At 35.6% G+C, this 272,194-nt stretch overlaps 1 protein-coding gene across 1 annotated transcript; it reads right to left on the bottom strand.

Annotated features, from left to right (window-relative positions):
- Positions 1 to 35,298: 35,298 nt before the first annotated feature.
- On the bottom strand, positions 35,299 to 263,489 carry LOC150097205 (lysosomal alpha-glucosidase-like). Its single transcript, XM_090407621.1, has 18 exons — positions 262,727 to 263,489; positions 233,621 to 233,775; positions 229,190 to 229,355; positions 203,694 to 203,790; positions 200,187 to 200,425; positions 186,872 to 187,003; positions 162,784 to 162,894; positions 150,713 to 150,829; positions 144,103 to 144,305; positions 132,202 to 132,335; positions 126,989 to 127,140; positions 124,966 to 125,114; positions 124,668 to 124,752; positions 108,697 to 108,887; positions 96,596 to 96,684; positions 85,663 to 85,712; positions 45,040 to 45,186; positions 35,299 to 40,883 (listed from the first exon to the last, which is right to left on the bottom strand). The coding sequence occupies exons 1-18, from the start codon at positions 263,399 to 263,401 to the stop codon at positions 40,815 to 40,817; spliced, it is 2,961 nt and encodes a 986-aa protein (XP_090263747.1). The 5' UTR covers positions 263,402 to 263,489; the 3' UTR covers positions 35,299 to 40,814.
- Between the last annotated feature and the right edge of the window lie 8,705 nt (positions 263,490 to 272,194).

Raw genomic sequence — 272,194 nt, 5'->3', positions numbered from 1 at the left:
TCTCAGGGGTTGATATTTCCGTACAGTCATTCCTGCACTCACACTCATTTGTCCCAGGGATGTACCTAGACATATGCTTGATTACTTTTCCCCTAATATCTTTAGTGTCCCTAATTCTGTAGCACTTTCAAATTCTCACTAAGCAACACTATCTCCAAGCATTTAACTCCAAAACCAACTAAGTGTAGTCCATGAGGTCCTTATCTGATGGACTGCATTTAGTGAATATGAAGTGAATATGATTGACGTAAGGGGACCATGATTAGAGGTCCTCACATCAATCATATTCACTTCATACATCTATAAACTGCACACCGTCCGCCTGCACAATCTTCTAATTGACTCTTGGTAATCATGGTTCTTATTCTCGATTATCTCCTAATCACACCGATGCAGCAGGCTGACAAGCTTTACCTTCTTACTCTTCATTTTTGCTTGTAATAGCTCTTTCATATCTTCTCTCATTGCATATTTCTCACTTTCAAATTCTTTGTGCCTGCTAAAACAATTTAACTCGTTCACTTCTTTCTTCTGCAAACTTACAGCTTCACTAACATCCTTTATCTTCGCACCTGAAAAACATGCTTTCGTCACTTCCTCATTAAGTATACCTCTTATCATCGAATCCCTATATACCACTATCTCTTTTCTCCCAGTTTTTTGCACTTTTATGCTTTTTCCATTCACCTTTTCTTTCATTCTCTGTCCTTCTGCTACACGCCAATCTTTTCTCCCGTTACTCAAGCTCACGTTTTGTGCTGTGAAGTAGTCAGCGTGAGCGTGTAATTTCTTTCTACGCTGGCATCTTATCATTCACATTATTACTTCCAACTATTTCTTTCAAACTCTCTTCGTGTTTCGTGCACTATCACTCACTGCTTCGCTACATTCTGAACAACACTTCTATAATCCTGCCTTTGTTTCCTAATATCAATCACTTCATTCTTTCGCTCCCGACACGACTCGTATTTCTTACACTCGCTTATGAAAGATTTCCGATAAATATTCTCTCCATTCTCAGAAAGGCACAAAACCATTCATTCTCGGTAAACAATACATTAAACACACGCTACATCGAACTAAAGCGCTCACGTTGATATCACCAACATTAATGTCTTGGTCTCCATTTTTCTCGTATGCATCGGTACCATAACGAAGAATGTTTTTGAAAGAATATCGTGTAATAATAGTCAAAACTAAACAACACAGTCAAAAATAAACAAAATATAACTAATATTTACAAACATATACTGACTTATCTGAGCATCATGCCAGCGCGCTGCTGATAATAGATGCTTTGAATTTTGACGGCAATAATTCAGGTTAGTTTAAACACTGGTTCAAATAAAACCTGAAATTCGGAATAAATCATTAATATTTAAAAAATCTGTTCAAAGCAGGTATAATCTGTTCAAAGCTTATACGGACGTGTATTCCGCTTTCAAAGTAGTTCTACTTTGAAAGCGGAATACACATTGTAATATAATATATAATATAATAAGGATTGGTTGGTTAGAACTTTATTGGAGCAAAAAAAGGTTGGTCGATTGGTAGAGTTTCTGAAACTAATGGCTCGCAAAAAGGTAAGCAAGTTTGAGCGCAGTTTGTAGATGAAAGAGTTCCATCGTTCAATGCTGTTGGCACACTCTCCCTTGATGAGTCTTTGGACTCCCTGGAGTGTCACGTAATAATAATAATAATAATAATAATTATAATACCACTCCATTACAAAATTCCTTCCTGACATATTGAGAATGTCTTAAGGGGGGGGTGAGTTTTACATTGTTCTGACTGGTTATATATTATCTGTATTGTAAAGAGGACGATTTATCATCATTGTTTGCCCTTCGCCCGTCAAGCCTCACCATTCATAGTATATATAATGTATCCTTATATCATTGAAGACTTAACTGCAGAATGCAGTGAAAATTTCTGAACAGATTAGGGAAACCAAAAACCCCAAATATTTCCCTATGATTTCTAATTCGAGCATCTTTGTGGCAGAGTCTGTAGGATTCGGAAATATTTGCCATTAACTAGGAAGAGGTGTTCAAATCCGATCAAGTGCATGAAGAATTCTTGTCTTTCAAATGAAGGTGAGTTGAATTAATCGAGCTCATACGGGGATTTAGAGAAGTTTTTCCTCCTGTAAACTACGATTTCGTCAAGAATTCCAGTCAAGGATAATAACAACAAAATGTCGAAATTAATATGCTAATTATTTTGAGCATATATTATCAATGCAAGTTGTTTCTTTTCTCACAGCTCACTGTGTGTATTAGCAGCGTTTATTATATCCAGTAGCTTAATTAATTGAGCTAAGTCGGCAGTTCCATTTAACTCCATTTTGTATCATTTGGGCTATATTCATTTTAAAAATTTAGTCACATTTAATATTTTTATTGCCATTCCTGGCCGCCGTAAATGCTAGACCCAATTGGGATAACTTTGGGCCCCTACTTTTTTGAGGGAATTAATGGAATAAGAGAGAAAAATTGGCTCAAACAACAAACAGCATAGACGACCATGTTGAAACCAATATTAACCCATTGGTATAAAACTGCGTTTAAACTGAAACAGTTAATCGAAGACGAGGGACTAGAGATAGAAAAGATCTCTGAGGAAATACAGGGAAACGAAAGGATAACATCAATATCGCAATTATATTAAAATGAAGACATTAGAAAGGAACTTGACATTGTTAGCATTCAAGGAAGTGCGAGAAGCGCTCACTCTTCCATCTAAGGTGGCATGGTCATTGACTCTACGATCGTTCGATGTTTGCTCTATGATCTAGGTGCACTGCTTCAGTCAGAAGTACGAAATGAGATTTGATAGTATTGGAATACTGATAAGTGATAAAATAAACTTGAGAATTTATTGACAGAAAATCAGTAATAATGTAAACTGAACCAATCACCCAGTAACATTCATCTACAAACATCATACATAAACACAAATAATCAACTAACAATAAAGATTTATAAGACAAAAAAAAAGCCATCACTACTTTCAAACATTTATGGAATTTGATGCCAATATGAAGCAAACGTTGGTTAAACTTCACAAATTACTAACTTGGAAAACAAAAAAAAGAAAACTTCACCACACAATTTTATCGAAAAAAGTTTCGGTTAGGATATGAACCAAGGAGAACTATTACACTCGTTCAACCATGCCTTCAAAAACAATATCGCACAACTCAAAAAAGATAATCTTCCAACGGTCAACCAAATATTACCAACACAAAGTCAACAGCAAACCATGTGTTTTCCATTAGTAACAAAACAGGAACCGAAGGATGTTCTCTCACAGCTAAAACCAAAGACCACTCCAGAAATATGTAAAATGTGACTCAGACCTTTAACACACAATTAAAATGAAATATATATTGATCTTTAATTGACCATGATTTATAAACGTCTAATACCAACGCGTTTCGCTAACGGGGCTGTTCGGCTTCTTCGGGACTTATAACGATAAGTAAAAAAAAAAAAAAAAAATTCAAAGTGGCTAGTACAGAGAAAACAGAGTAACACTATCGTATAAATTACACATGAAAACAGAAACGAGTAACATTACACGCATGGAGCGTATTGTATTGGTCACTGTTATGAGAGCACGTTCTGTAGTTTTGAGAGAAATAAAATTCCTGCAGACTGAGTGATCTTATCAAGGTTTTCCATATGTCATCTAATATCATTCTCTAGTTTCTGTTAAGATTTTCTCCAGAACGAAGGACTACAACGGCTTCTTTGAAATTTCTACAACGGAAATCTTCTTCTAGGTAAGGCATGGAGCTGCAATCCCAATCAATGGTATGGTTAGTAATCGCGAAATTATGGGCTAGACCTGAGTTGTCTGTTCCGTTGTTATTAACATCTCCTATATGTTCTTTTTTTCGGATTTCGAAGGTTCTCGACGTCTGTCCTATAAAATTTAGACCACAAACACATGGGATATTGTACTTCGGCATGTTTGAAAAAAGCATTAATGTCTTTTGGCGATTTTAAAACGTGACGGACAGTCTTGACCGTTTTGAAAGTTACTCTGATGTTGAAAGGTTTAAAACGTTTTGCGATCTTTTCGTATGTACCTGCATAAGGAATAACTATGGATGAACTGTATTGAGTGATGGCAGATTGCTGTTGTTATGGGTGATTTCTATAAAGAATCTTGTTGATTATATTCCTTGGATAGACATTTTTTTATTAATGTCTCTGATATACGAGTGATTTCATCATAGAGTTCTTTTTCTTCTGAGATGATGCTTGTGGCTCTATTTTTGAGCATGTATTTTATGCTGAGCTTTTGGGAAATATGGTGAAATGATTTGAAATGAAGGTAGCGTCCATTGTGTTAGTTTGCGGTAGACTGTTAGTTTGATATATCCATCTGTTAGTTTCTTAATTAGGGTATCAAAAAATGGTAGTTGATTATTTATTTCTAGTTCCAAAGTACATTGCATTTTTGGATGAAAATAATTAATTTTAGTTAAAAAGTCTAAAACAGCTGTTTTTGTGTACCTCCAAGTTGAGGACATTCAGGGGCGGCTTGTGCATAAGCACTACAGAACTTCAGCACCCAATTTTTCTCGATATTTATTATTAATATATATATATATTAATTAATTTATTTATATTTGCTTGTAATATTTATTTTTACCATGAACAATCCTATACAATTATATTATTTTGTAAAAAAAATAATAAAAATCCATCTTGTAGCACTTGGAGGGCGAAGGACGCTAGCAGCACTGTGTTTTCCACAGTATCATATTGCAAGGTGCACAAGCATATGCACGTCATAGAGAGATGCGAGCTATTAGCGTAATGTGGTACTGTCCGTCGCACAGTTTCACTGTTATTTATATGCAGTTATATACTATTGCAAAAACCAAGTGATGCCAGTAGTAGCCACTAAGGAGACCAGTATGCAGGCACTGCATAAGAAACGTACAAGACCTTTGCAGTCAAATCTATGCCTCACAGAACCTTGAATATCCACTTCACCAACATCCACTTTTTAGGAATATTCTATTAAGCTATTAAGGTTGGCCTCAATTCCAACCTTAACAGCGTCCACTACCACTGTCCACTACAGTCTGCCAATCCCCACCTGGCCTTTTTTTTATCAGAAACGCAAATTGCACTATCCACCTCAACCTCCCTAACTATACACTATTTAAATTCTTTCGACTCAAGGGTGGCGTCAATGCATATATCGACTCTGACATACCCTGCCAGAGAACACCTAGCATAGAATGGCCCAACTTCGACATTCTTTGGCTAAAGCTATCTCCCACTTAGTAAAATTCATTTGCTGTCTCTATCTCTCTCTCCTAATACCACCAATCATTCTGAGCTCTTTCATTTCCTCTCCAAAAAGTTGGTTTTCTCCAGTCCCACACTCCTAACAGCAAAATCATCCTCCTGGATGATTTTAATGTCCATAACACCAATAGGCTCTCCTCTTCCAGGTACAAATGGTACAAATCCTGCAGGCAGAGATGCTGAAACGTTTGCCATCACTGATGACCTTACACAAATTGTTCAAAAGCCGACCAGAATACCAGATAACCCGAACCACTCCCCAAATATCCTAGAACTCTTCCTTACTAATGACCCCTCCAAATACATAGTGAATGTAGTGATTCCCCTGGATAATACTGACCACAACCTAGTGCTCATCTCCTCCCCCATGCAACAATGCTTACACAGTCACTCCCACACAAGAGTAGTTTGGCATCATAACAGTGCCAAATGGGACAGCCTCCTAGACTACTATGCTTCATTCCCATGGTTGGATTATTGTTTCCGGTCTTCCAATCCAAACATATTAATTCAACGTATCACCAAAGTAATCCCCACTGGCATGAAAACATACATTCCCCACACTACTCTGAACTGCCATCCCTAAACTAAACCCTGGTTCTCCAAAAGATGTGCCAATGCGGTACAAATGAAAAATCAGGCATACCATAACTCGCTCAAATCAAGAACCTCATCCTCCTTCGACGCCTATACTGAAGTCCGAAACAGATGCAAGAAAATTATCAATGCTTCTAAAACAGATTTGAATGGGAAAAAAGCAAGAAGCTTGCGGCCTGTTTAAATGGCAGCCATGTCTTTTGGTCTCTTGCCAAGGCAATTGGTCGTAACTTTTGCTCCACACTCTTCCCACCTCTATCATACACAGTTAGCTCAATTGCAACATCACCCACAGAAAATGATGATATCCTGGCTTCACACGTTGCCTCCAATTCACACATAACTGATAATGGCAAATGCTCCCCAGTCATTCCAACAGCCCAACATGCAATACCCCTTGTATCCTTTTGCCAAAAAAGATATCATAAACCTGTTGTTTAAAGTAGACACAAAAGAGTCTCCTGGCTTTGATGGCATTCCTCCAATTGTCCTGAAGGTGTGCGCAACAGAACTGTCTCCTATCCTATGCCATCTGCCCACACTCTCTTAATGGTATATATATATATCCAAAAGACTGGAAACTGGCCCACATTCAACCCATTCCTAAAAAGTGTGATAACTCACTACCACCTAACTACCACCCTATCTCACTCACTTCAGTCCTATCTAAAGTGATGGAGAAAATCATAAACTCTCAACTCCTACTCTACCTCGAAGGTACCCAAATATTAAGAGACCACCAGTACGGATTCCGTCGAAACCGATCAACAGGAGATCTACTCTCATACATCACCCATCGCTAGACAAAGGCCATGGAGAAATTCGGCGAATCCAAAGTAGGTGCACCTGATATCTCTAAAGCCTTTGAGTCTCTAAAGCCTGGCACAAAGGCTTACTAAGCAAACTCCCATCATTTGGACTGCCTCAGGACTGCTGCAGATGGATTACCAACTTCCTGTCTAGGCGAACACTATTTGTGATAGTAGACGGCTCCCTATCCTCTCAGCATCCAACTAATGCTGGGGTCCCACAGGGTTCAGTTCTCTCACCAACCCTCTTCCTTCTATATATATATCAATGACCTACTTCAATTGACCACTAACCCAATACACAGTTTTGCAGACGACAGCACATTACATTCCTCCCTCTCATTTGACAAATCATACTATACAGAACTCACTTCGACCCACAGAACATCAATCACCACTGCCCTTAATTCTGATCTCCAAGCCATCCTCCAATGGGCTCCCATAACCTCGTCAACTTCAACGCTAGTAAAATACAGTTCTGTCTTATCTCACAAAAAAGAACCATTTTCCTCCAACATTGCTTTCGATAACACTCAAATTCCCATACAAGATGAGATTTCTCTTTTTGGAATTACCCAGACATCGAGACTCTCCTGGTATAAACACATCACCACCATTACATCCTCAGCTTCCAAAAAACTGGGTTTTCTCTTTTGCTCAAAACTAACTTCACCTCTAAAGAGCTCTTAACATTATACAAGTCACAAATCCGCCCAGCTATCGAATATTGCTCTCACATTTGGAGTGGGGGGTTCTAAAAGCTCCCTCAAAATGCTTGACTCAGTGTAGAGGAGAGTAATGTGGAAAGAATGTCCTGAGAAGAAGAGTGAGAGGAGTTATGAAATATATAAAGCTCAGACCAGAAAAGTAACGAGTATTGTGAGAAAAGCTAAAACGGAGTATGAAAAGAAATTGGTCATTCATGCTAAAGGCAATCCAAAAGAATTTTTATCGTTATGCTGCAAGAAAAAGAAAGAATGAATGAATGTGGAAGAATAACTTTATTGAATGCAGATGGTACACGAGTGTTGGAAGCTAAGGAGATTTTTCAGTTAATGAGTTTTCACTTTGCTAAGATATATCAACCAGATGTATGCAGCATGGTGCTACTGCTACGTTGGATAAAGAGTTAGAGGTTCATCAAAATAACGTTCAAGAGCTTCTTCATAATCTGGATAAGAATTTGTCAATAAGGACAGATGGAATATCTTCCCGTTTGTTAAAGGAATGTTCAGCTGAGTTGATTAGGCCTTTAACACATTTGTATAACTTGAGTCTCAGCTCGGGAATGATACCACAGGAATGGAATGAATGTATAATAGTTCCATTGCACAAGGGTGGTGCAAAAACTGATGTGTCTAACTACCAACCTATTAGTATCTCTGGTGTTACTGAAGATTTTAGAGAAGTTGGTAAGAACTCGCATACAGAAATGTGTAGACAAGCATTCTATACTCTGCAGGGAACAGCATGGGTTTACTAGAGCTAGGTCATGTTTTAGCAATTTGCTCATATTATATAACAATGTTACGGCCGATAAAGGGAATTATTATTATTATTATTATTATTATTCCTGATACCTCCAAGGAGTCCGAAGACTCATCGTGGGAGGACATCTACAATTCTCTCTACACCTAACCTCTACTACGAATCATCTCCATCAACGCCATCTACCGCCCACTTCCAACACCACCACAACTAGTAATTTTTGTCTGTAAATTGCGTGTGTTCTGATGGGCCGATTTGTATGTATGCGGGATGAAAAACCCGAGTTTCCGGGAGAAAAAACCCTGCTACCTCCATATGAGATCGGCTAACTCACCTTCGATTGAAATCGACCAGATAAAGATTCCTCCCGTCGCGACGAGAATCGAACTTAGGCCTATTCCAATCGAAGGGCGCAATGTACCGTCGTTCTTCCAATTGCGCTACGGAGGCGCTTTGTCAATGTTGAATTTTTCTAAGGCATTTGATAGGATACCACACGATAGGCTGTTGTGTAAACTGGAGAATATGGGATTGGAACATTATCTATTGAATTGGATCAGGGGATGGTTGACAGACAGATATCAAAACGTTTTATACAGTGGGTGTGAATCTGCCAGATTTAAGGTAACCAGTGGTGTACCTCAGGCTTCAGTCCTTTGGCCATTATTGTTCAATCTATATATTAATGACATCAAGCAGGTGGATCCATTTTCCAAGATCTATCATCAGATTTGCAATTGTTGCTGATGCGAAGATAGGCAGCGCAACCAGGAAGGCTACTGATATTCAGCAATTACAAAATGATTTGAATAGACTGGAAAACTGGGCAAACGAAAATGGCTATCAGTTTAATGTTAGTGAGTGTAAAGTTATGCACTTTGGCGTGACTAGAGATCCAGCGGCATATTATATTAGCGTGGTTATGCTACAAGAAAATGAATGGGCAAGGGATCTTGGTATATTGGTGGATAAAAATTTAAAGTTCGAAGGTCACATAGCAAACGTTGCAAATACAACTCAGAGGATTATGTTGCTATGTTGAAGCAAACCTTGACATGTAAGGATAAGGAAGTAATTTTGCACAACTTCTTTAACCAAGAGGATAAAGAAGCTGTGGAAAGGGTGCAAAGAAGAGTCACAAAAATTATATCCGGATTGTGGGATTTAGATTATGAAAGACAGATTGCGAGTATGTGGATTACAGACTCCAGTCAACAGGAGAAAGAGGGTTGGTATGATAGAGGTCCATAAACTTTTGAATGGGTGTTATAGCATTTCAAATGATGAAATTTTTCGTTATACGGAAGGCAGGGAGAGAACACGGGGCATCCATGGAAGTTAACCAGGCTTCCGGCCAGGACATATATATACATCCATATTACCATGGATGCGAAGTGCATATTAAAATTGTAATACCATTGATATAACATTGAAATTTATGATGGATGCGAAGCATTTGAGGATGCGTATTTGCGTATTTGATCTTTAATAACCGGTAAGGTGGTTTTAAGATTGTTCTCAGTCAAGAAAGGGTTAAAAGCTAGGTTTTTCTCCCAGAGAGCAGTGAGTGAGTGAGTGGAATAATTTGCCCTTATGGGTAGTGAGTGCATCTAGTGTGAATGAGTTCAAGGGAAGATATGATAGCTGGGATGTGTAATTTACAGCCTCCCTCGATGAGTCCTTGACTCCCTGGAGATCTCAGATAATAATAGTAATAATAATAATAATAATTACACTGATAAATGACCCATCTCTCACCAACTCGCTCCGCTCACTTTCTCATAGACGCTTGGTCTCTGCGACTTGTATATTCTATAATATATCCATGGGAAATGTTCATCTGAAACAACATCAATAATTCCCCCACTCTGTACTAAGCCCATTGAAACACATACAGCTGCCACCCAACATCCTTTCACAGTACACCTTGAAACCCACAGAACAAGTTTCTTTTCCTCAATCTTCATCCCTGCTACTGCGGTACTGTGGAATAGTCTTCCACCTGACGTATTTCCCAAGGAATACCACATGCAGGCTTTCAAATCAAATGTAAACAAGTTTCTCCTTTCCCAATCCACTACCCCACATACTGTACTAACATCCTATCGGTTGACTAGCCAACCTCTCTTATATGGGTCCAACATATAAATAAATAAATAAATAAAAATAAAGATACCACGTGCAGGCTAGCGAGAATGTCTATCTTTAAGTTGAGATGTTTTTCAATTTTTCAATAAAGTGTTTTGAATTCTTAATATAAGTGTCCGATTTTCTAATATATCCTTTTAGGAGGCTGGAGAGGTGTGGAAGCATTTCTTCCGTCAACGATCGAGCGTAGCGGAACTCCATTTTTGTGGACTTTCGGGGTTCCATACAATCGTGGCGTCAATGGGTGTAGTGACTTCAGATTCCGTTGCAAATCTGTGGACCAACTAGTCATGTTCCGTAATAAGTTATTAGTGTCTTTGTGGTGTTTCCATGTTGGGTCCGATTCTAATATGTGATACATTGATGAATCTGATAGTAATTCTGCAATCTTTGCTATGTAGTCCTTAGTGTTTAAAATTACTGTGGCATTACCTTTGTCTGGTTTTAAAATAGTTATTTATTTATCCTTTCTCAAGTTTTAGAGAGCTTTTTTTCCTTGGGGTATGTTTAGGTTAGGTGGGTTTGAAGTTGAAAGGATAATGGCACTTTTTAATCTTAGATCACTTGCCATTGTTTCTGGAAAGGATGAGAGTGCTTTCTCTATGTTACTGATGAAGTCGACCTTAGGAATGTGATCTGGGGTGATGGCAAAATTGAATCCTTTCTTATTTCAGTTTCTGGTTGTGTTAATATATGGTCCGAAAGATTAAAAATTACTTTTTCATCAGGGAGGCTCGGTCTGGAGTTGTAATACTTTTCATATAGTGTGTTGAATTTTTTTATTTGAGTTTTTTTACTAATCAGAAAAGCTTTGCTGAAACTGTTGTAAATCATCTTATCTAGAAATGTCCATAAGTTGCTCTTTATGTTATTAGAAATAACTTTAAAAAGTCGGAAGGATGAAAGGTCTATCCTGTTAAGTTCAAATCTGACGTGTTGTATTCTTTCACGTAGTAGGGCCAGGGATGCCTTAGTATATATTCGTTTCGTTCTTCTTGAGTGGAATTAATATTATTATTATTATTATTATTATTATTTTAACGGTGTATCCATGGTGTCAAAAGACTCATCGCGGGAGACCCGACACTGACACACTAACCATTTTTTACACAATACCTGTCATATCTCTCCTTAAATTCATTCACAGTTGAAGCATTCACAACCACCTCTGGCAAAGCATTCCACCCATTCACAACTCTCCAAGTAAAATATCTAGTCGTAACACCCTTGTTAACCACAGTCTTACACAATCTTCAGGAATGGCCCCTCGTTCTCTCACTTCGTGCACTGGTCTTAAAAATATCATCAGCATCAATCCTGTAAAATCCCTTTGACAATTTATATGCTTCTATCATATCTCCTCTCCTACGTCTATCAGCTAGTTTTTGGAGTCCAAAGATCATCAATCTATCCTCATAGGGAACATCCCACAGACCTGCAACAATCTTTGTAACCTGCCTCTGAATCCTCTCCACCACTTCCGCATCACCATGAAATCCTGGTGACCAGATCTGTGCACAATAGTCCAAATGCGGCCTTATTAATGCCTTATAGAGTGGAACAATAACCTCCCAATCCCTGCTTCTCAGTGTGTTCCTCAACAATCATGTAATTTGATGTGATGTTTTGGCAATCTTTGCAATATGCCCTTTAAACTTAAGTTCTCTGTCTACAATAACTCCCAAGTCTCTTGACTCATCAATTTCTTGCAGTTCAGTTCCGTTAATATAGTAAACAGCATGCGATGTCATTCTCCCGAAGTGCATCACCTTACCCTTAGCCACGTTGAACTGACAGCCATTTACCTTAGTCCATACCGTCAGCCTATTTAAGTCATCCTGTAAGATATTTACATCATTTGAATTGATTATCGCTCTTCCCAATTTTGCATCATCAGCTAACAAGTGGATATATCCATTCAAAGTATTCCCAGTATCATTGATGTACAAATTAAACAATAGAGGACCAAGCACTCAGCCCTAAGGTACACCACTAGTCACTTGCTTTTCCTGGACTCAGCTCCTCCGTAAACCACTCTTTGATATCTATCCACCAGCCATCCCCTAATCCAAATCACCAGCTTCGGATCCATACCCATTTGTTCTAATTTATGTAAACGAGTTCCGTGGAATCTTGACGAATGCTTTTGCAAAGTCAGCAGTATCACTGAGTAAGCATTTCATTTATCCAATTCCATTGTTACTTTATTATAGAAAGTAAGCAAGTTACTGAGGCAAGACCTACCTTTCACAAAACCACGTTGTCCCTTATAAAGTATCATATTGCTGTCCACCCATTCCTGAATTCTGATTTTTATCAATTTCTCCAAAACTTTAACCACCACTCCAGATATATTGAACGGTCTATAATTTGTAACCTCAGTCTTGGAGCCTCCCTTGTGCAGTGGAATTATTTTCCCACTTTCCACTCTATTGGTACTTAACACGTTCATTGCCAATCACGCCATATCGTGCGATGCGAGTTCTCACCAAACGGCCGATAACGCGTTATCGCGTGGACGTCGCTAACTAAATAAAAAAATAAAAAAAATTTGGCCACCACACGAAATTCCAATTTTCAGCTTGGCAATGAAAGTGTTAACCATAACCGAGGCTTAAATTAAACAGCCTGGTTAGAGGAGGTGCTAATTCTCTTGCACATTCTCGTAACACATGGGCCGATATGACCATGCGTTATCATCATCGTGCCTGGTATGCATGATGATGATGATGATGTTGATGGTTTTATATAGCATTATGCACGTACATATATTTGAAAATAATATTTATGAATTATGAAATTGCATAATTCATAAATATTATTCTGCTGTCAAAGTAGTGGTATAATATAATTCTCCATTTAAGGATTGGTCTGTAAAACTTTATTGGAGCAAGAACAGCTCAGATCATACCACGTCATTAAAAAATTCCTTTCTGACAGATTGAGAAATTACTTTACATGTATTAATACTACATTCAATAACAAAACGGAAGCAGTGAATTTTTTTTAAAATATTTATTCAATAAATATTTTAAAAAATTAATAAATTATTAGCGATAATTAATAATTTAAAACAACAATTCATTAATGACATAAAAGACCATACTCATTGATAAAAATCACATCTAAATAAAAGATTCGTGCTTATTAATAATTAAAATAAATAATCCATGAATGTTTTATTAATGTATTAGAAACTCATGAAAATTTAAATTATGAATGCTAATTAACTATTCGCATTAATTCAAATCCGTAGATTTAAATGTTCTAAATATTGCAGTTATAACATATTCTATCACATAGTGTTGGTGTAAACACAATATATTAGCGTAGTGTTGAATGAAAAAATAATTTTTGCACTTCAACCAAATTAATTTTTAAAAAAATATTTATTGCTTTTAAGGCGTAAAATCGAAATGTACATTTTTCAGATATCACAAATAACGTCTACTTCAGAATCGACAAATCTCTATGAGTGACGCTATAAAGATGCGTCTACTTTCGCATTCTTTCCACACCAAACTCGAATACCAAGAGAGACCTGGCCATATTACAGAAACAAATTATTGTTATGCTTAGTACAAAATTTCAGATATAATATATTATTTATTTATTTTTACATTTATAAGCTACTCTCTCTCTCTCTCTTGCATTTTAGATCGAAATATAGATAGAAATAACCCTAACTATGTTAAAATACGATTGAGAAATTTGAAAGACGGTGTTTGTTTGTGAGGGGAAAACCGGAACAATCCCGGAGAAAAACCTCACGACCACGGGTGAGACCATCTAACCCAAACTGAGCAGATTATGCTTTTCAACACTTGAACGGAATTAAATACACGACGTCTTCCTACTCAGTGGTTCAGCAATGCACTTGCAAATGAACCAACCGTTGCCCCGTCAATCAACATAAAGATGATTGATGCTACCTTGTCTAATTCTTTTTAAATAGCTATATTTGTAATCATTTATTTGTAAATAAAAGTCACATTAAAAAAATCACACCACTCACTAAAACGATTTAAATTATATTCCGTATATTTCTTTCATTCTCTCTTTAATAATGGAAGTTAGTTGCCTAGCTATAATAACTACAACTACGAAGTTAATCTCCTTGTAATCCTTAAGGATTATCTTCAAGAATTACATTTCCTATTCAGTTAGTTGCAGCCTGTTTCCCGGACATAAAGGAAGGCTGAAGTCTGGAAGTCCAACGCTTGATGAAATCATTACTTATGGATAGGGTCAAATTTCAACATGCAGTTGTCAGATTCTGAAACACATGCATGGAATGCTTTGATTCTAAATCCGACATCCGTGTCACTTAAGTAAAACTCGCCTTGTCCATGAGAAGAGTACCTAAAGGGAAAAAAGAAGTCGTTAGTGGACCGGATACTGAGACGGAATTACCCTCACGGAAAGACACCAACGCAAACAGACGGTGCACCGTTTCCTCCTCCTCACGGACAATCGGCTGCCGCACTCGTGTCTCCACTCCATCGCCAATATCCAGGTGAAGTTTACAAATGTCCACAATATTTACATAAAACCCACCGACCAACCCTTTCCCTCCACCCACCCTTGCACTACGTGCTACTCTCGTGCTATAAACGACCTTTTACTCGATGGACACATCATGCTTCAACTACGCAGTACACTGGGTAGGAATTGTGTTTCGTACCTCCAGCCGCCTGACGGTCAGAATTAACTACAGCAGTGTGCCGCTCAGTTAAAGAGTCTAACACATCCCTCTCTCATTTATGTAAAGCCTATTGCTAACACATCTATTGAAATCAGTCTCCTTCATCCATTCAGAATAAGAGGACTTGAGGACTTCTTCTTCTTCCATTCAGAATAAGAGGACTGCTTCTTCTTCTTCCATTCGGATTAAGAGGACACATTTTTCAACTGATCAGGAGCAGGTCGCGTATGCTGTATTTATTCCATGAGACCTATTGTGACTTCAATAATCAGAAACTGCAAATAAGTGAAATATACAGAAAAGTAGTTTTCCATTTCAACAATGAATGTTAATTCAAGTGTAGCAAATCATAGTTACATAACTGAGATCTAAAAAATAAGCAAAATTAAAAGTATGGCGAAATGAAGCGATGTTTCAATGTTGAAAACAGTAAGGGCAGCTAAAAGGAAGAAATGGAAAGTGGATATAATTCCAACTTAAATAAGATTCTGTCAATTAAACTGGTTTGTTGGATGTGCTTGCGGATCATTCGATTTAAGAAGTATATGATTGGAATATATATTTATACCTACCAGAACAGTACACATTGTCTTCTGCGTCGTTTTTGAACCCCCTCCCCTTTTGCTGAAGTGATTTCTTCTCAATAAATTTCTCACTCGTAAACCTTTATATTCAATATTCAACTTCGTAATTAAATTTGTAATGTAACTTATTTATACATAGTGCACTATCTTAGATAATCCAGAAACGTTGTTTGGTCTATCTATAGCCCAAACCGTGGATTAACCGTGCATCGAACATACGATGCACGGTTAATCCACTTCAGGCTTCAAAATGAACCGTGTTCGGCAATACACAGGGTAGTGGTCTAGTACAGGAGAAAAATTTCACTAACACTTATGCCCGAAGTTGGATTCGAACACAGTCTGTCGAGTGAAACACAGGGATCATTAGACATATCTAATGACAAACAAACACAAAGCGCATTTATTGCTGGGCTGATAAAATTTGCTTTATTGCTGAGAAAATACACACAATTCTGAGGAATTAAAATTAAATGGCTCTTCAAGTATTTCTAAATTAGTTAATCCAATTTAATCCATATATTCTGGTATATTAATATAACACGGCATTCTCTTAAATACAACTGCATCATATTTTTTAGTGTGCCTACTCGACTAGCTTGTATTCTTAGTAAGGTATGCTTTACCATGGAAACTTCCATAACTCGCGGACATTACAAAGGAACGAGTGTCTTTAAAGTAATGTCACCTGACTTTCTAGCACGTTCTGATTGTTACGAAATATTTGTTTGTTTTTTTAGTTTGTATATTTCCGATGGATGAGACTGGATAACTCACCTTCGATAATAAACGCATAGAAGTTCTTAGCCTTCAAGCGGAATTCGAACAAGAATCTTTCCACTGGGGGCCATCGCAATCCGCCAAGCGATTAAGCCACATATAAGGCGACAAGTTTGAAGAGCAGCATAATTGTATTTCATCATAAAAATACCTTTTTTTTTTTTTTAAATTTTACATGCTCTCTTGAATTCTGTGGCATATACCCAAACAACAGTCTTGAACCTCACATCAAAACATGTAAGTTGGATGGTCTTAGATGATTCGATTGCCTTGACATTGTTTTAGCAATATCACAATCGTATTACAATTGAAATATTAGAAAGGAACTTGGCATTCCTAGAATTCAAGAATGTGTGAGAATAGCTAATATGAAGTGGTATAGGTCCCTTAAACGGAATCGGAGAGGAAAATAGGGGTTTGATGACCAGGATGGAAGGGAAAAAAGATCCAACGGAAGACTAAGACATAGGTGGATTGATGCCAATTAGCAGTTTCTTAGAAGAATGAAATCTAATTCGAAATAAAATTCCATTAGGATATTGGAAATCCCATAAAAATAATATTCTGTATAGCGTTTAGGAAAGCATACCAGAAGATGACAGTAATGGTAATAATAATGCCGGCCTGGTTGGTTAAGTGTTTAGCATATCCACTCTCCACCCAAAGGACTGTGGGTTCGTATCCCGCTGTGAACATGGATGTTTGTGATTGTCTGTGGAAATACTGATGGTAAGTAAATGGCGTTGGTGCAGATGATGCGGTTCGCTGGTTGGTGGACTGAGTGGTGGTGATGGCGAGTTGTGGAGTGGGTGCCCTTATATGAGGCTTTGGAAACCTTGGAGGTGTCCCGTACTGTATATATTGATATTGTGCTTTGATTACCTATAATGATGGCAATTTACATGGAAAAAATATCATTATTATACATATTAATGTAAATTAATGATAAATGAATATTAATATAATATGAAAATATATTGTTAATATCCTCTATTTTTCGTGTAGTTATGAACTCCGGGTTTTTACTCAAACACATAAATTGGTATTAAAACTTAAGCAATCAAAAGACATAACATAGACTTTGTTTCCTTTACCACATTTCCAACTATGTAAGTCTTATTTATAATTATAGCCTTCCATCAATGCTTCAAATATGTTTAGCTTCAGAACTTAAACATTTAAATCAAAACAATTTATGAAGTAATAAATATATGGCCTTGTTGAGGGTTTGTTGGTCTTCAGGGCCCGTGTCCTATCATACCGACTCTGTGTTCTTCTCGTGGATGAGATTCTAGATTTTTTTGAGAGGTGGTCAGTGTTTCAGCATGGTATTGTAGAGATAGCAGCTTGGAGTGCTATTGTTATCTGTTTTTTCAGGTGTTTAATTGACATATTAATCATTTCTATAGATTTCATAGTTGGGGCTGGGCCTATATGTTAAGTAGCTTTCCCCAGTTGATTACTGGTAGCTGGTGAGGAGTATTTGCCTGTTCAAAGACAAAGTGAAGTAGTACTGGGTTATGGTAGGAACAGAGGTCGCCCACCGCATTCTGTCTTTATTGGTGAGTCACGTTTCAGAATATGGCGATGTCTAAAATGTTGGGACGTCCTAGTTGTGCTATAGTCTGTGGGTTTTTATAGACGAACCGAACAGTGCTACTAGTAGCACTGTTCGGTTCGTCTAGCATCTCCGCTAAGTCAGTTTCAAGTAGCCTTTTACTCAGGGCGGCCCCTTCTCCCTTATTTTTCGTATAGTCGCCCCGTGCAGTAGCATATTTTGCCACCCCTTCTCCCTTATTTTTCGTATAGTTTATGCCAACTTTGGCACCCCGTGCAAATGCACGTCTTGCACCGTCGGCCCTGCGTTTACTGGTAGAGATGTACAGAGCACATTTCCAAGATACCTGCAATTGCTATCTGGATTTCCACTTCTGAGAACTCATGTTAGCGGTGTTTCTTGAATTTGCTGTGCTCAGTGTTGAATTTGATAGAAATCCGTTCTGCTTCCCCTGGGGTTTAGCCTGTCGTCGCGATATAAAATAAAATGTCGTTTCTTGGCCGTGGATTGTCGGTTGGGAGGAGACGAATTTGTTTATCATGATTAGGTCAGTGTCATGAATTCTTGAAGCTCACGCATTTTATTTCCTAGGACACTGGCATTCCAAAAAACGATCTGATCGAATAAAGTCTTCTACATTCGTTAACCATCATTGATTAGCATCAGAATTGCTTGCATGTGTCTCATAGGCAAGTTTTTGGCTTCAATTTGTAATGTCCAATTAGCATGTCGACCAGAATGGCTGAAACTTTGACACTTTTATCCAACCCCTTTGATTGCAGTTTTTTTTTTTTTAAGATGCCCCACTTCTGCATATGAGTCGTATGCCTGTGCAAATTTTGGTCTCTCTTTGATTTTTCTGGGTTACATGCGGTAGTGTTTTTTCTCTGTCTTGTCAGGCTGGCCTGGGTTGGTTTTCCTAGTTTCTTGGAGACCATTTATTCTCTGCATCCTTTGTAGTTGGCAAGGTGCAAAGTCCAATTTACCATTTTTAAAATGAAAAAGTCAAGTTTATAGGAATAACCTTTATACTTCAGTATCAGACCAGCCAATTTCAATTGTAAAGCACTTGTAAAGATTACTAATATCCTAGATGAGAGAGATATCCCTTATAAAAATATCCTAGACGAATATGAATCCAAGGTGTTTCAAAGCAAACAGCATTGTCGATATACCAACTTTGTTACCGAATCTCTTCAACTGCCTACAGCTCCAAATTATGAACATGCCAAATTTCTTTTTAAGAAATGTATATATTTTTTTTAATATTAATAATACGTTCATATACCTCTAGGGCTCACTTTAGTGAGTATGGGCATGGCAAACCCGAGGTAGCATATGCAGGACCATGCCTTACTTCATGTAATATACATCTGTTATATTATTTTGTAGACTGGTCTCTCCCCTTCTTTCTTTCTTTGCTTCTTTCTCCTCTCCTTGCTCTTTCCTCCTGATGTTATTAGAGTATTCGAGGGCCAGGGGTGAATCTTTCCTATCTTGCTAAATCATTTCGTCTTATGCAGCTACTGAAGGAAGCAAGCTAGCCTCAATAGATGCCGGTCGGTCCCAAGCCTGAATAAATGGCGAGGGTTGATGTGAGGAAGGGCATCTGGTCGTAAAACTTCACTGCCAGCTCTAGCTATGATAGTAGTCAAAGAGAAAATGATATAAGGGCTAGGGCGTACCCCTTAAGCGACGCGCAGCCACATCTCCCTACAGCTGCGAGAAGTGGACGAGGGCTACCGCATGAAGGGCGGGTGCAGTTAAAGAAGCGAGTCCAGCAGGTGGAGATGTTGCGAGTGGGAACACTGAATGTTGGAAGCATGACTGGAAGGGGAAGAGAGGTGGCAGACATGATCAGGAAGTTGGACATTTTATGTGTGCAGGAGACAAGGTGGAAGGGAGGAAAGGCAAGGAACTGGGAGATGGATATAAATTGTTCTACAGTGGAGCGAATAACGAGGGAAGAAATGGTGTGGGAATTGTGGTGTGTGGCAGAATGAAGGGCAAAGTACTGGAAGTGGGTAGAAGGAACGACAAGATCATGCGAATGAAATTGGGTCTTGGAGAAGAGCGGGTGGTTGTATTATGTGTATACGACAGCAAGTTGACTGTACAGCAGAGGAGAAAGATGAGTTCTGGAACGTGTTAGATGAAGAAATGAGGGAACTGGAAGAAAACGAGATGGTGATTGTCAGAGGAGACTTGAACGGACACATAGGGAGACAGAATAGAGACTGTGAAAGGATGCATGGTGGCCATGGATTGGCAGTGATGAACCAGTAAGGAGACAGTTGTGGGCTTTGCAGTAGCATTTGATCTGGAAATTGTGAACTCGTTTTTCTACAAGAGCGAAGAACATTTGATAACATTTAGGAGTGGTAACAACAGTTCACAAATTGACTATATTTTGACTATAAGTAAACATCTTAAAGTTGTGACAAATTGTAAAGTAATTCCAACAGATCAAGTGGCACAGCACCACCGACTGCTGTGCACAGACTTTAAAATGAGATCGAAGATAAGAACCTCTGGAAGCCATGGGATGAAGACAATTAAGTGGTTTCGCTTAAAAGAAGAGAGTGTGAGGAATCGTTTTAGAAAGAAAGTGTTAGAGAGGATTTCGGATGGACTGGAAAGTGTACAAGATTGGTGGAAACATAATTCAAAAGTAATCCTGAGCTGTGCAATCGAGGTGCTTGGTGATACATCTGGAAAGATTCGAGAGCAGATGGAGGGTTGGTGGTGGGGTAATAATGTACAAGTGGCAGTGACAACTAAGAGAAAGGAAAAGCAGAAGTGGGATGAGTCAAGAGTGGAAGAGAACAGAGAGGCGTACAGAGAGAGAGAGAAAGCAAAAAGCCAAGAGAGTTGTGGCACAGGCGAAGGCCATGGCATATCAAGATCTGTATGATCAATTAGAAACAAAGGAAGGATAGAGAACATTTACCAACTAGCGAAATGTAGAAATAAAGAAGCATAGGACATCTTACATGTGAGGCAGATCAAAGACGCTGAAGGAAGAGTATTATGGAGGGATGTGGACAAAGCTGGCGCTAGGGTCTTTGACGCCCGCATGCAATTTCTATCTAAGCGCCCGTGTAACGATCCGGGAGTGTGTGGTTCTTTTACGATAATAAAAATTCAAATTATTTGAAATTTCTTAAATAAATTTTGACAGAACATCCACATGTTGTTTCGCTAAATGTAACAAACCTGGAGTGTTGACTAGGCAGGATAATCGTTAAAAACCCGTATATTCAAAAAATTCTCAAAAGTTAAAGCAATTTTTAATAAAGCCACCTCACTTTAATCGTTGAATATAACGATACAGGGATTATAGCCTTCTCACCGACCCGAATCGCTAACAAAATTAAAATGAATTTTTATTAAAGTTAAAATTTATTTGAACTAAAGTTTAAAAAATTCTTGTATTTTACAAGTTACGAAATTCTTAGTAACTTGTAATAATTTTTATAAGTGGAAGTATCTTTTAGAAAAATAAAAGAAACTCAAGATAGATGAGAAAATAAGAAAAGAATTCAGAAATAATTAGAACACTTAATATAAGTATTCAAAAAATGACATCTTTACAGAATAAGAGAAAATAAATTAAATTACATAAATATACTTGAAATTTTTTAAATTAAAATTTTAAGGTTTTTGATTTCATATTCACAAAATTAGTAATAATGGTGTTAACGTCTAATTCCGCACATATATCATTTTCAATAGCTATTAATGCCAAACTAACAAGCCTTTTTTGTGACATACTTGTTCTTAAGTATGTCACAAAAAAGTTGTGTCTTAAGTAGGTTTTAATCAATTTCAACTTGCAAAAAGAACGTTCACCGCTCGCTACACTAACAGTTAAGGTTAATAGTATTCTTAAAGCAATTGAAAAGTTATGGAAAGATAAATTATTGAACAGAATAAAATTAAGAATATCGAAAGGGCTTTTGAATATTTAAATTATCCTTCCGAAAAATATCCCGGAAAGCACATAACTCGTCATATAGTTGTATTGCATTTACGTCTTTATTGTCGCAGTCCTTCAAGAGAATCTCTAAATCGTCACAATTTCTTCATAAATCTTCGTTATTAATTTGTACTAATCTATACAAGAAATTGAAATTATCATAATATGTTTTTAGTTGTTCAAAACGTTCTATTAACGAACACATGGTAACATCTAGAAGTGAATAAAACACATTCACTCTAAATTTATCTTCTGGCGATTGTGGCGTTTCGTCATGACGCTCGTAGTCCAATTGCCATGTCTTCTTTCGTCGTCGAACTTCCGTACCAGTTTTAAATTCTTGTTCTCCATCCAACTCTTCACTCAGTTATTTTGCCGTTTTTAGAACTTCTTTAAAATTTGTATCTGATCGATACAAATACTTTGTATCTGATCGATACTCTTCTAAGAATATTTTTAAGTTTTCGATAGATTCTAAAGCAAGTGTAATGTTCATATTTTTGTCTTGGAGCATTTTACTCACAGGGTTTATTCTGTTAAGTAAATCATACCAAGTTATAAGAGAGCAAATAAATTTGGAGTCCTTTATTTTAGCACATAATGTTTGTGCTTCATGCTGAGTTTCTTTATTAAAATTTTCATTATTTAAAATTTTAAAAAGTGCATCATAAATTTCTCCTAACTGATATCATAGAGGGCGGATTGCATTAATTTTACTTTCCCATCGCGTTTCTAATGGCTGTTTCAATGTTAATTTTTTACGAACTTTAAAAGGATTGCCCAACGTTTGTAAGAGAATGAAAAGAAATTTTATATTTCTTGAATAATTGCAAAGAAACTAATTGTATCTGCATTCACTTTGGCTGCATCGTTAATGATTAAATTTAGAGTATGAGCAGCACATGGCACGTAAAAAGCTAGAGGATTTTTGTTCAAAATCAAATTTTGGAGCCCATATTTGCCTCATTGTCATACCCTTGACCTCGCATGTCTTCAATGGGAATGTTCCATTTTTCCAGTTGTTCCATTATTGTTGCACATAAACCATATCCTGTGGAATCTGATATATCTGCAAAACCTAAAACGTTTTCCCTGATCTTGTCAATTCGATTGTCACAGGAAACTAAGCGAATAATAATGGTCATTTGTTCTGTTTTACTTGCATCAGGCGTGCAGTCTAAAATTATGGAATATTTAGATTTTAGAATTTATAATAAAATTGTATCTCTGATTGCGTTACTTGAAGTTTCCAATATTTCATTTGGACTGTCTTTACTCAAATAGTGTACTATATTGTTTCGTTATAGGGCCCTTTCAACATGATTTTCCATAACGGGATCAAACTTCCCAAACAGTTCGACTAATTTTAAAAAATTACCGTTATTTCTTTCATATAATTTATCAGATGATCCGCGAAAAGCTAAATTTTGGCTACCTTTCAACATGATTTTCCATAACGGGATCAAACTTCCCAAACAGTTCGACTAATTTTAAAAAATTACCGTTATTTCTTTCATATAATTTATCAGATGATCCGCGAAAAGCTAAATTTTGGCTACCAAGGAATTTTATCATTTCAATCAAGCATTCTTAAATACTCGTCCAATGTTTCTTTTCCATTTCATACATGCTTTGAGTCTGGAAATCAATAGTACTTTGTTTTTTTTTTTAAATTTTTATCAAGTTCCTTCCATTTTAAGAAATTTTTCATGTGAGTTAAACTAGTCTCATGTCTATCTAAAGTTGTACTTACATTTCTCCAATCGTTATAATCTTCTACAAGACTCAGTTAGGTGGGACAAGTTTGCAACAAAAGCAAAAAACAGAATTTCAAGTTTCAGAATAAATGAGCCATGTTCTTGGCACAAACTCCCGTTTTCCATTTTTCTATTATAATACGTGTCGCCAAATTTACGACCATATGTATCTCTGGGATATATTATATTTTTATTTTGAACAGGCCCCATTACAATTAAAAAAAACTCGTAATTTTTCCTGGATCTTCTAAATTCACAGAGACTAACAATGTGTTAGATTTGTGGTCAACTACAACTAAATCTTGTTTTAGTTGACTAAATCCTAACTATTTTTCACTTAAATCATGTTCAATAGTTGCAATAGTACCTTCATGCAAACTGGATGATGTGAAACACGGTTCTTCAACTCTGATTTCTGATGTATCGAGTTGGTTACAATCTGCATCAGAATATTTTAATATTTTAACACATTTATTAAGAGCCCCAGTTTATTTCTTAATATCTGCTTCTTTTGCAGTATGACGCTTATGATTTTGTGCACCGAATAACTTTTTTTAAATTTTTGATTCCATTTCTATTTTATACCCAAGAAATTATTACACAACATGACACAGAGACAAAATAATAGTCCGCACTGCGCTCCTGTCAGTAGCCTACCGAGATGCATGCCATATGACTGGTTAACTAGCAACAAATGTTTTGAACGAAAATTCGTTTCTGCGCATAAAAACTGTTCACCGTTTCACTTTAGATAGACTGCAGTAGACACTACATTCTGCAGGTAAGCATTTAGCATGTTCTAGCTGCAAAATTGTAAACAGCCGGCTGATCAAACAGGCAGCAATATACATTTTTTTTTCCAATTTTTATTCGGTGTATACGGCTTCATTTATTTTAATATTCATCATTCTAAGAATTTTTTTGTTTTTATGATAAAAATTTTGTTTCTTAAAAATTAACTTAAGAACTGTTCCCTGGTGGCGGCACCCCCATCGTAGCGGCACCCACATGCACACTTCTGCCGGCCCTGGATGTGGACATAAGCAGATGGAGAATATACTTTGAGGGACTTTTGAATGAGGAAAATGCAAGGACTCACAGAGAAGATGGGCAGCCTTCTGAGGAGATTGTGCAGAACATCAGTAGAGCGGAAGTGATGGAAGCCAAGAAGAGGATGAGGAATAGAAAATTGGTGGGCCCCAACAGGATTCCAGTGGAGGCATGGAAGGCACTGGGGGGAAGAGGGAATTGACCTGCTGTACGACCTGTTCATGAACGTTTGCCAACCGGAAAATATACCCGAGGAATGGAGGGAGAGTACTCTTGTCCCCATCTACAAGGGTAAAGGGGATGCAGAAGACTAAAAATTACAGAGGAATAAAGTTGATGTCCCACACAATGAAAATCCTAGAAAGGGTTCTTGATGGAAGATTGAGAAAGGAGGTGGAGATTACAAAGGAACAATTTGGCTTCATGCCTGGTAGATTAACAACAGATGCTATCTTTGGGTTATGGCAGATGATGGAAAAGTTTCGAGAGAAACAACGGGAGCTACATCTGGCATTTATTGATCTGGAGAAAGCATACGATAGAGTTCCAAGGCAAGAAGTCTGGAGGTGACTGAGGGAGAAGGTTCTGGAGAAATATGTCAGGTTGGCGCGGGAGATGTACAGAAATGTGAAGACAAGTGTTCGGACCTGTCTGGGACAGACAAAGTTTTCAAGTAACAGTTGGCTTGCATCAAGGCATTAAGTCTTTCTGTTTAACATTGTGATGGAGGTGGTGAGAGAAGATGCGCTTTGGACAATGTTGTATGCAGATGACATCTTGCTGTGTGCAGATTCTAAACTGGAAAGATGGAGAAAAGTACTGGAAGAGAGAGGTATGAGACTGAGCAGATGTAAGGCAGAGTATATGTGTTGCACAGTGGGCGGTGGCCAGGAGACAGATCTGCAGCTGGAAGGAAATGTTATCAGGAAGGTGAGGGACTTTAGATATTTAGGTTCAACAGTGGAAGAAGATGGAGGAGCTGAGAAGGAAGTGGGATGCAGGATACAAGCGGGTTGGAGGAACTGGAGGGAGATGGCTGGAGTGTTATGCAATAAGATGGTGCCGATCAATCTGAAAAGCAAAATCTATAGGACAGTAGTGAGGCCAGCTATGACGTATGCTATAGAAACTGTGTCCCTGAGGAAAAATAATATCAGGATGGAAGTAGCAGAGATGAGAATGCTTAGGTGGATGTGCAGTGTGACCAGAAAGGATCGTCTGAGAAATGGCTATGTAAGGGGAACAGTGAAAGTTACAAACTTAGGAGCAAAGATACAGGAGGCAAGGTTGAGATGGTTTGGTCATGTGATGAGGAGGGAAGACGAATATGTGGGAAAAAGGGTCATGCAGATGGATGTGCAAGGAAGGAGGAAGCGTGGGTGGCCAAAGAAGAGATGGAGGGAGCTGGTAGAAGAGGACTTGAGGATGAAGAACTTGGATGTGGTGACAGCCCAAGACAGGAGTATGTGGAGGAGACTCATCATCAACAGTGACCTCACTTAAGTGGGAGAAGCTGCAGAAGAAGAAGAAGATTAATAATACAATCATACTATTAATACAAGGTTGTTGAAAAGGTGACCCTCTCTTTTTCTTTCTTTAGGTGGAACTAATTAGGTAAATAAAAATAATAAACACCTATAAAACAATATTCATGGAGAAAGCAAAGGAAAACTGCTAGCATATGCCAATACTGTCACTCTAATCCCAAAAGAGCTAAAAGTCCCTCAAGTAAACAATGCACATATTGGATTATTTTAGAAAGGGCTCAGCCCCTCATTTAAATCTGACAAAATCACATTGTACGGTATGCGAAGTGTGTGTAAAAAGGAAATTTAAATAAATGCATTGTTTTTGACGTCGGCATAGCCTCCTTGTTTCTTCCATGATATTTGGTAGAAGATCCATTCACAATTTCAGTTAAGTACTAGAAAGAAAAAGTTACAGGTGCAAAAAGGGGAATTAAATGAAATAGTATGTCACAGTTAGATCTAAATTATGCTGATGATAGATTTGATATAATCAGAATACAGTGATAAAAACAAAAACGGAAAAACTGTACAAAATAGCTGAAGTAGTTGATCTTAAAATAAATATGACTAAAACAAAAGTGTTTCAACTAAACAGCAAATGACACAGATATCAAAAGCTATCAGCATGCTGTAGCAGTTATACTTTAGAGCAAATGTAGATAACGCATCGTAGAACACATGACTGTGCAAAAAAGCATTGCCGATGACATATATAAACGTAGATAGAAATGGATTGGATGCCTATACTGAGAACGGACAGCAGAAATTGTCCTAATGTGGCTTTGACATTGATCCCAGAAGGAAAGGCCTAAATTAACGTGTCAGGAAATAACAGCAAAGGAAGAATGGTGGCTGGAAGAGCTGGAGAAAAGCCAAACTAGTGGCACAGGACAAAGGCATCTGGAAGAAACGGATCTCTACCTTATTGCTATGAGGAGGATAAGTTTTAATGGCAAGTTCTGCAAGTTACTGCCTTGATAAACATGTTCTTTTTTTTTTTTTTTCTTTCCACGAAGCAGTTGATTTTTATCTTAGGCAAGATTTTTTTTTTCCTTGTAAGTCAAGTCTGAACCTAGTAACTTACAAAAAATCAACTGTAGAAGTCAACATTTCATGCAATATTGCCAGTTAGGGTTAGGCACACGAAACACCAGAAGACATTTGCTGAATTATTATCACTGCTAAATTCGGAACTCTTTAGTGGAAATCAACACAATAATTGTGGATAAGCAAGGGTGAAAGATTGAAATTTACCAGAGTAACTGTCAAACTCTAAATAAAAAAATAAATAAATAAAAATTGGAGGATTTTTATTTATTTATGGTATGCTCTAAATCAGTGAATTTCAACCTTTTCATAACACGGCACACCTAGACTAATTATTAAAATTCTGCGGCACACTAAAAATATATTCTTTTAATTTTTTTGACCTCGCAAAAAAATTGACATAATTTTGATTGATTTACAAACACAAGAAGATGGAAGAGCAGACATTAATAAATAAAGGTGCAAATTACATTTCTTTCAATTAATTTGTTTTCATAAATCTCGCGGCACACTGGTTGAAAATCGCTGCTCTAGATAAATCCGATAAATCCGATTTTTTAAAAAATGACCTAGATTCAAAATATTTCCACTGATGTATTTGATACTCTTGTGTAGTTCTTGTGTAGAGGCTTAAGTGCTGTGAGGACATTATGTTGGAGGTTTAATGGATTTTTTTACAACACTCAAAAAGAATTAAAATAGAATTTAATACTTCTTATATTTCGTCCTAGTCACTAGGTCATCTACGGGGATTACAAAGACAATTAATGTAACATGCACACAAAAACTTACAATACTAAGCCCAACCACGTGGGTGACAATAAAGTCCTATCTAGGTGGAGCGCCCTCTAAGGGCAGTAGTAGGTGGCCTGGAATGTAAGGTGGGACCTCTGGTGATGACTGTTTCCCAAATCTTCGGAAGCTTAATGCAACCGTATTTGTTAAGATTTGGTTGGTTTCTGAGAGCTGCTGCTTCTAAGAAAAGTCTCTCTTTCTTGAATTTGCTGTGGTGGAGCATGGTGGTTTTCTTCCATGATACTCTGTGGGTGGTGTCCAAAACATGGTCAGCCAAGCCTGAATGGCCATAGTTGTGTTTAACGATGTACGACTTGTGTTCCTCCAGGCGGATGGATGCTGATCTGCCTGTCTGTCCAAAGTACGCAAGCTTACAGGAACAGGGTACTTTGTAAACTCCAGGCAGAGAGAGAGAGGAGGGAGCTGATCTTTCGTAGAACGGATAAGGGTAGCCAGTTTGCGGTAGGGCTTATATGCTGTGTGTAGGTTATACTTTTTTAGTATCTTGGCTATTTTTTCTGAAGTGCCACGGATGTAGGGTATGGTGATGGCATTTTTAAATTCTTGTTGATGAGAGGGACGGGGACTGGGGGAGGAATTGATTATTTTTTTGATGCTGTGTTCGCTGTAGCCATTGGAGAGGAAAGTGCTGTGTATGTGGTTAAGCTCAGTAGTGAGGGCAGTTCCACTGGAACAAAGATTGTGGGCTCTCTTGGTAAGGGTTTTAATGATGCCATATTGTTGTGAGGGGTGGTGGTGGGAGAGTTTGTGAATGTATCTGCCTATGTGTGCGGGTTTTCTGCATACAGTGAAGGCAAGTGTATCGTTAGGCAGGCGCGTGACTAAGGTGTCTAGGAAGGGTAAACAATTGTTCTTTTCCTTTTCCATAGTAAACTGGATTCTTGGATGTAGGCTATTGAGATGACCGAGGAAGGAGTCTAACGTGTCTGTACCATGAGGCCAAATAGAGAACACATCATCTACATATCTTAGCCAGATAGAAGGTTTGAGTGGGGCTGAGTCTATGGCTCGTTTTTCGAAATCTTCCATATAGAAATTGGCAAGTGGGGGGGTGAGAGGGGAGCCCATGGCGGTTCCCTCTATCTGCTTGTAGATTTTGTTATTCCAAGCGAAATAACCAGAGTTGATGGCGAAGGAAAAGAGATCTAAGTTGTCAAAGGGAAAAACGTTTTCTAAGAGAGATAAAGTGTCAATTAAGGGAATATTGGTAAACAAAGAGGAGATATCAAAGCTTACTAATATGTCTGTATTATTCAAGGTTAAATTTTCTGTGAGGGCTTTAAATTTTTTTAAGTTTTAAGTTTTTAAATTTTTTAAATTTTAAAAGAATTTCAGAAAATAAAAAACAAACACGTCAAGAAATACAACAACCTGGTTATAGACAAACCACAACCACAAATTCAACCGCTCCAGACAGTAATAAACCTCTCGTCCAAAAGGCTCAACGATGATGCCGTCAGCGCCCTTTGCCTCGGCCGTAATTTTGCCGTCGCCCCGAAAGAAGTGCCGGTGCTCGATGTAATGGTTAACGTCGAACGGGGGATCGGTCGCTTACCGTCGGAGGTAGCCAACAACATCAGACTCGACGTAGCCAACATCCTCGTTCACTCTTCGCCTCCAAAAAGTAACTTATCTTATTCCCAACGCATGGTTCTTCAGAAACTACGCAAAGAAAAAAGTATCGTCATCACCAGAGCGGATAAAGGTAATGCCACAGTTGTCCTTAATACCAGCTAATACAATCGTAAAATGAACATTATCCTCCGCGATCGCGCTACCTACATCCCGCTAGAACACGACCCCACAAAAACGCAAGTTAAGAAATTAAAAATCTTACTTAAAAAAAGTAACCTCCTGGCCCCCCGACGTCACAAAAAACTTAAACCTTTCCGCTCCCGTCCCCCCAAATATACGGTTTACCAAAAATCCACAAACCTAATTCCCCACTCAGGCCTATAGTAGATGCCACCAATGCACCTTGTTACAGACTGTCTAAACAGCTGGCCAACTCTCTGTCCCCCCTCACTGGAAATTCAGCTTCCTATATAAAAAAACTCGACCCACTTTAAAGCCCTCACAGAAAATTTAACCTTGAATAATAAAGACATATTAGTAAGCTTTGATATCTCCTCCTTGTTTACCAATATTCCCTTAACTGACACTTTATCTCTCTTAGAAAACGTTTTTTCCCTCTGACATCTCAGATCTCTTTTCCTTCGCCATCAACTCTGGGTATTTCGCTTGGAATAACAAAATCTACAAGCAGATAGAGGGAACCGCCATGGGCTCCCCCCTCTCACCCCCCTTGCCAATTTCTATATGGAAGATTTTGAAAAACGAGCCATAGACTCAGCCCCACTCAAACCTTCTATCTGGCTAAGATATGTAGATGATGTGTTCTCCATTTGGCCTCATGGCCCAGACACGTCAGACTCCTTCCTCGGTCATCTCAATAGCCTACATCCAAGAATCCAGTTTACTATGGAAAAGGAAAAGAACAATTGTTTACCCTTCCTAGACACCTTAGTCACGTGCCTGCCTAACGATACACTTGCCTTCACTGTATACAGAAAACCCGCACACATAGGCAGATACATTCACAAACTCTCCCACACCACCCCTCACAACAATATGGCATCATTAAAACCCTTACCAAGAGAGCCCACAATCTTTGTTCCAGTGGAACTGCCCTCACTACTGAGCTTAACCACATACACAGAACTTTCCTCTCCAATGGCTACAGCGAACACAGCATCAAAAAAATAATCAATTCCTCCCCCAGTCCCAGTCCCTCTCATCAACAAGAATTTAAAAATGCCATCACCATACCCTACATCCGTGGCACTTCAGAAAAAATAGCCAAGATACTAAAAAAGTATAACCTACACACAGCATATAAGCCCTACCGCAAACTGGCTACCCTTATCCGTTCTACGAAAGATCAGCTCCCTCCTCTCTCTCTCTGCCTGGAGTTTACAAAGTACCCTGTTCCTGTAAGCGTGCGTACTTTGGACAGACAGGCAGATCAGCATCCATCCGCCTGGAGGAACACAAGTCGTACATCGTTAAACACAACTATGGCCATTCAGGCTTGGCTGACCATGTTTTGGACACCACCCACAGAGTATCATGGAAGAAAACCACCATGCTCCACCACAGCAAATTCAAGAAAGAGAGACTTTTCTTAGAAGCAGCAGCTCTCAGAAACCAACCAAATCTTAACAAATAGTTGCATTAAGCTTCCGAAGATTTGGGAAACAGTCATCACCAGAGGTCCCACCTTACATTCCAGGCCACCTACTACTGCCCTTAGAGGGCGCTCCACCTAGATAGGACTTTGTCACCCACGTGGTTGGGCTTAGTATTGTAAGTTTTTGTGTGCATGTTACATTAATTGTCTTTGTAATCCCCGTAGATGTCCTAGTGACTAGGACGAAATATAGGAAGTATTAAATTCTATTTTAATTCTTTTTGAGTGTTGTAAAAAAATCCATTAAACCTCCAACATAAAGTATTTGATACTCCTTGAGCTATTGTTGTCCTTCTTTACAAGGGCATGCTGCAAAGTTGTGATAATCACCATGAAGAAATTTATATAGAACCATGTAATTTACTCATTATTCTACATATTCCCCCACAAAATGTTATACATTTGTTACAATGCTGCTGCACCATTTGCAATCCTATGAGAAAAGTCTTCCCCTTGTTGCACAAACCATATCATTTTTATTCTAGGTTTTTATAAGAACTTTTCAGCCCCTTCCTCATAATTGTACCTTGATTTAAAATATTTTCTATTCTGGAACTGCTTCAAACATTTCTCTATTATATCACCATGAGGTGAGTGTACTTCACTTTCACATGATTATCTTACTTTCAGCTGAAAATCTTATGCATATTAGAAAATCATTTCTCGTTATGACTGATGCGAGTTTCATTCTTCTATGATACAGAAGTGAATATTACTTGGAGAATCATGTGTGTATATATATATAATTTGTTCATTTTAAATAATATGATCATTAAAAAAAAGTCATTTAACAAATATTTGAAGAAATTTTTCTTTAATATATATTCTCTAATATATACTGAATATGTTTCATAGAAATACACTGCATATATTTTCCTGGACTATTTGATGCAATGGTCATAATCTTAGCTAGTATTTATTGGCATGCTCATGTCTGTTCTATAAATCTGTAATCGCTGAATTAAATCTATATACATTTCCATCTTTTGAACGAAACCTCTAACAGGTTTCATTGATGTTAGGATCTAGCAGATCCTAATGTCAATGCAAAATAAATTTGTGTTGTTAACTCCAATAGAAGTCAATTACTAGGTTCAAAGTACACTATTATTCCATGAATCTAAATATACTGAATTATTTGTACAACCTGAGGCATTATTTTAAAGCTTTGATTACATGAATTGATGAAAGATTGAATTGATAAAATGGAGGCAATCAAATATTTACATAATGAACACATGAATAAATAAAAGCAACTACAAAAAACGTGTGCTTGTGTCTCTTTCTAAGTTTTTAAATTTTTCACATTAAGAAAAGTGTATGAGTGGAGTGCATTCTAGTTCTCTGACTGGGTAATGAGTAATCAGAGCTAATGAATTCAAGTAACAACATGATAGAGTTCTAGGATTCCTTGGAAGTATTTAACTAGCTCGGTGGAAGTGCCATCTTCTGCAAAAGGTCGCTCCCAAAGATAGACTTCAAGTCTAGTTGCTAACTGGAGGAATTTTTCTAAGCCTTTCTTCAACCAGGTCTTGAGTTAGCTGATCTCTGGCATGGGAAAGCAAGTTTTTTTTTTCTCCCAGAAACTCTGGTTTTTCGTGTCACGTAAACTAAACTCAAGAAAATCAACCACAGAACCCACATTACTTCAGATAGTAACATATCCTGTTAGAGTTGGGTACCATGAGATGGCAGCACTTGTTTGCCCATCTCTTCATCAGTAGCTGCTTATAATTAGTGATAGTCATGGGTCAGCTATCTCTGATTGGCTACCAGTGAAGACAATTGAAAAGCTAGATATGATTAAAAGGTCACCTACTCCCTATAAGGAAATAAAAGGCATTAGCTGATTTGATTAAAAAAAACTAATGCTTTTTATTTGCCTATAGGGAGTAGGTGAGCCCATTTTAGCCCAATTAAATCTTCGGATACAAAGGGAGAAGTCCAGTACAACAATATTAATTGACAATGCCTCCCAAAAATTCCCTTCAAAGTCATTATTCAATATGAGAAAATCTTATCTATTCCTTTTGCTAATTACACTAAGCTTTCAAAGGCATCCTGTTACACTTTCCTTCTATAGCCATGTATAAAAAAAACCTCTTTATTCTTAAATTCTTTTCACCATCTTGTCTCTATGATATCCCCCCCCCCACATCCATATCTCATATTTGGCAATTCATATTCCCTTAATGTGCCCTTGGATTCAATATTTCACAGTTATGGTATCATGTTGGTTGTCTGTCGTTTCACTCTTTGAACCTGCTATAATTCGGACAATCAGACGGTGCAACTGTATACCTGATGTGGCTGTATTGTGTCATAAGCAGATAAAATCACTGTTATTCTTGGTCATCAATGTCTGTCTAACATAGCAATTATACTTTGAACTGACTTCCCATCTCTGCAGTATATTTTCAAATTCAGTTACCTATTGCCTGTCTCGTTGATCCAGTGGATAACATATCTCTATCTTGACTGAATAGGCTGCAAGTTTGACTTCTACCATAGGCATGAATTCTTGTGAATGTCTTTATGTGGGAGATGAATTTCATCACTTGGTATAATATTTAAAAAAAATAAAAATAAAAAACTTACACCTATGAAAAACTAGTTTCCAGAGGGAAGCAGGTCTGTTATCTCCTAATGAGATCGGATGACTCATTTTCAACTGAAAAAGCCTACATAAAGATCCATTCATCACAAGCAGAAATAATCACTGGTCTTCTCCAATAGAATGGTGAATAGTATTCTTCTAAATGTGTTTAGTGCCATGGTAATCTTTATTTCCTCTGCCATTTTCTCGGAGCAAAAGGCTTATTATGGGAGTCTTGTACTAACGATTATTCACACGTTACCCATCATACATTTCCTTCAACTCACTCACTGATGAAGCCACCACAGCTCTCCAGCTACCCATTCAACTCCCTCCAAATAAAAAAAAAATCTTGTCTGCACACTAGCCACCTTTGGTCCCATTGGTCATTCCCTCCCTGCCATGTATCGAAAGAAAAAAAAAAGTCTATATCAGTCCTATATGTTTCTACCATATCTCATCTGTTCTAGTTATCGACTGTAGAGGATAGACAATTTAGTGTGAGCTCTATTGCAATTTTCAGTCTCAATTTTCTTTTCATTTGCACATTTCTCTCTCTTGCTCAATCTCATCCATTCAAAGATAGGTTGATCCTTCCAGTTGGCTTGAAGGTATTTTTTTTTAGTGAAATCGACTTACTAATTCCAAATTAGGGAATGCAACAGAAAAATCACAAGTCTCACATGGAGGTGCCAGGGATTTCTCCTAGAAAGTTTTTTTTTTTCACTTGCAAAACAGGTAAATTAACCATAGAATAACAAACCAAAGATATACTATGTTGTGGGTAGAAGAGAAGATAGTGTAGTGTAGATAGTGGATTTTGCAGTGTAGTTTACTGTTGTGGTATTGTAGTGCAATGTAGTATAGTGTTTAATAGTATTGTAATATTGTAGTGTACAGTAGGTAGCATCTCATTATGAGTTCTTAGATCCATGCCATGTAATAATAAAACTAGGCATGGAAATATCAGTAGCAAAATGTATACAGGAAAAAAAAAGTTGATATGTTAAGAAGCAGAGTGGATAAGTAAGTAGTAGTTACTTGTTTTTGCAATCAGTGCCTTCTACAAACAGCTCCCCAAGGCAGTCACCATCTCCTCCAACCTACCTGACAGTCCCAGAGGCAAATAGGGTCAAACTTATAAGAATATTTGTGCCATGCACGCATTCCTTTCGGCAATCTTATTTTTTTAAATTTAATATATTTAAATTCTGTTCCATTGTTTGATATTTGACTGTGATGTAGATTATGAAAAGATTTGGGATACTAACAAAGGTTACTGTATACATTTTATTGATTTTTAATTCAAACATCACAAAAATATATATCTACTAAATATCCATAACAGCATCAGTTTTAAAAAGTAAAATTTAACATATAGGAAAAAAAAAAGAAAATCTGAAATAGAAGTACAGTTGTTCAGAATGAAGCTCTTTGGTATATTGCATTGTGAAAGACCCGGCAAAGCAAAGAGATCTTTATTTTTTCGGCTGTGTTTTGTAGCTTTAATTTTACATTCATTTTTTTAATAAAAAATAAATGTGGAAATAAAATCATCACTATATTTTTACTAATTTACAACATCTAGAAAATTTTATCTACATCCTCTAAAATAAATTATTTAAATATATCTTTTTCAATACATACAAAACTGTAGCCATGCTGAGTTATTACAAGAGATGTTTTATGCTTCAATTGCTTATTCTGGAAACATCAAAAATATAGCTGGAGATATTTTATTAAGCTTCTCAAATATGGTTTATTTTAGATTATATTTGCACAATTCTAAATAACCAAATAAGGTTCTCTAGCAAAAAAGCATGGCAGTAAACTATTATCTATAGTAATGATGAGAAGAGGAAAATCTAAAAACACAGACACAGTCAACTATCACAACAGCATAAGCACGAGAGAAATAATTATGTATAGTAAATTTCCTTAGAACACTAAGGCTCTGGAACTTTTCATTAGTTTTATTAGTGGGTGTTCATTAAAGCAATGTTTGCTGTAGTGAGAGATGAATTTAATGAATGTGTACATTCATTCTAATTTTCTTGAAATAAAAAAGGAACTTTTCACTGAACCAGTTTCAACAGCCACTTAAAGCATTTTAATATTCCTTCAAGTACTTCATTAATTAGTCCTAAAATTTAAGTTGTGCATATATTTTCCATCCCTACAGTCTCCACTGTAGGCAAAGGTAATTCACAATGTTACTCAAAAACAGACAAACTGATTACATTTTTTAAATATTTTATTAGTTACACAAAGTAGTTCAGCATACAGACAAATTTGAAATTCATGTGCTGGTGAAATGGGTAGCATCTCTGGTCTCCAACCAACATGATTTATGTATCGAAGAAATAATAATGAGGAGATTGATTGAGAGCCGTCAACAGGTCAATCATTAATGCTGATGCCCCCCCCCCCCACACACACACCCATGGTTGGAAAAAGATCTCGATTTGGACTGCATTCTAGAATGAAAAAGGCCTTTATATGAATTTTTCACCTGAAGGTGAGTTAACTGGTTTTTCATAAGCGTTTTCCACTGAGACTAAGGGTGTTTCATACTGTAAGGCAAACTCTTTCTTCTCTGGCCAAAAAAAAACATGCAACTGAACAGTTATAGTAGGTCATGAATACAGGATTTTAACCGCCCTACTATAGCATAACTTAGGTTTTTATAAAGCAAAGTTAGTTGTCTGTGGCAAGAGATTGAGCTTAGCATGTTCCTTGCAGTTTCAATAATTAATCACATTATCTTAAGCATACCAAAAGGAGAACAGAAAAAAAATCTCCAAATGAAAGATCAACATAAATTCTTTTCTGGTAACATGAAGAATAAAAGTTCCTAGTACAGCATGTCAGAATGTACTCAAAGCTTTTAGTCTTATTTTTCTGCACTTACTATGCAGATAAAGGCTAAATGTCTTCTCCATCTATCAATGTTTGTGTTGCATATACTTGAGGGGTAAACATCAGCTATGCTTTCTAACTGTACTACTAGTGAACAATCATCTCAAGTTTACAGAAATATATTTACACAGTATGGTGAAAAGTGTTAATCAAAGAAAAACATAGTAGTGATTGAAAAAGTTCAAAAGAGAAACAGAAATAATACTATTCACAGTGGACTTGTATAATACATAGGGATATTATGCCATAACCTTATATTATGTTCAATGGATTCATTATTGTAGAATGAGGTTTGAGGCACTTAGAGGTTGACTCACTTTTCTCTTTTAATACTTGAAAAAAATCATTACTAACTACAACAAGTCTAAAGATAAGCTATTCACAACAGATTACATATTAATCTCTCACTTTAGTAATAAAAATCTCATTAAATGCACAACTAAGCATGGTTAAAATCTATTGACCATTTTATCACTATGTATTTTAGTCATTATCTGCATATACAGCATGTTAAAGGACAAATATTTTTTTTAACCAACTCGCTTTTTTAACTAGATTTCATTTCATTTTCAATGCCAAATAAAAAAAGAAAAAAAAAGCATAGAAATTATTAAAGCTACATACCACAGTTGATTTAAATATGAATTAGCACCATTGGCTTTGTGCAAACTAATATGATCACAGATCATCACAAGATATCACTAATATATATATATATATATATATATATATATATATATAAAGTAAAACATTAAGGGGAGAGAATTTCATAAGTACCTCAATCAGTTCAGCATGACTTCTGAAATATTACTTAAGAATTACTTACATTTATTCTTGCAAATAATAATCGTTATTCAATAATAAAATTAGACTAGGATATATTGGCCCAAGATTTTAATAACAAATTGAACCGACTAGTTTCAAAAACTTGACTGCTGACTTCGTCTGGGCATACACAAGGTGATTAAAAAAACAGCTCAAAACAGGTCAAGAAAGAAACATGAGTACTAAACGTTATACAAATTCAAAAGACATGTTACATCAAACACATGGAGCATGTGTGATGTCAGATATTGCTATGCAAGTGAGTTCTGTAATTTGCAGCGAAGTTGAATTCTGGTGTGCTAAGTGATCGTATGAGGATCTTCCATATGTCAGCAAGGATTATCCCTTGGTTCCTATTAAGGCTGCCTTTTGAATGGATTACTACAATAACTTCTTTGAAGTTTTGGTTACAAAAGTCTTCCTCTAAATACGGCATAGAACTTTTGTTCCATTCAATGTTGGGATCAGTATTCGAGAAATGAAGGGCTAATCCGGAATTATCTTTTCTATTATTGTTAACGTCGCCAATGTGTTATTTTTTCTTTATCTTCAAACTTCGGAAAGTCTGTCCTATGTAATTTAAACCACATGAACAAGGGATGTTGTAAACGCCAGTATGTTTGAAGAAAGCATTGTTATCCTTTGGTGATCGTAACAAGCTGCAGACTGTCTTAAATGGTTTGAGAGTTACTCTTATTTCATATGGTTTGAGAAGTGTTGCAATCTTCTATAAAATTGTCCCAGCATAAGGAATGGCAGTGGAAAATTTGTATAGAGTTTTTTTGGGTTGCTGTTGGGAGGGGTTGGAGAAAAGTATCTTTTGAATTAAATTTTTTGGATAGCTATTGTCTTTTAGGGTTTCTGATATGTCAGCTAATTCATCCTTGAGAGTTTTCTCTTCTGTTATGATGCAAGTAGCTCTATTTTTGAGCATATGTATGATGATACTCAACTTTTGAGATATATGGTGGGAAGATGAAAGTGCAGATACTGGCCAGTGTGAGTCGGTGTGCAGAAAACTGTTAGGTTAATATGTCCATCCACTTGTTTTTTGCAATTAAGGTATCTAAAAAAGGTAAGGTAATTTTCTATCTCTCTCAACTTCTAAGGTGAACTTTATTTTTTGATGGAAAGAGTTTATCTTATGAAATCAAAAAGTGCAGCTTCTGTGTTTCTCCATATGATGAAAATGTCATCGACATATCTCCACCAGACAACTGGTTTTGGGTCTAATTGTGAACGAATCTCTTTTTCTAGTTTCTCCATAAACAGATCTGCACAAGGGGGGGGGACCCATATGAAGAAATTTGATTTTAGACAATGTCTGAAAAGAGAAGTAATATCTTGAGGATATAGGTTGTCCAAAATGTTGATGACTTCATCCACTGAGATGTGGTGAACAAAGACACCACATCTAGGCTCACGAGAATATCTGTTTCCGAGATTGAGATGTTTTTCAATGAAATGTTGTGTATTTTTTATATACATATCACAATTACGAATATGTGCTTTCATAAGATGGGCAAGGGTATTTTGACAACAAGTAGGTGGGAGAGTTTATTCCATCCACTATAGGATGTAGAGGGATTCCAGTTTTGTGAACTTCAGGAGAACCATATAGTCGTAGTGTCAGTGGATGTAACGACTTTAATTTCTATTTCAGGTCTGTTGGCCAACTGTTCATATTGCGTAAAAGGTTAATTGTTTCATTATGGTTCATCCATGTGGGATCCAAATCTAATTCACTGTGAGTTGATGTGTCCGAGAGTAACTCCATGATCTTTGTCATGTAATCTCAGGTATTTAAGATGACTGTTGAGTTTCCTTTGTCCACCTTTAGGATGATAATTCTTTTGTTTTTCTTCAAATTGGACAGAGCTCTTTTTTCTAGAGGTGTGATATTTTTGTTAGGTGGTCTCGAAGATGAGAGGATAATAGTGCTTTTTAATCTTAGATCATTAGCTATCGGTTCAGGTAAAGACAAAAGTGCTTTCTCTATGTTGCATATAATGTCCACTTTTGGAATAAAATCTGGAGTAATTGCGAAATTAAAGCCTTTCTTTAGTATGCTGACTTCCGCATGTGTTAAGATATGGTTGGAGAAATTGAAGACAATTTTGTTGTCTGGAAGATAAGGTCTTGAATTACAACTTCTTTCATATAGTGTATTAAATTTATTGATTTGCCTTTTTTTGTTGATTAAAAAAGTCCTATTGAAACTATTGTTAATCATGCTATCTAAATGTGACCATAGGTTGGTTTCAATATTGTTAGAAATGTCTTTGTATAAACAAGAAAGAATACAACATACTAGAATCTGAACTCAGTAGCCTCTGAAGGCCAGGTAGATATGACATGCTTTCGTTTATACAAAGACATTTCTAACAATATTGAAGCCAATAGGAACCAAGGGATAATCCTTACTGACATATGGAAGACCCTCATAAGATCACTTAGCACACCAGAATTCAACTTCGCTGCAAATTACAGAACGCACTTGCATAACAATATCTGACATCACACATGCTCCATGCGTTTGATGTAACATGTCTTTTGAATTTGTATAATGTTTAGTACTTGTTTATGTTTCTTTCTTGACCTGTTTTAAGCTGTATTTTTTTATCACCTTATGTATGCTCAGACAAAGCCAACAGTCAAGTTGGCAAAACTAGTCGGCTCAATTTGTTATTAAAATCTTCGGCCAATATATCCCAGTCTAATTTTATTATTGAATTAAAATCAGTGGTCAAAAAAAATAGAATAATCATCACACTGATCCTTTCTTTTTGTAATCCAAATTTTCAGAATAACCTCCCGTATAAAACTACGAAATCACTTTAATCACATAATATTACTGTGTATTAAATAATGTTACTTTCATAGTACTGCAACAATTTTTTAATTGTTGCAGTACTTCATTATTTCCAATTGTAATATCATTAAATTATACAATATAAAAAGTATATAAAATAATAATTATAAAATATAAAATTCTAATAAAACAGAACCACACCAGATGGCCAGTCAACCATTTTGATTTTTATTTATATAACATAGTTCCATTCAATGGTTAGTGGGGCTAACAATGATACATCACAGGTGAGAGACATGATCTGAAAAATAAAATGTAATTTCTGTTTAACAAAGTACTAAAAATCAATGTAATATATCATGAATTGATTACTATGCTTTAACACACTTAAAAATAGTGAGCAACAAGTCTCCATGAGGATGAAATTAGTCTTCCTTCATGAAGGATCCCAAGCTTTTCATGCTCTCTTAACTTTATCAAGTATAATTATAGTAGTATGATACTTCAAAATAAAAATTGTCCAAAGTTAACAGTGATTACTGAGTTTATAACACAAAGAAATAAAAATAATTAAACAAACTTTAAATATTAGTCCTCTTAATTAATACCTTTCATAGTCAATCTGGAACAGTCTCACGCTATTATCATAATGCACCACTCCACAATGTGGGAGAATTCCATCACTTAGTGATGGATATTCTTCTCCTCTCCAATCACACAAGCCTGTTTAGGGAAATGTCATGAGGAAAGATTCCATACCCCCCCCCCCCAAATGACTGACATTCAGTTTATAAACCTGAGAATATGAATGAGTAAGGGGTGCTATGCAGTGAAATCTACAGAGTTCAGCCTGAAAAATAAAAGCACAGATATTGGAATCCTCCTCTCACCTACTGTGGTCAACTACTACTTTGGGACACTTCAAAGACTCTTTGTTCCATTAATCTTTTATTTTGGATACATTACATTCATGATTTTGCAATCTGGCTGCATTCAGTGTGTCCATAAGAAGACAAATTATGAGAATGTTATACATACATCTGGAACTGAGGGTGGGGAATATCTTCTCCACTTCCAAAGTAAGATGTATGAGAAGCTGTATTCTACACTCCACCATCAACCACACCCACTTGATTCAGTTCTTCCCTCCATCCCAAGGTTCATTCTAGAAGCAGAAGCTTTTGATCCATCTTCTTGATGAACCAAAGTCTTCTCCCATACTTTGGCTGTAGGATCAAATGGCTTTAATGCTGCTGAGCTTCAGGTGGTCTCCTCTACTTATCTTGCCATATTTAATTGATTTACTTCTGCTTATCAAATCATATCTATATAAGATAATGTTCATTCTGAAAAGAAAGGTTGAAACTGCACTCTCCAGTTACTGTTGCTCCCATTCTCCTATGTCTTCTCCCCAAGGTCATTGCACATCCAGGGTTTTAGATGAGGATCTTCATTCCTGTGAATGGCTGTGCTGATAATGTCATTCTTATTTCTCTTCTCTCTCTCTCTCTCTCTGAATCCCAGTGTCAACTTCAGCCTTTCTTTAAGGTACCTCTAGACATCCAGAAGGTCATTGACAGTCTTCCTTCAAGCCATACAGTTTGAGTGTCATTTATGGCAGGTTATTCAGGAAGCTTTACTAGCCTATGTTTACAAGATTTACTCTGCCAATTCTCTTACTATCATCCTAGTTATGAGATTAACATCAAGTACTTGTGTTGTCTGTATTTTTCCTAGGTTGTCATTTACCAAAGTTAACTTGCTGGGATGGTTAATATCACAGATTTGGATCCAGGATATTATTATTATAATAAGTTAAGAGATTGAGTGAGAGATAAAAAAAATTCAAAAATAATATCTTTATTTACAAATAATTAATATTAGTGTAGATTCATGGTATTGTCTTAACAGTGTGTGTGTAAAATGTTTGTTTTGCAAGCACTATATACAAATTTGCATTATAAATAAACTTATCTCCTAAAGAGAAAAAGGGACCACAAACTTAACACAGTTAAACAACATAAGATCACACAAACTTCGAACTTATAAGACAGTTTCTTCTGCTCTCAATAATGGCCGTTAAAATATAAATTACTTAGCTTATACTTATTTTTCTTATAAAACAAGAAAATAGTTTGTATGCAACTTTTCTTAAAAAAAGAATGCATTTCTTCTTTCATATCTTCTCTGCAATATCGATTAGTTTTTTTATTTCCTTATGGAAACTTCTTCCTTGTCCTTGAACATACACACAAAAAAAAATTCATCTTTTTCAGGTTTACAGTGTTTAACTAGAATACGTTTACTACATAACGTATCAAAAGGAACTGTCTGTTGCTTTGGGAGAACCTATATATAATTTTTATCTATACCACAACTTAGTTTCATTCAAAAGAAATTCATCCGTTAATTTTGAGATAACTGTTTGTTTCCCTCATAATGCTCTTTTCAATCTCTTTGGCTTAATAATTACTATAAACTATTTCTCCCCTAAACTTCTAACTTTTTAGAACATAGTCTCTGTTCTAATCAATGCCATAGCTGTTCTATTATTCTTTCTCACTCACTAATTCAACTTCCTCTTTGGCAGTACAATCTTTGTGTGCAAGCACACTACTGCCTGATGTGGTAAACAGGCAATGAGGTAAAAATCACTTGGTGTAAACAAGATAGCAGTTCTTCAATGGTGAAAATGCCATTAGACAGTTCAATATTTTCTTCTCTCAAGTTTGTTACCAAAATAAAAAACTATATTAAAGGCAAATCCTTTTTACAAATAAATATCACAATCAAACAGTTTGCGACTGGCCATAAGTATACAAAGATTTCTTATATAAACATTTCTAATTACAAGAAATAATGCATTTTTTTGCTGTACATTTAGGAAATGTTTACATGCATCATAAATAATAAAATCAAAAGTTATCCTTTCCTTTTTATTTATTTATTTGATCGAAATCAGCTGCTGCTAACGATGCAAGATAGTCTGATATCGCTAAATAGCAGATATCCTACACACTTAGGGATGTATGCCAAGATAACCATCTTTTCTGTTTTTTTTTTTTTTTTTCAACTTTGTCATCGAGTATTTTACTTTCTTCTAAGCCATATTAGCTATTTACTTCACACAACTACTCTTAATGCTATGGCATTCCCAAAGAACTTATATCATCTACTAGGGAGGACCCTGAAGGATTACCCAGCTGAGCTGTCAAACTTCTTCCAAGTCTGAGCCTAAATATAAATGTGACAAAGTATGTTTTCACCTGAACAAGAAGTAAAGACAAGAAACTGAAGGAGAAGTGTCTCGTATGCTATCCTGGTCTGGAGGAGTAGAGATACCTTGATGTTCTTTTTGGCAATAGGCTGCTCCTCTTTCTCACACTCTAGGATCTTTTCTTTCTCTCTCTCTTTTCTCTTCAAAAATTTCTACAGCAGCTGTTCATTTGTAATTACCTCCTAGACGTTACCATAAGTTGGTACTAAGTTAAGCTCCTTTCTTAGTACTGTCCTGGACAGATGCAGCCATTTGTTCTATGGTCCACTGTTGTTACATATTCCTCATAACATGCCTTTAGCATTTTTCCATGCCATTGTAAGCTGTGAAGTTCACAGGATTCCCTCATTGCAATGGTTAAGGACTAGTTTAGATCTATCCACATTTAAGAGGGTTTCCCTCCCTATGAATTATGTCTTGCTGCTTCTAGGACTTTATGTATTAAAGATGATTATTATAGTAGGTGCTTGATTAAAGAATGCTGATTACGACTATCTTGGCTGGACAAAGGAGATGGGCTTTAATGCTACATCATCCAGCTGGCTGAACTATATTACAAGATAAGCATGTTCTCTCCTAACATATATGGATCAAGGATAGGACTGTCCTTCTGCTTAGATTTCACGACAGATCAAGATGAGAATCAATGCTTTGCCCACTTAAGCTCATACAACTACTCAGGACAAATGATGACAAGAACTGTAGATCAAGTGTCATAGTATATAAGCCTTGGTTCAAGTTGTGCAAGTATTGCTACTGCATATGTCAGAAAAAAAACAATGCACTAGTGGGGAATTATAGTGAAGCGGCTAAAGAACAAAGGTTAGATAACAGCAGTAAAGTCCCACTACTGGCTTAACATCAGACTGATGTTAGGTCAGAAGTGGGACTGTACTTAATGCTACCATATACATACTAAAAATTTACCCCTGAGACCTTCAGAGGTGTATAGTATCAGCAAAGTTATATGGACTCAGCTTTTAATCCTCTTTGGGTTGATTACAAAATTTTTTTTTTTTTGCTTGTCTCTCAGAATATGCTGGCAGCCTATCAAATAAGAAACTAACTTTTGATTTCTTAAGTGTCTGGAGTCAGATAGCAGAGGTTATTATTAAGTTTTGTGTGTGGGAGGAATAAATGTTTTAGTTAACAGTATTTTTTCCAAAACAACATTACTTACATGAAGTTCCTCTATATAGGAGAAAGCAGTTTGCTGTCCATTAACTGTTACTTTAAGAGGCTTTACTTTAATTCCACTCACAGAGAAATAACTAAGAACCATGCTTGTGTCAAATTCCTTCCTCATAATCTTTGAAGTTACAGCATTCTAAAAAAAGGAAATTATACTCACTGTTATTATGTTATATATATCACAATCCTATCTAAAATATACAAGCCAAATGGTGTGTTTTCTATGCTTTACTTTATTAAAAATTCTAAATGACATATTCATATACAACATTAAGTCTCAATATTTAATAAAAATGAATTAGCAAAAGTGTGAAAATAAGTTCCTTGTTTTTAAGAAATTTATTTTTATGTAGATGTATGGATCTGAAGAAGTTGCTTCTAAAGTTAATTTTATGTATTAGAAAAATCTTTACTATTATCTGCAATAATGTTCAATGAACATAGTTTTCTGCAAACCCATGTATGCAGGATTTTCAAAAGTATTCAGGCACTCCTCTGTAAGTAGTGAACAATGAAAACATATGAGCAAGAAATCACAGAGTAAAAAAGCTTAATTTTCAAAGAAGCCTAATTGTTATATGTCATAATAGTCAGGATCGTGGTAAACAGGTGTGCAAGTTGTGTGCCATATTTTGATGGCACCATAAAAGGGAGAGGTGTGCACAAAATTAAGTTTTAAAAATCTCTTCATTCCAAACAGCATCCACATGTGTTTGCTGACATCAGCTTTCACTTCTTCTGAAACAAGTGCTATATATCAATTCAGAGAAACGCAATCTAAAACTATCAGTGCTGCTGACATCTTCCAGTGAGCATATTGTTGCAATTCCAGGAAGCTCAGTCTAACAAGTATAAGCTGAGCCAAGTCTTCCTTTATATAGATACAAATCAACACCCCTTCCATTTTTCTATTGGTTCTCTAAGTTAAAGCTTTGTAGTCATTTGAACATGATATTCGATTACTGAAATACTGGAACATTCACAATAACATCTGCAATGGCTGTGTGAAGGATTTTATTACTGTACATCCACTGATTGTGATCAAAGTTCTCTGCAATAGTTGCAGTTGCAGTATTTGTGAAAGTATAGTCTGATTCTCAAGAACAGTAAGTAAAAAAATATACAAGATGTTTACATTTTGATAAATCTATTTTAACATTTACATTTGTTTAAAAACTTTGTTCTTCTCACCAAATATCATTGTATTTGGTGAGAAGAACATGAAACAAAAGATACAAGTGGATGAAATTGATGTAGAAAATGTAGAACAATTCACATATTTGGGAAATAAAATGCATATGATTTGGATTGTAAAAAATAAAGATCAGGATTGCAAAGGGAAGAACAAATCTGAAGGTCATGGATAACATCTGGAAAATTAAAATTATCAGCCTGCACACAAAACTAAGAGTACTGGAAACATGCATCTTCTGCAATGTATTGCATGAATCTGAAAAGTAGGTAATAAATAGGGAACCAAGAAAAGAATCAAGAATTTGTAAGAACTTGTTACAGGAAGATTCTAAAATTAGGGTGGGTACAGAAAATCACAAATGAGCTCTTTTGGAAGAAGAACCAAATGAGAATCTAATGCAGAAGATTATACGACAGAAGCTGCAATTATTTGGACACATCTGCAGAATGAGTGAGGACTGGAAGATAAAGACATTTGTGTTTAGTATTATGCAAGGTGTAGTAGACAGAAGAGGTAGACCATACAGAGAATCGATAGACAACATAAAGGACTGGTGTGGAATGGGTTTACAGAAACTGCAGCACTCTGCACTGGACAAAAAAAAGATGGAAGAAGATAGTTAAGGAGGTATTGGACACCAACAGACAGTGAGCCCATGGTCATGGTTTGATGATGAATAGTATGCCCATAAGTTTATTATGAGTCTGAGATGTACTACACTAATATTGTATTAATCTGCATGTTATATGCATCACATTCCATTACAGAGTTATTTAATGCTCTGAATATTTTGCTCATATGGATATAACATATATCCATTCTTCACTTTCCCAGTGGACCTTATTGCTGAATGAATATAACAGACTTTTATGGGTAGAACTAACTAAAAAACACAGATCAAATTATGAAGAGGCATTAAAAACTAATATCAAAGTCAGAGATATGCCGAAACTCGGTTATGTAGATAAATGGATAAATGAATCAAATAAGTTACCATTATTCATTAACTAAACTGAATTCATTCTCAATGGAGAACCTACTGAGCAAGTAAAAAATTTGAGCTAATTAAACACAATTTTGAGTGAAGATGGCAAATTAAATTTGAAAATACATAAAATAATGCTGATAAATAGATACATATTTAATGTATAATATATAACATAATGAAAAAAACCAATATCACATAAATCAGAGAAAATGGAGATGGATAGGATATGTACTAAGAAAACCTGAAAAAGACAAAGTCAAACAAGCATTAGAGTGGAATCTGCAAGGAAAGAGTAAGAGAGGCAGACTGAAGATGAACTGGAGAGGAGTAGAAGTAGACCTCAGAAAGATTGGAAAGATCTAAACACAGATGAAGAGAAAGAAGCCCAAAGCAGTCAGATGGAGATTCATGGTTGAGGCCCTATGCTCCCAATGAAGTAAAGAGAAATAAATAAGTATATAACATAATGTATAATATGTATATATAATAAATAGATATAGTTGGTATGGTATGGAACAAGCTGAATAAACCATAAGGAATAAGAAGGAATTAGCCAAGAAGATGATGCATCTTCATTGTGGTTGTAATGAAGATGCATCAATGCAACAACAGGAGTAGTTTTGTAAACTCAGCCATTACAAACACCTCATCATGCTCTATGCATTCTGTTAGTTTGTCAGTAGTCTCACCATTTGAAAGAAAAAACATCCAGTGATAGAGACTGCATGGAAACTTCTGAGCGACTGGTTGATACTTCTAGTTCTGACTGCTCTCCAGCCAAAAGGCTGTGGGTTCGAATCCTGCAGTGGGCATGGATGTTTGTGATGGGTGATAGATAGCAATGTAGATGATGACGATAGTTCCGGTTCGTTGTAGTTGGTGGAGACAGAGTTGTAGAGTGGGTGCCCTCCCTCGATGAGTCTTTGGACTCCCTGGAGGTGTCAGGTAATAGTAATAATAAGAAGAAGGTTGCTTTCCTTTGCTAGTAGTAAGTTATTTTAACTCACTTTCTGTTTACAAAAGACTGTCATTATTGAAATATTGTAAAATATATATCAGACTTCTTAAATCAAAAGTGAAACTATATTAAAATGGTAGTTAATTTTTGCTGGCCATGTCAGCTGAGTGGTTAGCATATCCACTCTCCATCCAATAGGCTGCAGGTTCAAATCCTACTATATAGGCATCAGGGTCAGTTTTATCATTAGGCAAACCTAGGCAATCGCCTATGGGCGTCAAGACTTCAGACGCCAGATTTTGCTACATATAAAACTAATAGGAACTCCTGTATTCCATAAAATTCATATATGGAAGTGTACTATTTCTTTACTGGACTTATATACACGTCCAGCAAACCTGGATAATATTCTGTCCACCAGCTGAAAGAACATGGATAAGAAGTGCAGTTTGACAGTCATGTCCATTAGAAGGGGCAATAATCCTTCATGCTGAAAAGAACACTTAACTAGATTACTTGGCGTATGAAGTAGCTATGTTCAGTTGCCTACAGCAAGAAACGCAGTTGCTTGCCGTTTGCTCGGTAACCAGAATCTAAGTTATATCAGACTAAATACCAATGAGTTATATTCATTTTGCTGCTTGTTTTTATCGTATAATTATAGTTTTTAATGCCAACGCAAAATAAGAAATCCTTTCATACTTTCTTCACTTCATATTGTATCACTTTGGAAGATCAATGTCACTATCAATTTTTGGGGTAATTATTTTAATCACCAATACATTTTAAAATTCTCCCAGAACTTGATTGAAGATAATTATTTTTGTCAAACAATTATTTTATAAATTCATGAAAATCCAAACCTAAAAATGAATACAGCCTCCATCTGTTCCTAATTAAGTTTTCTTTTTTATTCATAATCTTAGTTTGAAGGTTAGTTCACAGATTGCACGAAGGTTCGCACTTTTAAATTTTGCTTTATAGAGAATCATATGTAAATCTTGAATCATATCATGTAATGCATAATTTTTATAAACATAATCTGAAGGTTTTTACATTTCAACTTTCTGGTTTCCCCCAATCACTCCCTACAAATCAAAATAAATGGCAGTTATGAAGCCAACTGTTATGTACATATTTTCGGTATTATGCGGCAGTTTTGAAGTAGCGATATTTTCCCTGCACTTTATCCTTCGAAACATGTAGGTGCATGCATCAAAATGAATTTTTATTTCCAAAATTTTCATAACAGAGAATTAATTCTTCTTTAATGGCTAACCCCCCTCCCAAAATTATCACCCCCTCCCACACACACACGACAAAAATACTGCTAGATAACATATGTGCACTTTCTTTTTGTTTGAATTCGTTATTTTTCCAAAGTAATTGTACTGTTTATTTTAAAGCAAAAGACAAAGGTGAAGAATCTCTGATAAAATACCATTGGATATAAATTTTTGATATTAAAAAGACTCGCAATCGGAAATCCCGAGTAAAGCTTAATACCATTTGTTCTTCATTAAAAAAAACATTCCTAAAATTGAAATGTGCGACACATAATTTTATTTTCAAGGAAAGAAAGCAAAATGTCATATTTATTTCAATAAATGTTATTTAAAAAATATAAATATCTGACATAATATTTCCAATGCAAAAAACGTTTTGATTATTTATTTTTGCACATGTGAAATTCGTTTTTATTTGGAAAGAGACACAATAAATAAATTGTGCAGCAAAAAAGAGTCAAATATTGTAAGACAGTAAAGAAATTCAAAGTAATACAGTGCAGATAAAGACAATAATCCATTAATGGAAGGGGGGGGGGGGGTAATTGCATTTTAACAGATAGAATGCTGATGAAGTTTCATCAGCACTCTACATTTTTATTAGGTCAAATAAAAATTTGAATAAAATAAAAATAGGTCAAATAAAATTTTGAGGGTGCTTAAGGGTCAAAGCTGTATAACTGAGAGGAGACCTCCACATAGCCTTTAAAGGAATGCGGAGAACCGACCAGGGCTTCTGACCAAATGTCCAATCCTCACCTTCTCGTGGTGCACCCTGTTGGGTATCTACTTTGATACTGAACGAACAAGGATGAGCTGCCAATTTGGGATTAGCTGACCAAATTGTATTCTTATTGGTTAAACCAAAATAAAAAAAACGATGGTACAACATGACAAAATTTCATGCCGCCTGGGGCATCGCCCGGTTAAACAAGGCCTCCGTTGTTTTCGCCAGGGAACCAGGACGAACAGCGAAAAGTCAGCTACTGGAACAAATCTGAAAACAAACCCCAACTCAACATCACCAGGGTTAAAGATCGGTACTATCAACATAAGAAGGCTGAATGGCAAAGAAATGGAGCTAGCTGAGGAATTAGATCTTCATGTTGGAGGCTTAATGGATTTTTTACAACACTCAAAAAGAATTAAAATAGACTTTAATACTTCCTATATTTCGTCCTAGTCACTAGGACATCGACGGGGATTACAAAAAAAAAAATTAATGTAACATATGCACAAATAACAAACAATACTAAGCCCAACAACGTGGGTGACACTAAAGTCCTATCTAGGTAGAGCGCCCTCTAAGGGCAGTAGTAGGTAGCCTGGAATGTAAAGTGGGAACTCTGGTGATGAGTGTTTCCCAAATCTTCGGAAACTTAATGCAACCATATTTATTGAGAATTGGTTGGTTTTTGAGAGCTGCTGCTGGTGCTTCTAAGAAAAGTCTCTCTTTCATGAATTTGCTGTGGTGGAGCATGGTGGTTTTCTTCCATGATACTCTGTGGGTGGTGTCCAAAACATGGTCAGCCAAGCCTGAATGGCCATAGTTGTGTTTGAAGATGTAAGACTTGTGTTCCTAGACGGATGGATGCTGATCTGCCTGTCTGTCCAAAGTACGCCAGCTTACAGGAACAGGGTACTTTGTAAACTCCAGGCAGAGAGAGAGGAGGGAGCTGATCTTTCGTAGAACGGAAAAAGGTAGCCAGTTTGGGTTGGGGCTTATATGCTGTGTGTAGATTGTATTGTTTTAGTATCTTGGCTATTTTTTCAGATGTGCCACGGATGTAGGGTATGGTGATGGCATTTTTAAAATCTTGTTGACGAGAAGGAAGGGGAATGGGGAAGGAGTTGATTATTTTTTTGATACTGTGATCGCTGTAGCCATTGGAGAGGAAAGTGCTGTGTATGTGGTTAAGCTCATTAGTGAGGGCGGTTGCACTGGAACAAAGATTGTGGGCTCTCTTGGTAAGAGTTTTAATAATGCCATATTGTTGAGAGGGGTGGTGGTGGGAGAGTTTGTGAATGTATCTGCCTGTGTGTGTGTGGGTTTTCTGTATACGGTGAAGGTAAGCGTATCATTAGGCAGGCGTGTGACTAAGGTGTCTAGGAAGGGTAAACAATTGTTCTTTTCCTTTTCCATAGTGAACTGGATTCTTGGATGTAGACTATTGAGATGACTGAGGAAGGAGTCTAACGTGTCTGGGCCATGAGGCCAAATAGAGAACACATCATCTACATATCTTAGCCAGATAGAATGTTTGAGTGGGGCTGAGTCTATGGCTCGTTTTTCGAAATCTTCCATATAGAAATTGGCAAGGGGGGGTGAAAGGGGGAACCCATGGCAGTTCCCTCTATCTGCTTGTAGATTTTGTTGTTCCACGAGAAATATCCAGAGTTAATGGCAAAGGAAAAGAGATCTAAGATGTCAGAGGGAAAAACGTTTTCTAAGAGAGATAAGGTGTCAATTAAGGGAATATTGGTAAACAAAGAGGAGATATCAAAGCTTACCAATATGTCTGTCTTCTTCAAGGTTAAATTTTCTGTGAGGGCTTTAAAGTGGGTCGAGTTTTTTATATAGGAAGGGGACCTTCCGGTGAGGGGGATCAGAGAGTTGGCCAGCTGTTTAGATAGTCTATAGCAAGGTGCATTGGTAGCATCTACTATAGGCCTGAGTGGGGAATTGGGTTTGTGGATTTTTGGTAAACCGTATATTCGGGGGGGACGGGAGCGGAAAGGTTCAAGTTTTTTCGTGACATCTGGGGGCCAGGAAGATACTTTTTTGAGTAAAATTTTAAGTTTCTTAACTTGTGTTTTTGTGGGGTCGTGTTCTAGCGGGATGTAGGTAGCGCGATCGCAGAGGATAATGTTCATTTTACGCTTATATTCACTGGTATTAAGAACGATTGTGGCATTACCCTTATGCGCTTTGGTGATCACGATACTTTTTTCTTTACGTAGTTTCAGGAGAGCCGTGCGTTGGGCATATGATAAATTACTTTTTGGCGGAGAAGAATGCGCGAGGATGTTGGCTACGTCAAGTCTGATGTTGTTGGCTATCTCCGACGGTAAGCGACCGATTCCACGTTCGATGTTCACCATTACGTCAAGCACCGGCACTTCCTTCGGAGTGACGGCAAAATTATGGCCGAGGCAAAGGGCGCTGACGGCATCGTCGTTGAGCCTTTTCGAAGAGAGGTTTATTACTGTCTGGAGAGGTTGAATTTGTGGTTGTGGTTTGTTTTTCACAAGGTTGCTAAATTACTTGATGTGTTTATTTTTTATTTTTTGGAATTCTCTCTGTGCGGAAGTTTCCGAAATGCCAGAAAGAATCGACCAAAGTTCAGGGTTAAGAACGGTGGAGAGCTCTGAATGTAAGGAGCCAATGGCGGCGTTCGTCACTGCGAGGGTAGCACGTGTAGAGGCGATTTGCTCGCGGAGTAATGCCTGGCTGGCACGTTTATATATACGAAGTGCTTTTTTAGAATGGAAATTGATCTTCATTTTAACGCAGTTTAGTATCACTCTTGTGTCAAGACATCGTTTTAAAAAGGCCAGCCTATTTAGTTGCCTAGATAGTCGTAGTTTTGACTTACCGTATTGCTTGGATTTGCGTGATAGTTCTTCTCTATGGATGATTAGAATACGTGTGTAGAGGCTTAAGTGTTGTGAGGACATCATGTTGGAGGCTTAATGGATTTTTTACAACACTCAAAAAGAATTAAAATAGACTTTAATACTTCCTATATTTCGTCCTAGTCACTAGGACATCTACAGGGATTACAAAAAAAAAATTAATGTAACATATGCACAAATAACAAACAATACTACAAAACAAGCCTGAAACTACGTAAAGAAAAAAGTATCGTCATCACCAGAGCGGATAAGGGTAATGCCACAGTTGTCCTTAATACCAGCGAATACAATCGTAAAATGAACATTATCCTCCGCGATCGCGCTACCTACATCCCGCTAGAACACGACCCCACAAAAACACAAGTTAAGAAACTTAAAATTTTACTCAAAAAAGTATCCTCCTGGCCCCCAGATGTCACGAAAAAACTTAAACCTTTCTGCTCCCGTCCCCCCCGAATATACGGTTTACCAAAAATCCACAAACCCAATTCCCCACTCAGGCCTATAGTAGATGCTACCAATGCACCTTGCTATAGACTATCTAAACAGCTGGCCAACTCTCTGATCCCCCTCACCGGAAGGTCCCCTTCCTATATAAAAAACTCGACCCACTTTAAAGCCCTCACAGAAAATTTAACCTTGAAGAAGACAGACATATTGGTAAGCTTTGATATCTCCTCTTTGTTTACCAATATTCCCTTAATTGACACCTTATCTCTCTTAGAAAACGTTTTTCCCTCTGACATCTTAGATCTCTTTTCCTTTGCCATTAACTCTGGATATTTCTCGTGGAACAACAAAATCTACAAGCAGATAGAGGGAACTGCCATGGGTTCCCCTCTCTCACCCCCCCTTGCCAATTTCTATATGGAAGATTTCGAAAAACGAGCCATAGACTCAGCCCCACTCAAACCTTCAATCTGGCTATGATATCTAGATGATGTGTTCTCTATTTGGCCTCATGGCCCAGACATGTTAGACTCCTTCCTCAGTCATCTCAATAGTCTACATCCAAGAATCCAGTTCACTATGGAAAAGGAAAAGAACAATTGTTTACCCTTCCTAGACACCTTAGTCACACGCCTGCCTAATGATACGCTTACCTTCACCGTACAGAAAACCCACACACACAGGCAGATACATTCACAAACTCTCCCACCACCACCCCTCTCAACAATATGGCATTATTAAAACTCTTACCAAGAGAGCCCACAATCTTTGTTCCAGTGGAACCGCCCTCACTAATGAGCTTAACCACATACACAGCACTTTCCTCTCCAATGGCTACAGCGATCACAGTATCAAAAAAATAATCAACTCCTCATCCATTCCACTTCCTTCTCGTCAACAAGATTTTAAAAATGCCATCACCATACCCTACATCCGTGGCACATCTGAAAAAATAGCCAAGATACTAAAACAATACAATCTACACACAGCATATAAGCCCCACCGCAAACTGGCTACCCTTTTCCGTTCTACGAAAGATCAGCTCCCTCCTCTCTCTCTGCCTGGAGTTTACAAAGTACCCTGTTCCTGTAAGCTGGCGTACTTTGGACAGACAGGCAGATCAGCATCCATCCGTCTAGAGGAACACAAGTCTTACATCTTCAAACACAACTATGGCCATTCAGGCTTGGCTGACCATGTTTTGGACACCAACCACAGAGTATGATGGAAGAAAACCACCATGCTCCACCACAGCAAATTCAAGAAAGAGAGACTTTTCTTAGAAGCAGCAGCAGCTCTCAAAAACCAACCAAATCTCAATAAATATGGTTGCATTAAGCTTCCGAAGATTTGGGAAACACTCATCACCAGAGTTCCCACCTTACATTCCAGGCCACCTACTACTGCCCTTAGAGGGCGCTCTACCTAGATAGGAGTTTAGTGTCACCCACGTTATTGGGCTTAGTATTGTTTGTTATTTGTGCATATGTTACATTAATTTTTTTTTTTTGTAATCCCCGTAGATGTCCTAGTGACTAGGATGAAATATAGGAAGTATTAAAGTCTATTTTAATTCTTTTTGAGTGTTGTAAAAAATCCATTAAGACTCCAACATGATGTCCTCACAGCACTTAAGCCTCTACACACGTGAGGAATTAGATAAGTACCAGATCGACATAATAGGGGTGACTGAAACAAAAAAGACCAAAACTGGTAAGATCTTTCTGAACAATAAATACAAAATGTTATATTCAGGAAATGAAAATCAAGGAAAAGAAGGAGTAGCCATAGTATTCAACACAAAACACGAGGCTAATCTTCTTGAATGGCAGTCAGTCTCAAGTAGAGTAGAGTAATATGGGCAAATATGAGAATGGGGAACTGAACAATGAGACTTATTTGTGCCTATGGTCCCACAGAAGGTTCTACTAAGGTAGAAGTGGAGGAATTTTTTGACGCTTTAGAAAAAGCAACTGACACAATGAAAAAGGAAAAGTTGGTCCTTGTTGTGGATCTAAATAGCAGAGTAGGAAATGATTGTGAAATATACAAAAATATTTTGGGAAAATTTGGAGAAAAGAGCAAAGCTAATAATAATGGCAAATATCTGTTGGATTTCTGCTCAGGACATGGACTGGTTATTACTAACACCATGTTTCAACATAAAAATGTGCACAAATTCACATGGAGAGAAGAGGCTAGGAATAAGAAAAGTCTCATTGACTATGTTATTTTTGATAGTGATGTTTTCTCCCTGGTGCAGGACACCAGAGTGTACAGAGGATTTGAAATTGGAAGTGATCACTATTTAGTCTTGAGCAGGATAAAATTAAATTTCATATTGAAAAGAATAACATGTAAGAAAGTTTTAAAGCGAATAAAAGTTGAGCAGCTCTCAGATGTGAACTGTAGACTAAAATACAGAAAGATTATTGAAGAAAAAATGAAAGAGTTTGAGAACAGGAATCAAACCTTCGAGATTCAGTGGCAAACTCTGAAGAAAACATTGATTGATTCTGCCAGAGAGGCATGTGGTGATATTGTCTGCAAGGATAGAAAACTCAGAACTCCATGGTGGACACAGGAAGTTAAAGAAGCAGTGAAGGAAAAGAAGAAAGCATATCAAAAGTTCCTGGCAAATAAGTCAGCTTTTGCTCTTGGAGAATACAGAGACAAATGTAAGTAAGCTAAACAGTGTGTAAAACTAGCTAAACAAAAGTCATGGGAGTACTTTGGCAAGAATATAGAAAATAAATATCAAGAAGGTGGGAAAATATTCTGGAGGTTGTTGAAGAAACTTAGGAATGGAGGAAACAGTGCTGTAAAACGAGTTAGAGATGATAAAGGTGCCATGAAACAGGAGAAAAAGATATCCTTGAAGTATGGAGTAATTACTTTGAAAAACTGCTAAATGAAACAAGCAGTGATGACAGTACAGTGATAAAAAACACTGACCAGGCATGCAGTCAGGAATACATATCCATACTGGAAGTAGAAAAAGCTATCAAAGGCTTGAAATGTGGAAAGGCAGCAGGAGTAGATGATATTCGACCAGAAATGCTGAAGTATGGTGGTATAAATGTCTTACAGTGGCTGCACTGCATAGTTCAGAAAGCCTGGACAGAGGGACGAATTCCCGATGATTGGAGTAGTGCTCTCATAGTACCCATATATAAAAAGGGAAATAAAACTGATTGTGAGAATTACAGAGGTATTTCCCTACTAAGTGTTCCTGGCAAGATCTATGCAAGTATACTTGAGAAACGGTTGAGAAGAATTGTGGAAGAAAAGCTTAGTGAAGAACAAGCTGGATTCAGGCCAAATAGAGGCTGTCAGGATCAGATCTTCACTTTACGATAAATAGTCGAGGAAGCATGGGAATATAACAAAGATCTGTATTTAAGTTTTGTCGATTTGGAAAAGGCATATGACAAGGTGCCAAGAGAGAAGCTATTCAATACCCTGCAGTTATATGGTGTCAATGGGGCATTATATCAAGCAATACTTAGTCTTTATTTGAGTTGTAAGTCAGCAGTTAGAATTGAAGGAAGTACAGGAAGATGGTTTAATGTTAAATCTGGTGTGAGACAAGGATGTACATTATCCCCTTTGTTATTATCTATATGGATCACATTATGAAGGAAAGTCGTATTAAACCTGATATCAAAATTGGAGATGTTAATGTCAGCTCTTTGCTTTATGCGGATGATGTTATACTTCTAAATAAATCTGCTACAAGTCTGCAAGATTCTCTGACTAAATTGAATAGCTGTTGTAATAGATATGGTATGAAGAGGTCAGCAATAAAAAGACAAAGACAATGAAAATAGGCAGAATCATTGAAAATGTCAACTGTGTTGTGAATGGAGAACCTGTGGAACAAGTAAAACATTTCAGCTACTTAGGCACGATTTTTACTGAAGATGGTAAATTAAATACAGAAATAGACAACAGAATCAGCAAAGCTGGTATGGTGGGAAGTCAATTGAATAAATTCATATGGAATAAGAGAGAAATTAGTCGGAACACTAAATTAGCTGTATACAAGACAATGTTCAAACCAGTTTTAACTTATGGATCTGAGAGCTGGGTCAGAAGTAAAACACTTGACCAAAGACTATTGACCGCAGATATGAGAGTCCTGAGAAAGATTAGAGGCGTGAACAGATGGCATCAATGGCAATATCATATTAAAAATGAGGATATTAGGAAAGAACTTGACATTGTCAGCATCCAGGAATGCATTAGCAGAGCTAATCTCAGGCGGTATGGTCACTTAAATAGAATTGGAGAGGAAAGATTAGCAAAACAAGTGTTCTCTGCAAGGTTGGCAGGAAAACGACCCAGAGGACTAAGGTACAAAGTGCCTTAGACGATAGAAATATAAGATCTGATAATGTTGGAGTCTTGACAAGTAACAGACTGATTTTGAGGAAAATTGTAGATAGGAAGTTAGTAATGATGTAATTTTTTCATGTAGTACTGTTATATCCTGTACACCCCCTTGAGGGTACATGGCAGGAATTTGATGATGATGATGATGATGATGATGAATGCTGATGAAATTTCATCAGCATTCTACATTTTTATTAGGTCAAAGGGATTTTGAGTATATTTGCAAACATATATATTCAACATAACTTAGCCAGTTTTGTTGTAAACAGTGCCGCATTGGAAGAAATATTAGCAACATAATAATAAAATAGCAAAATTCATAATGCTTCAGAATAATTTAATAATTTTGATAATACTAAAACAAGATGAGACATCTGTAGAAATATATTATTATTAGAGTCCTTTTAATTATGAACTCTATAAATATATATTTAATAAATTGGTTGTATTTTTGTGTTTTTAATTAAATAAACTAGTTTCATTTTGTCACAGATGGTTTTCGCTTGTGAACTACCTGGTCTATTGTTCTTATCAATATTACTAAATTCCAATCTCCTTCTCTGGAAATTTACTCTTAGTAAATGTTTGACTTTTATTGACTAACCATTGAGTGACTCAGCAGTTTAATACAGAGATTAAATATATGGTCAGTTTAATCCATAACATTCTTAAGAATATTTCACCCTGTGATTTCCCAGAATCCTGATAAGAAAGAACAGATAGCTGAGTATTGAACTTGCTATCATTTTGAAATGCGTTCCTGAGAACAGAGGTTTTTTTGTGTGCTGCTGCTATTTGTATTAATTAGTTGGGTAAGAGCAGTTTCTATATCACATAAACGGAGCATTTAATTTATAAGTTTAATATTATTTATAAATTAAATTGATTTTTCAGTGTTTTTTATTTTGTGCATCAAGATTTTAGTTATTTTAGAATAAAATGTCGAGTACAAAGTGGATGTCAGAGGGCATAGCAAGTTATCGTTACTATTCATTATCTCTACGTTTTAACTAAAGCTGGAATTATTATGCTTATTACTGCAACTTAAAAGAATCAAATCTGGAGTTATATATATATATAATAGGCGAAGAAAGATTAGCAAAACATGTGTTCTCTGCCAGGTTTGCAGCAAAATGACCCAGAGGAAGACCAAGATATAGGTGGATTGATGTAGTACAAAGTGCCTTAGACGATAGAAATATAAGATCTGATAATGTTGGAGTCTTGACCAGTAACAGACTGATTTGGAGGAAAATTGTAAATAGGAAGTTAGTAATGATGTAATTTTTTTCATGTAGTACTATCATATCCTGTACACCCCTTGAGGGTACATGGCAGGAATTTCATGATGATAAGTTATAATATATATATATATATATATATATGACAAAAATATAATTATACAAGTTTTATATATATATATATATATATATATAATGCTTTTTATGTGAATCCCATGCTTCCAGTAAGTAAAGTGGTCTCACATTAGGTGACAAAATTTACCTTTCACCTAAAGTTGTGTGGTTGGTAAGCAGATACATTACCCATTCTGTCAACCAGAGAGGCATACTATGCATGTTACTGCAAACTGAAACGTAATAAATTTAGTTTAATCCTTTATCCAAGTGTGAGCAAACAAAGTTTGCCCTTAAAAGTATCTTCAGGACTGGGGGTAAGATGGTATAACACTGGGCAACTCGTTGCAAAGGTGGAGCAAGCTGACATCACTCGTATTTTAGTGTCTCCCATAATGCAAAGCACATCTCCACTGAACAGACCTTAATAAAAGTCAAAACTAGTCTGGGTAGTGGCCCTTCCCTTAATGCACAACATTATACATATCCGCAAGGAGATGTGTTTTGCATTATGGGAGATACTGAGATAGGAGTGATGTTAGCTTGCTCCACCTTTGCAACGAGTTTCCCAGTGTTGTACCACCTTACCCCAGTCCTGAAGAAACTTTCAGATGCAAACTTTGTTTGCTCACACTTGGATAAAGTGTGAAACTAAATTTATTATAGTCTAACCAAGTGAAAAATAAACTTTCAAAAACTGAAACATTTTATTTTATATTTATATTTAGATCTATGTTGTAATTCCATAAATATGATTTTTGCTACAATTTTTATTACTGCAAATTCAAAATTTTTATTTTTAGTGAGAATATCTGAACTTTAGGAGTTGATGAAGTTCCTATTTTTATCTTAATTAGCAAGCTTAATTGGATTGCATTTAAATTACTTTCTTTTCTTTTAAAAAAAAAACTTTTATCCTTATACTAAATTATTACCATACCTTTTAATATTTTTTCGTTATTCAGAATTTTTGTAGCAACTATGTTGCTTGTCAACGAAGCTTGTCAAACAAAATCAACACTGCAATTGAAATCTTTTGCAGAAAGATTTTGGATATATTTGGATATAAATGTAGATATAAAGAAATTAAAGACACATTACTTGTCATTACTTGTACTATCCATTTCTCCTCATGAAAAACCTATTTCTAAATTAGAGAGCTCATCATTGGCTGAACATTTTGAGAAACCAGAAACAGCAATTTTAACAGTTGTGTGGGACAAAAGTTTACAACAAATAGATGCTACTAGTAAATCTCTACAAGATACCCATATGGATTTGTTTTTATTTTAGATTTAATGAAAGAACAAAAAGCTATTTTGACAGATTAGATATGTTTTGCTTTTTTTTTTTTTTTTTGAAGAACGATATAGATCAAGACAAGTACAAGACTACTATTAATAAAATTTTACAAACTTATGGGACTGATGTTCATCCAGAAAAATTTACTGATGAAGTTAAGCAATTTTTAATAATGATGAAGGAAGAAGATTCTTCAATTAAAAATATGTACAAATTTATAAAACGATGGGTTAAGGTCTACTTTTCCAAACATAGAAACAATTTTAAAAAGATTTTTGATGATGCCTATTTCAAATGCAAGTGCTGAATGCTCATTTTCAGCGTTGAAACGAATAAAAAAATTATTTAAGAAGCAACTTTCACCAAAATAAAACAAGTGACCTGTCATTATTATGCATTGATTCAGATGTAATAGACTCGATTAATTATATCATTTTAGATATATTTGCTAAAACCAAAGCCAGAAAAAAAAAACTTTTAGTTATTGATTTTTTTTAAATTTAAATTTGAACTGATTTATTTTTATACGTTTTTTTAAAATGCAAATATATGTATATCAATGTATTGTGTTATTAAAATTAGTTATTATGGAAATGTTGATTTTTATTTTCAATAAACTAAAAAAAGTGCTTATTTTTGAGGCCTCATAATGATGTTGCACCTCGGGCCTCCAAAAGTATAAATGCGGCCCTGAACACTGCCTGTTTGTAATGCTAGCAGTGAACGCTAATTTTCTGTACTTAAACGCGTCGAAAATATTTACACAATTCATTAAGTCACATGTATTTGAGAAATTTGTCAATTATGTTCATAGAAAATGATATTGTTGAATTATTAGATTATAAATGTATGATAGATAAGTTATATAGTTATAAGGTATATATTATTGATAAATACTTCATTAAGTAAATGTATAAAAATTTATTTGTGAATTACTGAATAGTTTAAAGTCCATGTTTTTTATAATTAAGTTTATTTTTATTTATAAATATTTCAGTTACTCGATTTCGAAAATGGATAAAAAGAAATCGGGTTTTCAATATTGCAAACGTAAAGTGAAAAAGGAAGAAAGATTGAAAAAACAAGAGGGTGCATTTTTAAAATATCTTTGCCGAGAAGATCATAATCACATACAAGAAGAAAATCTTCAAGATTATTCGTTGGATAATTCGTCTATAGTTTCGATTAATGAATTGGAGAATTCTACAGATACCAAAAACTGGATTAAAATATCGAAGGAGAAATCTACAGATCATATGAGTATTGTTGATTCTGAAGCTGGTTGTTCTACACATCCATTCATAAAAGGATTTGATTTTACAAATTTAAATTATAATGATCCAGCAACTTGGTGTCCTGTAAAATTTTCCGATATCAATCAATCATGTCAACTATTAGTTGAACATGGACCCGAACAGATTCATAATTTTGATTTTCCGAAAGATAACAATAATAGAAGATTTTCAATGACTCATTATACTCGAAGACTATTTAACAGTGAGACAATGCAGCATCTGTGGTTATTGTACTCAAAATCCACGGATTCTGCATTTTGCTTCTGCTGTTTATTATTTGATCAATGGTGGATTAATCTTGCTGATTCTGGATTGAGGGACTGGAAAAATGCTTCTATTTTAGCTGCACATGAAAAAAGTCAAAGATGCATTGAAAATGACCATAAGTGGAAAGAAGTAGAAATTCGAATAAAAGAAAAGAAAACCATTGATGAAGAGAACTTGCTAGTTATTAGAAATGAGGAGAAACATTGGGTGCAAGTATTAAAATGACTCTTTGCTTTAGTTCAGACGTTAGCTATTCAAAATTTATCATTTCGAGGAAAATGAGATATTGTTTTCACACGGAAATGGAAATTTTTTTAAAATTTATCGAATTTCTAGCTAAGTTTGATCCAATAATGAATGAACATCTTTGAAGAATAAAAGATAAAGATACATATGTGCATTATCTTGGAAAAGATATTCAAAATAAAATAAATATCTTCGCCAATGTGATAAAAAAATAAAATTTTAGAATCTGTTGTTACCCGCAAAATATTATACCATAATTATTGACTGTACGTCCGACATTGGTCACACGGAACAAATCAGCATAGTACATCATTTCGTAGACACTAGTAATAGCACGGTTTCTATAAAAGAACACTTTTGGAGATTTATAGAAATACCACTGGAGAATTTTTATCAAATGAAATACTAGTAACTCTAGACAAATTTTCATTACCAATACAAGATTTACGAGATCAAGGATACGATAACGCCAGTAATATGAAAGGTGATGTAAAAGGTGTGCAGCGAGGCATTTCAAATATTAATCCGAGAGCAATGTATATACCCTGTAGCTCACATTCATTAAATTTAATAGTGAATTGCACTGCTAATACTTTAGATGCCACAGCATTTTTTGACACGGTACATCGTCTATATCTATTTTTTTTTTCCGGTTCGACTCGTCGATGGGAATACCTCAAAAAGACACAAGTAATTTTACACTCAAACCAGTCTGTGATACACAATGGGAGAGTCGAATTGACTCATTAAAGCCCCTAAGGTATAATTTGTCCGAAGTTTGCAAAGCACTGCAAGAAATATCTCAAGATGATAATTTATGTGGATTAAGTGGAAATACCATGAAATTAGATGCAAGTAGTCTTCTTAAAACTTTAAGGAAGTTCAAATTTATCGCATCCTTAGTAATGTGGTATAATATACTTTTTGAAATAAACTTTACAAGTAAACAACTTCAGAATACAAGCCTTGATATAAATGGTGCCATAAATTGTATTAATGATACAAAGAATTTCTTAATGAAAATCCGAAATGAGGATGAATTTGAAAAGATGTTAACAGATGCAGAAAAAAATCGCTGAGGTCTTAGATGTAATGCCTAATTTTGAACAAGAAAGAGTTAGACTTAGAAAAAAAAAAAACAATTTGTGTATGAAGCAGAGGATGAATTCATAACAGATTTTAAACAAAAATTTAAGGGATTTTTATTTTTCAATTATTGATACCATAAATTGCATCTGTTAATGAAAAATTCAAGCACATGTCTACAATTAACGGAAAGTTTGGTTTTTTTAAAATATATATGAATTTCAAAAAATTACTTCAGCGGAACTGCTTAAAAAATGTTTGATATTAGAAAATTATTTAACACATGATAATTCTAGAGATATTGATGGAACAGATTTATGTAGTGAATTACAAATAATAGCAAGATGAATTCCAGAAAATACTTCCTCATTAGATGTCCTGTCACACATATGCAAAAATAATTTAGAAAATAGTGTTCCAAATGTGTTTATTGCTCTGAGAATTTTTTCGACATTGCCAGTATCGATAGCAAGTTCACAAAGGAGTTTCTCGAAATTAAAACTTACACTCGCTCTACGATGGCTCAGGAATGACTCACTGGTCTAGAAATAATAGCTATAGAGCATGAAATTGCATCTACAATCAATATAGATAAATTAATTCAAAACTTTGCCAAAGCAAAAGCCCGAAAGATTAATTTTTCATAATTTTTGTATTCAAGATTAATTTTCTGGCTATACAGATATTAGAAGTAATGATATATGTATACAAATGTATTGGTTTTGATTAATAAATTTTATATATAAACTTTTATATATAAATGTTCTTAATGATATTATTTTTATAAATATCCACACGTGTCGGAGAATGTGTGTTTGTGTGAGTATGACAAAATATATATACAGCAATCGCTCGTTTAGTGCACCTAATGCGTTCTTTAAAACAATCGCATTAATCGAAAACGCACTAATCGAATATAATAACCTATGGGGAAAAGTATAATTCGTTTCTCAAATTTCTTTTTTGAACCTTAATTTTTTTATAAAAGAATGAAGGTATGTCTCAGGGCCTAGTTAAAGGAAAATCAGAAGCTGAAAGACAATAAAACATATTCAGAATATAAATTTTATTATTCTACTTCTTAACAAAGAATTGAGCTAAATTTTGTATGAAAAATATTATACACCGCCATCTGTTGTAATCGGCTTGCAGGCAATTTTTTTTGATCAGCCATAAACAGCAGTAATCTCTTTCCCGATTGTTGAACGATTTCGATGTGTGAAAATTAATGATAATTCATGAATATTTCCATGTTTAAAAATATCCCACTTGGTCACTGACATATGCTACACAGATGTCATTTCCTTCAGTTTTGAGAACAGAGGATGCCGTAGATTGTTATAATCCGCTTGCAGGCAATTTTTATGACCGATCATAAACAGCAGTATTCCATTTCAAAAAGGTTTTGATGTGTAAAAATTAACGATATACAAATATTAGGCGTTCTGGGTCTGAGCTTTTTGACATATTCTCGAATATTATTCTCCTCAGAATATTTCCAATATACAATATTTATTCATAAAAGATGCTTAGAAAACTAAAATGACAAATTCCAGGAACTTCTCGCGGAACACAGTTTGGGAATCCCTGGTAAACATAGTGTACATGGAAGTAGTGTAGTATGCCATTAAAAATAACTTCATAAAATGTTTTAAATCAGTAACTAAATTATTTCATTATGGTGAGTAATTTTTTTTAAAATAAATAGCCATAAAAATGTATAGATAGAAAATTTTTAAAATCTGTAACATTTATTTTTAAGATGTATATAGGCGCACTAATCGAATTTAGGTATCGAAAAAGAGACGCACTAATTACTGCATAGAGACAATGTATAGGGGCGCCTAAATTTTCTTTACCTAGGGGCCCATGATACTCTCGTACCGGCCCTGATGGGCATAGATGTTTGCGATTGTCTTTAGGCGGGAGATGAATTTCATCTCCCCAGTGGCGATTACCTGGTGGGCAACAGCCACCATCACCACCCTGCTTATTGCAGGCCTGAATTGGTTTGAAAAATTTCCAATTTTTAGTCTCTAGAGCAGGGTTTCTGGAATTTGTAAAAAGTAGGTAAAAAACAGGAAAAAAAAATCTGTGAAAATGAAAGAAAAAGTTCTTAGCCAACCCAGAGTATAAATGTACTCTAGGTTTTACAAATAAACCTTTTTGTCAGTGGTACCAGCATAAAAAAAAATAAAAAATTGACGTGTATCACACAAAATAACTTTCTTAATCAAATCATCATTCACCATTTTTGTTTTACGTCTCTTAAGATATTTGTAGTGAATCTGAATTACCACTACATAGTGAAATATATATCGTAACATTTTTTTTTTTTTCCATTTTTCATCTGCAGCCACAAATTACTAGGATAAACACTATTGGGAATCATTTCATAAATAAATATTTCATACTTATTTATGAAATGTTAACAATTTCTCAAACATTCAGAATAGAAAAGCAGCAATTATGATTTATGTTTAGCCTGTGTAGTTTAGCTTCAAGCACTCTCATTGAATAAATATTCATATCAGTGCTATGAATGTTTTATATTTACAAATTCAGGCAGTTCCTGCTTTGAGTTTCCAGAGGTGAGAGATGAATTTTATCAACAAAATCGAAAATATGAACATTAAACGCAAGAAACAGATGCTAAACATTCATGAATATGGTATTTCAAAAACGGGGTTTTTAAAGGTCAGAGCTATATAACTGAGAGGAGACTTCCACATAGCCTTTAAAGGAATGCGGAGAACCGACCAGCGCTTCTGACCTAATGTCCAATCATCACCTTCTCGTTGTGCACCCTGTTGGGTATCTACCTGGATACTGAACGAACGAGGATATGCTGGCAATTTGGGATTTAGCTGACCAAATTGTATTCTTATTGGTTAATATAAAATAAAAATGATGGTATAACATGACAAAATTTCATGCCAGCAGGGGCATCGCCCAGTTAAACAAGGCCCCCGTAGTTTTCGCCAGGGAACCAGGGTGAACAGCGAAAAGTCAGCTACTGGAACAAATCTGAACACATACCCCAACTCAACATCACCAGAGTTAAATATTGGTACTATCAACATTAGAAGCCTGAATGGCAAAGAAATGGAGCTAGCTGAGGAATTAGATAAGTACCAGGTCGACATAATAGGGGTAACTGAAACAAAAAAGAGAAAAACTGGTGAGATCTTTCTGAACAATAAATACAAAATGTTATATTCAGGAAATGAAATCAAGGAAAAGAAGAAGTAGCCATAGTATTCAACACAAAATACGAGGCAAATCTTCTTGAATGGCAGGCAGTCTCAAGTAGAGTGATGTGGGCAAATATTAGAATGGGGAACTGAACAATAAGACTTATTTGTGCCTATGGTCCCACAGAAGGCCCTACTAAGGTAAAAGTAAAACAATTTTTTGAGGCTGTAGAGAAAGCTAGTGACACAATGAAAAAGGAAAAGTGGGTCCTTGTTGGGGATCTAAATAGCAGAGTAGGAAGTGATTGTCAGACATACAAAAATATTCTGGGAAAATTTGGAGAAAAGAGCAAAGCTAATAATAATGGCAAATACCTGTTGGATTTCTGCTCAGGACATGGACTGGTTTATTACTAACACAATGTTCCAACATAAAAATGTGCCCAAATTCACATGGAGAGAAGAGGCAAGGAATAAGAAAAGTTTCATTGACTATATTATTGTTGATAGTGATGTTTTCTCCCTGGTGCAGGACACCAGTGTTGAAATTGAAAGTGATCACTATTTAGTCGGGAGCAAGAGAAAATTGAATTTCACATTGAAAAGAATGACATGTAAGAAAGTTTTAAAGCAAATAAAAGTTGAGCAGCTCTCAGATGTTAACTGTAGACTAAAATACACAAAGATTATTGAAGAAAAAATGAAAGAGTTTGAGAACAAGAACAAAACCTTGGAGATTCAGTGGCAAACCTTGAAGAAAACCCTAAATGATTCAGCCAGAGAGGCATGTGATGAGGTTGTCTGCAAGGAGATAGAAAAATCAGAACTCCATGGTGAACACAAGAATATAACGAGGTGGTGAAAGAAAAGAAGAAAGCATATCAAAAGTTCCTGGCAAATAAGTCAGCTTTTGTTCTTACAGAATACAGAGACAAATGTAAGTAAGCTAACACTGTGTAAAACTAGCTAAGCAAAAGTCGTGGGAGGACTTTGGCAAGAACATAGAAAATAAATATCAAGAAGGTGGTAAGATATTCTGGAGGTTGTTGAAGAAGCTTAGAAATGGAAGAAAGAGTGCTGTAAAAGGAGTCAGAGATGATAAAGGTGACATGAATACAGGAGAAAAAGACATCCTTGAAGAATGGAGTAATTACTTTGAAAAATTGCTAAATGAAACAAGCAGTGATAGTGTAGTGGTAAAAAAACCCAATAGGCATACAGTCAGGAATACATATCCATACATTGAAGTAGAAAAAAGCCATCAAAGGCTTGCATATGGAAAGACAGCATGAGTAGATGATATTCGACCAGAAATGCTTAAGTATGGTGGTATAAAAGTCTTACAGTGGCCACACTGCATAGCTAAGAAAGCCTGGATAGAGGGACGAATTCCCGATGATTGGAGTAGAGCTCTAATAGTGCCCATATATAAAAAGGGAAATAAAACTGAATGTGAGAATTACAGAGGTATTTCCGTACTGAGTGTTCCTGCAATATTTATGCAACAATTCTTCTCAACCGTTTCTCAAGTATACTTGAGAAACGGTTGAGAAGAATTGTGGAAGAAAAGCTTGGTGAAGAACAAGCTGGATTCAGGCCAAATAGAGATTGTCAGGATCAGATCTTCACTTTACAACAAATAGTTGAGAAATCATGGGAATATAACAAAGATCTGTATTTAAGTTTTGTCAATCTGGAAAAGATATATGACAAGATGCCAAGAAGAAACTATTCAATACACTAGAGTTATATGGTGTCAATGGGGAGTTATATCAAGCAATACTTGGTCTTTATTTGAGTTGCAAGTCAATGGTTTAATGTTAAATCTGGTGTGAGACAAGGATGTACATTATCCCCTCTGTTATTCATTATCTATATGGATCACATTATGAAAGAAAGTGGTATTAAACCTGATATCAAAATTGAAGATGTTAATGTCAGCTCACTGCTTTATGCAGACGATGTTATACTTCTAAATAAATCCGCTACAAGTCTGCAAGATTCTCTTACTAAATTGAATAACTGTTGTAATAGATATGGTATGAAGGTTAGCAATAAAAAGACAAAGACAATGAAAATAGGTACAATCGTTGAAAATGTCAACTGTTTTATGAACGCAGAAGCTGTGGAACAAGTAAAACATCTCAGCTTCTTAGGCACGATTTTTAGTAAAGATGGTAAATTAAATATGGAAATAGACAACAGAATCAACAAAGCTGGTAATGTTGGAAGTCAATTGAATAAATTCATATGGAATAAGAGAGAAATTAGTCGGAACACTAAATTAGCTGTATACAAGACAGTGTTCAAACCAGTTTTAACTTATGGATCTGAGAGCTGGGTCAGAAGTAAAACACTTGACCAAAGACTAGAGACCGCAGATATGAGAGTCCTGAGAAAGATTAGAGGCATGAACAGATGGCATCAATGGCAATATCATATTAAAAATGCGGATATTAGGAAAGAACTCGACATGCATTAGCATGTCGAGTTCTTTATTAATATCCAATTATATCCTTATTCAATTTAGTCAGAGAATCCAGGAATGCCTTAGCAGAGCTAATCTCAGGTGGTATGGTCACTTAAACAGAATGGGCGAGGAAAGATTAGCAAAATAAGTATTCTCTGCCAGGTTGGCAGGAAAACAATCCAGAGGAAGACCAAGATATAGGTGGATTGATACGGTACGATGTGTCTTAGACGATAGAAATATAAGATCTGATAATGATAACATTGGTGTCTTGACAAGTAATAGACTGATTTGGAGGAAAATTGTAGATAGGAAGTTAGTAATTATGTAAATTTTTCATGTAGTACTATCATATCCTGTACACCCCTTGAGGGTACATGTCAGGAATTTGATGATGATGATGGTATTTCAAACCATGCACATAAATTAAACACATAGCTATACAATGTTATGTGCTTAATTTATTGATAATTTTGAAGGATTTCAAAAATAAGCAGAGATATAAATAAAAAGAGAAGACTGTCTTGAAAAGAAATGAAATTCCTATAATTTGCTCGACTTTAAAGGCTGTTTTCATACTTCGAATGAAAAAAAAAAAAAAGTTAATTTCTTTGGATAAATAAATCATTGTTTAAGCATACACTTTTTATTTAACACTGCTATAGTAAAATTTCACTGTACTGGTTGGCTGAATGGTTAGGTAATCTGCTCTCCAGCCACAAGCCTGGAGTTCTGGATTATATCACCTTCAGCCATCCATAATGCTAACTAATATACCATAAGCTAAATGTACTACAGCCTTTCATGGATGAGATTCACAAAAACAATTTTAATATCATCATCATCATCAAATTCCTGCCATGTACCCTCAAGGGGCATATAGAATATGATAGTACTACATGAAAAAAATTACATCATTATTAATTTCCTATCTACAATTTTTCACCCAAATCAGTCTGTTACTTGTCAAGACTCCAACATTATCAGATCTTATATTTCTATCGTCTAAAGCATTTTGTACCGTATCAATCCACCTATATCTTGGTCTTCCTCTAGGTCATTTTGCTGCCAACCTGGCAGAGAACACTTGTTTTGCTAATCTTTCCTCGCCCATTCTGTTTAAGTGAGCATACCACCTGAGATTAGCTCTGCTAACGCATTCCTGGATGCTGACAATGTCAAGTTCTTTCCTAATATCCTCATTTTTAATATGATATTGCCATTGATGCCATCTGTTCATGCCTATAATCTTTCTCAGGACTCTCATATCTGTGGTCAATAGTCTTTGGTCAAGTGTTTTACTTCTGACCCAGCTCTCAGATCCATAAGTTAAAACTGGTTTGAACATTGTCTTGTATACAGCTAATTTAGTGTTCCGACTGATTTCTCTCTTATTCCATATGAATTTATTCAATTGACTTCCCACCATACCAGCTTTGCTGATTCTGTTGTCTATTTCTATATTTAATTTACCATCTTCAGTAAAAATTGTGCCTAAATGGCTGAAATGTTTTACTTGTTCCACAGGTTCTCCATTCACAACACAGTTGACATTTTCAATGATTCTGCCTATTTTCATTGTCTTTGTCTTTTTATTGCTGACCTTCATACCATATCTATTACAACAGCTATTCAATTTAGTCAGAGAATCTTGTAGACTTGTAGCAGATTTATTTAGAAGTATAACATCATCCACATAAAGCAAAGAGCTGACATTAACATCTCCAATTTTGATATCATGTTTAATACCACTTTCCTTCATAATGTGATCCATATAGATAATGAATAACAGAGGGGATAATGTGCATCCTTGTCTCACACCAGATTTAACATTAAACCATCTTCCTGTACTTCCTTCAATTCTAACTACTGACTTACATAAAGATTAACTATTGCTTGATATAATGCCCCATTGACACCATATAACTGAAGCGTATTGAATAGCTTCTCTCTTGGCACCTTGTGATATGCCTTTTCCAGATCGACAAAACTTAAATACAGATCTTTGTTATATTCCCATGCTTTCTCGACTATTTGTCATAAAGTGAAGATCTGATCCTGACAGCCTCTATTTGGCCTGAATCCAGCTTGTTCTTCACCAAGCTTTTCTTCCACAATTCTTCTCAACCGTTTCTCAAGTATACTTGCATAGATCTTGCCAGGAACACTCAGTAGGGAAATTCCTCTGTAATTCTCACATGCAGTTTTATTTCCCTTTTTATATATGGGTACTATTAGAGCTCTACTCCAATCATCGGGAATTTGTCCCTCTGTCCACGCCTTCCGAACTATGCAGTGCAGCCACTGTAAGACTTTTATACCACCGTTCATAAGCATTTCTGGTCGAATATCAACTTCTCCTGCTGCCTTTCCACATTTCAAGCCTTTGATGGCTTTTTCTACTTCTAGTATGGATATGTATTCCTGACTGCATGCCTGGTCAGTGTTTTTTACCACTGTGCTGTCATCACTGCTTGTTTCATTTAGCAGTTTTTCAAATAATTATTCCATACTTCAAGGATATCTTTTTCTCCCGTTTTCATGTCACCTTTATCATCTCTAATTCCTTTTACAGCACTCTTTCCTCCATTCTTAAGCTTCTTCAACAACCTCCAGAATATTTTGCCACCTTCTTGATATTTATTTTCTATATTCTTGCCAAAGTCCTCCCATGACTTTTGTTTAGCTAGTTTTACACAGTGTTTAGCATTCTTGCATTTGTCTCTATATTCTCTAAGAGCACAAGCTGACTTATTTGACAGGAACTTTTGGTATGCTTTCTTCTTTTCCTTCACTGCCTCTTTAACTTCCTGTGTCCACCAGGGAGTTCTGATTTTTTTATCCTTACAGATAACCTCACCACATGCCTCTCTGGCAGAATCAATCAATGTTTTCTTCAGAGTTTGCCACTGAATCTCCAAGGTTTGATTCCTGTTCTCAAACTCTTTCATTTTTTCTTCAATAATCTTTGTGTATTTTAGCCTACAGTTCACATCTGAGAGCTGCTCAACTTTCATTCGCTTTAAAAATTTCTTACATGTTATTCTTTTCAATATGAAATTCAATTTTATCCTGCTCAAGACTAAATAGTGATCACTTCCAATTTCAAATCCTCTGTACACTCTGGTGTCCTGCACCAAGCAGAAAACATCACTATCAACAATAACATAGTCAATGAGACTTTTCTTATTCCTAGCCTCTTCTCTCCATGTGAATTTGGGCACATTTTTATGTTGAAACATGGTGTTAGTAATAACCAGTCCATGTCCTGAGCAGAAATCCAACAGATATTTGCCATTATTATTAGCTTTGCTCTTTTCTCCAAATTTTCCCAAAATATTTTTGTATGTCTCACAATCATTTCCTACTCTGCTATTTAGATTCCCAACAAGGACCAACTTTTCATTTTTCATTGTGTCAGTTGCTTTTTCTAAAGTGTCAAAAAATTCCTCCACTTCTACCTTAGTTGAACCTTCTGTGGGACCATAGGCACAAATAAGTCTCATTGTCCAGTTGCCCATTCTCGTATTTGCCCACATTACTCTACTTGAGACTGACTGCCATTCAAGAAGATTAGCCTCGTATTTTGTGTTGAATACTATGGCTACTCCTTCTTTTCCTTGATTGTCATTGCCTGAATATAACATTTTGTATTTATTGCTCAGAAAGATCTCAGCAGTTTTGGTCTTTTTTTGTTTCAGTCACCCCTATTATGTCGATCTGGTACTTATCTAATTCCTCAGCTAGCTCCATTTCTTTTCCATTCAGGCTTCTTACGTTGATAGTACTGATCTTTAACTCTGGTGATGTTGAGTTGGGGTTTATTTTAATATCATCATAACATAATCCTATCTTCTTCTTGAAAGAAAGTAACACTTCTCCTTATCTTTGATAATATCCTGATCTTCAGAAAGATCAAAATTCTCTTCTTGGGCTGGCTTACACCTCTAGCCTTTCCCAGCACAAACACATTGCAGCTATAAACTTCTTCAAAAAAAGTTTATAATTTCTCCACACAAGACACTATGCTACTTCTTACCTTATATATGGTAATGCTATACAAATCACAAATTTGCCAAATATCAGAATACAGTTTTCACATTTGAAGCAGTGTCCCAAAAATTTGGTGTGCTATCAAGAAAAGGGTCATTCCACTTAAGAGATGATTCCACAACCCCCTCTCTATAGCAACACCTGCATAATATCAGATAAAACTTAAAAACTTTCATTAATTGCACCTATTCAAAATACCTTGATGTTAATTGATGGAAAGTCATTTTTGTAATGCAGCCAGAAAGACATGCACCAATTTGTTGGAATAAAACCTAGGTTAGAATCATGTCTAGGACATAAATATTTTAATATTATCTCCATAGAGGTCTACAGATCTCATTGAGTCTCTTAGCTCACTGTGAGGATGTCCAACTCAACTACTAACATATCTTCTCTCATACAAAATTTTAAACTCATTCAAGTTTTTCATATTTAATCTTTTGACAATCCATTTGCTCAATTTTCACATGAAAACCTTCTCCCCATCCCTTTACTCACCATACTTTTATACAACTTCCAGAGATGGCCTCTGATTCTATCTTCCTCTGTTCTAAGAATAATGCTTCCACATTAATCTAGTAAAATGTCCTCACTAACTTAAATATTTGTAATTACCATATCATCTATATTCTGTTCATTACTTTCTACAATTTACATTCCTCATGAACTAACACCAAGAGATATGTAATGTTTGTTATGAAGAAACCTGTTGACTATATTTGTGCATAATAGCTTAGGTTGAGTCTACTCCATTATATTCATCAATGTATGATATAGTGGAATATTTGCCTTCTGCAATGTATGCACTGAACTTGAAATACCTGACAATTATTATCCTCTTACTCAGATCTCATTTGCCTTTTGCTTCAGAGTTCCAACATTGTAGTACACAGCATTATACTTTTAATTTCTGAAATGGAAATTATTGCAATTAACAACATTATAAAAGAAACCACCCGACATTATTTGTCCAAGCTAGTTAATTCTTTAAATCTCCATGAAGAAACAAGATATTGGCATCACTCCATATAACTCTTCCTAACTCTGCATTCCTAGCAAACAACTAATTATCCTCTTTCCTAATTGAATGAATAGTAGTGTCACAAAAACAAAACCCTGTTCTAGAGATCAAACAGAACCACACAGAACTTGCTGTATCTATCAGACAACTACTCTCCTATTCATCCTCCATATTCCATCTCTCTCATCTTGTACACCAACTTGCCATGATGCATTTTGCCACTGGCTTGAGTTCAAAGATATCACATGAATCCAACTTATCTCACAAATTTATTAATTATAAAATGCAAGTAAACTGATAAAGCAGTTTGCACTCTACAAACTCCGTTTTTAGAGTGCAGCCATTTCTAAACATAAAGATACACATGAGTGATCATGCTTTAAGTCCAGCTTCTTTTGATTCTTGGAATTTTTTTATCCTTTTTTTTCCCCAACTGCATTTCCTATACGTCAGCTTATCATATATCCTTGTTTGTTGTTATTATTAGCATCGGGAATTGCGTAAGAGTCAAAACCAAAAAATTGGAAGGAAACTTCACATTACCATTAAGGAATGCGATGAACTAACTGGGGATTCTGCCCTAATGTCCAATCCTCATCTTTGCATGATGTGCTTCATTAGTAGGTATCCACTGGATACTGAACGAACAAAGATGGGCTAGCCAACTAAATTGTATTCTCTATTGGCTTAAGTCACAAATGCATATGATGGTACACACAATGAGATTTCATGCCAGATGGGGCATCATCTGGTTAAGCAAGGCTGGGAACCAGGACAAGAAGTGAAAAGCCAGTTACTGCAACAGACTCCAGCTCAGCATCTAGAAGAATAAGAACAAACAACATCAGTAGAACTGAAGGTGGGAATCATCAATATAAGGGGTAATACTCAAAAGGAAACTGAGCTTGGAAAAGTACCACAGGGACATAATTGACATTACTGAAACAAAGAAGACAAAAACAGGAGAGACCTTAAATAATAAATATAGGATGTTATATTCAGACAATAATGATCAAGGAAAGGAAGGAGTAGCAATAGCATTCAACACCAAACATGAAAATAAACTTCTTGATAGAAAGGCAGTTTCAAGTAGTTATGTGGGCAAACTTCAAAATCGAGAAATGGACAGTGAAACTGATTTGTGGCCTATGGTCAGATAGATGGTTCGCCTAAGGAAAGTGGAGGAATTTTTTGATTTATTTCATCAGGCAGTTAACATAAAAAAAATGGACAAAGTGTTACTTGTTGGAGAACTAAACAACAGAGTAGGAAGTAAATACCACCAGGCATACCAATGAGTTCTGCAAAAATTTGAAGGAAAAGGGCAAGGCAAATAATAATGGTATCTGTTGGATTTCTGCTCAAGATATAGACTAGTTATGACTAAACATAAAGATGTACACAAATTCACATGGAGAGAGGATACAAGAAAAAATTCACTGACCATGTCATCGTTAACAGTGATAGCTGTATGCTGATTCAAGATACAAGAGTGTACAGAGGATATGAAAGTGGAAGTGACTATCACTTAGTTTTAAGTAGGATAAAAATGAGTATCACATTAAAAAGAACAGTATGTAAACAGTTTTAAAAAGAATTAAAATTCAGCAGCATTTACAGATAAACTGTAGACTCAAGTATATGAACAGTGCTGAAGAAAGAATGAGATAGTCTGAAAACAAGAACCAAATCTTGGAGTCTCGGTGAAAAACTGAAGAAAACATTGATTGATTAAGCTATGGAGAAATGTGGCAAAGTCTGCTTTTCTGGGACTGCTGCTTTAACTTGTTGGTGGACACAAGTCCATATAAAATATAACATCACCCACATAAAGTAATGAGCCGAGATTAACATCTCCAATTTTGATATCAGGTTTAATACCACTTTCCGACATAATGTGATCCATATAGATAATGTACATCCTTTTTCTGATACCAGATTTAACATCACATCATCTTCCTGTACTTCCTTCAATTCAAACTGTTGACTTACAACTCAAATAAAGGCTAAGTATTCTTTTCCTTCATGCATTATGAAAAATTATGGAGACAACTACCGTGTTAGAGCAAAACTTTAGTTTAACATAAACCAAAATGAACACTCAATGTTTCGACCTTCATATCAAGGTCATCATCTGGAACATACACGTGTATACAAGAAACAAGCTGCACTACAATCTACATAGTTTGCTAAAGTTACTGACCAACCGTTACAACAATTATTAGCCTGACCTCTGATGAGGAAAGAAAAAAAACTTTTACTACATCAAAACTAGAGTCCTATTATTATTATTATCTACTAGGTTATAAAATTAAATTGGGATGGAGAGCAACATAGTTTTTATATATATATATATATATATAAAACTATGTAAGTATACATATAAATTCCAACCAACTGGTATGGAATAGTTTCCAATAAAAGCTGAAAATTGCTTAAAGTACTAAGTAGGCCGAATATGTGCCATCCAAATTCTTGAATTTTTTATGTCACCATTATTATTGAGATTAGGGTGGTTAATTAGAATTTCACAGGCTTCTTTAAATTTTTGTTCATACCAGATTTTTACAAAAATCTGGTATGAACAATCAATTTGGCATAAGTTGCTGAGAGCATAATCTGAGAGACCTGCTTCACCAAAATTGTTATATTTAATGTGTCTTTTGTGTTCTTTTTTTATGTATAGGGATTGTACGTCCAGTTTCACCAAAATAAGGTAAGTTACAGGTGCAGTAGATGCAATAAACTCCGGGATGTGAAAACGGGAGGAGAGGATCCTTAGAGGAGTTCAATATGTTTTTTTAATTTTATAGGTGGTTTAAAAGTGGCATAGGATTTTATTCATTTTTTCTGAAAGGCTAAGTATTGCTTGATATAATGCTCCATTGACACCATACAACAACAACATTTTGAATAGCTTTTCTCTTAGCACACTGTCATATGCCTTTTACAGGTCTATTTGGCCTGACCCCAACTTGTTCTTCACCAAACTTTGCTTCCACAATCATTCTCAACCATTTCTCAAGTATACTTGCATAAATCGGGAAATACTTCTGAACTTCTCACATTCAGTTTTATTTTCCTTTTTGTATATGGATACTATGACAGCTCTACTCCAATCATCTAGAAGTCATCCCTCTGTCCAGGCCTTTTGAACTATGTAGTGTAGCCACTGCAAGACTTTTATGGTATCCGGAGAGTTCATCGAAAAGGTAATATACATCGAAAGACAATTCATCAGAAATGCAATTCATCGAAAAAACAATTCACCATAAATTTTAAATTTTCGAAAATGTTATGAGAAAATTGATCCATTTAGAACAAAAACTGAACCGTGCAGAGTGAGATAGCAATGCTACTTTAATAGGGAAAAATTATAGAACAATATGGTTTCTTATAGTCTTTCTTGTCCGATAACTGTTTCATGCCTGTTCATGGGATTGTGCCTATTTCCGGGAGGAAAAGCCCAGCAATCTCCGTATTATGCTTGCTAACTTACCTTTAGCTTAACAGGACTGATAAGATGTATGCGCGTTGTAAATGGGATTCCAACTACCCAGGTCTTTCTAACTAAACGGCTTCGTTTATACCGACTGAACTACGTAGACTCCATTATTATTATTGTTGCTAGTAGTAATATGCAACTTCAATACAGCAATTATTATGGGATGAATTTTACTCAGATTCGCTAGTTGAAACTTTTACAAGAAAATGCCGAACCTTTCCAGTTTTCAGTTCAGCTATATTTGGGGCGACAAAGAAATAATGGGTCCAAATTATGTACTGTATTACAAAAACTCTCTGACTTAGCAGAATTAGTAGAAGTTGCCAGTACAAGAAGCAGTCTACATGGTTAAGTTTCTGTTCTAAATGGATCACTTTTATCATAACGTTATCAAAAATTTAAATAAAATAAAATTTTTGGTGAATTTTTTTTTCGATGAATTGCATTTTTGACAAATTTTCGTTCGATGAATTGCCTTTTCAATGATTTTCATGTAACTGACTTTTATATCACCATACTTGAGCATTTCTGGTCAAATATTATTATTATGTGACACCTCCAGGGAGTCCAAAAACTGCCTTTCCACATACAACGTTTTGATGGCATTTTCTACTTCAAGTAGAAATGGATATATATTCCTGACTGCATATCTGTTGAGCATTTTTTACCACTGTGCTGTCACTGACTGTTTCATTTAACAATTTTTCAAAGTAATTACTCCATACATCAAGGATATCTTTTTCTGCTGTTTTCATGTCACCTTTATCATCTCTAATTCCTTTTACAGCACTCTTTCCTCCATTTCTGAGCTTTCAACCAGAATTTCTTGCCACCTTCCTGATATTTATTTTTTATGTTCTTAGCAAAATCTTCCCATTATTTTTGTTTAGCTAGTTTTACATAGCATTTAGCTTTCTTACATTTGTCTCTGTATTCTCTAAGAGCACAAGCTGACTTATTTGACAGGAACTTTTGATATGCTTTCTTCTTTTCCTTCACTGCCTCTTTAACTTCCTGTGTCCACCATGGAGTTCTAATTTTTCTATCCTTGCAGACAACTTCACCACATACCTCTCTAGCTGAATCAATCAGGGTTTTCTTCAAGGCTTGCCACTGAATCTCTAAGGTTTGGTTCCTGTTCTCAAATTCTTTCATTTTTCCTTCAATAATCTTTGTGTATTTTAGTCTACAGTTCACATCTGAGAGCTGCTCAACTTTTATTCGTTTTAAAACTTTCTTACATGTCATTCTTTTCAATATGAAATTCAATTTTATCCTGCTCAAGACTAAATAGTGATCACTTCCAATTTCAAATCCTCTGTATGCTCTGGTGTCCTGCACTAGTGAGAAAATATCACTATCAACAATAACATAGTCAGCGAGATTTCTCTTATTCCTTGCATCTTCTCTCAAATGTGAATTGGTGCACATTTGTATGTTGGAACATTGTGTTAGTAATAAACCAGTCCATGTCCTGAGCAGAAATCCAACAGGTATTTGCCTGTATTATTAGCTTTGCTCTTTTCTCCAAATTTTCTCAAAATATTTTTGTATGTCTGACAGTCATTTCCTACTCTGCTATTTAGATCCCCAACAAGGATCAACTTTTCCTTTTTCACTGTGTCAGTTTCTTTCTCTATAGTCTCAAAAAATTTCTCCACTTCTATCTTAGTAGAACCTTCTGTGGGACAATAGGCACAAATAAGTCTCATTGTCCAGTTCCCCACTCTGATATTTGTCCATATCACTCTACTTGATATTCAAGTAGATTAGCCTCATTTAGTGTTGAATACTATTGCTACTCCTTTTCCCTGATTGTTATTGCCTGAATGTAACATTTTGTATTTATTGCTCAGAAAACTCTCACCAGATTTTGTCCTTTTTGTTTCAGTCACCCCTATTATGTCGATTTGATGCTTAGCCTCAGCCAGCTCCATTTCTTTGCCATTCAGGTTTCTTATGTTGACAGCACCAATCTTGAACTTTGGTGATGTTGAGTTGGGGTGTGTTTCAGGATTTATTCTAGTAGCTGACATTTCACCCTGGTTCCCTGGCGAATACAATGGGGAGGGCCTTGTTAAACCAGGTGACGCCCCAGCTGGCATAAAATTGTCATATTGTACTATCATTTTATATTATGGTTCAAGCCAATAAGTATACAATTTGGTTGGGTAAATCCCAAATTGCTAGCCCACCTCATTCGTTCAGTATCTAGGAGATACCTAACAGGGCGCACTACGAGAAGGTGAGGATTAGACATCAGGTTAGAAGCCCTAGTTGGTTCTCAGCATTCCTTTAAAGGCTATGTGGAGGTCTCAACTCAGTGATACAGCTTTGACCCCTAAGCACCTCCCCACTCTCCAAGAAAGTAAATTATAACAGATAAGGAATTATATTACTGTTTGAATCTTTTATCCAAAGAGTAAACAAAATTTGCATGTGAAGTATCTATATGATTTGGCTACTTGTATATTTAGGCTACTGACTTGACATCAATTGCCTCAATTAATCAACATCCACCACATAGAAATAGTCCAGTCATGAAGATACTTCATATACAAATTTTGCTAATTCTTGGGTAAAGGATTAAAACAAGAATATAATTTCTTTGTCCATTATAATTTACTTTGTAGCCAAATGGACCAAACTCTATAGCTGTACAAGAAAAGCATAATAATAATTGAAATCTCCATTTTTTTTTGCTTATATAAAAGTTCCTGTTAGGAACTTTTATCAACAAGCATATTATCAACACATCCAAAACTGATTCTGAAACTGCTAAAAGTAGGAGACTCGAAATGTATACAAATGGCAATCATACTTTCTGGTCTCTTGTGAATGTAACTGGCTGTAACTCTTGTACAGCCCTGCTTCCATTCTACCATATTTAGATGGTTCTAATAAACTGTCATGGAAAAAGCAATCTCCTTGCTTTTAACTCTTGTTTAATTCTTAGAATGATCTAGTAAATGTTCTCCTCCTCCTCCCATCCCAAACATACAATATGAATGTCCCTTTTTCAGCAGTAAGAGGTATCTAATCATACAGCATAAAAATTAGGACATATTCAAACATTTGTTAAGAATTTTGATGCATATTCATCAAATTGCAATCCAATTCTTCAACTTAAATTCTTTCTTTGAAGAAAAATATTAACACTCAACTTTTACCCTATCTGGAAACCTCTCTACTAATAAACAATTGTCAGTATGGATTTTTCCAATGTCAATTAGCAGGGGATCTTCTTGCATAATTGTGTCAACCATCCTTGGACAAATGCCATGGAAAAGTTTTGAGGAATATCAAGTTGTTGCTCTTGACGTCTTTAAAGCACCTGATCAGGTATGGCAAACAGCACATTAAGCAAGCACTCTTCGTATGGTCTTCTTCTGCAAACTAGGTTGCAAGCTTTTTATGTGGTTGCATATTATATGTGATGGTAGAAGGATCTTTATCCTCAAACTCTGCAACTAATGTTGGACTTCCACAAGGCTCTGTTCTCTCATTCAATCCATTCCTTTTCTCTCTCTTCTCTCTCTCTCTCTCTCTCTCTCTCTCTCTCTCTATATATATATATCAATGACCATCCTGAGACAGTCACTGAACCACAGAATTGATATACATTATTCAAATAAAACTTGATTCTGTCTTATTTCTTTCTCACACTCACAACATGTGACATGCGTATACACACACACACACAATTCCTTTCTTCTAGTCTTATTTTTAACAATAATCAAATCTCCTGATAAGATTTCTCATCTTTGGATAACTATTGTTGTGTCCTGAATAAACCGTGAAAAAGAATTGCCATTTAATTATTCAGAAACAACTTTCCTTCAATATAGGCCGAGAATGTAGTGTGTTGGCTATATACTGGAAATGTAATTATATGTATATAACACTAAAATAGGAGTAAGAAATTATATGACAAATGAAAGAAAATTGTAAGACCTAACCTGTTATGTATAAGGGTCAGATAAAGAAATTATTTAAAATGTAGAATTGATTTAAGAACCCCATTTCATGTGTCATAAGATAGCAAAATCTGTAAGCCAGAGTCTAAGGGTCACCTTTTGACCGTCCAGTGTTACATGTGCCGGGGGGGGGGGGAAGAAATTATGAGAAAGAGAAACAAGAGTTCCTTCTAGGAAAACAAGCGCATGCACGATGTAATAGAGGGAGCTGGATGCTGTGACGAAAAACCCACGTGACTGCGATACACGAGAAATGCCGGGAAGAGCGAGAAAACAAAAAGGTCAAGCAACCCCGACTCGAAGCTTTTTGGTTCTTGTTTCCTGACCTCTCGGACATTGGTCCAGTTCACACCGACGGAGAAGTTCCTGGCTGGCCGTGGAAGGTATGGTTCGTCTGCCAGAGCGTATGGAATAGGCCTAGCTATTTCCTAAGACTAGGATAGCTGAGCAATGTCATGCAATGGAAGAACCAAGTAGATACCATCCATTCTGGCTAAGCTCCTGAGCCATATCGCCCTTCCCGCTGAGAATCTGGCCATATAGTTTGTCGAAGGTGACCAGATGAACAGCAGACTGAAGAAGCCTTGATGCCCAGACAAGGCAGAAGAAAGGAACGAGTATCATTTCAGAGACGGTAATGTAGACTCTTGTGTTATATTTTCCAGTTAAGAAAGTGTGCATTTCCCAAAGAACATTTTGTGTAGCGGACTTAATATATGTAACTTTAGGAACTGTCTGCCTAGAATGACTATCTATTTTGTATGAATTAATTGTGTTGTGTTAAGTAATATAACTAGTGACCACGTGAGTGTAGAATGTGTGATAATGTGTTATGAGATAATGTTACGTTACATATAGAGGTGGTCCAAGCAAATTTGTTCATGTGTTTTGTTAGTAGTAATGAACCAGAGATCTTATTTAAGTTTGATTTAGATTACATATTAGTAAGACTTTCATGTATCTTTTCTTTAATTAATAAATATGTTTCTTAGTACCTGCCTGATCTGTTTTAGTATATGAATTCAAACAGCCACTCATAAAATTATTGAACTCAGCGGGAGGAACCCACATGTATAATTTAATAAAGCGGCCCATGACTGCAAGCAAGAGTATAGTGAACAGAAGATAGGTATTTATTGTAGTTTAGTTACTGTATCACTCTGAGAGAGCCATCCTGGATAAGAGTCTCATCTATCCTAGGTATTGGCTGGTGCAGTAAAAAATAAATTTGTCAATGCTTATCAAGTGGACTGTCTCAGAAGATATATTAATGGCCGCATCTCATTCTAGGACAAAGCCCTAATCATTAAGTGTGATTCATACATGTGATTAAACTTAAGAGTGGCCAAAGATTTTATATGTTTAAAAGGGGAAGATAAAGATAATAATTAAACAAGAAGAAGTTATAACAAAATAGAGCAGCCGGTAAGAATTATATAGGTAGCATAGCATAACACATGATATAACAAATAGAGCAGTCGAAAAGCTAAAGGGAAATAATAAACACATTATAACACTATGTTTCAATATTTCTTGACATAAACATATTACAAAACCACCTCCTTCCCATCCAAGAAATTGAATTTTTCTTTTTTGTTCAAGGTTGACTTTACCTCTGGACAGTTTTTCACTCTGTATAAATCCCAAATCTTTCCAACCACTGAATATTATTCTCCCATTTGTGGGAGTATCTCTCAGAGCTCCCTGAAATTATCTGACTCAGTAAAGAAAGAAAGTAAGGCAATTAATTTCTAGACCTGTTTCTCATTAATTCATCCCACTTTCTTTTAGACAAATGTTCACTTTCTGATGCTTGTAGTTTCTACAAATACTTCAATCATCATAATTGAAATACTGGTAATTCCCAAAATCTCATCTAAATCTGTTAAAATGAATGGAGTAGTTATTCAACACTCCTTCATATTTCAAACTCCAACCACCTCATCGAACATATTTCTTTTCATTCAGTGTCTCTACTGCTGTATTTTGGAACAGTTTCCGCTTTATGCATTTTTAAAGGAAGCACAATCTGCAGGGTTTCAGCTCCAATGTTAACAAGTTTTTTCTTTCTTATCGACTTTCTGCCTAACTACACTACTCATGTAGTTGAACAACCTTTGGTGTATGGGATTACCATAAAAAAATGTTTTTTTTAAATTAAAAAAAAAAAAAAAATATATATATATACACATATATATGTGAGAAAGTAGTATTAAACCTGATATCCAAATAGCAGGAAATAAGTTTAGTTCTTCACTCTATGCAGTAAATCTGCTCCAAACATACACAGGAAAACAGAAAACATCAATTGAAATATTCCCAGTAGTAAGACAGATTATGCATTTCAGATATTTAGGTTTCTAAGCTATATTTAGGTAGAGTGAAGTTAAAAAATAAAGACAGACAAGAGAATATGTATGGATGGTATGATGGAAAACAAGGTCAAGAAATTTATACGGAATGAGAGAATTAGCCAAAATATAAACCTGATAGTATACAAAATGGAGTTCAAACCAATTTTAACTATATAGAGCTGAAAGCTGAAATAGAAATTAAAAAAATAAAATACAAAAAAACCCTATTAATCTAAGACTAGAGATCAAAGATGTGACAGTAATGAGGAAAATTAAGGGAGTGAACAGACTGCACCAAGGGTAAATCTGTACTGAAAATATATAAAATATAAAAAAAAAAAAAAAAAAAAAAAAAAAAAAAAAAATATATATATATATATATATATCAGAAAAAGAAGTAGACATTATTGACTGTACTAATCTAAGATAGCATAGCTTCTTAAACAGAAGAAGAGATGAAAGATTAGTAAAACAATTTGTCTGAAGCATAAATTAAAAGAAAAAGCCCCAAGGAAGATCAAATCTATATCCCAGGTGGAGTCATGCAATCAGTAGTGTTTTTAGATGATCAAAACAGAAATCTGACAAATAGTATTTCAATTTATACAAAAGTTGTTGATTGGTAGATACGAAATCTTAATCATGTTATCTGTCATATCTGGTATACCATTTCAGGATATCCACTAGAGGATGATGATAATACCTCTCAATCTATCTTATAATTCACTTGAACACTAATTCTTATAGACCTAGCATTTCCACAATAAATAAAAACATTTAATTTATTTGAAAGAAATTGAAATTTATCAAACAAGAGTTGTTACCTCTATATGATGACAGTGCATACAGTGAAATACATCATGAAAACCAACTCAATTAATATGAAATGCATTGTTTTAGTGGGCATGAGCATTAAATTATTATTACCACGACACCTCCAAGAAGTCCAAAAACTCATCGAGAAAGGGCACCTATTCTACGACTGTCTCCACTACTCAATCCACCAATTACAGTGAACCACATTATCTACACCAATGTCATCTACTGCCCACCACCACCGCTTCCACAGACAATCACAAACAACCATGCCCATGGTGGATGTTTGAACCCACAGCCTTTTGGTTGGAGAGTGGATATGCTAACCACTTGGTCAACCAGGCCATTAGAAAATGGAAGAAGCATTTCTTTAAGTAATTTCTCATCTATGACATTCTGCTGATCAAAAAGTAGTTGTGTGCACTTCATTCATAGTCTAGGTTCTGTTGATCAAAGTTAAATGATAGTTTAATCTGAAGAATTTTCACACCACAGATTTATTAACTTTTTTAAGTATGCTTCAAAAGTAAAATGTGGAGAACTTATTAGAACTGCTTTATTTCTATGCATATGATAGTTCTTCTACATCTGCTGTATTTTGACAAAATCATAATTTGGAAATATGTATGAGAAATAGAACTTCATGGGAATTGCTGCTGTTCTCTGTATATTTTATAAAAATTCTTATTCTCCAGAAAAGCAAAAAAAATTTCATATAAGCATTTTTTTTTTCAATATTAAAGAAATACAAACTGAAACTTACATTTTTCAGTGAAAATTCGAGCAGATTATAAACCCCTCTTTCATATGTATCTATAAAAGAACAAGAAAAAAAAATGCTGCACATATAAAATAAAAATTTCAAATTGTAGCAAAGTATAAATAAGAATCAGATAGAAAATGTGGATATATTTTTCCATTTTCCACTGATCTTTCCACCTTCTATCGCTATTTTTCAGAATTATATTGAAAATTTACTGTGTTTTGATATTTATTTATCAGACAATATACAATGTCTACAAAATGTTATATTCAGGCAACGACAATCAAGGAAAAGAAGGAGTAACCATAGTATTCAACATAATATATGAGGCAAATCTTCTTGAATGGCAGGCAGTCCCAAGTAGAGTGATGTGGGCAAATATTAGACTGGGAAATTGGACAATGATACTTATTTGTGCCTATGGTCCCACAGAAGGTTCTACTAAGGCAGAAGTGGAGGAATTTTTTGATGCTTTAGAGAAAGCAACTGACAATGAAAAAGGAAAAGTGGTCCTTTGTTGGGGATCTAAATAACAGAGTAGGAAATGATTGTCAAATTTGGGATTTAGCCGACCAAATTGTATTCTTATTGGTTAAACCAAAATATAGAATGATGGTACAACACGACAAAATTTCATGCCGGCTGGGGTGTCGCCCGGTTAAACAAGGCCCCCATTGTTTTCGCCAGGGAACCAGGGCAAACAGCGAAAAGTCAGTTACTGGAACAAATCTGAAAATAAACCCCAACTCAACATCACCAGAGTTAAAGATCGGTACTATCAACGTAAGAAGCCTGAATGGCAAAGAAATGGAGCTAACTGAGGAATTAGATAAGTACCAGATCGACATAATAGGGGTGACTGAAACAAAAAAAGACCAAAACTGGTGAGATCTTTCTGAGCAATAAATACAAAATGTTATATTCGGGCAATGACAATCAAGGAAAAGAAGGGGTAGCCATAGTATTCAACACAAAATACGAGGCTAATCTTCTTGAATGGCAGTCAGTCTCAAGTAGAGTAATGTGGGCAAATATGAGAATGGGGAACTGGACAATGAGACTTATTTGTGCCTATGGTCCCACAGAAGGTTCTACTAAGGTAGAAGTGGAGGAATTTTTTGAGGCTTTAGAAAAAGCAACTGACACAATGAAAAAGGAAAAGTTGGTCCTTGTTGGGGATCTAAATAGTAGAGTAGGAAATGATTGTGAGACATACAAAAATATTTTGGGAAAATTTGGAGAAAAGAGCAAAGCTAATAATAATGGCAAATATCTGTTGGATTTCTGCTCAGGACATGGACTGGTTATTACTAACACCATGTTCCAACATAAAAATGTGCACAAATTCACATGGAGAGAAGAGGCAAGGAATAAGAAAAGTCTCATTGACTATGTTATTGTTGATAGTGATGTTTTCTCCCTGGTGCAGGACACCAGAGTGTACAGAGGATTTGAAATTGGAAGTGATCACTATTTAGTCTTGAGCAGGATAAAATTGAATTTCATATTGAAAAGAATAACATGTAAGAAATTTTTAAAGCGAATGAAAGTTGAGCAGCTCTCAGATGTGAACTGTAGGCTAAAATACACAAAGATTATTGAAGAAAAAATGAATGAGTTTGAGAACAGGAACCCAACCATGGAGATTCAGTGGCAAGCCCTGAAGAAAACCCTGATTGATTCAACCAGAGAGGCATGTGGTGAGGTTGTCTGCAAGGATAGAAAAATCAGAACTGCATGGTGGACACAGGAAGTAAAAGAGGCAGTGAAGGAAAAGAAGAAAGCATATCAAAAATTCCTGGCAAATAAGTCAGCTTGTGCACTTAGAGAATACAGAGACAAATGTAAGAAAGCTAAACACTGTGTAAAATTAGCTAAACAAAAGTCATGGGAGAACTTTGGCAAGAACATAGAATATAAATATCAAGAATTATTATTTATTATTATTACGGGTATCTCCATGGAGTCAGCAGACTCATCGCGGGAGTCTGCTGACTCCATCAAACTAGCAAAACAATATCTGTCATATCTCTTCTTGAATACATTTACAGATGAAGAGCTCACAACTAAGTCAGGCAATGAATTCCACTCATTCACCACCCTCCAGGCAAAAACCTTGTTCTGACATCTTTTTTAATCACACTCTTCTTTAATTTCCAGAGATGACCTCTTGTTCTTCCATCACTATCACACAGCTGAAACATTCCCCTGTATCAATCCTATAAAAACCTTTCAGTAATTTGAATGTTTCTATCAGATCCCCTCTTCTTCGCCTATCAACCAATCTCTGCAATCCACAAGCTCTCAATCTATCAATGTAGGGAGCATTTTTTTATATCACTCACCAACTTGGTCACTCTTCTCTGAACCCTCTCCACAGCCTCCTCATCTCCAAGGAATCCAGGTGACCAGACCTGAGCACAGTAATTCAAATGTGGAAGTATCAATGATTTATAAAGGGGAATAATGACCTCTTTATCTCTGGATGTCAGTGTCTTCCTCAACAACCAAGTAATCCTATGTGCAATCTTGGACACCTTAGCAATGTGTCCTCTGAACTTCATCTCCCTATCTATCTGGTGGAAGAAGGTTGAAGAAGGTGGCAAAATATTCTGGAGGTTGTTGAAGAAGCTCAGAAATAGAGGAAAGTGTTGTAAAAGGAATTAAAGATGATAAAGGTGACATGAAAACAGGAGAAAAAGATATCCTTAAAGTATGGAGTAATTACTTCGAAAAATTGCTAAATGAAACAAGCAGTGATAGTACAGTGGTAAAAAACACTCAACAGGCATACAGTCAGGAATACATATCCATGCTTGAAGTAGAAAAAAGCCATCCAAGGCTTGTATATGGAAAGACAGCAGGAGTAGATATTCGATGAGAAATGCTTAAGTACGGTGGTATAAAAGTCTTACAGTGGCTGCACTGCATAGTTCAGAAGGCGTGGACAGAGGGACAAATTCCCGATGATCAGAGTAGAGCTCTCATAGTACCCATATATGTAAAAACGGAAATAAAACTGAATGTGAAAATTACCGAGCTATTTCCCTACTGTTCCTAGTAAGATTTATGCTAGTATACTCGAGAAACAGTTGTGAAGAATTGTGGAAGAAAAGCTTGGTGAATAACAAACTTGATTAAGGCCAAATAGAGGCTGTCAGAATCTGATCTTCACTTTACAACAAATAGTTGAGAAAGCATGGGAATATAACAAAGATCTGTATTTAAGTTTTGTCGATCTGGAAAAGGCATATAACAAAGTGCCAAGAGAGAAGCTATTTAATACGCTACAGTCATATGGTGTCAATGGGGCATTATAACAAGCAATACTTAGTCTTTATTTGAGTTGCAAGTCAGCAGTTAGAATTGAAGGAAGTACACGAAGATGGTGTAATGTTAAATCTGGTGTGAGACAAGGATGTACATTATCCCCTCTGTTATTTATTATCTGTATGTATCACATTATGAAAGAAAGTGGTATTAAACCTAATATCAGAACTGGAGATATTAATGTATGTTCTTTGCTTTATGCGGACGATGTTGTACTTCTAAATAAATCCGCTACAAGTTTGCAAGATTCTGCGACTAAATTGAATAACTGCTGCAATAGATATGGTATGAAGGTCAGCAATAAAAAGACAAAGACAATGAAAATAGGTACAATCATTGAAAATGTCAACTTTGTTGTGAACAGAGAACCTGTGGAACAAGTAGAACATTTCAGCTACTTAGGCACGATTTTTACTGAAGATGGTAAATTAAATACGGAAATAGACAACAGAATCAACAAAGCTGGTATGGTGGTATGGTAGGCAGTCAATTGAATAAATTCATATGGAATAAGAGAGAAATTAGTCAGAACACAAAATTAGCTGTATACAAGACAGTGTTCAAACCAGTTTTAACTTATGGATCTTAGAGCTGGGTGAGAAATAAAACACTTGACCAAAGACTAGAGACTGCAGATATGAGTCCTAAGAAAGATTAGAGGTGTGAACAGATGGCATCAATGGCAATATCATATTAAAAACAAGGATATTAGGAAAGAACTAGACATTGTCAGCATCCAGGAATGCGTTAACAGAGCTAATCTGAGGTGGTATGGTCACTTAAACAGAATGGGCGAGGAAAGATTAGCAAAACAAGTGTTCTCTGCCAGGTTGTCTGGAAACCGACCCAGAGGAAGACCAAGATATAGGTGGATTGATATGGTACAATGCGCCTTAGACGATAGAAATTGTTGTGTCCCAATTTATGATTTTTACTCTATCTAGTAATTTCCTCTTATCTATGTTCTTCTATTATCTATGCTCGAGATATCACCAAAATTTTTACTAATACTTAAGTTATTTCTCCCCTTAGTACCCCTAATATTTGTATTTATACTATGACTTTTGGGATATTTAGTTTGAGATATTATATACAAAAACAAGGAGAAAGAACTCAAATATGTCTGAAAGTGTAACTATGTTGCAGTCGTGACAGTATCTCGTTTCATGACACATTAATTTCCTGCGTGATTAGGTTCGTATTTTTCAAGTGGTGCATTGGACAGCAATTTCAGACAACTCTTTTATCATTGAACAAAGGTTTATTAAATTCCTTAACATGGTACAATTCAATTTTTGTGATTACTCAATTTAATGCTAAACTAAATACTTACAAACTAACATTAACTTATTACAAGTAATTAGGCTATGATCCTATAATGGGTATTACGATCATGCCGCCATAACAATTCAACACAAATTCATTTGACATGGACAAATAAGATTAATTCACACTATTTAACTATTCAAACTTAAGTAGATTAACTAAACCATTTACTGCACTAACACATAACTAGTATTACGATCATGCCGCCATATACATTCAATACGTAAATTCATTTGACATGGACAAATAAGATTAATTCACACTATTTAACTATTCAAACTTAAGTAGATTAACTAAATCTTTTTCTGCACTAACACACAACTATGACATTTTAATTTTCCTATACATTACAATAGACATGCAAAATTCTCAGGACACTTAATTATTCACATAACATTAACACTAGCCAGCTTACTTTTAATATATTCTGTCAGATACTCAAGTCCAAGTATAAATTTTCCTTGGTCACTTCAACAGTTCCGTATTAGAATAATGATACTTATTAAAGACAAATTTTAGTTAACATTAGATATATTTTACAGTACCTTTCTTTCTTGAGTTTTTCATATGGGCCTTTTTCTGATTGAACTAGCTTGGTATAATCTCTCCGATAATCTGCTACTCCTACGTTCCTTTTGGAGTTGAACTATGCTTACACGGTCTTAAACTTTCGTAATTCAGGACACACTTTGAATCATCTATATGACGGCTGTGCGACTCGCGACGTGGTTATCGATATCTTTATAGCTTTCCCTTTCTCGTGGTTGTCACTGAAGTTGAAACACAAAGAATATGTTTCCTTTTCTTTGACTACATGGCATTCTTCGCTTCTTACATAGGAAATCCGGAATCGAAATCCTGCTCACTTTTGTTTCCATGTTGTGACGACAGAGATATAACCCCAATCTCCACTCAGGAAAACCGCATGAAACCTATGTCACGGAGCTCGTAGAGAACTCCTCGGGAACAGAACCAAAACAAAAACCAAAAAACCTTGTGGGGGGGGTTTCCCAACCCTTTTATACTTGGTCTCCTAACGGCACCCTCTTTAACTTCTTTTCTCCGCCCCTACTTGTTTTTACTTCACCGACCAATTAGGGTGGCGTTTTTTTCTGCCAAACGTCCTTTGGTCGGCGAGCCAAACGATGTCTCAATCCGGGAATTGAATCTAAGCGATTTTCTGTTGTTGTTTTTCTTGTACTAGCCTCTAACTTAATCCTCTTTTCAAAATTTCTCTATGAATTCACTTAATATTTTAATCTCTAGCCTCTCACATACCATTTCTTATGACTAATCCTTTTCTGTCTTACTTAGATAAATTTTCTCTTTTATATCATATTACAACATTAATATATTCTTTCCTTTTGTTAGTTAGTTCAACCAAACACCTTTATTTTATATATATTTTATTGGATGCAAGAATATTTCCTTTTTCTTTTAAATAATTCATTTAAATTAGCTATTAGCCTTTATGCAGGGTTTTTAATTTATTTGCTCTTCATGTTACACCATGATAACTGAGAATTCTACATTCTTAAGATATCAGGTGTAACAAAATATAAGATCTGATAATGATAATATTGGAGTCTTGACAAGTAACAGACTGATTTGGAGGAAAACTGTAGATAGGAAGTTAGTAATGATGTAAATTTTTCATGTAGTGCTATTATATCCTGTACACCCCTTGAGGGTACATGTCAGGAATTTGATGATGATGATATACAATATGTCTATCTGGCTTGTGATGCAAGGAATTTTTGAGTTTTTTCCAACTGAATTAAGTTAATTGATCTCACACAGAGATTCCTTCAAATAAATCAAGCTTTTTATGTCTTGCATGTTTTCATAGACCAGTTTGCCTATTTTGCATCTATAGACAATAGCATGCTAGAAATACCAGCCCTTCTGAGTAGCCAATGAGTGGTTTGAATTAACATAAGCTAAAATGAAAAGATGACATGTTATCTTTCAATTTTGACATTTTTCAATGATTTTCTGATCATGCTGTAATAAAACTTTGCAGGTTTCTTTACTAGAAAATAACAAGAAATGTTATTTCTCCAATGATTATAATAGATGAGAATGAATTCATCTTTAAAAAGATTTACTATGAATTCAGCATGCAATACCTAGCAATTATTATAATAGCCAAATTAAGTTATCACAAGTAATCTACCAGAAACATGTTAACTATGTTATATTAGAAAACAGATTAATGAGATTCCAGTCATTGATACACGGAACTATATTTTGTTTTGATCCTATACCCCCACTGTTTCTTAAACTTTGCATGCCGGCATCCCCTTTTAAAATTTTGGTAATATCAGCATACATCCTCTCAGACAAAGGCAATTTTAGAAAAGTTATAATATTTCAACCAAACATGAATAATTATAAAGGTGTTTATTTGTAAAAAATTTGCATTATAATAAATTACAAACACATGAAACTTTTTTTAAAATATTACTTAAATACATTTTTAGTTATATGAATCCAATATACATACAGCAGGATCAAAAATTATGAAATTAAAATTGTCAATAAATGAAACAAATGAAATTCAGAATTAGTCAGGTCTGATTTTATATTTATTTTTAACCATAGATGGGATTCTATGTCAAAAAGATAGAAAAACCAGCAGATGCATGCATGAGTGATGAAACAGTCGCTGACGACCATCACAATTTAAGATACAAATGATTATGAAATTTAATGAAGAGTTCTGACTGTATAGTTTGAAGTATTCTGAATTTAAACTTTTAATACAAACAGTTCAAACCTTGCAGCTGGAATGCCATTGTGCTGTCAACCAGATGCAACTCTGACAGAGGTCCATCAATACATGCCAAGCGACACATTTTAGTTATCAATTTAGTTTTAATTTTTCAATAACTAAAAATCTAAAGTGCCTCATGCCCTCTGAACACCTTTTGCATACCTTCATGAGTACAGGAAAGTTTCCCCTGAAAGGTGTTCAGGGCAAACATTGCTATATCTGGAATTTGAGATATTTTATTTCCAAGTCCTGAGAATTTCCAGATTATACAATTTTGCTCAAGAAAATCATTTTAAAATATATTTATATTTTTAATATATATTTTTAAATATAACTTTTTAATATATGTAGTTTTTACAATCTCTTTAGTCTTCATTAATAATTTAAAGAACTCTTCATTAATAATTTAATGAAGAGTTCTGACTGTATAGTTTGAAGTATTCTGAATTTAAACTTTTAATACAAACAGTTCAAACCTTGCAGCTGGAATGCCATTGTGCTGTCAACCAGATGCAACTCTGACAGAGGTCCATCAATACATGCCAAGCGACACATTTTAGTTATCAATTTAGTTTTAATTTTTCAATAACTAAAAATCTAAAGTGCCTCATGCCCTCTGAACACCTTTTGCATACCTTCATGAGTACAGGAAAGTTTCCCCTGAAAGGTGTTCAGGGCAAACATTGCTATATCTGGAATTTGAGATATTTTATTTCCAAGTCCTGAGAATTTCCAGATTATACAATTTTGCTCAAGAAAATCATTTTAAAATATATTTATATTTTTAATATATATTTTTAAATATAACTTTTTAATATATGTAGTTTTTACAATCTCTTTAGTCTTTCTTTCTTATCTTCTGCCTCTACTATTTGCTTACTAAACAGATGTTCTATTTTCTGTTGTCTTCTGCAACAACTTCTACCTTCCATTCCTTTCTTTCCTCCTTTTTTACTCCACACCCCAAAATCTCCCTTTTCTTTTGAGACTTTTATCATATTTCCTGTCCTCGTGATCCTGTGATCTCTAAAGATAAATAGCTAGACAGCATCTTATGCATGTACCTGGATTTTGTTTAAGTATAAGCAGTACTGAAGACCACTATCCTTATTTTATGTAAGTTTTAGCACAATCCATGGAAAACTTAAAGGTAAGTTGAAAATTTGGAATTAGCATATTTTTTATTGTCTTAGCCTTATTATTGTTGTCCTTTTGCTGTTTTGTGTACTTGGGAGCCATTTTTGTAGGAATTCATGTGTGGAATTTCATGAGCCCTAAATATGAATTCTTATACATGGCTACTCAGTAATTCAGTTAAGCAGCATAATGGTTGACATGCCTTCTCTCTCTTCAAGAACTCACAGAAATCAAAAGAGTAGTTTGTTATGAAGTATGCTGAAAAATAAAATATTCTTGAAATTATGTGACAAACATTTAATCAGCCACTGAGTTTTTGACAGAAACATCTTCACTGTAGAACAAATAATTTAAAAACTGGAACAAATGCAATGCATAACACCAGAGTTAAATCTGATAATGATATAGGCATATATCATATAGCATCATTAAAACTTGCTATCAGAGTCTATGGACCAGAGAAAACAAGATGTGATATGAGATGAAAGAAAAAATGAATGATTTATTTCTCTTATGATTTAATTCAAGCAAAAGGGCCTCAACTTGATATAATCTTTCATACAGAAAATGACACTTGTAAATGACTAGAATTTTTCTAAGTCAAATGAGAATTGTTATATTAACGCTACTTTGAATCCTCACTATGGTCAGAGGTCTGGTATCATCAAAATTCTGAGTTTGCAGAACTTACTTCTCAGAAATTTGTCCTTATCCTCTATAGATGCCTCATTAAAAAAAAAAAAAATTATATGTTATAAAATAAACCTTTCTTTGTAATGGATATAGTAGTAAATTCATTAAAAATGTTACAAGCCTTTCCAGTCTGCTAAAAAAAAAATACACTACTTGTATATTCCTTTGTGTATGTGAAAGGTGCTTCAAAACAGACTTCTATGCCTTTTCAGTCAATCAACTTAATTTTCAGCACTTAAGTTGAAAGCAGTGACTTCAGCATACTAATAAAAGTGAAAGATCAGTTGTGTCTGCATTAAAGAATAAATATTACTTCTATTACTGTATCAAGGAGCTCAATATGCTCATGGTGAGCATGTCCTGTTTGTCAATCAAAGGATCAGTTGGATGAACACCAAAATTATCCACTAGTCCCAATTTCTGTTTGACAGGTGATACATAGAAAGCTGAAAGCATTTCTGTTGCTTCATTCCAGGATGAAACAACAGAAATTATGGCTGTCTTTTCCATTTACATTACAGAGTGAATAACCTCTTGAATTTCTAGAACTAACCTTTGCCAGCAACGAAAGTGGTTTCTGCAGTGCTGCTGATATAGGTAGTTTGCTAATTAAATCAGTTGTAAAGAATGAGGATCTTAATTACTAAGTTAATAAGCCGAAAGGCTATTTTACCGGCGAAAATGTTAATAGAAAGGGGGATGGTAAATCCCTTTATGTTTTTACAGCCGGGTACGAAACTCAGATCGAAATCCATAGAGTTTCATGCTGAAAAAACTATTCTTTCGTACCTTTGCTTGGAGTTGCCTTGGTGTTGTACTACCCAAGTGATCATTTACACTTGGGTCTGCCGATAGTTTTTTTGGCAAGAAATTCTATGGATATTGATCCGAGTTTCGTACCCGGCTGTAAAAACAAAGGGATTTACCATACCCCTTTCTATTAATGAGGATCTTAGTAAAAATTATATCAATGTCATTCATAGGCAAGTTTTTCTTGTGCATCTTTGATCCAAATGAACAGTGCATTCTCCATGTTTAACATTAGTTTATTGCATACATCAGCTGCATTTTTAGCAGTAAAAATTCAACAAGTTTGCACTGCCTCTCTGATCTCAGTTTCTTGTTTGCTTACTGTATGTTACTTTTGTCGATGCCAAACATGCAGCCTATGTGAGCCCTTCTCAACATTTATCTACAATTTGCATTTTCACATTCATCATCACTTTTAGGCTTTTATCCATCGCTAGATGCACTTCATTTAAAATCCATGGGTATTCACGTAACTACAGTAATTTATTAAGCACAAATGGGCTAATGCACATACACAAAGGACAAGCCATCCCCTAACAGAAACAATTAAAAAAAAAAAAAATTGGAACACCAACTCAGACATCTGCCTTCACCTACATTCAGTGCCCTTGCTCTTTACAGGTCAACTAATGGATACAAAGCAAGACCAAGAAAACAGTTTCAGCAATATATAAGCAAACTTCTTTTTGAAGATGAGGCTTATGAACCAACCTGACATTTACCATATGGCACAGAACAGAGCAACTTGGCTCACTTTCATTTAAGAGACTTGACTTTATCTCCACAAGTTTTGGTTATATGAATATCTCTCTATGATGATAACTGATAATAAGCAATTAAGATTTATCAGTTGTTACTTACGCAATGAATCACCATCATCCCAATAAAGCTGTCCTGATGCTTCGCCATTTCTGTCTGGATAAACGAAAAGACCAAACGGATTTTTCCGCCTAGAAAAAAAAAAAAGGCAAATATATATAAAAAAAATGCACTGATGTATATTAGATACAATTCATTAAAAAACTATGGAGATTCCATACTAATACAAACTAATTAGAAGCTAAGTAGAAGCAAATCTAATGTGGATACTCATAAAATGCACTGCTATTTGAATGAAACGAAAGAGCTAAAAAAAATATAGTATGAAACTGGTAATAGGTATCAACCAGAGATGTAATAATCAAATAAAAATAAGTGAAACATATGAGTGTTATTTCTTAAATTTAATTATTTCAAATTATTTGAACTGTTTCATTATTTCGAATTTTCTCAATATCTGTGTTCAAATAATTCAAACAAATTCATTCACTCTCATATTCACATATTCTATCTTCACATGCTAAAGTACTTTATCTCAAAAATACTCAACTTGCTTTTCAATGGCTTGACAAAACGATTTTCAATTGGTGTGCTGGGGGAGTTTGGGGCAGGGTTGAAAAGAAGTGGTAAGAAAATATAAATTTTAGAAGTGCTATATATTTTTCATAAAAGACCAATAAGAATGAAAACAATAACCACTTGATAAAAAAAAAGTTATCATCGTCATCCTGATATGTACCAACAACGGTTGTTCAAGCTATGGTAAAGCATTACATGACTAAGTTATAAATATTAATAATCTCTAATCAACAATTTTCCTCCAAATCAATCAATTACTAAGCACTCCAATATTGTCATATCTAACATTTTGTGCTACTAAGGCACTTCTGACTGAATCAATCCACCAAGACCTTGGACTTCCTATGGATCTCTTTCCTGCTATCTCGGAATCAAACACCTGTTTTGTTAACCTTTCCTCACCCATTCTATTTAAAGTGGTCATACTACCTTAGATTAGCTCTGCTGACACATTCTTGAATACTAATAATGTCAAGTTCCATTCTAATATCTTCATTTTTAACATGATTCTGCCTTTGATGGCATCATTTTTCCCCTAATTTTTCTCAGAACCCTCATATCTGCAGTCTCTTTAATCAAGTGTTTTGTTTCTAACCAAACATTTCAAATTTTTGATGGATTTTTTTCTACCTCAAGTAGTGATATGCACTCCTCTTTGCATTCCTCTTGATTAATGATTCATCCCTTACCAACTCACTCCAACTATTCTTGCATAGACATTTAGTTTCCACAGCATGTATCTGCTATAAATATTTACATGGTAAGTGTTCAGAACTAGCATCAATTTCTCCTCTCTCTTTACCAAATCCAATGCATGCAGCTGCCACTCCTTCAGAGTCCAACTTCAAATCCATAGAACAGGTTTCTCTTCCTCCTCTCTCATTCCTGCTGCTATACTCTGGAACAGCCTCTCCTCCTAGGTGTTTCCGAAGGAACACAATGCACAGGTCTTCAAAATCTAATGTGAACAAGTTCCTTCATTCTCAAATCTCTTCTCATCCACAGTAGTCACATACTGTAGTTTGACCAAATGATCTCTTGTGTATAGATCCAACATACAAAAAATACACTAACTGCCTACAAGTTCCAATCAAAGCACACTGCTTAAGAAAATTCACTACAGCAAATTATCCACTGTAACACAATATTCATGCATTTCCTATGAGTTTACCATAGAGTCATACATGAACAAATAGCTTATAATTTCTATGTCGTCAAATTCCTGATATGTACCCTTAAGGCTGTAAAGGATACAATACTACCTGATTAAGTTTACATTATTACTAGCTTCCTATCAACAATTTTCCTCCAAATTAGTCATTTGTCATGACTACAATATTGCCAGATCTTACACTTCAGTCTTATAAAGCACTTCTAACTGCATCAATTCAGCTACATCTTGATCAACCTTTGGGTCTTTTCTTGACTCAAATATCTGTTTTGCTAATATTTTTTTTCCATTCTGTTTAAATGACCATATGACATATGATTGCCAAGGATCCCCATTCACATATTCCTGATTGCTAATAATGTCAAGTGACTGTCTACATAAAATCTTCATTTTTCACATGCAATTCATTACTCCTGTCACCTGTCCACTCCTCTTATTGTTCTCAGAATTCTGGTATCTATGGTAAAATGTCAAAGTTGGTTTCATTTTAGACAAATTATGAACTTTACAACCGTGTTTAGAAATAATAATTTTAATTTCCCGACGTTTCAACCTTCATATTAAGATCATCATATGGAGTACAGACATACACATGTATACAGAGACAAGCTATATTACATTTCACACAGTATGCTAAAGAGACAATGATTTTATCAACAGTTATTCTACTGGCCTGACATCTAGTGAAAAATTAGATTAAATTGAATTAAAATAAATGAAATAAAATAAAATAACTACATCAAAGCTATATTCTATTTAAGACAGATAGCATTGGAGAAAAGTTTTTTCCTATAGATAGTTTTATTACAGCAAAAATAATGTCCTAATTTAACATGAGAATTGTTATATTAGATTTAAGATCCAGGATTATCTATAGTCCTATTTATAATTAACTCTTAGGGAGAAAGAGTATGTGGGTAGAATATGTGCCTTCCATATTCTCGGGATTTTTAGAACATCGTTATTGTTAAGATTAGGGTGGTTGATAAGAATTTCACAGGTCTCCTTAAATTTATATTCATACCACGTTTTGGTGCGATGTAAACAATAGGTGCTTTTCCAGTCAATTCTGTGTAAACTATTCAGGGTATGATCAGACAGACCAGTTATTAAATTTAATGTGCCATTTATGTTCCTTTTGTCTGAGAGGAATTGTGCGTCCTGTTTCTCCTATATAGAGCAAATGACAGGTGCAGTGAATACAGTATACTCCGTGGTGGGCCAGTAGATCCTTGAATTAGTTGAGTAAATTTTTTAATTTTGCAAGAGGTTTAAAGATGGCTTTAAGGTTGTATTTCTGTAGTATTCTGTTTATTTTATCTGATATCCCTTTAATGTATGGAATGGTTACAGTTTTATTGTAGTCTATTTATTTTTGTTTTTAAGTGAGGGCTTGTGAAGAATTTTGTTGATAGTATTTTGGCTGTAGCCATTTTTTTGAGGAAGGTATTGCTGATAACTTTTAATTCATCTTTTAGTACTTGTTCACTGGAGCAAATCTTCAAAGGCCTGTTTTTTAGTGTGTTAATGACACCTAGTTTATGTGTTTGGTGGTGGTAGGAGTTTATGTGTATATATTGGCCAGTATCCATAAGTAAACAGTTAAGGAAAGACGTATGACAAGTGTGTCTAGAAACGGAAGTGTGTTCTGCTTTTCAATCTCAATTGTGAATTGTATGCATTTGTGTTGTTTGTTTAGGTGGCTGAGGAAAGTGTCTAATGTGTCTAAAAAAATGGCTACAGCCAAAATGATCACCGTGTAACACTAAAGGAAAGGATTCTGATAATTCATGGAGATCTGATGCACAAGCGATGCAATCACTACAGTAAATTGAAGATGCATGTTTCTGTTTTGATTAACTGACTGGCATTTTTAAAACATTGTAGAGACAGCAATCTTATTCCAAATTATATCAAACTGAAATGAAAATTCACCTCGACGAAGGCACTATGAATATACCATCATATGGAAAAGGAGTTGCTCAAAGAACAGATCCAGGCTACTCGAAAAAACTTGGCTTTTGCTCAAAGCCAGGTCCAGAATTTAAAATCTGAACTTTCAAGTTGTTTGAATCCAGATATTTGGAATATCCTTGAGAGGATTATGGACAACTTGGCCATATCCTTGAAACAAAGAAAGCAAAACTCATATCCAAATTTCTTCGACTTAAAGATCGACAATATCCTGAAAGCCAACGGACATATTTGAATTTCTCCGCAGTGAACAAAAACTGCCAACCACAAGCCTGTGATACCAGAAACAAGGGACCAGAGGAGCCACCAATTGCCTTCAGCAAACAGTAACGTGATCAACCTATCTAACCAAGCCCCGAACAATGATGAACTCTTGCTACTCAGCAAAGGTTTAAACTTTGCCATTGCACCCGAGATAATTAACATACTTGATTTTATTTACCATAGTGAAAGAAGCACAAGATTTCTCCCAACCACCATAGCAGAAAAAAACATTTGGAAACTCAAAATTTTAAATTAAATTATAAGAAAATAATAACTAGCAACCTAATGAAATCCGAATTAGCAGCAGTGAAATCGCTAAAATTAAATCCAGACCTTGTAATTACTAGAGCTGTAATACAACTCGATAAAGGCAGTGCCACAGTTATTTTAAATAGAACATATTTGGAAAAAATGAATCTAATAGTCTCAGACAACAGCTTTTTAACTATAACTCAACCAACCGAATAAAACAGAAAAGCTACTTAAATCAGTCACTACTTGGCCCGAAGATACAGTTAAAAAACATTACTTCTGCACTATGCTTGTTCCCTGAGAATTTACGGTTTACCAAAGATTCACAAACAGAACGTACGGTCCTGGCGATAGTTCAAGGTACAGACAGCCCAATTACAACATAGCCAAGAAACTAGCATCAACACTTGAGTTGGCAGGTCATTCCCCCTCCTATTAAAGACACACAACACTTTGTAAACAAAATCAAAGATCACCTTTTTCCACATCACAGTGGAAAAAGGTGATCTATTAGTCAGTTTTGATGTCTCTGCCCTCTTCACAAATGTCCCAATCAATGACACAATCCTCCTATTACAGGACAAATTCCCTCCTGATATCACAGTGCTCTTTGCACATGTACTATGTTTTGGCTATTTTGTGTAGCAAAACTTTCTACCTGTGCTTTCACCATTGCCTCCCCACCCCAACTGCTAACTTACATGGAATATTTTGAGCAACGTGCTCTAGATTCCTCTCCTTTAAAACCCAAAGTCTGGCTTAGATACGTTGACAAGAAACAAAAACATACAATAAACAATTGAGATTGAAAAGCAGAACACATGTCCATTTCTAGATACACTTGTCACATGTCTTCCTTCTGGCAGTCTTTCCTTCACTGTTTACCATGGAAACCGACACATACTGGCCAATATATACACATAAACTCCTACCACCACCAAACAAAAACTAGGTATCATTGACACACTAAAAAAACAGGGCTTTGAAGATTTGCTCCAATGAACAAGCACTTAAAGATGAATTAACACACTTCTGTTTCTAGATACACTTGTCACATGTCTTCCTTCTGGAAGTCTTTCCTTTACTGTTTACCATAGAAACTGACACATACTGGCCAATATATACACAAACTCCTACCACCACCACCACCACCAAACACAAAAACTAGGTAACTGGTAATTAGTTTACGGAATTAACAACGCAAGTTGGCATCCCTTATCCGCTCTACCAAAGACCAACCACTTCCCCTAGACCTACCTGGTGTATACCAGGTCCCTTGCAGCTGCAAATTGTCCTACTTTGGCCACACAGGCAGAACAACAAATATCAGGATTTCAGAACACAAAGACTACATCCGGTTTCACCAATACAGCCGCTCTGGGCTGGCAGACCATGCCTTAGATACCCACCATAGAATTCGTTGGAAGAAAACAAAAATAATACACCGCAGCAAGTTTAAATACGAAAGATCATTAAAGGAATCTTCATCAGCTCTAAAAAACGTTCCTAACCTCAACAAATTTGGGTGAAACTACCCCAAATTTGGGAGACTTACATTAGGAGAACTTCAGCCCAACTGCCAAGACAACCAAATTAGCCCACCAGAGGGCACCACTAGGACTTTAGGAACAATATCAGTTTCTTGCTTTCTTCCTCATTTGCTTTTGTTAGTGCCTGCGTGCACATACCATATCTTTATGTTCCTGAAGATGGCAACGTGACGTTGCCGAAATATAGAAGTTATTCATTAAAGTCATCTTTAATTAATATACTTTATATGCGTTGTTAATTCCATAAACTAATTACCAGTTATGTATGACCAATGTATAAGCCTTGCTACTAGAACAAAAACTAGGTGTCATTAACACACTAAAAAACAGGCCTTTGAAGATTTCCTCCAATGAACAAGCACTTAAAGATGAATTAAAAGCTATCAGCAATACCTTCCTAAAAAATGGCTACAGCCAAATTACCATCAACAAAATTCTTCACAAGACCTCACTTAAAAACAAAAATAAACTAGACTATAATAAAACTGTAGCCAGTCCATACATTAAAGAGAAATCAGATAAAATAAACAGAATACTATAGAAATACAACCTTAAAGCCACCTTTAAACCTCCTGCAAAATTAAAAAACTTACTCAACTAATCCAAGGATCCACTTCCTTTGTTGGCCCACCACCTGTAATTAGCTCTATCTAGGAGAAACAGGATGCACAATTCCTATCAGACAAAAGGAACATAAATGGCACATTAAATTTAATAACTATGGTGAAGCTGGAATGTTTGATCATGCCCTGAATACTTTACATAGAATTGACTGGAAAAGTACCTGTTGTTTACATCACACCAAAACATAGTATGAATGTAAATTTAAGGAGGCCTGTGAAATTCTTATCAACCACCCTAATCTTAACAATAATGATGGTCTAAAAATCCCAAGAATGTGGAAGGCACATATTCTACCCACATAACCTTTCTCCCTAAGAGTTAATTATAAATAGGACTATAGGTAATTCAGCATCTTAAATCTAATATAACAATTCTCACGTTAAATTAGGACATTGTGTTTGCTGTAATCAAACTATTTATAGGAAAAAACGTTTCCCCAATGCTGTCTTAAATAGAATATAGTTTTGATGTAGTTATTTTATTTTATTTCATTTATTTTAATTCAATTTAATCTAATTTTTCACTAGATGTCAGGCCAGTAGAAGAACCCATAATGAAATCATTGGCTCTTTAGCATAACGTGTGAAATTAATATAGCTTGTCTCTGTATATATGTGTATACTCCAGATGATCTTAATATGAAGGTCAAAATGTCGGAAAATTAAAATTATTTCTAACACAGTTGTAGAGTCCATAATTTGTCTAAAAAATGAATGCTGATCACCGTATAACATTAAAGGAAAGGATCAAAATTGGTTTAAAACTGTCTTGTATACCACTAAAACTTAGCTGATTTCTTTCTTATACCATATAAATTTATTCAACTGTTTCTCACTGTTGGTTAGAGATGGAGAGTATTTTTTACTTTTTTTTTTTGTGCATGCAATCCTCCCATTTGTACCATTAACAAATTACTTCCTTGATTTCAAGTGGCACACAGATTGGTATATTAAGATATCACATGTAATCACCATCTTGACTTCTAAATTAATCTATTCACCAAGTAAGATAGTGAGTCTTTTCAGACATCATTATAACCAAAAGAAAATATCTTTAATTTATGAATAAATACACCAATATATTCTTCCAACACAGAAAAACATCATATATAATTGAAAGGAGGCTGTGTTGCTATGCTAACAGTTTTTATCCATTATGGACAAAACTTCTAAAATTTTAGTTACTTGCTTCCCACAGAACTCTTTCTTGAATTCATACAGGAGGAACTAATACAGAAATTGCTTCTTATTTAAGAGCAACATAAATCATTTAAATTCTTCCTGCATCTCAAAATTACAGAATACTAAATTTAGAGAACTAAATTAATACTAAATTACAGAATACTAAAAAAAAGTATCTCTTCTTCATTTAAAACATTTCAGTATCACTTGCCATATGAAATTTATAGCAGTCATCATTGAATAAACTGCTAAAATTATATCAACAATTTCAAATCACTTTAGAATGAATTTAATTTTTATGAGTCTCAAGCATATGTCATTGAAGAAATAACTAAAACCATATCAAGAGCTTGAAATTACTCTACAAACAATATTAAATAATATAATATATATATATATATATATATATATATATATATAATATATATATAAATAAAGGATTCTCTCTCTATGTTTAACCTTTTTCTTAATGTTAATTTCTGTTCAATCTTCATACATTGAAGTTACAGGAGCCACAACAATACTTTCTTTCATTCTCTTTTCCTCCTTCTAAACAGAAATACAGCAAAGTGACTTCCATTTCAGTCCATCATTGTATGCGACTATTATTTCAGTGTTTGTTTGAAAAGCTAACAAAGTCCTGCTCATAGTAGAGAAAAGTTATTAATAATTTTGTTAAAAAACAAGTAGAGTTTATAAAATTTCTTACTTAAATTAAGGGGATATTAAATCCCACATAGTTTTAAAACCGAATAAGAAACTCAAAGATTGGAATCAAAGAGTTTCTTGCCGAATATAGTAAACTATAAAGTATCGGCGACACTAGCGTTAGGAAATGCAAGTGATCCTAGTACGTAGTACAATACCGGGCAACTCGTTGCAAAGGTGGGGGAGTTCAGATCGCTATTCTTAGGTATTTTCCATAATGTAAAAACACATTTCCTAGGAAATGTATGCTGTTATTACATTATGGAGGGAGGTCACTACCCAGACCGGTTTCAGCCTTTTTTGAGGCTTCATCAGTGAGTAGCTAGACCTAATACCAAAGTGTATAGCGAAAAGAACTTATATACTCTGCGAACGAGTTATCCAAACAGGTGCAACCATTAAGTTACTTAAATATAAAGAGCTAATAAGCTTCATTTCGGCAATGAAAACATTACTTAAATTAAGGGGATATTAAATCCCACATAGTTTTAAAACAGAATAAGAAACTCAAAGATTGGAATCAGAGAGTTTCTTGCCGAATATAGTAAACTATAAAGTATCGGCGACACTAGCGTTAGCAAATGCAAGTGATCCTAGTACGTAGTACTAGGATCTTCTTTAGGAAACTTCTTTTCACTATACACTTTGGTATTAGGTCTAGCTACTCACTGATGAAGCCTCAAAAAAGGCTGAAACCGGTCTGGGTAGTGACCTCCCTCCATAATGTAATAACAGCATACAGTTCCTAGGAAATGTGTTTTTACATTATGGAAAATACCTAAGAATAGCGATCTGAACTCCCCCACCTTTGCAACGAGTTGCCCGGTATTGTACTACGTACTAGGATCACTTGCATTTGCTAACGCTAGTGTCGCCGATACTTTATAGTTTACTATATTCGGCAAGAAACTCTCTGATTCCAATCTTTGAGTTTCTTATTAGGTTTTAAAACTATGTGGGATTTAATATCCCCTTAATTTAAGTAATGTTTTCATTGCCGAAATGAAGCTTATTAGCTCTTTATATTTAAGTAAAATTTCTTAATTTCACAATTTTTAAGCACCGAGGTAAATTCATTTAATCACTTCCAAAATGTAACTATAGTGGCAACTTTGATATAACTGCCGCCCTGGTTGGCCAAGTGGTCAGCATATCTGCTTTCTAGCCAAAAGGCTGCGGGTTCGGATCCTGCCATGGGCATGGATAATTGTGAAAATACTAGTGGTGGTCGGCGGTAGATGGCGTTGGTGTAGATAATCAAGGTAGTTGCAGTTGGTGGAGTGGGTGCCCTCCCTCGATGAGTCTTTGGACTCCCTGGAGGTGTTATGTAATAATAATAAGTAACAGACAGCATACAAAAAAATTTAGCAAACTATATGTACAGATTTATTTTCTAAACTTCTCATCTTAATAATTTCATTTATACTTAAGGAAGAGTTCAGTGGAAAAAAATTAAAATCTGTAAACATTTTGCTCACGACATAAAAAGAAACAAATGTTTAAATAACTTTATTAAGTAGCATTTTATAGTAAATTTTATAAAATAATATTTTTAATGACTTATAATTTATAATAAACTTCTGAAAGTTTTATTTTTTTGTGTTTAATTTGTGGGATATCTGAATTTCAATAGAGATAACCTTACACCACACATCAGTTTCTATTATTTATTTCCATATTTTATTTGCCATCTTCATTAAACAGTTGAAATTTATCACAGGCAAAATTAAGTATTTGCTATACTGTAAATGAGCTTTGAGATATAATTAACTCTTTCCTTTTGCACAAGTTATAACTATTCAAACTGTTAGCTGGCATAACTGAATTTTACTTGTGTTAAAGATGAAACATTAGACAAAACAGCTTTTAGCAATTCTTCTTTTAATAATTGAAAGGAAAACATTAAGTATCATTCACTGTCTATTACTTCAGCTTCCACCACATAATTCTATTCAAGTATTCAACAAATTTACTATTAAGAGAAGGAAAGTTTTCAAGTTTAAAAATTATAATGATTGCTGAACAACAGAATTATATAAAATGCTAAACAGACTACAATTAAACATGAAAAAGGCAAGTATTGATGAATAAAGAAAAAATTGTACAGCGGTAGACAAGATACTGTAGTGAGTTATATGAAGAAAAACTAGATTCAGATAGCATTGGGAAACTGACTGAAGAATTGAAGCAGATACCACCACCAGGTAATGAGCATGATATGGACATTTTAAGAGGAGAGGTAGAAAAAGCAATAGGACAGCTAAAACACAACAAGAGTCCTGGTAACGATAACATTACTGGAGAAATTATTAAATATGGTGGTGAAAGTATGGTTACAGAAATGCACCAACTATGTAATATGGTATGGAAAGAAGGGAAAATGCCAGAGGAGTGGGTGAAATCAATATTAGTAACATTATACAAGAAAGGAAATAAGCTAGAATGTAAAAATTATAGAACAATTGCCTTGATAAGTCACCTTGGTAAAGTGATGATGATCATATTGACAGAAAGATTGAGAACACAATTGGAAGCATACCTTGCAGATGAGCAAGCAGGATTTAGGAAGGACAGAACTACAATTCAACAGATTTTGACAATGAGGTTAATAGCAGAGAAAGCTAGGAGAAAAAACAAAAACATATATACTTGCTTTGTTGACTTTCAGAAAGCATTTGACAGTATTGACCAGATAGTGAAATTAGCAGTTCTGGAATCCTATGGAATTGATAAAAAACTAATAGCTATATTAAAAGATGTTTACCAGAATGCAGTTGCAGCAGTTAGAATAGGTGATGATTTGGGGAAATGATTTAAAACAAGCAGAGGTACTAGACAGGGAGACCCAATATCACCAAGCATTTTCATCGCACATTTAGAAAGAGCAATGGATAAAATGAAAGAAGATGCCAACGGAATATCTGTACATGGAATGAGAATTAACAATCTGAGATTTGCAGATGACATTGTTATTATTGAAGACGACGAAAGAGAACTACAAAAAACACTGAAACTGTTAAATGAGGAAGGGAAAAGATTTGGACTTGTTATGAACTTTGAAAAAACAAAGACAATGGTATTTGGTGAGAAGAACATGAAACAACAGATACAAGTGGATGGAACTGATATAGAAAATGTAGAACAATTCACATATTTGGGAAGTAAACTGACTTGGACTGTAAAAAAGAAATAAAGATCAGGATTGCAAAGGGAAGAACAAATCTGAAGGCCATGGATAGCATCTGGAAAAGTAAAGTGATCAGTCTGCAAACAAAACTAAGAGTATTGGAAACATGCATCTTCAGCAGTGTACTGTATGGATCTGAAACATGGTAATAAATAAGGAATCAAGAAAAAGAATTTTGGCATTTGAAAGAACCTGTTACAGGAAGATTCTAAGAATAGGATGGGTACAGAAAATCACCAATGACGAGCTCTATCAGAAGATACAACCAAAACAGAATCTAATGCAGAAGATTATAAAACGGAAGCTGCAATTATTTGGACACATCTGTAGAATGAGTGAGGACTGGAAGATAAAGACATTTATGTTTGGTATTTTGGATGGTTTAAACAGAAGAGGTAGACCATACAGAGAATGGATAGATGATATAAAAGACTGGGTGTACAAAAACTGCGACACTATGCACTGAACAAAGAAAGGTGGAAGAAGATAGTGAAACAGGCATCAGACATCAACAGGCAGTGAGCCTATGATTCGTGATGATGAAACAACAGAATTCAGCCAATTTTTAAATATAAATTGTTTACATTTTTTCCATTCTCTTTATTTATGAAAATAAAGAAGATGGAAAAAAAAAATTCCACTTACTAACTTACATCTCAGTTGTAGTAGTAGCAGTTGGTGTAATCATCTGTATAAGGAAAATATAACCACTACGTATAACAATTCCATTCATTTCAGTTAAAGATGATACAAAAGTGTAATTGCTTCCATCACTGCTTATTTGTGTTCCATTAGCGCAATACCAGATGTCTGCTGGAAGGTAGCCTGTCACTTCTGTGACTCCCTATTATTTAGAGGAGAAAAAAAAACTTGCATAGTATTAATACAGATTTATATGCTAAACTTCTAATGTTAATAATTAATTTCATTTATTCTTAAGCAAGATAAAAATAATTTGATTTTTTGTGCTTTTTTTCATAAAACTTTTTGGGAATTTTCTGACCATAAAACAACTAAAAGTACAAATAAATGGTACACACATTCACCCACCCACACACTCTTCCAATTATCTGAATACCAAATAACCAACCACCACTTAATCTTTTCTTTTAATTAGTTAGCACAACATCTGACTAATGTTACAACACCATGTAACACACATTCAATTAATTGCATCATCCACTAACATCAAATATAACTGTATTCAACCAGAAAATCTATGTAATCAAGAATTGAGAGATTACTGTACATATTTTAGCTATCCTAAAGTTTATCAAATATAGTAACAGAAATTACAAAATAAAAAAGTGAATACATTTTTTATTCATTTTAATAAAACAGCCAGTGTCTATTGATATCTATCCAGAAACATTTATCAGCAAATAATGGGAGCTATCATCATCAAATTGTTGATGTGTACCCTCAAAGGGTGTAAAGGATGCTATAATGTATTACATGAAACTCGACATTATTACAACTTCTGATAAAGGAAAGTTCTGATATCACCTCCCTCTTCACAAATGTACCTCTTAATATCTTGGCTTATTTATCTCAATATTTCAGCTGATACAGCAGATTTATTCAAATTTGTCATATTTTGATATTTCACATGGAAAGAAAAACTTTATAAACAAATGGAAGGAACTGGCATAGGTTTCTCTTCATTCCCAATTTTGGTACGCTGGTTTTTAGAATATTTAAAAAATAGTATACCAGAAAAAAATTTCAACTTCTTTAAAATGATCCATGTGAATCTGTTACATCAATGACATCTCTACTATATGAAAGACAAGGATCAAGTAGTATGGTTATTTCAACAAAAAATCAATTGTTTGCATCCTAGTTTATACTGGAAGGAGAATCACAAGAAGCATTATTCTTAATGGATGTCTCTCTACTTTAATCTACTATAAACCAACTTTCTCTAAGTTGCACACACAATCTTCTACACATCATCCATTTAAAAAATAAAAATTAATTAAATCTCTAGTGTCAAGAGATCACAAAATTTACTCTTCATAAGCAGCTCTAACAAAAAATCTCAATTATCACGGAGACTTCTTTTCTCAATGGTTACAATCCCAAAATAACTCATGAAAATTATCAACAATTTTTCTTCACATCCATCAAATCACATTGAAATTCAGAGAATTCTTATTCCATTATGTTAAAAAAGGTACCTCAGTGTATTGCAAGGGTTCTTAAGAAATTTCAGCCACTATCAAACCTATCAATCAAAGCGATCTGCGATTAACCTCTATGCTGATGCAACCTACCTGCATTAGTCAAACAAGCTGTTCAAATGAAAAATGTACTTCTGAACATTGATGTTGCATCAGATTATTAAACCTTATAAGTCTGGATTAGCCCAGCAAGGAGATGACACTAGTCAAAGGATGATCCTTTAGAACAATACCAAGTTGCTGTACAGAGACTTAAGGATGGGGGGGGGGGATCAGTTGTTGGCTGATGATGCAAAAGGAGAGGGCAATAGTTGATAAAGATGATGTAGATATCCAGCAGGATGATTTAAATAAATTGGCAGTGTGGGCAAAGGACAATGGTTGTCAATTTAATGTTGCAAAATGTGAGGTAACTTTTGCAAAAGTTAACAAAAGAGCTCAGAGTATTACCTGGATGTTGAACACATTGACAAGTGGAAATAGAGAGATTTGGCTAAATGTTTACTACTGTGCAGATTTGTTCACTTGGATTTCTTGGCGATCAGGAAGTGGTGGAGTGGATTCAGAGATGAGTTCATTCAGAGATCAAGCTGTGGAATGCTCCCTATGATGATAGACAGAAAGAGAAGGTGAAACATGATAGAAACGGATAATTTACCAAAGGGATTCTATAAGACTCACACAAAAGAAATTTTTCATACATAAGTGAGAAGAGAACAAGGGGAGGGATTACCCCTAAAGGTTGTGTAAGAGTACTAAGGGTTGTGCAAACTAAGTTCTATACTTGGAAAGTGGTGAATGAATGAGTGGAATGGATTGCCAGAGGTAGTTGTGAGTGCTGCAGTGGTGAATAAGTTTAAGGAGAGGCATGATAGGTGTTGTGTGAATAATGTTTAGTAAGGATCTCCCACAACAAGTCTTTTTATTCCGTGGCAATACTAAATGATATTAGAGAAAGGCTTAAATACAGTTATTTGTAGATGATGCAAGATTGGGGAGTTAGGAGAAATAGAGCAGATGTAGCTTTGCAAGAGGACCTAAATAAACTGTCTGAATGGGCGAGTGTGTGGGGTTGTCAGTTTAATGTTGCAAAGTGTAAGGTTTTAAAATTTGGGAAACAAAGATGGGATGCAGAGTATAGGATTGGTATGGATATTTTGGAAGAGGTGGAGGAGTTGGGGATTGTGGCAAATAGAGACTTGAAATTTTGTAGACATCTTACTAAAATTGTAAGGACACACCAGATTATGGGCATGATGCAGAGAACACCAATATTTAGAAGTAAGGATCCTTTGACTCTATTGTACAAGACTTTGATCAGGAAACATTGATTACTGTGCACAGATTTGGTTGTCAGGTTTTCAAAAGGATAATGAGATGTTGGAAAGGGTTCAGAGACAATTAAGTCAGTTTCTGGACTCTGGAATATGAGGACAGATTGAGAGAATGCAAATTATAGAGCCCAGTGTACATAAGGAAGAAGAGGAGACATGATCAACAGTATTAGTTGGTAAGAAGTAATTACCAAATTAGCATGGATGAGATTTTTCTCATAGAATATCTGGAGATAGGGGGAGAACAAGAAGCAAGAACAAGATGATGAGTAGATATTTTTTGCATGGAGAGTGACGGGTGATTGGAATGCCTTGCCCCTGAGTGTGTTGACCTGTGTGAGAGAGTGGAACATTCCATGATGAGTCTCTCGACTCCATGGAGGTCTGTTGATAATAATAATAAGTATTCTTGTTAGTGGTGGAACCAAAACACATGCTTTTACCCCCTTTTCTTTGAAGTAAGGTCAGAAGAATTGAAAAGGAATTGGCGTTTTTTCATAGAACAATAAATCAGTCTACAGCTGGAAGGAGAATTGCTTCTTTAGCAAGAGACTATACTTTCTTTTGCCATAATATCTGATTTCTTACTACTTTAAAAACAGAATTTTAGCCAATGCTAAGCATCAAATTTCTCATTAAATCAGATCAAATCAAATCAAATCTGATTCCAGATATGTAACTTCAGAGGATGCTATAATAGTAATGTCAACTGAATCATGTAGTACTACCTATCTACCATAGGACTAATTTAAAAAAAAAAAAATCTCAAAATGAATGTTATTAGATGGGACAAAAATACAATCAAATTTTATATTTCAGTCTTCTAAGGCATATCTACATATCATACAGGATACAGCGAAGACGTATCTCGGCCCAATAAGAAAACAAAGAGACCAATGGATATCAGATTCAACATGGGAACTAATCAAAAGAAGGCGGTTGGAAAAACAAAGAGACACAGGGACCGAAGAATACAAGAGATTACATAGAGAAATCAGAAGAGCCATCAAGCAGGACAAGGAAAAGTTCTATACTAATAAATTTGAATAAACAGAGCTCCAGATGAGAAGGCATAATTATCTCATCTCATCTTCTTTATACCCTCTTTTACCTTGCGGTGTTGAGGGTCCATTGATCATCGGACCTTACTCCGTTTACAGGATAAGGTGGTCAGCCCTATGCCCCAGTATATCCTATGGCCTGTAGTGTTAAGTTCTCAAGGCCAGTTTGCCTGCTTTGCGGGATGAAAAACCCCAGAATAAACTGGGGAAAAAACCCTGCTGTCCACGCCCAAGACTGGCTAACTTGGCTATGGCTGAGGAAGATCCTTCAGCTCCTCACGTCACTGATGGGAATCGAACCTAGGACACTCCTTCCCAAGGCATATGGTTGCGAAGCGCATAGCCACTAATCTAACCACGCGGATTTATAAATTAATTAAGGCATAATTATAAAAGGATGTTTTATTTAGTTTGTGACTTAAAGCACAAGTTTAAGCCTAAATTGAATGTCATCAAAGACAGGAACGGATCATTACTAATGATCCGTTCCTGAGAAAAAGAATGAAAGAATACTGTGAGGAACTGTACAGCAGAGTGGATAAAGAAAATGTGGAGTCCTCCCACCAAGAAAATTTTGATTTGGAACCTCCTCCACTTAGGCATGAAGTTGAAAGAGCAGTTAAGCAGCTCAACAGCAATAAGGTCCCAGGTGCAGATGAAATCCCAGCAGAGTTAATTAAGGCCACAGGGGATGGAGGGATAAGAGTGTTTCATAGATTGATTACAAAGATATGGGAGACAGGATCATGGCCTAGAGACTGGAAGAAGTCAGTTTTCATACCACTACACAAGAAAGGTGATATGAAGGCACGCAAGAATTATAGAACTATTAGTTTGATATCTCATGCAAGCAAAATTTTATTAAAGATCATGCTAAATAGGATTGAGGCCAAAGTTGAGGCAGAGATGCCCGAGGAACAAGCAGGTTTTAGGAAAGGTAGGGACACCAGAGATCAGATCCTTTGCCTTAGACAGATCATAGAAAAATATAAAGAATTCAGACTCCCTCTGGTAATGTGTTTCTTAGACTACTCTAAAGCTTTTGACTGTGTTGAGCATGTGAAACTGTGGGAAGTAATGAAAAGAATGGGTTTTCCTCAACACACTATTAGGTTGATAGCCAACTTGTATAAGGAGCAAGAAGCCACAGTAAGAACAGGTGTTGGATTGACTGACTGGCTTCAAGTTGGAAAAGGAGTTAGACAAGGATGTTTATTTTCTCCTCACTTGTTTAGTATATATGCAGAAGACATCATGCGTGAAGCATTGGATGAGCTCAGGACAGGAATTACGATAGGAGGTAGATTGATCAGTAATCTGAGGTACGCTGATGATACAGTACTCCTTTGTAATGACATGGAAGAACTAGGACTCATTCTTGACAAAGTTAACAAGATCAGTAATAACAGAGGACTTCAACTCAATTCTAGCAAGACAAAGATCATGGTTCTCAAAGAAAAAACAAACAGAGAAGCTCTTGAGAAACAAATGTATCTTAATGGAGAAAGAATTGAGGAAGTCGGCAAGTTTGAGTACCTGGGATCCATTATTAATGTGAAGAATTGTTGTTCAGAAGATGTCAGAAAAAAGTTAGGAATGGCTAAAACAACAGTCAGAAACCTGTCTAAAATCTGGAAGGATGGATCTATCTCCATGGGAACAAAATTGAGGATTTTAGATGCAGTTGTTTTTTCCAACAGCGACTTATGGATGCAAGACTTGGAACCTAAAGAAGTCAGATAGGAAACGGATATCTGCTTTTGAGATGTGGTGTTACAGAAGGCTGTTGAGGATATCATATACTGAAGGGCGTACAACAAATGAATGGGTGTTAGAAAAGATTAGTAGAACTTTAAGGCTCCTTAAGGATATTGACAGAAGAAAGTTAAAATATTTTGGACACATAGAAAGGATGGAAGGAGGACTTCTCAGAACAGTAACAGAAGGTAAAGTTCCTGGAAAAAGAGGCAGGGGTAGACCATCAATGAGATGGATGGATGGCGTGTGTGGAGTGACTGATCTTCAGAGAGTTGAGGCTGCCAGAAAAGCAAACAACAGGACTACATGGCGAGGTCTGGTGTGGAACATCATCGAGCATCGGAGTGACCATACGGCATCTGCAGATGCCCAGCGAACATAGAGAGAGAGAAAAGGCATATCTAATCCAAATCCTAATCCAAACTGACAGAAACAGATTCAATTCATATGTTTATGTCTAACCTCAGCCACCCATCCAGCATGACCAGAGTAGATGAGGCCATATAAATAAAGAATATAGTATGTGCCAAAAACTGGGTCGTTTGAAGTAGGGAAAAAAAGAAAAGTTTCAGAACACGAGAGGAGGTAGAAAAATTTTTTTTTTTTTAAGCGCAATTTTTTCACAAATATTTTTTACCATATGGAATAATTATCCATTTTGCTTTGTTTTAGATGGCTGCTTAGGGTAAATGACTTAAATATTTGATTAAAAGTTTTCATCAGCATAGCAATGTCTAGATTAGGTGACCATGGCATTAATACAAATCATCATATTAAATGCAAGACATGAGCAGTCCTTTAAAAATCTGCAAGTTTATTCAAAGAATGCTGCATAGATTTTCTACATTAACCAAATTTTACTAAAGCTGATTCCAAGGGAATTGGGAAATACTTAAAAAAAAAAAAAATATATATATATTTAAATAGAGATGTCACTATCATTTTAAACATAACTTTTTTAATTGATCTGGATCGTTAATTGCTTAGCTTTAGCTGCTGTTGCTCTGATGATGTTAGTGCAACCACAGAGGAATGTTAGCTGTAACGTTTTATAATCGATTTTAAAATTCTTTTCCCTCAAAACATTTATTATCCATTAAATTATTTGTAATAATGTTACACACACAGAAACTAAAAAATAAAGAACAATGTCAAGTGTTCCTTCCTTTCCTCTTAATATCTTTATTTTTCATATGATTCTGATTTCATTTCCTCTAATGTTTCGAAGGACATCCATATTTCTAGTTTATGTATAGAAAGGCTTAGGTATATTGTTGATTATTCATAATAGTGCTGCATGTGATATAAATAACACCAAGAGAGGAAAAATTAATTTACTGAACTTCCTAATATTTCACGGTTTTTCTACCCAGCATCTTCAGAGCACAAATTATAACTGTGATAAGCACACAGGCACTACACTAAATCATTAGAAACAATTATAATACAGTAACCATAGCAAGAATGCAGAGAGATGACAAATATGAGTAAAGTCAGTGTGCACCCTTGTTTTACACATGATTTTATATCAAATGTTTTTTTTTTATCACCTTCAATTCTAACTGCTGACTTACAACTTCTTCCTCTCAACTAACTGCTTGCAATAAAAATCAGAACCTGAAACCCTGAATCCAGATTGTTCTTCAAGTTTCCACAATTTTTTTTAGCTACATTTAAAATAGTTTTCTTGCATAAACCTTACTTGGAAACTCAGTAGCTTTACACACACACACACACACACACACACACACACACACACACACACACACACACACACGTATGTATGTATGCATGCATGCATGTCTGTCTGCGTGGTTAGCTGAGTGGCTATGTGCTTTGCAACCATATGTCTGGGGGAAAAGTGTCCTAGGTTTGATTCCCGTCGACGACGTGAGAAGTTTAAGGACTGCCGGTTTGCCTCCCACGGAGTAGGCAAACCGACCCCATGAACACACTTCGACAGACATGGATACTACCAGGAATAAGGAACAACCAACCTATTCTGCAGGATTATCAGTTACGGAAGCTTATATGGTAAAATGTGTAGGCCTGCTTGAAAGAGTAACATACGATGCCGATGATACACACACATACATATATATTTCTCACTTTGCGAATTTTTATCTTTACAAATTTTTTGGATTGGAATTTTTATTTTCTACACTAAATCATTAGAAACAATTATAATACAGTAACTATGACAAGAACACAAAGAGATGACAAATATGAGTAAAGTTAGTGTGTGAGTAAAGTTAGTTGGAATTTTTATTTTCATGTCTGGGAGTCCCACCAGAACACCTGAGCTTGGTGGTGGAAGATCAGATCAGTGGAAGTTCCTCTTGCAGCTGCTGCCTCCACAACCCAATTAGGAAAGGTGGGCCTTGAAGATGGATGGATGGATTTTTATTTTTAATTGTACATGATGAAGACGATTATGGGCGTGTACTGGGAAAATTACGCAGCATGTAATGACATAATGATCAGTTAGAATGAGCCTTGGCGATGCGAGTGTGTTATTCATAGCTTTTTTCAGTTACACCTGATTTTTTATTTTGTTTCTTTTTAACTATAACTCTTTCACTTTTCCAACAATGTCAGAAAGCAGCAGCAGTGCAAAACCAGAAAATGAGCAAAAGAAACAAAGAAAAGGAATTATATTAGAAAAAAAAAATGAAATAATTACCAGCCATCAAGTGGGTAGCACTGTTAAAAAGCTCTTTCTGGGACATTTTCTCTTGCTGCTTCTACAGTTTGAAAGATAAATTTGAAATTTATCTTTTGAAAGATAAACGCACCATTTGAAAGATAAAGAAAAAATATTTGAAAGTAGTAAAAATGCTCAATCTATGCACTCTACATTAATAAGGAAACAGGCAGTATAATTCCCCATATGGACCTGTTAACTGCTTGGATAAATGACCAAACTCAACGGTTAATCATGTCTATTACCTATGCAATGATTTGCACTAAAGCATTAGCCATTTTTAAAATGCTGAAAGACCAAAAAAGGGAATGCAAAGAGACTTTTGCTGCAAGTAGTGGTGTTTGACTGCTATAAAAAGCGAATTGTTGGCATATCATTAAAGTATAAGGCGAAACTGCAAGCACCAATAATAAGGCAGCAAAATCTTATCCAGAAAAATTAGAAGAAATAATTAAAGAAAGAAATTACTTGCAATTGCAGATTTTTAACATCAATAAGACTGGCCTTTTTTGGAAACAGATGCCTGCAAGAACATACATAGCAAAAGAAGAATCCTCAATGTCAGATTTTAAAGCATCAAAAGATCACATCATTCTACAATTAGGAGGAATTGCTGCTAATGATTGAAAGTTAAAACCCTTATTTGTGCATCGATTAGAAAATCCAAGAAGCTTAAAAGGAATTCATAAAGATACTCTCTGAGTAATATGGAAGGCAAATAAGAAGGCTTGGCTTATGGATTCCCTATTTGAAGATTGGCTTATGCATCACTTCCTGAAGTGAAGCTTTATTGTGAGAAAAAACAAATTCCATTTAAAGTGCTTCTGATAATTGACAACACACCTAGCCATCCCTCATTAGTAGGTTACATTTGGCATAATATAAAAATAGTCTTTTTACCTCCAAATACAATCAATGGATCAGGGAGTGATTGCTACATTTAAAGCACATTATATCAAAGAGATTTTTGAAATGTTAATAGACGCAACTGATAAAGAAGGAAACTTTTCTATCAAAGAGTTTTGGAAGAGACTCAACATTTTAGACACATTTTGGGTAATGCAGAGCACCTGGCATAAAGTTTCCGAAAAAACTATGAAAGAAGTATGGTATAAACTTTACCCTCACTTTAATGATCATTTAAAAGGTTTTGAAGATCCAACAAAGATTGTGAATTCTGAAACTAAAGTGATCTTAGATATGGCTAACCAGTTGTAAATGGAAATTTTGGAAGGTGATGTTAATGATCAATCTCAATCATTAACAATCTCTGCTTCAATCTCACGCTATGGAACTCTCATCCAATGATCTCCTTCCTTGAATTAGAGGAAATAGAAAGAAACAAAGACGAAAAAGACAAAGAAGATAACAAATATGAAGTTCCAACTCGATTTTTCACTTTAAAAGGCCTAGAAGAAGTATTTAAACTTCTCGGAAAAAGCTCAAGCAATCTTTGACTCACAAGATTCAGACATTGAACGATTTAGTAAATTTTCCTACGAAATGCATAATGCTTCTGCTTGCTATCGAGCTATTTTAAAAGAAAAGAAGCAAAAGTCAATGAAGCAGATGACATTTGAGGCCTTCCTTGGGTAAAAAAAAAAAAAAAAGATGCACCGAGATTTCCAACATATCTCCTACTACCTTGACAGCTGCCGATTCGCCCAGTGATATTCTATATCACAATGAGCTAACTTTTTTTTTCAAAGAATCTTTTTTAATTTAAAATTTTTCTTATGTTATTTTTTAAATATGTAAATCTGGCCAGTAAAGTATTTTCTTATCATTTAATATTCATTTTATATTTTATATATTCCTTCTTACAAATGTAACTCTCGCATATAGCATTGTTTCTAAGGCAAATAAACTCCTGGCCTGGTTGGTCGAGTGGTTAGTGTATCCACTCTCCAGCCAAAAGGCTGTGGGTTCGAATCCTGCCGTGGGCATGGATGTTTGTGATTGTCTGTGAAAGTACCAGTGGCGGTAAATGGCATTGGTGTTAAATGATGAAGGTTGGTGGAGTAGTGAGATAAGGAGTTGTAGAGTAGATGCCCTCCCTCGATGAGTCTTTGGACTCCCTGGAGGTGTGATGTAATAATAAAGTTTGTAAAACTCCCGCTTTAAGAACAGTCACCAGGAACCAATTAATTCATAAAGGCAGGAACTACCTGTATATACACACATACCTTTATGAGAGAGAGAGATTGTTCCACAGAATTGAAATGGAAGGAAGGAATGAAAGATGACTGGGAATAGCAGGTTCAGTGAGTATGCAGTCCAAATGTAAAAGGATGTTGAGCAACTGTAACATAGCAGAAATAAGAGGCATAACGAATACTAGTTCTGATGAACAATGGCTATAGAAATATCTGTAGAAGAGGCACAAAGCAGAAACTATCTTCTATGGGAAAGTGACTGAAGAGAGTCAGTAAGAGGTGTCATTTATCAAATGTACTGCTCTTTGTAAATAGCATCAAGAATTTTTTAGGGATGTTTTAGGTGCACCATCCCAAATCTGACCAACAGTATTCCAATGTTAGTCACATTTGGGTTTTATACAGAGTGAGTAACTGTTCAGCAGAGAAGTATCGTCTCAATCAGAAAAGGATGACAAATATTTTGGAAGCTGTCGATGCTACAGAAGTGATATAATTGTGCCATGAAAGGTTCTGAAAGGTGCCATGAAAGAGTCAGTCCAAGAAGTGAAAAATTTGGTTGCGACTGTTGGGCTAAGCATTATCAAAAGTAAGTGGAGAAGATCTGAGGTTTTTTTTACAGGAAAAACAAACGAAACTGTTTTGGAAGCATTGAAGTTAACTAGGTTGTTTCCACCCCAGTCAAAAATACTATGGAGATTGGTATTCAGGGCACTTGTTATAGATGATCCTGAAGCATTCCATATTTGAGCACTGCAAGGCTTATCATATGAGTAGGATGAGTGAAGTGTGCTATCATTAGCAAAACTATAAATAGGATTTGTAGTCAATGAGAGCAGGTTGTTTATAAAAATCAGAAAAAGGGCAGGTGAAATGACAGCCCTGAGGGATACCAGCATTAAAAGGAAAGTCTGAGGAGAGAACATCATCCACCATAACACACAATCAATCTAAGAGAAAATTGGCCATTCATTTATGCAAGGACAAAAGATGGTAACTTGTTGAGAAGCCCTCAATGCGAGACCCTATCAAAAGCTTGGAGATGTCAAGAGCAATGGCACAGGTTTCTCCAAACATCTCCATGGAATGTGTCCAAATGGAAGTGACATAAGCCAGATCTAGAGTGGTGAAATCCATACTGGGGTCACTAATTAGATAGCAGTTCAAGGTGTTAAAGAAGTTACCTGTTGATAACCTTCTCTATTACTTTAACTGAACTGATGTGAGTGCAATAAGTCAATAGCTTGATGGTAAACATTTAGCATGTACATCTCCCACACCAACCTGACATATTTCTCCAGAACCTTCTCCCTCAGACACCTCCAGACTTCTTGCCTTGGAACTCTATCATATGCTTTCTCCAGATCAATAAATGCCATATGTAGCTCCCGTTGTTTCTCTCGAAACTTTTCCATCATCTGCCATAACCCAAAGATAGCATCTGTTGTTAATCTACTAGGCATGAAGCCAAATTGTTCCTTTGCAATCTCCACCTCCTTCCTCAATCTACCATCAAGAACCCTTTCTAGGATATTCATTGTGTGGGACATCAACTTTATTCCTCTGTAATTTTTACAGTCTTGTGCATCCCCTTTACCCTTGTAGATGGGGACAAGATTACTCTCCCTCCATTCCTAGGGTATATTTTCCTGTTGACAAACTTTCATGAACAGGTCCCACAGCAGGTCAATTCCCTCTTCCCCCAGTGCCTTCCATGCCTCTACTGGAATTCTGTCAGGACCCACCAATTTTCCATTCCTCATCCTCTTCATGGATTCCGTCACTTCCACTCTACTGATGTTCTGCACCATCCCCTCAGTAGGCTGCCCATCTCCTCTGTGAGTCCTTGCATTTTCCTCATTCAAAAGTCCCTCAAAGTATATTTTCCATCTGTTTCTTATGTCCACATCCCTCCATAATACTCTTCCTTCAACTCTTTGATCTGCCTCACATATAAGATGTCCTTTGCTGCTTTATTTCTACATTTCGCTAGTTGGTAAATTTTTCTCTGTCCTTCCTTTGTTTCTAATTGATCATACAGATCTTGATATTCCATGGCCTTCGCCTGTGCCACAACTCTCTTGGCTTCTTGCTTTCTCTCTCTGTACACCGCTCTATCCTCTTCCACTTCTGCTTTGCCTTCCTCTTAGCTGTCACTGTCACTTGTACATTATTATTCCACCACCAACCCTCCTTCTGCTCTCTAATCTTTCCAGATGTCTCACCAAGCAACTCAATTGCACAGCTCAGGATTACTTTTGAATTATGTTTCCACCAATCTTGTACACTTTCCAGTCCATCCGAAATCCTCTCTAACACCCTCTCCCTAAAACGATTCCTCACACTCTCCTCTTTTAAGCGAAACCACTTAATTGTCTTCATCCCATGGCATCCAGAGGTTCTTATCTTCGATCTTATTTTGAAGTCAATGCACAGCAGTCGGTGTTGCTGTGCTACTTGATCTGTTGGAATTACTTTACAATTTCTCACAACCTTTAGATGTTTTCTTCTACTCAAAATGTAGTCAATTTGTGAACTGTTGTTACCACTCCTAAATGTTATCAAATGTTCTTCCCTCTTGTAGAAAAACGAGTTCACAATTGCCAAATCAAATGCTACTGCAAAGTCCACAACCCTCTCTCATTCCTGGTTCATCATTCCCACTCCATGACCACTATGCACCCTTTCACAGTCTCTATTCTGTCTTCCTATGTGTCCATTCAAGTCTCCTCAGACAATCACCATCTCATTTTCTTCCAATTCCCTCATTTCTTCATCTAACACGTTCCAGAACTCATCTTTCTCCTCTGCTGTACAACCAACTTGCAGGGCATATACACATAATACGACCACCTGCTCTTTTCCAAGACCCAATTTCATTCGCATGATCCTGTTGTTCCTTCTACTCACTTCCAGTACTTCACCCTTCATTCTGCCAAACACCACAATTCCTACACCATTTCTTCCCTCGTTATTCGCTCCAGAGTAGAACAATTTATATCCATCTCCCAGTTCCTTTGCCTCCCCCCCCCTTCCACCTTGTCTCCTGCACACATAAAATGTCCAACTTCCTCTTCTTCATCATGTCTGCCACCTCTCTCTTCTCCTTCCAGTCATACTTCCAACATTCAGTGTTCCCACTCGCAACATCCTCTCCACCTGATGGGCTCGCTTCTTTAACCACACCTGCCCTTGATGCGGTAGCCCTCGTCCACTTCTCGCAGCTGTAGGGCGATGTGGCTGCACGTCGCTTAAGGCGTCGCCCTAGCCCTTATATCATTTTCTCTTTGACTCATATCATAGTTTGAGCTGGCATTGAAGTTTTCTGACCAGATGCCCTTCCTGACATCAGCCCTCACATTTATCCAGGCTTGGGACCGACCAGCACCTATTGAGGCTAGCTTGCCTCCTTCGGTGGCTGCATAAGAGGAAATGACTTAGCAAGATAGGAAAGACTCACTCCTAGCCCTCGAATACTCTAATAGCATCAGGGGGAAGGAGCAAGGAGAGGAGAAAGAAGCAAAGAAAGAAGAGGAGAGACCAGTCTAGAGAATAACATAACAGATATATATTACATGAAGTAAGGCATACTCCAGCATCTGGTACCTCGGGTTTGCCATGCCCGTACTCACCAAAGTGAGCCCTTGAGGTTATACCACTATGTTTCATAATTTTTCAAATGTTATTCGAAGTTTGGGTTTTTTCTAACTAAAGTAATGATTTCTACTCCTGAATTGCATTCTTTCAATATTTTCTACCAATGTTCAATCACTGATTATCTAATTTAATAATATTTTTGCTGCTCATATTTACTTTTTATATTCTTACAGGTCTTCTCCATGACCTTTGTTTAGCTACTTTGATACACAGTTTTCTTACATTTTCTCTATATTCCAGATGATACCAGATGACTTACTTGACAAAAACTTTCACCATGATTTTTTTTTTTTTTTTCAGGACTGGTCAGAGTCTGCTGGAGTTAAGATTTTTCTTTCCTTGCAAACAGCTTCAGCATGTTTTCTAAGTAGGTCAGTATTTTCCTCCTACTTTGCCACTGTTCTTGCTTTCAAAACTATCACTTTTTCTCCAATATTATTTCAGTTTACATAGTTTATATCTGAGAGTTGTTTGACTGATTCATCTTTTTTTTTTTTTTTTTTTTTTAACTTTTGCACATTTTTATTTTCAACATAATAGTTCTTTTTATTCTGCTCAGAACTAAATGATGAACTCTTTGTCTTTCAAATTCCTGAACAGAAATCCAGCAGGTACTATGACAGCAAGTATTATGAGCTTTGCCTTTTGTTCAAAAATTTTCCCCCAAACATTTCTATAAGCATTGGATTCACTTCTTACTTTGTTCTTCTAGATCTCCAATAATGAATGACTTTTCTTTCTTTTTCTTTATGTCAACAGCCTTTTCAAATGATTTTAAAAAATTCTGCCACTTCTTAATAGAACTTTCTGTGGAACAAGAGGCACAAATAAGTCACTGTTCAATTCCTCATTTCGAAATTTGTTCATCTTACTCTACCTGAAACCAGCTGCCATCCAAACAATTTATCTTCATGTTGAGTATTAAATGCTATAGCTACTCCTTCCTTTACTTGAGCATTACTGTCTGAATATAACATCTTATAGTTATTATTTAGCAGTATCTCCTTTATCTGTCTTCTATGTCTGGATAACATCAATTATGTTGACACTGTACTCTCTATTATTCTACCAGCTCAACTTCTTTTCAATTGATACTTCTTAATCTGATGGCATCCCTATCTTCAATTGTTGATGCTGAGTTTGAGTTTGTTTCGGTAGCTGAATTTTCATATTTTTCAATTTTCACCTTGTCTCCTGTTGGAAAAAAAAAAAAAAAAAACTGCAGGTCCTTATTTAGCTAACTGATTCAGCCAGCATGAAATTTCATCATGTTGTACAATCATTTTGTTTTGGGGTTAAGACAATGCAATTTGGCAGGCTAAGTCTCTTGCTAGCTACTTGTTCATCAGGATCCAGGTGATGAACCTATTAATGGGATGCAGCACACAAAGGTGAGATTGGACATTAGGTCACAAGAACTGGCTGGTTTCCCATATAACTTATGGGAAACCAACAGAGCAATGTCTCTCCTCCCAATTATGTAGCTTTGAACCTTAAGCAATCAATTCTTACTATAACAAATACCATTATGGTGAACTCATACACTTTAACAAATATTCTTTGGTCCTGTGAGTTCACTGTATAGGCATTAATAACAAATCAGGTGTTTATGAAACTCTGTAAAGCTGTTTGAAAGTATACATTCAATGATAATGAATTTGTGGCATTTTTCTATGTGTGATATGAAGAGGCAATATGAAAATAGCATCAAAGTTTATGTTAAACCTTTCCCTCCAAATGAAGATTACTGACAAAATAGAATTTAACTTACAGGCTCTAAAATTGGAATAATCATTAAAGCTGGGCCCAAGAAGAACTGTGTATCTATACTGTATGTATTTTTATCCTTTGGATATCTAAGAAAATAAAGATTTATGCAAGACACTGAAACAACAAAATTTATTATAAATAATTGATCAGTGCAAGAATTTTAGAAAGAAAAGCACTGATAATTGATCTTTTTTAAAATTTTACATAAGATTTAGATCTAAAAATAAATTAATAATTATCCCACTTATTATGCAATATACTATTTGCAATGAGTAATACAGAAATTATCAGATACTTACTCATAAAAAATTGCCCTTGCAACTGTTTCCCCATAGACATGGCTTTTGTAGAAAAGAGTGTACAAGTAGGGCAGAAACATGTATCTCACTGAAAGAGTTATTTTAGCAGCTTTTGTTACTACTGGTCCAAGTGCTACTGGATCCTGATCCTGCAAAGAAGCAAGTTTCATGATTATTAATCATAATAACCAGTAGATTTTACAATGTAAGGAAATAAGTAAAAGAACATTACAACCATATAACAAAGCCAAAATATATACAAATACTTTGATCATTAAAATTGTAAATTGATGGTATGTGTATTACAACTAATAAACTTTTGTTAATGGCATTTTCACTCCAATACATGAAGAGTGTCTTATTGCGGTGGGTAATGCAACTATGATCGCTGCATTACACAGAGCCTCTGTTGCCTGGACTCTGCTCATCACTCTTCATGAAGTACACATGTGGTGGTAACAGAACATAACTAGTGAATTTTAGTGTAGATAAGTACTTTTCAGATTAATAAATAATTAAGATTGATTTTAGTGAAAGTTATAAAACCCTTGTTTAAAATGACTGAGTAACAGAAGAATATAAAACAGAAATACGAACAAGAAATGAGTGCTTAACCAACAATGGGACGATGATTTTAACTGAAATAATGCGAAGGAAATTTGGAAACATTTTATAATGATTTTGAGAATAGGTTTGAAAAACTAAAAAAGTTAAAGCCGTGTTTTGAATTTCTTGTGAATCCTTGTGTGATTGATGTCATCAATGATGGATGCCCTGTTGTTGCACCTTTTACCATGGATGTTGCTTCCATAGAGACAGAGCTTATTGAACTGCAGGAAGATGTGGGTTTGAAACTAGTACATAATTATAAGCTCATCTGTAACTGACTTCTGGAAACAAATTCCAGAAGCAAAGTATCCCAATCTTCAGAAAACTAGCTTCTGACTACTCTCTGGTTTTGAGACAACTTGCTACTGTGAATCGCTCTCTTCTCTGTAATGAAATTTGTCAAGCCAAAACATCATGCTATCCTCACTAACAGCCACCTCACTGAGCTTCCGAGAACAGCTTTGACATCCTACCAGCCACATTTTAAGCTATTAACTGCACAAATGAAGAATCAAGCAAAGCCTTCAACAAGTAGAGATTAAACATATTCTTCTTTGGTGAGTAGTACTATATAGTTGTATTTTTTATTATTTATAAATACAATTGTAAAATAATATTTTCTGCAACTCTTGAACATTCAAAAATGTATTATATGTGGCTCTTATTACCGAAGAACTTGCTCACCCCATGCTATAGAGCTTCATGAACATGACAATCTGAATCGTCTGATCTCAACCTTGAGCACACACTACAAAATAAACTGGAAACAGGTGATCCTCCTGTAATGCAGTTCATACAAATTCACCTTGCTCTTCAAAGATTACTGTTGTACTCTTCTAATATTATATAATTAAATATGCTTATTCCAAACAATCTAAAGAAAGGACTTTGTTGATGTGGGTGGTAGCATTGCTATCAGATTGCTTACCAGTCAAGGTTAGAACTAAGTAGAATATAGCTAATATCAACACAGCAAAATATTAAAAACAATACTTTCCATGTTGACACAATCTCTGAATAAGAATTGGTTTATTTGCACACACCATCTATGTTGATAGTTAACCTTTGTTCTTTTCAATGCTCTGATAATGGTGAATGCCAGTTCACAGTGAAATATTAGCTCAGTGAAGTTAAATTTTAATAAAATATTTTCTGATATTGCATCCATTAAACCTTCATATCAGTAAAATATAATCTGGGCATTAGTAGAATAATGAATACAATTAATTTTATTGATAAAACTGGTTTGGTAGCATAAACCATTATAAAAAAGAAAAATTTTACTGGAAACCTTCATAAAAATATACTACTACAAATAAAGTTCTTTTAATTTTAAAATTGTACATTAGAAATACACTTTTTTCTTTTTAATTTTTTAAAATTATTCCAAATATATTATCGAGAAAGCACATACTATGGTAGAATCTTCATTATGATTTCTGGAAAAAGGATAGAAGGCTCCCAGGGCTGACCATCTTGCACATAGTTCAACTGTTGTATTTCCACCAAATCCACAAATATCAGCTCCAACCAGAGGAATCCCAACCATGTTACAGTTGATAATTGCTTAATAAAAGCAAATATTAAAATGTTAGAATTTTTTTTGTTCTTTAGCCAATGAACTTCAAGATTTCTTTTAAAAGAACAGTGTAACATGCTTTCGGTGCAACTTTTCACTAATTTGTCATGGTTACAGTGAGCTACATGAAAACTAAAACTTCATGATCAAAATAAATGAATTATTCCAGTTTAAATGAGATTTTTTCTAACAAACCTTGTGAATTAATTTCCTAGTTATATGATTTTTTTTTAAAATTATATTGCTTGATATGTTAAACATGAAAATAGCACCTAGAAATGCTTGGCAGAGTTATAACTAGTGGCTCATCTAGCAAGAAGAATTCAGTAACTTGTACTACTACAGTGAAACCTTGATTCATCATTTTCTCAGGGGAATGGAGAACAAAAATGATATACACACAGGAAAACTATGGTACTGGGAAACCATTAAAAATTATAGATAAGAACAATTTAATTATTATTATTCACTGAAATATAGCATATGATACATTACAGTATATTTAAAACACTACTTCTTGCTGAATAAATCCTTGACGTTTATTTTGTGCAAACTTATGCCCAATTTTCAAAGTACATTCATTCTTTGAAAGAATGTACTTTGAATGTAATTTTCAAAGTACATTCTTTCAAAGGCCTAGTACATTTTCACGATCACTCTTACTTTCATCAGTGCTTCAAGTGTCTTGTGCATCACTGTTAACACCAAATAAAACAGTAAGTCTGTTTTGCTTTGTGTCTTGAGTTTTTCCTGCCATGACAACTCTCCTTTGAGAACCAGGGTTCATTAGGAAGCATATTGTAGAAAAGCCTCATCTTATTTGCATTGTAAACATTACATGGTCTGCAGCACTCCAACAAAGATGGCAATATTTTCAGTCATGCTTTGGCTGTCTACTGCAGCACTTTCTCTGACTAACTTCTTGTATACTAGGCCATGATGGTCCTTAAACCTCATTATCCAGCCATTAGATGTAGTGAAATTTTCTACGTTCAGCTGCACTGCAATCATCTTCACCTTTTCACAAAGACTGGTTCCATCAACTGGAATATCCGATACCCATGCCTGCTGGTACCACGTGAAGAGTACATTCCAACTCAGTGAATGTTGACTCCTTACCTGTATTCCTTTTCTACTGGCATTACCACATTTTTCTATCTGCTCTTGGATTTTGTCCTTCTTTGTGAATTATGGAATTTAGTGAGCTTGGAACAAATCCAAGATATTTGGCAATGTCGACATGTTTCTCTGCAGTACAATATTTTCAATCAGTCGTGCAGAGCTCTCACTTGCTTTTTAAGTTATGACATGGTCCAAGAATAATAAAATAAGAGGAACAAAAAAATAAAATAAAACAATAACAGAAACAAAATATAATCAAGTACAGTACTGTAATAAAAACAGGAACAAATTAATTCATAAATGGTTTGATGAGGGTAAACAGGTGAAACTATGAAGCACATGACAATGCACAGAACCACTTGCAATGAAGTAAAACTCAAAAGTAATGCACTCATAAACCATTCATGATGAAGCATTACTCTCAACAACGGACAGTGGTTTTATCATTTAGTCCAAAGAAAAGGGTAGAGAGCAAAGAGTACACTGTTTCAAATTTAAAAAAAAACTATCCATATGTGAAAATGTGGCATCAAGACTGTGATTTGTAAATGATCGAAGTGATAAAACAACAATTTGAGAATTGATGGAACGGGGATAAAATAGTGTGGAAAAAATATGGATACGGGGATAAAATATGTGGGAAAACAAAAAGGTAACGAGAATGATGACTCAAGGTTTCGCTGTATTATACTAAACAACATTTAGAAGGTAACTGAGAAATTGATAATTATATGACCAAAGATAAATGAAACTAAAAAAAAAATGACATATAGGAAAAAGAAACCAATATAAAATACTGTAGGAAGTATTACATTAAGATGAATGATTCAATCAATTGTGTAAAACAGAAAACAAGCAAAAATTTAAAAAATTAAAAAAGTCAATACCTACAGTTAACACCCGTTCTGATTACCAAGTCTTTGATGCTGTCTGTTTGAAAAAAAAAAAAAAATATGTTTGGGCAATTTTGTCTGGCTGGTTGGCTGAGAAATTGGCATTGCAGTTCATCAACCAACAGGATGCAGGTTCAAATCTTGCCATGGAACGAATGTTCATGATTACCTTTAGGAGGAAGATATTGAATTTCATCACCTAATGTGAGACACCAATTCTCCACTTAATGAAGGCTGAAGTGGCTTAAAAAAGTTCAATGTTCAGTCTGTAGAGCAGGTTTTATTTCCAAATTATGAAAAAAAAATAAATACAAAAAAAAACATATAAGAGTAATAAAAACAGAAAAAAGAACTCCTGGTCCACCCACAGTACTAATAGGCTTGCAACCTTTCATAGCTTGGGAGTCACAAAAAAAATTACAGGTTTGACTTACCTGTAATTTTATTGTAATTTTGTACCTTTTACTTACACATAATTTTATATTATGGTCATAGGTTACTGTACTCTCACCAGTGCATAACAATACTGATCAAAAATGATGTAGTCTTTTGAGTATGGTAATCAGAAGACAAGTCAGATATACTGAAGCTGAGAGCTACTGATGTTCAATATAACAATAAAATGCAACTTTGATTGTAACAGAACATGCAACAAACCAAAAAAAAAAAAAAATGACCACATAAATTAAATACAAAGATTAATTACATGCATACATTTAAAAAAAAAAAAAAAAAAAAAACAAGTAAATTAGAAGAATTTAGCTAAGCTCAAATACATGACAGTTCTTGCTAGAAAACTGCATATCAAAAACCCCATCCTCCTTTAGAGCTTAAACTGAAGCCTGAAATGCATGCAAAAAAAAAAACAATCAATGCTTCCAAAATGAGTTCGAAAGAGCAAAAAGCAGGAAACTAGCAGCCTGTCCAAACAGCAGCTGAGCCTTTTGGTCTCTTGCCAAAGCAATTGGCCATAACTTCTGTCCAACACTATTCCCATCCCTATCATATCCAGGTGACTCTACTGCATCATCACCCACAGAAAAAGCCACTCTTCTGGCTTCATATTTTGCTTCCAATACATGCATAACTGACAATGGTAAATGCCCCCCCCCCCATTCCAGATGCCCAACATACAATGTCCCCTATATCATTTTACCAGAAAGAGATCAGAAAAAATACTGTACAAATTACACACACAAAAAAAGTCTCCTGGCCCTGATGACATCTCTCAAATTGCCCTGAAAGTTTGTGCACCAGAACTGACTCCTATCCTATGTCACCTATATACTCCATTACTCCACTGATATCTCTTCCACAACCTGAAACTGGCCTATATTCAACCCATTCCAAAGAAGGGCGACAAGTCACTGCCATCCAACTACTGCCCTATCTCGCTTACCTCAGTCCTTTCTAAAATAATGGGAAAAAAAATCACCAATTCCCAATTCCTACACTATCTTGAAGGCACCCACCTAATAAATGACCACCAGTATGGATTCTGTCACGACCGATCAACAGGAGATCTGCTCACATGCCACCCATCTCTGGAAAAATGCCAGGGAGAATTTTGGCAAATCTCAAGTGGTTGCATTTGATATCTCCAAATACTTTTGACCAGGTCTGGCACAAAGGCTTACTAAGCAAACTGCCATCATTTGGTCTGTCTGTCTCAGGACTTCTGCAACCCTTTTCCTGCTATATATCAGTGACCTACTTCAGTTGACCTCCAACCCAATATACAGTTTTGCAAATGACAGCACATTCCACTTCCTTTCATTTGATAAACCTCACTCTATACAACTCACCTCAACCTACAGAACATTAACCACCACTGCCCTCAATTCTGATCTCTGAGCCATCCTCCAATGTGATTCAGATAACCTCATCAATTTCAATGCCAATAAAACCCAGTTCTGTCCTACTTCTCATAAAAAAGAACCATTTTTTCCCAGTATTATATACAATATCCAAATTTCCAGACAATTTGAGATTTCTCTTCTTAGAATTATCCTGACATCAAACCTCTCATGGCATAAACACATCACAACCATTGCATCCTCAGCTTCAAAAAAACTAGGATTTCTCTTTCCTTCAAGACATTACTACGCCCCTGAACAGCTGTTAACATTATATAAATCACAAATATGCCCAACTATTGAATACTGCTTTCACATATGGGGTGAGGTCCCTAAACGCTCCCTCAAAATGCTTGATTCAATACAGAGGAGAGCAATTAGACTTATTAATGACCCATCTCTTACCAACTCACTCCCTCCACTTTTGCACAGACATTTGGTTTCTGCAATATGTATATTCTACAAATATTTCCATGGGAAATACTCATCTGAAATATCAATAATTCCTCCACTTAGTACTAAACTCGTTGGAACACGTGCAGCTGCTGCTCAACATCCCTTCACAGTGCACCTTGAAACAAACAGAACAAGTTTCTTTTCCTCTTCCTTCATCCCTGCAACTGTGTTTCATTCAGCATTGTGTTACCTTTGTGTGTATTACAATTGTTAGTTGTAATCCCTTGAAGGTGTCTCAGTGACTGCGATGAAATATTGGATCATTAAAAATAGTTTTTAATCTTTTCTAGTGTGGTTGATGCTTTAAACATCCGATATGATCAATTTATTTACATCACTTCATTTCAAAATAATTCCCCAAAGAGCATCAAAGATTTATTTCAAATATCCAACACTACATTTTTTCATGGTTGTTAAGAAGAAAATGGCTGCATCATCAGCTTCAAAAAAACTAGGATTTCAGTATCCTTCAAGACGTTACTTCACCCCTGAACCGCTGTTAACATTATATAAATCACAAATCTGCCCAACTAATGAATACTGTTAGGTTCCAGAGCAATATTATGGAGTAAAATTAATAGATTAATATTATTATTTATTATTATACACTTCATATTAAAGTTTTTGGCACGCTACTTGGACAATAAATTAGTAAGATAAAAAAAATGCATGATGCAGGAAAACTTTAAAAATTTATAAAATTAAGAAAAAATATACGAACATGGTATACTCCATCTCATGTCTTCCCAAGTAGAGGAGATATCACCATCCCAGTGTCCGCCAAAATGACCTATGCCTGGAAATGTGGATCTTGAGATAATGAAAGGCCGCTTCATTCGAACACTAGATAAAGCACTACAACAAAATGAGAAATATTATATACTTGGCATGAGACATATTTGTTAGACATTCAGTTCTTTAAATATATTTTCACTCAACTAACAACTAATTCTTAAAAGTAAAGCAGTTCAGAATGATGATAATCCTCTCTAATAGCATCAATATATGTATATATTCCTTATATATACAAGTGCCTCCATAGTGCAATTGGAAAAATGACAGTATAATACACCCTTTGATTGGAAAAGGCCCAAGTTCAATTATCATGATTACAATAGGAATCTTTATATGGACCTTTTTCATTGAAGGTGAGTTAGATTAGACAATCTCATATGGAGGTAACATGTTTTTTTTTTCTCCTGGAAACTCGAGTTTTTCATCCCACATACAGGCGCAAATCTGCTTTCAGAACACATATACAATTTGCAAACAAAAATTTCTGTTGGTGGTGGTGGTGATGGGTGGTAGATAGCATCGATGGCAGTTGTGTGTAGTAGGAGAATTAAGTATAGGGGGAGATGGTTAAATGCGTGTGTAGCAGAGTGCCCTATCGTGATGAGTCCTTGGAGGTGTCCCATAATACTAATAACATACTCATGTTAAAAGTATTAGGTACAAGGGTGACAAGTTTTGGCAATGGTTAGCTTGAACTGGCTAAAAATTAGACATTAGTTAAGCTTGGATAACAGAGGAAGAGTCAGATAAAATGGAACAGACTATTATTATGAAGAATGGAGAGAAAAGGACTGCAAACGATAGCAAAAGAAATACAACCAGCAAAAGAAGTCCAGCAGGAAGGCAGTTGAGAGGAGCACATTATAAGCTGTTTAGTGTGAGATAAAAGCCAACAGCTGGTTGCTGTTAGGCCAGAGGAAACAAAAGGTAATATACTCATTGGCAATGAGCTCACAATAAGCACAGAGCAAATAATCATTACAGAAGAAAAATTATAGGAAACATAGGCTGCATGCATTGGAAGGATGAAAGGGTACATGGGGAAGAGATGAGGAAGCAGAATTTATTAGCTACCAAGAGATAATTACATAAAACACCATGAGATGGAAGGTATCCAGGATTTGAGAATAATGGATCAAGTGATAGCATAATAGAATTTGTCCATAACTAATATAATTATTTACTTCTGGTTATGACGAGTAATTATGTGGTCTTGACCTGGAAGTTACTAAAATTTATGAAATCTTAAGTTAAGAAGGATTATATCTAAAATTACAAAACTTGTAGTTATAAAATAATAAAATGAAGGTAAAGATAAGTTTAATGCATGGGAAAGTCAAAGAGCATTTAAGGAAAGCAGTATTAGATTACATATCCAGCATCAGGAGGATGAATTAGATAGGTACTGAATTGGAGAACAGCATCATTAAATAGAATTTTTCATTATTATTAAGAAAGATCTCCGGTGAGTCAGAGACTCCTCAACAGGGAGATTATACATTACACGCACCAGCTGTCATACATGTTCTTGAATTCATTTACACTGCTTGCGCACACAACATCCAATGGCAATCCATTCCAATCACACACCACTCTGAGTAAAAAGAAGTCAAGCAGGGATGATACCCTTTGGATGCCAAGTTGGAGACATTGAGTGACATGGCAATACTAAAGCAATTGCCTTCTTTTGATTCCCTGAACACAGATTTGTAGATCCTCAAGGTGCCACTGCTCAAGAAAGAGCAGTGGCACCTAAAGCCAAACCCCACCAAAAGTGTCCACACCTTTCCATCTTAACAAGGAGGCAAACTGCCAACTCAACCTAATTTTCTGTGGCAGCTGAGTCAAATATGATCCTCATTCGCAATACCTGGCAGTGAACCTGGATAGAAGTATGAACTATAAAAATCATATTTGTAAAGTAAAAAACAAAATAAAAACGAGAAACATCATCATCTTAAGATTAAGTGCAACTAGCTAGGATTGCAGAGTCAAGGTACTTGGGATTTCTCGTTTCCCCATCCTCCATAAAATGAAAAATTTCATCAATTGAAATCATGTATGACCCATGTATTCAAGTTTGTAGGCCACAATCACATTACCCCACTTTCTCCTGTTTGCTAGTGCCTGCAGTCTACAAATTCTCAATCCGTCTTCATAATCAGTATTCTACAATCCTGATACTTTTGCACTCTCTCTGCTGTATCAGAATTGCAAAGGAAACAAGGAGAACTTTCTGAATATATTATGCACCTTTGGTAGAGATGAAATCTGATGTATTTTAAAGCAAGCTCTATTGCGTACAGCTCGGCTCTAAAGATGGTACACTCTAGTGGGATTTGCACAGATATGCTGTCAGGAAAGATGGCAGAAGATCCTACTAGGTCCTCTGATTTTGAGCCTTCTGTGTAAAAAAGCATAAAATCATGTTCAATTCTGAGCTTCAAAGAACTACTAGTAGATGACAAAATGGGTGAAAAATTTCAGTAGCCTGTTTAAAAAAAAAGCTATGTGTTAGTATGTATGACTGTCATGGTGGAAATGAATGCGTTTCATGGTGTCACAGCTATGTTATCTACAGCAATTTCTAGAACTTGTAGGAGAACTTTTAGATTGGATCCATAATCAAGTTTATTGTAATCATAATTTTGTACAAATGAACAAAAAGAACATGTGTGAACACCTCAAAGGGTGCACAGAATGTTCATTGTTTTATAGCACTTGTCTTGTAACTGAGATGTGAGAGAGGAAAGGAGTTAGATGTCATATATAAGTCCCAAAAACTTGGCTTCTGTTGCAAATGGAATCAATGTTTGTCCTAGTCGGAGTTCTGGATCAGGGTGAAGACTGTCTGCAGCAAAAGTGCACACAAGCTGTCATCTGCTGTGAAAATCTGAACACATCTGCAAGGCACTCATTTGAGAGATGGTCAATGACTTGCTGCTACTGTCTCTCTATTACCCAAATATTACAGGAACAGCAGAAGACATGAAGTTGTCCATATACAGGATAGTACTTACAGCTGAAGAAAGTTATTCTGTTATCAAGTTAAACTTGATTGCAAAATGCATGACAATTAAAACTGAACCTTGTGGGTTCAGTTTGAACTGAACCCACAATGACTTGCTGCTACTGTCTCTCTATTACCCAAATATTACAGGAACAGCAGAAGACATGAAGTTGTCCATATACAGGATAGTACTTACAGCTGAAGAAAGTTATTCTGTTATCAAGTTAAACTTGATTGCAAAATGCATGACAATTAAAACTGAACCTTGTGGGTCTACCTCTTCTTGAATATACAATTGTGGGAGAGCAGTTTGTGTAGGTTTTTCAATATACCAAATCTCCAAGCAGTGTCATATGAATATCAAAGAAAACATACTAGATGCTCACATCATAGGAAGGCATCTCTAATGGATGCCTTTAGCCAGACTAGATGATCAGTAGTAGAATCATATTTTCGAAAGCCAGATTGTGTTCTGAAAAAAGTTGTTTCTCTCCAGAAAGCATAAAATATGAGAATTAACCATTTTTTTTTTTAGAATCTTGAACAAGCAGTTGGTCAGGACAGTAGTTATCTAGGGGTTTTGGATCATTTCCTGCTTAGGGAAGGCAATAATAATTGCCTTCTACCAGGTATCCGGAAATATGTTCTCACATAAAATTTTGTTGTATAGGTGCAACAGCTTATCCATGTGACAATGGTGACAGATTACTTGGGAAAAAAGGATTAAAAAAACCTAGCTTATAAAATTGCTTGGTATCTTTAACATAATATATACCCAAGGTAAAAACCTTTCCACATATTATTCTCATCCTAAGATTTTTATTTAATGAGGTCAAAGCACCTTATGGCAACTTGTTTAGGTAAAATATTTATAAGCTCTGTATTACTTCACCCTTGGCATTTTTTAGGTCTGGCTCCCACTGACGAGACCTCCATAAAGGTCGACATCTGTAAGGGTAGTGACCATTACCATAATGCATAGCATCATACATTTCCGCAAGGAAATGTGCTTTGCATTAGAGGAAAATTCTAAGGAAAGTGAACACAGCTTGCTCCACCTTTACCGCGAGTTGTACTAGTTGCAGCCGCAAACTTGACTTACTTGTCTGTTTGCTTACGTGGGAAAAAGGATTAAAAAAATCCAGCTTATAAAATTGCTTGGTATCTTTAACGTGACAGATGTTTTACCATTTCATAATGAATATTATCTGGCCCAACAGCAGTTGCACAGCATTTAAGCAAAGCAGCTTTTGTTTCTTCTTTGGTAAGCAACTTGTTATATTCTTCGTGCTGTTCAAAGTAAACTGGATTTGTTGTTGTTTTTTGCTTTGCTTTTTTTTGGGACAAGGAATTTTTGTAAAAACCTCTCCGAATGTATCAGCAATTACTGTTGGGTCAGCAACTGTACAACTATTATGTTCTAGGATAGAGAACTGGTGGGTAGTGTATCTGCCTTTCATTTTCCAGGGTTTTTTATCCATATTTTGCTCTTGATGGAGTGATATAAGTATCATGGATCCAGGATTCTTTCTGGCTCTGATGATGGATATATCTTGCTCAGGTTTGAGTATATTTCAAAGCAATTAGATTTGTTGTTGTAGAATATCTAAGGAAAATATTCCATGCTTTCTTCTGAGCTCCTTTGGCTGTTGTACAATCATCATTCCACCATCTCTTAGAGACATGTGGAAAACAATCATGGCAGCTTGTGTAATATATTGTTATATAAGTCACTGCAACACTGATGGAAGAGCTGACCATTACAGAATTGAATTCTGCTAAGGATGAGAAGAAAGAGTAAGCTTGCTACTGTACTTTATGTTGCTCTGAGTAGTTTTTCAGAATGTTGTTGATATGATGTTTCTACAAGGACACTGCTATAATGTAAGAATGTAAACAGTTCTCAACCATTCTGGTTCTTCCAAAACAGTTAAGAACTGCTTTGATTCTCCAGCCAAACTGCCAACCCTTTTATACCCTTTTGAATGAAAAAGGGCAACATTTCTCCTATTGGCTTTTCATCTGTAGTATGGATAATTAGAAAAACTGGTGGTGCTTAAGGGTCAAAGCTGTATAACTGAGAGGAGATCTCCACATAGCCTTCAAAGGAATGCAGAGAACCAACCAGGGCTTCTGACCTAAAGCCCAATCATCACCTTCTCGTGTTGAACTCTGCTGGGTATCTACTTGGATACTGGCAATTTGGGATTTAGCCGACCAAATTGTATTCTTATTGGTTAAACCAAAATAAAAAATGATGGTACAACATGACAAAATTTCATGCTAGCTGGGGCATGAAATTGTATTCTTATTGGTTAAACCAAAATAAAAAATGATGGTACAACATGACAAAATTTCATGCTGGCTGGGGCGTCGCCTGGTTAAACAAGGCCCCCGTTGTTTTTGCCAGGGAACCACGGCGAACAGCGAAAAGTCAGCTACTAAAACAAATCTGAAAACACACCCCAACTCAACATCACCAGAGTTAAAGATTGGTACTATCAACATTAGAAGCCTGAATGGCAAAGAAATGGAGCTAGCGGAGGAATTAGATAAGTACCAGATTGACATGATAGGGGTGACTGAAACAAAAAAGACAAAAACTGGTCAGATCTTTCTGAGCAATAAACACAAAATGTTATATTCAGGCAATGACAATCAAGGAAAAGAAGGAGTAGCCATAGTATTCAACACAAAATACGAGGCTAATCTTCTTGAATGGCAGTCAGTCTCGAGTAGAGTAATGTGGACAAATATGAGAATGGGGAACTGGACAATGAGACTTATTTGTGCCTATGGTCCCACAAAGGTTCTACTAAGGTAGAAGTGGAGGAATTTTTTGAGGCTTTAGAAAAAGGAAAAGTTGGTCCTTGTTGTGGATCTAAATACTAGAGTAGGAAATAATTGTCAGACATACAAAAATATTTTTGGAAAATTTGGAGAAAAGAGCAAAGCTAATAATAATGGCAAATATCTGTTGGATTTCTGCTCAGGACATGGACTGGTTATTACTAACACCATGTACCAACGTAAAAATGTGCACAAATTCACATGTAGAGAAGAGGCAAGGAATAAGAAAAGTCTCATTGAGTATGATTATTGAGTATTATTATAGATTATTGTTGATAGTGATGTTTCTCCCTAGTGCAGGACACCAGAGTGTACAGAGGATTTGAAATTGGAAGTGATCACTATTTAGTCTTGAGCAGGATAAAATTGAATTTCATATTGAGAAGAATAACATGTAAGAAAGTTTTAAAGCGAATAAAAGTTCAACAGCTCTCAGATGTGAACTGTAGACTAAAATACACAAAAATTATTGAAGAAAAAATGAAAGAGTTTGAGAACAGGAATCAAACCTTGGAGATTCAGTGGCATGTCTTGAAGAAAATCCTGATTGATTCGGCTAGAGAGGCACATGTGGTGAAGTTGTCTGCAAGGATAGGAAAATTAGAACTCCATGGTGAACACAGGAAGTTAGAGGCAGTGAAGGAAAAGAAGAAAACATATCAAAAGTTCCTGGTAAATAAGTCAGCTTGTGCTCTTAGAGAATATAGAGACAAATCCAAGAATGCTAAACACTGTGTAAAATTAGCTAAACAAAAGTCATGGGAGGACTTTGGCAAGAATATAGAAAATAAATATCAAGAAGGTGGTAAGATATTCTTGGAGGTTGTTGAAGAAGCTTAGGAATGGAGGAAAGAGTGCTGTAAAACGAGTTAGAGATGGTAAAGGTGAGATAAAAACGGAAGAAAAAGATATCCTTGAAGCATGGAGTAATTACTTTGAAAAACTGCTATTTGAAACAAGCAGTGATGACAGCACAGTGGTAAAAAACACTGACCAGGCATGCAGTTAGGAATACATATCCATACTTGAAGTAGAAAAAGTCATCAAAGGCTTAAAATGTGGAAAGGCAGCAGGAGTAGATGATATTCGACCAGAAATGCTGAAGTATGGTGGCATAAAAGTCTTACAGTGGCTGCACTGCATAGTTCAGAAAGCCTGGACACAGGGACGAATTCCAGATGATTGGAGTAGAGCTCTCACAGTACCCATATATAAAAAGGGAAATAAAACTGAATGTGAGAATTACAGAGGTATTTCCCTACTAAGTGTTCCTGGGAAGATCTATGCAAGTATACTTGAGAAATGATTGAGAAGAATTGTAGAAGAAAAGCTGGATTCAGACCAAATAGAGGCTGTCAGGATCAGATCTTCACTTTGCAACAAATAGTCGAGAAAGCATAGGAATATAACAAAGATCTGTATTTAAGTTTTGTCGATTTGGAAAAGGCATATGACAAGGTGCCAAGAGAGAAGCTATCGAATATACTACAGTTATATGGTGTCAATCAATGGAGCATTATATCAAGCAATACTTGGTCTTTATTTGAGTTGTAAGTCAGCAGTTAGAATTGAAGGAAGTACAGGAAGATGGTTTAATGTTAAATCTGGTGTGAGACAAGGATGTACATTATCCCCTCTGTTATTCATTATCTATATGGATTACATTATGAAGGAAAGTGGTATTAAACATGATATAAAATTTGGAGATGTTAATGTCAGCTCTTTGCTTTATGCGGATGATGTTATACTTCTAAATAAATCCGCTACAAGTCTGCAAGATTCTCTGGCTAAATTGAATAGCTGTTGTAATAGATATGGTATGAATGTCAGCAATAAAAAGACAAAGACAATGAAAACAAACAGAATCATTGAAAATGTCAACTATGTTGTGAATGGAGAACCTGTGGAACAAGTAAAACATTTCAGCTACTTAGGCACGATTTTTACTGAAGATCGTAAATTCAATATAGAAATAGACAACAGAATCATCAAAGCTGGTATGGTGGGACGTCAATTCAATAAATTCATGTGGAATAAGAGAGAAATTAGTCGGAACACTAAATTAACTGTATAGAAGACAGTGTTCAAACCAGTTTTAACTTATGGATCTGAGAGCGGGGTCAGAAATAAAACACTTGACCGAAGACTAGAGACTGCAGATATGAGAGTCCTGAGAAAGATTATAGGCATGAACAGATGGCATCAATGGCAATATCATATTAAAAACAAGATATTAGGAAACAACTTGACATTGTCAGCATCCAGAAATGCGTTAGCAGAGCTAATCTCAGATGGTATGGTCACTTAAACAGAATGGGTGAAGAAAGATTAGCAATACAAGTGTTCTCTGCCAGGTTGGCAGCAAAACGACCCAGAGGAAGACCAAGATATAGGTGGATTGATACGGTACAAAATGCTTTAGATGATAGAAATATAAGATCTGATAATGTTGGAGTCTTGACAAGTAACAGACTGATTTGAAGGAAAATTGTAGATAGGAAGTTAGAAATGATGTAATTTTTTTCATGTAGTACTATTATATCCTGTACACCCCTTGAGGGTACATGGCAGGAATTTGATGATGATGATCATATATTTATACACATCTTTTGTTTCTTACTTCTGTTAATGAAAGGTATCAAACATATCAATACTTGGTTGATGCTTTGTTAAGGCCCCCTGAAACAACTGAGGATGAAGGATTCATGCTCGAGTGGTTTTTTGTTCAGGGCCAGAGCTCCCTATCCACCACAGAGTCACATTGGACACCCACCATCCGGTAAGCAATGACTGTGCTCAGGAATGGAATGGAATGAAATACCAGGGTTGCCCTGGATGCTATACAAGCACCCCAGCAAGTCTCGTCCCTGGACCATGGGGAAGAAGAATTATTGCAACACCCTTGCAGGTTAAGCCCACTAGAAGACTGATCCTGGCCAGACCATCCAGGACAACCCCATCTTGCCAAAGCAGAGGCGAGATTAGTGCAAGACTATGAGGATTTCCCTTTCTGGATGTCCACGGGTCTTGACGCATGGCAGCAAGGCACTGGATCCCGGTGATGGTAGCCTGGAAGATAGGATAGTAAAAAAAAAAGACTCAGGAGAAGCTGAGCGAAGAAAAAGTGAAAAAAAGCAAAAAAGAGAAAGAATGAAAAAGGACCATTAACATCACTGAGAAGTTCCCTTCACCACAAACAGGTGCTTCATTTGGGGGGGAGGGGAGATTGCAGGAAATAAATAAAGTTAGGGATTTGGGATTATAGTAGATAACGAGTTTAAAATTGAAACACATCATTTTGGTGGCTGAAAAGACACATGCAGAGATAGGGAGGTTATTGTTACCCTTGAAGATTTGATATACAGCTACATCAAATTGATATGCCTGGATAATGTGATGCCTGAATTTCTTCAGGAAATGGTGAGGCAAGCAACAAAGATGATGACAAGGTGTTCGGAATACTCACTATGAAGATAGACTGAAGATTTGCAGGTTGAAAAATTGAATGATAGGTAGAAAATAGAGAATATGACAGAAACATGTCAGTTACTAAAATGGGAGTTATAGTGCTGATGCAGAAATAAGAGGTCCTCTGGAAATTGTGTGTGATTAACAAGGGTAGAAAGAATAATTTTTTTTTGTTGTTGTTTTGTTTGGAGTGTGGTGAATAAGTAAAATGGTTGCTAGAAGTGCTTGTCAAGGAATAAGTTAAAAGGAATGGTGATAAGTATTGTGTCAAAAATGGTTACGGTGAGCTAGGACAGAGCAAGAGGCAACAAGTCTTCAAACTCCATGTTGATGCCTGTGTAAATTAATGGTTTGTACACAGATAATACTGCTAGTTTAAGCGATAGGAATAAATGTACTTTGTCCTTGCATGTTTCAGTAAGTGAGGAGGTATGAAATGTTTTGTCTATTTTACAGGGAATGTAACCACTAGCTAAAAATGTATGATGAAGGTAAATAAGTGCTGTGACAAGAGCTGTGTCATAATAGCAAACAACCCTGGCTGTATGAGCTTGTATTTTAACGATATTGCTGGGTCAGATGATGATGTGATTGCCTATCTTCCATATTGACTTTCTAATAGAAAAAGAACCATTTGAAAGAGATGTATGACATGTCAAGAATGGGCAGATAGTTTTTGATTATTTTTCTATTGTGAAGTCTATTTTTGTGGTGTTGGATGTTTAAATAGAGTAACAATAAATCTAATCAATTTACTGGGAAAACTACCACTTATATAAAAAATAGTTTTCACTTCAAAAAAAAAAAAAAGATAAAAGATCTTCATGTTCAAGAGCCTAAAATGATAGTTTCCTTTGATGTAGTTTCGCTGTTTATGAGTATACCACTTCAAGAAACTAAAGCTTTTACAAGTAGATTTTCCTATTGACGTTGTCAATTTAAATGTCATTTGAATGAAACTCATCAAATATTCAACAAAGTTATAACCTGGAAGCTCACCAGTTAATCAGTATAACCACAAATATGGATTCTGCTACTCGATCCACAGCTGTCTCACTGAGGATCCAAAGTGGCAAAACCTTGCCAATTTCAGTCATCCATGAACACAAATTATGGATAGTTTGTGAAACTATCCATATTTTTGAGATATTTCCGTGTTAAGTAATCAGATCTGGCACAAAGGACTACTTATCAATCATCTTTGGTCCACCTTTTGCAAACTGCAAACTGTTCATTTACTATATATGCCATGGTGTATATGGCTTCCTTTCTTCATAGTCCTCACCAATGATGACCCATGCTCTTTCTTGTTTGTAAACAACCTTCTATCATTAACCTCAAGTAATTTTGCCAATGACAGTACTCTCCATTCCTCTTTTTTCACTTGTCAAACCTGTAAATGCTCATATAATCCCAAACTACAAGATCTTCCATAATCAATGCCTTAAATATGGATCTCATTTCCGTATTTCAGTGTGATGAGGACAATCTTATTAAGTCCAATACTACCCAAACACACACTTGTCTTATTTCACATAAGGAAGACTACACTCTGCTACTCCACCCCTTACCTTTGAAAATAATGAGATCTCCATGTGAGATCCAATACTATGTGTTGAACTAACTTACACTTCTAGCATATGCTAAAACCACTCAGCCTCCTTCACCGTCACTAAAAACACGTGCCCTTCGATTTAATACATTACTTCTCACCTGCATAAATCCCAAATATGTCCTGTTGAAGCATTTTTTTTCTTACACACATGGGGTGATGCACCAAAAACCTTTCAAAAAAATGCATGCTGTTATCCAGAAGTTGGTGATCTAGTAAATTGGTAGTGCCTCTCTCAGAGACTCATTCCAGTCACTTTCTCATACCTGCTTGGATCTCCCCCACTCCCTTATGCTCTTTTACAGATATTTTTATGTGCACTGTAATCCACTAAACTGGCTGCAACCTTTCCTCTACTCCCTCAAGCTCATAACATATTGCTGGTCAACATCCATTTGCTAATCAACTCCAAATATACTGAACCAACTTCTTGTCTTCCTCTTTCATTCTACTTAACTCCATGTTTTAAAACAATGTTTTTTTGACTGCCCCATACACAGCCATTCTGATATTTATTGTATCTTCCCAGTCTTTCTTTGCATGATTTTTATTTAACTACTTTTCTGTATGACCTAGATTTCTTACATTTTTCTCTGATTCTCTCAGTACACTTGCCAGTTTATTTGCAAGGAATTTTCCATATTATTTCCTCTTTTCTAGGATAGCTTAAAATCACAAACAAATTTAACACACGTTTATATGTAATTTAACCATTTTTATTTGATGGAAAAAGCATGTATAAACTAATTCCATTTTTTCATTAGATGAACTTGAAAAAAAAACTTATACTTACAATATCTTAAAATTTAACTAACCATTTTTCTAACATCCATTATGATAAGAGAACATAACAATTTGTTATGCACTAAGAATGAATTACTACTCACATATTTGTAGCTACGGCCTCTGTGATCCCATACAAATTGTGAACATTATAATGCACTGAGATATATTGTTTTGCAGTCATGCACAGAGTTTTTGTATAAAGTGGACCATCATTTCCTGGAACATATGGTGGATGTTCTAGAGAAGAATTGGCAGGGCAACCATTTACAGTCCCATCATAAAAGTTTGATGGTTCATTCATATCCTAAAAACCCATTGAAATAAAGTTATAGGTTTTTCACAATTTAAGCATTAAAAATAAGATTTTGTGTTAAACAGTATATTTATTTATTTATGAAATTTTGATATCAAATGAGACATGAAAGTTTCATGTTACACTACTTTTATTTTAGCATATCAACAAAAATATATATTTTTTAAATATTCCAATTTAGTCTGTTTTCTATATAAGTTTTCGATAATCCAAACTAACGAGTTTGTTCACCAATGAATTTTAATATGCAAACATATCCCAATATCAACTTTACTAACAGGTTACAATTCAATGTAGAATGGGTTTTATGCTAATAGAAGAAATTTTAGGTGGTTTTATTATTATTTATTATTAATAATAATCCATCCATGAAAGTTTGGAAACTTATAGCACATAAGTAAAAGGTTTGTTTGAAAGAAAACATTCCATTACTTACAAGCTAAAACAATGGATGAATAAAAAAAAACAAGAATAAAACAAAATAGAAATTACAATAAAAGGAGTTACCATACTAATTATAAAAATACTAAACTGCAAGAATAACTTATACATGTTTCACTGTCTTCTAAATGACAGCTTCATCACATGAAGAAAAATATACTCAAGAATACACAAAATAAATCTAAACACTTCTAACGGCAGTTTATTTTCTTTATTTCTTTTTCAATTTTATTTAAAAATCTGAAATAAAAATCAGTTTTCATTTTTAGCCAGGGAGTCCAAGGACAATATGCGAGAGGGACCCATTTAGATGCTTATACAAAAATACCTATCATATCTCTCCTTGAACACATTTACTGAAGATGCACTCACAACATCTAATAGCAATGCATTCTACACTCACAACAAGCCACAAGAACAACCTCTCTCGCATGCTTCCTAATATCATCCCCTAGCATCTTATAAGAATGGGCCCAAATTTTACCTCCACTATCCATAAGCAGCAAAATCTCAAGTCTTATTTTATTAACAGGTATATTTCTATCACATCTCCTCTGTTCCTCAAACTTTGAAGACTACATTCCCTTAATCTACCTTCATGTTGCACAATTTCATACACAATTATCATCTTAGTTACTCACTGCTCAATCTTTTCAACTATCTCTCCACTTCCTTGGAACCTAGATGATGCATGCATAATTTATCTCCATGTGGTTGGATCAAAGCCTTCTAAAGTGGGAGAATAAGTTCCTTATTCCTATGAGTTAGTGTTCTCTTTAAGAGTATACTGTTATCTGATGCAATGACTACACCATCTTAGCAATGCAACTCCTGAACTTTAACTCACTGTCCACAGTAACCTCCAAGTCTGTAGCCTCACTACTCCCTAACAATTTCCCATTAACATAATACCTTTCCTGTAATGTCCTCTCTAAAACGCATAACTTTACACTTGGTAATACTGAATTGAATTCATTGTCATTTGTCCATATATCCAGTTTCTTCGAATCAGCCTGCAGGAATTCTTTGCCTATCAGTTACATTCTTTACCATTCTCTATAACTTGGCATCATTAACAAAATAACTGATCACACTCAAAACTTCCCAAATGTTACTGACAAACAGTTTAAACAACAACGGTCCAAGTACAGAACTGTGTGATATACCACTGTTACATACCTACTCATACTCAGCACCATCTAACATTACTTTCGAGGTGCTTAAGAGTCAAAGCTATATAACTGAGAGAAGACTTCCGCATAGCATTTAAACGAATGCAGATAACCAACCAGGGCATTTGACATAATGCCCAATTCTCACTTTCTTGTGGTGTACCCAGTTAACTATCTACTGGATAATGAACAAACAAGGATGGGCTGGCAATTTGGGATTTAGCCGACCAAATTTATTCTTATTGGCTTAAAACAATGTAAAATGAGGTACAACATGACAAAATTTCATGCCAGCTGGGATGCCACTCAATTAAACAAGGTCCCCATTGTTATTGCCAGGGAACTAGATCAAACAGCAAAAAGTCAGCTACTGGAACAAAACCTAAAACATACCCAAACTCAAGATCATCACAGTTCAAGATCAGTACTATCAACATAAGAAGCCTGAATGGCAAAGAAATAGAGCTAGCTGAAGAATTAGATAAGTACCAGATCGACATAATAGGGGTGATTGAAACAAAAAAGACAAAAACTGGTCAGATCTTTCTGAGCAATAAATACAAAATGTTATACTCAGGAAATGACAATCGAGGAAAAGAAGGAGTAGCCATAGTATTCAAAACAAAATACGAGGCTAATCTTCTTGAATGGCAGGCAGTCTCAAGTAGAGTGATGTGGAAAAATATCAGAATGGGAAACTGGACAATGAGACTTACTTATGCCTATGGTCCCACAGAAGGTTCTACTAAGGTAGAAGTGGAGGAATTTTTTGATGCTTTAGAGAAAGGAACTGACACAGTGAAAAAGGAAAAGTTGGTCCTTGTTGGGGGCCATAAATAGCAAAGTAAGAAATGATTGTCAGACATACAAAAATATATTGGGAAAATTTGGAGAAAAGAACAAAGCTAATAATAATGGCAAACCCCTGTTTGATTTCTGCTAAGGACATGGATTGGTTATTACTAACACAATATTCCAACATAAAAATGTGCACAAATTCACATGGAGAGAAGAGGCAAGGAATAAGAAAAGTCTCATTGACTATGTTAATGTTGATAGTGATGTTTTCTCCCTGGTGCAGGACACCAAAGTGTACAGAGGATTTGAAATTGGAAGTGATCACCATTTGGTCTTGAGCAGGATAAAACAGAACATATAAGAAAGCTTTAAAGTTAATAAAAGTTGAGCAGATCTCAAATATGAACTGTAGACTAAAATACACAAAGATTATTGAAGAAAAAATGAAAGAGTTAGAGAACAGGAACCAAACCTTGGAGATTCAGTGTCTAATCCTGAAGAAAAAATTTATTGATTCAGCCAGAGAGGCATGTGGTGAAGTTATCTGCATGGATAGAAAAATTAGACCTCCATGGTGGACACAGGAAGTTAAAGAGGCAGTGAAGGAAAAGAAGAAAGCATATCAAAAGTTCCTGGCGAATAAGTCAGGTTGTGCTCTTAGAGAATACAGAGACAAATGTAAGAAAGCTAAACACTGTGTAAACTAGCTAAACAAAAATCATAGAATCATGGAACAAAAAGCAACTGCATGCATGATTTTCTACTTGAACTAGGAAAAAGCCATCGAAAGCCTGTAATGTGTGGAAAGGCAGCAGGATGATATTCCACCAGAAATGACCAAGTATGGAGGTATAAAATATTGCAGTGGCTGCACTGCATAGTTCAGAAGGCCTGGGCAGAGGGATGAAAAGGGACTAGATGATTGGAGTAGAGCTTTCATAGTACCCATATATAAAAAGGGAAATAAAACTGAATGTGAGAATTACAGAGGTATTTCCCAACTGAGTGTTTCTGGTAAGATTTATGCAAGTATACTTGAGAAATAGTTGAGGATTATAGAAGGGAAGCTTGGCAAAGGACAAGCTGGATTCAGGCCAAATAGAGGCAGCGAGGATCAGATTTTCACTTTATGACAAATAGTGGGAATATAACAAAGATCTGTATTTAAGTTTTGTAGATCTGCAAAAGGCATGTGACAAGGTACCAAGAGAAATGCTATTCAAAATGCTAGAGTTATATGGTATCCATTGGGTATTATCAAGCATTACTTAATATCAAGCAATACTTAGAGTTGTTTTATTTCAAGTTTTATCTCATTATATCAAGCAAATCTTTCAGTAGTAAGTCAGCAGGTAAAAATTGAAGTACAGGAAGATGGTTTGATGTTAAATCTGGTGTCAGACAAGGATGTACATATCTATATGGATCACATTATGAAGGAAAGCAGTATTAAATCTGATATTAAAATTGGAGACGTTAATCTCAGCTCTTTACGTTATGCAGATGATGTTATACTTTTATATAAATTCACAAAGCTGCAAGATTCCCTGACTAAATTGAATAACCATTGTCATAAATTTGGTATGAAAATCAGCTATAGCAAAACAAAGACAATGGACGTAGGCTGAAACATTGAAAAAATCAACTGCATCATGAACGGAGAACCTATAGAACAAGTAAAACATTTCAGCTGCTTGGGCACAATTTTTAGTGAATATAGTAAATTAAATATGGAACTAGACAATAGAATCAACAACGCTGGTATGGCAAGAAATCAACAGAATAAATTTATATGGAATAAGAGAGAAATTACTCAAAACACTAAATTAGCTGTATTTATACATTTTGACTTATGGATCTAAGAACTGGGTTAAAAATAAAACATTTGTTCAAAGACTAGAGACCACAGATATGATAATCCTCAAAGATTAGGGGCATGAATAGATGGCATCAATGGAAATATCATATTAAAAATGAGGATATTAGGAAAGAACTTGACATTGTTAGCAGAGCTAATCTAAGGTGGTAAGGTCACTTAAACAGAATGAGAGATGAAAGATTAGCAAAACAAGTGTTCTCTGAAAGGTTGGCAGGAAAAAGACCCAGAGGAAGACCAAGATATAAATGGACTGATACAGTAAAAAGTGCCTTAAAAGACAGAAATAAGATCTGATAATGTTGAAGCCTTGATTTGGAGGAAAATTGTTGTTAGGAAGTTAGTAATGATGTAATTTTTTCATGTAGTACTATCATAATATCCTGTACACCCCTTGTGGGTATATGTTAGGAATTTGATGATGATGATTGAGAGAACAAGAGGTCATCCCTGGAAACTGTGTAAGGTGGGTGTGATGGAATACACTTTTTGCATGGAGAGTGGTTGGTGATTGGAATGCATTGCATGAGAGTGTGGCGAGTGCAGGGACAGTGAATGTATTTAAATCGAGGTACAATGAGCTGTGCATGTGAGAGTTGGACCTCCCATGATGAGTTTCTTGACTCCATGGAGGTCTGTTGATGATGATGATAATAATAATTTAACCCAATCTCAGCAAAAAATATGGCTTAAGTTTCAAGGATTTAGTTGACTCAACTATGACCACATAGCATCCAGAAAAGAACAACAATTTTTCAAGCAGGAATGACCTATTTGATACCAGAAAGAATAGAAATTTAATCTGATAATGATCCAGTACCTCTCAGACAAACAAAACTTAATATTACAGGATTACAGGAAACTAAACCCTTAATCAGTAACTGCTGATGTAGTTTTACCAATTTATTTATGACTTTTTTTCATCAGAGATCAGACTAACATGACCACTATAATGTATATCAATATAACTTGCATATGTATTTCTGAGCATGACACAACATAAAGATCAAAACACTGAATATTATTTTAATCTAATAATATTAAAATAATTCTCTACTAGGGTAGTTTGAATAATTATAGATAAATCTTTCACAATTATTCATAATGAAAAGCATTGTTGTTAATTTGATTTTTCATCAGAGAGAGAGAGAGAAAACTGAAGAATCTTTTTGGCATTCATCCAGAATGAATGCCAAAAAGAGACTCCTGTTTTGATGTCATTTCTCTTATTGTGCTGAAAATTAGGTTTTTCCAAGTCAAAGCTGGAAAATCTTTATCATAAATCTTTATTATTCTTTCACCTTCTCTCTCTCTTTTTATTTTCTTCTATGATAATGCAGAAATGCATTCACAGCCAACCACAGCAGCATTACCTGCAAACTGGAAGTAATAAATGATTGCTAAACCGAGTTCTTTCAATGCAGATCTGCAAAAGACCTTGCTTACATGACCTGCTTTTAAATAAATGTCATGGGGAAAACTTGAGAGAAAAACTCAAACAGCTACCCTGGATATCTCAAAGCATTTAATCCTATGACCACTATCCTCCAAATCTGTTGAGATATATGATCTGACTAGCTACCACATATTGATTGTTGAACTCCAGATTCAGAAAACACGTTTCCCTTACTCTGTCCTTTTCAACCACTTCACTAGTTCCTAAAATATACTATCTGCATGTGTCTGCACATGCATGCAGATAGTATACTGTTACTAACTTCCTTCTTGATTTTTATCATCCAGTAATAATTAATTCTAGGTTAAACAATGTCATGTCTGGAATCACCAAACCACTGGCACTGGTTTCCTGGGACTGTGATTAATCTCTCATAGAAAAAAACATTTCTCTTTTCATTATTCATCTAATTTTCAGTCCATGTACTTGATTATTTAATATTATGTGCTGTGGAGGAGAGAGAGAGGGGGGGGGGGGAAGAACAGTGAGAGAAATACAATCCATCCTTCCCTTAATTCCAAACAAATATAAATTATCAAGAAATTAATTACATTTGGTAGATTTTTTTTTTGCTTTTAAAAAAATCTAAGGCTATGCAGATAGTATATCATATCAATTAAATTAATGAGATGAGACTATCAGAAATGATACTTACAATCCATAATCCATCAAAAGGTATGATTTTATGAAAGTCTGACACCTGTTTTGTCCAGTACTTGACAATGTTAGGGTTTGTAAAATCAGGAAACACAGTGCTTATTGCATTCCATACCTATTAAAAATTAAAAAAAAAAAAAAAATGTATATATATAAGTAAACATCAATGTAAATTTATCTACTTTAAATTGTTGACAGGTTTGAGACATGATATTCTTATAATGCTTATATTCCAAGTACACTTATACTTCATAGCTTATTAAAACCACTGAAAAGTTAAAGTAAGCTGGCATTACTAGAAATAATTTCACATTATTTAAGAAAAACATCAACTGGTTACCAACCAATAATTATGCCTAAATTTAAAGATTAATGGCATCATTTGTTACCATAATGAGAATACCTTGATAGGTCACTTTTATCAGAGAATAAATAGCAGTCAAAACAGTGAAAATATAATACCACCTATACAAGGGAAATAAATTCTGTTCAACAGCAGTCAAAGTAATTCTAGCAATTTTTGGGAGCAATGGATTATCCCATAAAAAGCTAACACTAACCAAGTGAAGCCTACTGTTTTATGCACATCAAGGCTCAATACTTGAAACCAACTGAAAGATTTGCTGTATACCACCAAAGGAATGTGCCACCATTCTGATAAATCGATTACAATGTATTTATAATTATTAAATCTTAACCCACACGTATTCAAGTATTTGATAACATTTAAATGTTACTGAACACCTATCTAACTTACTTAATCTTGATAAATATATTTTTCTGCATATAATGATGAATGCATTTCATGCAGAAACATGGGGTTAGATGAGATATCAGCTAGTATTTTGCGAAAATGTGAAAGGGAATGCCTTTGACTAGAGATCCAGGGGAGTGGAAAGAGGGCAAAATAATTCACTTGCATAAGGGAGGTTAAAGAATACATTAGCAGATTACAGACCAATCAGTATCTCAGGCATGAAGGTAAGAGTACTAGAAAAATTGGTAAAAAGGAGAATTCAAGAATGAGTACATAAAAATGCAATGCTGTATGAGGGTCAACATGGCTTTGTAAAGGGTCGGTCATGCCTTAGTAATTTATTAATAGAATAACAGCTGAGTTGGATAAAGGAAATGGCTACATTATGATTTTGCAAATGCATTTGACAGAATATCACATATGGAACTCTGTTATGCAAATTAGAATAAATGGGGATGGCTATGATACTATTTAAGTAGATACAAGGGTGGCTGCTAGACAGATATCAAAAAGTGGTATATGGAGGGGCATAATCGAGGCAAAAAAGGGTGACTAGTAGTGTGCCGCAAGATTCAGTCCTGGGACTATTGCTGTTTAATTCGTACATAAATGATATAGGAATTAACCTGAAAGAAAACAGTCAGTTGTTTGTTGATGATGCAAAAGTAGGTATAGTAATAAGCAATCAAGATGATGTGGAGAGTTTGTAGATGATTTAAATAGGCTGTCAGTATGGGCAAAAGTTAATGGGTGTCAGTTTAATGTTGAGAAATGTAAAATTATGCATTTTGGGATAAACGACTTGTATTGCATATCAACTTTGCACGACTTGTATTGCATATCAATGCAATACAAGTCGTGTATCACATTGATAGCACTGTACCTCAGGAAATAGAAGAAGTTAGAGATTTAGAGGTGGTGGTAGACAGAGTTAAAGTTTAAAGGACATAATGCTAAGGTAGCCCATAAGATTACTTGGCTATTGAAGAACACATTAACAAGTAGAGATAAGGAAGTTGTTATTCCTCTTTATAAGGCCTTGGTACACCCACATCTGAATTACTGTGCTCAAGTCTGGTCCCCTGGATTTTGTGGGGATGATAAAGCGGGAGAGGATTAAGATGTGACTAAAATGCTGAGTGGTCTGTGGAATGTTTGTTCCCTATGAGGATAAATTAAAAGCATGTGGATTGCAGGCTGATAGGAGAAATAAAGGGGATACAATAGAAACATTTAAGTTGCTTAAAGGGTTTTATAGGATAGATGAAGGGGAAATGTTTCAGCACTTCTCTAGAGGGACCAGAATAAGGGGTCATCCCTGAAAGTTGAATAAAGGTGTAAGGAATAGATTTTTTTGCTTGGAGAGTTGTGAATGAGTGGAATGGGTTGCCAGAGTTAGTTGTGAGTGCTTTGTCTGTTAATGGGTTTAAGGAGAAGTATGATAGATTGGGATATCCGGCGATGAGTCTTCGGACTCTATGGAGATGCCTGAATAATAATAATAATACATCCAACATGAATGATAAAATGAACAGGCTAGTATTAATAATTAGGCAACTTTTTTTTTTGCATGTACGAGATGAAACTTGCTGATTAAGCAGAATTCGGAGTAATGTGATATTGCTGAAAGAAGAATGCAGATGTTCAATGCAGCTGAAAAAACTGTTCTGCTGGCAATGAACTTTTTAAACAACCTTCTTATAACATTAAGTGACTTATTTAAGATGCATAAACTTTAATCAAAAATATTCAAACTAAATTTAACATATAAACTAAGCTTGCTGTCCTCTTTATTCATAAATCAAAAGTATATAGCTGGACATATGTTACAGCAAACACCACTGTAACAAATTGATATGCTGTGCTATAACAAACTATGGAAAGGGCCTAGCCTATGTCCAGCAGAATCAATGCTATTTTAATCTTGCTACCACAAAGAGTGAAAGCCAAACCTTCCTTCAGAATAGCAAAATGAATTTTCTAGCAAATGACATCACAATCCATGCTCAATAAATTAAAGATACCAAGAAATTATATTCTTGGCTTCATCCTTTATCCATGCGTAAGCAATAAAGTTTGCACGTGAAGTCACCTCATGACTGGGCTACTTGTGTATAAAGGCTAATGACACAACATCAATTACCTTAGTATCCCATAATGCAATGTGTGTGTATATCCTCACAGAGATGTACAATGCTAAGCATTATGGGAAAGGTCATTACCTAGACCAATTTCTACCTTTATTGAGATCTCATCAGTGGGAGCCAGACCCAGAAGTGATAAAGGTTGAAGTAATGTAGAAGTCACATTTCCATATACAAGTAGGCAAAAAGTGTCACACCTTATTACTAAAGTATTCTGGATTAGAGATAGATGTAGAAAGTTTTTTTCACTTGGTTATACTATACATTAAAGATGCCAATAAATTATATTCTTGTTTTCATCCTTTATCCAAATGTAAGCAAACAAAGTTTGCAAATAAAGTCACTTCACGACTGGGCACGAATCCATGCCCAGAAATTTTCATCTCTGAACAAAGATGCATATATTTTTAACTTTATCTACTCAGAATAACAGCAACATGCAATATTTGCATCTGAATGACAATAGATGTGAAATTGGTCACCATGTCTTACATGGGAGGCAGCCCTGCCTCATTTTACACTGACTGGCTGATGAAAACTATCAGTTTAAAATACAGTTACTGGGAAACACTGCTTAAAATTTATTAGCATTTTGTGTTAAAACTAGAAAATGTATTGACAGAAGCTAAATCAATCAACTGCAAACACAGATGAAAGCAACAAATTTTGTTAGCTACAGAAAATGAGAAATCAAAATTAGGAGTATGGAGGGTAAGCCACGGTTTAGACCACCATAATTTTGCAATGCACAGTTGCTTTAAAAAAAAAAAAGCTAGCAAATACTATCTTATAGTAAAAAGAACATGATCATGTTCTTCAGCAGATCATGTTCTAAATTTTCATGATCTTCTACTGTTTATCCAATTCTAAATTTGTAGAGAAAATTATAGGTTAAAGTAAACAAAGAAAATGGTTCAAAACAAACAACAGAAATAGCATGTTGTATGATGACAACATGATGAAGGATTGGCAGTAATAATTCATAAAGGACACATGAAAAGGTACGAATTCAAAGAATAATGGGACACATAAGAAGGATGGGATCTAGAAGAGTATGTAATTATAAAATGGAAAATACAGAATTAATATTAATTTTTTTTTGAAATGTTACAACAGCTTAGCTTAAGTATCACTTATCTGAATTCTTCATAATGGACTAAATGTATGTGGTGCATAAAATTCAAAGCAAAAACAACCTGTAAACTTCAGATGTTAGTGAACTTTATTATAATTGGTTATCTTCAACTTACAAAGAGGGAGGAGACAGATGATTAACAAGCTAGCCTGGCATTAATCAGGGATGCACAGTTAGTGTGAACAAGTCAGCTTCCTACTTGGACAATAACCTAATGATGGACAACTGGCATAAAGTGATAATGTTCTCTTAAAACTTCTGTGTTTGAAAAGTTAATTCTTTATCTATCAGGTAAAAAATTCTAAACTGCCGTCTGAGAACAGTATCAGCGACATTTCCATCTACATTTTTTATTTCATCGGTGATTTTTTTTTGCAGTCAGCTTATGTAAGTCATTGTTTGTTATATGTTGGGGCCAAAATATTTTTAATATTTTATGTAGACAATTTGTCTGAAAACTATTTGATTTATTATTATTTTAATGACTAATATAGGTGACTTTTGCTTAGGAGTGTTTTTTTACAATGACAATTTAGCTAATTATTAAATTATCAATATACTGTAGTCAATTATTTAATTTAGCCTCTTGTTTTTTGGTCAGCTGTCATGTCTCTGATTCATATGGCTTAATAATACTTAATACTGCTATTGAACATTTTTTTTATTTTGATTTTATTATGGTATTTTGAAGCTTTCCATATATTATTTACTTTTCTAGAAGCAGTATTAGCTTTGGCTAGTCTTTTTGAATTATATCCCTCCTTGGGGAAAAAAAAAAAAAAAAAAAACTGACATTAAGTTGATTCTGTTCACTTAAAACTGTAAATTTAGATGATCCAACTCAAAATCAATTTCTTTTCTTGGATTTAAAAACTTAATTCTTTATCCATGAGGTAAAAAATTCCAGGTAGTTGTTTGATGAACCACACGGAACTTAATTCCTTTCCCAACAAAAATAAAGTATTTTAGGTGCATAATTTTTATATGTGACAGTTTGATAGGTGATATGTTTTCCTTTAGTTGGAAAGAGTTAAGTTTGAATTCAGTCCAGGATGCAAAGAAACTTTTACCTGACTGAACTTGAAAAGTAAGTTAGCAGATCTCATACAGAGGCGGCAAGGATTTTGTTCCAAACACTCAAATACGAGGGTGGTCTGAAAAGTTCTCGGCCTCAACATAGATGGCAACACTATCGGCAAGAGATTTTTTTTTTTCTAAGTTGGTACATCTGTCATAAGCATCCATGTGAAATTGCAAGTCATTCTATCAAGTAGTTTGTTTTACACAGCTGTCTGAAGCAAAAGTGCTGTCTGTATCCCTTGAAATGGATAAAATTGACTATCATGTGGTTATAAAATTCTTTGTAAAAAGAAGGTTTAACCAAAAGAAATTCATTCGAAGTTCATAAAATTTTATGGGCACTCTTCTCCTTCCTTTTCAACGATTAAGAAATTGGATTCCGAGTTTAAACAGGGTCATACCAGCCTTGAAGATGATCCAAGTGAAGGATGTCCAAAAGTGTAACAACACCAGAAATCATTGATCAAGGGCACGATATGGTATTGGATGACCTGCGAATCAAAGTGCATGAAATTGCTGAGACTATAGGCATTTCAAAATAACGTGTAATTCTGCATGAAGAATTGCAAATGAAAAAGCTTTGCGTAAGGTGGGTGCCGTGCAGATCAAAAATGCACTTGCATGAAAATCTTTGAACAGTTTTTGGAGCGTTTTAACAAGAATAAAACTGATTTTGTGAGTTGATTTATTACTATGGATGAGACTTGGATTCACCATTACACACCAGAATCCAAACAGCAGTCAAAACAGTGGACAGAAGCCAATTGTTCAACATCAAAGAAGACAAAATCGGTTCCATCAAGCAGGAAAGGTCATCACATCGGTGTTTTGGGATGCTACATTGTGTTTATTAATTATCTTGAAAAGGGTAAAACAATAACCAGGGAATATTATTCCAATCTTTTAACCAGACTAGATGAAAAAATTCATGAGAAAAGACCAAGTTTGCAGAAGAAAAATATCATCTTTCATCAGGACAATGCACCTGCCCACAGAGGTGTTTTGGCAATGGGAAAATTAAGGTATCTGCACTATGAATTGTTCGAACATCCACCCTATTCCCCAGATTTGGCCCCCTCTGACTTCTATCTCTTCCCAAAACTAAAACTCTTCCTTCTGGTCAGCATTTTTCTTCGGTGATTGCAGCTGTAGAGAGGTATTTTGCAGATCTTACTAAGAACCACTACAGGGATGGGATAATGGCGATGGAGCATCACTGGGATAAATGAATTAGTCTAAAGGAGATTATGTTGAAAATTAAAAATTATTTTGAAATTATAAATTCGTTTTTTCATTGTTAGGCTGAGAACTTTTCAGACCACCCTCGTATTTCATCTCACAAAACAAACTGGCCAGATCACATGCAATTGACAACCATCACACATAATGAAGATATGATTAACACTCCTATCAGAGAATTAATCAGGTTTCAAGTCAAGTTACTTGGTCATGACAGGCCATCAAGAAACATGTAATAGGAAATGGTAATTTTGATATGTATAAGAGAAGAATGCTTCAATGATTGATCCAGATAGGGGAGGAAGGGACTATGTAGTGAAGTTGTCTGCGAGGATAGAAAAATAATAACACCATGGTGGACACAAGAAGCTAAAGAAGCAGTACTAGAAAAGAAGAAAGCATACTAAAAGTTAATAGCAAAAAATTTGCAGATGCCCTTAAAGAACACAACATAAAATGTAAGAAAGCTAAGTTATGTGCAAAGTAGCAAAACAAAACTCATGGGAAGACTTTTGAGTATGAAAAATAAATATCAGGAAGTGGCAAAATGTTCTGTAGGCTATTGAAGAAACTTATAAATGGAGGAAAGAGTGACATGAAAATTGAAAATAAGGATATCCTAGATGTCTGGAGTAATTATTTTGAGATTAAACAAACCAAGCATTGACAGAACTGTAGTAGAAAATTTTCAAGAGGAATGAAAAGAGGAGAACATATGAATATTTGTGGTAGAAAAAGTAGTTAAAAACTTGCAATTTGGAGAGGCAGCTAGAGTAGATGATATTCAACCAGAAATGCTCAAATATGGAAGTATAAATGTTTTGCAGTGGATACACTGCATAATTCAGTGGACCTGGTCAGAAAGTTGAATTCCTGATGAATGGAGTAGAGCTCTCATAGTCATCTTCCTATCCAGGTTATAGTCCATCTTCTTCTTAGTCATCCCTTGTTCCTCTAGAATTATGTTAAGATCTTTTTTGGTAATCTTTCTCTCTGCATTCTTGCAACTCTCACAGTACCTATCTATAAAAAAGGGAATAAAGCTGAATGCGAGAATTACAGAGGAATTTCTCTACTAATTGTTCTAGGTAAGATTTATGCAAGCATACTTGAAAAGAAGTTGAGAAAGACTGTGAAAGAGAAACTTGGAAAAGAACAAGCTGGGTTCAAGCCAAATAGAGGCCGTCAAGATCAGATGTGCACTTTAAGACAAACAAGGATCTTGTACTTAAGTTTGGTAGATCTGGAAAAGGCATACGACAAGGTGCCCAGAGAAAAGCTTTTCAAAACACTACAATTATATGGTGTGAATGGGACATTATAAAGGGCAATACATAGTCTATATTTAAGTTATAAGCCAACAGTTAGGAAGTAAATTTGGGAAGATGGTTTGATGTAAAATCAGAGGTAAGACAAGGATGCACATTATCTCGACTCTTATTCATCATCTATATGGATCACAAGATAAAAGAAAGTGGCATTAGGCCTAATATTAGAATTGGAGATGCCAAATTTAGCTCTTTGCTTAATGTAGATGATGCTGTACTCCTAAACATATCTAAGTTTTCAGGATTCACTAACTAAATTAAATAACACCTGTAACAAATTTGGCATGAAAATCAGCAATAAAAAGACCAAAATTATGAAATTAGGCAGGAGCACAGAAAACTTCAACTGCATTCTGAATTTATATGGAATAAGAGAGAAATTAGCCAAAACACCAAACTAGCAGTATGTATGTGTGTGTTTGTATACATATATATATATATCCTATATTAAGGTCCACTCCAGCTGTTTCTAGTCACTGTGTCCTTTTCATTCGCACATGCTACAGCGCGCGCGCACGCACACGCACGCACACACGCACACACACACGATACTTCTGGTTCTGCTTCAGTCATGAAGAGAGAGACAAGTCACTGCCATTACATGTTATCTTCATGATGCTGTGCTTCAAAGTTGTTAAATCTCAGTTTCAGTCAAATGATTAAGTTCTTTTAACTTACATATTTTAAACATAACTAAACTTTAAACTATAATACATATATTATACACTCTTCATAAAATGTTAATGCTACATGCAAGCATAAACAATGCACATTCATCACACACACACACACACACACACACACCACACACACACATATATATACACACAAAAAACAAGCACTTAATCATACAGTTCTCACAATATAAATGCACTAACTACTGAAAATGGTATTTGAAACTGAATATTGAAACAAAAACACTAGAACATCTGTATGCATATACTTATAGACTACAATCTACTCCAGTTGCCCTTCCACATTTCAAGTTTACAAATGTGATGGCTGTATAACTGAGAGGAGACCTCCACATAGCCTTTAAAGGAATGTGGAGAACCGACCAGGGCTTCTGACGTAATATCCAATCCTCCCCTTCTCGTGGTGCACCCTGTTGGGAATCTACATGGATACTGAACGAATAAGGATGGGCTGGCAATTTGGGATTTGGCCAACCAAATTGTATTCTTATTGGCTTAAACCAATGTACAAAATGATGGTACTACATGACAAAATTTCATGCCCGCTGGGGTGTCGCCTCGTTAAACAAGGGTCCTCACTGTTTTCGCCAGGGAATCAGGTGAACAGCAAAAATTCAGCTACTGAAACAAATCTGAAAGCACACCTAACTCAACATCACCAGAGTTAAAGATCACTACTATCAACATAAGAAGTCTGAATGGCAAAGAAATGAAGCTAGCTGACAGATTAGATAAGTACCAGATCGAAATAATAGGGGTGACAGAAACAAAAAAGACAAAAACTGGTGAAATCTTTCTGAGCAATAAATACAAAATGTTATATTCAGGAAATGACAATCAAGGAAAAGAAGAAGTAGCCATAGTATTCAACACAAAATACAATGCTAATATTCTTGAATGGCAGGCAGTCTCAAGTAGAGTGATGTGGGCAAATATCAGAATGGGGAACTGGACAATGAGACTTATTTGTGCAAATGGTCCCACAGAAGGTTTTTACTAAGGTAGAAGTGGAGGAATTTTTTGATGCTTTAGAGAAAGCAGCTGACACAATGAAAAAGGAAAATTTGGTCCTTGTTGGGGATCTAAATAGCAGAGTAGGAAATGATTGTCAGACATACAAAAATATTTTGGGAAAATTTGGAGAAAAGGGCAAAGCTAATAATAATGGCAAATACCTGTGGGATTTCTGCTCGGGACATGGACTGGTTGTTACTAACACCATGTACCAACATAAAAATGTGCACAAATTCACATGGAGAGAAGAGGCAAGGAATAAGAAAAGTCTCATTGACTATGTTATTGTTGATAGTGATGTTTTCTCCCTGGTGCAGGACACCAGAGTGTACAGAGGATTTGAAATTGGAAGTGATCACTATTTAGTCTTGAGCAGGATAAAACTGAATTTCATATTGAAAAGAATAACATGTAAGAAAGTTTTAAAGTGAATAAAAGTTGAGCAGCTCTCAGATGTGAACAGTATACTAAAATACACAAAGATTATTGAAGGAAAAATGAAAGAGTTTGAGAACAGGAACCAAACCTTGGAGATACAGTGGCAAGCCTTGAAGAAAGCCCTGATTGATTCAGCTAGAGAATCATGTGGTGAAGTTGTCTGCAAGGATAAAAAAAATCAGAACTCCATGGTGGTCACAGGAAGTTAAAGAGGCAGTGAAGGAAAAGAAGAAAGCATATCAAAAGTTCCTGGCAAATAAGTCAGCTTGTGCTCTTCGAGAATACAGAGACAAATGAAAGAAAGCTAAACACTATGTAAAACTAGCTAAACAAAAGTCATGGGAGGACTTAAAATAAAAAGACAAAGACAATGAAAATAGGTACAATCGTTGAAAATGTCAACTGTTTTGTGAACGGAAAACCTTTGGAACAAGTAAAACATTTCAGCTACTTAGGCACAATTTTTAGTGAAGATGGTAAATTAAATATGGAAATAGACAACAGAATCAACAAAGCTGGTATGGTAGGAATTCAATTGAATAAATTCATATGGAATAAGAGAGAAATTAGTCGGAACACTAAATTAGCTGTATACAAGACAGTGTTCAAACCAGTTTTAACTTATGAATCTGAGGGCTGGGTCAGAAGTAAAACACTTGACCAAAGACTACAGATATGAGAGTCCTGAGAAAGATTAGAGGCATGAACAGATGGCATCAATGGCAATATCATATTAAAAACAAGGATATTAGGATAGAACTTGACATTGTCAGCATTCAGAAATGCGTTAACAGACGCGGTGGCAAGCCTTGAAGAAAGCCCTGATTGATTCAGCTAAAGAATCATGTGGTGAAGTTGTCTGCAAGGATAAAAAAAATCAGAACTCCATGGTGGTCACAGGAAGTTAAAGAGGCAGTGAAGGAAAAGAAGAAAGCATATCAAAAGTTCCTGGCAAATAAGTCAGCTTGTGCTCTTCGAGAATACAGAGACAAATGAAAGAAAGCTAAACACTGTGTAAAACTAGCTAAACAAAAGTCATGGGAGGACTTAAAATAAAAAGACAAAGACAATGAAAATAGGTACAATCGTTGAAAATGTCAACTGTTTTGTGAACGGAAAACCTTCGGAACAAGTAAAACATTTCAGCTACTTAGGCACAATTTTTAGTGAAGATGGTAAATTAAATATGGAAATAGACAACAGAATCAACAAAGCTGGTATGGTAGGAAGTCAAATAAATAAATTCTTATGGAATAAGAGAGAAATTAATTGGAACACTAAATTAGCTGTATATAAGACAGTGTTGAAACCAGTTTTAACTTATGGATCTGAGAGCTGGGTCAGAAGTAAAACACTTGACTAAAGACTACAGATATGAGAGTCCTGAGAAAGATTAGAGGCATGAACAGATGGCATCAATGGAAATATCATATTAAAAACAAGGATATTAGGATAGAACTTGACATTGTCAGCATTCAGGAATGCGTTAACAGAGCTAATCTCAGATGGTATGGTTACTTAAACAGAATGGGCGAGGAAAGATTAGCAAAAGAAGTGTTCTCTGCCAGGTTGGCAGCAAAACGACCCAGAGGAAGACCAAGATATAGATGGAGTGATACGGTACAAAGTGCCTTAGACGATAGAAATATAAGATCAGATAATGTTGGAGTCTTGACAAGTAACAGACTGATTTGGAGGAAAACTGTAGATGGGAAGTTAGTAATGATGTAAATTGTTCATGTAGTACTATCATTTCCTGTACAAACCTTGAGGGTACATGTCAGGAATTTGATGATGAAGTTTAATGGCTTTCTCTACTCTAAGTATTTTTAACTCCATGAAAATTTTTTACTATTCTGTCACTGCTCGTTTCATTTAAATTACTCTAGACATCCAGACTCCAGAAGGTAGTTAGCGTTAAGCTTTTCAAATTTTAAAATACTTCATCACTGCCAGTTACCAATATTTCAAGTTCTGGAATGCATAGAGGTAGACGGGGGGGGGGGGGGGGGAGATTGCAATCGAAACAGACCCTACTAAAGTTTGGTGTGAGATAAATCCAAGAAAATAGTTATTCAAGTGAATGCCAATACCTTCTTGGATATTTATTTCCTGGAAGTGCACTTTAGTAAACTATAACAAATTCACTGTAATAAACAATTTCAGTTATAAATGCACATGCTCACTCTGGTGAGCATTTATATATGAACAAAAAGTATAACTATTAATAGTAACTTACCTTACCAACAAACAGTTCTCCTGTTATATTTTTAACAAATATATCCATTGCAATGCCATCATCAAATGGAGGATAAGTACCAGGGGTTTCAGCATTACTTATTCCTGGATCCTATAAATAAATTTGTTTACAGAATATACAAATGAAAGAACAATTGCCTTATTATACTTTCTACTGATATTGTATATAATTTTTCATATTAAAGAAGAAATTTGTAGTTCAACAAAATTCAAAAAACGTTTTACCATATGTAATTTAGTGATTATAATGAAGGCTTGGTTAACTGCTGTAGCGCAATTGGAAGAATAGCAGAACATTGTGCCCTTCAATTAGAAAAGACCTGGGTTCGATTCTCGCCGAGACAAGGGAATCCTTATAAGGGCTTTTTCAATTGAAGGTGAGTTAGCTGATCTGCCATGGTAGCAGAGTTTTTCTCCCAGAAACTCGGGTTTCTCACCCACACACAGACAAATCAGCCTTCAGAACACACACAATTTACAGACAAAAAATACTGTTCTTGGCAATGATAGGTGGTAGATGGCCTTTAAGGGCAGTAGTGTCATAGATAGAGAGGATGAGATGTATTTAGCGAAATAGAGTAGTGTGCCCTCCCACAATGAATCGACTTCCTGGAGGTGTCGAGTAATAATAATAATAGTAATGGTTGGCTGTGAATTTGAATTCCTACTGTAATATGGGTGCTTATGAATATCATTGAGAGATAGATGATTTTCAAGGCAGCACTTACTGGAGGCCTAAAATGGCTTAGAAAAGTAGAATATATAATCTCTAGAGTGGATTACATAATTATTATTTCATAAAGTGCTTCACAGAATAAACACTCCAGAGGAAAGCAAATTTTTTTTTGAACTTACTAATATTTCAAAGGATTTCTAACCAACATCTTTATAGCATAAACTACAAATGTGTTAAACATACAGCATTCAATTAGATTATAGCAATTCAAATTGTATAGGAAAAGAAACCAATATCCTAACAAAGAGCCCTCCAGGAGCCAAATAAAAGCAAAGCTAATTCAGAGGAGTCGGGCTAAATGTGGTGTTAGAATGACAGTCTCCAAGATCTTTGACAAATGAATGCAGCTATACTTGTTGAAGTTAGGAGAGTTCTTCATAGCTGATGCAGATTCTAAAAGCACTCTCTAAGATTTATAGCAACTTCTTTGCATCACAGCTGTCTTCATTCCAAGAACATGGTCTGCCATGCTCTGGATGCTGCTTTTCAGTTAATAAATGCACAAGTGCCTCACAATTTGCAAAAGCGAAAATAAGTATACATTTCCTAGTTCCTTAAAAGCAGAGTAGTTATCTCTGCTTTTAAGACTAGTGCAAAACATCCAGGCTGATTCCAATCGTTTGTTTTAGTTCAGTGTGCAATTTGTAGGATATCATCAGTTTTCACTACAGATAACTAATAGGGATCAAAAGTGGTTTCTTAGAGTGGAGAGTTTGTTAAAATGAATTCCCTCAAGTATGACACTCACTCTTCACTACAATGGTGCATACTATAGTTACTACAGGTGGCGCCTGCGAATAAGTAATGTTAAATTTGTGCTCCCACATTTTATCGTAATTGTGTTTTTTGTGCAAAAAAGCAGCAAACGGAAAAGTAACAGAAGGTACTAAGCAGCTGATTACTTCACTACAGTTCGTAAGTACCCATAGTCCATTAAATCTGCTATATTTTACAACTAAAAAACAGATATGTGAAAGCACTATGCCTACTGTGTGATGTAAAGATGGTGGCAATAAAGGACAACAATGGAAGATTACTTAGAGTCCCATCAGCGTAGCGTCACTGATCACCAACAAACCGAATGACATTACAAAGTGCTGCAGCTGTGAAACCGAAGTCAAAGAAAGGGGAGGAAAAAAGGTATATTGTGCAATTTCTGTTGCAAATGGCTACATATTTCCTGCACGAAAATAAATGAATCACCGCACAAGCTTTTTACCGATCTAAACCAGCCCTACTTCTGTACGATGTGCCTCCCTTCCGTAAAACAAATACTAAACCTAGGCAAAAGAGTCAATAACCTCAAGCAACAGCTTAATACCGTGATCGATACCTTCTCCTCCAAAATCAGAAAGTTGGAAACTAAGCTCGAGACGATCAACGACCAGAGCCCAACCGCAAGGGCACCCTTGCCTGCTAACGAACTTCGTGAACTAATCACATCATCGGTACACATCATCGCTGGAGGCCGAAAATAGAAAACTCAACGCTGTTATCCTGAACTTTCCGACAGAAAACAGAAAATCCTTAAAAGAGGACGTCGGAAAACTTGCAGGAGAATGCAATTTCGATCCCAGAAATATTGTCGAATGCTATCGTATCAGACCCATAATACAAAACAAAGAACGGAACAAACTTTCCACATCTCGTGAAAGTGACCTGCGACAGACCAATAAACACAACCAAATTTATAACAGCGATAAACAACAAGCTAAAGGACACTTGCCCCCCAGTCGTGCATACATTCTCGACATGATTCAATCTTTGCCCAGAGAGAGAGCAAAGTCGCCAACTCCGAAGACAACCAGAAGAAAAACGCCAAAATGGAGACAACAGTTGGGTGATAGACTACAAACAATCCAAACTAGTACAAAAACCAAGTGACGCCACTAGCAGCCAGTCGCCACTAGTTGGCCTCAACTCCAACCTCAATAGCATCCACTACCATCTGCAGTCCACCAAACCCAACCTACTCTTTTTAACAGAAACTCAAATCTCACCTTCCTCCAGCACTATTCATCTCAACCTTCCTAACTATACACTATTTAACTCCTTTTAACCCAAGGGTGGCAGTCTGTGCATATATCTGCTCTGACATACCCTGCCAGAGATCAACTAACTTAGAATCACCTGATTTTGACCTTCTTTGGCTGAAGATATCCCTCCCCCACTCAGTCAACTTCATCTGCTGTCTCTATTGCTCTCCTAATACCACCAATCACTCTGAGCTCTTTCATTTCCTCTCCTTAAAAGTTGATTTTCTCCAGTAGCACTCTCCTAACAGCGAAATTCCTGGGTGATTTCAATGTCCATAGCACCAATTGGCTTTCCTCTTCCAGTTATACAGATCCTGCAGGCAGAGATGCTGAAACATTTGCAGTCACTATTGACCTCACACAAATTGTTCAAAAACCAACCAGAATACCAGATAACCCAAACCACTCCCCAAATACCCTAGATCTCTTCCTAACTAATGAGCCCTCCAAATATTCAGTGAATGTAGTGAGTCCCCCTGGGCAATTCTGACCACAACTTAGTGCTCATCTCCTCCCACATGCAACAATGCTTACACAGTCACTCCCACACAAGAGTAGTTTGGCATTATAACAGTGCCAAATGGGACAGTCTCCGAGACTACTATGCTTCATTCCCATGGTTAGACTACTGTTTCTGGTCTTCCAGTCCAAACATATGCACTGAACGCATCACCAAAGTGATCCTCACTGGCATGAAAACATATTCCCCACACTACTCACACCTGCCATCCCCTGATTCTCCAAAAAATGTGCAAAAAGCTGTACAAATGAAAAATCATGCATACTACAACTGGCTCAAATCAAGAACCCCATCCTCATTCAATGCCTATACTGAAGCCCGTGACAAATGCAAGAAAATTATCAATACTTCCAAAACAGAATTTGAATGGGCCAAAAGCAGGAAGCTTGCAGTCTATCCAAATGGCAGCCATGCCTTTTGGTCTCTTGCAAAAGCAATTGGCCGTAACTTTTGCCCTACACTATTCCCACCTCTATCATACCCAGATGGCTCAATTGCAACATCACCCATAGAAAAAGCTAATCTCCTGGCATCACACTTTGCCTCCAATACACACATAACTGACAATGCCAAATGCCCTCCAGTCATTTCAACTGCCCAACATACAATGCCCCCCCCCGTATCCTTTTTCCAAAAAGACATCACAAACCTGTTGTCTAAAAAAGTCTCCTAGCACTGACGGCATTTCTCCAATTATCCTGAAGGTTTGTGCATCAGAAGTGACTCCTATCCTATGTCACCTGTACACACTCTCTTACTCCACTAGTATATATATCCCAAAGCCTGTAAACTGGCTATATTCAACCCATTCCTAAAAAGGGCGACAAATCACTGCCATCTAACTACTGCCCTATCTCACTCACTTCAGTCCTGTCTAAAGTAATGGAGAAGGTCATCAACTCTCAACTCCTAATCGATCTTGAAGGCTATTAAGTGACCACCAGTGCAGATTGCGTCAAAGCCGTTCAACAGGAGATCTACTCTCATACATCATCCATCACTGGACAAACACCATGGAGAAATTCAGTGAATAGTAGTTGCACTTAATATCTCCAAAGCCTTTGACCAAGTCTGGCACAAAGGTTTACTAAGCAAACTCCCATCATTTGGCCTGCCCCAGGACTTCTGCAGATGGATTGCCAGCTTCCTGTTTGGATGCTCACCATGTGTGATGGTAGACAGCTCCCTATCCTCTCACCATCCAACTAATGCTGTGGTCCCACAAGGTTCAGTTTTCTCACCGATCCTCTTCCTTCTATATATCAATAACCTACTTCAGTTGACCTCTAACCCAATACACAGTTTTGCAGATGACAGCACATTACATTCCTCCCTTTCATTTGACAAACCCTACTCTACACAACTCACCTCAACCCACAGAACATCAACCACCACTGCCCTTAATTTCGACCTCCAAGCCATCCTCCAATGGGGCTCAGATAGCCTTGTCAACTTCAACACTAGTAAAACCCTGCTGGGGGAAAAATAGTTCTTTTTTTTTTATTTCTCACAAAAAAGAATTATTTTTCCCTCAGCATTGTTTTCGATAACACTCAAATTCTCAGACAAGGTGAAATTTCTCTTCTCAGAATTACCTTGACATCAAGCCTTTCCTAGCATAAACACATCGCAACCATTGCATCCTCAGCTTCCAAAAAAAAAATGTTTTCTCTTTTGCTCAAAACGCTACTTCACCTCTAAACAGCTGTTAACACTATACAAGTCACAAATCTGCCCAGCTCTCGAATACTGCTCTCACATCTGGAGTGAGGTTCCAAAAAGCTCCCTCAAAATGCTTGACTCAATACAGAGGAGAGCAATAAGACTAATAAATGACCCATCCCTCACCAACTCACTCCCCCCACTTTCACATAGATGCTTGGTCTCTGCAATCTGTATATTCCATAAATATTTCCATGGGAAATGTTCATCTGAAACAGCATCAATAATTCCCCCACCGTGCTAAGCCCATTGGAACACATACAGCTGCCACCCAACATCCTTTCACAGTACACCTCGAAACCCACAGAACAAGTTTCTTTTCCTCCTTATTCATCCCTGCTATTGCAGTACTGTGGAACAGTCTTTCCCCAGACGTATTTCCCAAGGAATACAACATACAGGCATTCAAATCAAATGTAAACAAGTTTCTTTTTTCGCAACCCACCACCCATATATGGTACTAACGTACTATAGGTTGACCAGACAACCTCCTGTATATGGGTCCAACATAAAAAAAAAAAAAAATACTATAGTGAGAACTGATTGTATTAATTAATTAACTCGACAATAATTTTACTAGAGAATTTCACTTAGGCAATACTTACATTTTAATAGTGACCAATAACTGATGACTGCAACTCTTTAAAGCACACTGTTGTGTGACAAAGAGTGATAACTATCAAATGATAACATTCAAATATTTTAGAAACGCCTATGTAACATCAGCAGCAGATTCATGACAGGCACCACCAACCCAAGAAATATCAACAGAAAAAGAAGTGGAATTGATCGAGGAATTAGAGAGTTACCAAGTTGACATGACAGGTATTAGTGAAAAAGAAGACAAAAACAAGTGAGATAAATAATAATCATTAAAAGGTGTTATATTCAGTTGATAATGATCAGGAAAACAAAGGAGGTAGCTATAGTTCTCCACACTAAACAGGAAAATCTTCTTGAATGGCAGACAATATCAAGTAGAGTGACGAGGGCAAACATTAAAATGAGTAACTGGATAATGAGACTTATTTATGCTTACAGTCCCACAGAAGGTTCAACTAAGGAAGAAATGGAGGAATTTGAGTCATTAGAGAAGCATCTGACAGACAAAAGTTGGCCCTTGTTGGAGATCTAAATAGCAGAGAAGAAAGTGAATACAAGACATACAGAAATGGTCTGAGATAAGAGAAAAGGTAATGGTTAAGTACTTGCTGGATTACTCTTCAGAACATGAACTAGCCATCACTTATAATGGAAGAAAGTGTAATAACCATAAAAGGATCAAATAATTGAAGAAAAGAATACTCTGAATGTGAATAACAATTTTGGAAGTATTTTTACTGTGCTGTGTTTATACAGTGACAACAGCAACATAAAATATCCAGAAAAAAAAAGTATATTTCAACATTACAGATATAGTACGGGAGAAAAAAAAACAGTTCTGAATAACTACAAACAGGTTTATTTACAAAGAAATATGTCTACATATGATGATACATACATCCACATCAGAGGAATCTTGGTTGAAATGCATTAACTACGATAGATTATGTGCTTGAAAGAAGCACCTTGTCTTTCAAGACTGATTTTGTATTGCATGTGAAGGTTCTCTCTCATCTTGAACAACAAAGGTTCGGACATTTGTTGGATATAACATGTAATTTTATCCCCTTAGTTCATCAGGGTTTGAAGGCAGGTAATGGTGGAATACTCATTCCTTCAACATACCCCACATGAAGGCATCGGGTGATGTGAGGTCAGGAAAACGTTAAGGATACGGAAATTCTGTGAACCTCTAAATGAGCCTTCCTGGGAAGAGTTCTGATAAATAGTCTCTAGAACCATGTGATGTGTAACAGGTTGCCTCCATCCTGTGCATGAAATGGAATGTTTTTTGCATGACACATGCAAAGGGTGAACGGAACCAACACATTCTCGATGTAGCATTTGTTATTCAAAGTCCCAGTTACAACATCCTCTTCAATGAAATAGGGCCCAATTATGCTCGGGCAGGAACCACACACCATGTGATGACCTTCTCTGTGCATGAAATGGAATGTTTTTTGCATGACACATCACATGCAAAGGGTGAACGGAACCAACACATTCTCGATGTAGCATTTGTTATTCAAAGTCCCAGTTACAACATCCTCTTCAATGAAATAGGGCCCAATTATGCCGGGCAGGAACCACACACACACCATGTGATGGCCTTCTCACTGTGAAGAGGTTTTTCTTGGACAAATTCAAGTCTGCAGAAACCAAGAAATATGTAGGTTAATCTGTTTACATGATAGCTTAGATGGAAATGCACTTCTTTCAAGAACTAGACATTATGGAGGAAGGATGGACCTTCATAGACATTGGACAGTATGCGTGAATAGTATTCTCACTATGAAGCGTAATCCATTGCTGTTAAACACTGACTCAGCTGAATGACATGTGAAAAGACCCCCAGCTCTTCAAGGATTCTCTGTAGACACCACCTCGATATCCCAAGTTTTACCACTGTTCAGTGCTGACTGCATTTCAGAGATGAAACACTTGATCCAACAACAATACAACACCGTCATTCTCATTTGTCTTAACACTTTGTGGTCTCCCCGAATGCCCTTTGCATTGTGACAGAACACTGCTGGTACAGTGGAACTTCTCAATTAAGGCATTGATGACACTATTCCTTGGGGCATGTTTACAGAACGATGAACAACTATGGAAACAACGTGTGCATTAACTATGCATTTTCTGCAACTGAAAATTTGAAAGAGGTTGTCAGGACAGGTATCGCTGAAGAGTCAAAGTCAAATAACTGAACCTAGTGTCCAACTTAACCTTCATGTGGTGCACCCTATTAGAAGGTATCCACTAGGTACTGAACAAACGAGGATGGGCTGGCAATTTGGAACTTAAACCACCAAATTGTATCTCTATTGGCTTAAACCACAAATGCATATGATGGTACAACATGACGAGATCGCATGCCGGATGGGGTGTCTGTTGACCTCTTTCCAAGTAGTGCGTGTGTGTGTATTGGTTTCGTTTTATAGTTTATTTGGCACAAAAACAATAAATATACAGGGTGTCCCAAAATTCACGCAAGATTTAAATTTAGAGCCATTTGTGCAGTAAAGTGTTGCCAACGAGAAAAAATAAGACAGCGTGACAGCTGACAGTTCAGGGTTATTAAAAATGGAGCGCTACACGAAAGAACAACGCATTTTCATTGTTGAGCAATATTTTAAAAATAATGAAGGTTTGGGAGCTACAGTTCGCAATTTTCGTACAAAATATGGTCGGAATAGTGATTTAACTTCATCAACTGTGAAAAGATTAATTAAAAAATTCAAGGAAACTGGATCAATTAGTGATCTTATACACTCTAGCCGTCCTTCAACAAGTCATTCAACAGAAAACATCGAAGCAGTTCGTGAGAGTGTTGCTGAGAGTCCAGGAACATCAATTCAGCACCGTGGTCTTGAATTGGGCATTTCGAGAAGCTCTCTACAGCGTATTCTCACGAAAGATTTGCATCTTTATGCTTACAAAGTTCAATTGACTCAAGAACTGAAGCCTACTGACCACAAACAGCGAAGAGAGTTCGTTGAATGGATTATGGAACAACAACAAGTGGATGCTTATTTTTCAAACAAAATCATCTTCAGCGATGAGGCTCATTTTCATCTTGATGGCTTCATTAATCGACAAAATTGTCACATTTGGGGTTCGGAAAATCCATGAGTGATTGTTGAGAAACAAATGCATCCACAACGTGTCACTGTTTGGTGCGGATTTTGGGCTGGAGGCATCATCATCAGTCCATTCTTCTTTGAAAATGCGGCTGGTAAGGCAATAACAGTTAATGGTCCTCGCTATCGCGACATGATAATCCAGTTTTTGTGCCTAAATTGCAAGATATGGATGTGGACGACATGTGGTTTCAACAAGACGGTGCCACATGCCATACAGCCCGAGAAACAATTCAATTACTGCATGAGTCATTTCCTGGTTGTCTAATTTCCCGTTTTGGTGATCAGAATTGGCTGCCCAGATCATGTGACTTAACGCTGTTGGACTTTTTTCTTTGGGGTTTTTTGAAGTCTAAGGTTTATGCCAACAAGCCCACGACCACCCACACCTTGAAGGAGGAAATTGAGCGCTGTATCAACGAAATTCAGTCACATTTATGCAAAACGGTCATGGAAAATTTCGACAAAAGAGTGAGTGCGTATGTGCCAGCAAAGCTGTGGAGGCCATTTACCCGATATGCTATTCCATGCATAACCCTATACTGTATACTTTATGAATCAATAAGAAATTACAATTTTTAATTAAAAACCTGTGTTTTCTATCAAAATTACTTCTTGCATGAATTTTGGGACACCCTGTATATACATACATACACACACACACAGTATATATATTGCTATGTAAAAAGTGTATAACGATCATTAGTGAATAAAAGGAAATTATTAGAAAACAAAACAAAATATAAAAACACAGAAATAAATAAATATGCATAACAAATTGTACAATATGATTTGCTGCTCTATCAATCCACATGTATTCTTCTCATAACTAGCTAAATCATCTAATCAACATTATTATAGTTCACTGCATAACCCTATCCCTTGAGTTATTCACTGAGCTACCAATAATACAGCCACTATTTTGCAAACAAATTCTCTTTTCCTTTACTTATATGTCTATCATAAATGCAAACATGCATGTCTTGTATTTTATAGGAACACGTGTAATTTGCTCCAATCCAGCAACTTATAGGACAACTGTAAATTAATAATTTATTTGCCAGTAATGAAATTATTTCTATTCACACCTGTTTTTCTTGCCCTCATATTTGCTATTCTCACATGGCTCAATGTGGGTTCTCATGTTGGAAGTTCTTCCACTTGGTTATACCATAAAGATACCGAGAAATGATAAAGGATTAAACCAAGAATATAATTTCTTGGAATCTTTAATTTATGTGGGTTCTCATATTTACACCTTTTGGTAATTCAAATATAACATTTTCCTTAATTATTGTTTTCTAATACATCCTGAAACAAACACATTTCTTTCCTTCCCCACACAGATTTGGTTACAATCAAAGAATATATCACGATATGTATTCAATTTACACAAACAGGAAACATTTGTGTATCAACAGATACACAAACATTGGGGGGGGGGATGTGTCCTCTGAGCCTGCCTCATTATCAAAGTGGTGGTGACAGTTTCCTGTTCATCAAAATTTCAATGTTAAGAGCATAGCATAACTAAACTGATTAACTGATTAAAAAAATTTAGCATGAAATTCAGTAATAAAAAACCCAAAAACTATGAAAATATGCAGGAACATCGATATAAGGAAAAACCTATAAACTAAGTAAAATATTTCAGGAAAAAGACCAAGAGGATGATCAAGATCTAGTGGGATGGATGCAGTTAGAAGTGTCTTAGAACAGTGTTTCTCAACTGCTGAGCACTGGCATCAATTATACTGGGTCACAAGAGGTTCTCCTGGAATTTGTCATTTTGGTTTTCTAAGCATTTTTCATGAATAAATATTTGTGAATGTGTCAAAAAAAACTCAGACTCAGAATGCCTAAATAACATTTGTGTAGCAAATTCAGCAACCAAGTCGTGTATTTTTAAACATGGAAGTATTCATTAATGATCAGGAATTTTCAGACATTGAAATCTTTTAACATTCGGGAAAGGGAATACCACTGCTTATGATGGTCATAAAAATTGCCTGCAAGCCAATTACAACAATGGGCAGCATAATCCTCTGTTCTCAAAACTGAACAAAATAACATCTGTGTTGCAAATGTCAGTGACCAATCAACAAGGAAGAATAAAGAAAATTTTTCCTGGGTGTCAAATCTAGTAATACTGAATACTGTTTATTCACAAGTTCGCATTGCAGTGTGTAAGCGCTTGTTTCAAAACCTGAGTGCCCTGATTTTTTTTTAAAAGTATAGGCCTACAGATTTAAATTTTAATATGAATAAGAGACAAGGGACTTTGTTTAATTTTGGTGTTAAGAAATCTCTTATTGAATGTATTTGTGACTCAACAAATAGCAATTCATCCACCTCAAATCTACAGAGCGATCTTCAGGATGTACAAAAGGAAGGGAAAACTACCAGCACACAGAAAAAGTCTGCATTCACTTGTAAGTACATGAACAGCTATTTAAAATTTGGTTTCATACAATGCCCTCACACTGACCAACTGCCATGACCTCAATGTGTCATTTGTGCTACTGTTCTGGGAAATGAAGCTATGAAGCCATTGTGACTTACCTGACATCTCAACACAAAACATTCCGATCTAGTCAACAAACCCACTGAATTCTTTATGCATAAAAGAGATGCACTTAAAATAGAAAAGAAAATTATTTCCCAAGCTTCAACCACTGACACTTCACTTCTGATGGCATTCCATTTAATATCATTACAGATAGCTAAATGTAAAAAACTGTATTCCATTGGCAAAGAACTCATTAAGCTGTCTTTGATTGCTGCTTGTAATGAAGTATTAGGCCAGTATGAGGCAAGTAAAATGAAAGACATTCCATTGTCAAATGATACAGCTGAAAGGGGGATATCTGATAAGAGTAGAAGACAGAAATGCAACTCACTGAAAAAATTAAAAAATCTGAATTGTTTGCATTACAACTAGACAAATCTACAGATATTCAGAACAACATAATTTTACTTCTGTATGTACGATATGTCATCATCAGCATCATCATCAAATTCCTGCCATGTACCCTCAAGGGGGGTGTACAGGATATGATAGTACTACATGAAAAAAATTACATCATTACTAACTTCCTATCTACAATTTTCCTCCAAATCAGTCTGTTACTTGTCAAGACTCCAACATTATCAGATCTTATATTTCTATCGTCTAAGGCACTTTGTACCGTATCAATCCACCTATATCTTGGTCTTCCTCTGGGTCGTTTTCCTGCCAACCTGGCAGAGAACACTTGTTTTGCTAATCTTTCCTCTCCCATTCTATTTAAGTGACCATACCATCTGAGATTAGCTCTGCTAACGCATTCCTGGATGCTGACAATGTCAAGTTCTTTCCTAATATCCTCATTTTTAATATGATATTGCCATTGATGCCATCTGTTCACGCCTCTAATCTTTCTCAGGACTCTCATATCTGCGGTCTCTAGTCTTTGGTCAAGTGTTTTACTTCTGACCCAGCTCTCAGATCCATAAGTTAAAATTGGTTTGAACACAGTCTTGTATACAGCTAATTTAGTGTTCCGACTAATTTCTTTCTTATTCCATATGAATTTATTCAATTGACTTCCCACGATACCAGCTTTGCTGATTCTGTTGTCTATTTCTATATTTAGTTTACCATCTTCAGTAAAAATTGTGCCTAAGTAGCTGAAATGTTTTACTCGTTCCACAGGTTCTCCATTCACAACACAGTTGACATTTTCAATGATTCTGCCTATTTTCATTGTCTTTGTCTTTTTATTGCTGACCTTCATACCATATCTATTACAACAGCTATTCAATTTAGTCAGAGAATCTTGCAGACTCGTAGCGGATTTATTTAGAACTAAATCATCATCCGCATAAAGCAAAGAGCTGACATTAACATCTCCAATTTTGATATCAGGTTTAATACCACATTCCTTCATAATGTGATCCATATAGATAATGAATAACAGAGGGGATAATGTACATCCTTGTCTCACACCAGATTTAACATTAAACCATCTTCCTGTACTTCCTTCAATTCTAACTGCTGACTCACAACTCAAATAAAGACTAAGTATTGCTTGATATAATGCCCCATTGACACCATATAACTGCAGCGTATTGAATAGCTTCTATCTTGGCACCTTGTCATATGCCTTTTCCAAATCAACAAAACTTAAATACAGATCTTTGTTATATTCCCATGCTTTCTCGACTATTTGTCGTAAAGTGAAGATCTGATCCTGACAGCCTCTATTTGGCCTGAATCCAGCTTGTTCTTCACCAAGCTTTTCTTCCACAATTCTTCTCAACCGTTTCTCAAGTATACTTGCATAGATCTTGCCAGGAACACTCAGTAGGGAAATACCTCTGTAATTCTCACATTCAGTTTTATTTCCCTTTTTATATATGGGTACTATGAGAGCTCTACTCCAATCATCGGGAATTCGTCCCTCTGTCCAGGCTTTCTGAACTATGCAGTGCAGCCACTGTAAGACTCTTATACCACCATACTTCAGCATTTCTGGTCGAATATCATCTACTCCTGCTGCCTTTCCACATTTCAAGCCTTTGATGGCTTTTTCTACTTCAAGTATGGATATATGCCTGTTGAGTGTTTTTTACCATTGTGCTGTCATCACTGCTTGTTTCATTTAGCAGTTTTTCAAAGTAATTACTCCATACTTCAAGGATATCTTTTTCTCCTGTTCTCATTTCACCTTTATCATCTCTAATTCCTTTTACAGCACTCTTTCCTCCATTCCTAAGCTTCTTCAACAACCTCCAGAATATTTTGCCACCTTCTTGATATTTATTTTCTATATTCTTGCCAAAGTCCTCCCATGACTTTTGTTTAGCTAGTTTTACACACTGTTTAGCTTTCTTACATTTGTCTCTGTATTCTGTAAGAGTAAAAGCTGACTTATTTGCCAGGAACTTTTGATATGCTTTCTTCTTTTCCTTCACTGCCTCTTTAACTTCCTGTGTCCACCAGGGAGTTCTGATTTTTTTATCTTTGCACACAACCTCACCACATGCCTCTCTGGCAGAATCAATCAATGTTTCCTTCAGAGTTTGCCACTGAATCTCCAAGGTTTGATTCCTGTTCTCAAACTCTTTCATTTTCTTTTCAATAATATTTCAGTATTTTAGTCTACAGTTCACATCTGAGAGCTGCTCAACTTTTATTCGCTTTAAAACTTTCTTACATGTTATTCTTTTCAATATGAAATTCAATTTTATCCTGCTCAAGACTAAATAGTGATCACTTCCAATTTCAAATCCTCTGTACACTCTGGTGTCCTGCACCAGGGAGAAAACATCATTATCAACAATAACATAGTCAATGAGACTTTTCTTATTCCTTGCCTCTTCTCTCCATGTGAATTTGTGCACATTTTTATGTTGGAACATGGTGTTAGTAATAACCAGTCCATGTCCTGAGCAGAAATCCAACAGATATTTGCCATTATTATTAGCTTTGCTCTTTTCTCCAAATTTTCCCAAAATATTTTTGTATGTCTCACAATCATTTCCTACTCTACTATTTAGATCCCCAACAAGGACCAACTTTTCCTTTTTCATTGTGTCAGTTGCTTTTTCTAAAGCCTCAAAAAATTCCTCCACTTCTACCTTAGTAGAACCTTCTGTGGGACCATAGGCACAAATAAGTCTCATTGTCCAGTTCCCCATTCTACGATATTGTACAATATGTATATACTGTATATACTGACCATGATGAAAGTTACATGAAGGAAGACATTTTAAGTGTTTCTGAATTATCTATGCACATTACCAGCAATGAAATTTTCAAAGTTTTAAATTATTTCATAGAAGAGGGGTCTCAAATGGAAAATTGCGTTGGAGTTTGTACTGACGGTACTGCCTGTCTTACAGGTAGAAATTCAGGTTTAGTCACTAAAATTAAGGATATGGCAGGCAGTAACTTATTGTCAATGCATTGCTACATTCATAGGCAAAACCTGGCCTCCAAAAAAATGGCACCTGAGCTTACTGGAGTCCTGTCTCAATCTCTTAAAATTATTAATTATATAAAAAACAGTGCTTTAAATACAAGACTGTTAAAAGCACTGTGTGATGAAATGGACTTTGATCATCAAAATCTTCTTTTCCGTTCAGAAGTTTGTTGGCTGTCCAGCGATAAAGTTCTCAAGAGGTTATATGAACTTCGAAGGAAGTTGAGCTTTTCTAATTGATAAGAAAAGTCACTTGTCCCATTATTTCAGGATAAGAAATGGGTAGCCAGGATAGCATATCTCAGCGACATATTTTCTTACATAAACGAGTTGAATTTAAAACTTTAAGATCGAGATACAACAATATTTAATGCTTGGAACAAGATTGAATCATTTAAAAAGAAACTCAAACTCTGGCTTAATATGATTGTAGAAAGAAATAATGAAATGTTTTAGTCATACTCAGATTATATTATGGAAGTAGATGATTTCTATTCACAGAATTCAGTTTCAGATATTATTTACACTTGAAGATGTTGTTTGAAAAGTATTATCCCAAACATGAGGATCCCCAAAGGCAAAATATGTGGATTGTGAACCCCTTTGTTGAACACAAAGAAATAGCCCTTTTCCATGAAGAAACCCTTCAACTTATTGAATTATCAGACAAAGGACTGGAAAGTACTTTTAATTCTATGAGTAATTCGAAATTCTGGATAAGAATGAAAAAGGAATATCCAAATTTACATGAAATAGCAATGAGATTTCTTCTTTGTTTTTCCACCACAAATCTTTGTGAAACTGCATTTTCTGCCATGACTGTGCTTAAAACAAAACAGAAGAACCACCTGCAAATTTCTGACTGTCTCAGTTTTGCTATCGCATCAATTCATCCCAGAATTAATAAGCTAATAGACAGAAAACAGCAACAAAAGAATCACTAGCTTAACTAAAATCTTCAAAAACTCAGTTGTAATAAAAGAAACTAAGTTTAACTTTTTAAGTAACTTTGCTGTGTTAAAGTGATGTGTTTTTAAATTCAAAATATTAATTTTTGTTGGAACTAGTGTTGAATTGAGATATGAATTGAAAAATTCATACATTACTTGTTAAATTACATACTTTACATATATAAATATTTGGCATGTGTATGTGATAATATAATAAGTGTTTTGCTGACAAGTTGACATCCTTCTGCTGCTTCCCCTGCTCAGCTGACTTCTATGGTGAGTTACAATGCATAAATATTTTTCTCCTTCCCGTTTTTTTTCAAACCAACATCATTAAATGATTTCTTTTAAGGTTTCACGGTGGTCAGCATTCGTGGTTAAGAATTTAGGGAGACAGCATGTGCTAAAATAATTACTTTACTTAATATAATTAACGGCTATTTTAGCCTGTTTTTGTTTAGGAGTGTCCCTTATATTTAATACATTGGCTAACATACCTCAAAAAGGGATATATATATATTTTAGGGCATTATGGGCGAGTATAGAAGGCAATTATGGCAGAATAGAAAATGTGGAAAAATTTTGTACATACCTTGTTTTTGGTTTAAAGATGCCTTCTAAATCCACGCTCTTGCTGAAAGGTTGTATGTAAACGGGGGGGGGGGGGGGGAGAACATGGGGATGTGCTTGAGACATGGGAAATAAGTTTTACATACAACCTTTCAGCAAGAGCGTGGATTTAGAAGGCATCTTTAAACCAAAAACAAGGTATGCACAAAATTTTTCTACATTTTCTATTCTGCCATAATTGTCTTCTATACTCGCCCATAATGCCCTAAAATATATATATACCCCTTTTTGAGTTATGCTAGCCAATGTATTAAATATAAGGGACACTCCTAAACAAAAACAGGCTAAAATAGCCGTTAATTATATTAATAGTGTTTAAGGGGAGTAGCATGAGAATTTCCCAGAAACTATACTTACTTTACTTAATATTAGGAAAGTAACATTTGACATTTTGACATCTATATTTAGGTCATCATCAGAAAAAAAATATGTACATATAAGAAACAAGCTACATGCTACTGCACTTGACAAAGGTAAAATGAATCTAAGCTGCTTATTAATCTTTTATCTAGCTTGACCTCTAGTGGGAAAAGAAAAAAATTAATAATATTAAAAATAATAATAATAAAGTTTAAAAAAAAGGTAAATATAAAAATAAATTAAAAACAGAACAACAATAAACATTCCTAAAGTCCTCTCATATTGAGATTTCCTTTTGGGCTTGTTCTGGTTGCAGATGGGTTCTCCACATTCTTGGAATGATTAGTCCGTCATTTTTGTTGAGGTTTGGATTATGTTTTAGCATTTCACAAGCTTTTTTAAATTTTCTCTCAAACCAGGTTTTGGTGATGTGTAGGGACTTGGTGCCTTTACAGTCAATTCTATGGTATGTTTGGAGTGCGCGGTCTGATAGGCCTGTTTTTCCATAATGGAGGTATTTAATGTGTCGTTTGTGTTTGTCTTTTCTGATTGGGATAGTGCATCCTGTTTCTCTTATATAGGGTAGGTTACATGTACATTGGATTTTTTTGTAAACCCCCGGGTGGGCCAGGTGTGGAAGAGGATCTTTGGAAGAACTGAGTAAATTTCTTAATTTTGTCGGGAGTTTGAAGGTTGTCTTTATGTAGTGTTCTATAGCATAAGGTTTATGCAAATCTAATAGTACATTTGTGCTAAGGGTAAGCTAAGGAGTTTTTATTTATTTATTTTTGTATTTTTATGCAGCCTGGAAACCCTACTCTAGAGACCAAACATGGAACATTTTCAAGCTACTCCAAACTTTGAATAAGCAGAGTGGTGGTCTCACAAGCAATGAATTTATCTCCCATCTATAGACAATCCCAAACATCCATGGTAAGATTTGAACTATCAGTCTGTTGGTTGGAGAGTGGATACACTGATCACTTGGCAAACCAGGCTGGCATCCACATCACCTTAATCATCTCATTCCTTTTACAGTACTCTTTTTCTAAACTTTTTTTTTCAATAACATCTAGAATATTTTGCCACCTTCCTGATATTTATTTTCTGAGTCTACCTATGAGTTTTGCTACTTTTAAACACTGCTTTGTTTTCTTACATATTTCTCTGTATTTTCTCAAGCAACATGCTGGCTTACTTGCCAGGAACTTTCAATACTTTCTTCTCTTCCTTGACTGCCTCTTTAGCTTCCTAAGTCCACTATGGAGTTCTGACTTTTTTATCCTTACATACAACTTCACCACGCGCCTCTCTGACTGAATCAATCAATGTGTTTTTCTTAAGGATCTGCTATTGAGTGCTCCAGGTTTGGTTTTTGTTTTCAAACTCTCATTTTTTTCTTGCTTGAATAATATTTATTTGAGCCCATGTGTTAAGTAAGTAGTGCCACAGTTGTCCTTAATGTCATTGAATACAATCATCAAATGAATATTATTCTTCAAGACTGCTCTAACTACATCCCACTAGATTACAATCACACCAAAACACAGGTTAAAAAACCTATTTAAAGCATCTTCCTGACCTCCTGGCATCACAAAAACTCAAACCCTTCAGTTCCCATCCATCCCAGTTATACAGTTTACCTAAAATCCATAAACCCAATTTGTCCCTAAGATCTACAGTAGATGCCGCCCTACAAATGATCAAAACAGCTAGCAAACTATTACCTCCCTCACTAGTCATACTACATCCTATATTAAAAAACTCTACTCATTTTAAAACCTCTATTGAAAATCTAACTTGAAATACTACAAACATATTGGTTAGCTTTGACATCATCTCATTGTTTACCAATATTCCCTTGATACCTTAACACTTTAAAAAACATTTTTCCTTCTGATATCTTAGATCTCCTTTCTATCAATTCTATTTTTTTTTTCTTGGAAGAAAAAAATTCACAACATGAAAAATTTTGAAAAATGAGGAACAGACTCAGTCCCCTTCAAACCTTCTACCTAGCTAAGATAGAAACGTTCTCTATTTGGTCTCATGGCCTAGACACGTAGATCCTTTCCTCTGTCACCACGATAGTGTACATCCAAGAATCCAATTTATGACAGAAAAGGAAACTAGCAATAACTAGCATGCCTGCTCTCCAACTAACAGGCTGTAGGTTCAAATCCTGCTGAGGGCATGGATGCTTGTGATTGTCTTTAGGTGGAAAATGGTCATCACCTGGTGCGAGACCACCGCACTTATTGAAGGCCTGAAGTGGCTTGAAAAAGTTCAGTTTGGTCTCTAGAGTAGGGTTTCCACACTATGCAAAAAATAAATAAATACAAAAAACATAAAAATTGATAAAAATGGAAAAAAAATATTCCTAGCCTGCTTTACAGTACAAAATGTACTATAGGTTTGCAAATAATCTTTTGTGGGTAGAAGCAACATAAAAAAAAAAAGAAAAAAAAGTAAACTCTTCCTAGACACCTTAGTTAAACACCTTCATAATAAGAACCTCTCATTCACTGTATACAGAAAAACCACTTGCTCAGGCAGATACATTCACAAACTTTCCCACCACCATTCCCCTCAACAATATGATACCATTAAAACTAACCAACAGAGCCTACAATCTTCATTCCAATGGACCTCTCTTTTTAACAGAATTCAATCATATACAAATACATAGGCAATCACGACTATGGTCAATCTGGTCTTGCAGACCATGCATTGGATATCACCCATTGGATCTTCTTGAAAAAACTACCATTTTTATTTTATTTATTTATAGTGTATGATAATATAATAGCCATGAGGCCCCTTTTATGGGGAAGTACGCATCATCTCATTCCTCCCCCCAAAAAAAATTTTATCCGGGCTCGGGACTGCATTGCTAACGAATCAGGCCTATGGCTGGGCCTTAAGTATTCTCGACTTTAATCCGTGTGTTCATGGGGCCAGTTTGCCTGCTTGCGGGAGGAAAAACCCCAAATAAACTGGGGAGAAAAACTCTGCTGTCCACGCCCAAGATTGGCTAACTTGGCCATGTCTGAGAAAGATCCTTAAGCTCCTCGTGTCAGCGACAAGAATCGAACCCAGGACACTCCTTTGCCATGCATGTGGTTGTGAAGCGCATATCCACTCGGCTAACCATGCAGACAAACTACCATGCTCCAACACTATAAATTTAGAAAAGAAAGATTATTTTTGGAATCTGCAGTTGCCCTCAGAAATCAGCTGAATTTAAACAAATAAGGATGCAAGAACCTTCCCAAAATTTGGAAACAATCCTCAGAGATCTCATGCAATGTAGGCCTCCTACGGATACCCATAGAGGGTGCCCCACCTAAATGGGACTAATATTATAGTGACATTTCATTTAGTACTGTGATGCCTGTGTGTGTCACAAGTCTTAGTTTGTACTCCCTGAAGATATCTCAGTGACTGAGATGAAATATTGGAAGAATTAGAACAGTTTTTAATCCTTTCCCAGTACTTACTTTTCTTTTCAATATGATATGCAATTTTATCCACTTCAAAACCAAATGGTTATCGCTTCCTATTTCAAATCCTGACTTCTCAATCCAGAAGATCATACAATCTGGAAATTCCTGAGAACCCTTCATACAAAACGTGTCATCACCCCCCATACAGGCCAAACAGAGTATTGCACACACTGATATGGAAAAAGACAAAGCTGTCATGGACAATCTGGAAAAACAATGCAGACCATCATATGAAAACATAAACATTAACCTCATCTACAAAGTTCATCAACAGGTTAAATGCATCTGACTGTCCAAGGACAACTCAGAACGCATCACCCCCAACTACACCAGCAGAAATGAAATAATGAACATCATAAAGCATCTCAAAATAAAAAAAGCTCCAGGTCCAGATGGCATCACCAACAAAATTATAAAGCTACTTCTAAAAAAGGCTATAGTGCACCTAGTCAACATAACAAATGCAATGTTAAGATTGCAGCACTTTCCCACTGAATGGAAAATTGCTGACATCGTACCCATAAAGAAACCAGGCAGTGACCCCCAGCTTCCCCAGTTACCGACCCATCAGTCTACTATCCAACCTAGGAAAAGTCTCAGAGAGAGTCATCCTCCTAAGATTAAAAGAAACAACAGATAAACTAGGAATCATACCAAATGAACAATTTGGTTTCCGAAGAGAGCACAGCATAACTCAGCAAATCCACTGAATAGTATAACACATCACAACAGTATATAATTGGAATTTGCACACTGGCACGGTCTTCCTAGACGTCTCTAAGGCCTTTGACAAGATCTGATACCAAGGCCTTCTCTATAAACTCATAAATGCAAATATGCCAATAAATCTAATAAGATTAATAAAAGCATACCTCTGTGAAAGAACCATGCAAGTAAAAATCAACAAAACAGTTTTAACCAGGCACAAAATCCTAGCAGGAGTTCCACAGGGATCCTTGCTGGAACCCCCTCTCACAAAACCTGAGAACAACCATCACAGTCCTATACGCAGATGACATGGTAATTCTAGCAGGATCTCTCTGCCCCCACCTGGCAATCCAAGGACTTCAGGACAGTATTACTACACTGGAGAAATGGTTCTCCAACTGGAGGATCCAATAAATTCCCACAATAGCACAACCATAACATTCTCCAGAAGAAAAGCTTCCATCACTGATGATATCCAACTCTTCAGAGAAAAGATTCCATGGCAGACAGAAACTAAATATCTCAGAGTACAGCTCGACAAAAAACTCCAATTTAACAGTCACATCAAACTCATAGGTACAAAGACATCCAAAGCCATAGCTCAACTCTACCCCACGATCAACTGCTGCAGCAAACTAGATACACAAAACAAGCTACTGTTATACCAGATGGTAATATGTAATCACATATGTTTCCCCAGCATGGAGCCATATCTTGAATTCAAACCTTCTAAAATTGCAGCAAATACAGAATAAGTGCCTGCGGATGGTACCAGATGCCCCATGGTTTATTAGAAACCCCCAGATCCACTGAGAGACCAAAATCCCAAACATTGTTCTGCTCTTTCATGACCTGGCTGAAAAGTTCTCAAAGGCAAGCTTGCACCCAAACCCACTAGTCAGACAAGCTGCCAACTACAATGAATCTGAACACTGCAAACACAAAAGACCCAAGACAATCCTGCTCCGAGCTGAACACAACTAACCCCACAGCCCACAAAGGGCAAACATAAAGCTCACAACAACCCATCACTCCCTCTGGTATTTTGTCAATCTGGTATTTCTGCAATTCTTCTGATGGTTTCACTTCTTTTCTATTGATGCTGATTAGTGCCAATCTTGAATTCTGTTGATAGTGAGTTAGAGTTTTTTGATAGCTGACTGACTCTTCACTGTTTGTTCTAGTGTCCTGATGAAACCAGCACAGGCCTAATTTATCCAGGCAACACCTCAGCTAAAATGAAATTCCATCATGTTATATCACTGCTTTTTTTTTTTTTTTGGTATAATCCAATAAAATAATTTATTGGCTAATCCCAAATTTCCAGCCATCCACATTCATTTAGTATCCAGGTGGATACCTACTAATGGGGTGCACCACAAGAAGTTGATGACTGGACATTAGATCAGAAGTCCTGGTCAGTACTTCACACACTTTTTAAGAACTGTGGAGGTCCTCCTCCCAGATATTTAGCTTTGATATTTAATATTTTGTTTAATATTTTCTTAATATATTTAATTTAATATGTTTAATAATATATATTTAATAAATCATAATTTAAAATATTTCTATAATAAATTTAGTTTAATCTTTTATCCAAGTGCAAAAAATAACCTTTCAACATCTTTCTCTAAATCCAGAGTAATTTAATAAAAAGGTGGCACACCTTTTGGCAACTCCTATAGGTAAAGATGACCTCGCTATTGCTTCTGCCTGGTATCTCCACTTCTGGGCCTGGCTCCCACTGAAGAGACCTCAATAAAGATCAAAACTAGTCTGGGTAGTGGCCCTTCCCTTAATGCATAACATTATACATATCCGCAAGGAGATGTGTTTTGCATTATGGGAGATATGGGTGATGTTAGCTTGGTCCACCTTTGCTACGAGTTGCCCGGTGTTGTACTACCTTACCCCAGTCCTGAAGATATTTTCAGGTGCAAACGTTGTTTGCCCACACTTGGATAAAGGATTCAACTAAATTTATTATAGTCTAACCAAGTGAAAAATAAACTTTCAACATTAAAATATTTCTGTTTAATATTTTTCAGAGTAATTACTCCGGGCACCCAGAATTTCCCTTTAATTTCTGATTTACTTCTTTATTCCATTTCCTTCTTCTTCTTCCCTCTTTTACTTTGCAGTGTTGAGGGTTTTCTATTCGTTTAACCACAAATGTATACAAGGATAAGGTGGTTAAGCCCTATGCCTCCTGGTGTATCCTATGTCTGTAGAGGCATTGAGTTCTCAAGGCCAGTTTGCCTGCTTGCAGGATGATAAACCCCAGATAAACTGGGGAGAAAAATCCTGCAGTCGATGCCCAAGATCAGCTAACTTGGCTATGTCTGAGAAAGATCCAAGCTCCTCACGTCAGTGATGGGAATAAAACCCAGGACACTCCTAACCACACAGATTACTCCATTTCCAAGTTTTCGTAGCAGCCTCCAAAACAATGCCATCATAACATTTTTCTAGGTTAATTCCAAAACCTTTCTATGACTTGTTTGGCTTCTTTTATGCATATATTAAATTCCTACTTTTTTTTTAATTCTTTAAGAACACATGCTGACTTACTAGTTTAAAACTTTTTTATATTTTTCTTTCATGTACATTATGACTATTCATTTTTGTGTGTGTGAGAGATTACCCAGCTAGCATCCCTGCTTTATATAATTAAAAAAACTGCCATTTCCACATGAGATAATTCACTTTGTAAAGCTCTTGTAAAATCAGAACTAAGGACCTATTGGATGAGACTACTATATCTGTTAATAGCATGAATTTTCATAATTTAGTCAGTTTTGGAAAATAGAAAACTTTTTACCTTTACATGTGAGTTAGCTAATTCATCTTCAGCCAAGACCAGCTTATGCAGGGTCTCTGCAGCCTAGACAGAATCCGAAGCGAAGCCTTTTCTTTCAATTGCACTACGGACGTGCTCTATAAGACTAACTAATTTACCCTTAGTAAAGTATACTGTGCTATGCAATGTGTCAAAATAACACATAAAGCATTAAACCAAATGCCATCCAACTATTATTGGATTAAATGACTGTTTATACTGATGTTAATTTGAAAAAGGATGGTTATACACATTAATATTTTTCTTAATATATTTAATTTAATATGTTTAAATTTAATATGTTTACTGCAAAAGGCTGGAAAGTACTTAAGACTTACAGAATACTTACAGTTATCATAACATAATGCATTCCTGCATTGTGTACTTCATTGACAAACTCTGGAAGACCAGCAAAATTCTTTTTATCATAAGTGAAATCATTATGACGATCCATATAGTCAATATCATTCCACTGTGTATCCTAAGAGGAGGGGGAGGGTTTAAAAAACATTAAAAACTGAAAGTTTCATGTTTAAGAAAAAGGGAATAATTGGAATAAAAAAAAATAATGAATAATATAACATTGAAAATAACAAAATATAAACTTTTATATTTTAAACACTAATGGCAGCACAAGTCATCCTAAGAAACAAAAGGAAAAAAATAATAAAGTAGGAGTAGTGTTTCATGTTAAACAGATGCTAAATAATTAGAAAATAATAATTATTAAAAAAATTATTAAAAACAAGAAGAAGGTAAAGCCAAACTGCTTTAGATCTGTTGGACTACAAGTATCCTTTTGTCCTATTAACAAGATTTCTATTGTTCTAGGCTTTGCAAAAGATAACCTTCTGCTTTTGGCCCAATCTGGAGTCGATTGAATTCCTGGTGAATTCCATTAAATAATTACATAAAAGTAATTATTTAATGAAAAGTTATATAAAAAAAGTTGGGCAATCTTGCTACATTATCCAAATCTAAATAAAACTAACAGACTGAAATTATCCCTTTTATGGAAAATGGTACTTCACATGCTCTGAAAATAATTAATTTTTAAAATTAATGATCTCTTACTTAATGATGACTATACAAATAATAATAATAGTAAGTATTTACTAGAATTCTGCTTGGGACACAGACTAGTCTTTATTAACACGTTTCAACAAAGATGTGCACACATTCCTATGGAGAGAAGACAAGAAATAGGAAAAGCTTCACTGACTATGCCATTCAATGGCATAGTCAGTGAAGTTAATACTGGTTCAGGATACAAGAGTATATAGAGGTCTTGAAAATGGAATATTATACAGAGCAATCCATAGTCTATATTTAAGCTGTCAGTCAAGCACTTAGAACTGAAGGAAATAGAGGAAGATGGTGTGATGTAAAATCAGGGTTAAGACAAGGATGTACATTATCTCCACAGTTATTCATCATCTATATAGATCATATTATGAAAAATTAGGCCTGATATTAGAATTGAAGATATCCAACTTAGCTGTTTGCTTTATGCAGATGATGCAAGTCTTCAGAATTCTCTAACTAAATTGAATAATAACAGATGTAACAAATTTGGCATGAAAATCAGCAATAAAAAAAAACCAAAACTATGAAAATAGGCAGGAGCACACAGAAAACTTCAGCTGCATTCTGAATGGAGATCCTATAGAACAAGTAAAATAACAGCTGTAACATGTAAAATTACAGAATAACAGCTGTAACAAATTTGGCATGAAAATCAGTAATAAAAAGAACAAAAGTATGAAAATAGGTAGGAGCACAGAAAACTTCAGCTGCATTCTGAATGGAGATCCTATAGAACAAATGAAACATTTCAGCTATTTAGGCTCAGTTTTTAGTGAATATGGCAGGTTAGATCTGGAAATAGACAAGAGAATAAGCAAAGCTGATATGGTGGGTAGTGAGCTGAATAAATTTATATGGAATAAGAGAAAAATTAGCCAAAACACTAGACTAGTGGTATACAAGACAATATTCAAACCAGTTTTAAGTTATGGAGAGTCAGGTTAGAAATAAAACACTTGATCAAAGACTGGAGACATCTAATATGAAAGTCTGAGAAAGATAAGTGGAATGAACATATGGCATCAATGGCATGGCAGTATCACATTAAAAATGAGAATATTAAGAAATAACTTACCATTGTTAGCATTCAGGAATGTGTTAGTAGAACTAATCACGGGTAATATGGTCACTTAAACAGAATTGGAGAGGAAAGATTAGCAAAACAAAGGGAAAAGACCCACAGGAAGACCAAGATGTAGATGGACTGATTCAGTAAAAAGCATCTTAAAAGACAGAAATATAAGATCTGATAACATTGGAATCTTGGCAGATAACAGATTAATTCAGAGGAAATTGTTGATCAGAAATTAGCAATGGTGTAATTTTTTCCCTGTATTACTATCATAATTATTCTGTACACCACCCTGAGGATACATATCAAGATTTTGATGATGGTGGTCAGAGTGTACAATTCTAGATGATTGGAGTAGCACTCTCATAGTACTGATTTCCATTTTTATGGTTGATAAAAATGGAAATAAAATGGAATGCAAGTATTGAAGAGGAATTTCTTTATGCAAGCATGCATGAGAAATGACTAAGAAAAAATGTTAGAAGAGAAACTTCTTGGAGAAGAGGAAGCTGGGTTTGGGACAAAGAGATGTTCCGATCAGATATTCACATTAAAACAAACAGTTAATAAAACATGGGAATATAACAAGGATCTGTATTTAAGTTTTATAGAAGTGTGGGAAAGTTTCAAGAGAAAAGCTGTTCAAATGTTTTAATTATATAGTGTAAATAAGAATTATAGTGAGCAATACAATTTATCTATGATAGTTATTATTTGGCCCTTTTCACTAAAATTGATACATAATATTGGATTTATTGGACCATGGCTTTTATAAACATTTATCCATAATCATCGACTAGTTTTACCAGCTGTGTCTGTCTGGCTTTATCAAGACGAGAAAGGTTATACTAATAGTAAATGCAAAAAACAAAAGAATGCAGTAACGACTTAAAAAACAGTTAAACAAATTGGACAGCACACGTGACATCAAACGCATAAAGCATGAAGACTTAGTCATTCTGGCGACACAGTACATATCATCTATCGTCATACCCTATGCAGGCTCAGTCTCCACCAAAATAGCAAGAATTATGAAGCCTTTTAACATCAGAGTTGTTTTTAAACCTACCATAACTACATGACAGTTATTAAGATCCCCCTAAGGATAGCATCGCTTTCTACAAATATCAGGTGTTTACAGCATACCATGTACATGTGGACTGACTTACATAGGCCAAACTTCACGAAGCCTAGAAATCCGAAAGAAGGAACATGTCGGAGATGTCAATAATAATAGAACAGATACCTCAGGGTTAGCACATCATTTCTCCACTTCAAATCATTCAACAGATTGGGACAACAGCTCCATGCCATATATCGAAGAGAATTACAGATGTAGAACCTTTAAAGAAGCTGCAGTAGTCCTATAGACAGGAAATGACCTCAACAGAAAACAGGGAATAATATTAAAAGACATTTGGAAAAACCTATTAAATTCATTAAGTTTAGCAGAACTAAATTACGTGAAAAATTATAAAACGCAACTTAATAACAATGACTAAGTCTTTATGCTTTATGCGTTTGATGTCAAGCATGCTCTCCAATTTGTTTAATTATTTTTTAAGTCATTACTGCATTCTTTTGTTTTTGCATTTAATATTAGTATAACCTTTCTCGTCTTGATAAAGCTAGACAGACACAGCTGGCAAAACTAGTCGACGATTATGTATAAATGTTTATCAAAACCATGGTCTAATAAATCCAATATTATGTATCACAATTTATCTATATGAATCATGATATGAAAGAAAATGGTATTAAGCTTGGTATCAGAATTGGTGATGTTAATCTCAGTTCTTTATTTTATGCCGATGTTATACTCTTACATAAATCCAGTAAAATCTGCAGGATTTCCTAATTAAAGTGAATAACTTCTGTAATAAATTTGGAATTAAGATTTGCAATAAAAATACAAAGACTATGAAAATAGGCAAAAACATTGAAAATATCAACTGAAACCTTAATGGAGAACCAAGAGAAGGGCAAGAAAAGCATTTAGACTGTTTGGCATGATTTTTAGTGAAGATGGCAAATTAAATATGGTAGGATAAGGTAGTAAAGGTAAAACTAATCAAACGAATAAATTTATATCCAATTAGAGAGAAATTAGTCAAAACACTAATACATTAATATTAGCTTCAACAATATCTTGTATAAGCTAATATTAATGTATAAATCTCAGAGCTGGGTTAGAAATAAAGCCCTTGATCCAAGACTGGAAACTACTACAGATGAGAGTTTAGAGTTCTGAGAAAGATTAGAGAGAAGAGACGTCATCAATGGCAGAATGATATTAAAACTTGCCACTGTTAGCATTCAGGAATATGTGAGTTGAGCTAATCTAAAACAATGGGCAGGCAAAATAAGTTTTATTTATTTCTAAATGGCAAGAAAAATCAAGAAGACCAAGTTCTAGGTGGGTTGATTCAGCAGGGGTTGCCTTTAAGCTCTGACAATACAGGAGTCCTGATATGTAATGGATTAATTTAAAGGAGAACTGTCAACAGGAATTGTTGATAATGATGTAAACTTATGATGTATTACCATCAAATCCTATTCCCCCCCCCCGATCCAAAAATGAGGTTACATATCAGGAATTTGATGATATTTCAGAGATGCAATTCCATAAATATGAAACCTAACATAAATTTGACTGGCAGCAACTACTGAATAGTCTTTTTTTTGATATATAACTATTTCCCTTGAATAAATTATGTTTGAACTCGGATAAGAATTTCATGGCTTAATTTTAAGAAATGCTACTCATGCCTTATCATTTCAGAACATTTTTAGTAGTTTAATATGGATTGTAAATTCATTTTTACATATAAATTTCATCAAGTTATCACCATCATCAAATTCCTGCCATGTACTCTCGAGGGGTGTACAGGATATGATAGTACTACATGAAAAACTCACATCATTACTAACTTCCTGTCTACAATTTTCCTCCAATTCAGTCTGTTACTTGTCAAGACTCCAACATTATCACATCTTATATTTCTATCGTCTAAGGCACTTTGTACTGTATCAATCCACCTATATCTTGGTCTTCCTCCGAGTCATTTTCCTGCCAACCTGGCAGAGAACACTTGTTTTGCTAATATTTCCTCGCCCATTCTGTTTAAGTGACCATACCACCTGAGATTAGCTCTGCTAACACATTCCTGAATGCTGACAACATCAAGTTCTTTCCTAATATTCTCGTTTTTAATATGATATTGCCATTGAAGCCATCTGTTCACGCCTCTAATCTTTTCTCAGGACTCTCATATCTGCAGTCTCTATCTCCAGCATTGTTGATTCTGTTGTCTATTTTCATATTTAATTTACCATCTTCATTAAAAATCGTGCTGAAGTAGCTGAAATGTTGTACATATTCTATAGGTTCTCCATTAACAATGCAGTTGATATTTTCAATGATTCTGCCTATTTTCATTGTCTTTGTCTTTTTATTGCTGACCTTCATACCATATCTATTAACAACAGTTATTCAATTTAGTCAGTGAATTTTGCAGACATGTAGTGGATTTATTTAGAAGTATAACATCATCCGTATAAAGCAAAGAGCAGACATTAACATCTCCAATTTTGATATCATGTTTAATACCACTTTCCTTCATAATGTGATCCATATAGATAATGAATAACAGAGGGGATAATGTACATCCTTGTCTCACACCAGATTTAACATTAAACCATTTTCCTGTACTTCCTTCAATTCTAACTGCTGACTTGCAACTCAAATAAAGACAAAGTATTGCTTGATATAATGCCTCATTGACACCATATAACTGTAGCGCATTGAATAGCTTCTCTCTTGGCACCTTGTCATATGCCTTTTCCAAATTGACAAAACTTAAATACAGATCTTTGTTATATTCCCATGATTTCTCCACTATTTGTCATAAAGTGAAGATCTGATCCTGACAGCCTCTATTTGACCTGAATCCAGCTTGTTCTTCACCAAACATTTCTTCCACAATTCTTCTCAACCATTTCTCAAGTATACTTGCATATATCTTACCAGGAACACCCAGTAGGGAAATACCTCTGTAATTCTCACATTCAGTTTTATTTCTCTTTTTATATATGGGTACTATGAGAGCTCTACTCCAATCATCTGGAATTCGTCCCTGTGTCCAGACGTTCTGAACTATGCAGTGCAGCCACTGTAAGACTTTTATACCACCATACTTCAGCATTTCTGGTCGAATATCATCTACTCCTGCTGCCTTTCAATATTTCAAGCCTTTGATGGCTTTTACTACTTCAAGTATGGATATGTATTCCTGACTGTATGCCTGTTGAGTGTTTTTTACCACTGAGCTATCGCTGCTTGTTTCATTGAGCAATTTTTCGAAGTAATTACTCCATACTTCAAGGATATCTTTTTCTCCAGTTTTCATGTCACCTTTATCATCTCTAACTCCTTATACAGCACTCTTTCCTCAATTTCTAAGCTTCTTCAAAAACCTCCAGAATATCTTACCACCTTCTTGATATTTATTTTCTATGTTCTTGCCGAAGTCTTCCCATGACTTTTATTTAGCTAGTTTTACACAGTAAGTTAAGGGGATAAAAACAATAAGGGATTTTTATTCCCCTAACTTATCAACCTCGCCAGAAAAATAGCCGTTTGGCTTTTCATCTTAGTTATAATATGTTATAACATAATATAGTGACACACACCTTTCTGGCATTCGTATAGCAAAAGTATGCAAGTTCTTTTCACTTAAACTCTGATATTCTAGGTCTAGCTACTCACTGATGAGACCTCAAAAAAGGTTGAAACCGGTCTGGGTAGTCACCTCTCCTCATTGTGTAAAGCAGTACTACATCTCCTAGGAGCTGTGTGTTTTTACATTATGAGAAAATATCAAGAATAGTGAGGGATCTTGCTCCACCTTTGCAACGAGTTGCCTTGGTGTGGCACTACCAAGTGGTCACTTACGCTTGGATCCGCCGACAGTTTGTCGGCATGAAATGTTCAGATCGTAGTTTTCGAGCTTAGTTTCGCTTACTGGCTGAAAAACAATAAGGGATTTTTATCCCCTTAACTTGTCAATCTCGCCAGAAAAATAGCCGTTTGGCTTTTCAGTTTTACACAGTGTTTCGCTTTCTCACATTTGTCTCTGTATTCTCTAAGAGCACAAGCTGACTTATTTGCCAGGAACTTTTGATATGTTTTCTTCTTTTTCTTCACTGCCTCTAACTTCCTGTGTTCACCATGGAGTTGTAATTTTTCTATCGTTGCAGACAACTTCACCACATGCCTCTCTAGCTGAATCAATCAGGGTTTTCTTCAAGGCTTGCCACTTAATCTCCAAGGTTTGGTTCCTGTTCTCAAACTCTTTCATTTTTTCTTCAATAATCTTTGTGTATTTTAGTCTACAGTTAACATCTGAGAGCTGCTCAACTTTTATTCGCTTTAACACTTTCTTACATGTTATTCTTTTCATTATGAAATTCAATTTTATCCTGCTCAAAACTAAATAGTGATCACTTCCAATTTCAAATCCTCTGTACACTTTGGTGTCCTGCACCAGAGAGAAAACATCTCTATCAACAATAACATAGTCAATGAGACTTTTCTTATTCCCTGCCTCTTCTCATCATGTGAATTAGTGCACATTTTTATGTTGGAACATGGTGTTAGTAATAACTAGTCCATGTCCTGAGCAGAAATCCAACAGGTATTTGCCATTATTTTTGCTTTGCTCTTTTCTCCAAATTTTCCCACAATATTTTTGTATGTCTGACAATCATTTCCTACTCTGCTATTTAGATCCCCAACAAGGACCAACTTTTCATTTTTTATTGTGTCAGTTACTTTTTCTAAAGCATCAAAATATTCCTCCATTTGCACCTTAGTAGAATCTTGTGTGGGACCATAGGCACAAATAAGTCTCATTGTCGAGTTCCCCATTCTCATATTTGCCCACATCACTCTACTTAAGACTGCCTGCCATTCAAGAAGATTAGCCTCATATTTAGTGTTGAATACTATGGCTACTTCTTCTTTTCCTTGATTATCATTGCCTGAATATAACATTTTGAATTCATTGCTCAGAAAGATCTGACCAGTTTTTGTCTCTTTTCTTTCAGTCACCCCTATTATGTCAATCTGGCACTTATCTAATTCCTCAGCTAGCTTCATTTCTTTGCCATTCAGCCGTCTTATGTTGATAGTACCGATCTTTAACTCTGGTGATGTTGAGTTGGGATGTGTTGTCAGATTTGTTCCAGTAGCTGACTTTTTGCTGTTCGCCCTGGTTCCCTGGCGAAAACAATGGGTGGTCTTGTTTAACCAGGCAACGCCCCAGCCAGCATGAAATTTTATCATGTTGTACCATCATTTTGTATTTTGGTTTAACCAATAAGAATACAATTTGGTAGGCTAAATCCCAAATTGCCAGCCCATCCTCGTTCATTCATTATCCAGGTATATTATGCAATCTAGATTTTTTTTTTTAATCATAATAGAACATAAAATACTACTCAAACTGACCCACCAAGGGATCAGCTTAAGTATCTTCTGTTTTGTTATGAAAGCAAATATGATGAAAATCAACAGAAAATAAAATGACAATACAAGTATTAACATTCATTATTTAATATTCTTTTGTCTGAAAAAAAGCCTGATAACCTGATTATTAACTAATAAGCTGTTGCATGTAACTTTATTAAATGGCAAGAAGTAGCTATTTTCACAGTACAATGAACAGTAGAGAGAACAGAAAATGTTGAAGACAATCATTACAAAAGCGAATTTTGTAATAGCACTATAGTGACACTTTAATCATTATTACAACTGAAAGTATAGGTGTTTTTAGTTTATGTTAAATTTGCCACTAAAAATGGTCTCACTAAAAACTAAATCTGAGGTAATTGAACAAAAAAAAAATTTATAGATTAAATACCAAATTTCCATAAAATTCATCCAGATAGTGCCAAGGAATAACTGGAATATACACAAACCTATGGACCAGATAAAATTAGTGTAAATAGTGCTTAGTCATTTTACTAACAGACATTTTGTAATTCTTGTATGATGACATTCTTCATTATCATAATAACTGAACCTAGAACCATTTTTTTTGTGTATATACTTTAGATGTAAAATATTCATTTTGGCTTTTCTTTCTGATAAAAATTGTATGGTTGTAATCAAATTTAAACTGAGTCATACTTGAAATATTCACATTCTATGTATATCCCAAATACACAATTTCATTAAATTCCATCCAACTATAGTAGAGCTAATACATTAAAATTTTAAAATAATTTTCTCAATTTGAATGTGCAAATGAACAAATAAAACAAAAATTGCGACTGCTCAACAAATTTGAGTTAGAGATAAAGAATACCCTGCATATGCAGAAAGAAAAAATAAAAAATTTAATGAGTGTATACACATTTTTGAAATGCGTAATGATTAAAATGATTAAACCATATCAATTTTTAACCATTCATATTAGGATAATATCCAGCCACAGAAAGATTATTCATGTTAGTGTTTTGTCTCACACAAACATTCTAAGCAAGTGTGGTTTTTTTTGGAAAGTTGAAGTTTTTGAAGTTTCAATTAACGGAATGTTCCAGGGAATTGGCAGTAGCATTGGCATGCCTGTTTAATAATAGTCTAGGTTCCAAGGGACTGGAAGGAGGGTAAAATTATTCCACTGCATAAGGGTGGTAATAAGGCTGTAGCTAAAATTATAAGCCAGTCTATATATCTGGAGTTGTGAAGGTACTGGAGAGATTGGTGAGAAGTACGATACAGAAATGGGTTGATAACAGCAGTATTATTCTCTGTAGTTATCAGCATGGGGTTTTTAAGGGGAGATCATGTTTCAATAACTTATGTGCTATAAAAAGGTGACAAATACCTTAGACAGGGAAGATGCATATACAGTGGAATACTTGGATTTTGCAAAAGCTTTTGATAGACTGCCACACAACAAGCTAGTAAATAAATTGAAACCGATCGGATTGGATAACAGACTTCTGAGTTGGATCAGTGAGTGGCTGTCAGATAGGTATCAGAAAGTTCTATATGGGGGTACAGTATCCTGAAAGAGGAAGGTCACTAATGATGTACTGCAGCGGTCAGTTTTGGGACCGTTGTTGTTCAATTTGTATGCTAATGATATTGGGATGAGTTTAACTAGTGATCTGCAGCTGTTTGCAAATGATGAAAAATTGGAGAGAGTAATGCAGAGTCAAGCAGATGTTATGGTCTCACAGAACTTGAATAGACTGCATGAATGGGCAGGTAAGCGGAACTATCAGTTCAATGTTGCAATGTGTAAGGTTTTGAGATTTGGTAAGCAACGATGGGATGCAAAGTATTTACTTGGTGGAGAAACTTAAAAGGAAACAGAGGAGATGTGATATCTGAGGGTGGTGGTGGACAAGGATCTGAAATTCAGGGGCAATATTGCACAAGATTTGTGCACGATAATCCACGAGGCTTTGATCAGGCCTCATGTGGATTATTGTGCACAGATTTGGTCGTCGGGTTTTCATGGTGACGAGAATATGTTGGAAACGGTCCAGAGAAGATTAACAAAGGTGGTCGTGGTCTTTGGAATAAGGAGTACGAGGATAGATTGAGAGAATGTAAATTGCAAAGCCTCGTGAATAGGAGGAAAAGGGAGGATATGATTGAGACATATACCTAGTTAGGGGTTGTTACTAGGTTGACATGGAAGAGATTTTAAATAGAATGGGAGAAGGTGGAACAGAACAAGAGGCCGCCGGTGGAAACTGTATAAAGAGGGTGATAGCAGAGGAGAGAGGAGCAGGTTCTTTACATGGAGAGTGGTTGGTCAGTGGAATGCATTGCCTGAGTGTATTGTGAATGTAGACACACTGAATCAGTTTAAAGCACAGTTGGGTGAGCATCATGTGTACCTCTAATGATGAGTCACTGACTCCATGAAGGTCCAATGTTAATAATTTGGGACTTTGCATCTCTAAAAAACATTATGATCCAATGTCTGAAGTTAAAATCTAATATTCAACTGCACTGTAGACTATTCATAATTAGAACAAACATACATCTATAGTAAAGATAAGGATTAGTTTTAATAAAGTCAAAAATAGACTACACAAGATATAAAAATTGTATCTATGTTTCTGGTAAGAACTTCATCTTATGCTACATCTTGTATCAACAACATGAACCAAGAAAACAGGAGTAGAAACATTCAAAAGCAAGCAGACACAGACAGCTACTGCAAACAACAGCTGTCATATGCAAGTGCACATATGTTGGGAACTAAACAATTTTCCATCATGATATTTCAATGAAAAAAAAAAAGGGGGGGGGAAACAGTTTTAGTGTATATAATCAGCAGATGCATGCTATAGTGAACACCATTATAATGAAATGATGCACTAAAAGGAACCTAGTCCCCCTAAATCCAATAGAACCAATGCTATTTTAAGGTCACAATTAGAAATAGTAAAAGCTCAAACCTTCCCAAAAGTGAACTAAATTTCCTATCAAATGATGTCACAATCAGACGAAGGAAATGGTGGGAAATCACACATTGACAGAACAATATTTATGAATGGCAGGAACAATCATAACAATTATACAAAAACAAAGGAAATGGTGGGAAACACACAAAAAAAAAAATTACGAAAAATGCAACAAAGCAAATCATGGGAAATCATACAATGATGACAGATCACAATGGATTGGCAGGAAGCAAATGTAAAGAACACAAAACAACTCATGAAAAAGTACAAATACAAACAATAATTAGAGACATAAGAAAAAATGAAAATGGAAGCATATTATAAAAATGACAATCCAAAATTAATGTTTTCATTTCAGAATGTTGCACTATTTTAAATCAATCCCTTAACCTGAAATCTTTATAACGAACTAAACTGGATACTATAAATCATGAATTAAATGGGATATCAGCATGTATGCTGAAGGAATGCTTAGCTGAACTGGCTAGGCCCTTGATATGTTTGTATAATTGAGTCTCAGCTCAGAAAAGATTCCACAGGAATGGAAAGAATGTATGATAGTTCAATCATACAAGGGTGGTGCAAAAACATGCACCACCCTTGTATGATGTACTGACTTATCAGTATCTCTGAAATTGTGGTGAAGATATGAGAAGTTAGTAAAAACTTGAACACAGAAATTAATGGACAAGCTGTACTTTGCAATGAACAGTAAACATATTTGTTTAGTGAACCGCATGTGTTCACTAAACACATGTTTATGGAGGTCATGTTTAAGCAATTTGCTCATATTTTATAACAATGTTACAGCCGAGCTAGATAAAAAGAATGGATACGCTATGATACTGTTGGACTTTGCTAAAACTTCTGATTAGAATACCACATGAAAGGCCGTTACATAAACTAGAGAATATGGGATTGGAATATAAATTATTGAATTGGATAAGTGGGTGGCTAAGAGACAGTATTAGAAAATGGGTATATGAGGGGCATGAATCTGCCAGATTTAAGGTGAGATGACAGTAATGTAACCTAAGGATAATTTCTTGGACCACTGTTGTTAAATTTATATATTAATGATATTGGGAAAGACCTGAGAGGAGTTAATTGCTGATGATGCAAAAATAGGCAGAATAATCAGGGACACTACTGATATACAGAAGTTACAGAATGATTTGAACATGGTAGAACTGTGAGCAAATGATAATGGCTATCAGTTCAATGTTAGTGCAAAGTTATCTACTTTGGCATGATGACATTTCCAATGGCATATTACATACTGGTGGGATAATGCTTGGAGAAACCGAGGAGAGGGATCTTGGAGTTTTGGTGGATAGGAATTTGAAGTTCAAAGGTCACATAGCAAAAGTTGCAAATGCAACTCTAAGTGTGATGCTGAAGTGAACACTGGCATGTAAGGATAAGAAAGTAATTCTGCCTCTTCACAAGGCATTGATATGATAAAATCTGGACTAATGCGTGCAGATTTGGTCTTCTAACTAAATCTACACACAGTAAATTCTAAGGAGATAAAGAAACTGCTGAAAGGGTACAAAGAAGAAGTACAAAAATAGCAGATTATGTTATGTAGATTATGAGGACGGAAAGTATGTGGACTGCAGATACTGGTAAACAGGAGAAAGAGAAGGATGATATGATAGTTCTATAAATTACTGAAAGGGTGTTATAGTACTGACTGGAGAAATTTCTTGTTATACAAAGGTGAGAAGGCGGTGGTGTCCATGGAAATTAAGTATGGGTGTGATTAAGAAAGGGGTGAGCGCTAGATTTCTATCTCACAGAGCAGTGGGTGAATAGAAGCTGTGAATGAGTTTAATACAACATGATGGCTAGTGTGACATGTGGCCTTCTCAATGACAGAAATATATAATGCAAGACAGAAATATATTATAAAAAAAAAGCTGTAATTTTTATATGCAGTTTGATAACATGATTAGAATATCCATTGTAATTACAGATTTGTAATGTTTAACATTGATTTTGTAATACTCACAAAAAAAATTCCAGCTTTTCTGGTTCTTTCCCAAACTTTTCTAGTCTTGTTTAGTGAATTATAACCATAGCGACACAGATGAAAACCCAGTCCCCAGTAAGGAGGCATTGCTGGAAGCCCAATCAAATTCATATACTGCTGAGTAACTCGGCTAGGTGAAGGTCCCAAGAACAGAAAAAAGTCAAGAATTCCACCAACTGCACGATAGGTAATAGCTGGGGTTGGCTGAAGAATAATATCTATAATTTCAGAAAAAGTGCAGTCAATGTTTAATCAATGATATCATTTGTCTTAATTTTAGCAATTCTAAGATTAAGAAGCTTGTAAACAGAAATATATTTTTAAGAGTTAATAAGAATTTTTTGCCAAGTATAAATTACTATAGAATCACATGTGTACCACAGTAAAAATATTTATTATGCAGATATTTTGCCTTACATATCATAAGACATCATGAGTGCAAACAGCAAACAACAAGGAATTTAAATAAAGAAACAGTAAAGCACATGCATTAAATTGGAATCCCTCTATCTATATATTTGCATATTTAAGGGTTAAAACTATTGGGATAAAATTAACTAACTAGATTAGTCAAAAATAAAATAAAAGAGATTACAAATTTATTTAATCCAGTTGAGGATAACAATTTCCCAAACTTCCTGATCTCCCAATCTCAGTCATTATGATTGAGATCAGGTCAAAATAGGATTTCAGCACTTGCTTTGTAGCAGCTTGGTGTTTTCCCTATTGGATCCTGTGGCTAGTATTTTCAATTCCATGTTGTGCAAGGCCAGATTTGTGAGGTTTGCAGATGTGGTCTTGATGTTCAGAGATATATTTATTGAGAGATCTTCCTATTTGTCTATAGGACAAGTTACACGAACATGGTACTTTCTATATGCCAGGTAGCATCAGTGTTGAGAGTTTGTCTTTTGGAGAAAGTTATGAATATTTTGTTGATGGGTTTATAGGTAGTGATGCGCTTGTATTTTTTCATAATTTTTGCCACCCATCCAGAGATTTCATGATGCTATATTTTTGAGATGGATGGTAGGCTGATGTATTGTAGATATAATAACCTGTAAAAGTTGGTTTTCAGTACACAAGAGTGGAAATAAATCCATTTTCCTTACATTGGATGTATACATCTAGAAAGGAATTACTGTTTGATGATTCTTTTTCTAGTGTGAACTTAATGTGAGGATTTACTGTGTGGATATTTTTTTTTTCTGTAGAAATGAGTGGAGTTCTAGTTCTGTGCAACTCCAAACTGCAAAGACGTTCATCAATGTACTGCAGCCAAATTGTTGGTTTTGGGTCAAGAGAGAAGATTCTTTCTTCTAGGTGTTCAAGATAAAAGTTGGCTAAGTTAGGTGATAGAGATGAGTCCATTACAGTTCCTTCCTCTTGTTTATATATTTTATCTTTCCATATGAAGTAACCAGATACAGGACTCGACTCCTATGCCATATATTAAAGGTATCTCTGAATGAGTGGCAAAAATTATGAAAAAATATAAACTCATTGCTACCTATCAAACAAATTCATAACCTGTTATGTTCTCCAAAAGACAAACTCTCACTACTGATGCTACCTGATGTATATAAGTACCATGTTCATGTAACTTGTCTTACTATGGACAAACAGGAAGATCTGTCAATAAACGTATCTATGAACATCAAGACCACATCCAGTATCAAAATCTTAAAATATAGCCTGGTGTAAGACAGAATTGAAAACACTAGTCATAGGATTTGGACTTGGAGAAGGCATATGACCGGGTTCCTTGGGATAAGCTTTGGCAAGTAGGACAGGAGTATGGAGTGGATGGCCAACTATCAGTCGCCATCAAGTCCCTGTATTAATGGCTGGAGTTTGTGTCAGGGTAAATAGCACAAAGTCTGAACCTTTCACAGTCTCTGCCAAGGGTGTGTTTTGTCACCCCTCCTTTTCATAATATTTATGGACTGGATTGATAGGCACAGCCGAGGCAGTGAGTATATCAGAATTGGAAGATGTAGCATTGGACGTCTGCTTTTTGCAGATGACACAGTTCTGCTTAGCTCTTCCACAGATGAGCCCCAGCAGACCCTGGATGGGTTTATAGCTGTTTGTGCAGATGCCAGGATTAAGATCGGTGTGGCCAAAACAAAACATTTGTGGTCTCAAGACAACCATCCCAGTGCACTCTACATGTGAGTGGAGTCCCACTGAGGCAGGTGGAGGCTTCAATACCTTGGGTCCATATTCATGAGTGATGGAAAGTGGGATGTAGAGCTAGATATTCAAATTGGCTCAGCAAGCGCAATATTGCAGGAGCTTGGCCGTCTGGTAGTATTGAAGCAGGAGTTAAGCCAGAAGGCAAAGCTGGCTGTCTTCAATACAGTCTATGTCCCCATCCTCACCTATGGTCATGAGAGCTGGGTAATGACCGAAAGAATGCAGACACGAATCCAAGCGGCTGAAATGAGGTTCCTGCAAAGGGTTGCAGAGCTGACAAGACTCGACAGAGTCGGAAGCTCTGCAATTCGGGAAACCCTCAATACTCAACCGCTGCTTCTCTGTGTTGAGAGATCGCAGTTACAATGGTACGGGCACCTGGTCAGAAAGCCACAAGAGAGGCTCCCCCAGCAAGCCCCTCTTTGCCAAGCCAGAGAGTGGGAGGCTAAGGATCCACTGGATAGATTATATCCAAAACCTTGGGTGGATGCATCTGGGAGTCCCACTAGAACACCTGAGCTTGGTGGCAGAGGATCATGACCATTGGAAGTCCCTCTTGCAGCTACTGCCCCCAAAACCTAACTAGGAAACGTGGACCTTGAAGATGGATGGAGTCATAGGATTGATTGCCTTACTATTCTGAAAGTGTGGGAAATTGTTATCCTTGACTGTATTAAATAAATTTGTTATTTCATATTTTATTTTTTAACTAATCCATTTTAAGTTATTATCAGCTAGATAATTTTAACCCATGAACATGCATAGAGGGATTCCAATTTAACACGTGTTATACTGATTCTTTATTCAAATTCCTTATTGTTGTTCTGTTTGCACTGATGTCTTAATGATGATGAAAATATCTGCATAATAAATTTAATTTTTACTGTGGTACAAGTGATTCTATAGTTAGATACTTCACAGGTCTCATTTTACAAGAAAATTATCAATAAATTTTTATGATTAAAAAGAAAGGATAAATTTAAAAAATAGCTAAATGATTAACATGCTACTTATAAAACATTTAATATTAAATGTTTAATATTTAAAGAAATTTAATAGAAATACATTTCTATTTATTTCTATTAAAATTTATAGAAATATAAGATTAAAGCAATAAGGATAAACAGTACTGTCTATAAATGTTTTATAGACAGAATGGTTGATTCATTAAACATTCTGGCTATAAATCATTTATATATTCAAAATGCTTTTTATCCTTAATTACTTTAATTTATTTTGTTTTATCTACAAATTAAAAAACAAAAACAAACAATTACTGCTGCTTACCCATTGCATTACTGTTCAAAAGAAAAACTCCATTGCTATTACCATCTTCCTCAAGTGCAAGATAAAAGGGATGGCTGCCATACAAATTCATGTTTTTCTGTAAAATGTAAATATATTTAAATAATGGAATTTTGCTACCTGTCTTGTTTATGCTGTTTGTTACACTGCCTGAATAAATGAATAACGTGTAAAAGTGTATCTAAACACACATATATACTTTTTTTTTTTTTTTCGAAATGTGTATGGGAAAGAGCGAGAGAAATGTTAATTTTTTTTTAAATATGATGTTAAAAGTGTTTCTAACATTTCGTTGTAGCAACTACTAAATAAAAAAAGGACATTGTTGAATATACATTTTTTTTTATCTACAAATTAAAAGGCACAAACTAAACAATTATAACTACACAGACATGTAATTTACAGACAAAAATTACTGTTGTTGATGGATGGTGTTGATTGTAGTTGGAGAATTAAGTAGTAGGGGAGATGGTATGCAGTGAAGCAGAGTAGAGTACCCTCTCGCAATGAGTCCTTTGATTCCTTGGAGGTGTCATAAAATAATAATAACAAGAACATATTAACAATTATGCTATAATATATAAAATTATTTCTTCTTCTTCTGTCTAACATGGAATTTAGGCCATGTGGCCTGTTCCGGTCTCATGCCATATCTTTCTTGGTCTTCCTATTCTTCTTTTTCCACTTATTTTGTATCTGTATAATATTTTTGGTAGTCTGCTGTTGTCCATTCGATTTAAATGTTCTAATCATTTTTGTTTATACTGTCTTAAGTAGTAATTAATTGGTTTTATTTTCAGGGATTGTAAGAGTTCTTCATTTGTTTTGTGGTCCCACTTGGTATATCCAGCTGTTTTTCTGAGGAACTTGCTGTTTGAATTCGTTTTTCATCTTTCCTTTTCAAGGTCCATGTTTCGCTTTCGTATAGTAGACTTGGTTTTGAAAAGACATTATATAGTCTGATTCTAGTGTGTTTTTGTACCAGGGATGGCTTAAATATATTATTTATTATGCCATTTACTTTGAAAAAGTTTGATATTTTAGTGTCTATGTCTTTTTCTTCTTCGTATGATAGATAACATCCCAAGTATCTGAAAGTGTTTACTTGTTCTAGTATTTTATTATCTATCACTATTTTACTTCTTATTGGGTTTTCTCCTTTGAATGCCATTATTTTGTTTTTTCTTTGGATATTGTCATATTATATTGCTTGGAGATATCATTTAATGATCTTTGTAAGTCATCTTGTGATGTAGCTAATACTGTTTGATCATTTGCAAACAGTAGTGTATCTATCTTGATTTGCGGGGTCATTTGTATACCAAATGATTCTCGTAGACAGGCTTATACGTTGGTTATGCATTATTAAAACACTTAAGGAATTGAACAACGTAGTTAAGGATAAAAATTAAATTATACTTTAATAAATATTTTCCGATATTTCGGCAATGTCACATTGCCATCTTCTAAAGGAACTTACAAAAAAGCACATGCACGTAGGCACTACAAACACAGTAACTGGGAATGAAGAGATGAAGCTATTGTTCTCCTAAAACTCCTGATGGTGCCCTCTAGCGGGCTAAGTAGATGTTCTTGGCCGTTGGGCTGAAGGTCTGCTGATGTAAGCCTCCCAAATTTGGGGCAGTCGCATACAACCAAATTTGTTGAGGTTTGGAGAATTTCTTAGGGCTGAGGCTGATTCCATAAATAGTCTTTCATATTTGTATTTGCTACGGTGTATTACTGTAGCTTTCTTCCACCGTATTCTGTTGCGTGTATCCAGAGCATGGTCCGCAAGACCAGAATGGCTGTACTTGTGAAACCGGATGTAGTCCTTGTGTTCAGAAATTCTGATATTCGCTGTCCTGCCTGTTTGGCCAAAGTAAGACAGATTACAACTGGAAGGGACCTGGTATACACCAGGTAGGTCTATGGGAAGTGGTTGGTCTTTAGTGGAGCGGATAAGGGATGCCAATTTTCTGTAAGGTTTGTAACAGGAGGTCAGGTCATGCTTTTTTAAGATTTTGGTAATCTTTTCCGAGGTGCCTCGGATGTAGGGGATGGTGATGGATTTAGAGTAATCCTTGTTGTGGAGGGGGGGGGATCTGTGGTTTGTAAGTTCTAATATTTTTTGGACTTTTTTTGGGAGGTAGCCATTGGCTGAGAAAGTGATTTAGTTCAGTGTTTAGGACCAAGTCGTTTGAACAGATAAGTTTAGCCCTGTTGTATAGTGTTTTCACTACTCCATATTGTTGTGAGGGGGGGTGAATTGTTGGTGAATGTATCTGCCTGTATGGGTGGGTTTTCTGTAAACTGATAAAACCAAGGTTCCATGAGGCTGGCGGGTGACTAGTGTGTCTAGGAAAGGGAGGCTGTTTTTTGACTCTTTTTCCAGGGTGAATTTGATTCTGGGGTGTTGGTTGTTTAAGCGTGTTAAGAAGGAGAGAAGTGTTTCAGAGCCATGTGGCCAAATAGCGAACACATCCTCAACGTAGCGAAGCCATATGGTTGGTTTTTGTGGGGCAGAGGCTGAGGCTTTTTCTTCAAAGGTCTCCATAAAGAAATTGGCCAAGGGTGGGGGAGAGTGGTGAACCCATGGCTGTCCCCTCTATTTGTTTGTAGAATTTTCCTTGCCAAACGAAATAGCCTGAGTTCATTATGAATTGAAATAAGGCTGAGGTATCGGGAGAGAATTTAGCTTGGATTAGCTCTAGGGTTTCCTTGAGTGGGACATTTGTGAATAAAGAGGAGACGTCAAAGCTGACCATTATGTCAGTATGTTGGAGTGTAAGGTTTTCTATGCTGGCTTTGAAATGGGCTGAGTTTTTTTTTTATGTGTGATGGTGTGTTGCCAGTATAGTGTGTGAGCTCTTTGGCCAAATGTTTAGCTAATTTGTATGTGGGGGAATCAATGTCATCCACTATGGGACGTAATGGCACATTTTCTTTATGTATTTTTTGGGAGTCCATAAATACGGGGGGGGGGGGGGTATAGAGTTAAAAGGCTTTAATCTGTTGGTAACTTCTACAGGCGAAGAAGTGACTCTCTTAAGGAGCCTGTGAAGTTTTCTAATTTGATAGTTGGTAGGATTGTAATTGATGGGGAGGTAAGTAGCCCGATCTAAGAGAAGAGCATTCAGGTTACCTGTGTAGTCCTTTTGGTTAAGGACTACAGTTGCGTTTCCCTTACCAGCTTTGTTGATAACTATTTCTTTATTATTCTTCATTTCCTGTAGAGCTTTATATTCCTTGTTGGATATGTTGGATTTTGGTGGGACAGCTTTGGAAAGGACACAAGCTACATCCAGTCTCACACTGTTGGCGACTTGATGTGGAAGGTGGCGGATTCCGCGTTCAATCTGGATCATAATATCCTCACTGGGTATTTTTTTGGGAGCAATTGCGAAGTTGTGGCCACGTGACAGTGCGTTGATTGCTTCAGGCTTCAGGGTGACTGAAGAAAGGTTGATTACGGTATTGGTAGCAAGTTTTGGAAGGACGGTAGAGTTCTTTTTTAATCTTTCGAATTTTTTCATCTGTCGGCATCGTATTTTTTTAAATTCTTTGTCGGCAGCAGTACATGAGACGTCACGTAAAATCGACCAAAGTTCGTGGTTTAAAGTGCACGAAAGCTCATCTTCGACGGCACGAGCTTCGTTAATGTTCGCTAAGAGAAAACGTGTGGTGGTGATTTGTTCGTGTAGTAACGCATAGCTGGCACGGTTATATATTCGAAAGATTAAAAAAGAACTCTACCGTCCTTCCAAAACTTGCTACCAATACCGTAATCAACCTTTCTTCAGTCACCCTGAAGCCTGAAGCAATCAACGTGCTGTCACGTGGCCACAACTTCGTGATTGCTCCCAAAAAAATACCCAGTGAGGATATTATGATCCAGATCGAACGCGGAATCCGCCACCTTCCACATCAAGTCGCCAACAGTGTGAGACTGGATGTAGCTTGTGTCCTTTCCAAAGCTGTCCCACCAAAATCCAACATATCCAACAAGGAATATAAAGCTCTACAGGAAATGAAGAATAATAAAGAAATAGTTATCACCAAAGCGGATAAGGGAAACGCAACTGTAGTCCTTAACCAAAAGGACTACACAGGTAAGCTGAATGCTCTTCTCTTAGATCGGGCTACTTACCTCCCCATCAATTACAATCCCACCAACTCTCAAATTAGAAAACTTCAGGCTCCTTAAGAGAGTCACTTCTTCGCCTGTAGAAGTTACCAACAGATTAAAGCCATTTAACTCTATACCCCCCCCGTATTTACGGACTCCCAAAAATACATAAAGAAAATGTGCCATTACGTCCCATAGTGGATGGCATTGATTCCCCCACATACAAATTAGCTAAACATTTGGCCAAAGAGCTCACACACTATACTGGCAACACACCATCACACATAAAAAAACTCAGCCCATTTCAAAGCCAGCATAGAAAACCTTGCACTCCAACATACTGACATAATGGTCAGCTTTGACGTCTCCTCTTTATTCACAAATGTCCCACTCAAGGAAACCCTAGAGCTAATCCAAGCTAAATTCTCTCCCGATATCTCAGCCTTATTTCAGTTCATAATGAACTCAGGCTATTTCGTTTGGCAAGGAAAATTCTACAAACAAATAGAGGGGACAGCCATGGGTTCACCACTCTCCCCACCCTTGGCCAATTTCTTTATGGAGACCTTTGAAGAAAAAGCCTTAGCCTCTGCCCCACAAAAACCAACCATATGGCTTCGCTACGTTGAGGATGTGTTCGCTATTTGGCCACATGGCTCTGAAACACTTCTCTCCTTCTTAACACACTTAAACAACCAACACCCCAGAATCAAATTCACCCTGGAATAAGAGGAAAAAAACAGCCTCCCTTTCCTAGACACACTAGTCACCTGCCAGCCTCATGGAACCTTGGTTTTCTCAGTTTACAGAAAACCCACCCATACAGGCAGATATATTCACCAACAATCCCACCACCCCCCCTCACAACAATATGGAGTAGTGAAAACACTATACCACAGGGCTAAGCTTATCTGTTCAAACGACTTGGCCCTAAACACTGAACTAAATCACATCCTCAACACTTTCTCAGCCAATGGCTACCTCCCAAAAAAAAGTCCAAAAAATATTAGAACTTACAAACCACAGATTCCCCGCCCCCTCCACAACAAGGATTACTCTAAATCCATCACCATCCCCTACATCTGAGGCACCTCGGAAAAGATTACCAAAATCTTAAAAAAGCATGACCTGACCTCCTGTTACAAACCTTACAGAAAATTGGCATCCCTTATCCGCTCCACTAAAGACCAACCACTTCCCCTAGACCTACCTGGTGTATACCAGGTCCCTTGCAGTTGTAATCTGTCTTACTTTGGCCAAACAGGCAGGACAGCGAATATCAGAATTTCTGAACACAAGGACTACATCCGGTTTCACAAGTACAGCCATTCTGGTCTTGCGGACCGTGCTCTGGATACACGCCACAGAATACGGTGGAAGAAAGCTACAGTAATACACAGTAGCAAATACAAATACGAAAGACTATTTATGGAATCAGCCTCAGCCCTAAGAAATTCTCCAAACCTCAACAAATTTGGTTGTATGCGACTGCCCCAAATTTGGGAGGCTTACATCAGCAGACCTTCAGCCCAATGGCCAAGAACACCTACTTAGCCCGCTAGAGGGCACCATCAGGAGTTTTAGGAGAACAATAGCTTCATCTCTTCATTTCCAGTTACTGTGTTTGTAGTGCCTACGTGCACGTGCTTTTTTGTAAGTTCCTTTAGAAGATGGCAATGTGACATTGCCGAAATATCGGAAAATATTTATTAAAGTATAATTTAATTTATATCCTTAACTACGTTGTTCAATTCCTTAAGTGTTTTAATAATGTATACCAAATGAGTTATGCTGTTTCCAGATTGTTAATATTTCATTTATATATATATATATATATTGAAAAGCACAGGTGAGAGGGTACATCCTTGTCATACTCCTCTTGATGTATCTTTCCATTCTGAGGTGTGTTCTAATTTAACTGCTATTTTATTTCCTGTATATATTTCTTGAATAGATTGTAAAAGTTGGTTTGGTATGTTTAAATCGGTTAATATTTTAAACAATTTTTGTCGACTAATTTTGTCAAAGGCTTTTTCATAATCAATAAAGGCCACGTGCGTTTCTTTTTGAAATTATCTTCTCTTTTCTATTAATAATTTTAAAGTAAAAATTGGATCTATGCAGGATCGGCCTTTTCGGAAAGAAACCATTTTGTTCTTCTAGTAATTTGTTTTCTACAATGCTGCTTAGTTTCTCTTTTAATATTCCTGCATATATTTTATATCCTGTATTCAGCAGGCTAATTCCCCTATAATTATTGCAATTGTCTTTATTTCCTTTTTTATAGATTGGGATAACCAGTGCTTTTTTCCAAGAGTTAGGGGTTTTTCCGGACATCCAAACCATATTAAAAAATTTCATAAGTCTTTCATTAAATTTTTCACCTGCATTTTTGTAGAGTTCTATGTTTATATTGTCTTCTCCTGGTGTTTTCCTATTTTTCACCTTCTTTATTATATTTTTCAGTTCTAACATTGTGATATTTTCTATTAGGTCATTCTTTGTCTTATAGAATTTTAATTCATTGTTCTCATCTGTCCAGAGATTTTGGAAATAGGTCACCCATTTTTCTAAATCTATTGTTTGTATTTTTATCTTTTCTTTTATTTCTTTATTCATGTATTTTATTACTTTATAGGTTTTGGGTTGTGGCTTAAATCCTTTTCTAGTTCTGTTACGAAATTGTTCCATCTTTCTCTATGTTTTTTCCTTACTTCTTGTTTTGCAATTGCACTATTTCTTTTATACTCTATTTTTCTGCTTCTATTGTTTCAGAATTTAGCCATTTCTGGTAACTGTCCTTTTTGGTTTTTATTATATTTTCTATGTCTTTGTTCCAGTCTTGTAGTCCTCTTTTTCTAATCCATTTGTGCTTTATTCCTAAGGTTTCTGTTGCTGCTTTTGTGAGAATTTGTTTCAAATTTTCCCATTCATCGTCTATGTCACTTGATTCATTTGTGGTTTCTGTTTTTAAGTTTGTGCATTTTTGATATTGTAGTCTAACTTGAGGATCCTGTAATGAAGAAATTTTGTAGCTTGGCTGATAAGAATTTTCAATTCTATGTGTTTTTAGCCACTTTGGTTTAAAACGAATTTTTGCTGATACCATATAATGATCAGAGTTAATTCAAAGCCTCGATATGCTCTTACGTCTAAAATTAACTCCGCTAATTTAAAATTTGTGATAATGTAGTCAATTACTGATTTGTATCCTCTGGCTGACCAAGTATATTTATGTATTTCCTTGTGTTTAAACATTGAATTTATTATTCTCATATTATTATAAATGATAAAATCGCGCAATCTGCAACCATTTTGATTACATTTATCTTCGCCATATTTACCTATGTTTGTTTTGTATTTTTTGTTTACTATTCTGGCATTTAAATCTCCCTAGCAGTAAATAGTCAGTTTTGTTTGTTTGATCTATGGCATTCTGTAATTCTTTATAAAATATATTACTGTCTTCTTCTTTTTCCTCTTCTGGTGCATATGCACCAATTATTGTTATGTGGCCAAAATTATTTAGAAGTTTCAATAACAGAATTTACAGTTAAATGAATAATAAAAAAAAAAAAAAAAAAAAAAAAAACACTAATGTAAAAACATACCAACTGTATTTACTGATAACAATCATTTTTTTAAAAATAAAAATAAAAAAAATAAAAAGAGAGAGAGCAGGTGCTTTTTTTTTTTTTTTTACATAGATTATCAGTGGAATTACAAGTGACCATCATCTTCAATTTCCTGATATATATCCCCAAGGTGTGTTCAGGTTACTATGACAGCACTGCGTGATTAAGTTTATATTATTATTAATCTCCTATCCACAATTTTTCTCCAAATTAGTCTATTACTTGTAAGCACTCCGAAATTGTCATATCTAACATTCTTCTAAGGCAGTTCTGACTGAAATCGATCTACCAAGACCTTGGCCTTCCTCTGGGTCTCTTTCCTGCTATCTTAGCATCAAACACCCACCCATTCTATAAGTGGCCATACCACCTTAGATTAGCTCTGCTGACACATTCTTGAATGCTAATAATATCAAGTTTCATTCTAATATCTTCATTTTTAATATGATTCTGCCATTAATGCCTTTGGTCACTCCCCTAGTTTTTCTCAGAACCTTCATATCTCTGGTCTCTAGTCTTTGATCAAGTGCTTTATTTCTAACCCAACTTTCCAGTCCATAACTTAAAACAGGTTTGAACACTGTCTTGTATACTGCTAATTTGGTGTTTTGGCTAATTTCAATTATCGTATAACTTTATTCAACTGGCTACCAACCAGCTTTGCTTATTCTGTTGTCTATTTCCAGATCTAACCTGCCACCTTCACTAAAAAACTGTGCCTAAATACTTAAATATAAAGACCCGATAGGCTTCATTTCAGTGATATAAACATTATTTAAATAAGGGGATATTAAATCCCACACTGTTTTAAAACTGAATAAGAAACTCAAAGATTGGAATCAGAGAGTTTCATGCTGAATATAGTAAACTATAAAAATATCAGCGATTACTAGCGTGAGCTAATGCAAGTAGTCCTAGTATATAGTACAATACCAGGCAACTCGCAGCAAAGGTGGTAAAGTTCTGATCGCTATTCTTGATATTTTTCATAACGTAAAAACACATTTCCTAGGAAATGTATGCTGTTATTACATTATGGCAGGAGGTCACTACCCAGACCAGTTTCAGCATTTTTTGAGGCTTCATCAGTGAGTAACTAGACCAAATTAATACCAAAGGGTATAGCGAAAAGAACTTATATACTCTGTTATACGAGTTGTCAAACAGGTGCACCCATTAAGTTACTTAAATATAAAGAGCCAATAGGCTTCATTTCAGCGATATAAACATTATTTAAATTAAGGGGATATTAAATCCTACATTGTTTTAAAACTGAATAAGAAACTCAAAGATTGGAATCAGAGAGTTTCATGCCGAATATAGTAAACTATAAAAATATCAGCGATTACTAGCATGAGCTAATGTAAGTAGTCCTAGTACGTTAATACCGGCTGATAAACAACAGTCATGGAAAGACTTCCATAAGAATATACAAGGTAAATATCAGGAAAGTAGGAAAATTTTCTGGAGGCTATTGAAAAATTTTATAAATGGAAGAAAGTACTGTAAAAGGAACCAAAGATGATAAAGGTGACATGAAAACTGAAGATAAGGATATCCTAGGCATCTGGAGTAATTACTTTGAAAGCCTGTTAAACAAAACAAGCACTGACAGAACAATAGCAGAAAAATTTTCAAGAGGAATGCAAACAGGTACATATCAATACTTGAGGTAGAAAATGCAATCAAAAACTTGATGTGGAAAGGCAGTGCCTTACAAGTGCAAAATATTATATATTAAAATACTGCAGTACTAACAAGTAATAGACTAATTTGGAGGAAAATCGCTGACAGGAGATTAATAATAATGTAAACTTAATCATGTAGTGCTGTCATAGTAGTCTGAACATCCCCTTGAGAGTATATACAAGGGTGGTCTGAAAAGTTCTCGGCCTAACAATGAAAAAAATGAATTTATAATTTCAAAATTATTTTTTATTTTTTTCCATAATCTCCCTTAAGACTAATCATTTATTCCAGTGATGCTCCAGCACCATTATCCCATCCCTGTAGTGGTTCTCAGTAAGATCTGCAAAATACCCCTCTACAGCTGCAATCACCTCTTGATTCGAAGAAAAACGCTGACCATCAAGGAAGATTTTATTGGGAAGAAATAGAAATTAATGGGAGCCAAATCTGGAGAATAAGGTGGATGTTTCAACAATTCATAGTGCAGATCCCTTAATTTTCCCATTGCCAAAACACTTTTGTGGGCAGGTGCATTGTCCTGATGAAAGATGATTTTTTATTTCTGCAAACCGGGTCTTTTGTCAAGAATTTTTTTGTCTAGTCTGGTTAAAAGATTGGAATAATATTCCCAGGTTATTGTTTTACCCTTTTCAAGATAATTAATAAAAAAATGCCTTTAGTATCCCAAAACACTGATGCCATGACCTTTCCTGCTGAAGGAACCGACTTTGTCTTCTTTGGCGCTGAACAACCAGCTTCTGTCCACTGTTTTGATTGCTGTTTGGATTCCAGTGTGTAATGGTGAATTGTGCAAAGCTTTTTCATTTGCAATTCTTCATGCAAAATATATCCTACACGTTCTTTTGAAATGCCTATAGTCTCGGCAATTTCATGCACTTTGACTCGCCGGTCATCCAATACCATATTGTGCACTTGATCAATGGTTTCTAGTGTTGTTACACTTTTGGATGTCCTTCATATGGATCATCTTCAAGGCTGGTATGGCCATTTTTAAACTCAGCAGCCTTAATTTTCGAAAAGGAAGGAGAAGAGTGCCTATAAAATTTTATTAACTTCGAATGAATTTCTTTTGCCATTAAACCTTCTTTTATAAAGAATTTTATAACCGCACGATACTCAATTTTATCCATTTCAAGGGATACTGACAACACGTTTGCTTCAGACAGCTGTATAAAACAAACTACTTGATAGAATGACTTGCAATTTCACATGGATGCTTATGACAGATGTACCAACTTAGAAAAAAAAATCTTGCCAATAGCGTTGCCATCTATGGTCAAGGCTGAGAACTTTTCAGACAACCCTCGTATCAGAAAATTGATGATGATTTTCTTATACTTTAATAACTTCCATTACTGTTTATTTTCATTTTATTTTATTACTGTTGAAGCTATTTTCTCCATTCTATTAGACAAGCCAAATTCATTCATACTTCTTTCCTTCCATTATTTCCTCAAATTTTTCTTTATGGTTTAATATATCTTCATCTACTAGTGTGGATTTTTTCATTACCAATTTCAATCTCTCTCTCGGTGTTTATTTTTATCCTTGCTCTCACTAGCCTATGGTTGCTATCATATTTAAAAAATATACAATACTATTGTTGCTATCATATCTAAACAAGTATACAATACTGATAAACAAAACTATAAGTCTTCATTGTAGGTGTCACATGTTTGCATGAATTTCACAGAGCAATAATGTGAAATTATCTAGAGATCAAAGTTTCAATAGAGATATAAAGAAAGAAAAATAACCATTCACTAACAATTTTTATCAATTATCATAAGATAAAGATATTACAAAACAGAGGATCAATAATCAGCACAAATTCATAAAAAAAAGTATTTCCACTACTATAAATATCAAATGGTTTTCTGCACAATATAACTTTCATATTATATAAAAAGTTCATTATAACCCAAAGACAATAAAATAGGCTTTGATACTGTTATAATTTCTTTTGTGATTCCTTATAACCATTCTTTAATTCAAACTTTCAGGCATGAGTAATATCTTAATTAGGAAATAACAGTAAATAAAAATAAAATAAAATAAAATTACTGCAGTATTTCCTAAAAAAACGTTTGATGAGAAAAGTTCATTAAAGGAATAGGAATAAAAGAGCAACCATCAAACAGAATTAATAACAATGCACATGTCACACCAGTAGTGTTGTATATAAAGTGAAATATAATCAGTATTAACAGCATACTACAAAAGGTAAATAACTGATTTTTAATTTGATTATAATGTGTATGTGTGCATGACTGTAAATAATGCATGAACTGTTATACTAAATAGGTTATTCAAAATGAAGAAATAAAGAGTGGAATTACTCTTTTTCCTAATACAACTAATTTGGATTTTGGTTAAGCATGCAACCTAGTATATAAATGAAATGCACGTTTAACAACCAGAATCCCTATAATTATATCTAATATAAACACTATGGGATTCTTGTTCTGAAATATTATTATTATTATTACCACGGGCTACTCCAGGAGTCCTTAGACTCATCGAGGGAGGCCCTAAACATCATGTTCACACAGCTGTTTTGAACTCGCTCACTATCCTAGTGTATAAATGAAATATGCATTTCATTTATACACTACGATCATGTTTAACAAATTCTAAATTAGCTTATTAAGAAAATGAGTACTTCGACCCTTTATTTCTTCACTTCTATATATCCTGGCCAGTATTTCAACATCGTTCAATGGGTTTCTTAAAGGCAAAGGGTTATTACCATTAACAATCCAAGAGTCAACTGTTGCAAGGTGCTTTGTGTACTAGCAGAGCACAAAACAGTACTGTTCATGACACATTCTGTACCACAAACCCTTAATCATGATGTAATATTAATATTCATAATTATTTGATGTTATCTTTTTATTTCTAGGGATTTCCAAAATTTTTGCAGAAATCCCCATCTTAAGTAGTGAATAGACTGGAAATTTACATTGTGCAATCAAACATGTGAAATTGATTGCCAGATTACAACCAAATTACAATTAAAAATGGTAGTTGAGTACAAAACTCTGAAAATAAAGGTGCAAGTAGAGTAAAATCTGCAAGATTATCTACCATTTGCTTAAGTGAAATATAATATCTCAACCAAGATTCCACTGATATTTATGGAATAAATGGGTTTATTAACAAATGCTTATGATGATATGCATCCATAACTATTGGTGGAACCTTGGTCGAATAAAGCATTAATGATGGTACACTACGTGCTCAAAATGGACACCTTGTCTTTTAAGATAGGTTTCATAGCACATGTGAGGGTTCTCTGTCATCTTGCAGAACAAGGGTTGGGACATCTGCTGAGCATATCGTGTAATTTTATCCCTTGGTTCACCAAGGTTTGAAAGCGAGTCATGGCGGAATGCCAATTCCTTCAACATATCCCAAACAAAGGCATCAAGTGATGCGAGATCAGAACATTAAGGATATGGAAATTCTGTGAACCTCCCTGTGAAGTGCTCTGATAAATAGTCTCTAGAACCACATGTGTAACAGTTGCCCCCTCCTGTTGGAATACCTGTGCATGAAATGGAATGTTTTTTGGACGACACATCATATGCAAAGGGTGAAGGGAACCAACACATTCTCAATGTAGCATTCACTATTCAAGGTCCCAGTTACACCATCCTCTTCAATGAAGTAGAGCCCAATTACGCCATGGCTGGAAACCACATGCCATGTCATGACCTTCTCACTGTGAAAAGGTTTCTCTTGGACAAATTCAGGTCTCGAGAAATCAAGAAACATATAGCTTAATCTGTTTACATGATAACTTAGATGGAAATGCACTTCATCTGAGAACCAGACATTATGGAGGAGGGACAGATCTTCATAGACACTTGCACAGTATTCCCACTGTGCAGTGTAATCTATTGCTGTTAAACGCTGACCCACCTGAATGATGTATAAAATAGCACCCAGCTCCTTAAGGATTCTCTGTAGTGACTGCCTTGGTGTCACAAGTTTTACCTTTATTTTTACCTTCGGTGTTCTGGTTATTTCCAGTTTAAAGACACTATTTACAAACAAAACTTTGGCTTAGCCATGGGCAATCCTTTATTGCACATACTGGCAAATTTATATTTGGAATCTTTTGAAGAAAAAAGCTATCTCTTCATTCCCATTGAAACCTAGATTGTGGAAAAGATATATAGATGACATCTTCCTAATCTGGAGCCATGGAGCTGAGTCTTCAAAGAATTTCCTAGACCACCTCAACAGTCAACACCCAAAAATCCAATTTACTGCAGAATTATAGATTGATGGATCTCTTCTGTCTCTAGATGTCAAACTCACTTGTGAATCTGAGAAATTAAAAATCTCTATTTACAGGAAACCCACTTGCACCAATAGATATCTCTATGCATAATCCCATCACTATCTACCTCAAAAACTTGGCATTATTTCTATGCTAGGAAAACATGCTCGCTCCCTCCTCTGTGAAGAAGAAGATAATGACAAAGAACTTCAATTTCTTCTCACAACCTTTCAGCAAAATGGTTATTCAAAACAAAGAGTTAATAAGTTACTATTTAATCCACCTTGCCATACTGAAGATAGAAATAGTGAAAAAAAGGCTGCATATTCCTACCATATATCATTTCTGTTTCCCCAAAATTCTTAAAAATATAACATCAAGACTTCTTTCACTCCTCTACTTAAACTCTGTTCCTTGCTCAGTACGGCCAAGCAAAAACATAACCTGAAATATCCTGGCATTTGTCACATTTGGTGCAACTGCAACATGCCTATGTTGATGGATGGAAAAATCCATCGAATTAAGTCTAGAGGAACATAAGAGATATCACATATCGCAGAACTAGAGCAAGTGCTCTGTCAAACCATGTCCTGAATTCTGCTGATGCCAACAACGAAAACTCATTCATCCAATCATATGAGACAAATGAGAAAATATCTTTCAATGATATGATGAACTGGAAAGAAGAATTGTACAATCTCAAGAAATCGTCCTCCATCTAGTACATCTCTACACTAATCTCAACTATAATCTCTCAGACTGTCACTGCACTGCTATCCAACTTGGCATTCACAAGACCTTGAACACGTGCGCATGCCCAACAATGAAGACATACACAGTATAGCTTCAAACGTTAATATGTTAACACTTTATTAATGTGTAGATTTTTTTCTCTAACAATGTTTGTTGGTAGTTACCTCATGTTATGCACCTGAAGAAGTCTTCTAAAAAGATGAAACTAATTATGCAGTTTACTTAAATTAAAGTAGGGTTTCTATTTTTACCTCTCGGCTTACAGTCAATCTATTTCAAAAAAAAAATAATAATATATATATATATATATACACACACACACACAGTATTTTTCGATAGATAATGCACCCCCAACATTTTCATCACTCCTTTTGATGTATAGATAACGCGCATACGCCAACTAGCGGTAGAGTTAGGAAGTACAGACAGGACGGAGGAATTCTTTAAAAGCACGTGTGTTGCTAGTAGCAGTGGTCGATTATTCCGTACACCCTGTTTTAAAATATTTCATAAAGTAAATCATTATTTGTTTATACTTTGTTATTAGATCTGAATAACCCATGGAAGACAGAAGTACTTCTCAGAGAAAATCCTACACAGCGCAGTTCAAGCTTGAAGTGATAGAAATAGCAAAGGAAAAAGGGAATCCTGAAGCTGGTAGATTGTTCAGTGTTGGAGAAAGTAGTGTTCGTGAATAGCAAAAGGCTGAAACAGTCCTGAAATGTTTACATACGAGGAAACGTGCTATCAGGTTTAGAAGGTGCTTGTGGCCAACCATAGAAAACAACTGTTTCATTGGGTTTGCAGGAATCTAAAAGAATTAATCTTAAGCCCTTCTAAGTCATACCCATCCTGAAGATAAGGTGACTAGCCCTATGCCTCCTGGTATATTCCATGGCTGTAGCTGCATGTGTTCACAAGGTTGGTTTGCCTGCTTGAGAGAGGAAAAACCCCAGATAAACTGGGGAGAAAAATCCTGCTGTCCACATCCAAGACTGGCTAACATGGCTATGTCTGAGAAAGATCCTTAAGCTTCTCACGTCGGTGATGGGTATCGAACCCAGGACACTCCTTTCCCAGCATATGGTTGCGAAGCACATAGCCACTAGGCTAACCGTGCGGACGTAAGAAATATTGCTGATCATTAATTAATTGGTGAGCATCCAAGCAGTGAAAGTAGTTAGCCATTAATGATCTCTTCCATTACTTCTGAGGCTGAAGTGAGAGGAATACTGCAATAGTTAAATGGCTGACTTTCATTATTCTTTTTAGGAAATTGAACAGCTGGATAAAAACATAACTCCATGCTTTTGTATAAATACTAGATGAGTAACAGCTTATGAAGGCGAATACAAGATTGCCATTAGTTCCAGTGCACAAGCTTTTTAGTACAACTAAATGTGTGCAATAATGATGATATACTAACAATTTAATACTTGGGGAGACGCCAAGTATAGCTTACATAAGAAATATTTTTTAATTATACTAACATTATGATGCTCTTATTAGTATAGTCTGCAAGGTTACATATATTACAGAATAACTAACCAAATAACACTCTCAATGGCAGTTAACAAAAGATACAAATGCAAAACTTGTATCTTCCATGTCTAACAAAAAGTGTCCTCTATATTACTCAAAAAAAATGTAGAGAGAAAGATGTAGCATACCAAAATAATTCTATATGTATTGATATGAGGATAATGGATCAGATCTATGTGATGTTCCCGCTCAGTCCTACAAGAGGAACTGCCTGTACTGAGAAAGAGGGTTATCAGCAATAGATGTAAATGCAACAATAGTAAGTGAATCCTAAAATTACAGCTTCCACCTGAATTTGAAGAAAGAACAGTTACAATACCTTATGCCAGTGTTTCCCAAAGTGCAGTATGTACCACACTTTAAGAAACTTCTTTTTTATATTCCGATTATCTTGTGGTTTTACTTTTGTAATTTAGTTGCTACATTGTCATGGATAAATGGAGATCTGTTCCATAATTACTAAAACTATTTCAATAACTAAAAAATCTAAAGGAAGTTTTAAACAAAATATGTCGCTTGGCATGTATCAAATGACCTTTGCTAGAGACTTGTCTGGTTGACAGCATGATTGCACATTCCATCTGCATAGTTCAAACTTTTTTTTTTTTTTTTTTTAAATATCTGATCCACACACAAAAGGCCACAAGACCTACAGCACATTAGTGCCATGTGGGCAAGAGGAATAAAAGAAAGGAGGAATTGGTTTACATTTTCCTTCAACAGCTGAGGGGTGTAATCTTTTGGGAAGGAAGAGGCAGTGAGGTTGATTCAGTGAGTTTCAAGACTGTTGGTTAGCAGTGGCTCTTGTTTTAATGATTTTGGAGGAGAGTGGAGGAATAATAGTGATCAATTCAGCAGAACACTGTCCATGAAAGTATCTGAAGAAGAGGCAAAAGGCAGAAATTGAATGTCTGAGAGAGAGAGAGAGAGAAAGATCATTAATTAGCCAGACTACCTGCTTCTGAATAGAACTGAGCAACTTTAGAGAGGATTTTGATGCTTCACCCCAAATATGGGAGCGATATTCCATGGCTGGGTGGATTTGGGCTTTGTATAAAGTTAGCAGCTGTGAAGGTGTGAAGTAGTGTCTTGTGCAAAAAAAGTACACCAAGTTTTTTGGCAGCTGCAGAAGCTATAGTTGAAATCTAGTTGTGCCAGGAAAAATGGGAGGTGCAGATATATGGGAGTTATTTATTTATTTAGCATTTGGCTAAGAAGAATGCATGCATATGCCACCACACACACACAAAAAAAAAACCATGTACAAGATAACAAAATGCATAAAAGAATACAATAGTGTGAAGTGACACTGTAGTCATATATACATATAAAAATATACAAATAAGCATAAAATTAAAATTGGATGTCTAAGTTCGACAACCAGTCAACAGCATCTGTAGAAACTGTTATAAAGTCAGTTACTGGTCCCATGTAGGCTCTGCAAGGACAGGCAAATGTGATATGTTATATAGTTTTGTTATCCTCACCAGTCACAAGAAGAGTTGGGTCTTATTTCCCAAGTAAATAAGGAAGCTCCACACCTACCATGGTTGGTGCGAACCATATTTAGGGAGGTCCATATATTTTGAGGTGGGCCAAACCCTGATGGAGAGCTGTTTGGGTCAAAGACAGTTTGCCAGATTACTGAGGCTTCTTTCGCAGTGCAATCTGTCTGCCATGCTATTGTTGCATCATAGCCCTCAGTGACAAGTTATTGTGTTGTTATAATAGGTGGGTGTCTTGAATTAAGCCTCTGTGATGTAAAGCTGTCAATATCAGAGTGTATAGGGAGTGTATAGGAAGCAGTGGGTTCTGGCAAATTTTGTTATATTTACGAATCAGGTTGTCTTGCCATCATAGTTGTGGCAGTTGTATGTGGCTCAGAACTGTTAGCCAATATGATGGAGTAGTCTTTATTGTTCCAGAAATGATACACATTGTCTGATTCAACACAGTATTGATTAATTTAATTATGCACTGTTCAGCCAGATAGCTGAACTGTATTCAGCAGATGAGTAAACTAGGCCCAGAGTAGATGTCCTTAATGTGGGAGCACAAGCTCCCCACATTAAGGACATTCCCATTTAGTGGCACTCTTAAGATGTCTCGTGCCATGCTATTGTTCAAATGGAAACAGCATGTTTCAGTCTTTGTAGTGCTTCGAATAAGAAGCCACTTCTCAAAGAAGTGGTTTAGCTCCTCTAGATCACTAGTTAGTACAGAAGTTCTGGTGTTGGAATGTGATGCATAAATCATCAGCATATACGAATTTTCTAGACATTGTCCTTGGAAGGTCAGAAATATACAAATTGAATAAAAGAGGAGAATACTGATCCTTGTGGGAGTCCATGGTTAAGTGTTCTTGGCTTGCTCATATCATCTATAACTACCTATATTGTTCTTAGAAAGAATAGCATTGATCAGTATTTTAAGGAGCTTGTAGATCATGCCGTTCCTCTATATATGGTGTCATATGCAGCTGTCAAGTCTATAAAGACTGCACCAGTTTTAAAGCATTTTTCGAAACCAGATTCTACATGAGTCATTAGGGCCAAAACTTGATCTTCACAGTTGCACCTGGGCCTGAAACTGGCATGTTCGTGAGGGATAGTGTCAATAATAATAGTACTAATTCTACTGTAAATAAGTCTTTTTAATAACTTAAGACAGACACTGAGCAGTGCTATAGGTCTATAGCTTTCAAGTTTCAGGATAGCTATTATCTTTGATTTTTTAAATTCTGCTGGTAATCTACCACTTTGTAGAATATTAGAAAAGAATTTTAACTGTATCTGGTCCAGAGTTTTTTTTTAAAATTCAGGGAATATTATCAAATCCATGCACTTTACCAGTTTTCGCTCCCAGCAAGAAATTCTTTGGTGAACAAGTCTCAGTAGAAAAATCTGATCATGGTTGAATAACTCAGTATTAACGAAGGTAAGGGAGAGGGATGTGAGCTCTTTTTTGCAAGAGATCAGACAGAACTGAGTTCTGATGTCACTGAAGTTTACAAGGTTGTCCTTGCCCCACTGGGAGATCTGAGTTCAGGTCACTGGTCATGGTTGATCTTGAGGATTCTAATACTTGAACACTTCAAGGTTTGTTGAATGAAAAGGTGGAATGAAACATACTGTCATTGGCAAAGCTATGGATAGGATTGGAAGTCTGAGAGAGCAGGTCACTTATATACAAGAACAAGAAGAGAGTGGGTGAAAGAACAAAACTCTGGGGTACTCCTGCGTTGGCGTGGAAATCTGAGGAGCAAAACTACCTACCATGATACACAATGAGAGACCAGAGAGAAAGTAATCTCACAAAAGATCCTTAATAACACTAGTAAAGATCCATGGGATTCAAGTTGCTTACTTCAAAACATCATAGCATATGCCACTGATGGTTTTATTTTCTTTCCCTCTCCATATGTGTCACTGCAATCAACAAGTAATGAAAACTACAGACTAGCTCATCACATCAATAATTAATTATATTAGGTCTCCTCACTTTTCAGGATTCAGGACTAAGGTCTCCTCACATCGTTATATGAGTAATTATTTCAGGACAGTTTCTCTTTTACAGCTAACTGCATATTTCCTAGTCTAATACATACACTTAGCACTTACACTCAGTAAGGTAAAAATATTACATTTATGAGAAGAAACTACAAAAGATGGAAAAAACTTGTGGAAAAATTATTAGTAAAATTTTTGCATTTCATAAGCATCGTCAGTACAAAAATGGAATGACAATACTCACATGGAAAGTTTTAACATGTGAGATTTTTCTGCCTTTTATTGTTTATTCTTAATATGCCTACTCATAGTATGCCAATCTTGAAACATAAATAATAAAAGAAATATTTATACTCATTGTGAGCCAATGACTTATGTTATTTAGTATTCAATGATATTCACTGAAACATTAATATAATTAAAAAATATTTATTATATAGCCGTGCTTAGCTTTTTTTCCTCATAAGAATTATGATGCCACTTAGGTTTCAATCTCCTTCCTGCATTCTATCTTCTGCTTTAAAGTTATTAAGAGAGATTTAGTTACTGACCATCAAGAGTATCTGTAATCTCACAAAAGATCTTTAATAACACTAGTAAAGATCTACAGAGTCTTTACTGGTGTTATTAAGAGTAAGATACCATTTGACCACAGATGAGAGAACCCTTGACACTTCTGCACATGGTAGAAGAAGGCAAATCCATTCCAATAATAGTGTAATCAATCCGTCTTGTGGGATGAGTTTGTTTATTATTACATGTCGGAAAATTAGCTTTTCTTTTATGAACATTCTAGTTTTTAAAGTGGTAAATATTTTTCTTGTATAACAATTGGAAAATTAGGACACTGATAGAGAAAGAAAGTATGTGATTCTGCATGTTGGTGACGAATTTGTACATCCCTTATTCCTTTTTCCTCTTCAAAATGAATTGACTCTTCTTGGCACTCTGCCAGCTACAGTTCTCTAAACTGTGGGCACACAGTACAGTCCATTATCTTAATTACAAGGAGTAACTGAAAGAAAACATGCTCTGCAGAGCATAGCAGATTGGAGAATTGATAAAAAATAACCAATTTGGTAAGAAGGATTTATTGCATAGATATAAGGGAAATTATTAAATAGGGTGATAGATGGAGAGAAAGAGAGGACATATGTAGAAGCTGTATTAAGGATAGATGGGTAAGGATATAAGTAGATTTTATGACATGGAGAATGATGAATGAGTGGAATACACTGCAAGCGTAAGTAGTGAGTGCTCCAATGCTAAATATATTCAAGACAGGATATGGTCTGAAATTTGGTCTCTTGTAATAAATCTTGCAACATCATGAAAGGCAAATAATATATTAAAATGTAAAATGAAACTCCAACCTTTCATGTATAACAGATAAAGCATATTTATATAGTTAACTGTAGAATAGTGCTAAGTTTTCAAAGGGAACACTTTTTTCTGCCTGATACTATGACATGAGCAAGAGTGGCAAAAATATTCTATATGGTTTGAAACACTGGGAATATTTAAGTTAAGAGAAGAAATGGTGGAGGAGTTAGAATTTGTGTGTAAAATATATATACAGCCATATACTTGGTTATAATTAAGTAAGGTTAGGTTTAAGTTATTACCACAATGATTTTTGAATTTTTTTTTCTTCTTTGTTTTTCTTCTCTGTTGGCTGTTTAAAGTTCTAAAATGATATTAAACGATTATTAAATAAGTAAATTAAAACAAATTAATTTAATTTACAAATTAATTTTTTCCTATGTGGCGCTGTTGTACTATAGGTTTGGCAACCTCTTGTGTGTGGAATTGATGCAAAAATAAAAAAATAAAATAAAATAAATGCTAACAAATTATATATTAAAACATCCTAGCCTCGATTCACTCTCAAAATAAAGAGTAATAATCACAGTAATTTAAAAGTATACATTTTATTTTTGTAATAGAAAGTATTTCCCCTCCACATTAATAAAGTCCCTCAAGCATTTATTATAGTTGCCTAATCAAATGATACTTGTCTGCATGCTTAACATTTTTAATGATAAGCTGAAGTTATCTCAAGCAGTTTAAAAATGGTGTCTTTGCTAAGCTCAAATATTCTTTTGAGTATGTGTATAAAAAAACTTTTATACACATTTGAATTTTGCATGCATAAGGAGACATCTATTATGAACATAATTCACAACTAAAGAACTTCTCTGTCTGCATCTGCTACCTGGAGGAATATATTTGTACTACAGTCGACTCTCACTATAATAAACTGCCCAAAACTCCATAGGTATACTGCTGTGTTAAGAAAAATTCACTATAGCAAGCTTTCTGCTATAAACAAACTATTCCTATGGTCTTTACAAGTTTAAATATTTATTATAGTGAGAGTTGACTGTTGTGTACATAGAAGAGGAAATCTCCTGGCTGATGTATTCCCTGAACAAGTCATGAAATTGTATGAAATCGTTAAAAAAGGAAACAGACCAATCGTTTGATAATGAAGCCTATTGATAAATTTAGTTTAATCCTTTATCCAAGTGTGAGCAAACAAAGTTTGCACCTGAGAGTATCTTCAGGACTGGGTTAAGGTGGTACACACCAGGGCAACTCGTTGCAAAGGTGGAGCAAGCTACCAACACTCCTATCCTAGTATCTCCTATAATGCAAAACACATCTCCTTGCGGATATGTCTATTGTTATGCATTAAGGGAAGGGCCACTACCCAGACCGGTTTCGACCTTTATTGAGGTCTCTTCAGTGGGAGCCAGGCCCAAGTCGAGATATCAGGCAGAAGCATTTGCAGGTCATCTCCACCTATAGGAATTGCCAATTGGTGTGCCACCCTTTTTTAATAAATTACTCTGGATTTAGAGAAAGATGTTGAAAGTTTATTTTCCACTTGGTTAGAGTATGATAAATTTAGTTTAATCCTTTATCCAAGTGTGAGCAAACAAAGTTTGCACCTGAAAGTATCTTCAGGACTGGGCTTGCTCCACCTTTGCAACGAGTTGCCCTGGTGTGTACCACCTTAACCCAGTCCTGAAGATACTTTCAGGTGCAAACTTTGTTTGCTCACACTTGGATAAAGGATTAAACTAAATTTATCATACTCTAACCAAGTGGAAAATAAACTTTCAACATCAATGAAGCCTATTGTTTAACAGAATACACAATAAAAATAAAATGAAGTTGTACATAGAATTGTTTTTTTTCACCTTCTGATTATACAAAGTAAAAAATAGAGAAAAACATAATAAAAAACATAAGCAAGCATAAACTTAGTTTTGATCTGCACTTAAGTTAAAAAAGCATTGTATGACAGTACTATGGCTTGGAAGCATTATGAAAAACATAAGCATAATATAACAGTAAGCTTATTTCTTAATATGTTGAACAAAGAAATCAGTCACATGTAATGCGACTGATTTCTTCCCTTATATGTTGATATAAGGGAAGAAATCAGTCACATTACATGTCACGGGCAAGAACTGATTAATTACATATGATAAAAAATATTAAGCAGCTGATTATAAACAAAAACTGCTTACAATGAAAACTTAATATACATTAGAGATAAGGAAAAGTGAATAGAATAATCAAATCGAATAGATTTTAAATGTTAAGTGAAAACATAAAAGCATTGGATTATACGGTAATTCACATAGCACAGTGCAGTCTAATAAATATGTCAAACTTTTTTTTTTTTTTTATACAAGAATGCCTATAAAAAAGTTACCCATCATTTTTACCTTCTTACTTGCTCTTTTTGTTTGACCAAATTTATTTAGTGATTGATGAATTAGCATTGGCATTATTCTCTCTTTTGGCAGAAAGGAAAGAAACAGGACTTGAGAAAAAAAAAAAAAGCAGGAAAGAGTTTGTCTTTCCTGAATTTTTTAGAATAATTTTTTATAAGCTTGGATTGTTCACTCAGCCATCAACTTCTACATTATCAGAATCCAAGGTGGTATATAAAGACACCAGATCAAAGCTATAAAAGCAAACTATTATAATTTGAGATATCATCTAAGGGACATGATATGCAATCTATTTATCTCATCTTCCATTTCATGTTAGGCTCAATGCCTGTCATGGCTAAGTAACTTGGCTTCTTAGAAATCTGATACTACAATTTACTTAAATCTCTGTTAAAAGCAGTGATGCCATCTACTGAAAGCTGAAAAATTTTGTTAAAAATTTTGTTGGGGAAAAAGCATTTCAACAAAATTTAGAAGCTAATTTCGATAGACAATGTTTAAGGAGATGATTTTCACTGCTTAAAGTAAAATCCTACCCTATGTACCTGAAGCCTAAAGTGACAAAAAATATGCTTGGTCTCTAGAGGACTCCCAGATTATCCACAGAACTAAAACAGTTTGAATGGCAACTTCCAAAGAAAAACTTCCATAAACCAGTTAATATAGCTGAATGTTACTAGCACACAAATTTATGCATCATGAGATTACTTAACAGTGATATGCTTTTCTCACAAAATGAGACCAAAGGATTTGAAAAATGTAACAAAGAATTTGAACATGAAAATTCACATGGCTACATGAAATATAATTAATTTAAAAGAATGGAATTGTCATATGACCATAATCAGATCAATTGTGATTTGGTTGAACTGAAAACCAGTTCAGGTTATTGGCCAAGTAGATGACACTTCCACACTCCATGGCCTAATATAGGACCACCTTGCTTACTGAAAAAATTAAGAGGCCTGAAAAAATTTCATGTGTGGTCTCTAGAGAGTAGGGTTTCCAGATTAATTATCTAATCCTTAGCTTCCCTATGTAATAATGTATGATAAACTTACATTGGATTCACATAAAAAAAATTGACCTTTCAGAGGGTATGAAGAAGTTTTAGTCAACCAAATAACAGCAATTATATAATGCTGAAATTATTTGCAAAATGCAACAATTTTTGGTTAAACAAGCAGCTCAACATAATAATAAAGGCAATTGTGAATGTATTTATCATTATGAATGATGCCTTCTTATTTGCCATCCACAATTTGCAAGTTTATTAAACTGCAACTACAGGTGGCTCATAAGTCATGAAGGGTTTAAATATTTATTAACCTTTTTTTTTAAATTTTTTTTATTAGCTATGAATTATTCACATTTTAAACTCCTTCATGAATTATGGGCCACTTTACATACTCATATACATACTCTCCTGTAATACACAGTACAATGAAAATAAAGATATATATGCGCTACAATCCACTCTACCCCATCTATCTCAACTTTTTTTTTTTTTTTTTTTTTAAACAAACTGTACTGCTTAACCTAGTGGCAATGCAGACTCATTTGTCCAGACACTAATAAAACCCAAATGAACTATTCACTCAGTAGATTGTTGGTTACAAATGAGCTTTGTCACTAACTCCTGTAAATGGCAAAGCTAAATTGTAGAAGATAAACGTTCACAGACAACCCCTACAATAAGTTTCAGGAATGAATATGAAGAAATGCAGTATATAATTCTTTCTTCTTTATATGCATGTTATGCCTTGCATAGTATTATAATCTCCCAGTATGAGTATATCTGCTCTCTCGCCAATATGATGTGGGATGAATATCCTTAGGTGGTAGATGAATTTCAATTGCACAGTGAGAGACCATCACCACCCTGCTTAATGAAGGTCTAAAGTGACTTGACAAATTTTGTTTGGTCTCTAGAAAAGGTTTTGAGATTATCTACAACTGAGCTCATCCACAGTGCTAATACTAATATACTATAGCTTAAACCTTTTGTGGTTGGGATTCACAACACACACACGGCTGCATATTTCCTGTCTGAAGATGACATTAAAAAGGAGAAAATACTAAAATTAATTTAAGAGTGGTTAACTTTTTTTTTTATGAAATATATTTTGAAACAAAAGGGACAGAAAGAAAATTAAAACTTACAATAGGAGCTTGATCTCGATTAAAGAAAGTAAATTGTGTCCACTGAGTACTTTTTAAAAGTCTGGTCTTGTGCTCACCAAGTCCATATATGTAGTGTGTTGGCAGCAGAGAAGAAAGCTGAATAAACTGATCAGAAAACACCAATCTTGAAATGTTAGTAGCAAACCTAAAAATGAATGGAGGGAGAGAAAGAAAGAGAGAGTGATAATATATTTGATTAAAGTTTATAAGGCAGAACACCAGAATAAGTTGACAACATTTATTTACTTAGTAACATGTTTCATCCCAATTGCACAACTGTTATGCAGTTATACAAAAGAGACGTTATTTTTTAAAAATTATTTCTAATTGTTCCAAATGTTCTGCATGTTTACACATTCATGTGAACGTTCTTGACTAATGAAGGCTAGGATGTATTCAGACAAGTTAATACTTTGGTTAATATTTAAATGTTTAGGATCTAATGCAATTTACAAAAATTCCCACATTTTTCTTTCTGCTGTATTATAGCAATGGTGCAATAGTTCTTATTTATCCCATAAAACTTGATGTCTCATTTGCAAAGCATCTTGTGGGTCAGCTGAAGAGAGCATGTGTGATGACAAAGCTGAGGCTTCATTTCTATGGTATTCAATACCTTGAATGTGTTCTTCAATGCATTGTTCAATTGATTTTTCTGTCGATAGTAAGATGACCGACAATCACACCATAGCCGATAAACACCTGGATATCGAAGTGGGCTATGTCAAGGTTTAGCAGATCTTAGTAGTAATCTCATCTTGATAAAGGGGGTAAATACTACTTTGATTTTATATTCCTTAAGTATTTTTGCTAGTTTTATGGAAACAGAGCTAGTATACAGAAGCATGATGAATCCTCTGTTTTCTTCATTAGAAATTTCTCTGGTCTCATGTCAGTTGAGTAGTCTGGAGATGATGTGCTCGCTATGTCATTTTGAAGGAAAGTGTTTCTTAGATGCTGAAGATTTTTTGGTTAGTTTGTCCTTGTCAGGTGATGAGTCGGTAGGCTTTTGCCTAGTGTGGAAATGATACCCAATTTTTGAGGTCTATAATGATGGGATGGGCATGCAGATATCAGTATGTCTAGGTCTTTTGAAATATAAAGCCTTCTAATTCACACGATTCCTTAGTAGAAGGTCCAGAAATGGGAGTGAACCATTAGATTCTAATTTATAGGTGAATTTTATGTTAGGGTGTTGATGATTCAGGTACTCATGAAAAAGCAGAAGTGAAGGTAGTCCATAGTTCCAGACTAAGAATATATCATCAACATACTTTTCCATAATTTTGATTTATGATGGTATTCTTCTAGGACTTTCCACATTAATTGCATGTGTTCATGTGGCAGGGTTTTTCATCCAGCAAAGCAAGCCAGTTTGCTTGCTTTGCTGGATGAAAAACCCTGCCACCTCTGTATGAAACCAACTAACTCACCTTCAGCTGAAAAGCCCTGATAATGGTTCTTCATGTCTGAGACATGACTCAAACTTAGTTCTTTCCAACCAAAGTGCATTGTCAAAACTGACCGAGCTACAGAGGCTTGGAGGAATATGAAGTATTCAAAATTGAAGATTTTACTTTCCAGGTCCGAACTCTCATATCTTTTACTTTAAACAGGAAATCTACAGTGATCAAGATTTTCCAAGAAAAGAACTCTTTCTGCGAAAAAGTTAAATTTGCTTTTCAACTTTTATTTGAATCACAGTTCAATTTAAGAGATTAAATTGTTCAGCCAACATAAAATGTGATTTATTTAATTTTTTTTAGATCTTAAAATGTGTTTCTGTAGTTGTTGAAACCAATTTCAAAATGCGCATTTCTTTTTACTTAATGTATCTTAGGATTACTAAACTGTTTTCATTTTTGTATATAGAAGCGTGAAGACTCTATTTCCTTAATTATTGTTGAAGTTAAGATTGATATTTAAGAGCAGAAGAGAAATCTGAATGACTGGAGTAGAGCTTTCATAGTACCCATATATATAAAAAAGGAAATAAAACTGAATGTGAGAATTATGGAGGTATTTACCTGCTGAGTGTTCCTGGTGAGATTTATTCAAGCATACTTGAGAAACGGTTGAGAAGGATCGTGGAAGGGAAGCTTAGTGAAGAACAAGCTGGATTCAGACCAAATAGAGGCTGTCAGAATCAAATTCTGACAGCCTCTATTTGGTCTGAATTCATGTTACGACTTGATACGATTTCATGTTACGACAAATAGTCGAGAAATCGTGGGAATATAATAAAGATCTGCATTTAAGTTTTGTCGATCTGGAAAAGGCATATGACAGGGTGCCAAGAGAGAAGCTACTTGAAACGCTACAGTTGTAGGGTGTAAATGGAATATTATATCAAGCAATACTTAGTCTTTATTTGAGTTGTAAGTCAGCAGTTAGAATGTACATTATCTCCTCTGTTATTCATTATCTATATGGATCACATTATAAAGGAAAAATGGTATTAAACCTGATATCAAAACTGGAGATGTGAAGCTCAGTTCTTTGCTTTATGCAGATGATGTTATACTTCTAAATAAATTTGTTACAAGTCTGCATTCCCTGACTAAATTGAATAACTGTTGTAATAGATATGAACAGAAGCATTGAAAATATCAACTGCATTGTGAATGGAGAACCTATAGAATAAGTAAAACGTTTCAGCTACTTCAGCACGATTTTTAATGAAGATAGTAAATTAAATATGAAAATAGACAACAGAATCAACAAAGCTCTGGCAGGAAGTCAACTGAATAAATTTACATGGAATAAGAGAGAAATTAGTCAAAACACTAAATTAGCAGTATACAAGACAGTCTTCAAACCAATTTGAACTTATGGATCCGAGAGCTGAGTTAGAAATAAAACACTTGACCAAAGACTAAAGACCGTGGATATGAGAGGCCTCAGGAAGATTAGGGGCATGAACAAATGGCATCAATGGTAATATCATATTAAAAACGAGGATATTAGGAAAGAACTTAATATTGTTAGCATCCAGGAATGTGTTAGAGCTAATCTCAGGTGGTATGGTCAAAACTGCATGGGAGAGGAAAGATTAGCAAAACAAGTGTTCTTTGCCAGGTTGGCAGGAAAAAGACCCAGAGGAAGAGCAAGATATAGATGGATTGATACAGTAAAAAGTGCCTTAGACGATAGAAATATAAGATCCGATAATGTTGAAGTCTTGACAGGTAACAGATCGATGTGGAGGAAAATTGTAGATAGGAAGTTAGTAATGGTGTGAGTTTTTCATATAGTACTATCATATCCTGTACACCCCTTGAGGGTACATATCAGGAATTTGATGATGAAGAGAAAATTATCATAGCAAATATATATATATAGAATCTCACTTGTGTATCTAGATTTCAGTATAGAAATTTGATACCACTTGCAATTGACAGAACAACTATCACAACAAGAGGCAAATACATACATAACCCAGTCACTATTATGAAGTAGTGTACACAAAACGTTTGCAACAAACAATGGCAATAACTGAATAGCAGTTAGACATATAGGAAGCTAAATTAGATAGTTTTGGAAAACTCCCAAGACAATGTCATTTTTATTAGATTACAAAAATCTATTTTTTTTTTCCTTTTTTGAAGAATCTTTAAAACCAGAGGCAACTTCATATATGCTTTTTTTCCCCAGCTTTTCCACTTGATTTTGTAAATGTGCTCATGACTTCAGCTGCTAAATCTGATTTATGTATTTTAAGGAGTCATATATATAGTCCACAATAACTTGGACAGTAATTTAAGCACATGTGCTTCTGTGGGCCATTTTATAATGGGCCATGATATTTTATAAAACTACTTGGAATGAGAGATGTTAGAAGTCATTTCACTCTGAAGTTACTCAAGAATCAATGAAATGATAAAGTATTAATGAGTATGTTGCTGTGTATTAATTTGTTATAAATAATTTTTACATTAAAATAAATGAAATATGCTTGTATAAATTGTCAACTTCCTCTTTGCTTCCCTCACCTTCACATATCTGTTTCCTTTTATCTATAATTTCCTCTTCTTAATGTTTCTGTTCATCTATCCAAGCATGTTATTATCCTAATAACCAGAACTATCAATATACTATCAATTTTAAATTTCGTGATGTAAGTAATTATGAAATTACTTCCATATGCAAAATGGAAGAAAAAGACTAATTATAAAACAATAATTACTTTTCTTAGAAATTTTTGACTGTATACATTAAATTAAGATTACATTAATTTCACACATTCAGTTCATGATCATATTGTGAGATCCTGTGCAATCCTAAATATAGGAATACTGAACTCTATACAGTGAGTAACTAATTCCTGTTCTTCGCACAACAGGAAATAAGGATTATGGATTTCATAAATGAAAAATTATTCTGAAATAAAAATTTTAAACAAATTCTTACACTGATATTCCGGTTTCTTTCCTAACAACTTGAAAATATCCATCAGCCTCTAATTTTGTATCATATATAGGATGAGAAACAGTTTTTTCAGTATCAATAGTAATATTCACATTTGGCACAGGAACTTCATATCTTCCATTATGAAGATCAGTTATCTAAAAATACGAAAATCAGTTAATTACAAATACTTTGAATTTCATAACTACACCAAGAAATCATAGAATATTCTTTGCTAAAAGGTTTTTATTCTGATTCACTGAGATGATAAAGAAATATTTTGTATTACAAGTATGTAAAGGAAAATTGTAGGTTATAGTGTGTTTAGGAGGGACAGAGAGAATAAAATGGGGGGGGGGGAGTGTTACTGATGATAGCTGATGAACTGCAGCCAAGGAGAATTGAAGTTGTATTGCAGGATAGTGAAAGGAGCTCATTTGAGGCTATTTGGTGTGAGATTGAGACTGGCAGAATAAAATATACAGTTGGGTGCTGCTATAGACCAGGTGATGGAATAGATGGTGGAGATAGTATGCATAAACAAATGGATGAAATGAGTGGAAGGAGGGTAATTATTATGGGGGATTTCAACTATGGTAACATTGATTGGAAGGAGGAGAGGACACATGTGAGGAAGGAAACGGATTTTATTCAATTATTAAGGGATAACTATCTGAGACAGCATGTAATTGAAAATACTAGGGGTGTGAGAGTGCTTGACCTGGTAATAGCATCTCACAATTTGACTAATGAATATGACCATATTGCCACCTATTGGTGAGAGTGATCATAAGGTCTTGACCTGGGAGGTGGCTAAAGGTGTGGAATTTTTGATTAAGACAGGGTATATGTGGAATTACCGTGCTGGCAAGTATGACAAGCTTAGGAGATTGCTTGGATCAGTGCCATGGCATGTACAACTGCAAGGGCTGGACATCGATAGAGCATAAGAAGTGGTCAAGGAGCATTTACAGGAGGTTATGGCTGATTGTATACCTAGGGTGCGAATAGTAAAACAAGTAGGGGTTAAATGGATGAATAACACCATTAAGCTTGAGCTGCAAAAAAAGAAACAACTGTGGAGGGAATTTAAAGAAAGGGGTGACCTGCAGGCACACGAATGGTATAAAGTGCAGGTCAGAAGGGTAACGAATGTGGTAAAATCCCAAACAGTTCTTTCAATATGCTGCAAACAAGAAAAAAACTGTACATGGCAAAATGATTTTAAGGAATGACGATGGTAAGGAGGTCACTGAACCAGTCGATATAGTGGAGTTACTCAGCGCCCACTTTGCAAAAGTATATCATCCAGGTGGTGACATTGAAAAACTGAAGGAGCCATTAGTTTATACGGGAATTGTGATGAATGAAGTGGAGGTGAATAGTGTATTACAGAACCTTAATGTGAATACATCTGTGGGATTGGATGGTATACCGGCACGGGTCTTGCGTGAAGTGGCTAAGGAATTATCAGTGCTCTTGACCATGTTGTTTATTCTGAGTCTCGGGTCTGGTTTATCCCAAAGGCGTGGAAAGAGGGGAAAATAGTTTCACTGCATAAAGGAGGATCCAAGATTATGGTTGCAAATTACCGACCGATCAGCATATCAGGAGTTGTTGTCAAGATCTTGGAGAAAGTAGTCAAGAGAAAAATACAAGAATGGATTGTTGAAAATGAGATACTGTATAGTGGACAGCATGGCTTTGTAAAGGGTAGATCATGCCTGAGTAACTTGCTCAAGTTTTATAACAAGGTGGCGGCTGAACTGGATAAGGGAAATGGGTTTACAGTGATACTGCTGGACCTGGCAAAGGCATTTGACAGGATACCACATGGAATTCTAATCCATAAACTACAACATATGGGAATGGATATAGGGTTGGTGAGATGGATAGGTGGGTGGTTGATGGAGAGATATCAAAGAGTAGTTTATTCAGGAGTAGAGTCCAAAAGACGGCCTGTGATTAGTGGTGTGCTGCAGGGTTCTGTTCTTGGACCACTGCTGTTTAATCTGTTCATTAACGATATAGGGAAGGATCTAAGTGGAACAGTTCATTTGTTCGCTGATGATGCAAAGTTGGGGAGGGCGATAGTGAATGCAGAAGATGTCAAAGTCTTGCAGGATGACTTAGATAGATTGGAGTTCTGGGTTAAGGAGAATGGATGTCAATTTAATGTGACAAAATGTAAGGTTATGCATTTTGGGGTGAAAAGATTAGCAGCAGTATACCACATGGGTGGAACTGTACTCCAAGAGATTGATAAGGCCAGGGACTTGGGAGTGTTGGTGGATAGGGAGTGTAAGTTTAGGGGACACACTGCAAAAGTGGCTAAATCAGCTCATTAACTCACTTGGTTGTTGAAAAATACCTTGACGAGCAGAGACAAGCAAGTTATTGTACCTCTGTACCGAATGTACAGAGGTACAATAATGCTGTACCTTGATAAGACCTCATCTCGACTACTGTGCCCAGATTTGGTCACCTCGGTTCCATCTTGATGGGGAGGAGGTGGAGAGGATCCAGAGGCGAGTGACTAAGATGATAGCAGGTCTATGGAATGAACCATATGAGAACAGGTTGAAGATTTGTGGATTGCAGAAAATAGTTGATAGGCGGAAAAGGGGAGATATGATTGAGACATTCAAATTGCTAAAAGGATTCTATAAGATTAATTCAGAGGATATTTTTGAGATCAGGACTGGTGGTGGGAGAACTAGGGGACACCTATGGAAGCTGGGCAAGAGTGTGGTTAGCAGGAGTGTCAGAGCTGGGTTCTTTACTTTTAGAGTGGTAAATGAGTGGAATAAGCTGCCAGAGTCTGTTGTGGGTGCTACGACAGTGAGCGAGTTCAAGGCAAGGTATGACAGATACTGTGAGAATTTCATATAGTTGTGTGGACATGATGTTTAGGGCCTCCCTCGATGAGTCTAAGGACTCCCTGGAGTAGCCCATAATAATAATAATAATAAAATACATTTATTTACTTAATCACGTATCTTCTGTGGTAGATATAAAATAACAAAATAATTTTGGGCTTATATCTCTATAAGACATGATTAGCTAGTTTATCAGATGACATGAGTTTAAATAAAAAAGTAGCATAATTACTTGTTACACTTCACTAATAAGTTTAATATCTTCAAAGCAGAAATGAGTAAATAGCAATGAAAATTTAGTTCGGACATGCATACAACATGAAGGCTGTAGTTCTAAAACACGAAGTCCATAGGTTAAGTTAACGATGAGTACAATAATTAATTATATATATATAAAATTAATAATAATTTTATATAACATAATCTATATAATTTATATATAATAAATAATTAATAATGATAAATAAATAATATCATTTTATATAATTTATATATAATAATTTATTAATAATAATAAATATATATATATCTACTCTATAATATAAAATAAGCCTTTTTATGATACGTTTTTTTGTTAAGTCATTTGAAAAGTTTTGAAACTCAGGGGATACACCGAGTGTAGAGTCTTCAAAATTCGAGTCATCAGAATTCAAGGAGAACCGGCCTACCACTCTGGAACCCTGGGGAGGGGGGGGTACTCCCTTTCGCGTCATCGGAATTCAAGAACTGGCCTACCAGTCCAAAACTCGGGGGGGGATCTGTATTGATATGCATTAAGGGAAGGACCACTACCCAGACCAGTTTCGACCTCTATTCAGGTGTATTTAAGTAAAGACCTCTCTAAAAATTAGACGATCCTGAAAGATCGCCCAACTCAGCATTGCTCCACTTAGTGACAGGCCCACCACATCACCAAGAAGAACTTCTCAGCGTTGGCTCTACCCAGTGGCAGGCTCACCCCATCACCAGATAGTCATAATCTCAGCAGTGGCCCTACTCAGACACAGGCAAAAACCTACCCCAAGCAGAGCCTCTCATCTTAGTGAGAGGCAGACCCAAACGTGGAGATGCTAAGGCAGAAGCAATAGGAGAGGTCATATTTACCTATAGGAGTTGCCAACAGGTGTACCACCTTATTGAATTACTCTGGATTTAGAGAAAGATGTTGGAAGTTTATTTTGCACTTGGTTAGACTATAATAAATTTAGTTTAATCCTTTATCCAAGTGTAAGCAAACAAAGTCTGCACCTGAAAATATCTTCAGGACCGAGGTAAGGTGGTGCAACACCAGGCAACTCCAAGTAAAAGCGGATCAAGCTCTCATCACTTCTTGTCTCAGTATCTCCCATAATGCAAAGCACATCTCCTTGCAGACATGTATACTGCTATGCATTAAGAAAAGGGCCACTACCCAGACCAGTTTCGACCTTTATTGAGGTCTCGTCAGTGGGAGGCAGACCCAAACGTGGAGAAACTAAGGCAGAAGCAATAGGAGAGGTCATATTTACCTATACAAGTTGCCAACAAGTGTACACCTGTTGGCAACTTGTATAGGTAAATATTATTGATTGAATCTTATTGTTGAATTACTCGGATTTAGAGAAAGATGTTGGAAGTTTATTTTGCACTTGGTTAGACTATAATAAATTTAGTTTAATCCTTTATCCAAATGTAAGCAAACAAAGTTTGCACCTGAAAATATCTTCAGGACTGAGGTAAGGTGGTGCAACACCAGGCAACTCCAAGCAAAGGTGGACCAAACTCTCATCACTCGTCTCAGTATCTCCCATAATGCAAAGCACATCTCCTTGCGGACATGTATACTGCTATGCATTAAGGGAGGAGCCACTACCCAGACCGGTTTTGACCTTTATTAAGGTCTCGTCAGTGGGAGGTAGACCCAAACGTGGAGATACTAAGGCAGAAGCAATAGGAGAGGTCATATTTACCTATACAATATTCTTCCATCTTATCAATTTTATATATACACAGGAATACCTTGCATAGCGCGGTTAATTGGTTCCAAGAAGCGTCCGCACTTTGCAAAACCGCGTTGTTCGAGGTCTATTTATAAAGGTTTTCAATTTAATTGAAAATTCAATTTGTTTATTACAAAAATTTAGGATAATAAAAATATTTAAAATTTTTAAAAAATGTTATTTTTATTAATTAATAACAAATAAAATCCTTTTAAACTGATATTCAAGTTGTAGAAAACAAAACAAATAATATTACTTCAATTTTAGCATAATTTACTTTTTACTAAAGTAGTCTTTTAGTGTTCGTTGAACCATCCTTGTCTTCTTTGTCTCTTCAAGTACTAGATCCTGTAGCATTTGATGGCATTATTGAGACTTTGTCTCACTTTGATGCGTCTTTTCAAATTCGGATCGGCATTTATGTGAAAGTCGAAGCTTCGTCGATTTTTCTCACAAAAGTTGAAAGGTCAGCAAAGGAAAATTCTTCAATCATGACATCATTGGGGTCATCTTCGTCTTCTTCCTCTTCATAGGCTCGTTGTTGTTCCAACTTCAAAAGGGTTTCATCATCCAGATCATTTGAATGAGAATCAATACATTCGTTCACATTGTTACAATCTAAACTTGTAAAACCAAGATCTTTGCCCATCTGCACAATTTCTGTTGAGATTTCTTCTTTCTGTGTTGCAAAGTCCTTTCAACAATGCAGCAAGATATTATGCCATATGGCTCTCATGTTGCTTTGAGTCACCTCTTGCCAAGATTCATAAATATTTTGAATGGCATCTTTCATGTTAAATTTCTTCCAAAATTCACTCAAAGTCCAAGAATCTTCTGCTGCTGCAGCTTTAATAGCTTGAACAAAAGTTCGTCTTAAATAGTAAGCCTTGAAAGTGGAGATAACGCCTTGATCCATCGGTTGCAGAATTGATGTTGTGTTTGGAGAGAAAAAATTAATCTTGACATTTTCATCGAAGTCAGTCAATAGAGTTGGATGGCCTGGCACATTGTCTAATAAAAGCAAAATTTTGAAAGGAATACCATTCTTTTTACAATAGTTTTTAACTTCAGGGCAAAAAAAAGTTTTAAACCAGTCTTCAAAAATTGAACGAGTCACCCATGCTTTTTTATTCAAACTCCAATGAACAGGTAAATTGTTCTTTGTAAAGCCCTTAAGAGCTCTTAGTTTTTTCTAACAGTGGCTTCAATTTTAAATCACCTGATGCATTACCTCCTAGTAAAAGTGTCAATCGGTCTTTTGACACTTTATACCCAGCTTGTGTTTTTTCCTTCTCTGATAGAAATGTGCGCGATGGAATTCTTTTCCAGAATAAGCCAGTCTCGTCAGCATTAAAAATTTGATCATCTGTGTAGCCTTCCTTCTCAATAAGCTCCTTCAATTCATTGGGAAATAATTCTGCAGTTTTATTGTCAGCACTTGTGCTTTCACCTTGGATTCTTACGTTATGGAGTCCCATACGCTTTTCGAAATTGTAGAACCACCCGCGACTTGCTATAAAAGTTTCACTGTTTGTACCTCCTTCATTTTTGCTTTCATTTTCTTTTATTTTGTCATATAGACTTGTTTTTGCCTGGATTATCTTTTGACTCAAAGGAATCTTTTTCTGATTACAATCTTCAATCCAGATCATTAGAAGGCGTTCCATATTTTCCATTCTAGAAGATCGATTTCTCGTGATCACTTTTGACATATAAGAAGCAGTGCTCATTCCATGTTGTTTAATCTTTTCTTTGCTCTGAATAATTGTTCGTCCAGATGACTCATTGAATTCTCACGTACTATTTTAGCAAACGAAGCGCCATTCTCGTGACTTTTATAATTTCAAGTTTCTTCTCTAATATCAACCACTTGCGTTTTTTTGTTACTCCAACAGTGTCTTGTTTGTTTCATCTCTTTTCACTCATACTTAAATAATAAAAAAAATATTAAATATTAATATTAACGTAAATAATAAAATGCCGAGGGGAAAGAACATATCTACGTGAAAGCCAATCGAATAACTACTGCATAAACGTGGCTCTTGTTTATGCAGTAGTTATTCGATTCTCGTTTATGTAGTAATAAAAACCGCGTTAGACCAAAACCCGCGTTGTTCAAAACCGCGCTATACAAGGTATTCCTGTATATGTGTGTATATATATATATATATATATATATATATATATGAAAAAATTAGTTTGAATGACTATAATACCGAGAATAAAAAGAATAAAGTTTAATGCTGAGATACTACTAGTTTCGTTGAACAAAATTCAACTTCTGCAGGTATCAAAGACAAATAATTATGTAAAATAACAGAGACATAATAAAATTACATCAACAGAACTAATATAAAAGATCGAAGTACAGTTTAAAACAGGAATGCATGCTAGAATTCCAATTAAAGTCGGCTACATGCGAGAGTTGTCACGAGAGCGCCAGTATTGGACAGTGGCAATGTGTGCATCAGAAAGATTGTAGCTATAAGGCTGTTGTTTATATGGGATAAATCAAAGGATATTTCTTTAGATTCGACTATCTTCCTTTCGAGCTCATCATAACACCTATGAATATTAGTAGTTTGCAGCCAGTCTACGGGGTGTTGAAGGCCTTTGTCCGAGTTAATAGAGAAGAGAACGTGGCTTGAGAGAGCGCTGGCCCTGGTCCTATTGTAGGAAATGTCTATGTTCCTCAATATGTAAAAGGATAGATTTAGCTGTCTGACCGCAATATGGTTTGCCACATTCACACAAGATCTTGTAGACTCCTGGATACTGGAGAGGGAGATGTTTTATTTTATTTTATCAAAATCTGTATTTTTAGAAAACCAACACACACAGACAGATACCTTCATGCTTCTTCCCATCACTACCCTCCGCAGAAAATTGGAATTATTTCAACCCTGGCACATCGCGCCAGATCGTTACTAACAGATGAAACGGAGATTGAAAATGAGCTTAATTTACTAAAAAGGGCTTTTGTCAACAATGGTTTCTCTCTTAAGAAAATTTAAGAATTTATGTCTTACCATCGTTCTCCTACTATTGAAGATTCTTCTTCCCCAGGAGCATTCATATCTTTACCATACGTCAGCTCTCTCTCCCCAAAACTGGCGAAAATTCTTAGGAAATTCAACATTAGATCTTGTTTCACTACGTTTCCAAAACTTCGATCAACACTAAGTAGACCTAAAATAAAACATCTCCCTCTCCAGTATCCAGGAGTCAGACAGCTAAATCTATCCTTTTATGTATTGAGGAACACAGAAGAGCCATTTCCTACAATACGGCCAGCACTCTCTCAAGCCATGTTCTCTTCTCTATTAACTTGGATGAAGGCCTTCAACACCTCGTAGACTGGCTGCAAACTTCTAATATTCATAGGTGTTATGATGAGTTCGAAAGGAAGATAGTCGAATCTAAAGAAATATCTCTTGATTAATCCCATATAAACAACAGTCTTAGCGACAATCTTCCTGACACACACACATTGCCACTGTCCAATACTGGTGGTCTCATGACAACTCTTGCATGTAGCCAACTTTAATTGGAATTCTAGCATGCATTCCTGTTTTAAACTGTACTTCGGTCTTTTATATTAGTTCTATTGATGTAATTTTATTATGTCTCTGTTATTTTACATAATTATTTGTCTTTGATACCTGAAGAAGTTGAATTTTGTTCAACAAAATTAGTAGTAGTATCTCAACATTAAAAACTTTATTCTTTTTTATTCTCGGTATTATAGTCATTCAAACTAATTTTTCCATAACATTATCTACCGAGTAAATATGTATGCCAATATATGTATGCATGTATTGTAATTTTTAAATTTAATTTTGCATTGTCAGAAATCCTGGTCTAGAGATCAAACATGGAACTTTTACAAGCCACATCAGGCCTCAAATAAGCGAGGCAGTGGTCTCAAATACAGGGAAATGAAAGTCATTTCTCACTTCAAGATAATCACAAACATCCATGTTTGTAATCAGATTCAAACCTGTGACCTGTTGGTTGGAGAGCAGTTATGCTAACCACTTGACCAACTAGGAAGTATGATCTTGAATGTACTATATACAATATTAAATAATTTTAATATTGTATATAGTACATTATTACATAAATAGTACATAAAACCAAGAATAAATAATTTTATATTCCCCAAAATGAAAAAAATAATAAAACCTCTTGGCACCATCAAAAAGTAGAATCACTTTAATGAACACAGTGCAGTATTGATCAGATGATCAAAAAAGGTTTGTGCAGTTTTTTAGGATGAACACACACACTTCATTCAAAAAGTAAGAACCTAGTCAATAAGCTTTTTCCAATGAGATACAATTTTATAAATACTACTCCTAGAAAGCTGAATTTTTAGATGTGAAAAATCATTCAACTATTTCTAAAACCTCCCTGTTCCCAATTGTTGGACACACATATAACTGTCCAACAATAAGAAAATGATAATCAGGCATAGAGATCTGGAGAATATGAAAGTTGGATAGAATTCCTCAACCAAGACTGTGGAGCTTTTCATGGATCACTCAAAGCTGTCTTGAAGAAACATGACTTTGTAGTTAATCAGTGTAGACTGTTTTCAAAAAGCAAATCATGAAATACTGTAGATGTGCTGAGAATATATCCCCCCCCCCCGAATGTTCTACTCTCTAGGCTAGAGGGTAAAAATGATACAATCCGTATTCCACTGAACAGAGAGCAAAATTGCCTGTTGGTGAACTGTGGTCCTTGGTGATATGAAAGCAGAAACAAGGCAACTCAGCTTCCAAAGTCTGCCAACAGATGAGTTTGTGTGGAACCTATTTGTTAATTTTGTATATCTTTGCCAAAGCAACATAATCACATCTAAATCTTCTAACTAATCAGCTGATGCTGGTGTTCTGTAAAGCTCTGCTCTCTCTCTCTCACCTGCCTTCTTCTTTCTATATATTGACCTACTCCAGTTGACTATTCATCTAATACACAGTTCTACGAATGATAGTATGCTATGCTCTACTACTCACTACACAACCTAAACAGGATCAACCTCTACTACCCTTAATTCTAATCTACAAGGTATTCTTCAGTGTGGTTTGGATAGATCCTTTTAGAGAAACTTGTGCCATAGTTATATTACTTATTTACACAAAAACACAAGACACAGGTAATACTATTTATTTGTTTAGAAGGCCAGATGTTTCTTTCTAAAACTTACAGACCACCTATGGTAGAAGTGACAGTTGATTACAAGGTAGAATGCAAACAATGGATTGATATGAAACAGAAAGAGCCACATGATGTTATACTTACAACAGCATAATGTTATAACCGAGGAGACATAGGTTAATCGTCATCATTTTCCTGATATGACCCCCAAGGGATGTTCAGGTCACAATAATTGCACTACATAATTAAGTTCACATTACTATTAATCTCCTATTAACAATTTTCCTCCAAATCAATCTATTACTTGTGAGCCCTCCAATATTGAAAAATATCTAACATTTTGTGCTTTAGAAGCACAAAATGTTAGATTCTGACTGAATCAATCCAACTAGACTTAGGTCTTCCTCTGGGTCTCTTTTCTCCCATCATGGTATCAAACACCTGTTTTGATAACCTTTCTTCACAAAACTTTCTTATATTCTATTGAAGTGGACATACCACCTTAGTTTAGCTCTGCTGACACATTCTTGAATGCTAATAATGTCAAGTTACTTTCTAATATCTTCATTTTTAATATGATTCTGCCACCGACAGTCATCGGTTCACTCCCCTAATTTTTCTCAGAACCCTCATATCTTCAATTCTAATATCAGGCCTAATGCCACTTTTTTCATAATGTGATCTATATAGATGATGAATAACAGTGGAGATAATGTACATCCTTGTCTTATCTCTGATTTTACATCAAACCATCTTCCTCTATTTCCTTCAATTCTAAGTGTTTGACTGACAGCTTAAATATAGACTACAGATTGCTCTGCATAACGTTGCATCCACCCCATATAATTGTAGGGTTTTGAAAAACTTTTCTCTGGGCAACTTGTCATATGCCTTTTCAGATTTACAAAACTACAGTACAGATCGTTGTCATATTCCCATGTTTTCTCAACTATTTGTCTTAAAGTGAAAATCTGATCTTGACAACCTCTATTTGGTCTGTACCATGCTATTCTTTTCAAGGTTTCTTTTCCACAATCTTTCTCAACCTCTTTTCAAGTATGCTTGCATAAATCTTACCTGGAACACTCAACAGAGAAATTCCTCTGTAATTCTCATATTCAGCTTTATTCCCTTTTTTTTACAGATGGGTACTATGAGAGCTCTACCCCAATCACTGGAAATTTGATCTTCTGACCAGGCTCTCTGAATTATGCAGTGTAGCCACTGTAAAACTTTTATACCTCCACACTTAAACATTTCTGGTCAAATATCATCTACTCCAGTTGCCTTTTCACATTTCAAGATTTTGATGGCTTTTTCTACCTCCAGTATTGATAAGTATTCCTCTTGAAAATTTTCTAGTATAGTTCTGTCACTGATTGGTTCATTTAACAGTCTTTCAAAGTAATTATTCCAGATATCTAGGATATTCTCATCTTTACTTTTCATGTCATCTTTATCATCGATTCCTTTTATAGTCTTTCCTCCATTTCTAAAATTCTTCAATAGCCTCCAAAACATTTTGCCACCTTCCTGATATTTATTTTCAATATTCTCAGTCTTCCCATGATTTTTGTTTAGAGCTCTCTTACATTTTTCTCAGTATTCTTTTAGGACAGTGTTTCTCAAACTTCAGATATCTGCGTAACCCTTCTTAAATTTTCATTATTACCAAGTATCCCCTTATCAATTTCATTTGAATTTATATGCTCATGTAAACAAAAAATATGATTTATTTTTAATAGAACAAAATTTGGAATAGGTTTCTCTTCATTTCCCGTCCATGAAAATCCACATTTCAAGTATTCATATCATACTTACGAAGATTTTTCATCTTCTTCCTAGTTGGTTCTCTAGAGATGTCGGACGACACACCCTTATCAATTTCATTTGATCCAGATGCAATATCAACGTTTTCTTGTTGCTCACAACTACTTATATTTGCTATATTGCTCTCTTTTCTGCATTTTATAAATCCAGTCTTTAACCAATGATCCATACTTAAAAATTTGAAAGCTAAAAAAATTACCATATTTACTTAAATATAACACTCACTTTTTTCCCAAAATTAAAGCTAAAAAATCGTAGTGCGAGATATATGCAGGAATTTTCGGAAACTAAAGTTTTTCAGGAAAAAAAACTACAAATGGTATGATTTACCAAGATGTTCCTACTCGCTATCGCTACTTTAAGCATCGAGAACAGTTTCCTTGTGTGCATCGTCAAAGTCATCTACCCAAATAGCTTCATCTTCTTTCCCATTATTTCAAGCAAAAATTACCAGTAATTTACAAGACTTGAGATATATAGAACAGTTATGAAGAAGTGCATATGATTGGTGTGATATTAACAAAAGATCGCACGAACCAAAGACAAATTAATTCTCTTCAACCGAATTCCATAATATCTGAAACACATTCACTATATATTTCTTAGTTTTAACACGTTCATGACGGGGTGGTGTCAAGCAAAACCATATGTTGCACTGGCAACATATGGTTTCTTGAGTCTAAACAGCAGTTTCTGTTGGAGTGGAGATGTGATTCATTAGTTAGTGTCGTTTTTATCCCAGCTGTCTCAAATTGCACTATTTGTTAAGAAATAGTGATTCCATGCATTAATGATGCATAGCCAAAAATGACTACCCCCACCCCCGAAGACCTTTCATGTATCCTCAGGGGTACGTGTACCACACTTTGAGAAACACTGTTTTAGGGCATCTGCTGACTTATTTGCTAGAAACTTTTGGTATGCTTTCTTCTTTTCTAGGACTGCTCTTTAACTTCTTGTGCCCACCATGGTGTTCTTATTTTTCTATCCTTGCAGACAACTTCACCACATACCTTTCTAATTGAATCAATTAATGTCTTCTTCAGAGTTTGCTACTGAGACCACGTTTTTTTCTCGTTTTCAAATTGTTTCATTTTTTCTTCGATAACGTTTGTGCAGTCGAGTCTACAAGTTACTTGTAAATCCTGCTCAACTTCAATTTTTTTAACTTTCTTACATACTGAACTTTTGGTTAATTATAACTGTAAAAAAAAAGTTATTCTAATAAGATTCCCATATTTTAAATAAAGATAGGCAGTCATTCTAATTCAAGTTCAGATGATGAAACAGACCTCAGCACTCTCTTTAAATAAATGTTCAAATTTGTACTGACAACGACGTAGTAGGTACGTTTCGGAACAAATATTGTGGTCTGTGTCTATTCCATGTTGAGCCAAACCAGAGTTATCAGATTACCTCTTGAAAATATATGACTGGTGTTTTTCTTGTATTCTCTTTTCTACTGTGTCCGAGTTTGACATTTATCGTTTGAAGGGGGGGGGGGGGATTAGTTTATTGATAGGTATAAAAGTAGCCACTAAATTGTATTTCTTCAGAATTCTGGAAATCAGTTCTGAAATGCCTGAAATGTATGGGATTGGAACTTGACTTACTGTTTCCTTGTTATTTAGGTTAGATTTGTAGGAGTCAAACAGATGTTGTGAAGTCCTTTCTGAAAAGCCATTTAATTGCAGATATCCTTTGATATTTAAGAGTTCTTCCTGTAAATAATGAGTCGTCGAACAAATAGCATTAGCATTTGGAGATTTGGTTAGTAGTTGGAAGGGAATCAATCGTTCGATGCTAATGGCACACTCTCCCTTGATGAGTCTTTGGACTCCCTGGAGGTCAAATAATAATAATAATAATAATAATAATAGCATGTCGAAATAAAGATTTTATAATTCCTGTCTTTTGAGAAGGATGGTGTGTGTGGATTGCTAAAGAATATAGCATCCAGTGAACATCATCCATACACCCTCATCCTTCGTTTTGGATTTGGTATACTGATGACATTTTTGCTGATGTTGTGTAGCCACTGTTTTTAACTACCATAAATACTGTGTATACACCTATTAAGTTCACTATGGAAAGTGAAAGATACAACAAATTATCCAATCTTTACATTCTTCTCATCTGCTCACCATCAGGTGATTTAACTACATCAGTACATCACAAGTCCGCTTTCACTGGATGCTACATTCTGCAATGTTATGATTAATCTATTATTATTACATAACACCTCCAGGGAGTCCAAGGACTCATCGAGGGAGGGCATCTACTCTACAACTCTGTCTCCATGTGTATACACCTATTAAGTTCACTATGGAAAGTGAAAGATACAACAAATTATCCAATCTACACATTCTTCTCATCTGCTCCTGTCTCCACACTCAATCTACCAACTACAATGAACCGCAACTACCATCGTCTACACCAACGCAATCTACCACCCATCACCACACTATTATTTTCACCGACAAACATCCATGCCCACAGCGGGATTTGAACCCACAGCCTTTTGGGTGGAGAGTGGATATGCTGACCACTCAGCCAAACAAGCCATGTTTCCTCAGTTATAACATCACTGTCAAAACAAATAAATAGTATTACCTATAACTTGTGTTTTTGTTTAAATAATTATTGGAAGTTTTCCCACTTGGTTATACTATAAATTAAAGATGCCAAGAAATTATATTCTTGGCTTAATCCTTTATCCAAGTATAAGTTTGAACCTGAAGTAACTTCAGGACTGGGCAACTTGTATATAGAGGTTAATGACTTTATATCACTTGCCATAGTATCCCATAACGCAATGCATATCTCCTTGTGGACATGTATAATGCTATACATTATTGAAAGGGTCACTACTCAGACCAGTTTCGACCTTTATTGAGGTCTCATCAGTGGGAGCCAGACCCAGAAGTGATATCAAGGTTGAAGTAATGCAGAAGTCATATTTCCATATATGGATAACCAAAAGATGTCTTACCTTATTACTAAAATACTCTGGATTAGAGATAGATGTTAGAAGTTTTTCCACTTCCAAACTTGCACAACAAATTTCTCTTCCTCTTCTTTCATTCCTTTGCTCTGCTAAAAATCGTCCCTCTTATGTGTTTCCCTAAGGAATACAATACAATACACAGGTCCTCAACATTTTTTTTTTTTTTCTTTCTTAACTTTCTGCATATCCATGGTGCTAATTTACTATAGATTGACTATGACCAACCTCTTGTGTATAAGAGCAATAAAAATGCACTATGCCTCTTTTGGAGAGGTATCGACAATTGTGCATTTCTCAATCTACAGTGAAAGGTCTTGTCAGCAGTAGGAGTTCATTTATCATGATTGTTCTTTCCATATTCTTACACCACCAAATGAAAGCTGTTCCTTGAGAATTAAAAATAGTTATGGCATGCACTGGAATGAGAAGGAAGTGGTTCCTTAGCTGACAATGTTTCACTGTTACCCAAAAACACACTGCTCATGTGATATCCAATCGAAATCAGGGCATCATTGATGTTATGCAATTGAGCATACTGGGTGCCTTGATTCTTGGCCAGGAGGCCAACTCATGGAGCATTTGGAAATTTCCATATTCTTACACCACCAAATGAAAGCTCTTCCTTGAGAATAAAAAAAAAATAGTTATGGTGTGCACCGGAATGAGAAGGAAGTGGTTCCATTTAGCTGTACTCAAAAACACACTGCTCATGTGCTATCTGATCAAAATCAGGGCATCATTGATGTTATGCAGTTGAGCATACTGGGTGTCTTGATTCTGGGCCAGGAGACCAACTCATGGAGCATTTGGAAATTGTATCCAAGTCATTTAATGACAGATGTGCATTCTTCAAATTCAATGCTTGCCAGTTTACCCAAAGTTTTATTTGCTAATCCATCAGAAACACATACATGTGTGATTAGACATGGTATTCCAACAACCAAGGGTTTAAGGTAAAGTGCCAGTGTCTAAAATGGACCCTTCATGCAGCTTCTGTAGTAGTAGGCATCATCCTCTGCATTTTTGCACTTGATGAATATGTCTTCAGAAACTGAAGGTCAACATCTGAAAATTTAAGCATAGAATTATTATAACAATTTATAACACATCTGTGAAGAAATAGTCATTGCTGGAGTAAAGTTAATAAGTTTCTTCTTTAGTTATGAAATACAATTCAATGAGTTCTTTTCCTAATCTTCTAACTTCAAGCCATTACTGATTTTGCTAACACAGTGGAGAAAGCAATGGCAGACTTGATGCATCACTTCATTAAGCTTATAGTATATTTAAGCCAATGCCAAAGTGAGTAATATTTGTCCAAACTATTTGTAGATGGCAGTATCTCATACTAGGGAAGTTGACAAAGAATATTAACTACATATTCTTCCCACCAAAGTCATAATCAACATGCCCCATTATTTGTTTTAACCTTGAACAGACTTGAGATAACGACTGGGCACCTAGCATACTGACTGTCAATAAAGCATTTCAATGTATTTAAAAGGTTCTGTATTGTAGTACAACTGTGTACGACAGTGACCATCTCAGAGATCAAAAATTTTAAGGTTTTATGCACCAGTGTACTGCCTATAGCAGTGATGGCAAACCTATGACACGTGTCAGCACTGACACACTTGAGGGTTTCAGGTGACACACCTTGGATGTCGAAAAATATTGGTATTCTGATGAAAAAACTGCAATAAATCATGTAAGATCGCTCTCAGTTAAGATGAAGGTAGGTTTCGGCTTTGTGAATAAACTCAAAGCAGAAACTTGATATTTCAACTTGATTTAGAAAGTAACAATTTTAAGTATTTCCCAAGAGTGAAAATTTTTTTTAACAAAACCAGCCCCAAAAATCATGAATAACATATCGACCAATCTATCGAAGTTCTAAAGTCAGTAACTGAGCAGTTTTCTTCTAGATTTGAGCAATTTCGAATGTTGGAACAAACAATTCAATTCATAAAGTATCCTGATGAAACAGAATTCATAGATCTTAAATTAGATAGCTTTGAGTAGTTGGATTTAAAAGATCTTGAAATGCAACTAGCCGACTTCCAGTGTAATCCTATCTGGAAAAGAAAGTTTATTGCACTTAGAAATGAATTAGAAGAACTTGAGTGGGAACGTCTGCATGATATCCATGTGTAAAAATTCAGATTGTGAAATTCTAAGCAATAGATTTCGAAATAATGCCAGGATGAGGTGCCCAGCTCTTTTTCTATAAGTATTCTTGACTTCAAGTTTGCTTGTTTTGGACGAAAAAGTCGAGTTTCTGTTAGGGGGGGAACCCTACAAATTCTGTATAACAACGAATACCTCACTTCACCCAAAAAGCTCCGAAAGTTCCCGAAAACTTTCATGCTCTTAAAATCTTTGCTAAAGCTCTTCTAACAATTTTCTCTTCTACATACTCTTGTGAAACACTATTTTCTGCCTTAAATAATATCAAATCGAAAGGGAGAAATAGATTGAGCAATGATTTGAGCGCTGCCCATGCAGGATTAAAATGTACACACTATAGCCCTTCTATAAAGCAACTTTCTACCAGCACTCAGCAACAGAAAAGTCATTAAATGTAATATAAGTTTGTAATTTCAGTTTATTAAATTAATTGTATAATATGAATTCATAGATTTCATATCAATGTCCTATTAAATAAATAACCTAATATGATATGTATAAGTCACCATCTATGATTATGTAGTTAAATTTATAATGCATGTATGCAAGTGGCACATCAACAACGTCAATATTTAAAAAAAAAAAAGATGTTTGACACACCTAGGTAAAAAGGTTCGCCATCACTGACCTATAGCAACTGTTACCTTTCCCATCAAACCACAATTTATATAGGCATGAAAAAATTTGTCAGTTTTGGAAAACTGACTGTAGATCAACAAGGAAATGATGAATGTCATTCAACAGCTAACAGAACCAGCAAAGAAAATTTGAATCAGCTAAGTTTCTCTTGTCTTACAACATGTAGGACTGTTTACTGTCAACATTCAACAGTAAACCTTTCCGATTTAAATCTGCACAATTCTTCATTCTTCATGAGATTTCACACTTCTTAGCAATACCACTGAGCCTATTGAGTGTAGCCATTTATAGATCTGCTTTCATGTCATTGTCGAACTGATTATAGAAGTCAGCAAATGGATTGGGTTCAAAGACTATACAAAAAATCATAGTTACATCTTCCAACATATCTTGTTTGTTAATGTTGATACATTTCATCATAGATTTCAACTTTACTTATATCCACATCAGACCGGAACTGTTTTTAAAAGGCTCCAATATTAGTCTCATGATGGAATGCCTCCCTGAATGTCATATAAGCTAAAATTTTATTTTCTTCATCTCAAAATGCTACATGGAGAATTACCATCTCTTGCTTATATTCACTAGCACCACATGCCATATCATAGTTGTGACAGTGAATAACTTGGAAAAGTACATTTCTCATAAACATTCTAAATGTCAACATAGTTGGATACAAATTGAGCTAAAGTTGCATCTTCTGAAAAATTGGGATGTGCTCAATATTTGTCAAACCAATTACCCTTTCATATATCAGTAGATTCTCCTGCTATTTCTTCTTCATCAGTTACGTCACCAGTTTATTTATTTACATTCCTACAGCAGGAATGTAAATGATCACCACTGAGCTGTCTGACAGTGGTTGGCATAGCAAATACCAAGTTGCTGCTTTGCTTGCGATATCTATGGAATGTAACATATCTTTATAAAATGTTTAGTACACACAGATTGAATGCATTGTGCCACTTCATCCTAGGTTCTCTCTTCACATATAATTTTGGTCAAGTTATGCCAGTTCACTGCACATCCAAGTAAGACGACTCACAATTAATTCTGTTTGCTTGGAAGAAATGATCAACAAATTCATAATCATTCTCTTCAAGAGAATTCACAAGTTTGTTGAAACTTGGTATACCAAGTTTGTTATAAATGCTTATATATGTCAGCAGGTTTGACTGAGTGGTTAGCACATCTGCTCTGCAGCCGAAAGACTATGGGTTCAAATCCTGACATAGGCATGGATGTTTGGGATTGTCTGTGAAAATACTACTGGTGCTGGGCAGTAGATGGCATTGGTGTAGTTGCGGTTCACTGTAGTTGGATTGAGGTGGAGAAAGAGTTGTAGAGGAGGTGCTCTCCCTCGATAAGTCTTTGGACTCCCTGGAGGTGTTACATAATAATAATAATATTTTGACTGTATGCTGTCAGATTTAGGCATTGGCACTAGAAACATGGTTGAACGGTTAGCCATAAATGGAAATGCAAAACAACATTTTGCTTGTCTGAATTTGAAATTTTCTTGCAGCATACGAAGGTTTATGGGTTTGAAGCTTGATGTATCCAGAGGCAGTTTTCAAAAACATTAGCTGGATAATCAATCATTATCCTGCCCCTATGATTTGACAGAAGCATCATTAGCCACAAAAGAATATGGATATGTGAATTGCAATGATATTGAAATTCAATGTATTTAAAGTAATGTTGAATGGAAGCAGGGGTGTGCCAGTAGTGTCCGACGCCTGTGTGCAAAACTTTAGTTGGCGCCCTTATACCCAGTAGCGTGCCAGTAGTGTCCGGCACCTGTGTGCAAAACTTTAGTTGGCACCCCTATCTCCCCCCCCCCCCAAATAAAAAAATCACTTTAAAAAAAATGTTTTTTTTTAAGTATTTCCTCCTCTTTGGTGCCTTTACTATCCTGGCACCTGTGTGCATTGCACATCGGCCCTGAATGGAAGTACTAAAGTGATGACACAATTGCCAAAAGAAATCTAACATCTCATTTGAAATAAAGGCATAATGGAATCGGCTAGTTTAAAATGAATAGCATATCACTGAATCTTTGTTAAACAATGCCATCTTTGTCAGATCTATATTGGCAATTGTGTCATCACCTAATGTTGTTCCATTATTCTGAAATTTGTAAAAAAAGTTTAAAGTTAAAAGAAGTTATGCAATTTCATGGCAGTCATTTGCAAACTGCACCTTTCTTCCTCACAATCTTAACCCAACACTTCATGTCTTTCTTTCTTTTATCTTCTTTGAACAAAAATCTGTCTGTGCCAGTCTAAAAAATTCATGTGATATCTCTATTACTTTCCTAATACTAACAAATATGATTCTAAACATTTATTTTCTTCCTTCAGATGTTTATTTTTTCCAAACAAACTATCCGAATAGTGAGGTTATCTTCCCTGGAGATTTTAATGTTCACGACTCTGGGTTTTCTTTTACCATCAATAGTGTCAGTTAACTTGTTTGCATGCTCACCAGATAACACCTAACCACTATCTCAACATCCTTATTTATCTTTAGGTAAGCAGATAAACTCAACAGTCTAGCACACCATGGAGTGCATGAAGTTCCCCCGTGACTGTGACTGGGCCTACTATGGGCAAACAGGAAGATTGGTTAACATCTGCCTCGAATATAAAATACATTCGCTACTATTACTATGGCAAGTCAGGACTGGCAGACCACGCTTTGGACACCGCTCCACATAGGATTAGATGGAAGAAAATGAATGTGCTATTTAGAAGTCGATACAGATATGAAATATTATTTTGAGTCAGCCATGGCTTTGAAGAATTCTCCTAACCTGAACAAATATGGTTGCATTAATTTTCCAAAAATTTGGGAGACTTATCTTAAGATCAACTCCTATAGATCTGTAATTTTTTTTTTTACATTAGAGTGTGCCAAAATAAGACTAGATCTTTTGCCCATCACAATTGTATTGTTTCACTTACTCATTGTCATGTATACAAGCCATGTTGTGCTCTGATGATGCTATTTGAAATTCAGCGAAATATAAGCAGTTAATAAAACATCTTTTGACAAAATTATTTAGTGTTGTTAATATGTTAAGAATAAATCATGGCACACCTTTATTCAACTTCCAGGGATGACCCCTTGTTCTGGTCCTTCTAGCCAAGTGCTGAAACATTTCCCTTGCATCTATCCCATAAAATCCTTTAAGCAACTTAAAATGTTTCTATCATTATCCACTCTTTTTCTCTTATCAACCAACTTCTGCAATCCACACACCTCCAATCAATTCTCACAAAAATCATTCCACAGGTCACTCACCTCTGAATCCTCTCCACTGCTTCCTCATCCCCAAGAAAATCAGGGAACCAGACTTAAGCACAGTAATCCATATGTGGGCATATCAAGGGGAATTACAACTTCCTTATCTCTACTTGTTAATGTGTTCTTCATTAGTCAAGTAATCTTATGGGCTACCTTAGCAACCATAGAAAGATGTCATCTAAACTTTAACTCTGTCTACCACTATCCCTAAATCTCTAGCTTCATCTATTTCCTGGAGTACAGTGCCATCAATGTGATACATAGCTTGTAATCTATTTATTCCAAAATGCATAACTTTACATTTCTCAACATTAAACTGACACCCATTAACTTTTGCCCATACTGACAGCCTATTTAAATCGTCCTACAAGCTCTCCACGTTGCCATGATCAACTATAATACTACTCAATTTCGCATTATCAGCAAACAATTAAATATTTCCTTTCAGGTTATTTCCTATATCATTTATGTACAAATTAAACAGCAATGGTCTCAGCACTGAACCCTGTGACACACCACTAGTCACCTGTAATTTTTTTATTTTAACAGATGATGTTAAAATACTCAGCCATGTGGATGGCCTGGTTCAACCCCACTTAGATTACAAGGTCCATCATCTGCCCATCACACAGCATTCATGGTACTTGTTAATATTACTCTAGCATGGACACGAATAGAGAGAAAGACCATGCATCTGGAATTCTGTAACAGCTACTGCAGTATCCCCAACTCAATAATATCAGCGATGACTGAAACATCAAAGGATATCTAAATTCCAAGCACAGTTCTTTCACTGATAAAATAAATGTTTTGCATTTACCAAATTCAGAATGTTGCACAGTTTAGATTATTGCTATTCAAAAAGAACTCTAATCCTCTCGTGGCATCTCACTTTTCTTCCAATTCTTGTACTGTGCATCTTGATAAATGTCCTACCATTCCAATATACTACCCTCAATATGATCCCAAAAAGTCTTCAAGGAATGATGACATTCCTCTAATTTTTCTGTTGCTCCATAGTTGACACCTGCTCTAATTCATATTTTTATTCTCTTCTATGCCACTTTGCTGCTTGGAAATTAATTTATGTTCACCCCATCCCTAAAAAGGGCAAAAATATTTATCATCAAATCATTCAAATAAGTTATCTGACACTATTGGTGGTAAAAGAAAAGCCAGAGTTGCAAACATTAAAATCTCCAGGGAAGATAATCTCACTATTAGGAATGTTTGTGTGGAAAAAAAAAACATTTGAAGGTAGAAAATAAATGTTTAGAATCATATTTGGTAATATTAGGAAAGTAATAGAGAAACGCACTTAAATTATTTCTACAGTAATGGTGAAACAAACTCTTATGCTACCTGGAAATCTCTCAACTAATAAACAGCTGTCAGTATAAATTTATTACTGATCAATAAATCTTGCTTAGGTCACCCACTTCAGGGTAAATGTCATGGAAAAATTTTGGGAATGTCAAGCGATTACTCGTGATATCTGACATTAAGTAGTACACTAGCCTATTAAGCCTGCCCCCATCACATAACATCACCAACTAAGTTGCCCTCTTTCTCTCTGACCGCACATTACATGTAATGGTGGATGGCTGAAAATATCTTCAGGGCTGAATATGGTATTGCACTACCTTACCGGGATAGGTAGTACAACACCAGGCAACTCGTAGCAAAGGTGGAGCAATATACCAACACTCCTATCCCAGTATCTCCCATAATGCAAAACACATCTCCTTGCAGATATGTATAATGTTATGCATTAAGGGATTGGCCACTACCCAGATTAGTTTTGACCTTTATTGAGGTCTCTTCAGTGGGAGCCGGGCCCAGAGTTGGAGATATCAGGCAAAAGCAATAGGGAAGTCATCTCTACCAATAGGAGTTGATAGTTTTCTGAGCGAGAGTGAGAATACAACATTCCTCTTTCTCATTTGACAAACACTGAACTATCCTACAAATCAGTAAAACTTCCAAAACTCTAAATTTGATATTCAAACCAATGGGTGCTGATAATTATTATTATTATTCAGGCCTCCATGGAGTCAAAAGACTCATCGTGGGAGGTCCTTCCTAAGAACAAAGTCTGTCAAGACTCATCGAGGGGAGATCCCCCCCTAAGAAACACAAAGTCTATCATACCACTCTTTAAACTCACTGACCGTTCTCGCTCCCACCACTCAATCAGGCAATGCATTCCACGGTTCAACCACCATCCACGCAAAGAACCCACTCTTTACCCTCTTACTCACAGTTTCCTTTCGTAACTTCCAGGGATGGCCTCTTGTCATCACTCCTTCCCGCTGTTCAACCAAACGAAAGAACTCCCCAGTGTCAACCCTGTAACCACCTCTCAACAGTTTAAAAGTCTCAATCATATCACCTCTCCTTCTATCCACCAAACTCTGCAGTCCACATTCTCTCATCCGATCCTCATAATTATCATTGTGCAGTCCTGAAACCATCTTTGTATCCTTTCCACAGTTAATTTATCCCCTTCAAATCCTGGTGACCAAATCTGAGAATAGTCCAAGTGTGGTCTGATCACAGACTTATACAACGGAATGATAACCCTCTTATCTCTGCAGGTCAGTGTCCTCATAATTGTAGCAATCCACTGTGTTACCTTCACCACCTTTGCAATATGTCCCCTAAACTTCAGGTTTCTATCAATTATCAAATGAGAAAGAGGAATGTTGTATTCCTCTTTCTCATTTTGTATCCCCAGATCTCGTCTCTCCTACTTCCTCCAGTATAACTCCTCCCATAGAGTATGCAGCATCCCATCGATGTTTCCCAAACCTCAAGACCTTACATTTTGCTGCATAAAATTGACATCCCCATTCACTTGCCCACCTATCTAGCTTATTTAAATCCTCTTGCAGGGCTACCACATCTGCACTATTACTAATAATTCTTCCCAGCTTGGCATCATCCGCAAACAACTGAATATCCCCTTGCAATGTCATTGATATAAAGGTTAAACAATATAGGTCCTAGTACTGAGGCCTGTGGTCCCCACTTGTAATCCTCTGCATCCTTGAAACTGCTCCACCATACACAACTCTCTGATACCTATCAGACAGCCAATCCAGTTGACCAATCTGACATCCAGACCCATGTGCTGCAACTTAAATATCAGCTTATCATATTGCACCCTGTCAAATGCCTTCGGTAAGTCTAAGAAAATTGCAGTATATGCCTTTCCCTCATCTAATGTTCTTGTAACTTTATTATAAAAGGCTAGCATATTGCTAAAACAAGGGCACCCTTCCACAAATCCATGTTGACTCTCACAGATAACATTACCAACATCTGCCCAATGCTGTATACGGTCCTTCACTACTTTCTCCAAGATCTTAACAACTACTGATGACACACAAACTGTTCTATAATTATACACATCCAATCTGTTACCACCCTTATGCAATGGCACTATCTTACCTTCCTTCCATTCCATGGGCACCTTTGCCGAAGCCAGACTTTCATTGAATAGCCAGGTTAAAGGCACTGTCAGTTCCCTAGCACATTCTCTCAAAACTCATGGTGAAATACCATCCAGTCCCACAGCTTTACTGACATCCAGAGTACTCAGTATCTGAAACACACTCTCCTCCTGTACCTCTAAACCTCGAACCAGCTCTATCCCTCTAGCATTAAAACCGACTCCTCTAGGATGAAATACTCCAATAAAGTGTTCATTGAACAATTCCACTATGTCCTCTGCATCAGTCACTCTATTCCCATTTTTATCCCACAATATCATTCTTCCACAGTCATTTCTCCTCCTACTGGCCACATAGCTAAAAAATTCCCTAAGATTTTCTTTGGATCTTAGGGCCAATCTCCTCTCATATTCCAGTTTCGCTTTCCTTACCACACTAGTCACTCTTCTGGCCTGTGTCTTATATTCTTCATGCATGTTCTCTTCACCTGTCTCCTTATATCTCTTCCATAGCCTCTTTTTCGCATGCAATTCCTGTTTAATATTGTTTGTCATCCACTTTACTCCAAATTGTGTCCTCTTCTTCACTCGTGGTATACAACTTACCATTGCTGCTAACAAATATTCTTTCACAATTTCCCACGCACTAATGATATCCCAGCCTTCCAATTCCTCCCTCCATGAAACTTCCAGAAGTTGACGTCTCAGACTATTATAATCACCTGCATTATAATTCCACATAAGTTCCCGTCTCTTTGATACTCCTGCATGTCTATTCATTTTCCAAGTCAAAACCATATGGTCACTCTCTCCAACTGGTGAGAGAGAGATGTCAACTCAGTTATTATCAACTCTTCTGATGCTATAACCGAATCTAAAACTCTTGAACCTCTTGTTCCCTCTGTTACATGTTGCCAAAGACATTTGTCCCTCAAGAATTCTAGAAATTCCATTCCCCTATTGCTACATGCATCTTCCTCTCTCCAGTTTATACTACTGTAGTTAAAATCTCCCATAACAATCATTCTTCTTGCACTTGCCAAACTTAGCTGTCTAAACATCTCCTGGTCCCCATCCTCTGTGCTCCTGGATCTGTAGCAACACCCTACTAAATATCCTGTCTTGCCTACCTCTACCTCACACCATACGCTCTCAAAATCATTTGTCTCACTTCCTTCCAAAGCCTCCACTCTTAGCGGACATAGGCCATCACTTATCATAAGCAGTACCCCACCACCACCACGCTTTCCCCTCCTATCCTGAATAATGCTACACCCAGCGACTTCTATTCCTGTTATTATATCCCCTTCTGTCAACCACGTCTCAGTGATCGCAATAATTTTTGGCCAGGCTGATGCTATGTGCACCACGAATTCCTCTCCCTTATTCTGGATACTCCTGGCATTAGTATAAAGCATATAAATGCCATTGTTTCTATACCCAGCATTATCCCTTCTAGACTGCACTGGGCTCAGTGTTACCTGACATCGTCTCCCTTCTCCCAAGTATCCATTCCCACAAGAGGCCACCTCTGCTATCATCCTCCCTGGGACACACTGACTCGTTCAGAACAGCAATCTCTCCAGATGCCTACGTCCTTCCTCATTCAAATGTAAACTGTCTCTCGCATACAATTCCTCTCTTTCCTCAAACACACTCCAAGCATCCACATATACCAGTCCTCTCTTGTCGCACATTCTCGCTATTATGCCATTCAATATCACTGCTCTTCTGCTCAGCTCATCGTTATACCTAGGCAACATGCACACTATTTTTCCTCTCTCTGTCTTCTTCCGTACAGTCTCGAGCAAAAATCTCATATCTCTTGCGGTCCTACTTACATTACCACTCAAGTCATTCGTTCCTACCATCACAATCATCTCATCCACCCTTTCACCTCTCTTAATTGCCATAGTCACCCTTTCTATTGTTCCTCTTGGCAAACACTCTTCACGCATCCTATCTTGAACACCACAGATCATTGAGTCGCCATACATTATACCTCTTACCATTCCCTCTCTCCTATTGTTTCCATTCTCTCCTCTTCTCTCATTCCCATAGGTCTCTCTCATTCCCTCTCCTCTACTGCTATTCTCTCTTCAAGCATTCCCATACCTCTCTCTCCTACTGTTTCCATTCTCTCCTCTTCTAGCACTCCCATACATCTCTCATAACCATTCAAAACATAACCATTTTCTTCAGGTCTTACTTTTGACAACGACCAAATCTCTGGAGAAGAAAAGATTTGTCTCTGAACAGCTATTAATGCTATACAAATCCATCCAACCAATTGAATATACAGTTATCACATTTAGGGTGGTATCCTTAAATGCATAAAAATATCTGACATGGTACAGAAGGGAGAGAATAATATTGATTAATGACCATCATTCACCAATTGTTCTACTTTTTAACAAACACATTCATTTCTGCTGATCATTTTGTTTACAAATGCATCCATGGGCAATATTCAGACTTGCCATCAGTAAGTGTCAACTAATCTGTTAAAACACAAGCAGCGATGAATTCATCACTCTTTCGCAGTTCAACTCAAACTCGCAAAACACTTTTTCTCCTCTTTACTTATTTTTTTTACTGCTATCTTTTTAAAAATAGTCTCTTCTCTTTCAAATAGTTCCCAAATAATACAATCCATAATCTTCTGATCCAATGTTAACAAATTTCATCCTTCTCAACTTTCTGCCATTCACAGTACTAGTAAACTATAGATTGAATATCCTTTCATGTATATGATGGTGGGTACCATAAAAACTCACCACTGTCAAACTGTCCAACTAAATCATTTCTAACCACTAACTTTTCTGCTCAGTGTCATTTCCATATATATATATATATATATATATATATATATCCTCAGAGAGCATGCAAGTGCATAAGCAGATTTGAATGTTGGCAGTTATTCCTTTTAGTTTATAAGCGCACATCATATGAACCAAATACATAAGATATTTCTTTAGTTTATTAATATCCTGCTAAGTGTCCAACTTCAGACCACAAACAGGCATTAACAGAAGAAGGTTCCAATGGGAATGTCTGCATCTCCACACCACAACCACGATGGCATTATACTATTTGCCCTTCAGATGGAAAGATTCGAGTTCCAATCGCATCATCTGGAATGCAAAAGAACCTTCAAACAAACTTGAAAACTATTTTTTTTTTTTCCCACAAAACAGGCAAACCACCAGTGAACATGTACAGTTAACAGAGAAGCATCAGCAATGGGACTCTCTGCCTTAGTTCCAATCTACCCAACACAATCCAAGATAAATAACATTTATATGTATAATATGGGTTGTTGGCTATGGGGATAGACTGAAAAAATATAAGTTACAGAATTTTGTAAAGAGGGAGAGGGAATGAGTAGGATAATTATGACATTGGACATGAGGAAGAAAGGAGGCAAGAGAATTAGTGGTGGTTGTGGGGACAAATGATCTAAGTGGAATAGGGGACATGTGAGGGCAAATATAAGGTGGTTATTGAGAAGAGTAAAAGATAACAATGTAGTGGGGAAAGGTTGTCAGTGTGTTGTTGAGATATGATAATGATGAATTGGGACGGAGAGCCAAAAATCATGAATTATATGATAGTGGAGCTGTGCGAGAAGAAGGGAGTACAGTTTGTGGATGTGTGGCATATGTTTGAGGGAAGAATGGAATTATACAGGCATGATGGGTTGCGTTTGAATGGCTTTGGTTATTAGTGCAATGGAGAAAGTGTTGCTAGGTGGATGTGATACATGCAAGAGATCAGAAGTAAGAGATGAAGTGAAAAATCAGGGCAGTGGTATTGAAGAGACATGGCAGTGGAAACAGTAGTAGTGTGAAAGGAAACAGGAATGAAAGAGGAACAGGGAAATGGGAGGGGGGGGGCTCGAGTGGACAGGGAGACATGGTATGGGGAGAGTGGATGCTAAAAGCAGAAGTGAATGCATGTATGAAGATGGAGTACACTGCAATGTGAATAGGGAAGTTGAGAATGATTGTGCAAGTGTGGTGAGAAAATCACAACCAACAAGTGGAATGGATAGGACTGGTTATAGACCTAAAAATGAATTGCTGTGTTTGCTTACAATTGCCAAAAGTATCAGAAATAAGGGAGATGAAATGGTTTCACTGATTGAGTTTATTTGCTTGAAAACATTGGAATAAGTGAAACATGGTTGAATGAAGATGATATTCTAATTGCAATGGAAGGATAGAGTATTTTTTGCAAGAATAGAAAAGACAAGAAGAGAGAGGTAGTGTAGCACAGGAATTATGTCTACATAAAGTAGACATGAAAGAAGGAAACAGTGGCAATGGTTATGAGGCAGTGTGGTATAACATAGAAATTGACAGGATGAGATATTTAGTTGGAAGTTGCTATAGGCCAGGGAATGTGGAGGGTGGTGATGAAGAAGTATATAAACAACTTGGATTAGTAAAATTCTCCAACTACTACTACTCACTCATATTCACATATCAACTGATAAAGGGAGAGATTCAATTCAAAATGAAAATACCGGTAAAATTATAATTACTGACATATTTAAAAAATGAACTTAATAATGAATTAGGGTCCTAGGGTACATTATATTAGAAAAAATTAACCGACATGGAAGTATGTACGAAAAAGTAAATGCCAGTCTGTTCTTACCCTAATTCGTAAACTGTAGTCATCTAAAAAGGTGACATTGAAATTCAGATTTAATACATCATTTGGAAATCCAGATGGAAAAGTACGATGAAAGATTGCTTGCAATCCTTTTGGTGTTTGCTTAATTGACTCTATCTTATAACCCAGATAATCCGATGGATAATAACAATATGGAACGCCCAGAATAAAGTGATCCATACTTCTCTCATAAGAAACATTATCAGTTAAGGGTTTCCAACAACAGTGACGCTGTATACATTGTTGTTCAGATGATGGAAGGTCAGGATAGCAGTCAAATTTACTAAGATCTGGTGTAGTCGAACATATAGAATTTTGTCTACTCTTAAACTTTGAATACTCCAAATGCTTTGCACCTGCCGCTAAGCTCCAGAAACCGAGTTCCTGTACAGAAATCTTTTCAGTTTCATTTACTAAATCAGCTTCTAAATCAACAGTGCAATAGAAAATTTTGTATAGAGGCCTAGGTAATGCAATAATATTCATAATCCACAGAAAGGCAATGCAAAGAAGCAAAGACAATGCAAGTCCCCACAAAACAGCAACATATTGTTTTACTGTTTTTCGGTGCCTGATATAATCAGTAGAGGAAACATGGATTTCAACTTCCTCATTTATTAAAGGGCACTTATCGACTAACTTTTTTGGAACAGTCATGGTGAAACTATCTTTGTTATGAAGATACTACATAAACCTGCCTAATCAATAGCTTCATCTACAAACATCACGAATGAAACACCCCTATGACAACCAGCTAATTGTCATGTGTTTTCTAGCTTCTCTCGACAGCAGCGCCACAAACGTCATACAATGGAATTACCTAAATTTAGCATCAAACAGGTTATAAAGTAGTCTTTAAACATTTGATCTACTGATAATCCCAGATGGCTAAGCAGGCACCTAAATCATTGCTATTATTATTCCCAAAACTGAAGCAGTCAAAACAAGATACCATTCGCAGTAATTAGGCTGGGATATAGTGCCATTAAGATTCTGCCCAAGAATATAAAATTTTTATATTTTACCAGCTAATGTCAGTAACGGCTTGAATACCCCACAGGGAGTAGGAAATGCAGTTTTAGCCCTATCTGACTTCTAGACGACCGAGATGCAATCAAGCTACACTTTCAGCAAATCATAAATAGTTGGCCAAAACTATGATATCAATGATATTAAATAGCATCCAGTGAAGAGAATATGGTAGACACCCGCTGTCATCTTGTGTGCCCTGACCAAAGAAATAATAACAAAAAAAATTGGCTGATGCCTTTTATTCCCCTATAGGAAGTAGGAGAGCCTGTTTTATCCGTATCTAACTTTTTGGAGAGTGAGAAGGAAGTTTAATCTCCATTGGTAGCTAATCAGAAATAGCTTACCCAAGAATATCACTAATTATACACGGTGCAGGTGAGGAGATTAGGTTGATAAGTGCGGCCATCTCGTGGTCCCTAATACTAACACTATGTTTTACTGTCTGAAAAACTGTGAGTGCTACGGTCGAGTTTATTTTCTTGAGTTTACGGAGGAGCAACCCGAGTTTCCGGGAGGGATAAACTTACATTCCCGTGACAGAGATTTACTAACTCGGGAACAAGTCAAATAAAATGTTAATAAAAGTTCCTCTAGTCGGAGATTAAAATACAACTTGAGACGCACTTCCTTCTGGCAATCTAGCAATGAGAGGCACACGCCACTTCCACTGAGTTATGCCATCTGAAATGATGTTCACATTTGGGAGGACCTTCTATTCAAGACACTACTGAACAACTTCGATTCACAAATCGCGATTATTTATTTATTTTTTAACTTTTCCAAGATATTTCTTGTTGTTGTTCATGATGTCGTTAATGGATATTATGCTTCAGTAATTCAAACTTATAAAGTTCAATAACGTGATGTCAAGTCTTTTGTGGTCTATTATTATTATTATTATTATTATTATTATTATTATTATTATTATTATTATTATTATTATTATTATTATTATTATTATTATTATTACGTGACACCTATAAGGAGTCCAAAGCCTTATTGAGGGTGGGAACATACTCTACAACCTCCGTCTCCACCAAACACAGCGAAATTCATCATCTACACAAAAGCCATATACTAAATAACACCAACACTAGTATTTTCGCAGACAATCACAAACATCCATGCCCACGGAGGGATTCGTACCCGCAATCTTTTGGCTTGAAAGCGGATACGCTAACTATTAAGTTTGGATTACTGACAGCATAATATGCAGTAATGACATCATCACAAAAATATCTTCTTGGTTCTTTTTATCAAGCTGGCTAAAGGTCAACTCGCCTGCATTCTGAAGTCTAGGAGAATTTTGGCAGTTTCGTTTTTCTATGTTGTCTTGATTTTATGTTGTGCCAATGATAACTGGTAGAACATAAAAGTGTCCTTTTTCTTATGGTCATCTTCTATCAAAGGTCAGCGACCATCTTGGCGAACAACCTGCGTTTTTGTGTTGATCTGAACAGTTGAACGCTGCTCTTTCCTGCCCATGTTTTGATGTTGCCAAACAAAGATAGATTTTTTCTTCCTCTAACTCCTTTGCCATCAATTCTTCCTAGCAAAATGGTTTGTAGAAGTTGATATTTGTAGTCTCTCATGTGATCATGATATGATGTTTTGTTTTCTTTCATTGTTTCTATGAGATCTTTGGCTTTGCCAATGGATTTTAAGACATCTCACTTGTTAATTTTTTCTGTCCATGATATCTTTATAATTTGTCTATATAACGACATCTCAACGGATTCAATTCACTTGATGCTTGTTGCCTTCAATGTCAATATCTCAACTCCATAGAGCAGAATGGATCATACGTAGCATTTTAGAATTAGACATCTGACTTCTATGTTTAGATCTCTATTGCAGGATAATGTTCTCAATTTCATGAAGAACTGCCGCGCAACTTCAATCCTTGTCTTTACGAGGGTGTTCTGAAAGGTTCTCGGCCTATAAAACAATGAAAAAACTAATTTATAATTTCGAATTTATTTATATTTTTCTACATAATCTCCCTAAGACTAATAAATTTATTCAAACGATGCTCCAGCGCCATTATCCCAACCCTGCAGTGGTTCTCAATAAGTTCTGCAAAATACCCCTCTACAGCTGCAATCACCTCTTGATTCAAAGAAAATCGCTGACACCAGTGAGGAAGAATTTTAGTTTTGGGTAGAGATAGAAGTCAGAGGAGCAAAATCTCAGGAATAGGGTGGGTGTTCCAACAATTCATAGTGCAGATCCCTTAATATTCCCATTGCCAAAACACTTTGTTGGCAGGTGCATTGTCCTGATGAAAGATGATATTTTCTTCTGCAAACCGGGTCTTTTCTCACGAATTTTTCGTCTATCTTGCCGGTTATTGCTTTATCCTTTTCAAGATAATTAATAAACAAAATGCCTTTAGCATCCCAAAACACCGATGCCATGACCTTTCCTGCTGATGAAACTGACTGCTTTTTCTCTTGCGCTTAACAATCTGCTACTGTCCACAGTTCTAAGTGCTATTTCGATTCTGGTGTGTAATAGTGAATCCAAGTCTCAATAATAGTAATAAATCGACGCACAAAATCAGTTTTATTCTCGTTAAAACGCTCCAAGCACTGTTCAGAGATTTTCTTGCCAGTGCGTTTTGGATCTGCTGTGAACAAACAGCGCGGCACCCATATTACGCAAAGTTTTTCATATACAATTCAAAATATATTCTACACGTTCTTTTGAAATGCTTATAGTCTCAGAAATTTCACACACTTTGACTCGCCGGTCATCCAATACCATACTGTGCACTTGATCAATGATTTCTGGTGTGAACTTTTTGTATGTCCTACACGTGAATGATCTTCAAGGCTGGTACGGCCACGTTTAAACTCGGCAGCCCATTTCTTAATTGGAAAACGAAGGAGAAAAGTGCACATAAACGTTTATGAACTTCGAATGAATTTCTTTTGGCATTAAACCTTCTTTTACAAAGAATTTTATAACAGCATGATACTCAATTTTATCCATTTCAAGGAATATAGACAACGCTTTTGCTTCAGACAGCTGTATAAAACAAACTATTTGATAGAATGATTAACAATTTCACATGGATGCTTACGACAGATGTACCAACTTAGAAAGAAAAAAAATCTTGCTGATAGTGTTGCCATCTATAGTTGAGGCCAAGATCCTTACAGACCATCCTCGTATATCTAATACAGGGTCCTACCTTTCATTAAGCCAGCGACCAAAATATTTATATCTTGACACTTGATCGATATTTTTCCCATTGAGTGTCAGTTTCATTGATGAGGTTGGATGTTTGCTTATGACAATGTATTTCGTCTTGATGTTTATATTTGTTTCCATTCTTTGGCTTTCCATGTATACTCTGTTAATGAGTTTTTGGAGATTCGTGATGTTGTCTGTAATTATCACTGTGTCATCTGCATATCATAATTATTCTTCCATTGCCTTTTTAAAGATTACATTTGAGTATATGCTAAACAAGAGTGGTGAGAGCATGCATCCCTGTCTCACACCTATTTTGATGTTAATATCACTGGTGGTAATGTCGTCTAATTTAATGGTAGCTGGTTGATTCCAATACAGATTTCTTATTAATGTCTTATGTCTTTTTCGTCTGGTCCTATTTGTTGAAGGACTTCCATTAAGTTAGTATGTCTGACTTTCTCAAAAGCTTTTTCGAAGTCTATGAAACATATAAAGACAGTTTTCTGTTTTTCTGTGCATTTTTGAATTAATATTTGGACATATAAAATTGCCTCTCTAGTACCAAAACTATTCCGAATGCAAAACTGCGTTTCTTCACATTTTCTGCAGATGCGATTCGGAATCACTTTCAAAAATATTTTTAATGTTTCGCTCATTAGACTAATCTAGATTTGAGCCAATCTCGTAAAAATTCGCCACTTTTATATATTTTATTGAACAGTTTTTCAAGAAGTTTGATGTTATCTTGTTTTATTAATTTTAAAAATTATGTTTACGCACCATATGGTCCACTAGCTTTTCCGTTTTACCTGATCTTCTAGCATTCTCTATTTGTCATTTCAGGATTGCTGGTCGTTGAATGTTATCTTTTATATTTATAGGCTTCTGTCTAGTATCATTGAAGAGTTATGTTATACATTTTATCCAAATCTATGCTTTATTCTTTTCTTCAAGAACTATTTTTCCACTTTCATCTCTTAGAGACACTGTTTGCTTTTTTCTGAGTTTTCCAAAAATTTCATTGATTTTCTTATACACATTGAAATGGTCATGTTTCTTCTGAAGCAGTTCAATCTCGGTATGAAATTTTTCTTCCAATTTTCCTTTGCTTATTTTATTTTCATCTTGATGATATTATGTGTTTCTCTATATTTGGCTAGGTCTGTTTTTTGTACATTCTTCGTCTATCAGTAAGAGAAAGAATCTTATTTGCTATCCATTCCTGTTGTTTTACATTATTCACATAACCTACTCCTTCAATGTTTGTTGTAACAATATCATTCTTTAAACTATTCCAAAGAGATTCCACTCTTTCACTTTCTTCTACGTTAATCTATTGTAATCGCAAGTTAATTTGTGTCTTGGCTCTTTTATTTATCTTCGGATCTTTTAGTTTTTCTACATTGATTTTCTTTTTCTTCTTTTATTTTTTTGACTGATTTTAATTTATTGCTTATTTCTGCAACTATGGGACCGTGATCTGATATGATATCGGCTCCAGGATAAGTCTTTGCACTCTTTATACTACTGTGGATACTTTTATTTATCAGTATGTATGTATATATGTCAATTTCATTTCTGACAATGTTATGTCTGCTATTCTGAGGCGATTTCAAAGTGTACAACAAAGTCTTCTTGCGAAATTTTAAACCAGGTGTTTGCTATTGTTAGATCTTCTTTTGACAGAATTAGACGAGGCGATCCCTTGGTTCATTTCTGCTACCTAAGCCATGTTCTCCACCAATTTCTCCATCATCCCCCTTCTTTTGCATTAAAATCGCCCATCACTATGTTTATCTCATGTTTAATTGTTAGGTTTTTAATAGTGAGTTTTTTGAGTGGTCATAAAACACTGCAACTTCTTCACTTCTGCCAGCTGTGGGTGCATTAGCTTTGATAATATTTATATTACCACGGTAATATAAATATTACCAATTCTAATCGCCGACTAGAAGAACTTTTTTCTGAGCAATATTAAATATATTGTGTAATTCAGAACCACCAGATGGAGACACTTGTTAGCCGTCTCTTCATTTCTTGCCACTTAATTAGTGATAGCCTTATGCCACCTATCTTTGATTGACAACCAGTGGAGATTGAACTGCCCACTCACTCTCCAAAAGATAAATAGGGATAAAACGGCCTCATCTACTTCCAATAAAGGAATAAAAGGCTTAAGCCGATTTTCTTAGTAATAGATTATATTATACAAAAATGTGTTATAAATTTTGTCCAAATTAAATTGCAATACGTTTTTGGCAAAAGATAGAAAATTTCTAATGACGAAGTAAATGAATTAATGCATAGTGTTTAAAGAATACTATGCGGAGAGACATTTCAGTGTGTAATGTGTCCACCCCAAAGTGCAATGCAGCTCCTTAGCACCACGTGACTCAGAAGTTCTTGAAGTAAACTGGCCCACTCTTTCTTCAGAGCAAGGATAAGGCCTTTTTTTTTATGCAGGTGAATTTCAAGCAGCAAATTCCCATGCACCAACCTATTGCGCCCCAAACGTGTTCTATTGGGTTGAGACCAGGGGAGCATATTGGCCACTCAATTTGATTAATATACTCGATCTCTAGAAGCATCTCCACTGCTCGTTTACGATATGGTGTAGAAATGCCAACCATTAAAAATGAATTCTTCGCCTACAGAACTACGGAACAGTTGAACATGACGTTGAAGAACTTAGTTGCAATATCGTTCACCAGTCATAGTCTCTTTTTTCAATACTTGTAGCTCAGTGCTGCCATTAAGCATAATGCCTCTCTCCATTCTTGAGATCTTAATCAGTACCACTTCAAGTGTCGTCTAGAATCGGAGGAAAGACAAAAACTACTCATGCGTAAAAAGAAAAGAGCAAGTCATGTCCATTCATAGACAGAGAATTCAGAAGAGAATATCTCAACAAACTGTGTCAAGACTTTTGTGACAAGGCCTACTTGTCGCAGAAGTCTTGACGCAATCAATAAAAATTGGGCAAGACCAATAGACTAATATACTCTTTATGGTTTAGAATCATTTTAGACTATCTTCCGATTCTAGACGACACTTGATCTGGCAGGAAAGTGGTACTGCTTACCATCGGGAGAAAGTTCTTGAAAGGAATAAATATGGCAATGCTGGGGTTATGATCATGGTGTGGGGAGGCATTATGTTTAACGGACGCACGTAGCTGCAAGTGCTGGAAAAAGGGACTATGACTGGTAAAGAACATGACAATGAAATTCTTCAACGTCATGTTAGACTGTTCCTTCGTGCTATAGAATATGGATTCTTTTTTATGGATGTTAATGCCACACCACATCGTACACGACCAGTGAAAATACTTCTGAAGACTGAGTATTAATCGAGTAGAGTGGTTAGCAAGCTCCCCAGATATCAACCATAGAACAAGTTTGGAACAAAATTTGGACACCCGTTGCAGCTCGAAATTCTCCTCTGAAAAACAAACAAGGTCTTATCCTTGCTCTGAAAGATGCATTATAGTTTGTGGTGGACATATTCTACACCGAAATGTCTCTCCGCATAATTTTTTGTAAGCACTACTTTAATTTCTTAAGTACGACCTTAAGAAATTAATTTTGTCAAGTTAATTTTGTTTTATTAGTGTTTAAGTCTGTATAATGTGTTAGTGATTGAAATAGCATTGTCTATAGGCCTTTCTTTTAATGTTACACGGTGATCAGCATTCATTTTCGAAATTATGGATTTTATAACCGTGTTATAACTAACTCTTTTTATTATCCCGACGTTTCGATCTTCATATCAAGATCATCATCTTGAGCATACACAAATATACAAGAAAAGCTGAGTTACATTACAAACCATACGCTAGAGAAACAATGATTTGATCACATGTTATTCTACTGGCATGACCTCTAGTGAAAATAATAATAAAAACAAGAATTATAAATTACATCAAGCTAGATTTAATTTAAGATAACATGAATAAACATTTATTCTTATAGATAGTTTTCTTTCAGTAACAATGATGTCCTATTTTTTGTATTACAATTGTAATTTTTGATTTAGGATCCTGGATGTACTACAGTCCTGTTCATAGTTGTTCTTACAGAGGAAGGTTCCGTGGGTCGAATATATGCCTTCCATATGTATGGGATTTTTAGACTTTCGTTATTGTTCAGATTGGGGTGATTGATAATGATCTCACAGGCTTCCTTAAATTTGCATTCATAATATCTTTTGGTGTGATGTAGAAAACTAGTGCTTTTCCAGTCAATTCTATGTAAGGTGTACAGGGCATGATCAGAAAGGCCAGCTTCACCATAGTTGTTATATTTAATGTGTCGATTATGTTCTTTTTGTCTGATAGGAATTGTGCGTCCTGTTTCTCCTGTATATGGTATGTTACAGGTGCAATGAATACGGTATACTACAGGGTGGGCCAGCTGGGGGAGTGGGACTTTGGATGACTTGAGTAAGCTTTTTAATTTTGCAGGAGATTTAAAGCTGTCTTTGAGGTTGTATTTTAGTACTCTGTATATTTTATCTGATGTACCTTTAATGTAAGGAATAGTTTTGTTGTTATAGTTTTAGTTTTAATCTGGTTTGGTTATAGTTTTGTTGTAGTCTGGTTTGTCTTTGTTTTTAATTGAGGTCTTGTACAGAATTTTGTTAATGGTGTTTTGGCTGCACCCATTTTTTTTTGAAAGTATTGCTGATCACTTTAAATTCCTCTTTCAGTGCCTGTTCACTGGAGCAGATTTTCAGAGCCCTGTTTTTTTTTAGAGTATTGATGACACCTAGTTTTTGTGTTGGGTGGTGGTAGGAGTTTATGTGTATATATACTGGCCAGTATGTGTCGGTTTTCGGTAAACCGTGAAGGAAAGACTTTATCCCCCCACCCACCTATTGCTAACTTTTACCTGAAACGTTTTGAGTAACTTGCTTTAGGTTCCTCCCCTTTAAAACCCAAAGTCTGGCTTAGATACATTGACGATATTTTCGCGATCTGGTCCCATGGTCGCCAGACACTAGACATATTCCATAGCTACCTAAAAATACAACAGAAACGCATACAGTTCACAATTGAGATTGAAAAACAGAATACACTTCAGTTTCTAGATACATTTTTCACACGTCTTCCTTCTGGCAATCTTTCAACAGGTTTTCTGAATCGGAAACTTTTGGTATTAAGTTGATGTATCCACTGTTGAAGTTTTCTGGTTTTGCCGGTGTTTCTAACATTTGTTT

The sequence above is a fragment of the Typopeltis vanoorti genome, chromosome 17 (assembly GCF_054136105.1).
Source record: "Typopeltis vanoorti isolate ZY-2024b chromosome 17, IOZ_Tvanoo_1.0, whole genome shotgun sequence".
Classification (NCBI taxonomy): domain Eukaryota; kingdom Metazoa; phylum Arthropoda; class Arachnida; order Uropygi; family Thelyphonidae; genus Typopeltis; species Typopeltis vanoorti.
The sequence above is the reverse complement of the archived record's forward strand: the minus strand, read 5'-3'. Positions and strand labels throughout refer to the sequence as shown.

Excerpts from the sequence above, each read along its gene's own strand:
- LOC150097205 (XM_090407621.1), bottom strand. The coding sequence starts at position 263,401 with ATGACTGTTCCAAAAAAGTTAGTCGATAAGTGCCCTTTAATAAATGAG. Across the intron at positions 233,776-262,726 it reads ACTACAGTTTACGAATTAGG|ATAACTGATCTTCATAATGG; the intron begins GTAAGAACAGAC and ends TCGTATTTTTAG. Across the intron at positions 85,713-96,595 it reads GGATGATGGTGATTCATTGC|ATACATATGAAAGAGGGGTT; the intron begins GTAAGTAACAAC and ends GTTCTTTTATAG.